Raw genomic sequence first — 248,576 nt, forward strand, 5'->3', positions numbered from 1 at the left:
AGGGTGTTGTTGATGAGCTCAGATATGCTGTCATTGTTTTAAACACTGTATTTTTATTTATTTTTTTGTCGTGAACTTTGACATACTCTGGTAATAGCTTGTGTTCCTGTAGCGTCTGAACAGTTGTTCATTCTGTGATGTAACTGGGAGGTTTTCCAGATGATCCAAGATTGTGTTAGTTTTACTACAAGCTACATAGGTTTGTGGCATTTTATCTGTCAACAACATTATGAATTCTTGGTAATTTGCATCTGGCAACAAGGGAAAACAGCTGCATCGGTGCCAAAAACCTGCAGAATCCTCCACAGGAAGAGAATGATGTCAAGATGCAGGAGTTTTTTGCAACATGAAATGATCGATAATGTCTGAAATGTGCAGTTCTGTTGATTTGAAAGATTTGGAGCAGATTCCCAAATCCTATCATCTTGACTTCTTCACATGCAACAAGCTTGGAACGTTCATGTCAAACTGTGCAGGATCACATTTAGGCAGCCGTGGTCTCCATATGTTGGTTATAGACTGTGATCCTTCCGTGCATATCCATAAAAGTGAGAACTTTGGGACTTTGAAATTTATTTTACCTCTGCATTAAGAAGAAAAGCGAGTGAAGACAAAACCTTGAAGAGAAATCTAGAGACCATTTTTAATTGCTTGCATACTTAAAAAAAAAAAAAAAATCCATAACAAATTAAATTTGCATTAAGAGCTCTGTGCCTTTCCCCTGCAACCAAGAGAAAACAAAGTAAAGGTATCTTTGGAATCTGTATCGAGGGCTAATGATAATACATATAATCTGCTTTATCTACGACATCAGAAGTCCTATAAATATTTTTTTCCATTTATATGCTGACGTAGCATTCAAGAGTGGAGCGTCTTAATACTTAAAAAAAAAACATAACAAAAATGAACAAAAAGTACCAAATTTCAGCAAGTCACATTTTTCAGTAAAGAAAACCTTATTCGTGCAACTACATTTAAACAAAGAAAAAGTACCACGTGTGTAACCTTCAGGATATTTTCATCTTGGGCGTGATTCTGTACAATTTTGCGCATTTTGCTTTTTAACTCCCACAGTAGTCAACACAAGTATACAAGGACACGAGCCGCACGTGTTGAGGCTTTTCTCTTTCAGCGTCATTTTTAAGCTCCGCCTGTGACGGCTGCGTCGCCTCAAATAGAGTCCGTCACGTGAGGCTACGAGCCCGCCGCTCCCCTGTCGGACTGCTCCGAGACTGTCGAGCAAAACATTAAAAAAAATGTCTCATGAAATGTTTCCAATTCCACACACCTCTGGTCATCTTTGGTATCGGGACGGTGGAATGCATAGTTACAGCGATAAGAGGGCGTTGGACAGATCCGGTGCTGCGCAGTGTGCGCCTCACGGCGGGGGGAGGAGTGAGGCGTCTTTAATGTCTGGGTTCTGCAGGCTTTGTGGTGAGAGCAGTCAGAGATGGAGAGAAAGAGCAAAAGGGAGGAAGGAAGAGTTTCTGCTTGCGTCTCACTTGCAAGAATGTCGCGTTTGTGGCAGGACGTCGCTTTTTTTGTGTGTGTGTGTTTTGGCAGGCTGTCTGTGACCAGCTGTCTCCTTTTCCTCTTTATTCCCTCGCGCGTCTCTCTCCAGCCCAGTTTCTTTGGATTCTGCTCGGCTACAGCCAGCGCAACTCAGAAGAAGCAACTCAGAAGCTGATTGGTTTGCCTGATGCGATCCATGTTGGCTAGTATTTTACAATAAGTTTCATCTTAAATATCCCAAAGGTGGGGGTGAAGCCCCACAGTCCGTCTCTCTGCTGCAGTCCCTCTGCTTGTCCAGTTGCTGTGAAGCAGGTCGGCCCTGTTTTATGAAGGAGATTTAGCCTTGAATCTTCCCAGCACCGTGGATCCATTACCATTTTCCTGCTTGGGGGAGGAGCACCCAGGGTTGGGGCCGCTGTAAGGAGACGAGCTGCTGCTGGCGGATGTGGGTCTGTGCGGCAGGGAGAGGGGCAAGGCTGTGTCGGACTGTGCGGTCAGAGGGTCTCGGTCCCGTTCTGGTGGCCGTAGTGGAGCAGCAGGCGGAAAGGGGAACGCCAACGGGAAGCCAGTCATGTAGAAGAGCCTGCCAACACGCCGCGCCACCTGAGGAGAGGAAATCACGTGATTGTTAGTGCCGCCAGCTGAGCGCCGCTTGACAAAACAGTGCTGTCCACCGAGTTTGAGAGAGAGCACAGAGGAGGGCATGCTACCTTACAGAAATAGTCTATGCTACGCTAGACGCTTGTCTCGTGTGTGAGCCTATGGCCAGAAACGCACATACACACAGGAGCCCACACACACGCATGCACACACAGGTCTGTGGTCAGTGTACCTGTGAGCGGATCTTGAGTGCAGGCCCCAGCTTTAGTCCCATGGTGTTGAGCAGGTGCTCCTCCGTAAGCAGAGGTAAAGTCTCCCCGTCGATGGCGTGCTCCCGGAACACCTGGCGGAGACACAGCCGCTTCAGCCACAGCCCCGGCATACGCACAAAAACACGCACACACATTCACACAACCTACAGAAGTGTTCCAAAATGACATACCAGTTTGGAGGGGATGAGGAAACCCGTTTATCATGGTTGTGACATGGGCACAAAAGTAAAAAAACATTAAGCAATTTGGAACAAATGGCCAAATCTTAAGTCCCGTCTTAACAAACTAATGGACGGGCTAGCTCGCAAAGCACAAGTACATTAGGAACGTGTACACTTTTGCTATTGAGACAGCATGAAATCTGAGCACTAAAGTAACATGAAGCCAATCAGATTGTCGTCAGTCATTCACTTTAAACAGTCGGGGCACTGGAACCTATGACCCTGTGGACTCAATTGAGAGGTTTCTGGTGAGGAAACAAATCTGCGCACAAGTGGACATTTATGGATGCAGCCACCAAGGCTCCCTGAGGTGAGCAGTAGAGCACCTCATTCCTGCAACTCCTGCATCTCCACCCACCCGATCTCCTCCATATCCTTGATGGTTTCCCTCACTACTCTCATTTTTGACTCAATTTTCAGAGTCTGCCTATACTGGACAGATTTACAACACAGAACCATAAAGTTTGTTTCTTTATGGGAGATATAAATGAATTCCAAGACATATTTGGTGAGAAAACTGGCTGTAAAACTAAAATGGTAAATGGACTGCATTTATATAGCACTTTTCCATCTGCATCAGACGCTCAAAGTGCTTTACAATTATGCCTCACATTCACCCCGATGTCAGGGTGCTGCCATACAAGGCGCTCACTACACACCGGGAGCAATAGAGGATTAAAGGCCTTGCCCAAGGGCCCTTAGTGATTTTCCAGTCATGCGGGGATTTGAACCCAGGATCTTCTGGTCTCAAGCCCAACACCTTAACCCCCAAAATAATAATAATAATAATTTAATCCTTATGTTAAGAATTATGTTCATTGTCTAATTACTAATAGTATTTCATTTCAACTCCACTGGTGTACAAAGGCAAAATCACAAAACTCTCACTGTCCAAATACTTATGGACCAAACTACAGTCCATGTTTTAAGTGAATACGATCCACGTCTTCTGACAAAGATTTTTTCATGTGGATCTTTGTTTCATGCTGTGTTTTCATGCTCTACGACGTGAATCATTGGACTGTGTCAATTCAGTGACGTAAATGAACTGATCCAGTAAGTCTTACTGAACGATGACTAGACTGAACCAAAAAGTACTGATGGTGATCCAAAGTACAGCTCAGGTTTTTTCTTTCTTTTTCCCCCCAAAGTTAGGAGCAGTAAATGAGCGGGCAGGTTGGAAAATACCAGGAGGCATAAACAAAAAGGTTGCCAATTAACAAATCTTACAGTAGTATATAGCCTGAGGAGGTAGAACTCCAAAATGACTTTCATCATCAAAACTGTTCATCAACAGAGGACATTTTTCATATCCGTCTGACAGGAGTGTGCGTTTATAACTGAACTTCACAAAATTAGTTTCTTCAAGAATTAAAGGAAAACGTAGAGATAAATGAAGATGCTTTTCTCGCTGCCTGCTTTTTTTTTTAACGTGGGGGAAAAGGATTTTATTCTAACTGTGACCACAAGGGGGCAGAATATCTGAAATCTTGTGTATGCGATATTTTAAGACTTAATGCATCAGACTCGGTTCACAAGGTCACCTCAGAAAGACTTTGGACAAATTCAATGTTCAGTGCATTTTGATTCTTATCGTGGCTACCAGGGGGCGATATCTGGACAAAGACTTGGATTTGGTGACAGCTGAACAAATGTAAGTTAAGTTGGGATTTGTCACGTTTTGGTGGTGTTTTGCACCCACCCCACATGACCTTTTACACCCTCACCAAACATGATCTTGATGAGTCAAAATGTTCATTCTTTTACGTATCAAATGATAAAACTGATGACGGTGCCTTTTCTTAAAAGCTGGATATCTCATTTGAAACTTCAGCCACATTCAACCCAAAACTATTCATCACGCACACGACTTCACGCCAACTCTTCACTCATCCACAAACACACTCACAAATCTTGACAGACAGATTGTGCTGTGCGGGTTTCGTGCTTCTGCCTAAAGCTAACGAGGCGGCTTTAAACTCAGGCCGTCGCGATGCTGCTGCTGCGCATGATTATTAATAATGATTATTGTGGGTATAGTTTGCGTTCAGCCTGCCCTGGCCTCTCTCTCCTCCCTCCTCCTCCACTCCTCACCTGTGTGTATTCAGCACATCCGGCCAGGCTGCTGATGAAGCCGCACACACCTCCACGCTCCACTTGCTGATATCCTCCACAGTGTTCGCTGTGGCTGACTCCTCCCCGTCCACAAAAGACCCCCCACAGATCCTGAAAGAGCAGCAGGTGGAAAGCGTCAAACACAGAACAACTACTTAAGATTTAAAATTCTGCTCCCGAGTGATTTGACAGGCAGATCCTGAAAGCCTCAAATCCAGTTTGGTATATGTATGTAGGAGTGCATTTTGAAGGTTTGCTGGATATCTGCTGGACAGGAAAGACAACACACGGGTCTACTCTGTTCAGTCATCGATGTTAATGTTTACAAAATGAGTCAGTCGGGAGACTTGACGTACGTCATCTGTAAGATCCTCACAGTGAATTCACAACATTCGTCATGGAAATGTTTTACCAGCAATAAAATGTAGTTTGCGATGTACCACAGAAATAAAGGTACTTTATAAGTGGGTGTGAAAAGCCGACCCCTCGTCCACGTTGTGACACCTGGGTAAAGGATCAGCAGGGGATTGTTTGGTGACGTGAATACAGTGGGTAAGTTGTGTGCCCACGACCAACCATGAGACGGTGAGTGGGGCTCTGGTGAAACAGGAAGTCCTCAATGGTGGATAGATGGAGGAGTGTGTAAGGCAGATGAGGCTGCAGCAGGTCCTCAAAACCCTGATCATCTAGAATTTCCCAGACATCGACCAGGATAAGGATCTGTCACAAACGTGTGTCTGTCGACGTGCAACAACATTCTCATGTTAACCAAGCCACACAGGGGCATCTCTAGGTCGTCTCTACATCAAGTTTGATCTAGAGACAGTCTTCCTTTTTACATCAATGGATAAATGTATTTCTTGTGCGTGTGTGGGTGGGTTGTGTGTGGTCTGGGGCTGTCAGTCCCACGTGGCTTGCTGCGGTTGGTGTGCTGAGGGTCAAACTGAGGTCAGAGGCAGGAGAGGTCTCCATGCACAGAGAGACAGACACTAATGTGTTTCACGGTGTCTGCCTCACCCTGTGTGGTGCGTGCGCAGGTGTGCATGTCTCACCCGTGTGAAAGTAGGGGTTTGTGTATGGGAAGCCAAAGGGCAGAGACTGTGCGTGCAGCGCAGGCAGAGGGGGCATGACCCAGGTGGCAGGTGGGTACTTGATGTCGCCTTTGCCAAGTGCAGGAGTCAAGAGGTGTCGACTGGGTGACTCTGCACCTGCCAAACTACAGGGGGCGCTCAGTCTGCCTGAGCCCTCTCCCATTTCCTTGGCGCTGTCACATGCTCCCTTGTTACAAGTGTCTTTATCCCCCTCCCGCTTCCTGGGTCTACTGGTGGATTTGGCAGCTGCTCCTTCCTGCTTCTCCTCACACATCTCCGTCTCAATGTCCGAGTCCTTCATCTCCTCATCCTGCGCCTCCTTGGCTCCACCGTCCTCCTGTGTGATCTCCAGTACTGAGCTGAGTCTGGGTGTCCCTTTGGGGAGCCTTCCTTGAATCGGTGTCTGGCCTGGCGGTGGCGCTGTGCGCCCGGGCGTCTTTGGATGTGGAAGATGTCCCTGCTTGTTGCTGCTGGTGATTGAGGGTTAGAAGGGGCGTGGCAGCCCCGTGGCGAAGCACCAGCATGGCGTTTGAGCGGCGCGCCAGTTCCTCGCGGAGCGGGTGGCCCTCTGGGATGTCGTTGGAGGCTTCGCAGCGCCGGATGGTCTGGGGGCAAACCTGGAGGTAGACCTCCCAGAGGCTCGGGGCCCAGCAGGCGCTGCTGCTGCTGCCGCTGGAGGTTCTCCAGCTCCTTTTGTCTCAGCAGCTCCGCCGACATCTCAAGTCTGATATAAAGACACAAACAAACCGCCCAGACATTAGAACAATAATGGTGTTAAACACTTCCCGCACTGAAATTTATGTTCCACTTAGAGTTTGTAACTAACATCACACCAGTTCACTGCATAAATGTCTGTTTCAGCACTTGTTAGACAACGGTTTTTACTCTCATGCTGCTTCATGTCTGCATCACTTCCGTGTAACACAAAGAAGAGAATTGTAGGTAATCACACAGTGCAGGGGCTTATTGGTATGCTGATGTGCATCGACGCCAGATTAACTAAACCTCATCTCTGCTACCTGATGGGCTTCAACCACAACCAAGTCTGTATTTTGGCGAGGCAGGTGTTGATTTGGTAAATTTTTTACTTTTTTCTTCTTCTGGGCTCCTACACTGTACTTTCTGGACCTGTATGGTTAGGGTTACGGGCAAACTGTAAGCGGCATCCCGATGAAGGTGGCACTGGCATGCGGCACTGCAGTAGTAAAAATCAGCAAGTTGCAGTCAGTCATAAACAACAAGTAACACTTTTTTTGTTGTTGCTGTGAAGAGTTGTGGCCATTTGTGGGGAAGAAAAAACATAATGTATCCACACTTCAACCCAGGAATCATTCTGTCCTTTCACAGCAAAATAAAATACAGAATGTGGAATTTACCCTCGAGTTCATATAGTTGGTCTCTTGGTTCAGATTGTATTCCCAGTTTGGACTGAGACACCTTTGATACCATGTTCCGTTTCATTGGTCCATACTAGAATTCAAAATGCACCCCTCCCCCTGAAGCAACTGAGGAGACGTCTGAAAGCTTCAGCATGTGTGTGACAATGAAGATGCTGTAAAATGAATTTCTTCCAGCTTCTCCCTTTTTGCTCAGGGTCCCCACATTGGGTCTGATAAGGACCCACATAATGATTTGGCAACACGTTTTATGGCAGATGCCCTTCTTGAAGCAACTCCGCATTACCTGGAGAACAGGTAGAGGTGGTCTTAAATGAAAGCACCTGCACTAACTATTTGATGCACGAGGTAATAATTTCAAATAACAAAAAACCCAAAGAAAACCGAGTGTAAAGGTTAAAAATATATATTTATTGGGGTCCCACCAGCTGTTAACATTAAGCGGTGGTGCAGATTTTTCTGCTCCAGCACAAACCCACCTGGCAAGATTCTGCTTCCTCAACATCTCTTGTTGCCGAGCAAAGATCTCCGCTTGAGCTGGCTGAAGGAAACCGTAACCTACGACAAAAAGGGCAAGGAAAAACAAAATTTAATGGCATTCAAGAAAACATTTTATGAATCTTGATAGAAAATGTAGACAAAAATGCACCCACCCCCCCCCGCCAAGAACATGTGAAGTGTTTGTGCTGTTTAAAGCATGCATGCTCCTGCCGTGCACAGTACTTAATGTTACTGATGACTCACCGGGAGTTTGGCAAAGTGCAGACGGCATGCCGAGGAAAGGAGGCCGCAGGTGAGGTCCTAAGGCGATGTGAGGGGCACTTGGGGGGGACAGTAAGGGTGGAGGGTGAGAAAGTTCCCTATGAACACACACACACAAAAAACAAACACAAATTCAGTCCAAACAACATAAGAAAGTAACAGAGGGGAAAAAACAGCTCAGGTGATAGAACCTTCAAAGTCTGTTATTAATGTCATTTGGGTTATGAAATGTCCAATTTCTTTGATTGAACTCCACCTGCAGTCGTTCCCATTGTTGTGAACACACAGAATGAGGGATTATCATTTATTACTACTGTCAGAGAGGCTGAGGTAAATGGGGCAAAACTCTAGATTTAATTGAAAATGTTCTTAAATTATATTAATTCAACTTAAGTTATAATAAAATGAAATATTCCCTCAGGTATAGATGTTAAAAGAACAGTGTTTGTTTTCTGTCAGGCTACGAGGTTGTACAAATGTTTTGATGTGCCATAAAAATAATGAAAAAACTGCCAATTTCCTAGGCGTTGACAAAGCCTAGGAATGCACCCTGTAAAATGCAGCGTGTTAATATTACAACTCGAAATTTAATTATATAATGACGATAAACTGATGAAAACTCAACTTTGATGTACCAGATCTAAAGGAGTAACAAGCTTGCTTTGCTTATGCAAGATACACTATACCTGTCTGCCACCTACTGGACACGTCTGGAATTGCTGCAAGGAGTAATCATCATCACATGCATGATGGAAATTAGGAGCAAGTGTGGTTGGTATTACGTTGGATCCAGTAGAAGCAATGTGTGTTAAAATATGTGGCTTCTTTTCGGTGAAACTGCATAATTTGAGGTTGTGTGCTGACTTGTCGATGAGGGGAAAACACATCGACTGTGAACTTGGCATCCTGCTGTCCAAATAATTTTGGGACGTTAAAAATCGGGTTGCTCTTCTTTTCACCCCATCATACTGTAATTAAGGTTGATAATCTCAGTGATGTTTCCGGTCACTGTGACACTGTACATGAGATTGAACAAATTATGCCGCTACTACCACCACCACCACCCCCACCCAAAAAAGGACCTTAAATTTATTTTAACAGTTTCTGTAAAACACAAAACAGCAAAAACGTTAGGCAACCGCCTAGGTTGTCTATGCCCAGCAATAATACTCCTGGCTAATCTGTAGGACGAGCTCGCTCATTTGTCTCTTTCTAATTTCAATGTTCAGCTGAAATAAATTAATTCAGAAGGTCTAAATATATACATGGACTTAAAGGGATTTCCTCGTGTGCTGATGTATGCTGCGGTGCCGCTGTGTGCAGCGTGTTTTGAGGTCGGTGGAGCTCCAGAGGCCCCTGTGTTGCCCCGGTGCCTCATCAGTCTTGTCACGCCGCAGCGAGCGCCGCTGGCCATTGCTGTACACTGGACTGCTGCCTTCCCTTCCTCTGCCACCACACACACGCACTACACATAATGAGGGCTGAATCCACAATGCCAGTGTGTCATGCTCCAACAGCTGGGGCGGCCTCCGCGTCTTGACCGGGGCCACGGGCTGAAGGACCTTCTAATTAACACTCATCCCCCCCAATTCAAAAAAAATAAAAAAAGCCCATCTCCCCGTCTCCCTTTCAACATGACATTGAGGCTTGTGAAAAGCTGGAGCGTCCTGCAACCTCTGTTTCTGAAAAGACCTCTCCATTATTGGCGCCGTCTTTTGTCCTCCTCAAAAAAAAGGGGGGGCAGCTCTCACCTTTCTCCCTCTTGCTGCTTCTTGTTCTCACCCAGCGTTTTTCTGTTCTTGCACTCGTCACACTACTTTTCTGTGACCTCTGAAAATCTGTCTGGATCTCTGTTTGCTCGCCTTTGCTTTTATATATATATATATATATACTCAACAAAAATATAAACGCAACACTTTTGGTTTTGCTCCCATTTTGTATGAGATGAACTCAAAGATCTAAAACTTTTTCCACATACACAATATCACCATTTCCCTCAAATATTGTTCACAAACCAGTCTAAATCTGTGATAGTGAGCACTTCTCCTTTGCTGAGATAATCCATCCCACCTCACAGGTGTGCCATATCAAGATGCTGATTAGACACCATGATTAGTGCACAGGTGTGCCTTAGACTGCCCACAATAAAAGGCCACTCTGAAAGGTGCAGTTTTGTTTTATTGGGGGGGGATACCAGTCAGTATCTGGTGTGACCACCATTTGCCTCATGCAGTGCAACACATCTCCTTCGCATCATCCGTGAAGAGAACACCTCTCCAATGTGCCAAACGCCAGCGAATGTGAGCATTTGCCCACTCAAGTCGGTTACGACGGCGAACTGGAGTCAGGTCGAGACCCCGATGAGGACGACAAGCATGCAGATGAGCTTCCCTGAGACGATTTCTGACAGTTTGTGCAGAAATTCTTTGGTTATGCAAACCGATTGTTCCAGCAGCTGTCCGAGTGGCTGGTCTCAGATGATCTTGGAGGTGGACATGCTGGATGTGGAGGTCCTGGGCTGGTGTGGTTACACGTGGTCTGCGGTTGTGAGGCTGGTTGGATGTACTGCCAAATTCTCTGAAACGCCTTTGGAGACGGCTTATGGTAGAGAAATGAACATTCAATACACGAGCAACAGCTCTGGTTGACATTCCTGCTGTCAGCATGCCAATTGCACGCTCCCTCAAATCTTGCGACATCTGTGGCATTGTGCTGTGTGATAAAACTGCACCTTTCAGAGTGGCCTTTATTGTGGGCAGTCTAAGGCACACCTGTGCACTAATCATGGTGTCTAATCAGCATCTTGATATGGCACACCTGTGAGGTGGGATGGATTATCTCAGCAAAGGAGAAGTGCTCACTATCACAGATTTAGGCTGGTTTGTGAACAATATTTGAGGGAAATGGTGATATTGTGTATGTGGAAAAAGTTTTAGATCTTTGAGTTCATCTCATACAAAATGGGAGCAAAACCAAAAGTGTTGCGTTTATATTTTTGTTGAGTGTATATATATATATATATATATATATATGTATGTATGTATGTGTGTGTGTGTGTGTGTGTGTGTGTGTGTGTGTGTGTGTGTGTGTGTGTGTGTGTGTGTGTGTGTGTGTGTGTGTGTGTGTGTGTGTGTGTGTGTGTGTGTGTGTGTAATAGCTCTGACACTCACTAATCCTCACCCTCCCTCCTTGCGTTGCTCATAGACACTCAGATTGCTGGACTTTGGGTGGAAACCTCCGTGCATTGCTAGGAGTTTTCATGTCTTGACATCTGTGACGTCTATCTCCTCCTGTGGCCAACTTATTATCCCAGCTGGGTATCTGATGACTAGTAGGGCAAATGTATTAATGGCTTGGATCTTCTTCCTACCACTGAGCTGGGTAGCATGAATACATCTCAAATTGTGCCCCTGCCCCGATCAATTGCTACAACAATACCTCAGAAAGCCAGTGATAAGGAACAGGAGGACGAGATATCATGGAAGACCAAGCCCCTCCATGGGATGTATTATCAACAGACAGAGGACGTGGCTGACATCAAGAAGTCCTCCAGTGGCTAAAAAAAGGCCGCCAGTTCTCCACAAGTTCTTTTATACTCACTCGACTGGTAAGCACTGAAAGCCGAGATAGACATGTCCCAACTTGTCCTCTAACACTCCGAAATTCTGATGGAAAAAAAGTCCTTTTCATTCCGCCTTTTCCAGACAATGAAAATCCGACAAGGGGGCGGGACCACTCCTTCCACAAGGCGTGCTCACAGGCGAATGACGTCACCGACAGGCGTGGAAAAACTCACGCATGCGCACGAGGGTTCAAGCATGTCTGACGTAAAAACATATGAATGAAATTCATATAGTTTTTGAAAAAAATAAAAAGGTACGATACTTTATGGACAGACCTCGTAAAGAAAAGACTGTCAGGTGTTCAAAAGAGATTCGGGTCCAGGTTTTACCACCAACTTCAGGTACAGCAAAGTACCACTCGCTACACGTCTTCCATCAAATATGTCAATGGAAAGGTGGAAAGCCTATATGCCACTAAATATGGGTGGGAGGGAAAGAATGGCAAGTTAATTCCAGTACGAACAGACCTGCCTCCAGCTCCTGACCACCGACTGGAAATTATTCACTGGAACTGTAAAACCGGATACAGTACTGTGGGGGGTTCTTTTATTAAATACGTACTAAAATAAATAATAAAAAAAACCTCCATAGACACTGATGTGATGCATCCTAAATTAAAATAGATTCAGGTTTCAAACAAATTAAGTGTTTTTGTTCTTGTTTCTGGCCACACCCCCTGTCCCTTTAGAGATCATGGTCTTGGGCGTCTCACAGAACCAGCAACACACCAAATAGTGACTTCTGTTGTGTCTACCGCAAAGTCAACTGGAAGCTGTTTGGGGGGGCGACATTTTTGTGCACGGGGAGAATATATACATGACTTGTGTGAGGTTTAACATAAAGTCAAAACTAAACCTCTTGCCATTTTTGTTCAATGTGACCCCTTTAATGCAACTGACTGGTGTCCCATCAACCCCTCAAGTGGGAGTCACAGACTCTCATCCGCTTTACACTATGGTATCTGGAGATAAAGCACTGGCATCAGTGGGCCTCAGAGTCTATTCTTCTTCAACCTCTTTAAGGCCTCATTTTTACTTTGTGCAGAGGCACAACTTAGTGTTGGGACCATTAGAGAGATTTTAGCTGAACACTTGGTGGCCGCTCCCTTTTTGCACAGTGGGTAATTTCTAAAACAACACAGATGGTTGTCAGTGTGAATGAACTTCCAAACTGTGAGGAAGCAACACGCTCAAATTTTGTTCTTAAAGTAATAATTTAAAGGTTGCAGAGAATCACAGAGTGCAGGATCACTACAAGTCACAGTGCAACTAAACCTTTAATGTGCAGCTAATTTTTGGGTACCACTTTTCTCTGTTTTTCGGTTTTGAAGTGAGTCAGGCATGACAACTCCCCGTGGATCTGCATATATCTGAGTTTGCATGAGGCCGGTGTTTTGGTGCAGTTTGGAAGAGGGGAAACAGTGGATTGTCTTCCATTGCTGGATAAGGTCCATTTCTAAGGGTACTCATAGATTTCAGGCACTTATGCTGGACATCGTCACTTTCACCATATTACAAAACCACCTTTGGTCCAGGATGGCAACCATCCAGGCAGACAAGAGGCCCATTTCCAAACACAACCATCTGTCTGCTACAGACAGGTGGAATGTGGACAACCCCTTGGTCTCTTCCAACTGCTGGGGTCTTCAACACTGAGGCACCTGCAATCCTACCCAGAGAAATGGCAAAAATATCGCAGCTGATCCTCTCACTATGCAAGTGATACTCCTCATCCGAGTCTCCGTAAGTAACCGCTCATTTGATGTAAACTCATTCCAGTGGTGTTCCAGTGAATTGCCCTTTTAGGGATCAATAAAGTTGTTTGAATCTTGATTCTCAAGGAAAGAGACCTAGTACCAAAGATATCCAATTGTTGCCTTTATATCGTTAGTGTCCAAGTCTCACAACAATAGACGAAGCACGATGACCCTAAAGACTTGGATCTTCAACGTCACCAAACAACTCAGTCCATTGACCTCATGACCCCGTACGTTCTCCCCAAGTGTCTTCTGAGCTCAGAGGCCAAGGACTCTGAGACATAATGTCACTGGCATGAAAAGCGAATGTCTCTATAACAACAGCAGGCAGCAGTTTGCCACAAAGACCAAGACGTGAAGAGTTCTCTTTGCAACCTGCTGCCTCACCAGGTGGTTTTACTAGTGAGCTCCTGCCCTCAACTTAAAGTCATGATCATCTGTAAAATCACCTGCTGAGGTGATCAGTAAATCAAATCAAATCAATTTTATTTATATAGCGCCAAATCACAACAAACAGTCGCCTCAAGGCGCTTCACATTGCAAGGCAAGGCCATACAATAATTACAGAAAAACCCCAACGGTCAAAACGACCTCCTGTGAGCAAGCACTTGGTGACAGTGGGAAGGAAAAACTCCCTTTTAACAGGAAGAAATCTCCAGCAGAACAGGGCTCAGGGAGGGACAGTCTTCTGCTGGGACTGGTTGGGGCTGAGGGAGAGAACCAGGAAAAAGATGCTGTGGAAGGGAGCAGAGATCAATCACTAATGATTAAATGCAGAGTGGTGCATACAGAGCAAAAAGAGAAAGAAACACTCAGTGCATCATGGGAACCCCCCAGCAGTCTAAGTCTATAGCAGCATAACTAAGGGATGGTTCAGGGTCACCTGATCCAGCCCTAAATATAAGCTTTAGCAAAAAGGAAAGTTTTAAGCCTAATCTTAAAAGTAGAGAGGGTGTCTGTCTCCCTGATCCGAATTGGGAGCTGGTTCCACAGGAGAGGAGCCTGAAAGCTGAAGGCTCTGCCTCCCATTCTACTCTTACAAACCCTAGGAACTACAAGTAAGCCTGCAGTCTGAGAGCGAAGTGCTCTATTGGGGTGATACGAGGGCTGTCAATAAAGTATAGGTCCTTTTTATTTTTTTCAAAAACTATATGGATTTCATTCATATGTTTTTGCATGAGTTTTTCCATGCCTGTCGGTGACGTCATTCGCCTGTGAGCACTCCTTGTGGGAGGAGTCGTCCAGCCCCTCGTCGGAATTCCTTTGTCTGAGAAGTTGCTGAGAGACTGGCTCTTTGTTTGATCAAAATTTTTTCTAAACCTGTGAGACACATCGAAGTGGACATGGTTCGAAAAATTAAGCTGGTTTTCGGTGAAAATTTTAACGGCTGATGAGAGATTTTGAGGTGATACTGTTGCTTTAAGGACTTCCCACGGAGCGAGACGTCGTGCAGCACTCCCAGGCGCCATCGTCAGCCTGTTTCAAGCTGAAAACCTCCACATTTCAGGCTCTATTGATCCAGGACGTCGTGAGAGAACAGAGAAGTTTCAGAAGAAGTCGGTTTCAGCATTTTATCCAGATATTCATTCCACTGTTAAAGGAGATTTTTTTAATGAAAGACGTGCGGACGGGTCCACACGTCGGGACGCAGCCGGCGCGGTGCGGCGGCACAGGAAAAACACCTCCGTGTTGATAACATTTGTAAAATCCAGGCGGCTTTTGATGGCTTTCAGTGGAGTGAGTATATGAGAAATTGTTTAACAGCTGGACATGTTCCAACTTGTCCTTAAGGCTTCCAACAGAGGTGTTTTTCCTGTGGCGGAGCGTCGCGGCGGCTGCGAGCCGACGCTGCAATCCACTTGTGTCTCACAGGTTTAAAAAAAATTTTGATCAATCAAAGCGCCAGTCTCTCAGCAACTTCTCAGACAAAGGAATTCCGACGAGGGGCTGGATGACACCTCCCACAAGGAGTGCTCACAGGCGAATGATGTCACCGACAGGCGTGGAAAAACTCACGCATGCGCACGAGGGTTCAAGCATGTCTGACGTAACAACATATGAATGAAATCCATATAGTTTTAAAAAAAAATAAAAAGGACCTATACTTTATTGACAGACCTCGTATGGTACTATGAGGTCCCTAAGATAAGATGGGAAATGATTATTCAAAACCTTATAAGTAAGAAGAAGAATTTTAAATTCTATTCTAGAATTAACAGGAAGCCAATGAAGAGAGGCCAATATGGGTGAGATATGCTCTCTCCTTCTAGTCCCTGTCAGTACTCTAGCTGCAGCATTTTGAATTAACTGAAGGCTTTTCAGGGAACTTTTAGGACAACCTGATAATAATGAATTACAATAGTCCAGCCTAGAGGAAATAAATGCATGAATTACTTTTTCAACATCACTCTGAGACAAGACCTTTCTAATTTTAGAGATATTGCGCAAATGCAAAAAAGCAGTCCTACATATTTGTTTAATATGCACATTGAATGACATATCCTGATCAAAAATGACTCCAAGATTTCTCACAGTATTACTAGAGGTCAGGGTAATGCTATCCAGAGTAAGGATCTGGTTAGACACCATGTTTCTAAGATTTGTGGGGCCAAGTACAATAACTTCAGTTTTATCTGAGTTTAAAAGCAGGAAATTAGAGGTCATCCATGTCTTTATGTCTGTAAGACAATCCTGCAGTTTAGCTAATTGGTGTGTGTCCTCTGGCTTCATGGATAGATAAAGCTGGGTATCATCTGCGTGACAATGAAAATTTAAGCAATGCCGTCTAATAATACTGCCTAAGGGAAACATGTATAAAGTGAATAAAATTGGTCCTAGCACAGAACCTTGTGGAACTCCATAATTAACCTTAGTCTGTGAAGAAGATTCCCCATTTACATGAACAAATTGTAATCTATTAGATAAATATGATTCAAACCACCGCAGCGCAGTGCCTTTAATACCTATGGCATGCTCTAATCTCTGTAATAAAATTTTATGGCCAACAGTATCAAAAGCAGCACTGAGGTCTAACAGAACAATCACAGAGATGAGTCCACTGTCTGAGGCCATAAGAAGATCATTTGTAACCTTCACTAATGCTGTTTCTGTACTATGATGAATTCTAAAACCTGACTGAAACTCTTCAAATAGACCATTCCTCTGCAGATAATCAGTTAGCTGTTTTACAATTACCCTTTCAAGAATTTTTGAGAGAAAAGGAAGGTTGGAGATTGGCCTATAATTAGCTAAGATAGCTGGGTCAAGTGATGGCTTTTTAAGTAATGGTTTAATTACTGCCACCTTAAAAGCCTGTGGTACATAGCCAACTAATAAAGATAGATTGATCATATTTAAGATCGAAGCATCAATTAATGGTAGGGCTTCCTTGAGCAGCCTGGTAGGAATGGGGTCTAATAGACATGTTGATGGTTTGGAGGAAGTAACTAATGAAAATAACTCAGACAGAACAATCGGAGAGAAAGAGTCTAACCAAATACCGGCATCACTGAAAGCAGCCAAAGATAACGATACGTCTTTGGGATGGTTATGAGTAATTTTTTCTGTAATAGTTAAAATTTTATTAGCAAAGAAAGTCATGAAGTCATTACTAGTTAAAGTTAAAGGAATACTCGGCTCAATAGAGCTCTGACTCTTTGTCAGCCTGGCTACAGTGCTGAAAAGAAACCTGGGGTTGTTCTTATTTTCTTCAATTAGTGATGAGTAGTAAGATGTCCTAGCTTTACGGAGGGCTTTTTTTATAGAGCAACAGACTCTTTTTCCAGGCTAAGTGAAGATCTTCTAAATTAGTGAGATGCCATTTCCTCTCCAACTTACGGGTTATCTGCTTTAAGCTGCGAGTCCGTGAGTTATACCACGGAGTCAGGCACTTCTGATTTAAGGCTCTCTTTTTCAGAGGAGCTACAGCATCCAAAGTTGTCTTCAATGAGGATGTAAAACTATTGACGAGATACTCTATCTCACTCACAGAGTTTAGGTAGCTATTCTGCACTGTGTTGGTATATGGCATTAGAGAACATAAAGAAGGAATCATATCCTTAAACCTAGTTACAGCGCTTTCTGAAAGACGTCTAGTGTAATGAAACTTATTCCTCACTGCTGGGTAGTCCATCAGAGTAAATGTAAATGTTATTAAGAAATGATCAGACAGAAGGGAGTTTTCAGGGAATACTGTTAAGTCTTCAATTTCCATACCATAAGTCAGAACAAGATCTAAGATATGATTAAAGTGGTGGGTGGACTCATTTACTTTTTGAGCAAAGCCAATAGAGTCTAATAATAGATTAAATGCAGTGTTGAGGCTGTCATTCTCAGCATCTGTGTGGATGTTAAAATCGCCCACTATAATTATCTTATCTGAGCTAAGCACTAAGTCAGACAAAAGGTCTGAAAATTCACAGAGAAACTCACAGTAACGACCAGGTGGACGATAGATAATAACAAATAAAACTGGTTTTTGGGACTTCCAATTTGGATGGACAAGACTAAGAGTCAAGCTTTCAAATGAATTAAAGCTCTGTCTGGGTTTTGGATTAATAAGCTGGAGTGGAAGATTGCTGCTAATCCTCCGCCTCGGCCCGTGCTACGAGCGTTCTGGCAGTTAGTGTGACTCGGGGGTGTTGACTCATTTAAACTAACATATTCATCCTGCTGTAACCAGGTTTCTGTAAGGTCTGAAACCTGGATCAGTAGACAGGAAATCCTGCACAGTCTTGGCCACCGTTGCTCTACAAGTTCAACACTTTCACCACATACAAATTACACTCCTGATATTCAAGATGTTGAATCTTGGATTTTAGTCTTGTTGCAGATTGATCGTCATAGTCAGATTTTGGCTGATCTTGTATACTGCAGCATCATCTTATCTGCAACTATTCGATATAACGTTGTGGTGATCTGAGTCCACCCAACTGTGAATGAGTACCAGCCGTGGCTTGGGAAGTCACCTGCAATGGACTGGTATCCATCCAGCCTGGGGACGGGCGGGGTGGTCTTAGACTCTCATCCTGTCAGTGCCTGTCTGGGACTTAATGGGTTGAATCAAGGTGAAGGTTCACATCATGGAGTGATGGGTGTCAAAGCGCTGGAATTAATTTTATGTAGGAATGAAAAATGACAACAGAAAAAAAAGGGAGACAGAGCTGTTGCTCAACGCTTTCAGCTGAAAAGGCGAAGTTATGTTTGTCCAACATAAAGAAGAACCTGAATTTTTGCATCTGAAGCTCCTGAAAGACGTCTGTCTGCTCTGAAACTTCTACCGCTGAAGTTCACTGCAGCGTTCAGTTTCTCTCCCACTCGTTTCCTTCACTATAATCATCTTCCCTTCATTCTCTGCTAATTTTTATTTATGTGCACATTTTCATGGTTACAGGAGGCAGTTCTGAAGATGCAGAAGAGGGAAAAGAAGCCGTCACAGGAGTGAGATGTCGACACTGTGACCATTTGAAAATGTCAAAGTGTGACGCCTCGAGCGCGGAGTGGATGACGATGATCTCTGCCTACTTGGTGTCTCAAACCAGTCATTTCCACCGCTCCTGTCTCTCCCACGCTCACTCCCTGTCTTTACCTCCGGTGCGTCTCGCGTCTCTTCCCTCCTGAGCCGACTGTTATCGCAGTCAGAGCTCAGCTACGTGTGACTGCTGCCACACAAAAGCTTACACGGGAAACAAGCTGAGGAAAACAACAAAATCAAAACCAACACTGGGAAGAGCGCAACCACAAATATTGTTTTGCAACAGTGTTCAAATTAGCCAGCGCCTGCATGTCTCCCACCTCACTGAATGGAGAAGAGCTGCAAGGAGGGAAGGCACACATAAAAGCGGGGGGGGGGGGTGAAAACCATTCATCGATCGCCTCCGCCGCTGAAATGTTAATGCTAATCGTATAACCGCTCTCTCCGGCGGTGCCTCGCACTCCAGTGGCAGCTCCAATTAATCTTGGGTGAGGGCTGCGGCGCGTGACCCTGGAGCCGCGAGCCGAGGCCTCGCTAGCCGCCGCTTATGTAATTACACCGCCCAGTGTGTAATCACCTGGCCTTATCCCTCGGGGCTAGCAATTAGCCTGCAACGCGCAGTTCCACTAGGCTACGCTAAGGCGCCCGCAAACTCCCATCCACTCCACCGCGGGTCCCGCATGCCAAACTCGCATCACCCCCCCGCCCGCTTATGATGTTCCCTCCCTTTCTTCCCTCTCTTTACGCCGCCTACCCTTGCTTAGTGTTAACCCACAGATGAATAACGGTCAATTAAAGCTGCATGACTGGGGCTGCCAGGCGTCTGCGCCACCATAATTAGGCCTAATCACGGGGAGTGAGTGAGAGAGAAACAGAGAGAGAGAGAGAGAGACAGCAAGATGAAGAGAAAGGGCATGTCTGACGCTCCACTCCCTCCTCGCTGTCTTTCTGTGTTTTATAGGAGGTAATTTTGAGGGAGGAGTGGCAGACGTTAGTCGTTTTGCTCTGGGCCTGTGTGGATGTCTGTCTGGATGTGTGGGTTTCTTTTTGCCCCATCTGTGCATTTTGTTGGCAAAAAAACAAACCTACCACACTATAAAAAGACAGAGAAACACACTCACCTGGGTGTTTTTTTTTTTGTTTGTTTGTTTTGTTTTGTTTTTTTGCATATTCGTAAATTCAAGGTGGGCTCCTGATCACGCCAAATGGGATCACTGGGTGCACGCTTTCGCCTGCTCTGCTCTTGGCGCGAGCAGAGAGGCCGGCGTCTCCCGGGGAATTCACCCGTGTGTGACGACCTGTCAGAGCGGCGACAGCGGCCCCGTCCCACAGCAGCGAGTGCAGTCTGTGTGCGCGTGCGCGCAGCTGTGCGTGCAGGGATGTGTGTGATTGTGCGAGTGTGACAGGGCCGCCCTTAATGACGGGAGCGTGGGGGGATTAGGAGCGCCGCGCGGCCGCCTTCGGCTCCTTCTCCGCAGGAACACATTTACACAGGAAGCTCATTAAAATGGATGAGGCTCCCTCCGCATGCTCTCTCTCCCGCCATCCTTTTCTCTCTCTCTCCCCCTCTGTCGTTTCCATCCCCTATCTCCCTCGCTCGATCTCCTCGCTCCCTATTTTGGTTCTACTCTCACTCACTCTGTCCTCTCGCCGTCCTCCCCTCATCTTCCCTCACCTCTCTCCCTCTCTTTCTGCTTTGTCTCTTCATCTCCATTTTTAAGCTCCTGTGTCGTCCACTTCTGGTCTCTCTCGCTCTCCCTTTTTCTCTATCCTTCCTTTATTTGCCTTGCAGATGTTTGGTGAGCTTAGTGCCATTTAAAGCCAGACAAATGGAGCGCCAGGCTCTAAGCACATCGAGCAGCCTTAATGATTTGTTTTTAACAATGGGCCCTAATGGGCCCCAGATAATCAATGATTAGGGGTCGATGGAAAGGTGAGTCAGGGAGAGAGAGAGCTGGAAAGGGATTCTGTCTCTGACTCACTTCTTCAGATATTATCTTCTTTTTTCTTGCTTCAACTCACCAATTATCTCCTTTAAAAAAAATTTGCACTTTGCACTTGCTCCACTCTCACGTGCCTTTAATTTTTCATTCTTTCCTGCTGCATGGAGGTTGTTTGTTTTTTTTTCAGGGATGGGGTGCCATTGCTTGTAAAGTGTGTGCACAGGAGTACACATTTGTGCACTTTCTCAAACATTGCTTTGTTTCTTTGGCGTTTAAAATAATGTATTGAGTGAAAGGGTTAAAGGTTACGAGCAGGACGCTGAGGGGATGGATGGCTGAGACCTGGTTAACCGTTTCGGCTCCAGTGTGGCTAATTACTCGGAGAACAAACGCGGCTCACTGAGTACATTCACGGTGCCCTGCTGGCCGCTCACACACACACACAGACACACAAATTAGCCGACATATTCACACAAACAAACCCAAATTCAGTCCACATAAATGAGCACGCATGCAGAACGGCAGCTTGAAAAATGGAACAAACAGCACCACCACCCCCGCTAAACACACATACACCCCCACAGCCTCCCTGAGCTCCACTGCACAGCGCCTGCCCGCTTCGCTTCCTGCTTATATCCTCCCCCCCACCCCACCCCCTCGGCCTCTCAAACACACCCCCCTGCTGCCGCACCGCCGGCCCATTATCGATCCCCCGCCTCTCCCCGCGCCACATAAATAATCGACAAGCAATTACCCACCCACTCCCGCTGCCCCCGGCTTTGTTTGGGAGGCACAAGGTCCAGCGCTGGGGGGGGGCGATGCAGGCGTGCGGCTCCACAGTGGCAGCCAGGAGGTTATTGGATTCTTCGTTTAGCCGTGCATGTGGAGACGCACATATAGTAGACGTAGTCACTCACAGAGGATGAAAACGGCAAACGTGAGATCAGAGCGGACTGACCGCGGCACTGAGAGACGCGGAGGACTGACAGCTGATTGGGTTCTGTACAAACACTGAACTAGTTTCATTATTTACGATTTACATGGTGTCCAAACATGAGGACATAGGATTCAATCTGCAGCTTTTTTTGTTCGTGCTTGGACAGTTTGCTTCAGCTGCGCCCCTGTAAGCCCAAAATCTACTCTATACATATCAGCAGATAAACACGTACACACAAAATAGTAACTGGGGCCTCGTATGAGCTCTGTAAGTGTGGACAGTGTGGGTCTTGGGTCCTATTAATGATGAATAATGCTGGTATCACAAGCAGGGCAGAGTTACAGCTTCAAACACACGCCGTAGCTCTGGATTGCCTTTGAGTGTGTTTCTACAGTTTCTTACCTGTCGGTGTAATGTGCGTCCCGGTGCTGCGGCAGACCCTGCTTGCGTCTCTGGCTGGATGAAGACGAACTGCCCGCTGAGGGCAGGTGAGCTTCTAAAGCCCCTGGATTCCTCACTGCTGCAGCTAACGCCTCCTGGCGAGCACGTAGGATGTCTAATAAAGGGTGACAGGATGGGAGGAAAAAAGGAAAAGCCAAGTGGGACAAATTTAGCATCTAGGTGTTGGTGTCTATACGTTGCACAAATATTTTAAATATTAAGAACAGAAATGCAGCTTTGTGTGGAGCATTTTAATGTCAGAGCACATATTCCTTGCAGTTTATCCCTGTGGATATTTTTAAATATTAACTCTACGGGCTACAATGGAAACTTCTGCACCACTGCAGGTTGCTTGTGCTGGAGGGAGGGGGAACTCGGGGCATCCCTTGGTGCTGCGGAAATCCTTCTGCAAAAAGCAGTCACTCGCTCTCTCCTGCACTCAGCCGAGATTTTTAAAATATTGTTAATTTGTGTTGCAGCACCCGATTTTATTTGATATGAACACATGAGCTGCTCTTGTACCTGACAATGTCTGGCACAGGTTTGTGGCATAAGGCTACCACTCGGTGAATCTCAGCCAGTTCCTCTCGTCTGGCCGCGTTAAGCACCAAGTTCTCCTGAACAGACACACCACTCGGTAAAAGTCAGGAAAAGTTGTTTTCTTCCAGAGATCACTGGACTTCCAGCCACCTCAGACCCACCCACACTGAAGGAAACTTGCCCTACACACATTCTCTACTCTTGATATCTCAGGGTCATTCTTTCTGTGCTTGGTGTGAAAACTGGACAGCGATTTGCTGTAGACAATCGCATGTTCCAAACCAGCACAAGTTGCACCAATCTTTGTACTGATCTATACCAAATGGCATGCAAACCTTTTCCCAAGGTGCTGCTTGGGAAAACTCGGCAACAAACTCAGGCTAGGTGTAAGAGCTGCTTTAGATTATCAATGTTGAATGTAAAGGAGCAAATATGTGACTGGCAAGTAAAACATCTGTATAAGATGATAATGCTTATTCATCCAGCATGCTACTTCTTTACTATTTTTACCGATGGTCCACTGTGTCCACAGTAAGAATCCACTATAGAAAGTCTCATTTTCCTGCTCTGGGCAAGAAATCTGCACCAGACCAAGTATGAATGTTTGCAAGGAGATCAACATGTGTGATATAATGTTGTTCATTAAACAAAAGGTTGGTGGATCAATCCCCAATGACTCTTGTGAGTCACAAAGTTCTTGAACCAGGAGCCGAATTCTAAATTGCTTTTGGTTCCCAACTAAAAATAAATAATTAGCTGAAATCTCAAAAATATACAAAGAGATGATCAAGAAAAAAATGGGTTGTGGTGTCACAACCTTTATACAGAAAAAACAAGCTGCTTCACACTTCACTAGATTATAGTTTATTTTGGGTGAGTGTTACAAGTTCTTGAGGGGTGAATCTTTAAAACTTTTAAAAGATCATCGTGTTGTGGTGGTAGATGTTAAGTAAATATCACATTTTTAAACTGGTGAGTTTCCACCATGTTCACGCTGAAGATGACCATCAGGCAATTTCTAGTACGTGTTCCAAATCTGTACGTACACCGACAAGTTTCCATGCAGCTGGTTCCACCGATCAAAGAGGTGGAACGATAAATGTAAAGTGTGTGTGTGTGTGTGTGGGGGGGGGGTCATAACAAATAGCTGATGTTTTTCCATCAGGAAGGAGGAAGCGACGTCACACATGCAGGTTCCAGAGAATTTTCGTGCCTTCCAACACCACAATCGTGCCTTCTCCCGCTATCGCGCTGCCCTCCACCTCCACCTTCTGCCCTCTGCACCTCACCTCATTCATTCCATCTCTCCTTCCCTCATCCCTTGCTCTCTCTTCCCTCCCAGCATCCCTCAGTGCTCTCTCAGCCTTATAGGAGAAGAGGCCTCATCATTATCAGCCAGGCCAGGCCACACCAGGAGACATGGCTTCTAATGAGAGAAAAATCCATCCTGCTGTCCCCCTCCCTCCCTCTGTCTCACTCTCTTTCCACTCTTCCCCACATCCCGCCACACCTCCTCCACAGCTCCCCCCTCTTTTTTAATTAGACAGATCCCTAGGGAGCGAGGGGCCATTTCCGCCGCCGGTACGGTGCGATGTGCATGCGTGTGCATGTGTGTGTGTGCGGGCACTGAGGCAGTTGAGCGGGCGCCTGGGTGGGGGGGGTGAAGCGACAGATATTAATGCAGCCCAGCTCCGGTGTATCGATCTGTTTGCTGCGCCAGGCCGCGGGGGACTCGACTGGCGGCAGACAGTGTCTGTGTGTGTATGTGATACAGAAAGACAGAGGTGTGGTGATGGTGTGTATTTGTGTGTGCAGAAGGAGGGAGGTAGTTGTGAGAGATCAGGGGGGCTGAGAAGGAGCTGGAGCCCCACAGCCTCCACGGGAGTGACGGAGTTGAAGCCCTGACCTCCACACAGCCTTTTGCCCCACGTGAACCCTATCTTACATTAGTTCACAACAGGAAATCATTTTAGATATTTCACTGCAGGACCTGGATCACTTTTTGAGTGCCTACATCAGCGTCACTATTTCAGGATATAGATCCCTTGCAGTCACGTGACCCGGACACGCCCCGTCGCCATATTGGTGGTCATGCACAATGACCCCAGGATTATTTACACAAGAAATCATGTACGTATTGCGAAGTGTGGGACGAGCTTAGAGACAAACTCATCGTGTCTGAACCTGATACAGCAAGTAAGTGAACATACCAGGCATCTTTCTGCCGCTGACTTACGGCGGTACAAGGAGAAAATTGTCATTTTGGGCGCTTGTGACTAGTACACAGCACCGGGTGTGTTGTTTTCTTTGCTGAACGCACCTGGCGTGCCACTGCTGGGCTCAAAGTTCAGCGACGTCATGGTGTACCTCGTGGAGAACCCTTCACTGTACACCTTAAAAACAATGACAGCCCACAAGAGTACGGACAGCTACAAGTTCTTCAGAGCCGGCTGAGTGAGAATGACACTAAGATCTGGAACCTTCACTCCAAGAAGCTCTATGTGACTTAATTAAGTTAACTGAGGATTGCAGACTTACATATTTATAATAGTATTTAGTGATGATGTCCATCAATAACTTGATTGAATTTTGTGTACACTGCTGTTGGATTGTGGAGCAAAACCCAGTTGAGTCTCAGTCTTTTTTTTCCCGTGGTTGCGTCGCGGCTTCCGTAATGAAATGAGTAACATTTTTGTGACGTGGTTTTTATTATTCTACTATTTCTAACCCTACCTTTAGTGATAATGTTTGTCACTAACTTTACTGGATTTTGTGTATGCTGCTGTGAGATTGTGGGGCAAAAGCCAGCGCTCTGTGTCCACTGGAATCCTGTAGAAGCTCACATTCTCCTTCTGTCCACGTCTGCTGTGACAGTGAACTGCACAATAAGTCATGGTGTAATAGCAGAAAAAAAGGTGCAAAAAACAGAGGAAAGATGAGTTTAGATGGCTTGTTCACACAGCCAAGTGCATTGTGACCGGCTAAACTTGACCTTGGCGTGGCACCGCCCTGGATGTGACGTGACGTCACATGCAAAGCCTCTATACAACCACTACTGAGCAGAACTTGTAACAATCACTGACTGCTCAGGTGTTTTCCATTTGCAACAGGACACAAAATACCAACAGGTTTCCAGACTTTATCTGCACGAGTTGGACTAATTTGGGAATTCGGGAGGTAGGCGGCAGGTGGTTGGGAAATCATGCACTGTATTAAGTTGCCTCTGTGTGAGCAGGTCAACTCATGCTCTGGTCCGTACATCGCTGCAACCACCTCACTACAGGCCGCCCTTTGTCCTGGTACCATGACAGCAGACAACTGGTCCATCCCCACCTCTCAAAATTGGCCACCTGTCTGTCACAGTCAAGTGACACATGGGTGTACCTGTGGTCTTTTGTGATTACTGGTGTCCTCAACACTAAGTCACCTACAAGTTGGATAATGCCCAGAGAAACACGCTTCCGTGGCCAACATGTCATATTTGATGTTCCCTCACAATATTAAAGGTTCACCTCATCTGAGTCTCCCTTTGAGTCATCGTTCATTTGACAAAGTCATTTCAGCAGTACCCAAGGAGCCTCCAAAGACACAGTCATCATCTTAGGTCACTGGTTGGCATCCAAGTCTTACAATCATACCGTAAGAACAGAAGCACAAGGGATCCAAAAGACCTGGACCTTCATTCTCTTACAAAGGTATCAGCATCACCAAACACCTGTGTCCACTGAACTCATGACTACATAAGCTCTTCCCAAAAGTCTGTCCATCTGAAAAGTAGAGGACCAAGAGACATGAATGTCAGCGACCAGATAAGTGAACCTGTCTTGACGTTTGACACCTTCAGTACACACAGATGCACCTTCGATAGCCAATTCCACAAAGTTACTGAAAGGCAATATCATAGTCTTGATTCAGGACAATCGCTAACCCAGGCACTCCAGACACAGCTTTTCAAAAGGCACAGTAAGGGCAGTCAGGCAAAGATCACATCATCATCCACAAAGTCAAGCTGACCGACAAAAGTAACCAAGACACTGGACTTCATAACCCTACCAAACACCCAGTCCACACAACAGAATATTGGCCAGAAAAAATCCCTGATAAATGCCTTGCACTTGCTTCCCTGCTTGTTTTGCCACCTTTGTGAGCTTGCTAATATTTGTTGGATCACAGCTGACAACAGTTCAGCCAAAGAACCCTGGCACTGGAGATATTTAACATCCTGGCAGGAAAATCAGTCTTGTTTTGAATCCTCGATTCAGAAACTTACAAATGATATGTTGGAGTTGCAGGACCACACATACACTCCAACAGCAAATTAAGTGTCCTAATTGAAGACACACAAAGACAGATATCTCCCTTTGCACTGGCTATTTTGGGAGGTCCTAGTTTTCCACTTGGCACCTTTCCACTCATCCCCCTTTTGTGCCATCCCATTTTTCTCCCCACCATCATTCCTGGAGCCGGGCCTAAATCCCCTCTCTTAAGCTGGGGTTTTCCTCAGTGTGAGAATGCAGAGGAGCGCGGCGCTGATACGGCTTGGCCAGCCTCGTGATGGATTTGGCGGACTGGCAGGTACACAAAAGCCGACATCCATCCGCTAAAGCGCATCATACACCAGAAAATGAAGTATGTTTTCAGAAAAGCAAATTCACTATCAGAGGCTTAGCCAGTACTGAATGTGTGGCAACTCTGTCGGGTTATAAGTTTTCCGAAAAAAAGAAAAACTGTGTACAGTTTAACCAACCACATGCAAGAGTTTTCCTGCTCTGTGCGGTTTGCAAGCATGTTAAATGTTGTGTATCGTCTCATGCTTCAGATCAGACTAAACTGCAGGAGACAAAACAGAAGAACGCTCCTTCCATCCCGCCCCTCCCTGCAACTTTCATCTGGATGTCCACCCCCAGCTCGCTTTTTCTTTTCTCTCACTCGCGCTCCTTTCATCATATGAAAGAGGAAGGGAAACCTCTCCTGGCCATTTCTGCAACCTCCCCCCAATTTCAACCCCCTTAACTCAACCCTTCTTCTGCCCATCAGGTCCAGAGAGAGCCCCTCAAACAACACCTTGCACCTATACCTTCACACGCGTATGTGCAAGCGCGCGCACACATGCACACGGAGTTGCTCCTCGCCCCCCGCCTTTCTCCACGTACACACTTTCATTTTCTGTGCCCTACACTTCAAACACATGAAAGGACGCTCTGCGGGGACGAAGACTAAAGGGAAAGTTGGAGGTGGGGTAAGGAAGGGGGGAGGGGGGGAGAGGATGGGTATAAAAGCAGCACTTGAGAGGGAGACGAAGGAAAGATGGTGGAAGAGGGGGCAGGGTCACAAGGGGGCTCGTCTCAGACCCGGTCAATGTCAAGAGGCTCTCACTGAAACGAGCTCGAGAGACAAAACTTCTCCCTGGGGTTGGACAACGTCTAAGTGTTGGCGTCCTCATTAAACCCAGCTTGTTATTCTCAGAAAGAGAACGGGAAGTTTTGCAGTTAAATTTGTAAACATTCAGTAAATAGATGGAGGATGTTGCCAGGTGTGAAAGGAAAAAGAAGCAGCACGAAACACTGAGCTGCCAAAGAGGTTTGGCAGAGACGGTGACGCCCGTGGCTCATTATCTGCTTAGACACATTCAGACGTGAACACAAAAGTTGCTGCAAGGAGACGCTACAGTGGGGTTGTGTTTCAAATGATACTTGTATAGTAAGTACGTGAACATCATTAATAAACCATAAATGTTTTTTCTTGTTTGCCTACTCTGGAGAAAGTTATTTATTCTTCCCTCTAACTCATTTCCTTTGACCGTTTTGCTCCTCGGGTTTCTCGCTTTCATTTCTTTTTGCAGATTGAAAGTTTTTGCACGTGTTCTGCATAAGGTATCGCGCAGAAACTATCAGACAATTTAGAATGAGGAAGTGAAGAAAGGCAGCGGAATGTCTATGTTGCGCCAAAGTGTCTGCCTCATACCAGCGAGGCTTCTGGGAAGGGAAGCCAGCGATCAGACTGCCCCCCGGCCATAAAACCCCCACAATGCACTGCATCTTGCTTCTGACTCCTCTAAGACACGGGGAAAGCAATTAAAGCATTTATAGGCTTCGCCCCCTGGATTTGCAACCAGCCATTAAAAATCATTACTAATCAAATAAAAATAAAAGTAGCTCAAACTACAATTCGGCCAGGGCATCGAATGGATTTGTGCGATTCAGAAGCAGCTCATAAAGACTGGTGGCACTAAACCTTACATTCTTTTTAAATGTTAAAAAAGGTTATGTACTGAATATAAAGGCAGATTATAAAACGCAAAAGACATCTTTATCCATTTTTTTTTCATGTCAAACTACAATTCTCTCAAGCAAAATCCAGGATACTTTGTGTGTGTAGAATTTGAGAAAAAGTGGGACACACTGGAGGGCGTTGGAAGATTTAGAGGGATGGCAGGCAGCCAATGAGAAGTCCCGGATCAAATGTGGCATTGATGCATGTGAAGGATAGTGGGTGTTGTTAACAACACACAACGATGGTGGTCAGAAATCACCCTGAGTGACGCTTTGACACTGAGTGGGCAAGCGCCACAAATAGAAATATCAACCGTCTCCACCCTCGGGGTTTTACCGTGGCAGCTGTGTGGAACATCTTAACATGGTACCAGAACACAGCGCTGCACGCCAGGGTTACAAAGTGGCACTGCAACTCACTGACTCCTTGACAGCTGATGGAAGAATGGAAGAGGTGCTTTTTAATATATATATATATATATATATATCAACAGAAACTGGTGAAGTGCTTCCAAAGGAAACCATTTTTGTTTGAAATAATTCTCAAGATGCTTCAAAACTTTTAAAAAAGAGAACATCATCTGTAGATTTTTCCAGAGCAGGAAAAACTGATCTGAATTTAAAACTCTAGCATGCACTGGAACAGAAAAAACTCAAACTTTATGGCAGGGAGGAGGATGATGTCACAAGTGGACTGACCATGGCCGGGCAGACCCATGCTGCTCGCCAGCTGGTAGAGGCGTTGCTGCTGCTCCTCGTAGGAGCCTTGCTCGCTGAGCGCTGACATCATGCGTCTGTAGTGTTCCTCGGGGCTCATGTGGCCGTAGCTGCCGCCCGCCTCCACCGCCGGGCTCTGGGAGTTCTCTGAGGAGAGGAGGGAGACGCCGTCAGATCCCAAACATCAGGAGACAATTACCAACTTCCACCTGCAGGTCACCCGTTCACCAAATTAATGTCAATCACCAAACAGCCATCCAACATATGCTCAAACAGCTGGCTTGTGAACAAAACGAATCCACGTGCAAATGTCATCACATCAGTCGTGATTATGACACGTTCTCTTTATCCACATGCTCACTTTTAATTTACAATGACGGTTTCAAACTGTTTGTGGTTTCCACTTGCAGCCAAAACTCAGTTATTGAAAATTACAACTTTAATACCCAAAAGTGAACATTTTTGGAACACGCCTCCTATGTCATGGGAAAAGTGTAAAATGTTGGCGGTTTGAAAGCGTCAACGGTTTCAGTCTAGTTAAGCACATATCACCTCTTCACATCAAAGTGACAAAAGCTTAATGTTCAAAGGTCTGGAAACAGAATAAAGATGAACAAATGATCAGCAAATACACAAAACATCACATACTGAACTTTATTTTAATGTATTTGTTGATTCTTTCCTCAATAAACATACAGATGTCACCAAACTGTTTGATTTGATGATGTTTGTCCAAACTGATGTTGGATAAGTTCAACTGTTAACGCTATACAACAAGGGTACATTAATTAATGATGTAATAAACATTAACAGTGAATTAAGGCTTGTGTTTAGTAATCATTTATGAACAGTGTTCATGTTAACTAAGGTACTAAATCATACAATATTTACAAATTTGCAAAGATACTTCCTGCCATTACTTAATTATTACAGTTAATTCTTAATTCACTGTTACAAAATTATTTTTACTGCATTAACCATCATAAACACATTGATAAATGATTGCTAAACAATTAGTTAATTTTAATTAAGTGGTAGTTAATGCTTAATACTGCATTAACTATCATAAACACATTGATAAATGACTGCTAAACAATGAGTTAATTTTAATTAAGTGGTAATTAATGCTTAATACTGCATTAACTAATTAATAATTAATGTACGTTTACTGTCAAGTGTCACTGTTCCTGAATCTGTTATAATTTTTCACCCTAAATGTTGCATTAAGTGTTGATACGTAACACCACAATTACATCTGAGCAAAAGGAAGAGAGTTGATTTATTATTAATAATCCACATTAAAATGGGAGTCGTCTGTATTTATGAAGTTTTATAATCACCATTTCTCAACAATACAAGATTGTATGGATACAGTTAGAAAGTTTAGCTTCTCCGGAACAAAATGAGATACTTTACAACATCACAGTCATGAATAAAATACAACAAAAGTGCACGTTTGTTTCTAGGTTAAACCAGACCATTTCTTGTCAATGTCCAGGATCACAAATTTTAAAGTCTACTATAATTTGACAGGAGTGAAGTTGAAAATATGATTAATGTGTCAGTGACTTTTGTTTACCCACAGCAACAGGTGTGTGTTAAAAGAGCATAAAAAAAACCCAGCTGTTATGTGCTGGATGTTTCTATGAAGAACAGAAAAGCAGATGAGACTGTTTCATATTTATGAATGAATGAATGAATATTCTTTATTTCAAGCACATAAAAATAGAAAAAAAATATTATTTTATATGAGAAAATTTAACAAAAGACATAAAAATAATAGCAAAGTTAACAATTTAAATATTACAAATTACATGTTATAAAAGGAGCATCTTCATTTATTTGTTCCAACCCTTTTCTCATCTATTCCTCATAATTCTTATAATACAGTTCAATACCCAACCAATATAAATCCTGACATCCCGGCATACAACTCATACAATAACACTATAAACATAGTATATCTCACTTCCTGTACATTTACACAAAACAAGTGCCTCCAAAAAAGTACGTAGTTGACAAGTTTTTTGAGCTTGTTGTGAATCATGATGACTTCACTGAATCTGATAGTGATGATTCTGAAGAGGCTTTTCCCCAAGTAAACTAAGTAAAAGTTTGTTTCGGTGGATTTTACCATTTGTTTACCACAAAAATGTAACCATTACACTAGCGAACAGTCACACATGTGGTCATGTGTTACTGTCTTCAGTCTGGTGCGTGTGTGTGAACAACATAATCGGATTCAGACTAAAATTGGTTGAAATACTGAGGGTCAGGCAAAGACATAGTGATCTGAGTCAGAAAGCTAACTGACTGAATATTCCAAATAATTGTTTAAAGATTCGCAACCTGTGGTTAGTGGTCAGCTTCTTCTACTGGTCATATGACTGTTGCCCTTGAGTGACCTTGAAAGGTCAAACATAAGGTTATGATTTAAACGGTTTGGAGACAAAAATATGGAAGGTAAGCCCAGAAAATTAATGATAATGAGTAGACATACGATAATGACTAGATATGGCAACACTGAATTTAGTTGAATTTTGCAACAACAAAAATTACACCCAATACATGTACAAACATGCAGAATTTTACAGTTAGCCACATTAATGATAAGAGCTTTGCCATTATTATTTATTATTTTTATTATTATTATTATTATTTATTATTATATTTTATCTATATTATTATTTATTATATGTATTATTATATTTTATTATTTATTATTATTTATTCTCTGATTATTTGGCTAATAAATAGAGAAATAACAAAAAAATTATCAGCACAGCAGTGTGCAGCAACACTGATATATGGTGAGACTTTGGCTGTTTTAACTCTACAAAGCAAAGTTTAAAGCTATGATGTGGGCGAGCAGCACCAAGGTGCCGTGGTCACAGAACTGATGATGATGCGGTGAATGATATCCATCTATCTGTCACTCCCCACACTCAGTCTCTCTGTGACCTCCCTCCTCCCCTCCTCTGTCAATAGTAACCTGATCTAAGGTTAAGGTGGCGGGAGATACGGTGGTTAGGGAGTTCGAGGAGAGGGAAAGAAGATGAGGAGCGAGAAGCAGAGGAAAGCAGAGGTTATTTTTACCTCTCTCCTTATTGAAACCTGAGCCTGGCCCCGGGCAGGCGAGCAAGAGTGGCACTGAGGAGCGGAGGTGGGGAGGAGGCGGACGTGGTGGTGGTGGAGGGGAGGAAACAAGCACGCAACCGTCTCCGTCTCCACGGGCGAGCTTCAGCTAATCCACCCAGGGTCCTTAAATGTGTGTGTGTTTGGGAGTGTGTTCCTGTCGACAGTTTTCTTCCTCTCTAAACACAGCAGGGGGTGCCGACTTTGCAGCAAAAAGAAAAACAGACATCATTTACGCAGCAGCATTCAGTATCTCTGGTATGATCCATCCTCTATCCACCCCCCCTCTCCATCTACTGCGCCGCTGCACCTTAAGTGATGAAGTCCGTCGCCACACTTTTATGGAGAGAAGACATGAATAGATAATGTGCACGTACAGGTGCAGAGTCAGGATTTAGGCGTGAACAGACATCAAGGTTAAGGTGGTGGATCGGCAAAGTTTTTGAAGTTGGACGCACAAACTACCTTCTTCATTGGTCGTCCTTATGCAAATACATACAAGAGAAGGGGGAGGAGGGGTAACAGGAAGACAGAGGATGGGAAGGAGAGGAACAGTAGTAGCCAGTAAACCAGTAGTGATCAGTATGTCTGGTATTTATATTTGTTTATTTATAGTTATATTTGCAATTTTTTTTAACTTTCACTTTTGATACTCTGTGTGCTTCTTACCCTGTATGCTGCTATACTCTGTGTGCTTCTTACCCTGTATGCTGCTATACAATGCTGCAGGAACTGCAATTTCCCTGAGGGAGTCTCCCCAAGGGATTAATAAAGTTCTGTCTAATTAATGTAATCTAAGACTTGTATAGGAGCTGTTAGCATCTAAAGGTAACACTGACAGGGCACAGAGATTTGCACACGTGCGCACATAGACATGTACACGCACAGGTTCATCTTTTAGATGCTCAGCTGAGACAATAATGATCAGGAAGATGAGTTTCTCTGCACACACAGAGAACAGGCTTCAGGAAGGGCTGCTGGAGATCAGAGATCATCCAGAGGGCAAAGGTCAGCACTCAGCTCATACACAGCTCATTCTGGGCACACTGAGAACCATCCATTTTCACCAACAAAAAGCACTTTCCTCGCAATGAAGCCCGTTTGTATCAATGTTTCTTTGCAGCCAGTGTAGTTTGGCTCACACATGCACCTGGACCACAAGTGCATGAGCATTCATACATCTCCAGAGATAAAGCAGCCTGCTGTATAATGGATCAGTCAGGAAGTGTTCCTCAGGAGCCCAGAGGGACCGGCGGGGTGGTCGTGGCAGCTCCACGACCCACTTCTACGTCACGAGAGGGAGATATGAATAATCCAGGACAGCAACTGGATTACATCACTGTGCAGGTGAACCGTGGCGCCGAGGCGCACCTCAGCAAAGAACCAGGGATTTTACTCTGTTCTCACATCATACATAAACCAAAAGGACAGAAAGACAAAGTGTGCATGTTCAGAATCAACTGATGATCTTATTACCTCTGTCAAAGAGGTTATGTTTTCATTGCCAATTATTCATCTGTTTGTCAGTTTGTCAGCACAGTATTTCAAATGGACAGTAATCAATGGAATTTGGTAGTGAGTATCATTTTCTGTCAAGAAAGAGTTGATTCAATGTTGAATCTGATGTGAATTTGCAATCATTTCAGAGATTATTATAGAGATCAAAAGAATAAATCCAAAAAAGAAAGATAAAAGAAACATATCTGGTGATGTTAGAAGGCAAAAAATCTTAAGGGAATCAAAGGAGCGCACTCTCACAATGAAAAAGAAAGTGATATAAGGAACATCTCTGATGATGTCACAATAGGGAAAGATTGTTAGAGAAGAGATTAAAAACTCTTCTCTAACTCTCGCAATGAAAAATAAAGTGATAAAAAGTTCTTAAAGATCAAATGATTCACTATCTCAATGAAAAATAGAGATAAAAGGAACATATTTGATGATGTCATAAGGCAAATTTGTTAGTGAATTGAAGTCCCTCGGCTGCTCCCTTGTTTTCACTGGAGTGGGGTTTGAACCAGGAAACTGCCACACTGAAAACAAGTGCACTAACCGCTTGTCCATCACCACTGCCAAAAAGAGCCAACAAATGAAGGCTGCTATTATAGAGCAGCCTTTCTCAAAGACCAGTCCCTAGCGGTCTGTGAGTATACTGGTAAAATATCACATTCATTCATTTTCTATACCCACTTACTCCAATCAAGGGTCACGACGTGGGGAGCTGGATTCTATCCCAGCAGTCATAGTGCGTGAGGCAGTGTACACCCTGGACAGGACGCCAGTCTGTCGCAGGGCCACATAGACAAACAAATGCATTCACACCCACACGCACAGCTACAGACAATTTAAAGTTTCCAGCTCACCTAATCTGCATGTCTGTGGATGTGAGAGGAAGCCAGAGTACCTGGACAGAACCCACGCAAACACAGAGAGAACATGCAAATTCCACACAGAAAGGCCATAAGTGGGAAGCAATCCGAAGACCTTCTAACCACTAAGCCACCGTGCTGCCTGGCTAAAATATCACATTTTATGATAATCACGGTTAAAGAAATATTTTTTTGAGCCTACTGGTCAGGACCAGTAGCACCAATTTTATTAGTGGTCCTCCTGGTCCAAGTTAGTGGCCCCAGGTATTTGGAAGCTCAGAGCCTCTGACGGCGAGCCTCAGCGTAATATTCAATCAATACTGTATTTGTAAATCTATAGCATGATAGAAGGTTTTCAATTTGTGCTGAATGTATGTAAACTAATAAACATTTGCTTACATGATCCTCTGCTTTCATGTGAATGTACTGTGCACCTTATACTTAATATCTGTTTCTTCTCAGACTAGTATGATCAAAATTTTATTTTTTAGGAAAATCATGTTAAAATTTCACATCACATTCAGATTTTGTAGCAAAATATAACAGTTGATCCAAGTTAACTTTATATGTGTGCCATATATGGGCATGCAGTGTTGCTATGGTAACTCCTGCTGACCCTATCTGGACCTGCTCTGCTACTCTTTCTGTGCACTGCTCCTGTTAAAGATGTTCTATTTAAGGTAAAAGTAGCATGTGAACACCGCATATTTTAACACGATTCTCTTTTGACTGAGCGTCATTCATGAAGTCAGTGGTGTGACAGAGTGGCACAGCATGAATCATTGTAATCTGTGAACATCGGCTCAGTTATTTAAGTCGCAAAATTGAAAAAAAGCTTTGGTCTTGTTGACCACTTTTAATCACTAGACCAGCAAGATTTTTAACTAGACATCGGTCTAGCAGGAAAAAATATCAACTCGACATAGGTCAAAAGTTACTGGTCCTTGTCCTCGGACCAGTGGATTTCTCTACCCCTGTTAATATAATATTCTAACGTTAAAGTGTTTCTGAAACTGTTTTAAAATTACTCCAAAGTCTAACAGATAGTAATATACTGTTGAAGTAGTTGTCAGACCTATTGTTTTTGGATATGTGGGGTGTTAGGTGGTCAGCATGATTTTTTTTTATATAAGATGGGTGACTGAGAAGTTCCGAGCCTGACCCAGAATAAGTAGGGCATGGTTTTCCATCTTTTGCATTCTGAGAAATGTGGGTTTCTCAGAATGCAAAAGATGGAGAACCACGCCCTACTTTTTCTGGGTCAGGCTCAAAATGTCTCAATCTGTCACCCACAGCCTCTGTGGGCAGGTCACACAACAAGCAAGAATCTAAACATGGGTGTAGTGGTGCTGATATGCAGGTATACAGGGTATATTCAGATTAGAAAAAGTGGATTTAAGGTACAACGTAAAGTAAGTCTTTATAGGCCCTGAGGCCTGAGAATTTAAGGTACGCCCAAATAAAAATAGTCTTATGTATACAGCATGTGACATTTATTCCATGAATTAACCCTTTAAGGCCTTACTTCCACCAAAGCAAAAAGCACACCCTTGAAATAGCGCCAAGCCTGTGCAAAAGCTCCACCATAAGGTGACGTTCAGGGAAGAGAACACTCATCACTTCAGCACAAGAAATAACTTATCAACAACAACTTAATAGATGAATGCACTGAGTGAGTGAATGTATTATTAACAGTTACAGACAATAAACAATAAATTAGGGGTTTTAGGAAAAACACAAATGGTTCATTTGTCCAACAATCAGACATTGAGAGAAACAGGAGAATTTAAAAACAAAAAAGTGAAATTTGGTCAGCTGTAAATAAGAGAATATTACTTTTCAAACATTTTGGCTGCAGTTAATGTGTGAAAAAACTTTGCTTATGGCCCTGTCACACCTTGATTTAGCCAGCGTATGACGACGCAATAAAAACACGCAGAATACACTGGCGCACGTCTAATACGTTTTGTGTATACGTCATAATACAGTGAGGTTTCATGCATGCACAATATTTTCGACGCATTCCACCCTATGGCTCATACGCCGCGCATACGTGGGTCATAGGTTATATGTAAGTTATGCGATTGCTGACACTCATTACTTGCAAGTTACTCATAAGTCGAAATATGTCGAGATAATGTCCAGCTTACCCAAAACTTATTTCTAACCCATCAGTAACTTGCATTGAATCTATGTGAAACTTATATTGAACTTATCTCCAACGCATATTGACATTTGTAGACATATCTGATGTGTTGCGGATGACCACAGAACGTATTGAACGTGACAGCTGTGGTATAATGGCGTATTGGCTCCTGCCTGAAAACCACAACAGGAACAAAAACGGATGTGAACAGTTTAGCATCAGGCCTAAACAGTGAGACCAGTGTGTTGTTCTTTTTGGCAAGCTAACCCTTTAATGACTTCCTGATTGCATGAGGCATTTTGGGAGAGAGAGAGTGAGAGAGAAAGAGAGAGAGAGTGAGAGAGAAAGAGACAGAGAGAGAGAGAGAGAGAGAGAGAGAGAGAGAGAGAGAGAGAGAGAGAGAGAGAGGAGAGAGAGAGAGAGAGAGATGTTGGCCTGAGGGCATGAAAGTGTATCTTCAGGTAAAAATATGTGTATGAACTTACAGTATTCCCATCATTACCCCAAAACACACTGACCACCTCCTGGCAGTTGAATGAATCCCAGCCCACTCTTCCTGTCTCCAACCTCCATCCTCACTATTTCACTTCCACGTTTGTCCTTTTTTCCACAATTTTCCTCCCCAAAATGTGAAGCTTCTGCAGCATCTGAGCACATCTCTGATGTCACAGCGTGCACACTGTGCAGACTTACCTTTGGGGGATACGCTGCGTGACTTCTTGCTCTCAGAGGGACACTCGCTGCTGCTGTTGGAGGAGAGACTTCTCCTCTTGCCTAGAAGGTCATCTGTCAGAGCAAAAGAGAGAAAGGGAGAGCAAGCGATTAAAAAGACAGATTTGACAAAGCTTCCGAGCGCCGTGTTGCTGTGCGTCTACATGCATTCATGGAGGCTGCTGTGGAAATGCAGAGTTAAAGGAGGAAAAAAAAGTGATGGGTGGAGGGAGAGGAGCGAGCCACGGGCTTCTGGAGATGTGCCTGTTCTGTCAGATGAGAGGAGGCCTGCGCCGGCGTGGATGACAGATCTGCCTGGCTGATTCACGTTTGGCTATTTGAGGGAAGGAGGAACGCTGCGTCTCTCTCTTTCCAGCAGTCTGTCCTCAAGTGTTATCACTGATCTTCCCCACTCGTCTTTCTTCTCCTTTTCCAGATGTTGGCCTGCACACGCGCTCATCCTGCATTACATCTACAACGTGTCTTCATTTTTAGGTTTTAAGGCTCCTCAAACTTCTGATGTATGTTAGTCTCATTTCTCCATCTGTTTCTCTCTCTCTCTCTCTCTCTCTCTCCTCTCATTAACACTCCCCCTGCCTCCCTCTTCTTCCCCAAAACACCCGCTCCCCTGCCATTAAAAGAGGAGCATCCCGTGTACAATTACAGCACCCCAACTGCTGCTGCTGCTTCCTCCTCCTCCACCTCCTCCTCTCCACCCCTCTCATCGCCTCCTCCACAAACCCACCTCAAATCAATACAGGTCTAATCAGAGAGGGAGGAGATGCAGAAGCACCTCGTACGCAGTGTCGGCGGGGAGGAAGAAGCCGTTTGTCATTTTTCTATCTTTGGGGGGTGTTTTTTTTTTCTCTTCCTTTCTCTATTTCCATCTTGTGCACCTTTCCCGTTTTCCCACAACCCAGACAGGGGAGATGCCGTGGCAACTGCCTCCCTTCTTTCTTTCTGTTCTCACCTCATCGTGTATTTTTAGGGATCGGGGAGCAATTTTTGCCTCCCTCAAGGAAAACAGGTCCTCTCTGTGCCTGTCTCGCTTTTTCAACAAAGCCATTTTTCATCATTTGCACAGCATGTGTAAACACCACGTAGAAATAACACACACAGGAAGGGGGAGAAAAAAAGCAAGTAATTTCATAGGAAAAACCAGGCCGACTATATCGGCTGATTCCCGTCAATGTCCACTCCTGATATTGCTGTTTCCTGACGGGTGAACAGTCACCAATAGTCTGGAGAAGCCAGAGCCGTGTCTAACCTTTAACCTTTAACGTATCACCCAAAGCTGTGTCGCCGGTTCTCTGTAACAAGACGCAGACGGGGAGCGATGAGACTCAGAGGAGTCTATTAGGGCCTCTGAAGAAGAAAGGTGCTGATGAGAGGGCGAGCAAACGAGTAAGAAGGGGAGGTGGTGAGGTGCAGGGGGGTTCACTAATGATCCCGTGTTTGATGTTGCCTTTCAGGTCCTGAGGAGATCCACTCCCTGTACCAGCCCAAAGAGACAGCGGGGAGGTGGGTGAGGACGGCTAATGGACACACAGAATGTCTTTCACCATTTCTGCTTTTCTGCAGTTTCCTTTATGATGCCTCATTCAGGTTTCCCCTTCTCATTTCCAAATCGTTCAGTCCATTTGCGTAAAAAGGCTCCATCTATCCCATTATATAGAATAATAAAGAGAGGGTGAGGATGAAGAAGTCCCATTAGTTAACCCTCCCAACACACACACACGCAGGCGTGCACTTGAGTTGTCTCTTGAGCCAAATTCACTCAAGACACTGTGTCTCCTGAGTGATGGCCTGAGGGCCAGAGATTTGGGGGGACGGACCACTTTTAAAGCCAATTAAATGGTACATCTCAGGAGCACCGGCGCACTCTTTTAATGCAGACCCCTTAGCGTCTATGCTAACGCTTTTTATTCCTGCTAACAGCACTCACAGTGGAGTTTGCACTTCCCAGCTTTTCCACATCACCTGCTTTTTAATATTTCTCAGAAAATTGTAAGTGCGCTTAAACAGTTGGGAGTTTTATTTGGCTTTGAAGCTACAATTCCAGCCGCCTAAATAAATCAATGCAAATGTCAAAGTTGACAAATGCGTTGGCCTAAAAGATCACCTTCTACCCTCTGCTCTCAGCTCCTCCTGCTTATCTGCCATTTCTCCTACTGAGCGAGGAAGAAGGGATGGGAAAAGGATACAGAAAGAGGGAAGAGCAGGACTTAAACCACTTCTCTTTCATGTGACACTGCCAGGACGAAGCGTCAGCCAGAGGAACATTCCTCTTTCTTTGATTTCCTCTCCTCCCTTAAACTTTAGTCCTCCTTCTCTTCTCTCCATCCCATGGAGCATGGTGACAGCTCAGACAGCCAGACTCCTTAATTCCAATCTTACTCCGTTAATCTGTCATCTTTATCAGGCCGGAGAGGGGGGCCGTGCGTGGAAAGGGAGGGAGTGACAGGCGGGGACTTGAGGTGGGCCGCCAGCCGCAGCACCCCGATCAATCTCCACATTATAGCTGACAGAATGGTGCTAATAACTTATTGATCCCCCCTCCGTGCGCCGGGGCCTCCGCCGGCCCTGAAAGCTCTGCCATTGATTGGCTTACAGGCCGATGCAGCCGGACGAGGGCGGGGAAGACGGGAGGGTGGGCGGAAGGGATTGGGCATGGGGGGGGGACACTGCTGCTAATGTGCAAACATGCATACAAAAAGTAGCGCAACCCTGTGACCTGCCGCTCCAACTGTCCCATGTGATACAGGACGAGTGGAGTGAACAGATGGAAAGAAAATGGCAGAAAATTAAGAGAAAAACCTGGAGGACAAGTCTACTGAAGCGTTCGCAACTGTCTAAAACGTCCACTCACTACACACTGGGAGCAATAGGGGATTAAAGGCCTTGCCCAAGGGCCCTGAGTGATTTTCCAGTCAGGTTGGGACTTGAACCCATGATCTTCTAGACTCAAGCCCAACACCTTAACCACTAGACCATCACCTCCCCTTTCTGTATAAAAAATACAGAAACTGTGCTGCTGCCAATGTTTTTTTAATTCAACAAGAAAATAAGTTGCCTCTTTAACTTAATTCACGGTATTTCTCGAACATTTTAAAATAACTCATTTTAAACCCGATCTCAGACAATTTCCTGATGGCATCATGACAAGTGATTTTATCTATGAATTTGTGATGGGATCACAAAATTATTTCAAGATGGCATCACAAAATTTTGGGTGGGGTGGGGGGATGGTTTTCCTATCTGCAGTTCATACAGGTAGGAAAAAAGTATGGTTGTCAAATTCACATTTCCAGCCAGTCAAAAATCTAGTATAATCTAGTATCTAGTATTAATACCTCTTCATAAACAACAACCACAAGAAGCCTTTTTTCTACAGAGGCAAAATTATATGTGTGATATAAGAAATAAGTCCTGTGCAGGCTTTGAGGCCTGTTGGCACCCGTACTTATCCCCAGATCCTGTAGTGGGATGTAAATGAGAGTCTGAGGCGGGTCCACACTTACAGCTGGGTGGACAGAGACCATGCAGACAAAGTGTCTTGTCCACTGACACAGCCAGGTAGTGTGACTGGGAATGAAACCCATCTCTGCATATTGGTAGCCCCACTCCTGCTGAGCTACCTGCCCCACAATATGTGTGATGTCTTTAAGATTAGCACTGTTAGCACTGTTGCCTCACAGCAAGAAGGTCATGAGATCCCACTTAGTCCTTTCTGTGTGGAGTTTGCATGTTGTCCCCACATCAGTGTGGATTTCCTCCAGGCACTTTGGTTTTGTGTGTGTGTGTGTGTGTGCACACGCTGGGATGCAGCGTCACACACAAGCACACATCTCAAACTAGGCCTTTAAAACCACATACAGGAAAGTGTGCACACACACACACACACACACACACACACACACACACACACACACACACACACACACACACACACACACACACACACTGTAACTGCCTCTGGGAGTCTGAGTGCAGGGAGCAGAAAAGCAGAGAGAGAGAGGCGGCCCAAAAACACCTTATCTGCCTGTTTGAGTCTCCGGTCTGACCGCAGAGCCACGGTTTACAGTCTCCACAGGCAGCCAGACTCTCAGCATCGGCGCCCCTGCCCCCCCCCCCATTCCCCCCTCCCTCCTTCCACCGCTCACAGAGCCTCCGTTTAGCCAGAAGCTGGCGAGCGAGAGAGCGAAAGAGCAAGGGAGGAGCCAGCCCTCCTGTCTGTCCCTCAGATTTAATTAACGGCCCACTCCGGCGCAGAGACGACCCAGCAGGCCTGCTTCTTTCTCGTCCTGACCCACACTGAGCCGACCGCCGCCATAGCCGCCGCCTGCCCTCCCCTCACCCCACCGCCACACTCATTCATCTCTGTTTCCTCCATTTCCAAATGTTTCTTCCATCACTATCGCTTCAGTCTACGCACTGTGTACGTTTTCGTCTTTCGCCCCCCTCTCCCCTCTGCCTCCACAGTTCTTTGGTAGAAGTTGAACCCTCAGTCAAACAGGAGAGCTGACAGACAGCTGAGAGTGAAGACGGTCACGGACAGTGAGTGACGCCAAATAATCCACTGCTCTCAAACCTCATACACTTTACACCCACCTATGTATTTGGATGCAAATTTAAACCCTTTGCGTGGGACAGCAGGAGTATCACGCTGTGTTTTCTTTCTGCCATTTCACTGGAAGACTGAATTAAAGCCAGTGGCTGATTGGATTGGACTTTTATACAGACACAGAGCGAGTTGGATGTCTGTTAAATCTTCCTACAATGCTCAAACGAACATATTGTAGAACCGTGCCCCCCCCCCGTATAGGCCAACCACCTACCAAACACGTAACCCCTTCCCCCTTCCCTTTGTGTTTTCCACCTTTAAGATGACTCCTCAAGTTCTGAGTTCTTCTCTAATTTTAGCATCCGATTAGGCCGGAATTTTGGTAAAAATCCATCCCAAACAGGTTTAAAGACACCAGTTGGGCTGATTATGGAGCAGGCAAACACCCGTCACCTTCCATCTGCCCTGCGTGATACTACAGGCACCGTATGGTCAATTAATCTGGCAGACAGAGGCGACGCATCCACAGAGAGGGTACGGAGGTGCTGGGTCTGGGCTGATTAGGCCACATGTTGTGCACCTAATGGGATAAAACGGGGGCAGAATTGTACCCCAGTGCAGCAAAGGTATCATCTGACAAAAAGACATCAAAGTTTAATTTGGCATAAAAAAAAATGTAAGAATTCAGGTGGCTCATCATTAAATATTGTTTTTCCTGATGCATACATCAGCAGAGATATTAGAACCAATGACCTGTTCTTGCACAAAGCCATGACAATAATTATTCCGTGGACTAAAATGACCCAGGAGATGAAAGACATGTGAAGACTATATGTTCTTAATACTAACAGAAATAAAATCCAAAATAGAATTTAGAACATTTACAATAAAAGTCAGACACTGGTTTTAAAAATGTGATCATGAATTCAAGCCCTTTTGGACAGGTCACTCTCAAATACATTCATCTGTAAAGTCTTTTGTATTTTACTCTTAAGAGTGGTCTGTTTTGTTTTATATGAACTGCTTTTGTGTTTAAAAGCCCGACTTGGGACAAAAATAACGCAATGCTAAAATACCCACGGCTGTATGAGCATTGTCTTCTTTATAATTTGCAGGTGTTTAATTGGTATCCCAGTACAAAGTATATATATAAATAATTATAAATTTATTGTTATTTACATAAATTATTACGATCCTATTGTCTTACATACAATTTGTACATAAAGCCCATCTCTATCTCTATCAATCAATCATAAATGATATTTACGTTTATGAGCTTTGACAAGAGTGGAAGCTAGCTTTGAGTTAGCGGACGTTATCATACATGCTAATGTCCTTAAAATGACTTGTAAATCACTTGAGGTGTTATCAGGTTACAAAAACAGCGTTCTCAGTTTTAGAAGTGTTTATTTCTCGCTAGCTTTTACATAATATATGACAAAGAGGTTATATTTACACATAAATAAAATGGAGTTTTGCAGCTAGCTACCAGCCTGTGACATCACCACACTGACGTCCACTAAATGTCTTTTAAATCACTTCAGAGGTGTTATTAGGTTCCAAAAACAGAGTTTTCAGTTTTACAAGTGTTTATTTCTCACTAGCTTTTGTAGAATATATGAGAAACATGTTATATAAACACATAAATGAAGCATTTTTAGACAGACCTACCACTGACATCATGTTGCCCCTCTACTCTGATTGGCTGTCACCTCCACCACTCAAAACAAAAAACAGAACAGATTGAAACAGACTGTGACTTTTTAACCTCTTAAAATACCTCTTAAAATAGGTCAAGGTTGACCATCTTTGAATTTGTCCAAGGTTTGTGTCCCAAGAATGTTTCCTGTGAATTTGAAGACTTCGGTAGCTGGCAGCATGGTGGATTAGTGGTTAGCGTTGTTGCATCACCGCAACAAGGTCATGAGATTGATTCCCACCTGTGGCCTTTCTGTGTGGTGTTTGCATGTTCTCCCTGTCTTTGCGTGGGTTTTCTCAGGGTGCTCCGGTTTCTTCCAACATTTAAAGCCATGCAGGTTAGGTGAATTAGAAACTTCATAATTTCCCAGGTCTCCCTTGCAAAAGAGATCTCAATCTCAATGGGACTAACCTGGTTAAATTGTATACTCATATGAATCACATACGTATCTGCTTAAAGCTGGGAATGTTCTCTATCAGGCAGGTTCATTACTTTTCCATGGAGTCACCCTCCCTTTCCACACACTTGTGCCAATGTTGGACAGGTTTTTGCATCCAGTTGGTGAAGAAATCGAGTGTTGTCTCTTGGTACCAGCAACACATAGCTGCTTGCACCTCTGTATCATTAGTGTAAATGTGTCCCTTCAAGCCTTTCAGTTTGGGAAAAAGGAACTAGTCATGGTACAAGATCAGGACTGTGCAGCGGATGCGGTAAGATCTTGTAATATTTGAACCGCTGCAATGCATCCCTAGTTTGCTTATTCAAGTGGACGAGCAATCATGCTGAAGAACTGCATCTTTTCAAGGATGAAAACGCTTCAAGCATGTGTGCAGCTTGTGCAAATTGTCCACATACTGGTTGGAGTTGACAGTATTGCTGGGTTCTAAAAAATTTCTGAGGACTCGGCCATCGCACCTGCACTTGATGCCTGTTGTTTCAAATGTACGTTGCCATTTTTTAACCATCTACTGCAGGGGTGGGCAATCATGTGCCACAAACGGCTGAGACACTGCAGGTTTTCATTGCTACCAATCACCTCAGCAAGTGATTTCATTAATGATCAGGTGTTTATGTTCAGCAGAGAAGTTCATCAGCACCCCACCTGCTGAGGTGATTGGTTGCAAGGAAAACCTGCAGTGTCTCGGCCCTCGTTGCCCATCCCAATCTACTGTGTGCAGGTACATGGTGACCCCCCCCCCCCCCCCAAAAAAAAACAGGACCCATAAAAATTGTAATAAATTGTAATAAATCCTACAAACTTCAATCTGTGTACAATCATTCCCCAAAGTGTCAGTTACCTTGGTCGCATTGCATAAAAGTCATGTTCTTTCCAAATTAAGATCCAGTCAGTATGATTTGTTGGCGAAATAGGCCTCCAGGCAAAATCGAATAGAATAGAGCCTTTATTGTCATTGCACATATATACATACAACGAAACTTGTCCTCTGCATTTAACCATCCTAATTACAGTTAGACACAATCTAACCACCAGGAGCAGTGGGCAGCCACAGTCCAGCACCCGGGGACCAACTCCAGATGTAGACGCTGGTCAGGGGGCATGCATGTTTTTGATTGTTTTTGTTTATGATTGTAGGAGGAAACCCACGCAGACACGGGGAGAACATACAAACTCCACACAGAAAGGCCGGGAATCGATCTGTGCTGTGAGGCACCAGTGCTAACCACTAAGCCACCATCTTTTCCTTGGTTGACCAAGACATGTTGGGGAAGACAACTGGAACAACAGCCAACAAATCATACCATTTGGAGCTTAACTTGGAAAGAACATGACTATTTTGACCAAGATAACTGAAACTTTGGGGAATGATCATACATAGACTGAAGTTTAAATCCAGCAAACTTCAAGAAATTTGGTGGTCTTTTGTAGGATTTACTACGATTTTTATGGGTTCTGGGGGGGGTTTTTGGGGGGCGGGTGGGTGGGTGAATGAATAATACGATAATGTGAAAAAAATTGTTTTATTGCTTCTGTATTGTAGAATATTTACGTTTCATAGTATATTGTTATAATGTATAGACCACAAACAAACCCTGAATATTGATATATAGATTGTTGGTACACAACATCCTCATACCTGCTACTTCATACGATTCTATTCTGTCTATTCTATTCTGTCTGGAAGCTGTGCATAAAACTTACTTACACACACACACCGTAGGGCCTCTATACTCACATGAAACAGGATTAATGGCAAACAAAGCGATTTATTCAGAGGTAATTTAAAACAGGCGGTTTAGGAAAAATCCTAGAGTGCGGCATAGAAGAACATTAAGTAATCAAGTTGAAAGCGACCTTCAGGAATGTGTAATGAGCTTATGCTGAATTACCCAAATCACACAAATTAGAGTAAATTAAATAGAATACATATGGATGCTAGAAGAGATGTAAGGAGGTGAGAATGTACACAAAGAGAGAAGGAAGTGGGGAACAAAATGGATCCACAGTGGGGGTCCTACCTGTGTGTCCAGTACTCGTGCTGTGGTCAGACGCTGACTGGCCTTCGGGCATACCGTGCTGTCTGGTGTGGTGCAAGTTGGAGATGATTGTTGAGAGGTCACTGTCCCGGCTGGAAGAGAGAAGCGAGGGCACGCTGTGACAAACTATATTCCCACACAGCACAAAACAAACACAAACAGCGACTCACCAAAGAAATCCTCCATCCAGAGTCTACTGCATGTTCCTGCACACACACACACACACACACACACACACACACACACACACACACACACACACACACACACACACACACACACACACACACACACACACACACACACACACACACACACACACACACACACACATTCTGCAGCTACATGTCTGTCCTGTCAGCTGGTTGTGCACTCTGGGTTGCTTAATGCACTCTGACAGACTACCGCATCCAGCACTTCTGGGTCTCATCCCTACTCATCGTCCACACTAAGATGTCTTAACGAACATATTCACAACCCATAAGTGGTTTATCAGCTTAAAACCTGATTATGGTTCTTTTTCAAACACCAGCTGCCAACTGAATTGTTGGAGAAATCTGGCAGTGAAACAAAGTCTACATTTTCCATGACAAAGCTTTAAAGATCAAGTCAATGTTAATATAATTAATTTGTAGTAAATGATGGACTAGGGAAGACCCAGAACACGCTGGAGGGACTACATCTCTTGGCTGGCTTGGGAACGCCCTGGGGTTCCCCCAGAGGAGCTGGGGGAGGTGTGTGTGGATCAGGAGGTCTGGGCGACTTTGCCTGAGCTGCTGCCCCCGCGACCCGACTCCGGATAAAGTGGAAGAAAATGGATGGATGGATGGATGGATGGATGATGGACTAAAAATAAAAAGTAGTACTGTGTGTAGCATCTTATACCTCGCTCCCTTAGGGAAGTTGTTTTTGAGGGTTTTGTGTGTAGCATATGTGTTGGAGATGATTATTTATATGTTGTTTTTTTGGGGGGGCAAAAGGATGGTTGAGCAAAATATAAAGTTGTTCCATTGATGGTCTTTTTTTTCCCTCATTCTTCTTTATTAAACAAGTATCATCAATCCACCAACTCCATACTTACAGCTATCTAGTCATTGCAGAGTAGGGAGCCCATCATGATAAGAATTTGGACCAACATTATGTAGACCTGGGTTCAATTCCCAGTCATGCTAACTATCTGACCCACCCACACAGCTTGTCTGGTTAACTAACCTGTGATGGACTGGCATCCCACACAGGTGTAGTTGTAGACTCTCACCCACTTCGCACTACAGAACAAATGCCAATGGGCCTTTGGGCCTATACAGGACTCTGAACATGCTTGTTCCTCTCTTATATCAGAAGTTAAGTGAGGTTAGGTCTGCTTAATATTTGGTTTGGAGCAATTGTGTTCGGTTTGTTTATGTAGAATCTTCTTTAAAAATGTGGACACTACACTATTTTGCACGTTAAATGTTTTCACATATTCTACACACTGAGACAGCCGCAGCAACCAAACTAAAGATCTGTTAGCGAGCTCACAAAACAATTCTCCCGCTCAACCTCTGTATTGAAGAGCACAACTGATGTTTTTATATGTATAACTGACACGTAATATGTATTTTAAAAATTCCTATTATCTCCCCCTTGCAGATGTCGGAACAAAATAGTTTTGCTTCATGCACATCCTCAGATGGTGCGAATTTTCAGTGAAATCCATGAACCAGTTTAGGAGTGGCACTAAAAAGAATCAGGAACAGATAAACAGATGGACAATGTCAAGATGGACAGGGTGATTACTACACACCCCCTGGACTTTTGTTTGGTGAGGTAAGTTAAATGTACTACATCTAGACAGTACATTTAACTTACCTCAAAACAAAAAAAAGAAGAAAGGTGAAATAATATAACACTAATGCTGTTTTTCAGAAGATAAAAAGTTGTCCATATGAATCAGCAGGCTGAGAAATCAATCACTTTATAAAGTCAAAAAACATTTCCTGAATAATAAAATTATTTTACCCATTTTGAAAATTTTATTTTCCTGAACATGATGCAGACTGCTGTGACCACAATGCCTCCTCTTAAAGGGACAAACCACAAACATGGAGCAGAGCTATGGCGACCCTGAACATACAGAGGGAGCCGAAAGACGAACAACAACAGTCTTTGCTGTAACGGCGGATGTAACAGTGACAAACAGCATCAAGTCCATTATATCATTAAATTAAAAACACAGCAGTTCAAGAAGCAAGAAGAGCATTCAGGTTTTTCTTAGCCAGCAGCTGTACGTCTGGAAGATCCCCACTTCTGAAACATGTTAGCCATAATCAGACTGTTTTTAAAGATCTGAGACAGGAAAAAACTACGGCTGAATAAGAATCAGGTATTAAACATAATCAAAATTAAATCCTGCAGAAAGAGATCAGCTTGTACTTTTACCCTTCTATTTTTTGACATTTTATGTTTGCATTTTGCAACTAAATATATAGAAAATAGAATATACTAAAAAAAAAAAACATGTTGATGCATGTTTGATGCCTGAAGGAGGAATAAATGACAACTAACGAGTTGCCCGTGGGGATCCACGGACTCTAGATTGGGTATTGGGGATAGCAGCTAAAATAGGTAGCTGACATTTTTCAAGTGTGGTAATAAATTAAGCAATGAGTTGGAACGGCGTGTGAGTCCAGAATGTTTTTAGAACCTTAGACCTCAATAATTTTTAGAAGAGGAATTCAACTTTCATTTCCTGTTAATTATGGAATTTTTAATGTTAATTTATTGTCTTAATGTTTTTATAAATTAAGTTGTTGTTATATACACACTATGATTATTATTATTATTGTTATTATTATTATTTTATTACTAGTTCTAATTGGCATTTAATTTTTAAATGTACCACAATGGAAATACGTGTTTTCACTTTCTTGTGTCATCCATGTATTTTAATGTATTTACAATTCTATGCGTTCTCAGGGTGCAGGACTAATTTGTGTTTCTAGGGTGAATAAAAAGTCTGCGAGTCACAGAGCTTTCTCTTATTGTGCCCCTGTTCTGTGGAATGATCTCCCTGCATCAATAAAACAGTCAGATTCTGTGGAGACTTTCAAGTACAGACTTAAGACGCACTTATTTTCCCTTTCGTATGGCTAGCATACTGGCATAGTATGTTACTACACTTTTCACTCTTTTAATTAATTTTATTAGTAAACAGAGCGTGCCACCATCACCCCTTTGAGTCTGGTCTGCTTGAGGTTTCTTCCTTAGAGGGAGCTTTTCCTTACCATTAATGCTCTGGGGGTTAGTAAGGTTAGACCATACTTGTGTAAAGCACATTGAGGCAACCTTGCTGTGATTTGGTGCTATATAAATGAAAATAAATTGAAAATTATATGCACTTACACTGAACTTACTAAATAAAATCACACACTCACGCTTTTAATTTAAAGATTAAAAGATACTGCCCTCTGCTGGAAAGGCGTGTGAGTCCAAAATGTAATTAGCAATGTTAGCTAATATTCATAGCTATAAACTATTAGTCCTATCAGTGGTCAGTTTTGGCCACGTTCATCCTTGACCCAAAATACATAAGCATACCAAATGGCAAGTGTCAGCTGTACTCTCTCTGTCCCTGATCCAAGTTGCACGCACACAGGCACACACGCACGCACAGCTGTTTGAATTTACCACATGCAGGTGCTTCTTATTTTAGATAAACAGGTGGAGCGCAAACATAGTACACATTCCACTCATGGTGTCAGCAACATAAGACTAAACTCACTCATAGTAATGGCAACATAACTAAAGTAACTAAACCAATTGAACTACAAAATCACAATAAACCAATAACACTAACAACACTGTTAAACTAACATGAACCACAATAACATTTAAAACCCCAAAAACCCAAACTCCCATGGTGTACTGCAGCACAACATCCACTGTTTATTTGTTAGCTAAAAATTTCTTCAAAAATATTATGCCTATCAACGTTCTGTTTTTACAGTGTTCATCCTTCACCCAAAACATATAAGCATACCAAATGGCAAACGTCAGCTCTCCCCGGTTTTTGTGTGATCAAAGCCATACACACGCATACACACGGACACATGCACGCACGTGTGCACGGACATAGAGGCTACTTAGCTATTATAATATATATATGTATTTTTGTTTGTTGTGAGCTGCACACACACATTGTCATTTTTAATACTTATGGCCCCAATTACACCAATTTCTTGAGTTTTACAAAAAAGCAATTTGATTTTCGAGCAAAACTGCAAAGTCACATTTTACAAATAATCAACAGAGCAACATCTTTCTTGAACCGGACATAAGAAAAAAAGGACTGACCTGACTCCTCACTTGATTTTAACACTCTAAAGGAAAGATCAACCTGGGTAGTATTCTTCAAATTGAGTTTGATAGCCCAAAATGAAACAGCTACAATGTGAGTGTACGACATTATGGCAAACAATCAAATCAAACTGGGAACCAGTATAACAAATTAACAATTAGCTGTGGGTACTGGTTCAGTCATGTTGAGAGATTCATATTTTGGGATGCAAAGTTAAAACCAATCAAATTTATCTGCAGACACTGAAGCAGGCCTGACAAAAGAAACTAAAAAAAAGATGACGCATTAATGCTGTACCACCTCTCGTTTTTAAAGATTTAAGTCCTAAAAAGAAATTTCTTTGGCACCACTATAAGTTCATTCCTTTATTTATTGTAAATAAGGAACTCTGGATACACGGTTGAGCGATTTAAATAAGGGATTGATTTTTATAAATTAAGTTGTTGTTATATACACACTATGATTATTATTATTATTGTTATTATTATTATTTTATTACTAGTTCTAATTGGCATTTAATTTTTAAATGTACCACAATGGAAATACGTGTTTTCACTTTCTTGTGTCATCCATGTATTTTAATGTATTTACAATTCTATGCGTTCTCAGGGTGCAGGACTACTTTGTGTTTCTAGGGTGAATAAAAGTCTGCGAGTCACAGAGCTTTCTCTTATTGTGCCCCTGTTCTGTGGAATGATCTCCCTGCATCAATAAAACAGTCAGATTCTGTGGAGACTTTCAAGTACAGACTTAAGACGCACTTATTTTCCCTTTCGTATGGCTAGCATACTGGCATAGTATGTTACTACACTTTTCACTCTTTTAATTAATTTTATTAGTAAACAGAGCGTGCCGCCATCACCCCTTTGAGTCTGGTCTGCTTGAGGTTTCTTCCTTAGAGGGAGCTTTTCCTTACCATTAATGCTCTGGGGGTTAGTAAGGTTAGACCATACTTGTGTAAAGCACATTGAGGCAACCTTGCTGTGATTTGGTGCTATATAAATGAAAATAAATTGAAAATTATATGCACTTACACTGAACTTACTAAATAAAATCACACACTCACGCTTTTAATTTAAAGATTAAAAGATACTGCCCTCTGCTGGAAAGGCGTGTGAGTCCAAAATGTAATTAGCAATGTTAGCTAATATTCATAGCTATAAACTATTAGTCCTATCAGTGGTCAGTTTTGGCCACGTTCATCCTTGACCCAAAATACATAAGCATACCAAATGGCAAGTGTCAGCTGTACTCTCTCTGTCCCTGATCCAAGTTGCACGCACACAGGCACACACGCACGCACAGCTGTTTGAATTTACCACATGCAGGTGCTTCTTATTTTAGATAAACAGGTGGAGCGCAAACATAGTACACATTCCACTCATGGTGTCAGCAACATAAGACTAAACTCACTCATAGTAATGGCAACATAACTAAAGTAACTAAACCAATTGAACTACAAAATCACAATAAACCAATAACACTAACAACACTGTTAAACTAACATGAACCACAATAACATTTAAAACCCCAAAAACCCAAACTCCCATGGTGTACTGCAGCACAACATCCACTGTTTATTTGTTAGCTAAAAATTTCTTCAAAAATATTATGCCTATCAACTTTCTGTTTTTACAGTGTTCATCCTTCACCCAAAACATATAAGCATACCAAATGGCAAACGTCAGCTCTCCCCGGTTTTTGTGTGATCAAAGCCATACACATGCATACACACGGACACATGCACGCACGTGTGCACGGACATAGAGGCTACTTAGCTATTATAATATATATATGTATTTTTGTTTGTTGTGAGCTGCACACACACATTGTCATTTTTAATACTTATGGCCCCAATTACACCAATTTCTTGAGTTTTACAAAAAAGCAATTTGATTTTCGAGCAAAACTGCAAAGTCACATTTTACAAATAATCAACAGAGCAACATCTTTCTTGAACCGGACATAAGAAAAAAAGGACTGACCTGACTCCTCACTTGATTTTAACACTCTAAAGGAAAGATCAACCTGGGTAGTATTCTTCAAATTGAGTTTGATAGCCCAAAATGAAACAGCTACAATGTGAGTGTACGACATTATGGCAAACAATCAAATCAAACTGGGAACCAGTATAACAAATTAACAATTAGCTGTGGGTACTGGTTCAGTCATGTTGAGAGATTCATATTTTGGGATGCAAAGTTAAAACCAATCAAATTTATCTGCAGACACTGAAGCAGGCCTGACAAAAGAAACTAAAAAAAAGATGACGCATTAATGCTGTACCACCTCTCGTTTTTAAAGATTTAAGTCCTAAAAAGAAATTTCTTTGGCACCACTATAAGTTCATTCCTTTATTTATTGTAAATAAGGAACTCTGGATACACGGTTGAGCGATTTAAATAAGGGATTGATGAAATGTGATATAAAGTTGAAATATGATGAAAATTTGCACTTTTTGAAAAAAATTCAAAATTTCTTCCCCTAAAGAGAAGAAATTCCAGTAATGCCATGACCTACATTTGGTAGCAATGTCATAGATTACATAGGAGCTTCCCCTGACCTGTGCAAGGGATGCTGGGTAGCACACAGCAACAGCTAATCGGAGTATGGAAAGGCAGTGTGACATGCTCACTCTCATATAGTTTGCAAAAGTTAGCGACAAATTAAACACTTCTAAATCTAAACATAATGCAATGCTAAAATACCCTCGGCCGTATGAGTCTTCTGTTCCTTATAATTTGCAGTTGTTTAATTAATTAGATCCTGTTGTCTTACATACAATTTGTACATATTCAACGAAGCCCCTCTATTAATCAATCAATTAAAAACGATATTTACATTGTAACAGCGTCTGCAGGAGGCCTTGCGTGTGTGTGTACCTGAGCTTTTGACAAAAGCAGAAGTTATGCAAATCAATGAATATTTGTAGATCACCCTCTATGCATTTGGTGGTATCAATGAGACAAATTTAACTCCATAGGAAGTTAGCTTTGAGTTAGCGGAGGTTAGCATGCACACTAACGCCGCAAAATGTGTTATCAGGTTACAAAAAGAGTGTTTTCAGTTTTAGAAGTGTTTATTTCTCACTATATTTTACATAATATATGACCAAGAGGATGTATTTACACACAAACAAAACAGAGTTTTGCAACTAGCTACCAGCCTGTGATGTCACCATGCTAACGTCCGCGAAATACGTTCAAAGGTGTTAGGTTCCAAAAATGGTGTTTTCGGTTTTAGAAGTGTTTATTTCTAGCTAGCTTTTACATAACATATGAGAGACATGCATATAAACACAAAGCAAAGCGATTTTGAAGAGACCAACCACTGACATCATGGGGCAGCTCTACTCTGATTGGCTGTCATCCCCGCCACTCAAAAACAAAGCAGAACAGATTCACAGATGCAGATGAACAGCTAACTGATCATCTGCAGAGGAATGGTCTATTTGAAGAGTTTCAGTCAGGTTTTAGAATTCATCATAGTACAGAAACAGCATTAGTGAAGGTTACAAATGATCTTCTTATGGCTTCGGACAGTGGACTCATCTCTGTGCTTGTTCTGTTGGACCTCAGTGCTGCTTTTGATACTGTTGACCATAAAATTTTATTACAGAGATTAGAGCATGTCATAGGTTGCCAGCTCCCAATTCAGATCAGGGAGACAGACACCCTCTCTACTTTTAAGATTAGGCTTAAAACTTTCCTTTTTGCTAAAGCTTATAGTTAGGGCTGGATCAGGTGACCCTGAACCATCCCTTAGTTATGCTGCTATAGACGTAGACTGCTGGGGGGTTCCCATGATGCACTGTTTCTTTCTCTTTTTGCTCTGTATGCACCACTCTGCATTTAATCATTAGTGATCGATCTCTGCTCCCCTCCACAGCATGTCTTTTTCCTGGTTCTCTCCCTCAGCCCCAACCAGTCCCAGCAGAAGACTGCCCCTCCCTGAGCCTGGTTCTGCTGGAGGTTTCTTCCTGTTAAAAGGGAGTTTTTCCTTCCCACTGTAGCCAAGTGCTTGCTCACAGGGGGTCGTTTTGACCGTTGGGGTTTTACATAATTATTGTATGGCCTTGCCTTACAATATAAAGCGCCTTGGGGCAACTGTTTGTTGTGATTTGGCGCTATATAAAAAAAAATTGATTGATTGATTGATTGATAGGTATTAAAGGCACTGCGCTGCGGTGGTTTGAATCATATTTGTCTAATAGATTACAGTTTGTTCATGTAAATGGGGAATCTTCTTCACAGACTAAAGTTAATTATGGAGTTCCACAAGGTTCTGTGCTAGGACCAATTTTATTCACTTTATACATGCTTCCCTTAGGCAGCATTATTAGACGGTATTGCTTAAGTTTTCATTGTTACGCAGATGATACCCAGCTTTATCTATCCATGAAGCCAGAGGACACACACCAATTAGCTAAACTGCAGGATTGTCTTACAGACATAAAGACATGGATGACCTCTAATTTCCTGCTTTTAAACTCAGATAAAACTGAAGTTATTGTACTTGGCCCCACAAATCTTAGAAACATGGTGTCTAACCAGATCCTTACTCTGGATGGCATTACCCTGACCTCTAGTAATACTGTGAGAAATCTTGGAGTCATTTTTGATCAGGATATGTCATTCAAGGCGCATATTAAACAAATATGTAGGACTGCCTTTTTGCATTTACGCAATATCTCTAAAATCAGAAAGGTCTTGTCTCAGAGTGATGCTGAAAAACTAATTCATGCATTTATTTCCTCTAGGCTGGACTATTGTAATTCATTATTATCAGGTTGTCCTAAAAGTTCCCTAAAAAGCCTTCAGTTAATTCAAAATGCTGCAGCTAGAGTACTGACGGGGACTAGCAGGAGAGAGCATATCTCACCCGTGTTGGCCTCTCTTCATTGGCTTCCTGTTAATTCTAGAATAGAATTTAAAATTCTTCTTCTTACTTATAAAGTTTTGAATAATCAGGTCCCATCTTATCTTAGGGACCTCGCAGTACCATATTACCCCATTAGAGCACTTCGCTCTCAGACTGCAGGCTTACTCGTAGTTCCTAGGGTTTGCAAGAGTAGAATGGGAGGCAAAGCCTTCAGCTTTCAGGCTCCTCTCCTGTGGAACCAGCTCCCAATTCAGATCAGGGAGACAGATACCCTCTCTACTTTTAAGATTAGGCTTAAAACTTTCCTTTTCGCTAAGGCTTATAGTTAGGGCTGGATCAGGTGACCCTGGACCATCCCTTGGTTATGCTGCTTTAGACGTAGACTGTGGGGGGGTTCCCATGATGCACTGTTTCTTTCTCTTTTTGCTTTGTATGCATCACTCTGCATTTAATCATTAGTGATCGATCTCTGCCCCCCTCCACAGCATGTCTTTTTCCTGGTTCTCTCCCTCAGCCCCAACCAGTCTCAGCAGAAGACTGCCCCTCCCTGAGCCTGGTTCTGCTGGAGGTTTCTTCCTGTTAAAGGGGAGTTTTTCCTTCCCACTGTAGCCAAGTGCTTGCTCACAGGGGGTCGTTTTGACCGTTGGGGTTTTTCATAATTATTGTATGGCCTTGCCTTACAATATAGAGCGCCTTGGGGCAACTGTCTGTTGTGATCTGGCGCTATATAAAAAAAAAGTTGATTGATTGATTGATTCAAACAGAATGTGACTTTTTAACCTCTTAAAATATGTCAAATTTAGCCATCTTTGAACTTGTCCAAGGTCTGTGTCCCAAGAATGTTCCCTGTGAATTTGAAGACTGTGGCAGTAATAGAACTGGCCTTATGCTGAGCACAGACAGTCAGACGGACGGACAGACGGACAGACAGACAGACACCAGGTCTTCGCAAAACCTGATGGCCATATGTTGGCCTCGGGTAAAAACACTGGATTTGAAACCAGATAATACCTCTGAAGTGATTTATAAGACATCTTACGGACGTTAGCGTGCACGCCCCATAAAAGTACATCAAGTGCATCAGGTCAAAGGTCATCTCAAAACCTCATGCATACACACGTTTCATCATGTAGAAGGCATTAAATGGATTTGCTATGGAATTCCTCCCGGGTAAATATGTCCTTTTCATTAAAATGAGATGTCATTTTGCAACATGTTACAAAAATAAATCAATTGAAATCAATCAATCAAATCAATTTTATGAAATGTGAAAGGCTGTACAGCCTATTTTACGTTAAGACTTTATAAAATATATGTCAGAAACAGGAGCATGACCATGAGCTTCTTAATCATAATAGATCCTTGAATAAGAGCAATTTTAAAAGTACTGGTTGACTTTTTTATTTTAAAACGTGTCATCTGTCTCTGTCCTGTCCTTCAGTATCCAAAGAGCAGCAGGAAGAAGGGTGCAGGCAGCCTGCCCTTCCAAGTGCTCCACCAGCCACCTTACCAACCCTCACCACACCAACGGACCCATACAACTGTGTCATGGTGGTATTTCATTTGTAATCTGATTACCATGCTGATCGCATTAAATGCTATAATGATGGGAAATAGGCGCTTAGAGTTTTTTTTTTTTTAACAGGCATGAGGGTAGAACCACTGTAATGGCAAACAGCTTGTGTGGTAAAAAAAAAAAAGCCATAATTTGGGTAAGGTTTTGGTTGAAGGCTGTTTACTTTGCAGCATACGGTCTAAAAGTCATTTATATGCTACAGGAGCAGTGCTGCATTTCCCCAAAAAACAGGAGGACTAACAGCATCCCATCCCGCTACTCCGAACATACACCTAAACACAAGCATTTAGCTTTTGTGACTATAAGATATGAACACGTTTAAACATCAGCGGTAAGCTTACCTGGAAACATTACTGAGAGCGTAACATCTATGAAGGGGGTCTGCTACGACACGGCATGAAGGGTTTATGGGACAGAAGCGGTGAACAGCTCTTAGTTGCCACCGCTATGACGAGGCCACACTGTTTGCGGCTGCTGGATTTGGGTTTTTACAGTCCCATGATTACAGGCTCCGGCTGTAATGTCAGGCTGTCAGTCGCCAAGCTGTTTTCCACACGCTAACAGAGAAGATGAAGGGGGTGCGCAGGGAGACCTGCCGGCTTCACCAGTCACCTTTCAGTCACAGACGACCAATGACTCAGAAAACCATCTCAGACAAAACAGTCACCAACGGTTGCTAAGCAAGGAGACGCTTGATTGGACTGTGCCTGCAAACTTTTTAGAATAATGACAGGTCTCTTCATAGAATGCCATTTGCCAAAATTAGTAGCTATCTACATCTCAAAGCCAAATGGTTTCCTTCAAAAAGAAAACAAGAAGGAGAAGATTTTTTTTTTAATTGTGTTCAGTCATGTAATAACGTATCCTTGTCACATAACACACAGACACACACACACATGGCTGAGAAAAACTGCAGCCAAGTCCATCTATCAGCTGTCTTACAGCTCCAACCTCCGCCTATCATTCAAAGCGATCATGATAAGGCCATCCTGAACTTGGCACAGAGGTTATGGGGTTATTATCCCATGGCAAAGTGGCCGCTCTAAGCCATGGATGGCAAGGACATTGTTAGCAGGATAATTAGCGCACTTTTCCTGAGCCGCTCCGCCTCAGCTTGGCTAATGAGGGTCCAGACTTGTCCCCGCCCACCTCTGCCCTCCCTCAACCCCCCTGCTCCTCCTGCTCAGCCTCTCTCTCTGGGAGGAGGCAAGGTCACACTAAAGCCACGGCAGAGGGAGGAGGAGTGGAGTTCGTATTTAAAACCCACTCACCTGAGTCAGCGCTCCCAAAGGAGCTCCTAAGGCTGGGGGATGGAAATGGCGGTGTGGGGTGTGGGGGGTTCAGAGAAGATGGAAAGGGGGTTATAATGTGGCTGTTGGTCATGATCGCTAAGAAGGTCATGAGCTGCTTTCTTATCACCGAGGTGCACGCCGGAGACAATCAGCTCATCCTCAGATCATCCCGAAACTGGTCAATACCCCTTTTGCCCGTTCATCCCCCGCCACAGGACAGACGCCGTGACCCAGATACCAGGATAATAAATGTGTTGATACTCAAAGTCTATTATGGATGCTATGGTCAAACAACATTACTAAGATGATATCGCAAAGTCAGAACGAGTAATTAAATTCCCACGGTTGCCTCTATTTGATCATCTGTTTACTTTGTGTCTTTGAGCTGGGGGGGGGGGGGGGGGGGGGGGGCAGATTTAACTCTGCCAAGGAGGTCATGTTTTCATCTTAATCTGTTTAATAAGTTATGAGATGACTCAAAAACATGTGTCACTAGTCATTTTGTGTTTCATCATCAAGTCATCAAGTGTTTTTAACAAAATGACCCCAAACCAAAACTGTTAAAAGAGACTAAACTGGACTAAAAGAGATCATCTGGAATCCATTCGACAAAAGGGACGGATGAGGAAATTTTTACATTTTCTACATAAATACGCCCCTTGATTCATCCCCCGAACCCCCCCCCCCCCCCCCCCCAAAATGCATTAAAACGTGTCTTTTTAAAAAACCCCATCTGTCTTACTGCACCATATAAATACCACTTCCGACCACACAACAGCATTATGTGCGGTGAAAGACAGTGTTGACAGAGGCATCAGTTTGGACATTTTCGGCAGAGACGAAATTTGAAATACCCATGAGCATGTAGAGCAGGTAGCTTAATGAGGTAGGAGTTGGGCTCTCTGGGCTTGATTCCCAGTCACACCACCTGTCTGTGTCACTGGACAAGTCACTTTATCCTCATTGTTCCAGTCCACCCGCCTGTCTGCCTACAAAGGCCTGGCATCCCATCCAAGCACTTTTCCACTGCATGGAACCTACTTGACCTGACTCTAATGGCTTTTTTTTGGTCTTCTATTTGCCAAACCTGGTACCTGGTCCTGTTTTTGGTATTACTGCCATTCCTCTGCATCCAGTTCCAAGAAAGCCAAAGTGATACCAAATTAAAGTCATCAGGAGATGACATATCACCCGGTCCCCACAAATCAATAATACAAAGTGTCGGGGGGATCACTCAAGTACACCCTTATGAAATTGGTCAACCGGTTTTTGAGCTATCATGCTAACAAGAGTGGCAATGACAACATCTTGAATATCTCATTGTAACCTTGAAACTGACCCCAAGGTCACTGTAATAGGCTGGTGTCGGAGGATCACCCAGGTACACCCTTATGCTAAATATGAATGAAATTGGTTAACCGGTTCCTGAGATATCCCGATAACAAGCGAAAACAGACGATGGACAGACGGATGGACATACTGATCGCTAGAAAATGGTGATGCAAAAAGACAGATTTACTGATTGGTCAAAGAGAACTGTCACAAAGACTGTCATCCCTCTGTTAAACAAAACAAAAAAGTTGTCCTGATAACATCTTTCCGGCTGCCCATAGATTTCGAAGATGACTGAGTTGCAAAGCTGATGTTTATATGTTTATGTTATAAATTGCATGTTCTCATGTGTGCGGTCAGTCCTGCGTGGGAGCAGTGCACACGGTCGCATATGGAACATAGTCGTGCACACTGGATGAGTGTGGGCAGGTTGTGCTGATGCTCAAGAGCTCATTGGTAGTCCTGGAGGTGCTTTTTCTCTACTGCATGTGTGGATTTAGATACCACACCATGCCAGATTCTTCTGTTCTGTGCTTGGTCTTCCAGCATGCCTGGATCAACTTCAGCTATTCTCATATGTGTTGTGTGTTGGGGGGTGTGGCTGGACATGTTGGTGTTGTTTTCTTTTCTTTGCTCTCCAAGTGGTGTGCAAACTGGGTTTTTTCTGTGAATGAAGGTGCTGGCGGAAGAGTCCTTCACCCTCATTAGAACTAGTGGCTGCACCTGCGGAGGATGTTCACGTGCAGGCCTAACGGCTTGCAGCACCTGTGGATAATGCTCACGTGCAAACTTAAAGACTTTCAGCTGAAGCAGATAATGAGATGGCATTCTGCATTTAAGCCATGAGTGATTCGAGCAGAATGGCCGGGAACTCGACCTTGTGATGTTCGTTTGTGAGACGCTGAGGACCGCGCCAGGGTTTGACACATTGTGCCTGTGAAGGAGGACGGGTGAGGGACACATGCTGTCAGCACGCATCAGAGGTGATGATTGTCTGAATAAGTGTTAACAGTAATTTGGTATTTTGTTACGCAGTATATTCGAACATTGATGAGAATTGTGCAGTTTGTTCCTCACTGTCGTGGCGTATGGATTGATGATCCTCCACTTGAGGTGAGAAGCTGCTCATTTATATACAGTTTAAATTCAGACCTGAATGTGTTGCTAATAGTGTGTGCCTTTGAAGGATATGTATTGTAGCTCTGTTGATATACCTCACCTTTTCCGTCCTTCACAGAGTCAGTTTGTCGTATCCACCTGGGGGGTGTTCGGCGGGGAATCTGAGTCCAGAAGCGCCAGGCTTCGATCCATTTAGGCGCTGGAGAGCGCGCCATCCTTCACCTCGCCAGACAATTAAATATTTATGTTGTACACAAATTATTGCACAGGAGGGAAATAAATTGGTTTTGTTTTTGGAACCGCTTTCTGGTTATTTAGCGCTGGGTTCAGTCAGATGCTGGTCCGCTCTTCAATCCGCGTCGGCACATAACAATATGCCTCTGGAGGGCATTTTTTGAAGCAATGTTTTTGGCCACCTTTCTTTCTTATGTAGGAAACACTGTCTGTACTGTACTAAAACACAAAAACTAAACTATTAAGTCATTAGTGTGTGTTGCATTCTTCTGCTTTTTTGTGTTTGTTGCACAGCAACAGAAATAAAGTCAAATCAATTTGATCTGGTACCATCAAGTGAAAAAACTCAAACAGATTTTCAACCGCTTCATGCTACAGTATCCGAGGATAAGCGCAGGTATCATTGGGTCTTAAGACCTGTATCGTTGTTACAGCTCATGAGCATCAATTTAAGTGCACGTCTGTATACACCAACAGACTGCACGGAATTCAAAATGCTTACGTGGCACACACAAAACAGGGTTGGTCATCTGCCAACCTTAAAGAACCTCTACACTCTGGTTCAGGATGAGGTACTGTCGCAATCAAGCTCAAAAGGGTTTTCACATCCAATTTAATCTTGAAATGATAAAAGCTGAAAAGATCACATGGAAATTCTACAAAAACAAAAGCATTACAATATAGCCAAGTCCTCTGGTGACATTTTCAATAATTTCTTCCTATTTCAGCTGTTCCCATTAAGGGGCGCCACAGCAGATCAGTCGTTTCCATCTCACCCTGTCCTCTGTATCTTCCTCTGTCTCACCAACCACCTGCATGTCCTCTCTCAGCACATCCATAAACCTCCTCTTTGGCCTCCCTCTTCTCCTCCTGCCTGGTGGCTCCATCCTCAGCATCCTTCTCCCTATATACCCTGAGTCCCTCCTCTGCACATGTCCAAACCACCTCAATCTCACCTCTGACTTTGTGTTCAAACTGTCCTACCTGATTTGTCCCTCTGATATGGTCATTCCTAATCCTGTCCATCCTTGTCACTCCCAAAGAGAATCACAACATCTTCAGCTCTGCCTCCTGTCTTTTGGTTTGTGCCACAGTATCTAAGCCGTACAACATAGCTGGTCTCACTAGTGTCTTGTTGACTTTCCCCTTCACTCTTGCTGATATTCTTTGGCCACAAGTCACTCCTGCCACCTTACTCCACCCACTCCACCCTGCCTGCACGCTCCTTCACCTCTCTACCACACTCTACAGTACTTTGGACAGTTGACCCCAAGTATTTAAACTCATCTACTTTCACCATCTTTACTCCTTGTAACCGCAGTATTCCAATGGGCTCCCTCCCATTCACACACATGTACTCAGTCTTGTTCCTACTGACTTTCATTCCCCTTCTCTCCAGAGCATAGCTCTACATTTCCAGGCTAGACTCAACCAGCTCTCTGCTCTGACTACAGATCACAATGTCATCTGTAAACATCATAGCCCATGGAGACTCCTTGATCTTGTCCCTCAATTTGTCCCTCACCATTGCGAACAAGAAAGGACTCAGAGCTGATCCTTGGTGCAATCCCACCTCCACCTTGAATGAATCTGTCATTCCTACTGCGCATCTCACCGCTGTCACACTGTCCTTGTACATGTCCTGCATTACTCTCACATACTTCTCTGCCACACCAGACTTCCTCATACAATACCACAACTCTTCTCTTGGCTCCCTGTCACAAGCTTTCTCTAAATCCACAAACACACAATATAACTCCCTTTGGCCTTCTCTATACTTCTCCATCAGTACTCTCGGAGCAAACACTGCATTGTAGTGGTCTTTCTCATCATGAAACATATTGCTGCTCACAAATCTTCATTTGTTTTTTAAAGCCTAGCTTCTACTACTCTTTACCATAACTTCATGCTGTGGCTGATCAACTTTATGCCTCTGTAGTTACTGCAGCTCTGCACATCACCCTTGTTCTTAAAAATAGAAAACAGCACACTTTGTCTACACTCTTCAGGCATCCTCTCTCTTTCCAAGATTGTATTAAACAGTCTGGTTACAAACTGCACTGCCATCTATCCTAAACAATTCCATGTCTCCACTGGAATGTCATCTGGACCAACTGCCTTTCCACTCATTATTCCTCTTCATAGTTGCCCTCACTTCATCCTTGCTAATCTCTTGCACTTCCTGATTTACTCTCTCCATATCATCCTTCCTTTTCTCTCTCTCACTTTCTTCATTCATCAGCTCCTCAAAATATTCACTCCACCTTCTCAACACACTCTCATCACTTACCAGCACTTAACCATCTCTATCTTTTATAACCTAACCTGCTGCACATCCTTCCCAGCTCTGTCCTGTTGTCCACCCAATTGGTACAAGTCCTTTTCTCCTGCCTTACTGTTCAACGTCTTGTACAGCTCCCCATATGCCTTTTCCTTAGCTTTGCCACTTCTCTTTCTGCCTTACATTGCATCTCCTTGTACTGTGTACTTTCATCATGTCTCCGACTATCCCATTTCTTTTTCACAAATTTCTTTCTCCTTATACTTTCTTGAACATCTTCGTTCCATCACCAAGTCTCCTTGTTTTCCTTCCATTATCCAGATGTCACACCCAGTACCTTCCTAGCTGTATCCTTCACTACATATGCAGTATTCCAGTTGTCAAAAATTGCTTCCCCCTGCCTGTCCCACCTGCTCACTGAATTTCACACAACAGTCTTCCTCCTTCAAGTTTCACCATCTGATCCATTGTTGAGCTCTGACTCTCTGACTCTTCCTCTTCTTCTTTGCCCAGCAGTAGCCCAATATCTGTTGGCACCCTGCTGGGTAACAGCATCAGTGGTGGTCGTCATTAACCCAGGCCTCGACCGATCTGGTATGGGAATAGGATTTGTACTCTGCATCTTTATTTTAGCTTGTTTGATGCCGGATGTCCTTCCTGATGCAACCCTACTCATTTATCTGGGTTTGGGACCAGCACTCAGAATATACTGGCTGCACACCCCATATGGCAGAGATTACCTTTTCAATGATTTATACTTTTAAAACTGGTGTCTACAATGCTTTTATTTTTTATATTTATCTTAAAAACAACTAAAGTGCAACTGATTACATTTTTTTTTTCCATTAAGAAAACCATGTATTATCTGTATTACATGTCGTTTTTGCTGCTATGCTGGTCACGGTAAGCGATTGCAGTATAAATGGCCAGTGGTGTGGAGCTGCGGCTTTGGCACGTGGCACATAGGTGGCAGTGCTGGAGGTCGCAGTGTGAGCTGGCGGAGGCTGGCAGATCAGCCACCCTGACGCCATGTCTCACACCAATGCTAGGAAAGTGCTGACAGACAAACGGCAGGGATGAGACTGCGACGGTATGGAGGAGGAGAAGCAGAGAAAAGAAGAGAAAGAGCGAGACCACATCACACGGTGTGTAACATCTGGTGCTTGCAGGTTTTCTGCATATCCTCCTCGACTCTCAACACAACAGGCCGCACACACACAGCCCACTCCAATCTGCACAGGTGGCCAACAGCAACAAATACAGCTAGGCAATATGCAATATTCAACAACCACAGCAACGAAATCGGGCAATGATGCTGTGAAGAAGACAAAATGAGCAATATCATATTTACATACAAGCTCTGCATGGAAAAAGGAAAATGCAAGTCCCCGTATTTACAAAATACTGCACTGTAAAGGTTTAAAGGAGATGTATAGATCCAATCTGTACACATTCTCTTGAATTTTCTTTCCCGATTTCTAATGATAAGAGAAACCATTGTCTTGCTGCTCACAGCTGGATGGAAAGGCTGCCCACAACTGGGAAGACAACAAGCAGAGGGAGTAATAAATAAATACAGAAATAGATACATAAATAAGTAAGAGTAGCCTAAGTTCACTTCTCCTTGTTGTACCTCCACTGTACAAACTGACATGAAGTCGATAAGACAGACAAGTGAGAAGCCAGAAAAGAAAAGCACAAAGGAAACAGAACACTGCAGACACCAAGTCTGCCATTTTGCATTTAGCTTCTGCTGCACTGAAGCACAAAGGCGCTACTAATGTCCGTTACATTCAAGTGTGCACAAAAGTTTGTGGAAATGGTTTTCAAAGTTCTACATTTAGGTCCATATATATTTGGACATAACTTTTAAATTTTTCCCATCTTGATGCATTCTTTCCATTTGTCTTTCAGAACATTTAAGTAGAATTAAGTTCTATACCCACCCTGAGGTCCCTGGATTCTAAAGCGTGAATTCTACAATTCCCCCTACACCAGTATGATGTAGGTTACGTCTTCAGCTAAGGCTGGCTCCCATTTACAGCTGGGTGGACCAGGACAAACGTGCTAGTGCCGCACCATGGAAACATCTAACGCCCTGAATGCCAAACACACCCAGGCAGATAACCGGCCCAACTCCACCACTTGAAAGCAACTGTCTATAATCCTCTGCACAGCCACACCCAAGTCCATACCTGATACAGCTCATGTCTGTTGGCAACTGGAACCTCCTTTCCCTGAGCAAAGACAACAATTTATATTTCATTCCAATATGTACACATATTGGTCATCCAACTCCTGTCTCAGTGAGAGCATGGATGCATTTTCTACCACTCTTTAGTGATACATAATTGGAATTTTACCGTCACAGTATACATTTCCCATCACAATTTTTTTTTCTTCTAAACCCGCTTATTCCAGTTAAGGGTAACAGAGGGTTGGATCCTATCCTAGCAGCCATCGGGTGAGAGGCGGGGTAAACCCTGGACAGGCCACCAGTCTACTGCAGCGTCAATAGACACAGACAGACAAACACATTCGCACTCTCACTCGCACCTACAGCCAATTTTCAGAAACATCAATACACCTAACCTGCATGGTTTTGGAAGTAGGAGGAAGGCAGAGCACCCAAAGGGAACCCACGGAAACACAGGGAGGACACGCAAACTCTACACACACAGTGCATCCAGAAAATGTTCACAGCGCTTCACTTTTTTCACATTTTGTTATGTGTAGCCATAACCCAAAATGGAGTAAATTTCCCTAAAAATTCCACATATAATATCCCATAATAACACCATGAAAAAAGTTTTGGTTTTTTTTGAAAATTAAAAATAAAAAATTAAGAAATCACATGTGCAAAAGTATTCACACCCTTTGCTCAAAACTTTGTTGATGCACCTTTGGCAGCAATTACAGCCTCAAGTCAAATATGATGCCACAAGCTTGGTGCAGCTATCTTTGGGCAGTTTGGTCCATTCCTCTTTGTAGCACCTCTCAAGCTGCATCAGGTTGGATGGGGAGCGTGGGTGCACAGCCATTTCAGATCTCTCCAGAGATGTTCAATCAGATTCAGGTCTGGGCTCTGGCTGGGCCACTCAAGGACATTCACAGAGTTGTCCTGAAGCCACTCTTTCAATATCTTTACTGTGTGCTTAGGGTCATTGTCCTGCTGAAAGATGAACCGTCACCCCAGTCTGAGGTCAAGAGCACTCTGGAGCAGGTTTTCATCCAGGATGTCTCTGTACATTTCTGCATTCATCTTTCCCTCAATCCTTACTAGTCTCCCAGTTCCTGCCACTGAAAATATCCCCACAGCATGATGCTGCCACCACCATGCTTCAATGGTGCCTGGTTTCCTCCAAACATGACGCCTGGCATTCACGCCAAAGAGTTCAATCTTTGTATCATCAAACCAGAGAATTTTGTTTCTCCTGGTCTGAGAGTCCTTCAGGTGCCTTTTGGCAAACTCCAGGTGGGCTGCCATGTGCCTTTTACTAAGGAGTTGCTTCCGTCTGGCTACTCTACCATACAGGCCTGATTGGTGGTTTGCTGCAGAGATGGTTGTCCTTCTGGAAGGTTCTCCTCTCTCCACAGAGGAATGCTGGAGCTCTGACAGAGTGACCATTGGGTTCTTGGTCACCTCCCTAACTAAGGTCCTTCTCCCCCGATCACTCAGTTTAGACGGGCAGCCAGCTCTAGCAAGAGGATCTGAAGTTCTTCCATTTATAGATGATTGAGGCCATTGTGCTCATTTGGGACCTTCAAAGCAGCAGAAATGTACCCTTTCTGTACCCTTCCCCAGAATTGTGCCTTGAAACAATCCTGCCTCTGAGGTCTGCAGACAATTCCTTTGACTTCATGTTTGGTTTGTGCTCTGACATACACTGTCAACCGTGGGACCTTATATCCACACAGGTGTGTGTCTTTCCAAATCATGAAAATTCAGTAAGGTATATCTTATATATTATATTCCAATTCTAAGGTGGTACTATGCCAGTATACAAAGGTATATCTAAATATCTAAAAAGGAAGAGTAAAATAGGAGAGTAGAAAAGAGTAGAGTAGAGCCACTTAGGTGCCTGGTCTTGAGAACCAGGGATGGTAGGTTAAAAAGCTTTTTTATCCCATGGGAACTCTCCCTACCCACCCAAGCAGCTCAAGAAAAAGGTATATGTACAATATAATAAATAATAAGACATAAGACATCACAGGAGAAGATTGTAGTATAGGTAATTAGTATGTAGACTAGTAGTAAAATCAAATATAGTTAGTAGGCTAAGCTGTAGAAGCAGAAGCTGTGAGTGTACTGGTATCTATCTAAAGTAACTCTGTTAGCATACTATAGGAAAATAAAAAGTATAATCATTATGCTATCAAATGGAAACATAAGAACGTAGGTACTATATGTTGATGTCTTAAGAGGAACACATAAACTGATGAATCACTAAAAATCTCCACCATGTAAAATAAAATTGTAAATGGCGAAAATAAGCTTGTTATAGTAGAGCTAAATTAGCCATGAATAAGCCAACCATACCCAGCAAGCTAACATGATAAACAAAAACGGTATTTAGTGTATAAAGTATAATAGCGTAGTTAAACCTATAGTAACGGTATTAACAAGTACATATAAAATAAATGTGGGCAAAAGTATGAATTAATGTGGGTTATCAAACACAAAGGAACCAACTATATACCAACGTTGCTAAGGCCGGCAAGATAAGCTAACGTTAGCTGTTAGGTATAACTAATTGTACCCCTCCTCCAATATGTACTTAAATATAATAATATTAAAAAGGGGGGAACAAATCATGTCCAATCAACTGAATTTATCCCAGGTGGACTCCAATTAAGCTGTAGAAACATCTCAAGGATGATCAGTGGAAACAGGATCCACCTGAGCTCAATTTTGAGCTTCATGGCAAAGGCTGTGAATACTTAGGTACATGTGATGTCTTAGTTTATATATATATATATATATATATATATATATATATATATATATATATATATATATATATATATATATATATATATATATATAGGAAAGCAAAAATGTAAAAAAAAAAAAACTTTTTTCACATTGTCATTATGGGGTATTTTGTGTAGAAATCTGAGGGGAAAAAAAATCAATTTCATTCATTTTGGAATAAAGCTGTAACATAACAAAATGTGGAAAAACTGAAGCGCTGTGAATACTTTATGGATGTACTGTACTTATATTTGCCCTGCTAATAGTCGCAGGGAACATTATTAAATTTTTTAAAAATTAATCAATCAAAATTAAATGAATGTTTCTACAGTCTGAGGCCTACCTCTAAATTCTAAGTTTTACAGAAACCCGTTTTTGTTTTGTGTCTTCTTTTTGTTTTTGTTTGTTTGTTGTTAATGTCCTGCTGACAAATACAAAAAATGAGGTTGAAACAATTTTTTTCTCCTTGGCAGAAGTAAAACTAATAAACATGAGCTTGTAATGCAGATGGTCAATTTTAATTTTAGGGTAATTACATACAAATCTAATGACCAATCTATGAATGAGAGCAGTTTGCATTTGATCTGCTATAAAAGGTTAAGAACTAAATGGAGTTCAGTTCAAATCAATCAAACAATAACAAATCTAAAGAGTACAGCATATTATGATTAATCTGTCTGGAACAGGCTGTCCTCAAAAACTATGACTGCAGAGACTGTGCAAAGAATATTTCCTTGTTACTTCATCAGCTAGAGCTGCTTAGAAATGAAACAAAAAAGAATGGCAATGTTAAGAAGAAAAAAATTAAAATTAAGTTGTACTCCACCATGTGCTTACAGATTACATCTCTGATTCAGTACATTTCTATATGTAAAAGGTCTGTCTCTTTTACTGACAACCACACCTGCTTCTAATCCATCATTGCAGCAGGTGGCAGATACGTGTATGAGACATTACATAAGCAATAACAAAGCTGCTTTTTGATTAACATGACCAGATTTTAAAGAGTTTGTCTTCATGTTACTCCCTTTTAACTCAGTGAGTTACAAGATGTAACGTTTATTGTTTTGGAGTTATTGTTTTAACAAAGGAAGGACTCATGTAACTATTCACTCACTGTATTTTACAGGGTAAAAGCCTGAGATAACTTTGTCCTTTCTGATTAGATTACCATAAATTTAATATCTGTAGGAGATTGCAGGATTTGCTGCTTTTCTCATTAACTTGCAGGTCAACATAAGGTAGTCTTTTTTTAATTTCTGTCTCTCTCAGAACACAGTTTCAGATGTACGAGCAGCGAGAGCTGTCTGTATCATCAGCTGATCGCACAACATGGACAGTAGTAAATATTGTGAAGAAACAATGAGTGTATTCGTTTAAGCCACACCCAGATCTAAAGCTAAAGCAGTGAATATACTCCTGCTAGCCAACACCCAATCAAACTTAATTTCTGTGCCTCTGTTACCATGCAAACCAGCATAAACAAGACCAACAATTCTCAAAGCTCCTCCAGCAGGCTATAAAACCTCCAAGCTCACTAATTAGTGCTTGAGGGGAAAACCATTTCCAGTAATTTCACGCTGGCCGTGACCCCTTACTGGCATAAGGCACATCGGGTCAATAAAGCCAAAGGACAGAATGTCAAACACAGCACTGCTGCAGCGTCAGTGCCTCTCTCTTCCTCTGTGGTTATTGTTCACACTGAGTATAGCGTCGCCATTAACAAATGAGCTGCTACAGTTAGAGCACAGTGGGAAGATCTTTTCTCATCACGGGAGGTGGAAAGTAACTGGAAATGAAAATACTGCGATAATAATCGGCAAAATCAGACCTCTTCTTCCATTGATAGAAATATCACGTGCATTCACTTGCAGTGTCACAACATACCCCGTTATTGGTATGATAATGCAAGAAATGTGTGTGAAAATTCCCTCATGCACAGCTACTTTAACTATTATGTGGCTGATTTTGAAAGAATTCAAAACAGTCCATAAATACTGGGACAACAACAACAACATTTTTGTTGATTTCCCTTCTCTTGTAATGTATAAGTGAAAGCAAATGAGAAAAATGCTTTATGGTGCAGACTGTCAGCTTTAATTTTGTGGCAATTACATTCAAATATGTTTAATAGTGCAGAAATTTCAGTGGTTCCCCTGCACAGTCACAATGAGGGAATAGCACCAGCAGCCACGTGTACAACTACAGTGTATCTGGAAAGTATTGACAGCGCTTCACTTTTTCCACATTTTATGTTATGTTACAGCCTTATTCCAAAATGGAGTATTCTTCTCAAAATTTCTACTCACAACACCCCATAATGACAACATGAAAAGAGCTTGGTGACTTCTTAATGCTTTTATTTTTAATGAATTTGCTCCTCAAAAACTTTTCACATTGTCATTATGGGGTGTTCTGTGTAAGATTTTGAGGAAGAAAATGAACTTCCTCCATTTTGGAACAAGACTGTAACATAACAAAATATGGAAAAAGTGAAGGGCTGTGAATACTTTCTGGATGCACCGTATGCTGTCCTAAGGATGATCTGTAACCCTTATGTTGCCTTTCTTCCACTATTTAACCTACATGAAATATAAATGCATGCATTTTTCTTTTATAGAAAAATCAGTTGCATATGTAAATGACCAAGTAACAAATAGCCTTTGAGAAATCCCTTCTTGAATGTTAATATTGAGTAAAGTGGCTGTGTTTTTCTGACAGTTTAGTCTGAAAGGCCAACATCAGCGGGTGTAACTTATAAATCTAGAGTGGTTGCTGGGTAATTACCTAGACTCTCAGTCAGCACTTTTCAGTCACAGCCTTGTTTTCTACAGTCACTGAAACAAACACTCAGGTAAGCTTTGTTTTACCCCTGAGTAAGACAGTAAAATTCAAAGTTACCAACATCAAATATTTAGTTCCCGAGATGAATTCCATGAATCATGTTAATGAAACAAAGTGTGATACCCTCGAACAACCCACAGTGGCAACCTCCAACGAAACACCAAGGTAAAAGCCAAATGAGACTGTTTCCAATTAGTCTCTTCTGAGGTCCCTCCAGGGGGTTCAAAAGGAAGAAGAAGAAGATGACGAAAAAAAAGAAGTTCCCTATAGGTGGTGCATGAGATCCATTTGGGGGGGACCTTTCTTCCTGCCCTACTCCCTTCCTGCTCAATATCATTGTTATGGCTCAATAGTGGATGGTAGTTCTATTTTCCATGAATACAACACAGACAATCTCAAAAAGTACTTTTGATACTGCATCTACATATTGGTGGAAGGTGGCAGATGGCAAACCAGATGTTCCATTGTTTTAAATGACGGGTCGGGCCACTGAGGTCTGGGAACATGCATTGATGCCATGTATCACCTCATCCACCACACCACAGAATTGCTCCAAGCCATGGACAGCAACCACCCAGGCAGATAACTGGTCCACCTCCACTTCCCCAAAGTGGATGCCATCTATTTCCTGCAGCCAGGTGAAATGTGAATGTGCCCTTGGCCTTTCCCAGATAATGGGGAAATTAACAGCTGAGTGGGATCATGCTCAGAGAAATATGCAACATGTATGAAAATTAACATTAATCTGGTTAAACGAAGGTAGATGGGCTCATAATGAGTTTGAGAACATACTGACAGAAGGTAAGCTATAAGAAGACAGCAGCTGGCACTTGTAAAATTTTCCATTCACAGCGTCAAAGAAAGCAAATGGTAAAGACAAAGTGGCAGGAATGTTTTTTCTTTTTATGTAATGCAAAGAGGTAAAATACCACCATAGGAAGGAAAAAGGAGAGAAAATTAAAAACAACCTCCTACTGATAATACCGCCTCATGATCGCTCTCGCCATTGGGCATAATAATGTTACGATGTAAAATAATCTATAAATAATTCACACATCCTGCAACTGAGTGGGTGTGACGGGTCCGTCTGCCAGCCCTGATGACGTGTGGATGAGACAGCACAGATACACTCACACATATATACACAGACCCTGTATTTTTCACATCCATTGCCCAAATCCAATTTGTTACGACCCTTCTACGACTCACTTACAAAGCTGCGGTCAATGTAAATCACATTTCCGTGATTGGACATCCCATTATCCCGTTCGTCCAGACCCACATTGGGGATAAAGCAGAGCTGAGACGGATGCTCAGGACAGACCGGAGCTGCGGCTCCAGCGAGTCCGTCGCCTTTCAAAGGGTAAAAAGCCTGACATAGTATTAGTCATAAGTGTTCTTTAAATTCATTATCATCTTAACACGCCAGTGGCACAAGTGTCAGGGGGAGGGGAAGCCCCTCTTAAACAAGGTTAGTGGATCCATTTAAAGCTTCACAGTTGCTGCGCTGTCCACTGTGTCACACGCAAGTCTCAAGACACGAAAAACATCCCCTCCTGTAATGAGGCTGCACAAGCTGCTTATAATGCAGCTCGGGACTTTCTGAGGTTAATCAATGAACAGCCTCTGCATTTATTTGTCCATAGCCTGTCTGATTTCAAATGCACAACAATTTGTGGACAATATGTATTTAACGCATTGAAACGTCTTCATTTGATTCACCATAATAAGGTCACCCACTGTAACATATAAGCATATAAATAGAGTTTACACTTTACACTACATCTGGAGTGTAAAGAGCTCCGAAATACTATATACTCTTGTGGATTATTTAATTTTTCACATTTAACCCAGATGATAAATAACAAAAAACTAAGAAATCACATGTACATAAGTATTCACAGCCTTTGCCATGAAGCTCAAAATTGAGCTCAGGTGCATCCTGTTTCCACCTGATCACCCTTGAGATGTTTAATTGGAGTCCACCTGAGGTAAATTCAGTGCACAAACCAAGCATGAAATCAAAGGAATTGTTTCTAGACCCCCAAGACAGGATTGTCTCAAGGCACAAATCTGGGGAAGGGTACAGAACATTTCTGCTGCTTTGAAGGTTCCCAATGAGCACAGTGGCCTCCATCATCCATAAATGGAAGACGTACGGATCCACCAGGACTCTTCCTAGAGCTGGCCGCCCATCTAAACTGAATGATCGGGGGCAAAGGGCCATGGTCAGGGAGGTGATCAAGACCCTGATGGTCAGCCTGTCAGAGCTCCATCATTCCTCTGTGGAGAGAGGAGAACCTTCCAGAAGGACACCATCTCTGCAGTTAAAGCACCAATCAGGCCTGTATGGTAGAGTGACCAGACAGAAGCCACTCCTTAGTAAAAGGCCATGGCAGCCCACCTGGAGTTTGCCAAATGGCACCTGGAGGACTCTCAGACCATGAGAAACAAAATTGTCTGGTCTGATGAGACAAAGAGCAAACTCTTTTGGAGGAAACACCGCTCATCACACTCACCATTACCATCCCTACTGTGAAGCATGGTGGTGGCAGCATGATGCTGCGGGGATGTTTTTAAGCAACAGGAACTGGGAGACTAGTCAGGATTGAGGGAAAGATGAATGCAGAAATGTACAAAGACATCCTGGATGAAAACCTGCTCCGAGCGCTCTTGACCTCAGTTCATCTTTCGCAGGACAATGACCCTAAACACACAGACGAGATATCAAAGGAGTGGCTCAGGACAGCTCTGTGAATGTCTCTGACGTTGTCTATAGGGTGCCTTGGCAGCAGTCTGCTCATTGTAGTCCGGATCCCATCAGAGCTCAGAAGCTACACAGTGCAGGACCTGGTTAGTACTTGGATGGGGACCTCTTCGGAACACCAGCGGCTGGTGTGTTTCTCCAGGTAAAACAGGAAGCATGTGGCATAAACATCTGCCAAAATACCAAGTGGATGTGGCTGTATCCACTGTGGGTACCCTGTGCAAGAGAAAAAAAAAAGAAAAACAACAAACGGAAGCAGGCGAAAGGACAACAAGTCGAATTTTGACAGAAAAAAAAAACACAATTATTCCATTTGGAATAAGGCTGTAACATAAATTATGGAAAAAAGTGAAGCACTGTGAATACTTTCAGGATGCACTGTATATTCTGGCTCTGTCACAGAATCACAGCTGATGGCTTGTCCACAGGAGTCTTCTGGTGCAACAACGGTCAAACTTTACACCATTTGACTGTGGTCATACAACAACTTTCCTGGCAGTGCTGAAACTCTGTGGCTGAAACATAGGGTTTGTTCAGGCTACCAGTGCAAATTCAGATTCTTTGCATAACTGTTTCAAATCTGATCTTACTGACTTTTCACACACACACACACACACACACACACACCTTTATATATATCTATATATATATGTAAAAAAATATATATATATATATTTTTTTTTCTTTTTTTAATTAGAGTGATCCTCGAAAGCATGCCAAAAATAAAAATGTCACTTTCTTAAGGTGCTTCCTGACACAAGTGTTCATCTGATGAGAAAATGTTTTGTGCAAAATTTATTTCAAGACAACTCTAACCACTGCTGCATGTGGGGTGGAAATTGTAATGGTTGAGCATATTGACACAAACCAGCAACCGTAATGCATCTGTTCACAAATGAAATATAATTTGAATATATAGGTCTATTAGAAAAGTATCCGACCTTATTATTTTTTTCAAAAACCATATGGATTTGAATCACGTATGATTACATCAGATATGCTTGAACCCTCGTGGGCATGCGAGAGTTTTTTCATGCTTGTCGGTTACGTCATTCGCCTGTGGGCAGTCTTTGAGTGAGGAGTGGCCCACCCTCTCGTCGATTTTTTCATTGTTTAGGAATGGCTCAGAGACTGCTGCTTTGTTTGATCAAAATTTTTCAAAACTGTAAGGCACAACTGAGTGGACACCATTCGATAAATTCAGCTGGTTTTCGGTAAAAATTTTAACGGTTGATGAGAGATTTGTGTAAGTGTCGCTTTAAGGATGGCCCACGGCACCTGACGGCGATCTGCGCTCTGAGGCGGCGGCGGCGTCTCGCTGTTTCAAGCTGAAAACCTCCACATTTCAGGCTCTGTTCACCCAGGTCATCATCAGAGAACAGAGAAGTTTCAGAAGAGGTCGGCATGAGGAGTTTATGCAGACATTCCACTGTTAAAGGAGATTTTGTAATGAAAGAACGTGCGGGCAGAGTCGCATGTCGGGCCGGACCCGACCGCGGGGGGTCGCGACAGGAAAAACACCTCCATTGGAAACCTTAATGGACAAGTTGGAACATGCCCAGCTGTTAAACAATTTCTCAGATACTCACTTGTTGAAAGCCATCAAAAGCTGCCTGAATTTACAAATGGTTTTCAACATGGAGGTGTTTTTCCTGTCGCGGCGCAGACGGATTTGCGTCGTCGTCACGGAACCGACTCCGTGAATTTGCCCGCACATTCTTTCATTACAAAATCTCCTTTAACAGTGGAATGTCTGCATAAACTCCTCATGCCGACTTTTTCTGAAACTTCTCTGTTCTCTGACGACGACCTTGGTGAACAGAGCCTTAAATTAGGATGTTTTCAGCTCGAAACAGCCAGACGGACGCCACCTCCCGACCGCTGCGCCGATCCGCTTTGTGACTGTCCTTAAAGCGAAAGCAACTCCACAATCTCTCATCAGCCGTTAAACTTTTCACCGAGAACCAGCTGAATTTCTCGAATAGTGTCCACTCGGATATCCCTCACAGGTCCTGAAAAATTTTGATAAAGCAACGCGCGCCGTCTCCAGCAGCGTCTCAGACAAAGGATTTCAGCCGAGAAAAAGTTATATTGGATCAGTTCCCACTGACCAATAGCGTTAGAGCTTACTGCCAACAGCTAGCCCATCAGACCACAGCATCGAAGGTCAGGAACAAGCTGACAGATGCTGGTTGAAAAAATGGCAACAAACATGCACCACAGCAGAAAATTGTCTGCCAGCGAGGTTTGCTGAGTTCACAGAGGAGGAACTGGTGGAAATACTGAACTCCAACGATGCCAAAAACACTAAGAAGGTAGACAAGCACGCAACTGACGTTTTAGAAGCATTCATTGCATCAGAATCAATCATATGCTGTTCACAACAAAATCAATTGATCTAATTTACTTGACTCTGTTGTTTGCTTAATTTGGGAGGGGGTTGGAGAACATAACAATTGATGGATGGTAAGGAGTCCAACATAGAGAAATATTGGATGAAGAAAAGTTATATTGGACGAGGCATAGCCGAGACCAATATAACTTTTCTTTTACCATCCATTATTTGTATAATTATATATATATGCACACACACACAGAAAAGCCTTGGATAAACATTGTCTGGAAAAAGAGATTCTACTTGGTTGCCCACAAATTGCAAAAAATACATATGATAAAAATATATTTTGATTTGAAGTCATTGGTGCAGACTGCGTCCCCTGAAATGTGGTGGTGCTGTCACTTTAATAAATCTGGTGACGTCAGGCCTTGTGAAACTGCGGGAGCATATTTAACGCAGAGATTTGGGTTGGACCCAGGAACTGGCTGAGGCGGAAGACGAAAAGTGTTGTCACGCACTTTGTAGAGCAGAACAGCATAAATGGCCATTCCATTTATGATGCATGTGATTGGTTCACTAAGTTGTGCCCATTTTGCACCTTTCACATTGTTTAGAGGGGAGATGTTCTGAGCTGGTGTGCGTACCTTGACAGACATGCATGCAGGCTGCAAACTGGGGTTAAACAGTGAGTGAACTTAATGTTTCTTTCAGTCTGTTGGAGCTGTTGAGAATGTTACTGCAGGTGGATTGACATATTTTCAATGCAACAACTCGGTGGCCTAATGTGATGTTCATGATAAAACAAATCCAAGGTTTGGTTGCGATGTCTTATCTGTGTCCAGCAGAGGACCACTACTGTTGTCTACTCCTGGTGTTGTGTTTTTAATCTGTTTTTGTATGTGTGTACGTGTTTTACCTAAAAATATTAACTGACATGTTTAATACACAAATTCTAACTTTTTAAGGAAATTAGACCTGGTTAATTTAGCTACTATAAGAACAAGGTGTTGTAATTAATGCCACTTTTTTAATGAATGCCATTGGGAGGTGTGAAGCCCCACAAAAAAGTAAATGTTTTGTTGTGTTAGGTTTTTCATAGATATTATAAATTGTTCAGCATGAGGTGTGTTGTTGTGTGACAACCAAGAATCTAACCAAGAAAAAAAAAAAAGAAAAAAAAAAAAGAAAAAAAAATGCATGCATGCACACACGCACACAAAGAAGCCCAAAGTGAATGTGCAGAATGCAGTGTAGAATAAAATTCTCCATCAGTTTTGACAACATATTACACGCTGCAGGGTGTAAATACACAAACACATGCTCAACATGAAGTACAGTGTGTTTCAGGTGTGAATCTGATTCAGATTCTGGTTCTGGTTCAGACCAAAATGCAATCTGAATCACATTTCAGGCCACCAATGAATGAGGCTTGAAATGGATTTGGAAAAAACATATTTCATGCAACTTTTGACCAGTTGCACAACTTGAATATGGACATGAACTGGATTTTCACTGCCAGTCTGAACAAAGACATAGTGTTCCTTCCTGCCTACGCCGGACTTTGGCCAAAAAAAAAAAAAAAAAAGAAACCAGGACCAACAGGGCAGATAAAAAGCACTGCACATCAGTCATGAGTGTCACAACTTTCAGACTCACTGGATAAAACAGCAGCTGATAAACATCGACAACAGCAGCAGAGCTGTTCGGTAATAGATGTGCAGCTGAGCAGCCACTGACTGATTTATTGCAAGATGGAAAAAGCTTTGTTTCACAAACAAATCACTGACAACCATTTTAAGATGTATACATACTTGTAGTATTTAATCTACCACTTTATTTCAGTTTTGATGCAACCAAAATTCTCCAAGTGCTAAAATCTCCTGAAACAAAATGCTAAAATCTTTTAATCTTTTCATTTTTTGACAACAGCCATTTGGACATCTGCACAGATACACTTCTCTTGACTGGACTGAACTCATCCACGTCATCTTTGAGAGACAGACGTAAGATGCATGGCTGTCGGGCTTCCTCCTTAATTTTCATGCTTTAAATCAACAATTTTGTGTTACTATCCTGATAATATGCAATACCCAACAGAGATATGAATGACACAATTTGTTTTTTGTTCCCATGTTTCATGTACTGAAGTAAAAATATGTGGCTGGCATGTCATATTAAGATGCTGATTGAACAGCATGATGATTGTTGCACATTATTTTATTGATCACAGTCAAAGCCCACTCTAAAATGTGCAGTTTTATGACACAACAAAACACCACAGATGTTACAGGTTTTGAGAGATTGTGCAATTGGAACGTTGACCCCGCCAGAGTTGCTGCCTGTCAACTGAATGTTCATTCACTACCACAAGCCGTCTCCAATAATATTTCCAACTGCAAAATACGTTTAACCACGTCAACCCAGAACTGCCACATCCAGACTTTTTTAAAGTTCAATTGCATATTTTAGAGTGACTTTTTATTGTGAACGCTTTATCTGTGTAAAGGCAAAGTGCTGACTAACAGGGTTTTAAGAATTTTTTCAACAAAATTTAAGAGAAATAAACGTTTTTGTTCACACAAGAAGTCTGATATACAGTAGTGTTCAGAATAATAGTAGTGCTATGTGACTAAAAAGATTAATCCAGGTTTTGAGTATATTTCTTATTGTTACATGGGAAACAAGGTACCAGTAGATTCAGTAGATTCTCACAAATCCAACAAGACCAAGCATTCATGATATGCACACTCTTAAGGCCATGAAATTGGGCTATTAGTAAAAAAAAAGTAGAAAAGGGGGTGTTCACAATAATAGTAGCATCTGCTGTTGACGCTACAAACTCAAAGCTATTATGTTCAAACTGCTTTTTAGCAATCCTGTGAATCACTAAACTAGTATTTAGTTGTATAACCACAGTTTTTCATGATTTCTTCACATCTGCGAGGCATTAATTGTTGGTTTGGAACCAAGATTTTGCTGGTTTACTAGTGCGCTTGGGGTCATGTCTTGTTGAAACACCCATTTCAAGGGCATGTCCTCTTCAGCATAAGGCAACATGACCTCTTCAAGTATTTTGACATATCCAAACTGATCCATGATACCTGGTATGCGATATATAGGCCCAACATCAGGAGGAGGAGGAGAAACATGCCCATATCATGATGCTTGCACCACCATGCTTCACTGTCTTCACTGTGAACTGTGGCTTGAATTCAGAGTTTGGGGGTCGTCTCACAAACTGTCTGCAGCCCTTGGACCCAAAAAGAACAATTTTACTCTCATCAGTCCACAAAATATTCCTCCATTTCTCTTTAGGCCAGTTGATGTGTTCTTTGGCAAACTGTAACCTCTTCTGCACGTCTTTTATTTAACAGAGGGACTTTGTGGGGGATTCTTGCAAATAAATTAGCTTCACACAGGCGTCTTCTAACTGTCACAGCACTTACAGGTAACTGCAGACTGTCTTTGATCATCCTGGAGCTGATCAATGGGTGAGCCTTTGCCATTCTGGTTATTCTTCTATCCATTTTGATGGTTGTTTTCCGTTTTCTTCCACGCATCTGTTTTTTTGTCCATTTTAAAGCATTGGAGATCATTGTAGATGAACAGCCTATAATTTTTTGCACCTGCGTATAAGTTTTCCCCTCTCCAATCAACTTTTTAATCAAACTACACTGTTCTTCTGAACAATGTCTTGAACGTCCCATTTCCTCAGGCTTTCAAAGAGAAAAACATGTTCAACAGGTGCTGGCTTCATCCTTAAACAGGGGACACCTGATTCACACCTGTTTGTTCCACAAAATTGACGAACTCACTGACTGAATGCCACACTGCTATTATTGTGAACACCCCCTTTTCTATTTTTTTACTAATAGCCCAATTTCATAGCCTTAAGAGTGTGCATATCATGAATGCTTGGTCTTGTTGGATTTGTGAGAATCTACTGAATCTACTGGTACCTTGTTTCCCATGTAACAATAAGAAATATACTCAAAACCTGGATTAATCTTTTTTCAGAATACAAATAAGAATGAATATGTCACTTATGGTTAATAGACTACAGATTAATCTTTTTAGTCACATAGCGCTACTATTATTCTGAACACTACTGTATTTTACTTCAACTGATGAAAAATAGGGATGAAAACAAAGATGTCGCTTTTATGTTTTGTTGCGTATATGTTTTAGCAATGTGTCAAATCACACACTTCTTCCACTATGTTAGTCTCTTTGTTGTGAGCCTATGAAGTCTCTAAAATCAGCAATTCCAGCTTTCAGCCTCATTATGAACTTTCTGCTTCTTTATTCTCTTCAGTTTGTGGTTCGAAAAGATAATAATGTCCTGTACACTCCTCATGGTGCCCACTTACCAACTCCTTGTTGGCTCATGATGGTTTGATGGCATTTGGGATAGTAAGCAGCAGTGTGAGGACAGTTTGACCTGACGCTGTCCTTTCAACATCACGGCCGCTGCACTGTGACGGCTGATTAGCAATTTGAGTGACTGCACTCACATTGCCTTCTTCTTCAGCTTTGCTGAGAGCTTTTCACTTTTTTAAAACCTCAGCTCAGATTAAATGCGGTACCCTTCTTTGCCCAGGTAAAGAGTGGGTTTCTCCATTTTGCACAAGCCTGCGGGTAGGATTTGTTTGTAAGACATCAATAAACAGCTAATGACTAGTTTATGACCTAAAGTGATCAAAAATACTCACCCTTAGCAAGAACCAAGTGTCTGTCCAATCTGCTGTCACAGATGAGGTTTTTTTTTTTTTGTCTCTATTGTGATTAGATTTTGAGTATGAAATCAGCAAAAATAAACTTCTACCCCGTTGCATGAAAAGGCACAGCACTTCTGAAAAAGTCTCTGCTGCTAGCCAAGAAAAGTCACACCCCTTTGTCATATTATATCTTTCTCATATTGTCTTTTTAATAAAAATTTTAAGTTTATATGCTGTATATTGTTTGTTTTTTCCAGTGGTATCAAAAATTGTATAGTGTAATGATATTTTTCCAGGGGTTGTATCAAAGATAGAAATTCCATTATCATATCAGCACTAGGTTTCTGACTTTCAAGTAATTTATGATCTGTTCTCTCGCCTCAGTGAGAACTGTGACTTTTTAGTTGTTGGCTGTTCCTATGATAATGCCTCTACTTCTGACAAAGTGCTCCATTAGAGCCTATGGAAACTTGTGTCATGCACATAATTCTATAACAAATTAAGACCAGCAGGTCCTGATACTGAGCATAATATCCACAGAGGAATACTAATGAATAGTAATAAATTATTAACACACACAATATGAATGCTACATGGGCATCTTTACCAGGATTTGCTCTATATTGTGGTGGTTTCTCTTCCAGGACAGGCCTAACCATTTCACCAGGTTTACTAATCCCTCTAACAGCCCAACAGAAAACAGGTAAGAGGAAACAATAATCCCTCCTTGGCAGAGTAAATCTACTAAATGATCAAATCATGTTAAGCCTATAAAAGGAACATACAGAGTAACAATGGCATTGGCCTCAGCCTCACCTTTTTCTCATGATACTGTAATGCAGCTCGTCCTCCTGCTTGATGTGGGCATGGTCCCCACTGGCACGCTCACTGCCTTCACTGTCGTCACTGCTGAAGATGGAGGCCAGCTCCTTCTTGGGCACCCGGTTGGGGGTACAGGGATGGTCCGCTTCTCAGCCAAGCGCCCGCGGTTCTGCACATGGCCACAAAGCAAAAGGAGATGCTTCAGAAACACAACACAAATATGGAAAATAAGCTGGTCATATTGATGGAAAATAAAGAGGTATACATTTTATGGCCTAGTTCAAAATATGAAGGCAAAGTGTGACATAACCATCAAAATTTAAAAGTGGTCTTTTTTGTGAAATGTTATCATTTTAGGTATGGTTATATATCAGATTTTCAATATTTCTATTGGTCTCGGTTCAGTCATTGCTAGAAATTATCAGTGCATATATACTATAATGTGCTAGAGCGTAACGCTTGCAACAACAGTTGGAGGTATCTTCTTTAGTCTGCAGAAGCCTGAAACAAGAAATTCTGTCCATTAGTTCCTTGTATTATTGAACAAGTAATATAATTATTCTATTGAAGCAGAGTAGGAGATATAGCTAAGGTTTTGACACAAATAAATCAAGGACTTATTATCAGCGTTACACTTACAACAGTTTTACCTTGCTTTAGAAACATGATGTTTTTCTAGGAAATGACATTTCTACCTTTACAAAAATGTATTACTGTGTGTTAGTATGAAGCACAAACAAACAAACTGACAAACTAAAAGGTTATTTCTTTAACAACTTTAAATGATAATGCTAAATATCAATGTCACACAAAACTGATGAAAAAAGTGCTATTTGGGGGGTAAATTTCATGCATATCTCTGGAACCGTGCAGAATTTCTCCATGAAATTTTCAGTACCTGTCAAAGAGACTATAAGCAACTCACAGATAAAGCTGGATGGTGCTAAATAAAATAATGGCTTGTTCATGATAAATGCAATGCATATCAGCAGTAATGCTTCGTTATTTTTGAACTAGGCCTTATGATACCTGCATAGGAATGCATTATAAAAATTTTACAAGATACTAGAGTTTTTAAAACATCTAAACAGCTCATTTTGCACCAACAGAACCAAAAAAAAAAAAACAATGATGTTGTAGTGGCCACCAGACCGATGCTTTGAAAACAAAGTCTTGTTACAGGTCCTTTTAACTTGAAGACGTACAAGACAATAAACTGTATTGATTTTGAGTTACTGTGTCAACAGTCTGGAGGGGATGACTCATTCATTCATTTATCACTCACTGCATTTTAGAGGGTGCACGCTTAAGCGTTTACAAAGCAGAGGAGTTAAGAACTACTTTCCAAAGTAGTACCAGGCTGCCATGAGTTTCCTGGCTCAAGTAATTCAAGTAATACTGTACAGAACTTGGTTATCACAGCTGTTTAATTGTACATTAAATTACTGTAGTGTGGTTTAATTTATTAATTTCCTGCACTGATTTCACTGTAATAATTCAAGCACCTACAACACGGTTTTTATTTCCAGTGTTCCATCATACTGTTGGGAAACGACATTGTGTGCCATGAAGAGCCAATAGTGTGCAGGTTTTTCTTACAAACATTCACCTAAGCTGATGATTTCACAAACTTGTGCCCCTCAGTGCAGGGTGATGCTCATCATGATATTACCTAATGTGAATGTTTGAGAAGAAAACCTGGATCCTGATGACCGTCCCTGTCATAAAATGCTTGTACGTTCCCCTGCTCTCCGAGCTACCCTTCTGGATTGATTTTTTTTGTGTTTTTGTTTTAGGTGTGGACAGTTTGCACCTGGTTGCAGACGTCTGTCTGTGTCTGGAGAAACTTGGTAAATACAAGTTGCATCCAGTGGTTCCTGCACCATCAGAGGGGAAAATAGTCTTGTGTAGGAAAATCAGGAACTGGCAGAAAAAAAAAATCACAAAAGCTCTCGACATTCCTAGTTCCTGCATTGTGAAAGTTCCTACAATAAGCTAAGGTGTTTTACAAACTCTTAGTAAAAGCTGCTTCTACAGCAAGCAAAGAAATGTTGATGCAGCCATCACGTAGGAACTATCCTGCACCTGGAATAATCCTAGTGGAACAAAAGCGTGCTGTGGGCCACCACGGGATTTGGCACATTTTACACCGTGCTCTTCCTGATGCAACTCCAGTTCTAAATGAAGAAACCTGCTCGCAGCTCCCGGTTTCCCTAACTGTCTCCGAGCCGTGTCTCCGAGCCAAGTACTCACCGGGACCTACTCTGCATCACTTCTGAGATGTGATGGGAACAGATGTGCTCAGAGCTGCAGCAAATTTTAACAATAATGAAAGAATGTCTTTAGCATCACACGACAGTAAATTCAGAAGTTACGCTGAGCAGAGTTTGGAATTCAAAAGCCACAAAAACAAAAGGTAAATTTGGAAAAATAAAGTTTCGTTTTTGTTTATGCCAAAGACCAGAAGATGGTTAGAAAGTCAGGGGTAAAGAGGAAGAAATGTGTCCTTAGGGGGTAAGTGTTGTGTGTTGGGGGTGTGGCTGGACATTTTGGTGTTCTTTTCTTTTCTTTGCTCTCCAGGTGGTATGAAACTGATTTGTCTGTGGAGAAGGTGCTGGCTGAAGAGTCCTTCACCCTCATCAACATCATGTGCAGCACCTGTGGATGGTGCTCACATGCAACCTTAAAGACTTTCAGCTGAAGCAGATAATTAGATGGCGTTCTGCATTTAAGCCATGTGTGATTCAAGCAGAATTGCCGGGAACTCGACCCTGTGATGTTCGTTTGTGAGACGCTGAGGACCGCGCCTGGGTTTGACACATCGTGCCTGTGAAGCAGGAGGGGTGAGGGACACATGCTGTCAGCACACATCAGAGGTGATTAATTGTTTGACTACTTGTTGATAGTAACTTGGTATTTTGTTACGCAGTAGATTTGAATTGTGATGAGAATTGTGCAGCTCGCTTCTCACTGCTGTGGCGTGCGGACAAGTGATCCTCCACCTGTTGTGAGAAGCTGCTCATTTGCATAAAGCTTAAAATACAGACCTGAATGTGTTGCTGATGGTGTGTGTCTTTTGAAGGATATTGGTTGTAACTGCTGACTTACCTCACCTCTTCTATCCTTCGTAGAGAGTCGGTTTGTCGTGTCCACCTGGGGGGTGTTTGGCGGTAACAGTGAGTCCAGAAGCGCCGGGCCTCGATCCTTTTGGGCGCTGGAGAGCGTGCCAGCCTTCACTCCACCAGAATGACGCTGTTTTAGTTTCTACACTTTATTATGCACCAGAGGGTGAACAAATAAATTGTTTTTGTTATTGGAACCACTTTCTGGTTATTTTAGCGCTGGGTTCCGTCAGACGCAGGTCCGCTCCTCAACCCGCGTCGACACATAACAGTAGTTCCCGGCCATTCCATAATGGACCCAGCGGCAGAGGCGGTTCCTTTCGCCAAAAAAGTTCAAGAACACTTGGAGAAAATATGGGAGCAATTACAGCTTCTCGCAAACCAAATTAAACAAACAGACTCCCGTGTTACGGAGCTTGCAGCGCAAGCCGTTCCGCTTCCTGCTGCTCCAGCGCGGCACCATCGATACCGGTCCAGATAACTCCCGTCACCCAGAGATTTGGCGTCCAAACCGATTATTTGTCATCCGGAGCCTTATGCGGGAGACGTCAAAGCCTGTGCTTCGTTTTTGATGCAATGTTCTCTAGTTTTTGCTCAGCGACCGGCTTCCTTCTCTTCTGATGGGAGCCGTGTTTCATATGTGACAAATTTGCTCCGAGGTGACGCCTTAGCTTGAGTCATAGCGTTGTGGAGTAACAACTCGCCGTTGTTAGGATCCTTTAAGGATTTCTCCCGGGAGTTCCGACTCGTTTTTGACCATCCAGTGAAAACGAATACCACTGCCCAACGGTTGCTGAATCTCAGGCAGGGGAGGCGGAGTGCGGCGGAGTATTCCGTAGACTTCCGGATTTTTTCTGCTCAGTCAGGTTGGAATGCCGCAGCTTTACGAGGAGTGTTTGTAGATGGGTTAAATGAGTCATTAAAAGACGAGCTGGCAGTCCGTGACGAGCCAAACGATTTAGATGAGCTAATCGTTGGTGATTCATCTAGATGATCGGATGAAGGAGCGTGGACGCGAGAGAGGGCGGCCATCAGAGCAGGTTTTTTCGTCTCGGGGCTTTCCCCGACACAGATCTGGGCCACCTCTTCTTCGCCCACTGAGGCTCCTCCGACGGGACCTCTGGCTCCTCTTGCTGACGAGCCCATGCAGCTCGGACGAGCAGAGACCACTGTATTGCCCCGAGATATAAGCGTCAAGAAAAATAATGGTGACGTATCTCCAGGTGTTCTGGGACAGGACAGCTAATGATCATCTGCAGAGGAATGGTCTATTTGAAGAGTTTCAGTCAGGTTTTAGAATTCATCATAGTACAGAAACAGCATTAGTGAAGGTTACAAATGATCTTCTTATGGCTTCGGACAGTGGACTCATCTCTGTGCTTGTTCTGTTGGACCTCAGTGCTGCTTTGATACTGTTGACCATAAAATTTTATTACAGAGATTAGAGCATGTCATAGGTTGCCAGCTCCCAATTCAGATCAGGGAGACAGACACCCTCTCTACTTTTAAGATTAGGCTTAAAACTTTCCTTTTTGCTAAAGCTTATAGTTAGGGCTGGATCAGGTGACCCTGAACCATCCCTTAGTTATGCTGCTATAGACGTAGACTGCTGGGGGGTTCCCATGATGCACTGTTTCTTTCTCTTTTGCTCTGTATGCACCACTCTGCATTTAATCATTAGTGATCGATCTGCTCCCCTCCACAGCATGTCTTTTTCCTGGTTCTCTCCCTCAGCCCCAACCAGTCCCAGCAGAAGACTGCCCCTCCCTGAGCCTGGTTCTGCTGGAGGTTTCTTCCTGTTAAAAGGGAGTTTTTCCTTCCCACTGTAGCCAAGTGCTTGCTCACAGGGGGTCGTTTTGACCGTTGGGGTTTTACATAATTATTGTATGGCCTTGCCTTACATATAAAGCGCCTTGGGGCAACTGTTTGTTGTGATTTGGCGCTATATAAAAAAAATTGATTGATTGATTGATTGATAGGTATTAAAGGCACTGCGCTGCGGTGGTTTGAATCATATTTGTCTAATAGATTACAGTTTGTTCATGTAAATGGGGAATCTTCTTCACAGACTAAAGTTAATTATGGAGTTCCACAAGGTTCTGTGCTAGGACCAATTTTATTCACTTTATACATGCTTCCCTTAGGCAGCATTATTAGACGGTATTGCTTAAGTTTCATTGTTACGCAGATGATACCCAGCTTTATCTATCCATGAAGCCAGAGGACACACACCAATTAGCTAAACTGCAGGATTGTCTTACAGACATAAAGACATGGATGACCTCTAATTTCCTGCTTTTAAACTCAGATAAAACTGAAGTTATTGTACTTGGCCCCACAAATCTTAGAAACATGGTGTCTAACCAGATCCTTACTCTGGATGGCATTACCCTGACCCTCTAGTAATAGTGAGAAATCTTGGAGTCATTTTTGATCAGGATATGTCATTCAAGGCGCATATTAAACAAATATGTAGGACTGCCTTTTTGCATTTACGCAATATCTCTAAAATCAGAAAGGTCTTGTCTCAGAGTGATGCTGAAAAACTAATTCATGCATTTATTTCCTCTAGGCTGGACTATTGTAATTCATTATTATCAGGTTGTCCTAAAAGTTCCCTAAAAAGCCTTCAGTTAATTCAAAATGCTGCAGCTAGAGTACTGACGGGGACTAGCAGGAGAGAGCATATCTCACCCGTGTTGGCCTCTCTTCATTGGCTTCCTGTTAATTCTAGAATAGAATTTAAAATTCTTCTTCTTACTTATAAAGTTTTGAATAATCAGGTCCCATCTTATCTTAGGGACCTCGCAGTACCATATTACCCCATTAGAGCACTTCGCTCTCAGACTGCAGGCTTACTCGTAGTTCCTAGGGTTTGCAAGAGTAGAATGGGAGGCAAAGCCTTCAGCTTTCAGGCTCCTCTCCTGTGGAACCAGCTCCCAATTCAGATCAGGGAGACAGATACCCTCTCTACTTTTAAGATTAGGCTTAAAACTTTCCTTTTCGCTAAGGCTTATAGTTAGGGCTGGATCAGGTGACCCTGGACCATCCCTTGGTTATGCTGCTTTAGACGTAGACTGTGGGGGGGTTCCCATGATGCACTGTTTCTTTCTCTTTTGCTTTGTATGCATCACTCTGCATTTAATCATTAGTGATCGATCTCTGCCCCCCTCCACAGCATGTCTTTTTCCTGGTTCTCTCCCTCAGCCCCAACCAGTCTCAGCAGAAGAGCCCCTCCCTGAGCCTGGTTCTGCTGGAGGTTTCTTCCTGTTAAAGGGGAGTTTTTCCTTCCCACTGTAGCCAAGTGCTTGCTCACAGGGGGTCGTTTTGACCGTTGGGGTTTTTCATAATTATTGTATGGCCTTGCCTTACAATATAGAGCGCCTTGGGGCAACTGTCTGTTGTGATCTGGCGCTATATAAAAAAAAAAGTTGATTGATTGATTGATTCAAACAGAATGTGACTTTTTAACCTCTTAAAATATGTCAAATTTAGCCATCTTTGAACTTGTCCAAGGTCTGTGTCCCAAGAATGTTCCCTGTGAATTTGAAGACTGTGGCAGTAATAGAACTGGCCTTATGCTGAGCACAGACAGTCAGACGGACGGACAGACGGACAGACAGACAGACACCAGGTCTTCGCAAAACCTGATGGCCATATGTTGGCCTCGGGTAAAAACACTGGATTTGAAACCAGATAATACCTCTGAAGTGATTTATAAGACATCTTACGGACGTTAGCGTGCACCCCATAAAAGTACATCAAGTGCATCAGGTCAAAGGTCATCTCAAAACCTCATGCATACACACGTTTCATCATGTAGAAGGCATTAAATGGATTTGCTATGGAATTCCTCCCGGGTAAATATGTCCTTTTCATTAAAATGAGATGTCATTTTGCAACATGTTACAAAAATAAATCAATTGAAATCAATCAATCAAATCAATTTTATGAAATGTGAAAGGCTGTACAGCCTATTTTACGTTAAGACTTTATAAAATATATGTCAGAAACAGGAGCATGACCATGAGCTTCTTAATCATAATAGATCCTTGAATAAGAGCAATTTTAAAAGTACTGGTTGACTTTTTTATTTTAAAATGTCATCTGTCTCTGTCCTGTCCTTCAGTATCCAAAGAGCAGCAGGAAGAAGGGTGCAGGCAGCCTGCCCTTCCAAGTGCTCCACCAGCCACCTTACCAACCCTCACCACACCAACGGACCCATACAACTGTGTCATGGTGGTATTTCATTTGTAATCTGATTACCATGCTGATCGCATTAAATGCTATAATGATGGGAAATAGGCGCTTAGAGTTTTTTTTTTTTTAACAGGCATGAGGGTAGAACCACTGTAATGGCAAACAGCTTGTGTGGTAAAAAAAAAAAGCCATAATTTGGGTAAGGTTTTGGTTGAAGGCTGTTTACTTTGCAGCATACGGTCTAAAAGTCATTTATATGCTACAGGAGCAGTGCTGCATTTCCCCAAAAAACAGGAGGACTAACAGCATCCCATCCCGCTACTCCGAACATACACCTAAACACAAGCATTTAGCTTTTGTGACTATAAGATATGAACACGTTTAAACATCAGCGGTAAGCTTACCTGGAAACATTACTGAGAGCGTAACATCTATGAAGGGGTCTGCTACGACACGGCATGAAGGGTTTATGGGACAGAAGCGGTGAACAGCTCTTAGTTGCCACCGCTATGACGAGGCCACACTGTTTGCGGCTGCTGGATTTGGGTTTTTACAGTCCCATGATTACAGGCTCCGGCTGTAATGTCAGGCTGTCAGTCGCCAAGCTGTTTTCCACACGCTAACAGAGAAGATGAAGGGGGTGCGCAGGGAGACCTGCCGGCTTCACCAGTCACCTTTCAGTCACAGACGACCAATGACTCAGAAAACCATCTCAGACAAAACAGTCACCAACGGTTGCTAAGCAAGGAGACGCTTGATTGGACTGTGCCTGCAAACTTTTTAGAATAATGACAGGTCTCTTCATAGAATGCCATTTGCCAAAATTAGTAGCTATCTACATCTCAAAGCCAAATGGTTTCCTTCAAAAAGAAAACAAGAAGGAGAAGATTTTTTTTTAATTGTGTTCAGTCATGTAATAACGTATCCTTGTCACATAACACACAGACACCACACACATGGCTGAGAAAAACTGCAGCCAAGTCCATCTATCAGCTGTCTTACAGCTCCAACCTCCGCCTATCATTCAAAGCGATCATGATAAGGCCATCCTGAACTTGGCACAGAGGTTATGGGGTTATTATCCCATGGCAAAGTGGCCGCTCTAAGCCATGGATGGCAAGGACATTGTTAGCAGGATAATTAGCGCACTTTTCCTGAGCCGCTCCGCCTCAGCTTGGCTAATGAGGGTCCAGACTTGTCCCCGCCCACCTCTGCCCTCCCTCAACCCCCCTGCTCCTCCTGCTCAGCCTCTCTCTCTGGGAGGAGGCAAGGTCACATAAAGCCACGGCAGAGGGAGGAGGAGGAGTGGAGTTCGTATTTAAACCCACTCACCTGAGTCAGCGCTCCCAAAGGAGCTCCTAAGGCTGGGGGATGGAAATGGCGGGTGGGGGTGTGGGGGGTTCAGAGAAGATGGAAAAGGGGTTATAATTGGTGGCTGTTGGTCATGATCGCTAAGAAGGTCATGAGCTCTTTCTTATCACCGAGGTGCACGCCGGAGACAATCAGCTCATCCTCAGATCATCCCGAAACTGGTCAATACCCCTTTTTGCCCGTTCATCCCCCGCCACAGGACAGAACGCGTGACCCAGATACCAGGATAATAAATGTGTTGATACTTCAAAGTCTATTATGGGATGCTATGGTCAAACAACATTACTAAGATGATTATCGCAAAGTCAGAACGAGTAATAAATTCCCACGTTGCCTCTATTTGATCATCTGTTTACTTTGTGTCTTGAGCTGGGGGGGGGGGGGGGGGGGGGGGCAGATTTAACTCTGCCAAGGAGGTCATGTTTCATCTTAATCTGTTTAATAAGTTATGAGATGACTCAAAACCATGTGTCATAGTCATTTGTGTTTCATCATCAAGTCATTCAAGTGTTTTTAACAAAATGACCCCAAACCAAAACTGTTAAAAGAGACTAAACTGGACTAAAAGAGATCATCTGGAATCCATTTCGACAAAAGGACGGATGATGGAAATTTTTACATTTTCTACATAAATTACGCCCCTTGATTCATCCCCCGAACACCCCCCCCCCCCCCCCCCCAAAATGCATAAAACGTGTCTTTTTAAAAAACCCATTCTGTCTTACTGCACCATATAAATACCCACTTCCGACCACACAACAGCATTATGTGCGGTGAAAGACAGTGTTGACAGAGGCATCAGTTTGGACATTTTCGGCAGAGACGAAATTTGAAATACCCATGAGCATGTAGAGCAGGTAGCTAATGAGGTAGGAGTTGGGCTCTCTGGCTTGATTCCCAGTCACACCACCTGTCTGTGTCACTGGACAAGTCACTTTATCCTCATTGTTCCAGTCCACCCGCCTGTCTGCCTACAAAGGCCTGGCATCCCATCCAAGCACTTTTCCACTGCATGGAACCTACTTGACCTGACTCTAATGGCTTTTTTTTTGGTCTTCTATTGCCAAACCTGGTACCTGGTCCTGTTTTTGGTATTACTTGCCATTCCTCTGCATCCAGTTCCAAGAAAGCCAAAGTGATACCAAATTAAAGTCATCAGGAGATGACATATCACCCGGTCCCACACAAATCAATAATACAAAGTGTCGGGGGGATCACTCAAGTACACCCTTATGAAATTGGTCAACCGGTTTTTGAGCTATCATGCTAACAAGAGTGGCAATGACAACATCTTGAATATCTCATTGTAACCTTGAAACTGACCCCAAGGTCACTGTAATAGGCTGGTGTCGGAGGATCACCCAGGTACACCCTTATGCTAAATATGAATGAAATTGGTTAACCGGTTTCCTGAGATATCCCGATAACAAGCGAAAACAGACGATGGACAGACGGATGGACATACTGATCGCTAGAAAATGGTGATGCAAAAGACAGATTTACTGATTGGTCAAAGAGAACTGTCACAAAGACTGTCATCCCTCTGTTAAACAAAACAAAAAAGTGTCCTGATAACATCTTTCCGGCTGCCCATAGATTTCGAAGATGACTGAGTTGCAAAGCTGATGTTTATATGTTTATGTTATAAATTGCATGTTCTCATGTGTGCGGTCAGTGCCTGCGTGGGAGCAGTGCACACGGTCGCATATGGAAACATAGTCGTGCACACTGGATGAGTGTGGGCAGGTTGTGCTGATTGCTCAAGAGCTCATTGGTAGTCCTGGAGGTGCTTTTTCTCTACTGCATGTGTGGATTTAGATACCACACCATGCAGATTCTTCTGTTCTGTGCTTGGTCTTCCAGCATGCCTGGATCAACTTCAGCTATTCTCATATGTGTTGTGTGTTGGGGGGTGTGGCTGGACATGTTGGTGTTGTTTTCTTTTCTTGCTCTCCAAGTGGTGTGCAAACTGGGTTTTTTCTGGAATGAAGGTGCTGGCGGAAGAGTCCTTCACCCTCATTAGAACTAGTGGCTGCACCTGCGGAGGATGTTCACGTGCAGGCTAACGGCTTGCAGCACCTGTGGATAATGCTCACGTGCAAACTTAAAGACTTTCAGCTGAAGCAGATATGAGATGGCATTCTGCATTTAAGCCATGAGTGATTCGAGCAGAATGGCGGGAACTCGACCTTGTGATGTTCGTTTTGTGAGACGCTGAGGACCGCGCCAGGGTTTGACACATTGTGCCTGTGAAGGAGGACGGGTGAGGGAACATGCTGTCAGCACGCATCAGAGGTGATGATTGTCTGAATAAGTGTTAACAGTAATTTGGTATTTGTTACGCAGTATATTCGAACATTGATGAGAATTGTGCAGTTTGTTCCTCACTGTCGTGGCGTATGGATTGATGATCCTCCACTTGAGGGTGAGAAGCTGCCTCATTTATATACCAGTTTAAATTCAGACCTGAATGTGTTGCTAATAGTGTGTGCCTTTGAAGGATATGTATTGTAGCTCTGTTGATATACCTCACCTTTTCCGTCCCTTCACAGAGTCAGTTGTCGTATCCACCTGGGGGGTGTTCGGCGGGGAATCTGAGTCCAGAAGCGCCAGGCTTCGATCCATTTAGGCGCTGGAGAGCGCGCCATCCTTCACCTCGCCAGACAATTAAATATTTATGTTGTACACAAATTATTGCACAGGAGGAAATAAATTGGTTTTGTTTTTGGAAACCGCTTTCTGGTTATTTAGCGCTGGTTCAGTCAGATGCTGGTCCGCTCTTCAATCCGCGTCGGCACATAACAATATGCCTCTGGAGGGCATTTTTTGAAGCAATGTTTTGGCCACCTTTCTTTCTTATGTAGGAAACACTGTCTGTACTGTACTAAAACACAAAAACTAAACTATTAAGTCATTAGTGTGTGTTGCATTCTTCTGCTTTTTTGTGTTTGTTGCACAGCAACAGAAATAAAGTCAAATCAATTTGATCTGGTACCATCAAGTGAAAAAACTCAAACAGATTTTCAACCGCTTCATGCTACAGTATCCGAGGATAAGCGCAGGTATCATTGGGTCTTAAGACCTGTATCGTTGTTACAGCTCATGAGCATCAATTTAAGTGCACGTCTGTATACACCAACAGACTGCACGGAATTCAAAATGCTTACGTGGCACACCAAAACAGGGTTGGTCATCTGCCAACCTTAAGAACCTCTACACTCTGGTTCAGGATGAGGGTACTGTCGCAATCAAGCTCAAAAGGGTTTTCACATCCAATTTAATCTTGAAATGATAAAAGCTGAAAAGATCACATGGAAATTCTACAAAAACAAAGCATTACAATATAGCCAAGTCCTCTGGTGACATTTTCAATAATTTCTTCCTATTTCAGCTGTTCCCATTAAGGGGCGCCACAGCAGATCAGTCGTTTCCATCTCACCCTGTCCTCTGTATCTTCCTCTGTCTCACCAACCACCTGCATGTCCTCTCTCAGCACATCCATAAACCTCCTCTTTGGCCTCCCTCTTCTCCTCCCTGCCTGGTGGCTCCATCCTCAGCATCCTTCTCCCTATATACCCTGAGTCCCTCCTCTGCACATGTCCAAACCACCTCAATCTCACCTCTGACTTTGTGTTTCAAAACTGTCCTACCTGATTTGTCCCTCTGATATGGTCATTCCTAATCCTGTCCATCCTTGTCACTCCAAAGAGAATCACAACATCTTCAGCTCTGCCTCCTGTCTTTTGGTTTGTGCCACAGTATCTAAGCCGTACAACATAGCTGGTCTCACTAGTGTCTTGGTTGACTTTCCCCTTCACTCTTGCTGATATTCTTTGGCCACAAGTCACTCCTGCCACCTTACTCCACCCACTCCACCCTGCCTGCACGCCTCCTTCACCTCTCTACCACACTCTACAGTACTTTGGACAGTTGACCCAAGTATTTAAACTCATCTACTTTCAACCATCTTTACTCCTTGTAACCGCAGTTATTCCAATGGGCTCCTCCCATTCACACACATGTACTCAGTCTTGTTCCTACTGACTTTCATCCCCTTCTCTCCAGAGCATAGCTCTACATTTCCAGGCTAGACCTCAACCAGCTCTCTGCTCTGACTACAGATCACAATGTCATCGTAAAACATCATAGCCCATGGAGACTCTTGATCTGTCCCTCAATTTGTCCCTCACCATTGCGAACAAGAAAGAATCAGAGCTGATCCTTGGTGCATCCCACCTCCACCTTGAATGAATCTGTCATTCTACTGCGCATCTCACCGCTGTCACACTGTCCTTGTACATGTCCTGCATTACTCTCACATACTTCTCTGGCCACACCAGACTTCCTCATACAAACCACAACTCTTCTCTTGGCTCCCTGTCACAAGCTTTCTCTAAATCCACAAACACACAATATAACTCCCTTTGGCCTTCTCTATACTTCTCCATCAGTACTCTCGGAGCAAACACTGCATTGTAGTGGGTCTTTCTCATCATGAAACATATTGCTGCTCACAAATCTCATTTGTTTTTTAAAGCCTAGCTTCTACTACTCTTACCATAACTTCATGCTGTGGCTGATCAACTTTATGCCTCTGTAGTTACTGCAGCTCTGCACATCACCCTTGTTCTTAAAAATAGAAAACAGCACACTTTGTCTACACTCTTCAGGCATCCTCTCTCTTCCAAGATTGTATTAAACAGTCTGGTTACAAACTGCACTGCCATCTATCCTAAACAATTCCATGTCTCCACTGGAATGTCATCTGGACCAACTGCCTTTCCACTCATTATTCCTCTTCATAGTTGCCCTCACTTCATCCTTGCTAATCTCTTGCACTTCCTGATTTACTCTCTCCATATCATCCTTCCTTTTCTCTCTCTCACTTTCTTCATTCATCAGCTCCTCAAAATATTCACTCCACCTTCTCAAACACACTCTCATCACTTACCAGCACTTAACCATCTCTATCTTTTATAACCTAACCTGCTGCACATCCTTCCCAGCTCTGTCCTGTTGTCCACCCAATTGGTACAAGTCCTTTTCTCCTGCCTTACTGTTCAACGTCTTGTACAGCTCCCCATATGCCTTTTCCTTAGCTTTGCCACTTCTCTTCTGCCTTACATTGCATCTCCTTGTACTGTGTACTTTCATCATGTCTCCGACTATCCCATTTCTTTTCACAAATTTCTTTCTCCTTATACTTTCTTGAACATCTTCGTTCCATCACCAAGTCTCCTTGTTTTCCTTCCATATCCAGATGTCACACCCAGTACCTTCCTAGCTGTATCCTTCACTACATATGCAGTATTCCAGTTGTCAAAATTGCTTCCCCTGCCTGTCCCACCTGCTCACTGAATTCACACAACAGTCTTCCTCCTTCAAGTTTCACCATCTGATCCATTGTTGAGCTCTGACTCTCTGACTCTTCCTCTTCTTCTTTGCCCAGCAGTAGCCCAATATCTGTTTGGCACCCTGCTGGGTAACAGCATCAGTGGTGGTCGTCATTAACCCAGGCCTCGACGATCTGGTATGGGAATAGATTTGTACTCTGCATCTTTATTTAGCTGTTTGATTGCCGGATGTCCTTCCTGATGCAACCCTACTCATTTATCTGGGTTTGGGACCAGCACTCAGAATATACTGGCTGCCCACCCCATATGGCAGAGATTACCTTTCAATGATTTATACTTTTAAAACTGGTGTCTACAATGCTTTTATTTTTTATATTTATCTAAAAACAACTAAAGTGCAACTGATTACATTTTTTTTTTTCCATTAAGAAAACCATGTATTATCTGTATTACATGTCGTTTTTGCTGCTATGCTGGTCACGGTAAGCGATTGCAGTATAAATGGCCAGTGGTGTGGAGCTGCGGCTTTGGCACGTGGCACATAGGTGGCAGTGCTGGAGGTCGCAGTGTGAGCTGGCGGAGGCTGGCAGATCAGCCACCCTGACGCCATGTCCTCACACTAATGCTAGGAAAGTGCTGACAGACAAACGGCAGGGATGAGACTGCGACGGTATGGAGGAGGAGAAGCAGAGAAAAGAAGAGAAAGAGCGAGACCACATCACACGGTGTGTAACATCTGGTGCTTGCAGGTTTTCTGCATATCCTCCTCGACTCTCAACACAACAGGCCGCACACACACAGCCCACTCCAATCTGCACAGGTGGCCAACAGCAACAAATACAGCTAGGCAATATGCAATATTCAACAACCCACAGCAACGAAATCGGGCAATGATGCTGTGAAGAAGACAAATGAGCAATATCATATTTACATACAAGCTCTGCATGGAAAAAGGAAAATGCAAGTCCCGTATTTACAAAATACTGCACTGTAAAGGTTTAAAGGAGATGTATAGATCCAATCTGTACACATTCTCTTGAATTTTCTTTCCCGATTTCTAATGATAAGAGAAACCATTGTCTTGCTGCTCACAGCTGGATGGAAAGGCTGCCCACAACTGGGAAGACAACAAGCAGAGGGAGTAATAAATAAATACAGAAATAGATACATAAATAAGTAAGAGTAGCCTAAGTTCACTTCTCCTTGTTGTACCTCCACTGTACAAACTGACATGAAGTCGATAAGACAGACAAGTGAGAAGCCAGAAAAAGAAAAGCACAAAGGAAACAGAACACTGCAGACACCAAGTCTGCCATTTTGCATTTAGCTTCTGCTGCACTGAAGCACAAAGGCGCTACTAATGTCCGTTACATTCAAGTGTGCACAAAAGTTTGTGGAAATGGTTTTCAAAGTTCTACATTTAGGTCCATATATATTTGGACATAACTTTTAAATTTTTCCCATCTTGATGCATTCTTTCCATTTGTCTTTCAGAACATTTTAAGTAGAATTAAGTTCTATACCCACCCTGAGGTCCCTGGATTCTAAAGCGTGAATTCTACAATTCCCCCTACACCAGTATGATGTAGGTTACGTCTTCAGCTAAGGCTGGCTCCCATTTACAGCTGGGTGGACCAGGACAAACGTGCTAGTGCCGCACCATGGAAACATCTAACGCCCTGAATGCCAAACACACCCAGGCAGATAACCGGCCCAACTCCACCACTTGAAAGCAACTGTCTATAATCCTCTGCACAGCCACACCCAAGTCCATACCTGATACAGCTCATGTCTGTTGGCAACTGGAACCTCCTTTCCCTGAGCAAAGGACAACAATTTATATTTCATTCCAATATGTACACATATTGGTCATCCAACTCCTGTCTCAGTGAGAGCATGGATGCATTTTCTACCACTCTTTAGTGATACATAATTGGAATTTTACCGTCACAGTATACATTTCCCATCACAATTTTTTTTTTCTTCTAAACCCGCTTATTCCAGTTAAGGGTAACAGAGGGTTGGATCCTATCCTAGCAGCCATCGGGTGAGAGGCGGTGTAAACCCTGGACAGGCCACCAGTCTACTGCAGCGTCATAGACACAGACAGACAAACACATTCGCACTCTCACTCGCACCTACAGCCAATTTTCAGAAACATCAATACACCTAACCTGCATGGTTTTGGAAGTAGGAGGAAGGCAGAGCACCAAAGGGAACCCACGGAAACACAGGGAGGACACGCAAACTCTACACACACAGTGCATCCAGAAAATGTTCACAGCGCTTCACTTTTTTCACATTTTGTTATGTGTAGCCATAACCCAAATGGAGTAAATTTCCCTAAAAATTCCACATATAATATCCCATAATAACACCATGAAAAAAGTTTTGGTTTTTTTGAAAATTAAAAATAAAAAATTAAGAAATCACATGTGCAAAAGTATTCACACCCTTTGCTCAAAACTTTGTTGATGCACCTTTGGCAGCAATTACAGCCTCAAGTCAAATATGATGCCACAAGCTTGGTGCAGCTATCTTTGGGCAGTTTGGTCCATTCCTCTTTGTAGCACCTCTCAAGCTGCATCAGGTTGGATGGGGAGCGTGGGTGCACAGCCATTTCAGATCTCTCCAGAGATGTTCAATCAGATTCAGGTCTGGGCTCTGGCTGGGCACTCAAGGACATTCACAGAGTTGTCCTGAAGCCACTCTTTCAATATCTTTACTGTGTGCTTAGGGTCATTGTCCTGCTGAAAGATGAACCGTCACCCCAGTCTGAGGTCAAGAGCACTCTGGAGCAGGTTTTCATCCGGATGTCTCTGTACATTTCTGCATTCATCTTTCCCTCAATCCTTACTAGTCTCCCAGTTCCTGCCACTGAAATATCCCCACAGCATGATGCTGCCACCACCATGCTTCAATGGTGCCTGGTTCCTCCAAACATGACGCCTGGCATTCACGCCAAAGAGTTCAATCTTTGTATCATCAAACCAGAGAATTTTGTTTCTCCTGGTCTGAGAGTCCTTCAGGTGCCTTTTGGCAAACTCCAGGTGGGCTGCCATGTGCCTTTTACTAAGGAGTTGCTTCCGTCTGGCTACTCTACCATACAGGCCTGATTGGTGGTTTGCTGCAGAGATGGTTGTCCTTCTGGAAGGTTCTCCTCTCTCCACAGAGGAATGCTGGAGCTCTGACAGAGTGACCATTGGGTTCTTGGTCACCTCCCTAACTAAGGTCCTTCTCCCCCGATCACTCAGTTTAGACGGGCAGCCAGCTCTAGCAAGAGGATCTGAAGTTCTTCCATTTATAGATGATTGAGGCCATTGTGCTCATTTGGGACCTTCAAAGCAGCAGAAATGTACCCTTTCTGTACCCTTCCCCAGAATTGTGCCTTGAAACAATCCTGCCTCTGAGGTCTGCAGACAATTCCTTTGACTTCATGTTTGGTTTGTGCTCTGACATACACTGTCAACCGTGGGACCTTATATCCACACAGGTGTGTGTCTTTCCAAATCATGAAAATTCAGTAAGGTATATCTTATATATTATATTCCAATTCTAAGGTGGTACTATGCCAGTATACAAAGGTATATCTAATATCTAAAAAGGAAGAGTAAAATAGGAGAGTAGAAAAGAGTAGAGTAGAGCCACTTAGGTGCCTGGTCTTGAGAACCAGGGATGGTAGGTTAAAAAGCTTTTTTATCCCATGGGAACTCTCCCTACCCACCCAAGCAGCTCAAGAAAAAGGTATATGTACAATATAATAATAATAAGACATAAGACATCACAGGAGAAGATTGTAGTATAGGTAATTAGTATGTAGACTAGTAGTAAAATCAAATATAGTTAGTAGGCTAAGCTGTAGAAGCAGAAGCTGTGAGTGTACTGGTATCTATCTAAAGTAACTCTGTTAGCATACTATAGGAAAATAAAAAGTATAATCATTATGCTATCAAATGGAAACATAAGAACGTAGGTACTATATGTTGATGTCTTAAGAGGAACACATAAACTGATGAATCACTAAAAATCTCCACCATGTAAAATAAATTGTAAATGGCGAAAATAAGCTTGTTATAGTAGAGCTAAATTAGCCATGAATAAGCCAACCATACCCAGCAAGCTAACATGATAAACAAAAACGGTATTTAGTGTATAAAGTATAATAGCGTAGTTAAACCTATAGTAACGGTATTAACAAGTACATATAAAATAAATGTGGGCAAAAGTATGAATTAATGTGGGTTATCAAACACAAAGGAACCAACTATATACCAACGTTGCTAAGGCCGGCAAGATAAGCTAACGTTAGCTGTTAGGTATAACTAATTGTACCCCTCCTCCAATATGTACTTAAATATAATAATATTAAAAAGGGGGGAACAAATCATGTCCAATCAACTGAATTTATCCCAGGTGGACTCCAATTAAGCTGTAGAAACATCTCAAGGATGATCAGTGGAAACAGGATCCACCTGAGCTCAATTTTGAGCTTCATGGCAAAGGCTGTGAATACTTAGGTACATGTGATGTCTTAGTTTATATATATATATATATATATATATATATATATATATATATATATATATATATATATATATATATATATATATATATATATATATATAGGAAAGCAAAAATGTAAAAAAAAAAAACTTTTTTCACATTGTCATTATGGGGTATTTTGTGTAGAAATCTGAGGGGAAAAAAAATCAATTTCATTCATTTTGGAATAAAGCTGTAACATAACAAAATGTGGAAAAACTGAAGCGCTGTGAATACTTTATGGATGTACTGTACTTATATTTGCCCTGCTAATAGTCGCAGGGAACATTATTAAATTTTTTTAAAAATTAATCAATCAAAATTAAATGAATGTTTCTACAGTCTGAGGCCTACCTCTAAATTCTAAGTTTTACAGAAACCCGTTTTTGTTTTGTGTCTTCTTTTTGTTTTTGTTTGTTTGTTGTTAATGTCCTGCTGACAAATACAAAAAATGAGGTTGAAACAATTTTTTTCTCCTTGGCAGAAGTAAAACTAATAAACATGAGCTTGTAATGCAGATGGTCAATTTTAATTTTAGGGTAATTACATACAAATCTAATGACCAATCTATGAATGAGAGCAGTTTGCATTTGATCTGCTATAAAAGGTTAAGAACTAAATGGAGTTCAGTTCAAATCAATCAAACAATAACAAATCTAAAGAGTACAGCATATTATGATTAATCTGTCTGGAACAGGCTGTCCTCAAAAACTATGACTGCAGAGACTGTGCAAAGAATATTTCCTTGTTACTTCATCAGCTAGAGCTGCTTAGAAATGAAACAAAAAAGAATGGCAATGTTAGAAGAAAAAAATTAAAATTAAGTTGTACTCCACCATGTGCTTACAGATTACATCTCTGATTCAGTACATTTCTATATGTAAAAGGTCTGTCTCTTTTACTGACAACCACACCTGCTTCTAATCCATCATTGCAGCAGGTGGCAGATACGTGTATGAGACATTACATAAGCAATAACAAAGCTGCTTTTTGATTAACATGACCAGATTTTAAAGAGTTTGTCTTCATGTTACTCCCTTTTAACTCAGTGAGTTACAAGATGTAACGTTTATTGTTTGGAGTTATTGTTTTAACAAAGGAAGGACTCATGTAACTATTCACTCACTGTATTTTACAGGGTAAAAGCCTGAGATAACTTTGTCCTTTCTGATTAGATTACCATAAATTTAATATCTGTAGGAGATTGCAGGATTTGCTGCTTTTCTCATTAACTTGCAGGTCAACATAAGGTAGTCTTTTTTTAATTTCTGTCTCTCTCAGAACACAGTTTCAGATGTACGAGCAGCGAGAGCTGTCTGTATCATCAGCTGATCGCACAACATGGACAGTAGTAAATATTGTGAAGAAACAATGAGTGTATTCGTTTAAGCCACACCCAGATCTAAAGCTAAAGCAGTGAATATACTCCTGCTAGCCAACACCCAATCAAACTTAATTTCTGTGCCTCTGTTACCATGCAAACCAGCATAAACAAGACCAACAATTCTCAAAGCTCCTCCAGCAGGCTATAAAACCTCCAAGCTCACTAATTAGTGCTTGAGGGGAAAACCATTTCCAGTAATTTCACGCTGGCCGTGACCCCTTACTGGCATAAGGCACATCGGGTCAATAAAGCCAAAGGACAGAATGTCAAACACAGCACTGCTGCAGCGTCAGTGCCTCTCTCTTCCTCTGTGGTTATTGTTCACACTGAGTATAGCGTCGCCATTAACAAAATGAGCTGCTACAGTTAGAGCACAGTGGGAAGATCTTTTCTCATCACGGGAGGTGGAAAGTAACTGGAAATGAAAATACTGCGATAATAATCGGCAAAATCAGACCTCTTCTTCCATTGATAGAAATATCACGTGCATTCACTTGCAGTGTCACAACATACCCCGTTATTGGTATGATAATGCAAGAAATGTGTGTGAAAATTCCCTCATGCACAGCTACTTTAACTATTATGTGGCTGATTTTGAAAGAATTCAAAACAGTCCATAAATACTGGGACAACAACAACAACATTTTTGTTGATTTCCCTTCTCTTGTAATGTATAAGTGAAAGCAAATGAGAAAAATGCTTTATGGTGCAGACTGTCAGCTTTAATTTTGTGGCAATTACATTCAAATATGTTTAATAGTGCAGAAATTTCAGTGGTTTCCCCTGCACAGTCACAATGAGGGAATAGCACCAGCAGCCACGTGTACAACTACAGTGTATCTGGAAAGTATTGACAGCGCTTCACTTTTTCCACATTTTATGTTATGTTACAGCCTTATTCCAAAATGGAGTATTCTTCTCAAAATTTCTACTCACAACACCCCATAATGACAACATGAAAAGAGCTTGGTGACTTCTTAATGCTTTTATTTTTAATGAATTTGCTCCTCAAAAACTTTTCACATTGTCATTATGGGGTGTTCTGTGTAAGATTTTGAGGAAGAAAATGAACTTCCTCCATTTTGGAACAAGACTGTAACATAACAAAATATGGAAAAAGTGAAGGGCTGTGAATACTTTCTGGATGCACCGTATGCTGTCCTAAGGATGATCTGTAACCCTTATGTTGCCTTTCTTCCACTATTTAACCTACATGAAATATAAATGCATGCATTTTCTTTTATAGAAAAATCAGTTGCATATGTAAATGACCAAGTAACAAATAGCCTTTGAGAAAATCCCTTCTTGAATGTTAATATTGAGTAAAGTGGCTGTGTTTTTCTGACAGTTTAGTCTGAAAGGCCAACATCAGCGGGTGTAACTTATAAAATCTAGAGTGGTTGCTGGGTAATTACCTAGACTCTCAGTCAGCACTTTTCAGTCACAGCCTTGTTTTCTACAGTCACTGAAACAAACACTCAGGTAAGCTTTGTTTTACCCCTGAGTAAGACAGTAAAATTCAAAGTTACCAACATCAAATATTTAGTTCCCGAGATGAATTCCATGAATCATTGTTAATGAAACAAAGTGTGATACCCTCGAACAACCCACAGTGGCAACCTCCAACGAAACACCAAGGTAAAAGCCAAATGAGACTGTTTCCAATTAGTCTCTTCTGAGGTCCCTCCAGGGGGTTCAAAAGGAAGAAGAAGAAGATGACGAAAAAAAAGAAGTTCCCTATAGGTGGTGCATGAGATCCATTTGGGGGGACCTTTCTTCCTGCCCTACTCCCTTCCTGCTCAATATCATTGTTATGGCTCAATAGTGGATGGTAGTTCTATTTTCCATGAATACAACACAGACAATCTCAAAAAGTACTTTTGATACTGCATCTACATATTGGTGGAAGGTGGCAGATGGCAAACCAGATGTTCCATTGTTTTAAATGACGGGTCGGGCCACTGAGGTCTGGGAACATGCATTGATGCCATGTATCACCTCATCCACCACACCACAGAATTGCTCCAAGCCATGGACAGCAACCACCCAGGCAGATAACTGGTCCACCTCCACTTCCCAAAAGTGGATGCCATCTATTTCCTGCAGCCAGGTGAAATGTGAATGTGCCCTTGGCCTTTCCCAGATAATGGGGAAATTAACAGCTGAGTGGGATCATGCTCAGAGAAATATGCAACATGTATGAAAATTAACATTAATCTGGTTAAACGAAGGTAGATGGGCTCATAATGAGTTTGAGAACATACTGACAGAAGGTAAGCTATAAGAAGACAGCAGCTGGCACTTGTAAAATTTTCCATTCACAGCGTCAAAGAAAGCAAAATGGTAAAGACAAAGTGGCAGGAATGTTTTTTCTTTTTATGTAATGCAAAGAGGTAAAATACCACCATAGGAAGGAAAAAAGGAGAGAAAATTAAAAAACACCTCCTACTGATAATACCGCCTCATGATCGCTCTCGCCATTGGGCATAATAATGTTACGATGTAAAATAATCTATAAATAATTCACACATCCTGCAACTGAGTGGGTGTGACGGGTCCGTCTGCCAGCCCTGATGACGTGTGGATGAGACAGCACAGATACACTCACACATATATACACAGACCCTGTATTTTTCACATCCATTGCCCAAATCCAATTTGTTACGACCCTTCTACGACTCACTTACAAAGCTGCGGTCAATGTAAATCACATTTCCGTGATTGGACATCCCATTATCCCGTTCGTCCAGACCCACATTGGGGGATAAAGCAGAGCTGAGACGGATGCTCAGGACAGACCGGAGCTGCGGCTCCAGCGAGTCCGTCGCCTTTCAAAGGGTAAAAGCCTGACATAGTATTAGTCATAAGTGTTCTTTAAATTCATTATCATCTTAACACGCCAGTGGCACAAGTGTCAGGGGGAGGGGAAGCCCTCTTAAACAAGGTTAGTGGATCCATTTAAAGCTTCACAGTTGCTGCGCTGTCCACTGTGTCACACGCAAGTCTCAAGACACGAAAAACATCCCCTCCTGTAATGAGGCTGCACAAGCTGCTTATAATGCAGCTCGGGACTTTCTGAGGTTAATCAATGAACAGCCTCTGCATTTTATTTGTCCATAGCCTGTCTGATTTCAAATGCACAACAAATTTGTGGACAATATGTATTTAACGCATTGAAACGTCTTCATTTGATTCACCATAATAAGGTCACCCACTGTAACATATAAGCATATAAATAGAGTTTTACACTTTACACTACATCTGGAGTGTAAAGAGCTCCGAAATACTATATACTCTTGTGGATTATTTAATTTTTCACATTTAACCCAGATGATAAATAACAAAAAACTAAGAAATCACATGTACATAAGTATTCACAGCCTTTGCCATGAAGCTCAAAATTGAGCTCAGGTGCATCCTGTTTCCACTGATCACCCTTGAGATGTTTAATTGGAGTCCACCTGAGGTAAATTCAGTGCACAAACCAAGCATGAAATCAAAGGAATTGTTTCTAGACCCCCAAGACAGGATTGTCTCAAGGCACAAATCTGGGGAAGGGTACAGAAACATTTCTGCTGCTTTGAAGGTCCCAATGAGCACAGTGGCCTCCATCATCCATAAATGGAAGACGTACGGATCCACCAGGACTCTTCCTAGAGCTGGCCGCCCATCTAAACTGAATGATCGGGGGCAAAGGGCCATGGTCAGGGAGGTGATCAAGACCCTGATGGTCAGCCTGTCAGAGCTCCATCATTCCTCTGTGGAGAGAGGAGAACCTTCCAGAAGGACAACCATCTCTGCAGTAAAGCACCAATCAGGCCTGTATGGTAGAGTGACCAGACAGAAGCCACTCCTTAGTAAAAGGCACATGGCAGCCCACCTGGAGTTTGCCAAATGGCACCTGGAGGACTCTCAGACCATGAGAAACAAAATTGTCTGGTCTGATGAGACAAAGAGCAAACTCTTTTGGAGGAAACACCGCTCATCACCTCACCAATTACCATCCCTACTGTGAAGCATGGTGGTGGCAGCATCATGCTGTGGGGATGTTTTAAGCAACAGGAACTGGGAGACTAGTCAGGATTGAGGGAAAGATGAATGCAGAAATGTACAAAGACATCCTGGATGAAAACCTGCTCCAGAGCGCTCTTGACCTCAGTTCATCTTTCAGCAGGACAATGACCCTAAACACACAGACGAGATATCAAAGGAGTGGCTTCAGGACAGCTCTGTGAATGTCTCTGACGTTGTCATTATAGGGTGCCTTGGCAGCCAGTCTGCTCATTGTAAGTCCGATCCCATCAGAGCTCAGAAGCTACACAGTGCAGGACCTGGTTAGTACTTGGATGGGAGACCTCTTCGGAACACCAGCGGCTGTGTGTGTTTCTCCAGGTAAAACAGGAAGAGCATGTGGCATAAAACATCTGCCAAAATACCAATGTGGATGTGGCTGTATCCACTGTGGGTACCCTGTGCAAGAGAAAAAAAAAAGAAAAACAACAAACGGAAGCAGGCGAAAGGACAACAAGTCGAATTTTGACAGAAAAAAAAAACCAAATTTATTCCATTTTGGAATAAGGCTGTAACATAAATTATGGAAAAAGTGAAGCACTGTGAATACTTTCAGGATGCACTGTATATTCTGGCTCTGTCACAGAATCACAGCTGATGGCTTGTCCACAGGAGTCTTCTGGTGCAACAACGGTCAAACTTTACACCATTTGACTGTGTCATACAACAACTTTCCTGGCAGTGCTGAAACTCTGTGGCTGAAACATAGGGTTTGTTCAGGCTACCAGTGCAAATCAGATTCTTTGCATAACTGTTTCAAATCTGATCTTACTGACTTTTCACACACACACACACACACACACACACACACTTTATATATATATATATATATATGTAAAAAAATATATATATATATTTTTTTTTTCTTTTTTTAATTAGAGTGATCCTCGAAAGCATGCCAAAAATAAAAATGTCACTTTCTTAAGGTGCTTCCTGACACAATTGTTCATCTTGATGAGAAAATGTTTTGTGCAAAATTTTATTTCAAGACAACTACTCTAACCACTGCTGCATGTGGGGTGGAAATTGTAATGGTTGAGCATATTGACACAAACCAGCAACCGTAATGCATCTGTTCACAAATGAAATATAATTTGAATATATATGAGGTCTATTAGAAAAGTATCCGACCTTATTATTTTTTTCAAAAACCATATGGATTTGAATCACGTATGATTACATCAGATATGCTTGAACCCTCGTGGGCATGCGAGAGTTTTTTCATGCTTGTCGGTTACGTCATTCGCCTGTGGGCAGTCTTTGAGTGAGGAGTGGCCCACCCTCTCGTCGATTTTTTCATTGTTTAGGAATGGCTCAGAGACTGCTGCTTTGTTTGATCAAAATTTTTTCAAAACTGTAAGGCACAACTGAGTGGACACCATTCGATAAATTCAGCTGGTTTTCGGTAAAAATTTTAACGGTTGATGAGAGATTTTGGTGTGTAAGTGTCGCTTTAAGGATGGCCCACGGCACCTGACGGCGATCTGCGCTCTGAGGCGGCGGCGGCGTCTCGCTGTTTCAAGCTGAAAACCTCCACATTTCAGGCTCTGTTCACCCAGGTCATCATCAGAGAACAGAGAAGTTTCAGAAGAGGTCGGCATGAGGAGTTTATGCAGACATTCCACTGTTAAAGGAGATTTTGTAATGAAAGAACGTGCGGGCAGAGTCGCATGTCGGGCCGGACCCGACCGCGGGGGGTCGCGACAGGAAAAACACCTCCATTGGAAACCTTAATGGACAAGTTGGAACATGCCCAGCTGTTAAACAATTTCTCAGATACTCACTTGTTGAAAGCCATCAAAAGCTGCCTGAATTTTACAAATGGTTTTCAACATGGAGGTGTTTTTCCTGTCGCGGCGCAGACGGATTTGCGTCGTCGTCACGGAACCGACTCCGTGAATTTGCCCGCACATTCTTTCATTACAAAATCTCCTTTAACAGTGGAATGTCTGCATAAACTCCTCATGCCGACTTTTTCTGAAACTTCTCTGTTCTCTGACGACGACCTTGGTGAACAGAGCCTTAAATTAGGATGTTTTCAGCTCGAAACAGCCAGACGGACGCCACCTCCGACCGCGCTGCGCCGATCCGCTTTGTGAGCTGTCCTTAAAGCGAAAGCAACTCCACAATCTCTCATCAGCCGTTAAACTTTTCACCGAGAACCAGCTGAATTTCTCGAATAGTGTCCACTCGGATATCCCTCACAGGTCCTGAAAAAATTTTGATAAAGCAACGCGCGCCGTCTCCAGCAGCGTCTCAGACAAAGGATTTCAGCCGAGAAAAAGTTATATTGGATCAGTTCCCACTGACCAATAGCGTTAGAGCTTACTGCCAACAGCTAGCCCATCAGACCACAGCATACGAAGGTCAGGAACAAGCTGACAGATGCTGGTTGAAAAAATGGCAACAAACATGTCAACAACAGCAGAAAATTGTCTGCCAGCGAGGTTTGCTGAGTTCACAGAGGAGGAACTGGTGGAAATACTGAACTCCAACGATGCCAAAAACACTAAGAAGGTAGACAAGCACGCAACTGACGTTTTAGAAGCATTCATTGCATCAGAATCAATCATATGCTGTTCACAACAAAATCAATTGATCTAATTTACTTGACTCTGTTGTTTGCTTAATTTGGGAGGGGGTTGGAGAACATAACAATTGATGGATGGTAAGGAGTCCAACATAGAGAAATATTGGATGAAGAAAAGTTATATTGGACGAGGCATAGCCGAGACCAATATAACTTTTCTTTTACCATCCATTATTTGTATAATATATATATATATATGCACACACACACAGAAAAGCCTTGGATAAACATTGTCTGGAAAAAGAGATTCTACTTGGTTGCCCACAAATTGCAAAAAATAAATACATTAATGATAAAAATATATTTTGATTTGAAGTCATTGGTGCAGACTGCGTCCCCTGAAATGTGGTGGTGCTGTCACTTTAATAAATCTGGTGACGTCAGGCCTTGTGAAACTGCGGGAGCATATTTAACGCAGAGATTTGGGTTGGACCCAGGAACTGGCTGAGGCGGAAGACGAAAAGTGTTGTCACGCACTTTGTAGAGCAGAACAGCATAAATGGCCATTCCATTTATGATGCATGTTGATTGGTTCACTAAGTTGTGCCCATTTTGCACCTTTCACATTGTTTAGAGGGGAGATGTTCTGAGCTGGTGTGCGTACCTTGACAGACATGCATGCAGGCTGCAAACTGGGGTTAAACAGTGAGTGAACTTAATGTTTCTTTCAGTCTGTTGGAGCTGTTGAGAATGTTACTGCAGGTGGATTGACATATTTTCAATGCAACAACTCGGTGGCCTAATGTGATGTTCATGATAAAACAAATCCAAGGTTTGGTTGCGATGTCTTATCTGTGTCCAGCAGAGGACCACTACTGTTGTCTACTCCTGGTTGTTGTGTTTTTAATCTGTTTTTGTATGTGTGTACGTGTTTTTACCTAAAAATATTAACTGACATGTTTAATACACAAATTCTAACTTTTTAAGGAAATTAGACCTGGTTAATTTAGCTACTATAAGAACAAGGTGTTGTAATTAATGCCACTTTTTTAATGAATGCCATTGGGAGGTGTGAAGCCCCACAAAGAAAGTAAATGTTTTTGTTGTGTTAGGTTTTTCATAGATATATATAAATTGTTCAGCATGAGGTGTGTTGTTGTGTGACAACCAAGAATCTAACCAAGAAAAAAAAAAAAAAAAAAAAAAAAAAAGAAAAAAAAATGCATGCATGCACACACGCACACAAAGAAGCCCAAAGTGAATGTGCAGAATGCAGTGTAGAATAAAATTCTCCATCAGTTTTGACAACATATTACACGCTGCAGGGTGTAAATACACAAACACATGCTCAACATGAAGTACAGTGTGTTTCAGGTGTGAATCTGATTCAGATTCTGGTTCTGGTTCAGACCAAAATGCAATCTGAATCACATTTCAGGCCACCAATGAATGAGGCTTGAAATGGATTTGGAAAAAACATATTTCATGCAACTTTTGACCAGTTGCACAACTTGAATATGGACATGAACTGGATTTTCACTGCCAGTCTGAACAAAGACATAGTGTTCCTTCCTGCCTACGCCGGACTTTGGCCAAAAAAAAAAAAAAAAAAGAAACCAGGACCAACAGGGCAGATAAAAAGCACTGCACATCAGTCATGAGTGTCACAACTTTCAGACTCACTGGATAAAACAGCAGCTGATAAACATCGACAACAGCAGCAGAGCTGTTCGGTAATAGATGTGCAGCTGAGCAGCCACTGACTGATTTATTGCAAGATGGAAAAAGCTTTGTTTCACAAACAAATCACTGACAACCATTTTAAGATGTATACATACTTGTAGTATTTAATCTACCACTTTATTTCAGTTTTGATGCAACCAAAATTCTCCAAGTGCTAAAATCTCCTGAAACAAAATGCTAAAAATCTTTTAATCTTTTCATTTTTTGACAACAGCCATTTGGACATCTGCACAGATACACTTCTCTTGACTGGACTGAACTCATCCACGTCATCTTTGAGAGACAGACGTAAGATGCATGGCTGTCGGGCTTCCTCCTTAATTTTCATGCTTTAAATCAACAATTTTGTGTTACTATCCTGATAATATGCAATACCCAACAGAGATATGAATGACACAATTTGTTTTTTGTTCCCATGTTTCATGTACTGAAGTAAAAATATGTGGCTGGCATGTCATATTAAGATGCTGATTGAACAGCATGATGATTGTTGCACATTATTTTATTGATCACAGTCAAAGCCCACTCTAAAATGTGCAGTTTTATGACACAACAAAACACCACAGATGTTACAGGTTTTGCGAGATTGTGCAATTGGAACGTTGACCCCGCCAGAGTTGCTGCCTGTCAACTGAATGTTCATTTCACTACCACAAGCCGTCTCCAATAATATTTCCAACTGCAAAATACGTTTAACCACGTCAACCCAGAACTGCCACATCCAGACTTTTTTTAAAGTTCAATTGCATATTTTAGAGTGACTTTTTATTGTGAACGCTTTATCTGTGTAAAGGCAAAGTGCTGACTAACAGGGATTTTAAGAATTTTTTCAACAAAATTTAAGAGAAATAAACGTTTTTGTTCACACAAGAAGTCTGATATACAGTAGTGTTCAGAATAATAGTAGTGCTATGTGACTAAAAAGATTAATCCAGGTTTTGAGTATATTTCTTATTGTTACATGGGAAACAAGGTACCAGTAGATTCAGTAGATTCTCACAAATCCAACAAGACCAAGCATTCATGATATGCACACTCTTAAGGCCATGAAATTGGGCTATTAGTAAAAAAAAAAGTAGAAAAGGGGGTGTTCACAATAATAGTAGCATCTGCTGTTGACGCTACAAACTCAAAGCTATTATGTTCAAACTGCTTTTTTAGCAATCCTGTGAATCACTAAACTAGTATTTAGTTGTATAACCACAGTTTTTCATGATTTCTTCACATCTGCGAGGCATTAATTGTTGGTTTGGAACCAAGATTTTGCTGGTTTACTAGTGCGCTTGGGGTCATTGTCTTGTTGAAACACCCATTTCAAGGGCATGTCCTCTTCAGCATAAGGCAACATGACCTCTTCAAGTATTTTGACATATCCAAACTGATCCATGATACCTGGTATGCGATATATAGGCCCAACATCAGGAGGAGGAGGAGAAACATGCCCATATCATGATGCTTGCACCACCATGCTTCACTGTCTTCACTGTGAACTGTGGCTTGAATTCAGAGTTTGGGGGTCGTCTCACAAACTGTCTGCAGCCCTTGGACCCAAAAAGAACAATTTTACTCTCATCAGTCCACAAAATATTCCTCCATTTCTCTTTAGGCCAGTTGATGTGTTCTTTGGCAAACTGTAACCTCTTCTGCACGTCTTTTATTTAACAGAGGGACTTTGTGGGGGATTCTTGCAAATAAATTAGCTTCACACAGGCGTCTTCTAACTGTCACAGCACTTACAGGTAACTGCAGACTGTCTTTGATCATCCTGGAGCTGATCAATGGGTGAGCCTTTGCCATTCTGGTTATTCTTCTATCCATTTTGATGGTTGTTTTCCGTTTTCTTCCACGCATCTGTTTTTTTTGTCCATTTTAAAGCATTGGAGATCATTGTAGATGAACAGCCTATAATTTTTTGCACCTGCGTATAAGTTTTCCCCTCTCCAATCAACTTTTTAATCAAACTACACTGTTCTTCTGAACAATGTCTTGAACGTCCCATTTTCCTCAGGCTTTCAAAGAGAAAAACATGTTCAACAGGTGCTGGCTTCATCCTTAAACAGGGGACACCTGATTCACACCTGTTTGTTCCACAAAATTGACGAACTCACTGACTGAATGCCACACTGCTATTATTGTGAACACCCCCTTTTCTACTTTTTTTTACTAATAGCCCAATTTCATAGCCTTAAGAGTGTGCATATCATGAATGCTTGGTCTTGTTGGATTTGTGAGAATCTACTGAATCTACTGGTACCTTGTTTCCCATGTAACAATAAGAAATATACTCAAAACCTGGATTAATCTTTTTTCAGAATACAAATAAGAATGAATATGTCACTTATGGTTAATAGACTACAGATTAATCTTTTTAGTCACATAGCGCTACTATTATTCTGAACACTACTGTATTTTACTTCAACTGATGAAAAATAGGGATGAAAACAAAGATGTCGCTTTTATGTTTTTGTTGCGTATATGTTTTAGCAATGTGTCAAATCACACACTTCTTCCACTATGTTAGTCTCTTTTGTTGTGAGCCTATGAAGTCTCTAAAATCAGCAATTCCAGCTTTCAGCCTCATTATGAACTTTCTGCTTCTTTATTCTCTTCAGTTTGTGGTTCGAAAAGATAATAATGTCCTGTACACTCCTCATGGTGCCCACTTACCAACTCCTTGTTGGCTCATGAGTTGATGGTTTGATGGCATTTGGGATAGTAAGCAGCAGTGTGAGGACAGTTTGACCTGACGCTGTCCTTTCAACATCACGGCCGCTGCACTGTGACGGCTGATTAGCAATTTGAGTGACTGCACTCACATTGCCTTCTTCTTCAGCTTTGCTGAGAGCTTTTCACTTTTTTAAAACCTCAGCTCAGATTAAATGCGGTACCCTTCTTTGCCCAGGTAAAGAGTGGGTTTCTCCATTTTTGCACAAGCCTGCGGGTAGGATTTGTTTGTAAGACATCAATAAACAGCTAATGACTAGTTTATGACCTAAAGTGATCAAAAATACTCACCCTTAGCAAGAACCAAGTGTCTGTCCAATCTGCTGTCACAGATGAGGTTTTTTTTTTTTTTGTCTCTATTGTGATTAGATTTTGAGTATGAAATCAGCAAAAATAAACTTCTACCCCGTTGCATGAAAAGGCACAGCACTTCTGAAAAAGTCTCTGCTGCTAGCCAAGAAAAGTCACACCCCTTTGTCATATTATATCTTTCTCATATTTGTCTTTTTAATAAAAATTTTAAGTTATATATGCTGTATATTGTTTGTTTTTTCCAGTGGTATCAAAAATTGTATAGTGTAATGATATTTTTCCAGGGGTTGTATCAAAGATAGAAATTCCATTATCATATCAGCACTAGGTTTCTGACTTTCAAGTAATTTATGATCTGTTCTCTCGCCTCAGTGAGAACTGTGACTTTTGTAGTTGTTGGCTGTTCCTATGATAATGCCTCTACTTCTGACAAAGTGCTCCATTAGAGCCTATGGAAACTTGTGTCATGCACATAATTCTATAACAAATTAAGACCAGCAGGTCCTGATACTGAGCATAATATCCACAGAGGAATACTAATGAATAGTAATAAATTATTAACACACACAATATGAATGCTACATGGGCATCTTTACCAGGATTTGCTCTATATTGTGGTGGTTTCTCTTCCAGGACAGGCCTAACCATTTCACCAGGTTTACTAATCCCTCTAACAGCCCAACAGAAAACAGGTAAGAGGAAAACAATAATCCCTCCTTGGCAGAGTAAATCTACTAAATGATCAAATCATGTTAAGCCTATAAAAGGAACATACAGAGTAACAATGGCATTGGCCTCAGCCTCACCTTTTTCTCATGATACTGTAATGCAGCTCGTCCTCCTGCTTGATGTGGGCATGGTCCCCACTGGCACGCTCACTGCCTTCACTGTCGTCACTGCTGAAGATGGAGGCCAGCTCCTTCTTGGGCACCCGGTTGGGGGGTACAGGGATGGTCCGCTTCTCAGCCAAGCGCCCGCGGTTCTGCACATGGCCACAAAGCAAAAGGAGATGCTTCAGAAACACAACACAAATATGGAAAATAAGCTGGTCATATTGATGGAAAATAAAGAGGTATACATTTTATGGCCTAGTTCAAAAATATGAAGGCAAAGTGTGACATAACCATCAAAATTTAAAAGTGGTCTTTTTTGTGAAATGTTATCATTTTAGGTATGGTTATATATCAGATTTTCAATATTTCTATTGGTCTCGGTTCAGTCATTGCTAGAAATTATCAGTGCATATATACTATAATGTGCTAGAGCGTAACGCTTGCAACAACAGTTGGAGGTATCTTCTTTAGTCTGCAGAAGCCTGAAACAAAGAAATTCTGTCCATTAGTTCCTTGTATTATTGAACAAGTAATATAATTATTCTATTGAAGCAGAGTAGGAGATATAGCTAAGGTTTTGACACAAATAAATCAAGGACTTATTATCAGCGTTACACTTACAACAGTTTTACCTTGCTTTAGAAACATGATGTTTTTCTAGGAAATGACATTTCTACCTTTACAAAAATGTATTACTGTGTGTTAGTATGAAGCACAAACAAACAAACTGACAAACTAAAAGGTTATTTCTTTAACAACTTTAAATGATAATGCTAAATATCAATGTCACACAAAACTGATGAAAAAAGTGCTATTTGGGGGGTAAATTTCATGCATATCTCTGGAACCGTGCAGAATTTCTCCATGAAATTTTCAGTACCTGTCAAAGAGACTATAAGCAACTCACAGATAAAGCTGGATGGTGCTAAATAAAATAATGGCTTGTTCATGATAAATGCAATGCATATCAGCAGTAATGCTTCGTTATTTTTGAACTAGGCCTTATGATACCTGCATAGGAATGCATTATAAAAATTTTACAAGATACTAGAGTTTTTAAAACATCTAAACAGCTCATTTTGCACCAACAGAACCAAAAAAAAAAAAACAATGATGTTGTAGTGGCCACCAGACCGATGCTTTGAAAACAAAGTCTTGTTACAGGTCCTTTTAACTTGAAGACGTACAAGACAATAAACTGTATTGATTTTGAGTTACTGTGTCAACAGTCTGGAGGGGATGACTCATTCATTCATTTATTCACTCACTGCATTTTAGAGGGTGCACGCTTAAGCGTTTACAAAGCAGAGGAGTTAAGAACTACTTTCCAAAGTAGTACCAGGCTGCCATGAGTTTCCTGGCTCAAGTAATTCAAGTAATACTGTACAGAACTTGGTTATCACAGCTGTTTAATTGTACATTAAATTACTGTAGTGTGGTTTAATTTATTAATTTCCTGCACTGATTTCACTGTAATAATTCAAGCACCTACAACACGGTTTTTATTTCCAGTGTTCCATCATACTGTTGGGAAACGACATTGTGTGCCATGAAGAGCCAATAGTGTGCAGGTTTTTCTTACAAACATTCACCTAAGCTGATGATTTCACAAACTTGTGCCCCTCAGTGCAGGGTGATGCTCATCATGATATTACCTAATGTGAATGTTTGAGAAGAAAACCTGGATCCTGATGACCGTCCCTGTCATAAAATGCTTGTACGTTCCCCTGCTCTCCGAGCTACCCTTCTGGATTGATTTTTTTGTGTTTTTGTTTTAGGTGTGGACAGTTTGCACCTGGTTGCAGACGTCTGTCTGTGTCTGGAGAAACTTGGTAAATACAAGTTGCATCCAGTGGTTCCTGCACCATCAGAGGGGAAAATAGTCTTGTGTAGGAAATATCAGGAACTGGCAGAAAAAAAAAATCACAAAAGCTCTCGACATTCCTAGTTCCTGCATTGTGAAAGTTCCTACAATAAGCTAAGGTGTTTTACAAACTCTTAGTAAAAGCTGCTTCTACAGCAAGCAAAGAAATGTTGATGCAGCCATCACGTAGGAACTATCCTGCACCTGGAATAATCCTAGTGGAACAAAAGCGTGCTGTGGGCCACCACGGGATTTGGCACATTTTACACCGTGCTCTTCCTGATGCAACTCCAGTTCTAAATGAAGAAACCTGCTCGCAGCTCCCGGTGTTCCCTAACTGTCTCCGAGCCGTGTCTCCGAGCCAAGTACTCACCGGGACCTACTCTGCATCACTTCTGAGATGTGATGGGAACAGATGTGCTCAGAGCTGCAGCAAATTTTAACAATAATGAAAGAATGTCTTTAGCATCAACACGACAGTAAATTCAGAAGTTACGCTGAGCAGAGTTTGGAATTCAAAAGCCACAAAAACAAAAAGGTAAATTTGGAAAAATAAAGTTTCGTTTTTGTTTATGCCAAAGACCAGAAGATGGTTAGAAAGTCAGGGGTAAAGAGGAAGAAATGTGTCCTTAGGGGGTAAGTGTTGTGTGTTGGGGGGTGTGGCTGGACATTTTGGTGTTCTTTTCTTTTCTTTGCTCTCCAGGTGGTATGAAAACTGATTTGTCTGTGGAGAAGGTGCTGGCTGAAGAGTCCTTCACCCTCATCAACATCATGTGCAGCACCTGTGGATGGTGCTCACATGCAACCTTAAAGACTTTCAGCTGAAGCAGATAATTAGATGGCGTTCTGCATTTAAGCCATGTGTGATTCAAGCAGAATTGCCGGGAACTCGACCCTGTGATGTTCGTTTGTGAGACGCTGAGGACCGCGCCTGGGTTTGACACATCGTGCCTGTGAAGCAGGAGGGGTGAGGGACACATGCTGTCAGCACACATCAGAGGTGATTAATTGTTTGACTACTTGTTGATAGTAACTTGGTATTTTGTTACGCAGTAGATTTGAATTGTGATGAGAATTGTGCAGCTCGCTTCTCACTGCTGTGGCGTGCGGACAAGTGATCCTCCACCTGTTGTGAGAAGCTGCTCATTTGCATAAAGCTTAAAATACAGACCTGAATGTGTTGCTGATGGTGTGTGTCTTTTGAAGGATATTGGTTGTAACTGCTGACTTACCTCACCTCTTCTATCCTTCGTAGAGAGTCGGTTTGTCGTGTCCACCTGGGGGGTGTTTGGCGGTAACAGTGAGTCCAGAAGCGCCGGGCCTCGATCCTTTTGGGCGCTGGAGAGCGTGCCAGCCTTCACTCCACCAGAATGACGCTGTTTTAGTTTCTACACTTTATTATGCACCAGAGGGTGAACAAATAAATTGTTTTTGTTATTGGAACCACTTTCTGGTTATTTTAGCGCTGGGTTCCGTCAGACGCAGGTCCGCTCCTCAACCCGCGTCGACACATAACAGTAGTTCCCGGCCATTCCATAATGGACCCAGCGGCAGAGGCGGTTCCTTTCGCCAAAAAAGTTCAAGAACACTTGGAGAAAATATGGGAGCAATTACAGCTTCTCGCAAACCAAATTAAACAAACAGACTCCCGTGTTACGGAGCTTGCAGCGCAAGCCGTTCCGCTTCCTGCTGCTCCAGCTGCGGCACCATCGATACCGGTCCAGATAACTCCGTCACCCAGAGATTTGGCGTCCAAACCGATTATTTGTCATCCGGAGCCTTATGCGGGAGACGTCAAAGCCTGTGCTTCGTTTTTGATGCAATGTTCTCTAGTTTTTGCTCAGCGACCGGCTTCCTTCTCTTCTGATGGGAGCCGTGTTTCATATGTGACAAATTTGCTCCGAGGTGACGCCTTAGCTTGAGTCATAGCGTTGTGGAGTAACAACTCGCCGTTGTTAGGATCCTTTAAGGATTTCTCCCGGGAGTTCCGACTCGTTTTTGACCATCCAGTGAAAACGAATACCACTGCCCAACGGTTGCTGAATCTCAGGCAGGGGAGGCGGAGTGCGGCGGAGTATTCCGTAGACTTCCGGATTTTTTCTGCTCAGTCAGGTTGGAATGCCGCAGCTTTACGAGGAGTGTTTGTAGATGGGTTAAATGAGTCATTAAAAGACGAGCTGGCAGTCCGTGACGAGCCAAACGATTTAGATGAGCTAATATCGTTGGTGATTCATCTAGATGATCGGATGAAGGAGCGTGGACGCGAGAGAGGGCGGCCATCAGAGCAGGTTTTTTCGTCTCGGGGCTTTCCCCGACACAGATCTGGGCCACCTCTTCTTCGCCCCACTGAGGCTCCTCCGACGGGACCTCTGGCTCCTCTTGCTGACGAGCCCATGCAGCTCGGACGAGCAGAGACCACTGTATTGCCCCGAGATATAAGCGTCAAGAAAAATAATGGTGACGTATCTCCAGGTGTTCTGGGACAGGCAAAATAACACACACACACACAAAAAAAAAAAAAAACTTGTATGGGTTAATGTTTTGTTTTCTTTGAATAGGGGTTATAATTTGTTTGGGGAGTCAGAGGCGTGTCTGGTGGAGTGAACGTTAGGCGGTTAGAAGCCCGTCTGGGCTCACTTGATCGTTATTTTTTATGTGTAGTTAGGTATTTTCTGTTTGGGGTTTGGGGTCGTTTTGTTTTGTTGTTTTTTATTTCCCTACATCCCTAACCCCAACCTCACTTGCCCCAAGACCGTTCGTCTTGTGGGTTGTGGGGTGGTGCAGGTTTGTCACGCTGAGCGTTCTCAGAAGACCTCTGCACCTAGGGGGGGGTTGTTAGGGGTGTTTTTCTTGGTTTGGTTAGGGCCCGGTTCCACTCCAGCCTCGGTGAGCCTTTGTACCGTTCATCATCGGTGTTGCCGGGGTGTGGTGCAGCGGGAACATACCTCAGTCGGAGGGGTGGGCCGATCTGTTGTCGTTCGCCATTTCGGTAGTTCCACCCCTCCCGAGAGGCTGGGGTATGGTCGAGTTGGGGCACCGGACGTATTTCCGGTTTTCCGCTGCGCCTTGGGGTTGGGGCTGGGTTAGTTTTTCCTGTTTCCTTCCCCGGCTTAATGTTTTGAGCCGTTCGCCAAAATTGAGCTGCCGAGGGGCTCTGGGAGGGACCTGGGGTCTTTCGGGGTGCCGGGGAAGGTAACAGGGTTTACGGTTGTTTGATTTGCCCCCGGGGTTGTTTCAGGTAGTCCTCTGGGGGTCGCATTTGATTTTGTTTTGTTTCCTTCCGGGTTCCACCTCCAGGGTTGATGGGATGGTCCTCTGGGGGGGAATTGGCTTGTGGGGCTGACTAGCCAGGTGAGGCCGGGTCTGGGGTTCCGGGGTTGTGGGGAGGGTGCCTCCTGGGGTTTGATGGTACGGTCCTCTGGGGGGCGCCGTTGCTCCATGTATACCTGGGGACCTTTGTGGGATTCCGGTTCTGGCTATTCCTCCTGGAACCGGCGGTAAAGGCCTTCTGGGGGGGGGTTGGGCTCTGCAGGTCGTTCTGGGGGGGTTGTTTGTTATTTTCCTTTTATGCATTTATGTTTGTATTGTGTTTGTGGGGCTGTGTTGGGTTTTTGCGTTTGGGAGTTTTTGTTTTCTTCCCGGGGTTGGATGGGACGGTCCCCTGGGGAGGTTTTGGGTGGGTTTTATGTTTTTTCTTGTATGTTGGATTGTCTTAGGGACTGTTTTGGGGTTTTTGTTGATGCCAGCCGGCCTTCCAGCTGCGGTGCCCTGTCCTGCTGTCTGTGGTGGACCTTGGGAGCGTTGTGCTGTCTGCTTCCTGACGAGGACCCCGGAGGAAGGTGCTGTTCTCGGGCCTGGTCTGTTCGGTCGCCGGGAGGCTTCCCGTTAAAGGGGGGGTACTGTTGTGTGTTGGGGGGGTGTGGCTGGACATTTTGGTGTTCTTTTCTTTTCTTTGCTCTCCAGGTGGTATGAAAACTGATTTGTCTGTGGAGAAGGTGCTGGCTGAAGAGTCCTTCACCCTCATCAACATCATGTGCAGCACCTGTGGATGGTGCTCACATGCAACCTTAAAGACTTTCAGCTGAAGCAGATAATTAGATGGCATTCTGCATTTAAGCCATGTGTGATTCAAGCAGAATTGCCGGGAACTCGACCCTGTGATGTTCGTTTGTGAGACGCTGAGGACCGCGCCTGGGTTTGACACATCGTGCCTGTGAAGCAGGAGGGGTGAGGGACACATGCTGTCAGCACACATCAGAGGTGATTAATTGTTTGACTACTTGTTGATAGTAACTTGGTATTTTGTTACGCAGTAGATTTGAATTGTGATGAGAATTGTGCAGCTCGCTTCTCACTGCTGTGGCGTGCGGACAAGTGATCCTCCACCTGTTGTGAGAAGCTGCTCATTTGCATAAAGCTTAAAATACAGACCTGAATGTCTTGCTGATAGTGTGTGTCTTTTGAAGGATATTGGTTGTAACTGCTGACTTACCTCACCTCTTCTATCCTTCGCAGAGAGTCGGTTTGTCGTGTCCACCTGGGGGGTGTTTGGCGGTAACAGTGAGTCCAGAAGCGCCGGGCCTCGATCCTTTTGGGCGCTGGAGAGCGTGCCAGCCTTCACTCCACCAGAATGACGCTGTTTTAGTTTCTACACTTTATTATGCACCAGAGGGTGAACAAATAAATTGTTTTTGTTATTGGAACCGTTTTCTGGTTATTTTAGCGCTGGGTTCCGTCAGACGCAGGTCCACTCCTCAACCCGCGTCGACACATAACAGTAAGTGAGGTAAGTGAAGCTGGGTGACCTTTAACGTGACCTGAAGAGGTCACTGCAGATCAACACATCCAATCACAGAAAGACAGTAGAGAGGAAGAAAGAGGAGAGACAGAAAGATCAGAGTGGAGAAGTGATGTTAAGGGCAGTAAAGGAATGAAGAGCTGAACAGAAAAGTTAATAGGTGAGTGAGGGATGCAGAAGAACGGGAATGTGTACAGGGAGGGTTGTGGAAAAAGTGAGGGAGAAAAAAATGACAGAAATGAAAGAGAATGTGGTGAATGAAGACATGAGAGGGAAGGCTTCAAAGAAGGAAGGTCTGTCTGGGGTTGGAGAGTGGACTCGGATTTGAAGCTATTCTCTCCTCTGTGTGTGCGCCTCCATCCCTGCTCTTACTCCCGGACGCCTTCGAGCCCTCCAGCTATCCCTCCACCACACGCAACCTCGCTCTACACCGCGCCCGCCTTGCTTCCTCCCTTCACACTCGTTCCATCCGAAGAGGCGCCGCGGCATGAGTGGCAGGCGGGGGCAGGAGGAGGGTTTTGGGGGGGGGGGGGGGGTTCCTAGCCAAGAGGCAAACAGGTGCAGCCCCTCGGGAGCCTCTCAAATGGCAGACATTAAAAAAAAGAGAGTTCGAGAGAAGAAGATGAAAACATCCCCCAGGATGAGCAGGACACTGAGTTCTGCTCATCCCCCAAACACACACACACACACACACACACACACACACACACACACACACCTCGAGTTGCCAGAAAGATTTTATTATTATTATTCCACTCAATTCTTCTTTCTACAGGAAGATGTGTCAGAGCTTTGTGAAAGTTGTGCTCCAGCGTTTGTGGACATTCCTATCGTACTTTCACTCATGATTTCTGAGTTACTGTTGTAGCAGCGACGGAAGCATTGCGACTGAACAACAGGACAATATGCACATATGCAACCATCTGTCAGACTCACACATCTGTTAAATGCAACTCTCTCTCTCTCTCTCTCACACACACACACACACACACACACACACACACACACACACACACACACACACACACACGTGTCCCTGTTCCTTCGGTCTCCCCTGTGAAGCCGGAGGTTTTACGTGCAGAATGCCAGCAATGTCGCATAAAGAGTTCGTGTGATTACGGCTGTATCTGTGAGACTGTAGACCACCACCAACATGGCCTTGACATACCAGGGCTGACAGCCCTCCTCTGCCACCTCCCCTTCCTCCCTGGTTTCTCCTCCCGGAAAGCCCCAATCCTTTCTTTAGTGGCACTGACGCAGAACTGGGGGTGAGCTCCCACTGCTTCCGGCAACACTTCCGCAGAACGGGGGAGGGCTCTCCGAAACAAAACATGAAGAAAACACACCCTTGGCGGCCCACGTAGGAGCGCTTAAAGGAAGGAAGTGAAAACACTCTGGTTCGTATGTGCACGCCGCGCGTGCGTGCAGAGCCGAGGCAGTCTTACTTGTGTGTGGTCAGCCTCCTTTCAGCCATGGAAAAAAGTCTCTCATAAAAGTCCCAGTAAAAGCACCTCTATGAATATCACCTCCCACACTTTCTGTCTGACAGTCAGGCAGCCAAGTAATGTATCTGCGCCTCACATTTACACACAGAAAAAGACATATATCTATGTATGCCATACATATAGTTAAGCAAAAGCATGTATGTGCAGAAGTGTAGTGGCCAAAACATTTTTTTTCAAACAGGTACAGTGGGGCAAAAAAGTATTTAGTCAGCCCCTGATTGTGCAAGTTCTTAGAAAGATGAGAGAGGTCTGTAATTTTCATCATAGGTACACTTCAACTATGAGAGAGAAAGAAATCCAGGAAATCACATTGTAGGATTTTTAAAGCATTTATTTGTAAGTTATGGTGGAAAATAAGTATTTGGTCAATAACAAAAGTTCAACTCAATACTTTGTAACATAATCTTTGTTGCAATGACAGAGGTCAAATGTTTCCTGTAAGTCTTCACCAGGTTTGCACACACTGTCACTGGTATTTTGGTCCATTCCTCCATGCAGATCTCCTCTAGAGCAGTGATGTTTTGGGGCTGTCGCTGGGCAACATGGACTTTCAACTCCCTCCACAATTTTTCTATGGGGTTGAGGTCTGGAGACTGGCTAGGCCACTCCAGGACCTTGAAATGCTTTTTACGGAGCCACTCCGTTGCCCGAGTGGTGTGTTTTGGATCAATGTCATGCTGGAAGACCCAGTCACGTTGCATCTTCAATACTCTCAATGATGGAAGGAGGTTTAGGCTTAAAATCTCATGATACATGGCCACGTTCATTCCTCCCTTAACACGGATCAGTTGTCAGCCCCAAAGCATAATGTTTCCACCCCCATGCTTCACAGTAGATATGGTGTTCTTGGAATGCAACTCAGCATTCTTCTTCCTCCAAACATGACAAGTTGAGTTTTTACTAAAAAGTTCTATTCTGGTTTCATCTGACCACATGATATTCTCCCAATCCTCTTCTGGATCATCCATATGCTCTCTGGCAAACTTCAGACGGGCCTGGACATTTACTGGCTTAAGCAGGGGGACACGCCTGGCACTGCAGGATTTGAGTCCCTCTCTGCGTAGTGTGTAGCCTTTGTAACTTTGGTTCCAGCTCTCTGCAGGTCATTCATCAGGTCCCTCCGTGTAGTTCTGGGATTTTTGCTCACCGTTCTCAAGATCATTTTCACCCAATGGAATGAGATTTTGCATGGAGCCCCAGATCGAGGGAGATTATCAATGGTCTTGTAAGTATTCCATTTTCTTACAATTGCTCCCACAGTTGATTTATTCACACCAGCCTGCTTGACTATTGTAGATTCACTCTTCCCAGCCTGATGCACATCTACAATTTTCTTCCTGGTGTCCTCTGACAACTCTTTGGTCTTGGCCACGGTTGAGTTTGGAGTCTGACTGTTTGAGGCTGTGGACAGGTGTCTTTTATACAGATAACGAGTTCAAACAGGTGCCATTAATACAGGTATACCAGGTAATACAGGTGGAGGACAGAAGAGCTTCTTAAGAAGACGTTACAGGTCTGTGAGAGCCAGAAATCTTGCTTGTTTGTGGGTGACCAAATATTTATTTTCCACCGTAATTTACAAATAAATTCTTTAAAAATCCTACAATTTGATTTCCTGTTTTTTTTTTCTCATTTTGTCTCTCATAGTTGAAGTGTACCTATGTTGAAAATTACAGACCTCTCTCATCTTCCTAAGTCGGAGAACTTGCACAATCAGGGACGACTAAATACTTTTTTGCCCCACTGTATATAGATGAAAACTCAATATGAGAGGCGTGCGCTGAGAATAACAGCCATACAATTTCTATTTGAATAATTCATGCACATTATGACAAAACTGACACTGTAAAGTACAAACATTTGACTGGTACTATACGAGGTGCATTCAAAAAAAGAATCCAACCTTATTTTATCTAACAGAGACAAATGAAGCTTGGGAGTGGTCATTTGATGGGGAGGTGTAGGGAACCTTCTTGCACATGCGTAAATTTTGGTCACGCATTCAGCCTCAGAGTGAACACGTGTACTGAGTACCCATCTGATTCTCATTTGCTATAACACAATGGAGTGACTTGAGTATTGTATTTGAGTATTGTAATTGTGCCAAAAGCTTGGTGATACCCAAGTGGAAACAATTCGCAAGATTCAACAGGGTGTTGGCGATGATGCCATGAGCATAACACAAATAAAACAGGGATATAACCGCTTAAAAATGGGCACACATCAATGGAGAGTGAAGCATGTTCCAGTAACTTTTCAACTTAACTTATTTTCATTTATATAGCGCCAAATCACAACAGAGTTGCCTCAAAGCGCTTCACACAGGTAAGGTCTAACCTTACCAACCCCCAGAGCAACAGTGGTAAGGAAAAACTCCCTCTGAGGAAGAAACCTCAAGCAGACCAGACTCAAAGGGGTGACCCTCTGCTTGGGCCATGCTACAAAACATAAATTACAGAACAATTCACAGAACAATTCACAGACGAATATACAAGAAATGCAATTGCCGCACAGGACAGGAGGATCGCCAACACGAACACAACTCCCATCTCTGGATGGAGCTCCACCATAAACATAAAAAACAGAATCAGGCATCAGAAAGACAAGAATACTGTATAATTTGTCAGCATTAAACAATAAGAAAAACAGAGAAATACTAAGGTGATCGCTGGCCACTAGCCCTAAACTTCCATCCAGTAGGCCATCCACAAGAAATCCACAAAAATTACCAAATGATAGACAGAATATGGACATTGGTCATGGATGACCATCATATCACCATCCAAGAACTTGTAGAAAAGTTGAGGATAAACACAGATTTGGTACATTCCATTTTGATGGGAAGATCTGGGCATGCGGAGAGCATCAGCTGTGTCTAAGCTGCTAACAGTGGAGCAGAAGCAACTGTGTCTGGAAGTCTAGCAGGACATGCTGGAATGCGTTTCCTGGCCAAACATGACACGCCTGTGACTCGTGAGGCTCCCTACTCTCCTGACATGGCTCCCTCTTATTTTTGGCTGTTCCCCAACATCAAAACGACATGAAAAGGGACTTGATTTGAGTCACGAGAAGACATCATGTGGAACATGATGGCTAATTGGACATCATTCCAAAAGAGTCTTTTCATAAATGCTTCCAACAATGGCAGAAACACTGGGAAAAGTGTGTGCAATCTCAAGGAGACTACTTTGAAAAGATTAGGATTTCAGACTCCCACGTGAGGTGTACGTACATTGTTGGTGATGTTGGTCTATATATATTGTTTTGACCGAGGAGACTGCAACAGTGCATGCACTACAGAACTTACTCTGCATTAGCTTCAAGTAATCCTTCTTTGTTACTGGGTTTTTCCATAAAAAATATAATTACTATTTCAGAATGGTGACTGCAAAGGAGAAAAGGTTTATCATTATTGATATACTGGTAGACAAGAACTGCATCCTTTCCCAAAAAATAAAGTTCCCACCTGCCGCCGGTTCCATGCTGTGGTACGTTTTGTTTTTCCTTTTAGGTTTTCTAAGTGGTGCAGACATTTTTTGACAAATGTTCAAATGCAAGTATGGAGTTACAAACTGGCCATGAAGACTCTGCAGTGACTGCATGAAAAGTCATCTTTTTGTTGTGAGGGCTTCCTGACAGAGGGGGACAGATAAACAAAAGTGACAAGTGACAAGTACAGGAGTTTCTTCTTCAAACATTTCTGTCAGAGCAGTTTAGCACAACAGTGCCACCAACAGTCTTGGCACTGAAGGGCAGGTTTTGAGCGCAGTTGCCATGAAAATAGATTCACAGAATGCAGATGTTCCATCTGAAAGCCAGACAGATCTGCATCCGCGTTAAGCAAAAAAAAAAAAAAAAAAGAAAAAGAAAAAAGTGAGTGTGCACATATACACAAAGACATAAACAGGGGCACGTGCACACACGGCGGTTCTGCGCATGACATTCCTGCAGCTGTGGCGCTCTCTTGCTCGCACGTGCCCCCCACCCAGCCAGCTCCCTGGGGGACGAATGCCTAATGAGTCATGCCCCTGTCTGCCGTTACCTCGCAGCATGCGTGTCTTTGAGTGCGTGCGTAGAGGTGGGATGGCGGGCCGACTTGGCGCGAGCACAAGGGGAAAGAAAGAGGGGGAATAAGGAGATGACAGGGAAAGAGAGAGGGGAAGAGGGTGGGCGGGTGAAGCGGTCATTATCCAGCACTCGCGTAAGAGCTCTGAAACCAGGCCAAAATAAACGGCTGTGTTTGTGCAAGGCCGAGATCCAGTTCGTCACCAATTATAAATGACAAATTCTGACTTTGTTTAGTCTCACCTCCTTATCTGTGACTCACCCACATGGAAACTCATCTTAACATTTTCACAGGTGCACTTCTGAAGTGTGACTGGCGCCAAATTGATAGCATCCAGTATGAAAAACAAGAACAGAATAACCTGATTACTGTGAGCAATCAGATTAGTTACTAGTTTGATTAAAGTCTTTACATGTTTGCAGTAACCAGGTTTCCTCAGTAATGCAATAATAAAGTTGGTATGATTCGTTTGATAGTGAAATTGGCACTTGTGAACATTTTTTGTCGTCATCTATTAAAAGAAATGAAAAACAAAAGACTTCTCACAGTGTAATCCACCAAAACACACAAAAAAAATTTTGTGGCGCTACAGCAAATTTATAATAACAATAAACTTCCAATCTAACCCAGGAAGAATCTAGTTTGACCATTTTAAATATGAGCAACAAATAAAGTCTGGAAACATGTGTTGCACTTTGCCACATCCACAACACCAGAGAACCACCTTGGGTCCTGGATGGCAACCATCCAGGCAGACAACTGGTCCATAAACATCAAACCTGGATATCTACAAGATTTTGGAGAATAGAGTGCTACAAAAATATGCGATTCACCAAGGAGACCTCACAGAAGAGAACAGATGGCACAGAAGGTACATTCATTTTTTTTAAATTTATTGCTCAGTTTGTAGCAACATCTACCGGGTTAGCCAATATTGGCGGCACCAGTTGATAACACATTACACAGTACTTCACATGTGAAAATACTGTTGCAACATGTTCACAGACAGAAGTAGGACAGTGCTGACTGCTGAGTGCACAAGTTATTAAATTAGACACAAACAAGACAGAAGGCCTCAAAAAACACTAAAAACTACAATTTTCAGTTCTGTCAATGCTGGAGCCGCTACCTTGGATTGTGAGCAAGCGGCATGTGGTGTTCGAACGAGTTGAGTTGTAAGTCTGACTTCAGAAGGCATTCAGGGGTGGGTTTTCTGACCTCCTAGTACAAACTGAATGTAGCGAATCCAATCAGCCTCAGTGTCAACAGGCGCATCCCAGTAAAACTGATTACAATATCTTAGAGGGTCAAATCTTGGTGGACCACATACACATCATCAAACACCTAAATGGAATACAGATTTAGGTTTTTCCCCACAATGCTGTTCCACACAAATATATATACTGTTTGTCAGTTCTGGGAGGATGTACTTATGTTGGCTCATCCACCACACTACGGAACCATCTTGGGTCCCAGTTGGTGGGACAATCCCAATCTCTCAAATGTAACCAACCGTTCCTGCTGCACCCATATGAAACACAGGGCATCAGCTTGGTCTTCTCCAGTCACTGTCGCACTAAACAGAGTCACCTGTGTGCTAGATCATAGCTGGAGAAACACGCTACATGGCTGATGTTCCCTCACAATGCAACTCATGCACTCATCTTATCCTACCCACACAAATAACAATACTGATAGAATATTACTTAAACCTCAGGGATCCACAGACTCACCGGTGAGTCCACATCAATGGTTTAAAATGTTTCTGAACCCCTAAGGGTCAAAGTTAAAACTGTAAAACATTGGTCGGTTTTTAGTTTCTGCTTGGTCAATGACTTTGGTTTGACCCGCCTATTCTGGCCAGAGGAGTTGCCATGTCATTATGCTCATTATGGATCCAATTTTATATTTAGCTGAATGTAAAAATACTGTCTGGATGGTTCCACATGGTGAACATACATTTAAAAAAATAAATAAATTTCATTACTTTTGATAATGTAAAAAAAAGAATCTGTCATGACTCAAAGCTTGACTGTTGGGATAAGTGCCAACACCCTCCCCAAACACACACACCACCCGTGACCCTTAACTGGAGTAAGCAGGTATAGAAAATGAAAGAATGAATGTGCACTTGGTTAGCATTGTAGCCTTATAACAAGAAGATACCCATCCTGGGGCTTCACCATGTGGAACTGGAGTGTTCTTCCCATGTCTGGGTTACTGCTTTCTGGGTGTTCCAGCCTTCAAGACCTGAACATTATGATAATATGTGAGCTGTAGGTGTAAATTTTGGAATGAACGTTGCCTGTCTGTTTGCACTGTGACAGACTGACAAGCTGTCTGGACTCTGCGCCAATGTTCACTTGGATAGGCTGAGCTACCAACGACCCTCTACCAGTCTGATGGACAATAGATAGGAAACAGAGGTGAATTTATCCAATTATGTACACAGATAGCATATATGGGGGGGTGTCAAAAATACAGATTTCAAGCAACTCTTGTTTTTCAGACTATGTGATAGAAGAAAAAAACAAGCAAAAGAACACTGTGGGGCAGACAGACATGCGACCACGTCCCCACATCCCCCAGCAACAGATACACACACACTCACGCTCCCCTGCACACTCGGCCCCCACGTGCTGAGCCGAGCAGGCAGTTGCAGCCCATTGGAGCGGCACAGGGCAAAAGGGGAGGTGGGAGACAGAGCGGGAGGGAGAGAGGTGCACACAGGGCAATAGACGCCGAGGTGGAGGGGATGTGTGTGGGGAGGTTGGGGCGGGGGGGGGGGGGGGGGGTGCTAGGAGGTCAGCGGTGGTGCAGTCAAGCGTGCCGGCGTGCCTCTCATGCGCCCTTTTCCTTCTCGTTTCTCTCTGTGTGTTTGGATAGGCCCACCGAGGCAGCTGCAGGAGAGCTTTACAAACAGGTAAGAACGAGGCCTTCCTATAACCCTGACGAACCCAGGAGACCTGCAACCGACTACAAAGCTGTGATTAGAACATTCAAAATTAGATTTAAAATCCCACCTGCAACTGTCCAATTGAAATCCTACTTAACGTGGAGATTTATCCATTTTTTATATATATATTTTTAATGATCCAGACAGACAAGAGAAGTGTTTGATCAAACCCAAAACATTCGTGAGATCAATTAGATTTGCACCTAAGCTCCCACATGTACCTGAAAATGCAATTAACCTGAACAAACCCAGAGACGGAGAGCATGGCAGTGTGATGTGCTAAAACACTTGTAGCAGGGTAACGTGAACAAATGTTTTGAAAGTAGCTTCCCTGCGCTTTGTAATTCACACTCCTCATTTAATCCAAGATCTTAAGAAATACCCTTTGATGGTTCTGACAGGCCAGATGATCACAGCTGATAGCACGTTCGCTCATATACTGTATATGTTTGAGATAACACAAAGACCCGACATTCATGATAACAAAACCAGCTAAATAACAATTTAAGCCAACCTGATTTGGGTCCAAAGCAGCAGGATGTATGTTTATTCCCCCCCCCCCCCCCCCCCCAAAAAAAGCCCACTTCCTTTCTGTGAAGTTTGCATGTTCTCTGTGTGGGTTTCCACTGGACAGCCTGGTTTCCTCCCACCGTTAAGAATATGCACATTAGGTTCATGCTCCTTCCTTAGCTATAGAGGAAGGCAGCATATCTAGACATGGAGTTCGTCCCAGGATGCCAATCCATGGCTGCCAATGCCTACCACTCGTTGGACTACGTCCAGTTGTTCTTTGCATGGGTTAAATGCAGAGAACAAAATCTTATTGTATGTAATACACAACGATAAACAATTTTTCTTGTGCCTCGGTAGAAAGTCAATGAAACTCATGCTATTATTTGACAACACAATGACACATTTATTGGCATTTTATTCTACTGAATGGACTTTATGGTGAAATACATGAAAAGACTGAGTAACTTTTCTGTAAAAGTCTTATTACTTTTCCTCAGTAAGATCAAGTAATATCTGCATCAAAATTCAGTAATGATTACATTGCGTGTCATGAAATATGCAAAATTATAACAAATCTGTGTTGCATAATTTTGTGTGTGAAACAGAACCTGATTACAGGAGATGACGCCTTCTTCATAATCATTAATTTGGTGCAGCATTCCACAGTATCAGTGCACAAAGTGTAAATGCTCCCTTACATTCTGATTTTTTTCTTGACCCTTAGGACGCACAACAGGCCTGGCCGTGTGATGGCAGAGCAGGAGCAGGCACATATGGCCTCGCCAACTCACCCATATAAGATGGCGCACAACCATTCAATATCTTACAGGTCGTTAGCAGCACTTTAAAAATCAACTTTCAGGTGAACAGGCAGCTAATAATGAGAAGCCAGCGCTGGGTAATGTGAACAATTTACGAATTCCAGCGAAAATTTGAGTAGCCACTGGGTGAGAGGCAGGGTACACCCTGGACTGGTCACCAGTCCATTACAAAACCACATCAAATTTAACAAAGCAAATTAATTATGCATCAGAAAGCAGTAAAAACTATTTTATAGCTGTTGACTGAAACACTGGTTTTGAATTACAATCAGATAATACTGCAAGAAGCATGACGATCCTGGGTTCAGGTTTTGTTGTGACACAAGAAGATCTTAGATTCAAATCTTGCTGTTTTGCAAGAAGATCCAGGGTTCAAATTTTGCTGTGTGACACAAAGATTTGGGGTTCAAATCATCCAAGAAGATCCTGGGTTCCATCTTTCTGGAGTTTGTACGTTCTGTGTGTTTCGTGATGGCTGGTTTCCTCCCAACCATCACTGCATGCATATTATGTTCCTGTTCCTCTCAGTGTCCTTGGCCATGCAGTGTCTGTAGACCTGGAGCTTTTCTTCAGGTGCAGGACTGTTGCTGCCCGAATTGTTTAGCCTGGGTTAAATACAGATGACCATTCTGGTTGTGTGAATGCACAATGACTAATGACGGCTCTTCTCACTTCTCCCAACTTGTGTGAAAACCTGCTGGTGTGCATGCATGTGTATGTGCTTCAGTTCTTGCTGTGTCCTGCTTCCTATGAGCCTACAACTGTAAGATTCATTTTTTTTTTTGTTTTCTTTTTAACAAATACCTCCTTACGCTTTGTTGTAATAAATACTTTTATGTGATAGATAGCCCAACTTATGTTCACTGCCTTTTAATAGGGTTGATGCCCAAACACACAAACACAGACTCACGCAGTGAGCAAAGAAATACCACACGGAGAGAAACCCGCACACAAACATTTAGATACATTTCTGTCTCCCTTATGTTGCAGAAAGTGGAGACCAGCACACGCTAACTGCTAATTTGCTAAATTAAACTGTTTATTTTCACTGAATTATTCACAGAGACAGTGACATCACATGACAAATAAAGGTGTTTGTCACATGCGTGTCTTTGGGAGTGTTTGTTACTGTATTTATCAGCCAACAAATTCTAATTCATATTGATCCTTAACGGCAAGATGTAGATATGTGGCAACTAAACAGCTCATTTGCCTCATTTAACTCTAATTTGTCCAATACACAGCGAGACGCACAAAAAACGCACACGACAGGCCCCATTCTGTACAGTTTAGGTCCAATGATCAATTTGGGCGTTACTATAGCAACACAACCTCAGTCGCATGCACGTACATGCACAAACAACACATGCAACAGCAGCAGTGTAGCATAGGATACTGATCTATGAAGACAACTATCACATAACAGCTTAACTTCTATTATTTCCCCACAATATGCTGCACTTTAATTTTCATTATCTTTTGCCCATTAACCCCATTGGAAATGACATTATGAAAATGTAATGAGATCGACCATAACTTATTGCAAATGTGTGCATGTGTGAACTTGCATAGATGTGCGAGAGAGTAGGTGTGTGTTTAATTTCACTTTGCAAGAGGGGCCCATGATTGGTGGAGGTCTTTATGAGAAAGGGAGGGGAGTGTAATTTCCTCCCAGCCTCTGCCAGTTCCGCTGAAATAACAGAGCAGAGGAAGCCTAGCTCTCCCAAGAGAAGACACACACACACACACACACATATGCACGCGAGCACACGCATGCACACTCAGCAAGCAAGCCAGCAAGGCTGTCCGGGCGTCTGAGAGGCATACAAATAATCACAGACATGCATGCATAAAGACACAGACGCCAGCTGACACATATGCAAAGTCAAAAATGCACAGAGTCGTGAAAGCACATTATTCTCCGAGGGTCATGTGTGTTTTTAAAATACGGTGGCATAAATAATCATAAGTGACATCTTCAAAGGAGAAACTGACAGCAGTTAAAGTGCTCAATATCTGCAAAGACAGAACTCATTTCTACATTTGATTAATACACAATTATAATTAATTTCATTTCAGCAGGGTATATAAACTGCAGCAGCACTCCTTAGGCCTGAAACACACTGCCAGCTTTATGTTTGTGTCACAGCTAAGTTGTATGTTGATTTTCATTTAGGTGGCCGTGTTAAACAGATTGAACCGAGCACGCCACCAGCATGAACAAAAAGACAGAAACGTCCCAGATGCGTGTGTTGTGTCACATGTACCACGGCCCACTACAGAATAGACCCAGAGCCTATTTTTTCACACATACCACGAGTACCATGCAGCTAAAATAGTCCAAAAAATGATTTGAAGTCATTTTGACATCATACTGGCAACACATCATTTTATATTAGCATGAACAAAAATAAATAAATAAATATTAAGGCCACAGGTATAGCTTTTTAACCATTTTGTTTAAAAAATATGAAAATTTAGACAATGTAACTATGTCCCCATTTTTTTTCTTAAATGTTATTTTCTTGAGTGTTAATGTGTCTTATTTTAGATCAAATCCAGCAATTACTGCCTGAGCTTTAAAAGAGTCATCATGTGCATATTCTTGTTTTTTTCTTCAACCATTTACAGCTAGGTATTGGTGGGATTTCATGAGTTCTACCTTTAAAAATCACACATTTCTATGACTGTGCATACTTAAATCCACCCAGCATCAGAAATGTACTTTTTCATACGTCCATAACATATGTTGCAGAAGTCCATATCTGCACTTCAGGTTGCTCTGCAACACACCCACTGAGCCAGTCGGCTCTCTGTGACACACGCACGCACGCACACACACACACACAATCTGTCAGATATACAGAGAGAAGGCGTGGCAAACGACAGCTTCTTCATGCTTCTCATAAACCTGAAAATGTGTTTTCATCTGCAAAATATCACGTTAAAGTTCTGGGGTATTTCTGGCTACAATTTCTGGCTATAATCCATGTTTAAGATCTCTTCTGACACCTGTATCAGCTGGCTGAAAAAGTGTATAATATGATCCCTTTTAGCAGTGTTCTCAAATATCCATAGACACTTAAAAATCAGCAATTTGAGAAAGTTATCTTGACAGCTTGAGATGTTTAAACATGAACCAATCGAAAGCACTTTGATTTTAATCAAAGAAGTTGCTGTAACCTCTGACCTAAACAAATGGTCCAAAAAAAATAATTCAACAGTATGATCTGAAAGTTAAATGGCACCATGTTTAACTGAAGCTTAAACATGAGTGATGTGAGAAGCACATTCTCTTCTACAGTAGTCCAGTGACACTAAACGTGACGGTTATTTTGTGTTCTTTTATTTCCTTTGTATGTTATATTTTGGAAGTTTGTCATTGAACCAACAATCTAACTGCTGAAATGTTTTCCACGTTATAATGAAAATGTCATTCTCTTTCACCCAGCAAAAAACAAGTTCAAAAGCAGCAGTGTAACCCTGAGCTTCAAAAGCATAGTAATTTATCAAAAGAAAATTAATCATGATCAGCTGAATAAACATTTTTATTTTTGACCACAAAGAGCATTAACACAGCTCACCGTGACTTTTGACAGCATAGACAGTAGGCTTTAAGAAAGGAGACCAACCTTGAACATCAATAGCGTCCTAATTTATTCAGAGAATTATGAATAGCATTTCTTGATTTTAAAGAGACTGGTATAAGTCAGTCCATGTGACCATTGACCAAGCAGAATTCAAGTCAAAATAGCATTATGATCTTTAACTTCAGTAGTGTGAATTTATTCAGATGCATTTGAATAGTGTAGATTGATTTTTAAGGGACTGGTATATGTCACTGTGTGACCAATGACCTAGCATAACACAGGTGAAAACTGCAGTATGACCTTGAGCTAGAGTGTTCCAACACACACACACACACACACACACACACACACACACACACACACACACACACACACACACACACACACACACACACACACAAGGTTTTTCAGAAAGACATTTTGTAATCTAATAACTTGACCAAATTTCATTCTCTCTCTCACACACACACACTCATCTTCAACCTCTTAGTTCAGTCAAGGGTCACGGGGGGCTGGAACCATAGAGCGTGGGGCATGGTACACCCTGGACAGGATGCCAGTCTGTCGCAGGACCACATATAGACAAACACATTCACACCCGCACACATACCTACGGGCAATTTTAAAGTTTCCAATCCACCTAACCTGCATGTCTTTGGATGTGGGAGGAAGCCGGACCACCCGGAGGGAACCCACGCAAACTCCACACAGAAAGGCCACAGGTGGGAATCAAACCCATGTCCTTCTCGCTGAGGCAACAGTGCTAACAACTAAGGCGTTCAAATGATCTTAAATTTTAACAGCATGTGTAGAACCTCAAAATTCTATGTTTAATGTTTTATGCTTTTTTCCCCTTTTCAGTTATAAATATAATAGTAAGTCCCTTCGGCTTCTCCCTTGTTTGCACTCGGGGTCGCCACAGCAAATCCAAGGTGGATCTGCATGTTGAATTGGCACAAGTTTTACGCCGGATGCCCTTCCTGACGCAACTCCACATTACATGGAGAAATGTGGCAGGGGTGGGATTTGAACCCGGAACCTTCTGAACTGAAACCAAGCGCATTAACCACTTGGCCACCACCCCTGCCAGTTATAAATATAATGCAATGCTAAAATACCCTCGGCCATATGAGCATTGTGTTCTTTATAAATTTGCAGTTGTTTAGTTAATAATTAACTAAACAACTGTTTATTGTCTTGCATACAATTTGTACATGTTAAAATCAAACATAATTTGTTCATGTTGCTTAAGTCAAGGAATAATGGTAGATTACCCTCTGTGCATTTGCAGGTATTAATGAGACAAATGTAACTCCACAGGAAGTTAGCTTTGAGTACGCTCGAACACAAGACTGTGCAATGTGCATTTGCGAGAGAATTCTCACAAATACATGTGTGTGTTATACATCATACGGATAAAGTGAGGAATCGGGGTAATTTTTGATCCTATGTTGTCTTTTGACCTCCATATTAGAAATATTACGAGGACTGCTTTCTTCCATTTGTGAAATATAGCGAAGATTCGTCCCATCCTGTCTATGGCTGATGCTGAGACTTTGATTCATGCATTTGTCTCTTCTAGATTAGATTACTGTAATGCTCTATTCTCTGGTTTACCGCAGTCCAGGATTAGGGGTCTTCAACTGGTTCAAAATGCTGCTGCCAGACTTTTGACACAAAGCAGAAAATTCGACCACATTATGCCCGTTTTGGCGTCCCTACACTGGCTTCCAGTCGCTGCAAGACTGGATTTTAAGGTACTGTTATTAGTTTATAAGATTGTTCATGGACTTGCACCTCCCTATCTGGTTGACCTGGTAAGGCCCTATGTACCAGCTCGGGCCCTGCGTTCTCAGGGTGCAGGACTTCTATGTGTTCCCAGGGTGACTAAAAAGTCTGCCGGTCACAGAGCTTTCTCCTACCTTGCCCCAGCTCTGTGGAACGATCTCCTGGCACACATACGGCAGTTGGATACTGTGGAGACTTTTAAATCATGTCTAAAGACTTATTTGTGTTCCTTGTTTTATCATTAGTGTTATGATGTGTTTTTATTCTTGTATTCTTTTATGATGGTCTTTTTATTGTGTTTTTAAATTTTTAATTCAGTTTTTTCTGTTTTTATTATGTTGTGTGAAGCGCCTTGAAACGATTTCATTATGAATTGGCGCTATATAAATTAATAAATTTAATTTTGATTTGATTTGATTTAAATTCGCTGAAAATGCACCAACTGCAATGCAGATTTGGACACGGCACAAAACACTTAAAGAGGAAGGTTGTCTGTGCAGGGCAAAAGGATCTGGATGACCACCTGTATCAAAAGGGATGGCTGAGTGGGTTCGGGAATCATATTTGCGAAGCCCTGGTAACTCCATAAGAAGAGCAAGTCTGGAAACTCAGATTCCCCAACAACAGTTTAGGGTGTCGACCGACTTGACGTGTGACGTGTCTCAGGCAGAGCGTATATTGAATACTTGTGAAATGATTCATGAAATCCACATAGCTTTGAATTTCTCATTCAGATTTTGAGCAATAAATCTGATTTTGCTCAACATTAAGCCTGTTTAGTTTCATTTTCCTAGACTATGTAGTTACTCAGATATTTACATCTCAATTGATAAAGTTTTTCAAACACCCTGCATATATAAACATGTACATGTGAACCAAAACAATTAAGTGCACTTTTACACTATTGTGCTGTTTGATCCATACATTCTTATTGACTCTATATGTGGCTATACAACAAACAGTGCTTAGAAAACATCATTTATGTTGAGACATATGCATTACATTTTACTCACAAAGTTTAAAAAGTGATGAGTCAGTCTTTCATGGAAAAAAAATGTTCTTCTTGCAAGAATCGACATCAGTGACAATGCTGTTAACATGTTAAGTTATTCTGCTAACATACAAAGACATGAGACAAACAATATGAAGCAAAACCCTAACACCTTTGACAGAGGTCACAACGCCACCAAAGCATTTAAATTCAAAAGTGCTGAGTGGAACAACGGTTCGCTTCATCTTGTGTCATCACTAACGACTTGTGCCCGGGCCGACACAGCAAATTAACTTCCACGAGGTCTGAGCAGGCAGGTGAAACGTCTTCCCACCAGCTGCTGCACTTTTTATGATCACTTGCCTCATGCCTATAGCGAAACAAGATCACTCAAAGTTCAGCTGTCAAACTTTCAAAATAAATGTCCGCATGAGGTAATTTGTGTCAGTAGGCAGTCATATAGTGTGTGTGTGAGAGAGAGAGAGAGAGAGAGAGAGAGAGAGAGAGAGAGAGAGAGAGAGAGAGAGAGCTCATCAGTGAGAGAGTGCGAGCTGCAAATGCCCCGAGGGAAGGTAGTGGGGAGGGAGAGAGAGAGAGAGAGAGAGAGAGAGAGAGAGAGGCCAGTACAGGCCCTACAAGTCCCACTGCCTAAGCTAATCCTTCTAACCCTCACACCCTCGTTGAACTGCCAACCTCCTGAATGTGCGTGTTTGTGCACAAAAGCATCATGGCGGTATTCGCTCAGTGGCTTCACCGCCAGGCCACGGGCGAGAGACAGCAAGCAAGGGAGAGGAAGGATAAAACAACAACCTTAAGGCTCTCATATCCTCGCTGACGTCAATAAAGTTAGACTCCGTCACAGCTGTAATTGAAATGGAACCGCACAAGCCTTAACAGGCTACAAACCAATCACTAAAGCGCCTGAACGCAAGCAAACGCTCAAATTTCCAAATCCTATTGTAAGAAGTATAAGACCCGAGAGTCTTCACTATCTGTTTTTCCTGCCTTCCTCTGGTAATTCGCAGTGGCTGAACCCCGCGTGTCAGGCCACAGGTCTTCATTCCGGGCTGTGAAAAACGTCACCAGTTTACCTGTATCACTCAAACACCTCGGGCTTATCTAAACCGCCTTTGCCTTGCGTGCCTCGCACACAATAATCAGCAGTAGCCACGCTCAGTAGCTCGCTAAGCCTCTTACACCCTTCCCTCAAGATTAGTGCTTGGGAGCGACGACAGATGCGCTCCGTGGTGATAAAAACGCACACACGCGCATTAACACACACATTCATATGCCGTGGCACCTGTGTGAACAGATTTGGCGGCGGCGAGCCGGCGGTGTGCTTGCTCAAAGCTGACAAACACAGACACAGAGAGGTGAAGCCGTAATGTGACACACCTGCGAGGCCTGAAGGTTTGGCGCCGTGCCCCCACGCCGAGCCCCGAGGGAAGCACAAGGCAAACAAAAGTTCAACAGCCAGGTGAGGATTCTGAATCAATACCCGGCCAACGACAGCCAACGACAAACAATCACAATGGACAGCTCAATGCCTCTGAATAAAAGGCTGAAACTGGATTTGATATGCACGCTCATGACAATTAGCATCACCGCCGCCATATGCCTGTAGGAGCTTCAGCATCAGTATTAAAGAGAAAAGTTGGTCTTAGCTTCACACTTATTAGCACTATTGATTCATCTTATTATGCTGATTAAAGCGTCAGTCAGTAAAATTTCTGATAACAGGTATAAAACAAATCTCCCACCAAAGCACAAAGTAAAGCTTTCAAATGTCAAACAACAACAAAAAATATATATAATCACTTTATAATGTATAAATCAGAGGGAAACAGCCACTACACTATGGGAGCTAAAAGTAGCAACTATTTGTTTGGTATTTTTGCTTGGAAATTACAAAGTTGAACATTTTTACTAATGAAATTGTATGTTTATATTCTGTTCATATACCAATCATTTGTGCTTGTTTCAGCTCTAAGGCCCAATATACACTCACTGGCCACTTTATTAGGTACACCTTTCTAGTACCGGGTTGGACCCCCCTTTTTTTGCTTTCAGAACTGCCTTAATTCTTCATGGCATAAATTCAACAAGGTATTGGAAACATTCCTCAGAGATGTTGGTCCATGTTTACATGATGGCATCACACAGTCGCCCATTCTCCTCTGACCTCTGTCATCAACAAGGCATTTTCATCCACACAACTGCCACTCACCGGATATCCTCTCCTTTCCTGACCATTCTCTGTAAACCCTAGAGATGATTGTGCATGAAAATCCCAGTAGATCAGGAGTTTGTGAAATAGTCAGACCAGGCCGTCTGGCACCAACAAACATGCCACGTTCAAAGTCACTTAAACCCCCTTTTCTTCCCAATTCTGATGCTCGGTTTGAACTTCAGCAAGTCATTTTCACCACGTCTAGATGACTAAATGTATTGAGTTGCTGCGATGTGGCTGGCCAATTGGCTATTTGTGTTAACAAGCAATTGAACAGGTGTACCTAATAAAGTGGTCAGTGAGTATATGTATCACACTGTGTGCGCGATCATCCAACCACCATCTTCCTCATCTATCGTTAAAATGTAAATTAAGGGGGTTAAAAAAAAATACCATTACAAGTTTCAAAACATCCAAGTGGCATTTTAAATGGTCTTGCTTTGCCCAACAAACAATCCATACACCAAACACATTCAACATACACAGACATATAACAGAGAAAAGAAGCAGATTAGCCCATTTAGAAAACTGGAGCCAGAAAATATTTGCTTACTAAAATATTTAAATGATTAAATAATCATGAGACTTGATGGTCATTAATTTTCCTGATGATCAACATTTAGTGGTTGATGCAGACAATATTGACACAAATGTTGCAAATACAAAACAGATACTAATCCAACATTAATATTTGGCTCTAAGATACTGTCATACAAGTTATCTTAAACCTCGTGTAAAACTTGGTCAAAGTTCCTTTGAGCAACAATGAATACCACTTATGCATTTGGAACATTTTTGGCTTCAAACAGTAACCTTCACAGGAATTAATAACACTGAAAACATCTTGTCTTCCTGTAATATTTTTGTTTTATCGCACAACCTCATGTGCATTGTGTTCTTCACCAAACAACGACTCAACAGTTTTCACTGACAAACATCATATAACCCTACTGACATATAAAAATGCAAGTGAATTCTAAAAGAAATACTTGAAAATGCAAATTAACAGCTACAAAAATGCTCCAAATGTTTTCATATTACAGCAAGAGCAAAAAGTCACTCATTTATATCATTTCTCAATCTGTCTTGAACATGTCATCACTTTATCTCAAGTTCAAGTTCTCCTCATCCTTGAGTCAAATCTGTATGTTCTGTGTAGCTTCTGGCAGTGAGCTCACTGACACCACAGGAACAGAAAGTGCAGCTGCACATCAGGAACACACAAGCACAGCAGCAGATAAAATATTCTTACCACCGGAGATGAAATTCGGCAGCCAGGACAATCGCAGATTGGTGGATGCACCTGTAAGATTCCTTTTGACATGAGAGTCTTGAGACTTTTCCCTGCAAAGAAACGCAAAGGTGTATAACTTCTCCAGTAAACACTCTTCTCCTCCATCATACAGCATCACTTATTGTGAAGACCATCACCTGATGTTTCAGACTGTTCAGACCCCCCCCCCCCCACCACCACCACAAAAAAGGTCAACATGACGAAAATAATGTGCTCTCTGCTCACCTGTAGACCATCAGGAGTCTAGACTGACATCTGGGTAGCTGCGCTGTGAAAATTAACTCCAGTGATGAGACAGAGAGACTGCAGCCTCCTGTCATCTGTCTGGAGACATCTAATAAACTATTTGGCCATCATTTTTTGACCTGGGGTGACACCCTCCCCCATATATCTAACGCCTGTCAGTTCTGCCTGGATGACCTTGCCTGTGTGCGGTGGGGGGCACCACGCGTTATTATTGTGTAAAAATATTACTGTATGCATAAACATTCCAGAACTATATCAATCCACTCAGCAGGCATAAATGTAACATTTGGGCCGACTGCTTCGGTTGGAAAAATAAAGAAATAACGTGATCGTGCTGTGAACCGTTTTAGGACAACAGTCATCCTCGGAAACATTTCACAACCCAACGCATCCGACGCGTAAAAGTAGAGTTTAGCCGCACTAAAACGGAGCGATTTCACTCACAGAGGAAATTTTTTTTAAATCAGCATTTTATCTCTCACACGTTCTATTACTCAACTATAAATGCTTTTCACCTCGGTTCCGGTGCAGCCTTTAATTCCACTGTGTGTCAAACCGTCTGGATGGAATGATATGCGCCTTTTCTCGTCTCCTTATTACGCACCGGCTGCTGTAACCCTTTCACGACAAAACTCGACACCGAACAGCCAGAACCAAGTTTGTAGCAAAGACTAAAAAGAAAACAGAAAAGTGTCCCAGTAGACGGAAGATGTCCTTACCTTTGTGTCTAATGCTCCGTTTCCAATCTTTGGCAGTCTCTCGTCCACTGACAAACTGGAACTCGTTGGGGGTGAGCCACTCACCCCGGTATTTTATCGAGGGGCCCTTACTGCCTTGGCACAGCTTATTGATATAAAGCAAAGCCTTGTTTTCGCCGCACTCCACCTCGATGCACGGCTCCCCGTTGTCGAAAAAGGGCTGAAAGTCCGGGATGGAGGAGAACCTCTCCAGCATCAAGTCGTCCGTGTGATGGTGGAGGTGCTGGTGATGCAGCGTCGAGTCGTGGAGCCCCAAGTACGCGCGGTGATGGGCGAAAATGTGATCGTAGGGCGGCGGGTGCGGGGTCACCACGGGGATAGCGGTGGCATTTAAAGGGGCCAGGTATTCGGACTGGTTGAAGGCGGTCAGTGCCATGTCGTCGCCGTCCAGCCTCTCCTTTTTGATAGCAGGCATGTTCGCGGGAGCCGAGCGCCGGGAACAAGTGAAAAGCTGCTCGTCCGATCCAACTTGAGCGTCCTCTCCGTCTGTGCGCTGGACACACTTGGAGACGCGCCGCTTGGTTTTACGCAGAGCCCTCGCGTCGACGTGAGACAGCAGTGTGTTGAAGTTGCCGGATAGATTCCCATTCAGTAGTTTCCAGCTCGCAGCGGCGGCAGCGCTCTCCGCCAGCCTCACAGCTCCTACCTCCCCACATTTAATCACACTCGATCTGTTAATACCTGACATGCTGGGCAGCCCTCAGCCATTACGGCTCCTACAGGAATCATTAGCGGCGCAACGTGTTTCCTACCGAGAAATTACAATCAACAGACTTTTTAATAATAGGCTCGAATCCTTTCTCAAAAAACAAAACAAAACAAAACAAAAACACAGCGCCCAGTCTGCTATGGGGTTAGACAGAAGCCGATATCAGGATATTTTTTGTTCTTATTTGAGCCTAAACAACACATGGCGTTAATCACATCAGGAAGGCATGCTGGATATTCCAGAACAGCATTTATGCACTTTAGGACAGTTGAAAGTTTGCAAAGAGTCGTTTTTTAACCCCTGTCTCTGTCGCTGAAGTCACGCTGAAGTTCAGAGACCCAGACCAAACAAGATTTGCACTCTCCGCCGCTTCTCAACTTGGCCCATTTAAACGCCACAGACGGAAGGGGGGACCGCGAGGGACGGCGCGTCAGTGCGCAACGAGCAGGAACCGCCGAGCCCACAGCAACACACGACAGGAACCACTCACAGGAACTTCTCTGGCACCTTGCAACAAACAACCAGGCGACATTTTAGCTCAACAACTGTTGATCCTGAACTGGTCCCACGTTAAGCTGTCTCTCTGAGAACAGTACATGGACATTTAGAGACTGAACAGATTGTGACCTGCAAAGTAAAATAATTTTTTTGGGAAAAAAAAACTTTCCTGCCTTTGGAAATCTGGTGAGACAGGATGCCTCAACATTTTAATTTATTTATAAAGACAACAAATCTATCCATTGATTAATAATTTAATTTTAAACTACTCTTACTGGCCACTTTATTAGGCACGCCTGGCTAGTACCGGTGTTGCTGACCGAATGGTCCCCCCAAAAAATCGGTCCGCCCTGCCTTCACTGCGCATGTGTCATTAGCGCGGTTCACAGATTATCACATCATTTTTGCTTAAAACTGCACTCTACTCATCATCTATCTCAGCAACAGCTTTTGTACAACAATTATTTCCACAAATATTCAGCATTATTTCATCATAAAAGACAGAGGAAGCAATCAGAGCGCCACAGCTGCTAGCTGATGCGTTCACAGGCGCGTCGGTCATTTCTAAGCATCAGTGAGTATCGCCTCATTTCTGCTAAAACAGCCTTGTTTCTGCTTAAAACTTACTTTAGAATGTTTTAAGAGGTTTTACCTTGTCATCTGATGGTTAATAATCCCATTAATCCATTTGATCACTTTGGGTGAGGAGACTCTCTCAGACAAGCTGCTGAGCTCCAAAATGATGCATGCGCAGGGGAAGCAGGGTGGACCAATTTTTAGGGGGAGACCGTTCGGTCTGTGACAACGGGTTGGACCCCCTTTTGCCTTCAGAACTGTCTTAATTCTTTGAGGCATAGATTCAACAATGTGTTGGAAACATTCCTCAGAGATGTTGGTCCATATTGACACGATGGCATCACACAATCACCCATTCAACCAGTCTGCCCATTCTCCTCTGACCTCAATAAAGCATTTTTTCCACACAATTGCCACTCACTGGATAGCTTCTCTTTTTGAACAATTCTCTGTAAACCCTAGAGATGGGTTGTGAGTGAAAGTCCCAGTAGATCAGCAGTTTCTGAAATACTCAGACCAGCCTGTCGGGCACCAACAACCACACCATTTTCAAAATCACTTAAATTCCTTTTCTTCCCCATTCTGATGCTCGGGCTGAACATTACTAAGTCGTCTTCACTATGTCTAGATGTCTAAATGCATTGAGTTACAATGCATGAGACTGACTGATTGACTGATTAGCTACAGTATTTGTGTTAACAAGCAATTGAACAGGTGTACCTAATAAAGTGGCCGGTGAGTTTAAGAATCTAATCACAGCGCTTACCCTCAATGTTGATCTTGGCCTCTCCAACCTTGACTTATGACCTTCATCTGCAAACCTGTTGGTATTATGCTGCGTTTAAAACCTTCAAAAGTTCAGAGATTCTGACCTCTGAGTTGGGGGGAAAATGCCTTGAAAGCTCTGTTGGGCTAGAATTTTTGCTCGGAAACTCGTAAGGAAATTGTGCAACCTGAGGTATCTGAGTTGACATCACAGCCATGGTAGCTGCGTTTATAACTAGTGAGATAACAATGTTACTAATCTTGAAAATGTAATATTAATTTTTTAACACAGATAATTACTATATGTAATATATTCACATTCTGTGTACAATTAGTTAAGTTAGCAGCATCACACATCAGCAAAAATGTCTTTGATGATTTCATTTAGCCCAAAACATAACGTTAGCCTAGCTCTACTGTGATAGGCTAAGTAGCTGATCAGTATTTGTCTTGAACACATTTTTTTCCAAGCTTCCAAAGGTTATGAATGCAGCATTATGCCATGAACATTTGGAGCTCAAATGTTCGATGGTTCTCAAGTTATCATATGAACACACACACACACACACACACACTACACACAAATACACCCAGCAATAGGTCTGAAAATGTTACCGCGACTGTCTTGCAGCTAGTAAAACTAACATAATCAAAAGGTTTAGAATACAGAGCATGTTTATTGCATTTGAAGACTGTTGTATCTTGTAATAAAAGAGGTGAAAGTTCTCTACCAGATTTCTGTATGCGGAGGGATGCTGGTATTTATACATTTGTCGAAATGGCGCATTTGATGAATAACTGGTTGTATTAAAGAAACTACAGTTAGTATTAGCATATGTAGCCATGGGGTTGTCATTACCATAGACCATCACACTAGCCACAGTTACCGCAATGCACATGTGGTCTTGCTAACCTTTAGGGGCACAGTTTACAGACCACACACCTAACAATTAGCTGATGTTGTTAGATTCAGCCACTAACAAATAATATGTGAACTGAAAATAGCTGCTAAGGCTAAATGCTACAAGTTGAAACCACGTGCTGTGCTAAATACTAATGTGTGATCACATATGCTAACACTAACTGCGTTTTTACATTTTCTTCAATACTGTCCACCAACAGTCAAATACCGTTATTATGTCAACAACAGCTGAAAAAAGTTACTAACAAAAAATTAAATCAGGTCATTCTCCCCAAAAAAGCTTTCATCTCTTTTTTTTTTTTTTTTTTTTTTTGGACATTTTTGGGGTCATATTTCACCCAGAACACAAATGAATTCAACTGGTGCACAACTTGAAATAATTCAGTGGACAGCAACTAAGACGATGAGGTAAGCAGCTAACTAAAATTAGCCATCATCCATCCATCCATCCATCCATCCATTTTCTTCCGCTTTATCCGGAGTCGGGTCGCGGGGGCAGCAGCTCAAGCAAAGCCGCCCAGACCTCCCGATCTACACACACCTCCTCCAGCTCCTCCGGGGGAACCCCAAGGCGTTCCCAAGCCATCCGAGAGATGTAGTCCCTCCAGCGTGTCCTGGGTCTTCCCCGGGGCCTCCTCCCAGTGGGACGTGCCCGGAACACCTCTCCAGCGAGGCGTCCAGGGGGCATCCGGAAAAGATGCCCGAGCCACCTCAACTGACTCCTTTCGACGTGGAGGAGCAGCGGCTCAACTCCGAGCTCCTCCCGAGTGACTGAGCTCCTCACCCTATCTCTAAGGGAGCACCCAGCCACCCTGCGGAGGAAACTCATCTCGGCCGCTTGTACTCACGATCTCGTTCTTTCGGTCATGAGCCAAATCTCATGACCATAGGTGAGGATCGGAACGTAGATCGATCGGCAAATCGAGAGCTCCACCCCCCCACTCAGCTCTCTCCTCACCACGACGGTCCGATACAGCGACCACATCACTGCAGATGCTGCACCGATCCATCCATCGATCTCACGCTCCATCCGTCCCTCACTTAAGGTACTCAGGACGGATTTCATCCACCCCAGGAGCCTACTTTCTGACCACCTCGGTGACTTCGGCCTGGGTAATGGATGAGTGAAATTAGCCATCATTAAAAAAAAAAAGTATTTATATTAATATGGTAAACACACACATATCCGTGCTACTGGACATTTCTAATGACATTTTCACCTGTTCAGTGTATAAAAAGCGGTTTGCTCCAATGTCCCTCTTATTGTCCCATTAATTAGCCAGTTAGCCTGCGGCCATCTTTGTGCTCTAAATCAATAATGCACTGAAACAGACCTCCCCCCACCCACCCTGTTAGCACGCACACGCTCACACACACACACACACACACACACACACTAAAACTAGGGCCTAGGTTGAAAAATGACAACATTCTCCTTTAACTGGTGTCAGCCCGTTTCAATTTCAAGTCAAACGTTTCACAAAAATCCTCCTGCTCAGAGATTTTATTTGCGATAGAAACACAGCAGCTGAAGTTGCTCTAAATTTAACTTGTCTTCAGACAGAGTACTTTTGGTAGAATTAAATTGGTTTCCACCACTTTTCCATCTGAATAGAAGCTCAAAGCACTTTACAATGATGCCTCACATTATTCATCCTGATGTCAGGGTGCTGCCATGGAAGGCGCTCACTACACACCAGGAGCAACTCAGGGATTAAAGACCTTGCTTAAGGTTCCTTAGTGATTTTGTAGCCTGACGGTGGGTTGAACTAAGGATCCTCTGGCCTCAAGCTCACCAATTAACCACTAGACCATCACCTCCCCAGTAACAGTAAAAAAAATTTTTGGTGAATTTAACATAACCCAAACCAGTGCTCAGTTTACTCTTGTTTAGAATTATTATTACTCAATGCCAAAATATGGCCATCAGGTATTGCAAAGGCCTTGCGACCGTCTGTCTGTCTGTGCTCAACACAAGTCCACTCCCAATACTGCCAGACTCTTCAAATTCACAGGGAACATTCTTGGGACACAGACTGCAGACAAGTTCCAAGATGGCTAACCTTAACGTATTTTAAGAGGTCAAAAGGTCACATTCTGTTTCCTATTTTTATGCTATGAATCATACTGCCGAGGGTATTTTAGCATTGCGCTACATATATATATATATATATATATATATATATATATATATATATATATATATATATATATGTTTTAAGTGGCTCTCCTGTATGTACCAGAAATTCGAAAGAACAGATACAGTATGTGCAAAAGTCACAGCAATCATGCTGCTTATTTAACTGCTGTAAAACCTCCTCAGCCTGAAACCACATGTTCTGGTCCCACAAAGCCGCTCTCCCTCCACGCCGTCTGTAGGGTAGGGTTCCCCTGAGCTTCTGGCGCTCATGAGCAGGTCCACATCTGACCCCCATCAGTAGAGAACCACCCAGGTGGATGTACCGCCAACACATGGAATAGCCATTCCAGAAGCAGAGGTGGGGTCCAAAAGCGCTGTGTGTCCAGGAGCCTATAAATCAGGCCAAACTGCCTCTAACGCACACAGGAAGGAGGCACGCCACACCGCAGGCGGAAGCGGCGCACAGAAGGCCAGAGACCGCAGCCTGGCCAGAACCTGGTTCAAGCTGCGTGTCGGGACAGAGCACACACAGCAGACATTTACAAAAACTCATAACAGCTGCTTCTTCAGAGACGGTGACGGAACGCAGATTGATAATTGTTCCTTTTGGAACTGAGGTTCAGAAGCTGTAATGTCTACGTGGAATATAGCGGAATTATTGGGTTTTGTGGATCACAAAGAGACCAAAACACATTTTAAACAAACATAAAAAGAGAAAACGGTTTTCAGACATCACCAAAAGCCAACCATTGACCTTAGGTGTTTAAAAAAAAACAAAACATTTTTTTAAACTAAATAATAGTGCATCTGCCCACAGTGTTTGTAACGGCACTGAACAACCGTACTGACATAAATCGCGAGCTGCTGACATTTACAGCTTATGTTTGCAAAGCTTTTTCTAAGAAATGGAGCACAAGCTTGCAGAAGAGAAGTTGTTTGATTTTCTCTTGATCAAACTAACCTCTTCACCACACGGAAATGTCTTGATGGAAACCTCGTTTACGGTGTGCGTTGGCGGCGCAGGCGGCACCTTTAGGAGAGCCCTGGTGAAAGCAGTCATAAAGGGGACACCCGTGCCCACTCCTGCACCCACACCTATTCTCTGATTGTGAGTCACGCACAGTGGCTCATCGTGGAGGGGTTCCCCAAACGTGCACAGTGATGACGTATCACCACATATCATCATGATGTCAACTCTGAGTAGATTTTTCCACCACTGTGGTTTGGTCAAAAAAATGTTTGATGTGATCGGGAAACCTCGATTAACCTTTCTCACTTCTTCCTTCTTTTACTGTAGCTGAATTAAAAAAAACAAAAAACTTCCCAATGAAAAGCCCACGTGTCCTCGCACACCACTGAATTCGTAAATCTCAGTAATTACAGTAAACCGCCACCTTGTCTAACCTTGTCTAGCTAAAATGCTCATTCTAACTAAAAACAACTCTTGACAGTACAGAAAACAAGGCTTGTGATGACATTAATGACAAGTGTCTATTAGCTTCTGATTGATGTTACATTTTACTGTACATTTGTCAAACAAAAGCTCAGAATTATTGACTATTGGTGTAGTTCATCTCAGCTGTCAATAGGATTGAGCCATTAATCAAATTTTAAACTCAATACGACTTTGGCTTGCAAAGATTATGAAGATAAAGTTGTTGTACCATGGTGAGGACAGGAAGAGAAATGGTGTTGGGGTCATTTTTAAAAGGAAGAGTATGTTAAAAGTGTGTTGGAGGTTAAGCGAGTGTCCTGACAGGGTGATGAGTGTGAAGTTGGAAAATTGAAGGGGTGATGATGAATATCATCAGGGCTATGCCCCACAGTAGGGTTGTGAGATGAAGGAGAAAGAAGATTTCTGGAGTGTGTTAGATGAGGTGGTGGAGAGTGTGCCCAAGCATGACAGAGTGGTGATAGGAGTGGACTTCAATGGGCATGTTGGTGAAGGGAACAGAGGTGATGAGGACGTAATGGGTAGATATGGTATCAAGGATAGGAATGGGGAAGGACAGATGGTAGTTGATTTTACAAAAAGGATGGAAATGGCTGTGGTGAATACCTACTTTAAGAAAAGGGAGGAGCACAGGGTAACATATAAGAGTGGAGGAAGGTGCACACAGGTGGACTACATTCTTTATAGGAGATGCAAGCTAAAAGAAATCACAGACTGTAAGGTGGTAGCAGGAGAGAGTGTCACTAGACAGCATAGGATGGTTGTTTGTAGGATGACTTTAGAGGTAAAGAAGAAGAAGAGAGTGAGAGCTCAACAAAGGATCAGATGGTGGAAGCTGAAGGAGGAAGACTGTTGTGTGAAATTTAGCGAGCAGGTGAGAGAAGCACTAGTTGGAGGGGAAGCAATTTTGGACAACTGGAAAAGTACTGCAGATGTGGTGAGGGAGACAGCTAGGGCAGTACTGGGTATGACATCTGGACAGTGGAAGGAAGACAAGGAGACTTGGTGGTGGAATGAAGAGGTCCAGGAAAGCATAAGGAGAAAGAGGTTGACGAAAAGGTTTTGGGATAGTCGGAGAGATGAAGAAAGTAGACAGGAGTACAAGGAGATGCGGCGTAAGGCGAGAAGAGAAGTGGCAAAAGCAAAGGAAAAGACATATTGCGAGCTGTACAAGAAGTTGAATAGTAAGGATGGAGAAAAGGACTTGTACCAATTGGCCAGACAAAGGGACAGAGCTGGAAAGGATGTGCAGCAGGTTAGGGTGGTAAATGATGCACATGGTAATGTGCTGACAAGTGAGGAGTGTGTGCTGAGAAGGTGGAGGGAATATTTTGAAGAGTTGATGAATAAAGAAAATGAGCGAGAGAAAAGGCTGGATGATGTAGTGAGAGTAAAACAGGAAGTAAAAGAGATTAGCAAGGAAGAAGTGAGGGTTGCTATGAAGAGGATGAAGAGTGGAAAGGCAGTTGGTCCAGATGACATTCCAATGGAGGCATGGAAATGTCTAGGAGAGATGGCAGTAGAGTTTCTAACTAGATTGTTTAATAAAATCTTGGAAAGTGAGAGGCTGCCTGAGGAGTGGAGACCAAGTGTGCTAGTTCCTATTTTCAAGAACAAGGGTGATGTGCAGAGCTGCAGTAACTACAGAGGCATAAAGCTGATCAGCCACAGCATGAAGTTATGGGAAAGAGTAGTAGAAGCTAGGCTTAGAAAACAGGTGAAGATCTGTGAGCAGCAATATGGTTTCATGCCGAGAAAGAGCACTACAGATGCAATGTTTGCTCTGAGAATACTGTTGGAAAAGTACAGAGAAGGACAGAAAGAGTTACATTGTGTGTTTGTGGACTTTGAAAAAGCTTATGATAGGGTGCCAAGAGAAGAGTTGTGGCATTGTATGAGGAAGTCTGGAGTGGCAGAGAAGTATGTTAGGGTAGTGCAGGACATGTACAAGAATAGTGTGACAGCGGTGAGATGCGCAGTCAGAATGACAGACTCATTCAAGGTGGAGGTGGGATTACACCAAGGATCAGCTCTGAGTCATTTCTTGTTTGCAGTGGTGATGGACAGGTTGACAGATGAGATCAGACAGGAGTCCCCATGGACTATGATGTTTGCAGATGACATTGTGATCTGTAGTGAGAGTAGAGAGCAAGTTGAGTCTAGTCTGGAGAAGTGGAGATATGCTTTGGAGAGAAGGGGAATGAAAGTCAGTAGAAGCAAGACTGAGTACATGTGTGTGAATGGGAGGGAGCCCAGTGGAATAGTGCAGTTACAAGGAGTAGAAGTGGTGAAAGTAGATGAGTTTAAATATTTGGGGTCAACTGTTCAAAGTAATGGAGAGTGTGGTAGAGAGGTGAAGAAGAGAGTGCAGGCAGGGTGGAGTGGGTGGAGAAAGGTGGCAGGAGTGATTTGTGACCGAAGAATATCAGCAAGAGTGAAGGGGAAAGTTTACAAAACAGTAGTGAGACCAGCTATGTTGTATGGTTTAGAGACAGTGGCACTAACAAAAAGACAGAAGGCAGAGCTGGAGGTGGCAGAGCTGAAGATGTTGAGATTCTCTTTGGGAGTGACAAGAATGGACAAGATTAGGAATGAACATATCAGAGGTACAGCTCAGGTGGGACGGTTTGGAGACAAAGTCAGAGAGGCGAGATTGAGATTGTTTGGACATGTGCAGAGGAGGGACCCAGGGTATATAGGGAGAAGGATGCTGAGGATGGAGCCACCAGGCAGGAGGAGAAGAGGGAGACCAAAGAGGAGGTTCATGGATGTGCTGAGAGAGGACATGCAGGTGGTTGGTGTGACAGAGGAAGATACAGAGGACAGGGTGAGATGGAAACGATTGATCTGCTGTGGCGACCCCTAACGGGAACAGCCGAAAGACAAAGAAGAAGATATACTTGGATGGGAGACCTCTTTGGAACACCAGCGGCTGTGTGTGTTTCTCCAGGTAACACAGGAGTTGCGTCAGGAAGGGCATCCGGCGTAAAACTTGTGCCAAATATCAATGCAGATCTGGGTGTATCCACTGTGGCAACCCCAAACACAAAATGGGAGCAGCTGAATGGACAACAACATATATATATATATATATATATATATATATATATATATATATATATATATATATATATATATATATATATATATATATATATATATATAAAAGTTTTAGTATTTAGTTTGTATGTTAGCACCATCAGCACTAATTACCAGGTATTAATAGCTTGGTGACGGTCAGCTTGGCTTCCACCAAGCTTTTGCATTGCCATCAGCCTCATCATCAGCATTTCATTTTGCGCTGGAAGATTAAGCTTTCGCGTTTTTGAGCCAGAAATTTCACATCAACTCTTGGGCACAGCTTTGCTGACAAATGGAAAATCATTACAATGATGCTGCTTAATGAAATAGATGAGGAAGAGATGGAAGATGAGCCAAACAACATGGTCACTGTGGTCCCATTCGGTTTTATTGTACGGCACTGGTTGTTTCTGTACAGCTTGAAGTAACTTTCCTGTGTCTACTGTACTGCTCATTTTCTGCAGGATAAACAAACCTTCTGTGACATGCTAAGCATACAAATAATTTTCAACTACTATACTACTGATAAACAGGCAGGTGGACCTTCAGCTTCTACGTGATGTGGATGGTGAGGAAATAAGCCAGTCAGAGATTTTTATACCTGCACCTAAGACACTGATTATGAAAACCACCACCAAGGCCACAAAAATATGTGTTAGATCAAAAACCCCAACTAGAGTTAGCGTTAGTTAGCTTGCTTGGTAACTATGAGACGGCACGCTATATATTTTTTTAAATCTGTTTTTCAGTTCAGTAATATTTAAAATTGAAGCTATACTTAAAGAAAAGCCATGGTTAAAACACAAGTTAAAACACAGTTAAAGGTAGGATGTTTCACAGGTCAATTATCAATTCTTGCCAAAATAATCATGATTATGATTTTTACAATAACTGAAGAGCCAAGTCAAGACCAGAATGAAATGATCTGCAAAGACCCTACTCCAACTTTCAGTTTAACTCATAAAGCAGCAGTACACAATTCTACCAGTAGGGTGTGCACCAACTTCAGAGTATTTCTGAACATTAAAAAAATAAATAAAAGGTTTTAAAACAGATTCAAAGTTTCAAAACCACCATCTCTGTGGTGAGCAACATTACTGAGCGCATACGTCCTCGAATAAAAAAACATTTACTGTGAAGCACTTTCAGGAAGCAGTGACTTAGCATGAAAGTATGACAAATCCCGAATGTTGACCTTTAAAAAAAACAACAAAAAAACTGCATTATATCTTTAGTTGGAACTGTTTCCAAATTTGATAGTTTCTACCACAGGCAAGGCCAGATGTTTTTCACCAAGTATAATGATAACTGGCTTGTTAGTTTTGAGTAATTTTGCAAATAACAGACATTATTTGGCGCCAGTAGTTAGAAGGGAACGCGTTAAGGCTCGTCGATACACAGGGACAACTGCAGTCAGGACCCATGGACACGACAGTCACATTAATTTGGAGACACAGCAGGTAATATTTAAAACAAAGCTGCCAAAGCAGCTCCGATATATCCATATAGGTCACCGATTAGTCAAATGAAGACGAGGACGTGGAAAAGCAAGCAAAAACTATACAGTGAGTGCACAAAAATGTCTCCTGTTTAGGTTTTCATGTATGAAGGTTTTGAGGTGAATTTGAGACCGACAAAAAACTAAAGGGAAAAGTACAGGACCTCTTGTTATTCTATTTTTCTAGTTATAGAATGCTTCTGCACAACAACACCCTCAAATGTTTGACTGTGGAAGATCAGGCTTTGTGTGCAGTTATGAAGAATGTGTAAACTCTGGATTTCTAGACAAATGACCACTCTGTCACAGAGATAAATACGAGTCCACAGGAAACTAAAATGAGTCCTTAGAGTACATTAAGAATGATAGTGCTGGTGGAAATATGTACAATCCCAATTCCAATGAAGTTGGGACGTTGTGTAAAATGTAAATAAAAACAGAATACAATGATTTGCAAATCCTCTTCAACCTATATTCAATTGAATACACCACAAAGACGAGATATTTAATGTTCAAACTGGTAAACTTTATAGTTTTTGTGCAAATATTTGCACATTTTGAAATGGATGCCTGCAACACGTTTCAAAAAAGCTGGGACAGTGGTATGTTTACCACTGTGTTACATCACCTTTCCTTCTAACAACACTCAATAAGCGTTTGGGAACTGAGGACACTAATTGTTGAAGCTTTGTAAGTGGAATTCTTTCCCATTCTTGACTGATGCACAACTTCAGTTGTTCAACATTCCGAGGTCTCCGTTGTTGTATTTTGCACTTCATAATGCGCCACACATTTTCAGTGGGCAACAGGTCTGGACTGCAGGCAGGCCAGTCTAGTACCTGCACTCTTTTACTACGAAGCCACGCTGTTGTAACACGTGCAGAATGTGGCTTGGCATTGTCTTGCTGAAATAAGCAGAGACGTCCCTGAAAAAGACGTTGTTTGGATGGCAGCATGTGTTGCTCCAAAACCTGGATGTACCTTTCAGCATTGATGGCGCCATCACAGATGTGTAAGTTGTCCATGCCATGGGCACTAACACACTCCCATACCATCACAGATGCTGGCTTTTGAACTTTGCACTGGTAACAATCTGGATGGTCTTTTTCCTCTTTTGTCCAGAGGACACGACGTCCATGATTTCCAAAAACAATTTGAAATGTGGACTCATCAGATCACAGCACACTTTTCCACTTTGCGTCTGTCCATTTCAAAAGAGCTCGGGCCCAGAGAAGGCAGCGGCGTTTCTGGATGTTGTTGATGTATGGCTTTCACTTTGCATGGTAGCGTTTTAACTTGCACTTGTAGATGTAGCGATGAACTGTGTTAACTGACAATAGTTTTCTGAAGTGTTCCTGAGCCCACGTGGTAAGATCCTTTAAACAATGATGTCGGTTTTTAATGCAGTGTCGCCTGAGTGATCGAAGGTCACGGGCATTCAATGTTGGTTTTCAGCCTTGCCACTTACGTGTAGAAAGTTCTCCAGATTCTCTGAATCTTCCGATTATATTATGGACTGTAGATGATGGAATTCCTAAATTCCTTGCAATTGAACATTGAGAAACATTGTTCTTAAACTGTTGGACTATTTTTTCACGCAGTTGTTCACAAAGTGGTGATCCTCACCCCATCTTTGCTTGTGAATGGCTGAGACTTTTGGGGATGCTCCTTTTATAGCAAATCATGACACTCACCTGTTTCCAATTAGGTGTTTGAATGCTCTTTGAGCATTCATCAGCTTTCCCAGTCATTTGTTGCCACTGTCCCAGCTTTTTTTTTAAATGTGTTGCAGGCATCCATTTCAAAATGAGCAAATATTTGCACAAAAACAAAAAAGTCTATCAGTTTGAACATTAAATATCTTGTCTTTGTGGTGTATTCAATTGAATATAGGTTGAAGAGGATTTGCAAATCATTGTATTGTTTTTTTTTTTTGTTTGGTTTTTTTTTACATTTCACACAACGTCCCAGCTTCATTGGAATTGGGGTTGTATATAGTTCCATTATTTTGGTGGAACTCCTGAGAAGAAATGTGCAATTACTTTAAAACTGATGTACTACATTCAAGTAAACTGATAAAACAGTTCATCCATTAGTATTGCAACTGGATGAAGTCAAGGACCACAAGTGCTGTAATCTAAAGGTGCTAGCCTACTAGCTGCTGGCTAAGTACAATCCCTACTAGCTCATATGAGCAATTTTATTTATCTTATTGACAAGCAGAAACGTTTAAGAGTTATTTTTATTGATTCATAATTAGCTGGTCAAATCATAATTCAAATACGTGCTTTTTTCTAATTACAACCATATTTTCAAAACAATTTGCAGTTTCAATTCCAAGTTTGGAGACACACTACCTCTTGTGGGCTGGAGATACAAGTTACAGTTTCAGAAAAAAAATATTATAATAACATCTTCAAATGATGGAGCCGTATAACAACAAAAAAAGAAAAAATAATAGAGTGGAGAAAGACACACAAGAAAGGTTGCCCAGGCCGGTGTCACAGACCGAACGGTCCCTCCCTGCCTCCAGTGTCTTCATCAAAAGCATGCAAATGGCTTAATGGGATTATTAACCATCTGATAAGTTATAACCGCTTAAATCATTCTAAAGTCAGTTTTAAGCAGAAAGGAGGCTGTTTTAAGCAGAAATGAGGCAATTCTTGGTGACGCTTTGAAATGACCGATGCGGAGTGAACGCATCAGCTAGCAGTTCGTGTAGCTGTGGCACTCTGATCGCTTCCTCTGTTTTTTTTTATGAAATAATGCTGAATTTACGTGTAAATGATTGTTGTACAAAAGCTTCAGATATCTGCCGCTGAGATAGATGATGACTGGAGCGCAGTTTGAAGCAGAAAGAAGGCGATAATCCATGAACCGCGGCTAATGATGCATGCGCAGTGAAAACAGGACGGACCGATTTTTAGGGGGACCGTTCGGTCTGTGACACCGGGACTCAAAGTTGGACTCTGCAAACCGTGGTAGGTTCCCAAATCCCCTCAACCACCAGTGCTCCTAGTATGGAAATAATTAATATTTATAAGTTAGTATCTAACTACTGCAGTGACACTAATTCACTATGTGACAGAAATTTGAACTTTTAAAGTATGTCCTTGTTTCCATTTAAGAGGAAAAAAATACTCTATTAGATTTAGGTCTACCTCTGGTTTGCAGCAGATGGTAGCGTAGCTCCAACTGTTCCCTGCGTAGGGAATGAGGAAATCTTAGGATAATCCCTAATGACGGGGGAACAAAATCAAAAGTGGCGGCTCTTAGCCATATTTGATGCATAAATGCTCAGAAAAACACAATCACGGGGTCCTGTTTTGCCTGGCTATAATTTTTTTAAATTAAATTCAATCATGCATAATTTAGTAATGATCATTGTCTTGTGTCATCCATTTAACTTGCACTTTTTGACCATTTCCCCAGTTTCGTTCATGTTTTAAGTGAAATCTAAAACTGCCCTTCTTCCACTAATTCATAATGAATGTATTAGTGTGAGAAAAAGTGTACAACAGTACACAAAAAGGATATGTCATGCATAAATAGATGTATAAGCATTGTCCCAATTAATTTTAAATGAAATATTTGATGTGAGAAATCACATTCCATACATGACCTGTTTGAAAAACTATACTTCCTGATAAAAACTGTAGAATAGTACAAAAAAGCACACATAATGCATAAATATAAATATTAAAATGTCCAGAAATCTAAAAATTGCCAAGAAATATAAAAAAATTTGAAAGCTGAGATCTTGGTGTAAAAGCTGCAGAGGCAGTTGGATTTGACATTTGAGTCATGCTGAACTTTTGATGGCTCTCCTCGCGTCAATTCCGCGCGCTCTCCGTCTCCCGAAGCCCCCCTTAAAGCGGGCCCCCGCCCTCTGCGTCGCTGCTGGCAGCGGCTCCGGAGCCGCGGCGCTGCCCGGCGGGGGAGAGAGGTAATAAATAACCCGGGGAGAGGATAGCGGAGACCGCCGGGCGGTGCACAGTTCTGACCTGACAAATACTCACTGGAAAACCATCAGAGAGCAGAGCCCACCCCGGCGCTCGGAGCCAGTCCTTTCAGACACACAGGCCTGCCCCTGCTGGAAAAAAAAGACATCCACACCCAGCCCAGACAGACACCGCCGGAGACACAGCGAGAGCAATTAACTGTTTAAAGCGCACAACGCCAGCTCAGCGTGACGTGTGCAATTTACCCCCAGAAATATAATCTAGAGCCAGAAAGGAACCGCATGTTGCGCGGAAATAACCGCACCCAAGACTTACATCAAAGAAAACCCCATTCTAATTGACTTTGTCAGCTGCTTCTATTGGTCAGATTGAAAGAGGGTGGGACAGAGTGAGCAGGTAACTGTTAAAGTTGCGCAGCCTTTGGGTTTTGGAAGCTTTTAAGTCATAAAAATAATTTTCTTTGGCACCACTAAAATTTTATTCCTTATAATTTAAATAAGGGATTCGTAAGATGATATTGCCCATATAATAATAATACAAAAAAATCTGTGATGTCTTGAAGCAATTTAGAATTTTGGCCCCTGATGGGTAGAAATTCAAGCTATCAGACACCCTGACTTACATTTGGTAGCCATGTCAGATGGGGGCTTCCCTGCAGTCTGTGGGAGGGATTGCTGGGAAGGACACAGCGACTGCTAATCAGAGTGAAGAAAGCCAGCGTGATGTCAGCTCGCTGCTCGTTCAAACAAAGTAAACCAAGATGGCGGGAAATGCACCGAAACAATTTATTTCTGTATAAATGTAGCATTTCTCATATTTTGTAAAAGTTAGTGAGAAATAATCACTTCTACATCTAAAAACACTGTTTTGTAACCAGATAACCCCTCTGAAGTGATTTACAAGACATCTTGTGGATGTCAGCGTGCACACCCAGGGAACGCACATAAAGCAAGTGGATCAGGTCACAGGTCATCTCAAAACCTCACGCATGCCCTATGGAATCCTCCCCAGTTAAATATGTTCTCTTCATTAAAATGAGCTGTAATTTTGCAACATGTCAGAGTAAGTGTTTGAGAGCTCTGCTCACCTGTGACAATTGTGTCATGTGTGAGAAATCGCATAAAAAATACATATTTTTTTTTAGATGTTTGTGTGAGCAAACAGCCTCCATCGAGTTACAGATTGCACGAAACACAACGTCTGAAGAAATCTAGCTAGCTGGGTGTTTTTCCCCTGGAATACAAAGTTTTATATCAACTCCACCACGGAGGTAGAAGTTAACGTTTACCACAGATTTTTAATTTATGGATCAAATGGCAACCACCGATGCTGAAAAATGAAGCCAACGCACAAATGAAAAAACATGCAATTCCTTGAGCGGCCACTTGAGACTGGCTCCAAAAGTGAGCCAATTCCTACAGAAGCCCATGTTAAAATGTCTAACTTTACAGCAGAAATAAATATATTTACAGCTACCGCTATTTTACCCGTTTGCGACAACTGTATTGGGAGTGAATTTTTTTTTCCCATAATCCATCCAGCAGGTGGCACACAACTGGAGGTAAAAACAGCACAATACTGGCCCTGAAGCCCACTGGTGCCACTGCTTATTCCAGGTACTGTAGCATAGTGTGACTGACCCTGGTACCCAACCTGAAGTCTGAGCTCCCCTTGGATTTTTTTTTTTTTTTTGGGGGGGGGGGGGGGGGTGCTAAAGATCACAAAGGAAGTCTTAAGCTTTTGTCTGCACTGAGGTTGTCAAAATTAGAAGTACAAATGTTACATAAAGTCCTAATAACTTACGAGGTCTGTTAGAAAAGTATCCAACCTTTTTATTTTTTTTCAAAAACCTGATGGATTTGAATCACGTGTGCTTGCATGAGCCAACCTTGAATCTTCGTGGCATGCGTGAATTTTTTCATGCCTGTTGATTGCATCATTTGCTTTTAAGCAGCCTTTGTGTGAGGATGGGTGTAGTCTCTTCGTTTTTTCTTTGCAAGGAAAATGGCAGAACGACTGCAGCAGCGCGACTGCATCAAATTTTGCCAGAAACTGGGCGACAGCCAGGTGGAAACCATTCGGATTATTCAGACGGCTTTCGGTGACGATGCTATGGGCATCACACAGATTAAGGAGCGGTACAACTGGTTTAAAGACGGCCGCACAATGGTGGAGAGCGCGCCGCGTCCGGGCGGCCATCAACATGCAGAAATGACCAGATCATTCCAATGTGAACACTGTGTTGATGCAGGACCGTCGTGTGACTATCCGAGAAATTGCGGAAGAGGTGGACATCCGCACTTTTTCGGCACATTCCACTGTGACAGAAGATTTTGCCATGAAAAAAGTTGCAGCGAAATTCATGCCGATTTTTTTATATATATATTTTAATGATCCAGACAGACAAGAGACGGTTTTTGATCAAACCCAAAACATTCGTGAGATCATTAGATTTGCACCAAGCTCCCAACATGTACCTGAAAAGCAATTAACCTGAACAAACCCAGAGACGGAAGCATGGCAGTGTGATGTGCTAAAACACTTGTAGCAGGGTAACGTGAACAATGTTTTTGAAAGTAGCTTCCCTGCGCTTTGTAATTCACACTCCTCATTTAATCCAAGATCTTAAGAAATACCCTTTGATGGTTCTGACAGGCCAGATGATCACAGCTGATAGCACGTTCGCTCATATACTGTATATGTTTGTTGAGATAACACAAAGACCCGACATTCATGATAACAAACCACTAAATAACAATTTAAGCCAACCTGATTTGGGTCCAAAGCAGCAGGATGTATGTTTATTCCCCCCCCCCCCCCCCCCCAAAAAAAGCCCACTTCCTTTCTGTGAAGTTTGCATGTTCTCTGTGTGGGTTTCCACTGGACAGCCTGGTTTCCTCCCACCGTTAAGAATATGCACATTAGGTTCATGCTCCTTCCTTAGCTATAGAGGAAGGCAGCATATCTAGACATGGAGTTCGTCCCAGGATGCCAATCCATGGCTGCCAATGCCTACCACTCGTTGGACTACGTCCAGTTGTTCTTTGCATGGGTTAAATGCAGAGAACAAAATCTTATTGTATGTAATACACAACGATAAACAATTTTTCTTGTGCCTCGGTAGAAAGTCAATGAAACTCATGCTATTATTGACAACACAATGACACATTTATTGGCATTTTATTCTACTGAATGGACTTTATGGTGAAATACATGAAAAGACTGAGTAACTTTTCTGTAAAAGTCTTATTACTTTTCCTCAGTAAGATCAAGTAATATCTGCATCAAAATTCAGTAATGATTACATTGCGTGTCATGAAATATGCAAAATTATAACAAATCTGTGTTGCATAATTTTGTGTGTGAAACAGAACCTGATTACAGGAGATGACGCCTTCTTCATAATCATTAATTTGGTGCAGCATTCCACAGTATCAGTGCACAAAGTGTAAATGCTCCCTTACATTCTGATTTTTTTCTTGACCCTTAGGACGCACAACAGGCCTGGCCGTGTGATGGCAGAGCAGGAGCAGGCACATATGGCCTCGCCAACTCACCCATATAAGATGGCGCACAACCATTCAATATCTTACAGGTCGTTAGCAGCACTTTAAAAATCAACTTTCAGGTGAACAGGCAGCTAATAATGAGAAGCCAGCGCTGGGTAATGTGAACAAATTTACGAATTCCAGCGAAAATTTGAGTAGCCACTGGGTGAGAGGCAGGGTACACCCTGGACTGGTCACCAGTCCATTACAAAACCACATCAAATTTAACAAAGCAAATTAATTATGCATCAGAAAGCAGTAAAAACTATTTTATAGCTGTTGACTGAAACACTGGTTTTGAATTACAATCAGATAATACTGCAAGAAGCATGACGATCCTGGGTTCAGGTTTTGTTGTGACACAAGAAGATCTTAGATTCAAATCTTGCTGTTTTGCAAGAAGATCCAGGGTTCAAATTTTGCTGTGTGACACAAAGATTTGGGGTTCAAATCATCCAAGAAGATCCTGGGTTCCATCTTTCTGGAGTTTGTACGTTCTGTGTGTTTCGTGATGGCTGGTTTCCTCCCAACCATCACTGCATGCATATTATGTTCCTGTTCCTCTCAGTGTCCTTGGCCATGCAGTGTCTGTAGACCTGGAGCTTTTCTTCAGGTGCAGGACTGTTGCTGCCCGAATTGTTTAGCCTGGGTTAAATACAGATGACCATTCTGGTTGTGAATGCACAATGACTAATGACGGCTCTTCTCACTTCTCCCAACTTGTGTGAAAACCTGCTGGTGTGCATGCATGTGTATGTTTCTCAGTTCTTGCTGTGTCCTGCTTCCTATGAGCCTACAACTGTAAGATTCATTTTTTTTTTTGTTTTCTTTTTAACAAATACCTCCTTACGCTTTGTTGTAATAAATACTTTTATGTGATAGATAGCCCAACTTATGTTCACTGCCTTTTAATAGGGTTGATGCCCAAACACACAAACACAGACTCACGCAGTGAGCAAAGAAATACCACACGGAGAGAAACCCGCACACAAACATTTAGATACATTTCTGTCTCCCTTATGTTGCAGAAAGTGGAGACCAGCACACGCTAACTGCTAATTTGCTAAATTAAACTGTTTATTTTCACTGAATTATTCACAGAGACAGTGACATCACATGACAAATAAAGGTGTTTGTCACATGCGTGTCTTTGGGAGTGTTTGTTACTGTATTTATCAGCCAACAAATTCTAATTCATATTGATCCTTAACGGCAAGATGTAGATATGTGGCAACTAAACAGCTCATTTGCCTCATTTAACTCTAATTTGTCCAATACACAGCGAGACGCACAAAAAACGCACACGACAGGCCCCATTCTGTACAGTTTAGGTCCAATGATCAATTTGGGCGTTACTATAGCAACACAACCTCAGTCGCATGCACGTACATGCACAAACAACACATGCAACAGCAGCAGTGTAGCATAGGATACTGATCTATGAAGACAACTATCACATAACAGCTTAACTTCTATTATTTCCCCACAATATGCTGCACTTTAATTTTCATTATCTTTTGCCCATTAACCCCATTGGAAATGACATTATGAAAATGTAATGAGATCGACCATAACTTATTGCAAATGTGTGCATGTGTGAACTTGCATAGATGTGCGAGAGAGTAGTGTGTGTTTAATTTCACTTTGCAAGAGGGGCCCATGATTGGTGGAGGTCTTTATGAGAAAGGGAGGGGAGTGTAATTTCCTCCCAGCCTCTGCCAGTTCCGCTGAAATAACAGAGCAGAGGAAGCCTAGCTCTCCCAAGAGAAGACACACACACACACACACACACATATGCACGCGAGCACACGCATGCACACTCAGCAAGCAAGCCAGCAAGGCTGTCCGGGCGTCTGAGAGGCATACAAATAATCACAGACATGCATGCATAAAGACACAGACGCCAGCTGACACATATGCAAAGTCAAAAATGCACAGAGTCGTGAAAGCACATTATTCTCCGAGGGTCATGTGTGTTTTTAAAATACGGTGGCATAAATCATAAGTGACATCTTCAAAGGAAAACTGACAGCAGTTAAAGTGCTCAATATCTGCAAAGACAGAACTCATTTCTACATTTGATTAATACACAATTATAATTAATTTCATTTCAGCAGGGTATATAAACTGCAGCAGCACTCCTTAGGCCTGAAACACACTGCCAGCTTTATGTTTGTGTCACAGCTAAGTTGTTTTGATTTTCATTTAGGTGGCCGTGTTAAACAGATTGAACCGAGCACGCCACCAGCATGAACAAAAGACAGAAACGTCCCAGATGCGTGTGTTGTGTCACATGTACCACGGCCCACTACAGAATAGACCCAGAGCCTATTTTTTCACACATACCACGAGTACCATGCAGCTAAAATAGTCCAAAAATGATTTGAAGTCATTTTGACATCATACTGGCAACACATCATTTTATTTAGCATGAACAAAAATAAATAATAAATATTAAGGCCACAGGTATAGCTTTTTAACCATTTTGTTTAAAAAATATAAATTTAGACAATGTAACTATGTCCCCATTTTTTTTCTTAAATGTTATTTTCTTGAGTGTTAATGTGTCTTATTTTAGATCAAATCCAGCAATTACTGCCTGAGCTTTAAAAGAGTCATCATGTGCATATTCTTGTTTTTTTCTTCAACCATTTACAGCTAGGTATTGGTGGGATTTCATGAGTTCTACCTTTAAAAATCACACATTTCTATGACTGTGCATACTTAAATCCACCCAGCATCAGAAATGTACTTTTTCATACGTCCATAACATATGTTGCAGAAGTCCATATCTGCACTTCAGGTTGCTCTGCAACACACCCACTGAGCCAGTCGGCTCTCTGTGCACAACGCACGCACGCACACAACACACACAATCTGTCAGATATACAGAGAGAAGGCGTGGCAAACGACAGCTTCTTCATGCTTCTCATAAACCTGAAAATGTGTTTTCATCTGCAAAATATCACGTTAAAGTTCTGGGGTATTTCTGGCTACAATTTCTGGCTATAATCCATGTTTAAGATCTCTTCTGACACCTGTATCAGCTGGCTGAAAAAGTGTATAATATGATCCCTTTTAGCAGTGTTCTCAAATATCCATAGACACTTAAAAATCAGCAATTTGAGAAAGTTATCTTGACAGCTTGAGATGTTTAAACATGAACCAATCGAAAGCACTTTGATTTTAATCAAAGAAGTTGCTGTAACCTCTGACCTAAACAAATGGTCCAAAAAATAATTCAACAGTATGATCTGAAAGTTAAATGGCACCATGTTTAACTGAAGCTTAAACATGAGTGATGTGAGAAGCACATTCTCTTCTACAGTAGTCCAGTGACACTAAACGTGACGGTTATTTTGTGTTCTTTTATTTCCTTTTGTATGTTATATTTTGGAAGTTTGTCATTGAACCAACAATCTAACTGCTGAAATGTTTTCCACGTTATAATGAAAATGTCATTCTCTTTCACCCAGCAAAAAACAAGTTCAAAAGCAGCAGTGTAACCCTGAGCTTCAAAAGCATAGTAATTTATCAAAAGAAAATTAATCATGATCAGCTGAATAAACATTTTTATTTTTGACCACAAAGAGCATTAACACAGCTCACCGTGACTTTTGACAGCATAGACAGTAGGCTTTAAGAAAGGAGACCAACCTTGAACATCAATAGCGTCCTAATTTATTCAGAGAATTATGAATAGCATTTCTTGATTTTAAAGAGACTGGTATAAGTCAGTCCATGTGACCATTGACCAAGCAGAATTCAAGTCAAAATAGCATTATGATCTTTAACTTCAGTAGTGTGAATTTATTCAGATGCATTTGAATAGTGTAGATTGATTTTTAAGGGACTGGTATATGTCACTGTGTGACCAATGACCTAGCATAACACAGGTGAAAACTGCAGTATGACCTTGAGCTAGAGTGTTCCAACACACACACACACACCACACACACACACACACACACACACACACACACACACCACACACACACACACACACACACACAAGGTTTTTCAGAAAGACATTTTGTAATCTAATAACTTGACCAAATTTCATTCTCTCTCTCACACACACACTCATCTTCAACCTCTTAGTTCAGTCAAGGGTCACGGGGGGCTGGAACCATAGAGCGTGGGGCATGGTACACCCTGGACAGGATGCCAGTCTGTCGCAGGACCACATATAGACAAACACATTCACACCCGCACACATACCTACGGGCAATTTTAAAGTTTCCAATCCACCTAACCTGCATGTCTTTGGATGTGGGAGGAAGCCGGACCACCCGGAGGGAACCCACGCAAACTCCACACAGAAAGGCCACAGGTGGGAATCAAACCCATGTCCTTCTCGCTGAGGCACAGTGCTAACAACTAAGGCGTTCAAATGATCTTAAATTTTAACAGCATGTGTAGAACCTCAAAATTCTATGTTTAATGTTTTATGCTTTTTTCCCCTTTTCAGTTATAAATATAATAGTAAGTCCCTTCGGCTTCTCCCTTGTTTGCACTCGGGGTCGCCACAGCAAATCCAAGGTGGATCTGCATGTTGAATTGGCACAAGTTTTACGCCGGATGCCCTTCCTGACGCAACTCCACATTACATGGAGAAATGTGGCAGGGGTGGGATTTGAACCCGGAACCTTCTGAACTGAAACCAAGCGCATTAACCACTTGGCCACCACCCCTGCCAGTTATAAATATAATGCAATGCTAAAATACCCTCGGCCATATGAGCATTGTGTTCTTTATAAATTTGCAGTTGTTTAGTTAATAATTAACTAAACAACTGTTTATTGTCTTGCATACAATTTGTACATGTTAAAATCAAACATATTTGTTCATGTTGCTTAAGTCAAGGAATAATGGTAGATTACCCTCTGTGCATTTGCAGGTATTAATGAGACAAATGTAACTCCACAGGAAGTTAGCTTTGAGTACGCTCGAACACAAGACTGTGCAATGTGCATTTGCGAGAGAATTCTCACAAATACATGTGTGTTATACATCATACGGATAAAGTGAGGAATCGGGGTAATTTTTGATCCTATGTTGTCTTTTGACCTCCATATTAGAAATATTACGAGGACTGCTTTCTTCCATTTGTGAAATATAGCGAAGATTCGTCCCATCCTGTCTATGGCTGATGCTGAGACTTTGATTCATGCATTTGTCTCTTCTAGATTAGATTACTGTAATGCTCTATTCTCTGGTTTACCGCAGTCCAGGATTAGGGGTCTTCAACTGGTTCAAAATGCTGCTGCCAGACTTTTGACACAAAGCAGAAAATTCGACCACATTATGCCCGTTTTGGCGTCCCTACACTGGCTTCCAGTCGCTGCAAGACTGGATTTTAAGGTACTGTTATTAGTTTATAAGATTGTTCATGGACTTGCACCTCCCTATCTGGTTGACCTGGTAAGGCCCTATGTACCAGCTCGGGCCCTGCGTTCTCAGGGTGCAGGACTTCTATGTGTTCCCAGGGTGACTAAAAGTCTGCCGGTCACAGAGCTTTCTCCTACCTTGCCCCAGCTCTGTGGAACGATCTCCTGGCACACATACGGCAGTTGGATACTGTGGAGACTTTTAAATCATGTCTAAAGACTTATTTGTGTTCCTTGTTTTATCATTAGTTATGATGTGTTTTTATTCTTGTATTCTTTTATGATGGTCTTTTTATTGTGTTTTTAAATTTTTAATTCAGTTTTTTCTGTTTTTATTATGTTGTGTGAAGCGCCTTGAAACGATTTCATTATGAATTGGCGCTATATAAATTAATAAATTTAATTTTGATTTGATTTGATTTAAATTCGCTGAAAATGCACCAACTGCAATGCAGATTTGGACACGGCACAAAACACTTAAAGAGGAAGGTTGTCTGTGCAGGGCAAAAGGATCTGGATGACCACCTGTATCAAAAGGGATGGCTGAGTGGGTTCGGGAATCATATTTGCGAAGCCCTGGTAACTCCATAAGAAGAGCAAGTCTGGAAACTCAGATTCCCCAACAACAGTTTAGGGTGTCGACCGACTTGACGTGTGACGTGTCTCAGGCAGAGCGTATATTGAATACTTGTGAAATGATTCATGAAATCCACATAGCTTTGAATTCAGATTTTGAGCAATAAATCTGATTTTGCTCAACATTAAGCCTGTTTAGTTTCATTTTCCTAGACTATGTAGTTACTCAGATATTTACATCTCAATTGATAAAGTTTTTCAAACACCCTGCATATATAAACATGTACATGTGAACCAAAACAATTAAGTGCACTTTTACACTATTGTGCTGTTTGATCCATACATTCTTATTGACTCTATATGTGGCTATACAACAAACTGTGCTTAGAAAACATCATTTATGTTGAGACATATGCATTACATTTTACTCACAAAGTTTAAAAAGTGATGAGTCAGTCTTTCATGGAAAAAAATGTTCTTCTTGCAAGAATCGACATCAGTGACAATGCTGTTAACATGTTAAGTTATTCTGCTAACATACAAAGACATGAGACAAACAATATGAAGCAAAACCCTAACACCTTTGACAGAGGTCACAACGCCACCAAAGCATTTAAATTCAAAAGTGCTGAGTGGAACAACGGTTCGCTTCATCTTGTGTCATCACTAACGACTTGTGCCCGGGCCGACACAGCAAATTAACTTCCACGAGGTCTGAGCAGGCAGGTGAAACGTCTTCCCACCAGCTGCTGCACTTTTTATGATCACTTGCCTCATGCCTATAGCGAAACAAGATCACTCAAAGTTCAGCTGTCAAACTTTCAAAATAAATGTCCGCATGAGGTAATTTGTGTCAGTAGGCAGTCATATAGTGTGTGTGTGAGAGAGAGAGAGAGAGAGAGAGAGAGAGAGAGAGAGAGAGAGAGAGAGAGAGAGAGAGCTCATCAGTGAGAGAGTGCGAGCTGCAAATGCCCCGAGGGAAGGTAGTGGGGAGGGAGAGAGAGAGAGAGAGAGAGAGAGAGAGAGGCCAGTACAGGCCCTACAAGTCCCACTGCCTAAGCTAATCCTTCTAACCCTCACACCCTCGTTGAACTGCCAACCTCCTGAATGTGCGTGTTTGTGCACAAAAGCATCATGGCGGTATTCGCTCAGTGGCTTCACCGCCAGGCCACGGGCGAGAGACAGCAAGCAAGGGAGAGGAAGGATAAACAACAACCTTAAGGCTCTCATATCCTCGCTGACGTCAATAAAGTTAGACTCCGTCACAGCTGTAATTGAAATGGAACCGCACAAGCCTTAACAGGCTACAAACCAATCACTAAAGCGCCTGAACGCAAGCAAACGCTCAAATTTCCAAATCCTATTGTAAGAGTATAAGACCCGAGAGTCTTCACTATCTGTTTTTCCGGCCTTCCTCTGGTAATTCGCAGGTGGGCTGAAACCCTGCGGTCAGGCCACAGGTCTTCATTCCGGGCTGTGAAAAACGCACCAGTTTACCTGTATCACTCAAAACACCTCGGGCTTATCTAAACCGCCTTTGCCTTGCTGCCTCGCACACAATAATCAGCAGTAGCCACGCTCAGTAGCTCGCTAAGCCTCTTACACCCTTCCCTCAAGATTAGTGCTTGGGAGCGACGACAGATGCGCTCCGTGGTGAAAAACGCACACACGCGCATTAACACACACATTCATATGCCGTGGCACCTGTGTGAACAGATTTGGCGGCGGCGAGCCGGCGGTGTGCTTGCTCAAAGCTGACAAACACAGACACAGATAGGTGAAAGCCGTAATGTGACACAACCTGCGAGGCCTGAAGGTTTGGCGCCGTGCCCCCACGCCGAGCCCCGAGGGAAGCACAAGGCAAACAAAAGTTCAACAGCCAGGTGAGGATTCTGAATCAATACCCGGCCAACGACAGCCAACGACAACAATCACAATGGACAGCTCAATGCCTCTGAATAAAAGGCTTGAAACTGGATTTGATATGCAACGCTCATGACAATTAGCATCACCGCCGCCATATGCCTGTAGGAGCTTCAGCATCAGTATTAAAGAGAAAAGTTGGTCTTAGCTTCACACTTATAGCACTATGATCATCTTATTATGCTGATTAAAGCGGTCAGTCAGTAAAATTTCTGATAACAGGTATAAAACAAATCTCCCCCAAAGCACAAAGTAAAGCTTTCAAATGTCAAACAACAACAAAAATATATATAATCACTTATAATGTATAATCAGAGGGAAACAGCCACTACACTATGGGAGCTAAAAGTAGCAACTATTGTTGGTATTTTTGCTTGGAAATTACAAAGTTGAACATTTTTACTAATGAAATTGTATGTTTATATTATGTTCATATACCAATCATTTGTGCTTGTTTCAGCTCTAAGGCCCAATATACACTCACTGGCCACTTTATTAGGTACACCTTTCTAGTACCGGGTTGGACCCCCTTTTTTTTGCTTTCAGAACTGCCTTAATTCTTCATGGCATAAATTCAACAGGTATTGGAACATTCCTCAGAGGATGTTGGTCCATGTTTACATGATGGCATCACACAGTCGCCCATTCTCCTCTGACCTCTGTCATCAACAAGGCATTTTCATCCACACAACTGCCACTCACCGGATATCCTCTCCTTTCCTGACCATTCTCTGTAAACCCTAGAGATGATTGTGCATGAAAATCCCAGTAGATCAGGAGTTTGTGAAATAGTCAGACCAGGCCGTCTGGCACCAACAAACATGCCAGTTCAAAGGTCACTTAAACCCCCTTTTCTTCCCATTCTGATGCTCGGTTTGAACTTCAGCAAGTCATTTTCACCACGTCCTAGATGACTAAATGTATTGAGTTGCTGCGAATGTGGCTGGCCAATTGGCTATTTTGTGTTAACAAGCAATTGAACAGGTGTACCTAATAAAGTGGTCAGTGAGTATATGTATCACACTGTGTGGCGCGATCATCCAACCACCATCTTCCTCATCTATCGTTAAAATGTAAATTAAGGGGGTTAAAAAAAATACCATTACAAGTTTCAAAACATCCAAGTGGCATTTTAAATGTCTTGCTTTGCCCAACAAACAATCCATACACCAAACACATTCAACATACACAGACATATAACAGAGAAAAGAAGCAGATTAGCCCATTTAGAAAACTGGAGCCAGAAAATATTTGCTTACTAAAATATTTAAATGATTAAATAATCATGAGACTTGATGGTCATTAATTTTCCTGATGATCAACATTTAGTGGTTGATGCAGACAATATTGACACAAATGTTGCAAATACAAAACAGATACTAATCCAACATTAATATTTGGCTCTAAGATACTGTCATACAAGTTATCTTAAACCTCGTGTAAAACTTGGTCAAAGTTCCTTTGAGCAACAATGAATACCACTTATGCATTTGGAACATTTTTGGCTTCAAACAGTAACCTTCACAGGAATTAATAACACTGAAAACATCTTGTCTTCCTGTAATATTTTTGTTTTATCGCACAACCTCATGTGCATTGTGTTCTTCACCAAACAACGACTCAACAGTTTTCACTGACAAACATCATATAACCCTACTGACATATAAAAATGCAAGTGAATTCTAAAAGAAATACTTGAAAATGCAAATTAACAGCTACAAAAATGCTCCAAATGTTTTCATATTACAGCAAGAGCAAAAAGTCACTCATTTATATCATTTCTCAATCTGTCTTGAACATGTCATCACTTTATCTCAAGTTCAAGTTCTCCTCATCCTTGAGTCAAATCTGTATGTTCTGTGTAGCTTCTGGCAGTGAGCTCACTGACACCACAGGAACAGAAAGTGCAGCTGCACATCAGGAACACACAAGCACAGCAGCAGATAAAATATTCTTACCACCGGAGATGAAATTCGGCAGCCAGGACAATCGCAGATTGGTGGATGCACCTGTAAGATTCCTTTTGACATGAGAGTCTTGAGACTTTTCCCTGCAAAGAAACGCAAGGTGTATAACTTCTCCAGTAAACACTCTTCTCCTCCATCATACAGCATCACTTATTGTGAAGACCATCACCTGATGTTCAGACTGTTCAGACCCCCCCCCCCCCACCACCACCACAAAAAAGGTCAACATGACGAAATAATGTGCTCTCTGCTCACCTGTAGACCATCAGGAGTCTAGACTGACATCTGGGTAGCTGCGCTGTGAAAATTAACTCCAGTGATGAGACAGAGAGACTGCAGCCTCCTGTCATCTGTCTGGAGACATCTAATAAACTATTTGGCCATCATTTTTTGACCTGGGGTGACACCCTCCCCCATATATCTAACGCCTGTCAGTTCTGCCTGGATGACCTTGCCTGTGTGCGGTGGGGGGCACCACGCGTTATTATTGTGTAAAAATATACTGTATGCATAAACATTCCAGAAACTATATCAATCCACTCAGCAGGCATAAATGTAACATTTGGGCCGACTGCTTCGGTTGGAAAAATAAAGAAATAACGTGATCGTGCTGTGAACCGTTTTAGGACAACAGTCATCCTCGGAAACATTTCACAACCCAACGCATCCGACGCGTAAAAGTAGAGTTTAGCCGCACTAAAACGGAGCGATTTCACTCACAGAGGAAATTTTTTTTAAATCAGCATTTTATCTCTCACACGTTCTATTACTCAACTATAAATGCTTTTCACCTCGGTTCCGGTGCAGCCTTTAATTCCACTGTGTGTCAAACCGTCTGGATGGAATGATATGCGCCTTTTCTCGTCTCCTTATTACGCACCGGCTGCTGTAACCCTTTCACGACAAAACTCGACACCGAACAGCCAGAACCAAGTTTGTAGCAAAGACTAAAAAGAAAACAGAAAAGTGTCCCAGTAGACGGAAGATGTCCTTACCTTTGTGTCTAATGCTCCGTTTCCAATCTTTGGCAGTCTCTCGTCCACTGACAAACTGGAACTCGTTGGGGGTGAGCCACTCACCCCGGTATTTTATCGAGGGGCCCTTACTGCCTTGGCACAGCTTATTGATATAAAGCAAAGCCTTGTTTTCGCCGCACTCCACCTCGATGCACGGCTCCCCGTTGTCGAAAAAGGGCTGAAAGTCCGGGATGGAGGAGAACCTCTCCAGCATCAAGTCGTCCGTGTGATGGTGGAGGTGCTGGTGATGCAGCGTCGAGTCGTGGAGCCCCAAGTACGCGCGGTGATGGGCGAAAATGTGATCGTAGGGCGGCGGGTGCGGGGTCACCACGGGGATAGCGGTGGCATTTAAAGGGGCCAGGTATTCGGACTGGTTGAAGGCGGTCAGTGCCATGTCGTCGCCGTCCAGCCTCTCCTTTTTGATAGCAGGCATGTTCGCGGGAGCCGAGCGCCGGGAACAAGTGAAAAGCTGCTCGTCCGATCCAACTTGAGCGTCCTCTCCGTCTGTGCGCTGGACACACTTGGAGACGCGCCGCTTGGTTTTACGCAGAGCCCTCGCGTCGACGTGAGACAGCAGTGTGTTGAAGTTGCCGGATAGATTCCCATTCAGTAGTTTCCAGCTCGCAGCGGCGGCAGCGCTCTCCGCCAGCCTCACAGCTCCTACCTCCCACATTTAATCACACTCGATCTGTTAATACCTGACATGCTGGGCAGCCCTCAGCCATTACGGCTCCTACAGGAATCATTAGCGGCGCAACGTGTTTCCTACCGAGAAATTACAATCAACAGACTTTTTAATAATAGGCTCGAATCCTTTCTCAAAAAACAAAACAAAACAAAACAAAAACACAGCGCCCAGTCTGCTATGGGGTTAGACAGAAGCCGATATCAGGATATTTTTTGTTCTTATTTGAGCCTAAACAACACATGGCGTTAATCACATCAGGAAGGCATGCTGGATATTCCAGACAGCATTATGCACTTTAGGACAGTTGAAAGTTTGCAAAGAGTCGTTTTTTAACCCCTGTCTCTGTCGCTGAAGTCACGCTGAAGTTCAGAGACCCAGACCAAACAAGATTTGCACTCTCCGCGCTTCTCAACTTGGCCCATTTAAACGCCACAGACGGAAGGGGGGACCGCGAGGGACGGCGCGTCAGTGCGCAACGAGCAGGAACCGCCGAGCCCACAGCAACACACGACAGGAACCACTCACAGGAACTTCTCTGGCACCTTGCAAACAAACAACCAGGCGACATTTTAGCTCAACAACTGTTGATCCTGAACTGGTCCCACGTTAAGCTGTCTCTCTGAGAACAGTACATGGACATTTAGAGACTGAACAGATTGTGACCTGCAAGTAAAATAATTTTTTTGGGAAAAAAAACTTTCCTGCCTTTGGAAATCTGGTGAGACAGGATGCCTCAACATTTAATTATTTATAAAGACAACAAATCTATCCATTGATTAATAATTTAATTTTAAACTACTCTTACTGGCCACTTTATTAGGCACGCCTGGCTAGTACCGGTGTTGCTGACCGAATGGTCCCCCCAAAAAATCGGTCCGCCCTGCCTTCACTGCGCATGTGTCATTAGCGCGGTTCACAGATTATCACATCATTTTTGCTTAAAACTGCACTCTACTCATCATCTATCTCAGCAACAGCTTTTGTACAACAATTATTTCCACAAATATTCAGCATTATTTCATCATAAAAGACAGAGGAAGCAATCAGAGCGCCACAGCTGCTAGCTGATGCGTTCACAGGCGCGTCGGTCATTTCTAAGCATCAGTGAGTATCGCCTCATTTCTGCTAAAACAGCCTTGTTTCTGCTTAAAACTTACTTTAGAATGTTTTAAGAGGTTTTACCTTGTCATCTGATGGTTAATAATCCCATTAATCCATTTGATCACTTTGGGTGAGGAGACTCTCTCAGACAAGCTGCTGAGCTCCAAAATGATGCATGCGCAGGGGAAGCAGGGTGGACCAATTTTTAGGGGGAGACCGTTCGGTCTGTGACAACGGGTTGGACCCCCTTTTGCCTTCAGAACTGTCTTAATTCTTTGAGGCATAGATTCAACAATGTGTTGGAAACATTCCTCAGAGATGTTGGTCCATATTGACACGATGGCATCACACAATCACCCATTCAACCAGTCTGCCCATTCTCCTCTGACCTCAATAAAGCATTTTTTCCACACAATTGCCACTCACTGGATAGCTTCTCTTTTTTGAACAATTCTCTGTAAACCCTAGAGATGGTTGTGAGTGAAAGTCCCAGTAGATCAGCAGTTTCTGAAATACTCAGACCAGCCTGTCGGGCACCAACAACCACACCATTTTCAAAATCACTTAAATTCCTTTTCTTCCCCATTCTGATGCTCGGGCTGAACATTACTAAGTCGTCTTCACTATGTCTAGATGTCTAAATGCATTGAGTTACAATGCATGAGACTGACTGATTGACTGATTAGCTACAGTATTTGTGTTAACAAGCAATTGAACAGGTGTACCTAATAAAGTGGCCGGTGAGTTTAAGAATCTAATCACAGCGCTACCCTCAATGTTGATCTTGGCCTCTCCAACCTTGACTTATGACCTTCATCTGCAAACCTGTTGGTATTATGCTGCGTTTAAAACCTTCAAAAGTTCAGAGATTCTGACCTCTGAGTTGGGGGGAAAATGCCTTGAAAGCTCTGTTGGGCTAGAATTTTTGCTCGGAAACTCGTAAGGAAATTGTGCAACCTGAGGTATCTGAGTTGACATCACAGCCATGGTAGCTGCGTTTATAACTAGTGAGATAACAATGTTACTAATCTTGAAAATGTAATATTAATTTTTTTAACACAGATAATTACTATATGTAATATATTCACATTCTGTGTACAATTAGTTAAGTTAGCAGCATCACACATCAGCAAAAATGTCTTTGATGATTTCATTTAGCCCAAAACATAACGTTAGCCTAGCTCTACTGTGATAGGCTAAGTAGCTGATCAGTATTTGTCTTGAACACATTTTTTTCCAAGCTTCCAAAGGTTATGAATGCAGCATTATGCCATGAACATTTGGAGCTCAAATGTTCGATGGTTCTCAAGTTATCATATGAACACACACACACACACACACACACACACACACAAATACACCCAGCAATAGGTCTGAAAATGTTACCGCGACTGTCTTGCAGCTAGTAAAACTAACATAATCAAAGGTTTAGAATACAGAGCATGTTTATTGCATTTGAAGACTGTTGTATCTTGGAATAAAAGAGGTGAAAGTTCTCTACCAGATTTCTGTATGCGGAGGATGCTGGTATTTATACATTTGTCGAAATGGCGCATTTGATGAATAACTGGTTGTATTAAAGAAACTACAGTTAGTATTAGCATATGTAGCCAGGGGTTGTCATTACCATAGACCATCACACTAGCCACAGTTACCGCAATGCACATGTGGTCTTGCTAACCTTTAGGGGCACAGTTTACAGACCACACACCTAACAATTAGCTGATGTTGTTAGATTCAGCCACTAACAAATAATATGTGAACTGAAATAGCTGCTAAGGCTAAATGCTACAAGTTGAAACCACGTGCTGTGCTAACTACTAATGTGTGATCACATATGCTAACACTAACTGCGTTTTTACATTTTCTTCAATACTGTCCACCAACAGTCAAATACCGTTATTATGTCAACAACAGCTGAAAAAAGTTACTAACAAAAAAATTAAATCAGGTCATTCTCCCCAAAAAAGCTTTCATCTCTTTTTTTTTTTTTTTTTTTTTTTGACATTTTTGGGGTCATATTTCACCCAGAACACAAATGAATTCAACTGGTGCACAACTTGAAATAATTCAGTGGACAGCAACTAAGACGATGAGGTAAGCAGCTAACTAAAATTAGCCATCATCCATCCATCCATCCATCCATCCATTTTCTTCCGCTTTATCCGGAGTCGGGTCGCGGGGGCAGCAGCTCAAGCAAAGCCGCCCAGACCTCCCGATCTACACACACCTCCTCCAGCTCCTCCGGGGGAACCCCAAGGCGTTCCCAAGCCATCCGAGAGATGTAGTCCCTCCAGCGTGTCCTGGGTCTTCCCCGGGGCCTCCTCCCAGTGGGACGTGCCCGGAACACCTCTCCAGCGAGGCGTCCAGGGGGCATCCGGAAAAGATGCCCGAGCCACCTCAACTGACTCCTTTCGACGTGGAGGAGCAGCGGCTCAACTCCGAGCTCCTCCCGAGTGACTGAGCTCCTCACCCTATCTCTAAGGGAGCACCCAGCCACCCTGCGGAGGAAACTCATCTCGGCCGCTTGTACTCACGATCTCGTTCTTTCGGTCATGAGCCAAATCTCATGACCATAGGTGAGGATCGGAACGTAGATCGATCGGCAAATCGAGAGCTCCACCCCCCCACTCAGCTCTCTCCTCACCACGACGGTCCGATACAGCGACCACATCACTGCAGATGCTGCACCGATCCATCCATCGATCTCACGCTCCATCCGTCCCTCACTTAAGGTACTCAGGACGGATTTCATCCACCCCAGGAGCCTACTTTCTGACCACCTCGGTGACTTCGGCCTGGGTAATGGATGAGTGAAATTAGCCATCATTAAAAAAAAAAGTATTTATATTAATATGGTAAACACACACATATCCGTGCTACTGGACATTTCTAATGACATTTTCACCTGTTCAGTGTATAAAAAGCGGTTTGCTCCAATGTCCCTCTTATTGTCCCATTAATTAGCCAGTTAGCCTGCGGCCATCTTTGTGCTCTAAATCAATAATGCACTGAAACAGACCTCCCCCCACCCACCCTGTTAGCACGCACACGCTCACACACACACACACACACACACACACTAAAACTAGGGCCTAGGTTGAAAAATGACAACATTCTCCTTTAACTGGTGTCAGCCCGTTTCAATTTCAAGTCAAACGTTTCACAAAAATCCTCCTGCTCAGAGATTTTATTTGCGATAGAAACACAGCAGCTGAAGTTGCTCTAAATTTAACTTTGTCTTCAGACAGAGTACTTTTGGTAGAATTAAATTGGTTTCCACCACTTTTCCATCTGAATTAGAAGCTCAAAGCACTTTACAATGATGCCTCACATTATTCATCCTGATGTCAGGGTGCTGCCATGGAAGGCGCTCACTACACACCAGGAGCAACTCAGGGATTAAAGACCTTGCTTAAGGTTCCTTAGTGATTTTGTAGCCTGACGGGTGGGTTTGAACTAAGGATCCTCTGGCCTCAAGCTCACCAATTAACCACTAGACCATCACCTCCCCAGTAACAGTAAAAAAAATTTTTGGTGAATTTAACATAACCCAAACCAGTGCTCAGTTTACTCTTGTTTAGAATTATTATTACTCAATGCCAAAATATGGCCATCAGGTATTGCAAAGGCCTTGCGACCGTCTGTCTGTCTGTGCTCAACACAAGTCCACTCCCAATACTGCCAGACTCTTCAAATTCACAGGGAACATTCTTGGGACACAGACTGCAGACAAGTTCCAAGATGGCTAACCTTAACGTATTTTAAGAGGTCAAAAGGTCACATTCTGTTTCCTATTTTTATGCTATGAATCATACTGCCGAGGGTATTTTAGCATTGCGCTACATATATATATATATATATATATATATATATATATATATATATATATATATATATATGTTTTAAGTGGCTCTCCTGTATGTACCAGAAATTCGAAAGAACAGATACAGTATGTGCAAAAGTCACAGCAATCATGCTGCTTATTTAACTGCTGTAAAACCTCCTCAGCCTGAAACCACATGTTCTGGTCCACAAAGCCGCTCTCCCTCCACGCCGTCTGTAGGGTAGGTTCCCCTGAGCTTCTGGCGCTCATGAGCAGGTCCACATCTGACCCCCATCAGTAGAGAACCACCCAGGTGGATGTACCGCCAACACATGGAATAGCCATTCCAGAAGCAGAGGTGGGGTCCAAAAGCGCTGTGTGTCAGGAGCCTATAAATCAGGCCAAACTGCCTCTAACGCACACAGGAAGGAGGCACGCCACACCGCAGGCGGAAGCGGCGCACAAGAAGGCCAGAGACCGCAGCCTGGCCAGAACTGGTTCAAGCTGCGTGTCGGGACAGAGCACACACAGCAGACATTTACAAAAACTCATAACAGCTGCTTCTTCAGAGACGGTGACGGAACGCAGATTGATATTTTTCCTTTTGGAACTGAGGTTCAGAAGCTGTAATGTCTACGGGAATATAGCGGAATTATTGGGTTTGTGGATCACAAAGAGACCAAAACACATTTAAACAAACATAAAAAGAGAAAACGGTTTTCAGACATCACCAAAAGCCAACCATTGACCTTAGGTGTTTAAAAAAAACAAAAATTTTTTTAAACTAAATAATAGTGCATCTGCCCACGTGTTTGTAACGGCACTGAACAACCGTACTGACATAAATCGCGAGCTGCTGACATTTACAGCTTATGTTTGCAAAGCTTTTTCTAAGAAATGGAGCACAAGCTTGCAGAAGAGAAGTTGTTTGATTTTCTCTTGATCAAACTAACCTCTTCACCACACGGAAATGTCTTGATGGAAACCTCGTTTACGTGTGCGTTGGCGGCGCAGGCGGCACCTTTAGGAGAGCCCTGGTGAAAGCAGTCATAAAGGGGACACCCGTGCCCACTCCTGCACCCACACCTATTCTCTGATTGTGAGTCACGCACAGTGGCTCATCGTGGAGGGGTTCCCCAAACGTGCACAGTGATGACGTATCACCACATATCATCATGATGTCAACTCTGAGTAGATTTTTCCACCACTGTGGTTTGGTCAAAAAAATGTTTGATGTGATCGGGAAACCTCGATTAACCTTTTCTCACTTCTTCCTTCTTTTACTGTAGCTGAATTAAAAAAACAAAAAACTTCCCAATGAAAAGCCCACGTGTCCTCGCACACCACTGAATTCGTAAATCTCAGTAATTACAGTAAACCGCCACCTTGTCTAACCTTGTCTAGCTAAAATGCTCATTCTAAACTAAAAACAACTCTGACAGTACAGAAAACAAGGCTTGTGATGACATTAATGACAAGTGTCTATAGCTTCTGATTGATGTTACATTTTACTGTACATTTGTCAAACAAAAGCTCAGAATTATTGACTATTGGTGTAGTTCATCTCAGCTGTCAATAGGATTGAGCCATTAATCAAATTTTAAACTCAATTACGACTTTGGCTTGCAAAGATTATGAAGATAAAGTTGTTGTACCATGGTGAGGACAGGAAGAGAAATGGTGTTGGGGTCATTTTAAAGGAAGAGTATGTTAAAAGTGTGTTGGAGGTTAAGCGAGTGTCTGACAGGGTGATGAGTGTGAAGTTGGAAATTGAAGGGGTGATGATGAATATCATCAGTGCATATGCCCCACAGGTAGGTTGTGAGATGAAGGAGAAAGAAGATTTCTGGAGTGTGTTAGATGAGGTGGTGGAGAGTGTGCCCAAGCATGACAGAGTGGTGATAGGAGTGGACTTCAATGGGCATGTTGGTGAAGGGAACAGAGGTGATGAGGACGTAATGGGTAGATATGGTATCAAGGATAGGAATGGGGAAGGACAGATGGTAGTTGATTTTACAAAAGGATGGAAATGGCTGTGGTGAATACCTACTTTAAGAAAAGGGAGGAGCACAGGGTAACATATAAGAGTGGAGGAAGGTGCACACAGGTGGACTACATTCTTTATAGGAGATGCAAGCTAAAAGAAATCACAGACTGTAAGGTGGTAGCAGGAGAGAGTGTCACTAGACAGCATAGGATGGTTGTTTGTAGGATGACTTTAGAGGTAAAGAAGAAGAAGAGAGTGAGAGCTCAACAAAGGATCAGATGGTGGAAGCTGAAGGAGGAAGACTGTTGTGTGAAATTTAGCGAGCAGGTGAGAGAAGCACTAGTTGGAGGGGAAGCAATTTTGGACAACTGGAAAAGTACTGCAGATGTGGTGAGGGAGACAGCTAGGGCAGTACTGGGTATGACATCTGGACAGTGGAAGGAAGACAAGGAGACTTGGTGGTGGAATGAAGAGGTCCAGGAAAGCATAAGGAGAAAGAGGTTGACGAAAAGGTTTTGGGATAGTCGGAGAGATGAAGAAAGTAGACAGGAGTACAAGGAGATGCGGCGTAAGGCGAGAAGAGAAGTGGCAAAAGCAAAGGAAAAGACATATTGCGAGCTGTACAAGAAGTTGAATAGTAAGGATGGAGAAAAGGACTTGTACCAATTGGCCAGACAAAGGGACAGAGCTGGAAAGGATGTGCAGCAGGTTAGGGTGGTAAATGATGCACATGGTAATGTGCTGACAAGTGAGGAGTGTGTGCTGAGAAGGTGGAGGGAATATTTTGAAGAGTTGATGAATAAAGAAAATGAGCGAGAGAAAAGGCTGGATGATGTAGTGAGAGTAAAACAGGAAGTAAAAGAGATTAGCAAGGAAGAAGTGAGGGTTGCTATGAAGAGGATGAAGAGTGGAAAGGCAGTTGGTCCAGATGACATTCCAATGGAGGCATGGAAATGTCTAGGAGAGATGGCAGTAGAGTTTCTAACTAGATTGTTTAATAAAATCTTGGAAAGTGAGAGGCTGCCTGAGGAGTGGAGACCAAGTGTGCTAGTTCCTATTTTCAAGAACAAGGGTGATGTGCAGAGCTGCAGTAACTACAGAGGCATAAAGCTGATCAGCCACAGCATGAAGTTATGGGAAAGAGTAGTAGAAGCTAGGCTTAGAAAACAGGTGAAGATCTGTGAGCAGCAATATGGTTTCATGCCGAGAAAGAGCACTACAGATGCAATGTTTGCTCTGAGAATACTGTAGGAAAAGTACAGAGAAGGACAGAAAGAGTTACATTGTGTGTTTGTGGACTTTGAAAAAGCTTATGATAGGGTGCCAAGAGAAGAGTTGTGGCATTGTATGAGGAAGTCTGGAGTGGCAGAGAAGTATGTTAGGGTAGTGCAGGACATGTACAAGAATAGTGTGACAGCGGTGAGATGCGCAGTCAGAATGACAGACTCATTCAAGGTGGAGGTGGGATTACACCAAGGATCAGCTCTGAGTCATTTCTTGTTTGCAGTGGTGATGGACAGGTTGACAGATGAGATCAGACAGGAGTCCCCATGGACTATGATGTTTGCAGATGACATTGTGATCTGTAGTGAGAGTAGAGAGCAAGTTGAGTCTAGTCTGGAGAAGTGGAGATATGCTTTGGAGAGAAGGGGAATGAAAGTCAGTAGAAGCAAGACTGAGTACATGTGTGTGAATGGGAGGGAGCCCAGTGGAATAGTGCAGTTACAAGGAGTAGAAGTGGTGAAAGTAGATGAGTTTAAATATTTGGGGTCAACTGTTCAAAGTAATGGAGAGTGTGGTAGAGAGGTGAAGAAGAGAGTGCAGGCAGGGTGGAGTGGGTGGAGAAAGGTGGCAGGAGTGATTTGTGACCGAAGAATATCAGCAAGAGTGAAGGGGAAAGTTTACAAAACAGTAGTGAGACCAGCTATGTTGTATGGTTTAGAGACAGTGGCACTAACAAAAAGACAGAAGGCAGAGCTGGAGGTGGCAGAGCTGAAGATGTTGAGATTCTCTTTGGGAGTGACAAGAATGGACAAGATTAGGAATGAACATATCAGAGGTACAGCTCAGGTGGGACGGTTTGGAGACAAAGTCAGAGAGGCGAGATTGAGATTGTTTGGACATGTGCAGAGGAGGGACCCAGGGTATATAGGGAGAAGGATGCTGAGGATGGAGCCACCAGGCAGGAGGAGAAGAGGGAGACCAAAGAGGAGGTTCATGGATGTGCTGAGAGAGGACATGCAGGTGGTTGGTGTGACAGAGGAAGATACAGAGGACAGGGTGAGATGGAAACGATTGATCTGCTGTGGCGACCCCTAACGGGAACAGCCGAAAGACAAAGAAGAAGATATACTTGGATGGGAGACCTCTTTGGAACACCAGCGGCTGTGTGTGTTTCTCCAGGTAACACAGGAGTTGCGTCAGGAAGGGCATCCGGCGTAAAACTTGTGCCAAATATCAATGCAGATCTGGGTGTATCCACTGTGGCAACCCCAAACACAAATGGGAGCAGCTGAATGGACAACAACATATATATATATATATATATATATATATATATATATATATATATATATATATATATATATATATATATATATATATATATATAAAAGTTTTAGTATTTAGTTTGTATGTTAGCACCATCAGCACTAATTACCAGGTATTAATAGCTTGGTGACGGTCAGCTTGGCTTCCACCAAGCTTTTGCATTGCCATCAGCCTCATCATCAGCATTTCATTTTGCGCTGGAAGATTAAGCTTTCGCGTTTTTGAGCCAGAAATTTCACATCAACTCTTGGGCACAGCTTTGCTGACAAATGGAAAATCATTACAATGATGCTGCTTAATGAAATAGATGAGGAAGAGATGGAAGATGAGCCAAACAACATGGTCACTGTGGTCCCATTCGGTTTTATTGTACGGCACTGGTTGTTTCTGTACAGCTTGAAGTAACTTTCCTGTGTCTACTGTACTGCTCATTTTCTGCAGGATAAACAAACCTTCTGTGACATGCTAAGCATACAAATAATTTTCAACTACTATACTACTGATAAACAGGCAGGTGGACCTTCAGCTTCTACGTGATGTGGATGGTGAGGAAATAAGCCAGTCAGAGATTTTTATACCTGCACCTAAGACACTGATTATGAAAACCACCACCAAGGCCACAAAAATATGTGTTAGATCAAAAACCCCAACTAGAGTTAGCGTTAGTTAGCTTGCTTGGTAACTATGAGACGGCACGCTATATATTTTTTTAAATCTGTTTTTCAGTTCAGTAATATTTAAAATTGAAGCTATACTTAAAGAAAAGCCATGGTTAAAACACAAGTTAAAACACAGTTAAAGGTAGGATGTTTCACAGGTCAATTATCAATTCTTGCCAAAATAATCATGATTATGATTTTTACAATAACTGAAGAGCCAAGTCAAGACCAGAATGAAATGATCTGCAAAGACCCTACTCCAACTTTCAGTTTAACTCATAAAAGCAGCAGTACACAATTCTACCAGTAGGGTGTGCACCAACTTCAGAGTATTTCTGAACATTAAAAAAATAAATAAAAGGTTTTAAAACAGATTCAAAGTTTCAAAACCACCATCTCTGTGGTGAGCAACATTACTGAGCGCATACGTCCTCGAATAAAAAAACATTTACTGTGAAGCACTTTCAGGAAGCAGTGACTTAGCATGAAAGTATGACAAATCCCGAATGTTGACCTTTAAAAAAAACAACAAAAAAACTGCATTATATCTTTAGTTGGAACTGTTTCCAAATTTGATAGTTTCTACCACAGGCAAGGCCAGATGTTTTTCACCAAGTATAATGATAACTGGCTTGTTAGTTTTGAGTAATTTTGCAAATAACAGACATTATTTGGCGCCAGTAGTTAGAAGGGAACGCGTTAAGGCTCGTCGATACACAGGGACAACTGCAGTCAGGACCCATGGACACGACAGTCACATTAATTTGGAGACACAGCAGGTAATATTTAAAACAAAGCTGCCAAAGCAGCTCCGATATATCCATATAGGTCACCGATTAGTCAAATGAAGACGAGGACGTGGAAAAGCAAGCAAAAACTATACAGTGAGTGCACAAAAATGTCTCCTGTTTAGGTTTTCATGTATGAAGGTTTTGAGGTGAATTTGAGACCGACAAAAAACTAAAGGGAAAAGTACAGGACCTCTTGTTATTCTATTTTTCTAGTTATAGAATGCTTCTGCACAACAACACCCTCAAATGTTTGACTGTGGAAGATCAGGCTTTGTGTGCAGTTATGAAGAATGTGTAAACTCTGGATTTCTAGACAAATGACCACTCTGTCACAGAGATAAATACGAGTCCACAGGAACTAAAATGAGTCCTTAGAGTACATTAAGAATGATAGTGCTGGTGGAAATATGTACAATCCCAATTCCAATGAAGTTGGGACGTTGTGTAAAATGTAAATAAAAACAGAATACAATGATTTGCAAATCCTCTTCAACCTATATTCAATTGAATACACCACAAAGACGAGATATTTAATGTTCAAACTGGTAAACTTTATAGTTTTTGTGCAAATATTTGCACATTTTGAAATGGATGCCTGCAACACGTTTCAAAAAAGCTGGGACAGTGGTATGTTTACCACTGTGTTACATCACCTTTCCTTCTAACAACACTCAATAAGCGTTTGGGAACTGAGGACACTAATTGTTGAAGCTTTGTAAGTGGAATTCTTTCCCATTCTTGACTGATGCACAACTTCAGTTGTTCAACATTCCGAGGTCTCCGTTGTTGTATTTTGCACTTCATAATGCGCCACACATTTTCAGTGGGCAACAGGTCTGGACTGCAGGCAGGCCAGTCTAGTACCTGCACTCTTTTACTACGAAGCCACGCTGTTGTAACACGTGCAGAATGTGGCTTGGCATTGTCTTGCTGAAATAAGCAGAGACGTCCCTGAAAAAGACGTTGTTTGGATGGCAGCATGTGTTGCTCCAAAACCTGGATGTACCTTTCAGCATTGATGGCGCCATCACAGATGTGTAAGTTGTCCATGCCATGGGCACTAACACACTCCCATACCATCACAGATGCTGGCTTTTGAACTTTGCACTGGTAACAATCTGGATGGTCTTTTTCCTCTTTTGTCCAGAGGACACGACGTCCATGATTTCCAAAAACAATTTGAAATGTGGACTCATCAGATCACAGCACACTTTTCCACTTTGCGTCTGTCCATTTCAAAAGAGCTCGGGCCCAGAGAAGGCAGCGGCGTTTCTGGATGTTGTTGATGTATGGCTTTCACTTTGCATGGTAGCGTTTTAACTTGCACTTGTAGATGTAGCGATGAACTGTGTTAACTGACAATAGTTTTCTGAAGTGTTCCTGAGCCCACGTGGTAAGATCCTTTAAACAATGATGTCGGTTTTTAATGCAGTGTCGCCTGAGTGATCGAAGGTCACGGGCATTCAATGTTGGTTTTCAGCCTTGCCACTTACGTGTAGAAAGTTCTCCAGATTCTCTGAATCTTCCGATTATATTATGGACTGTAGATGATGGAATTCCTAAATTCCTTGCAATTGAACATTGAGAAACATTGTTCTTAAACTGTTGGACTATTTTTTCACGCAGTTGTTCACAAAGTGGTGATCCTCACCCCATCTTTGCTTGTGAATGGCTGAGACTTTTGGGGATGCTCCTTTTATAGCAAATCATGACACTCACCTGTTTCCAATTAGGTGTTTGAATGCTCTTTGAGCATTCATCAGCTTTCCCAGTCATTTGTTGCCACTGTCCCAGCTTTTTTTTTAAATGTGTTGCAGGCATCCATTTCAAAATGAGCAAATATTTGCACAAAAACAAAAAAGTCTATCAGTTTGAACATTAAATATCTTGTCTTTGTGGTGTATTCAATTGAATATAGGTTGAAGAGGATTTGCAAATCATTGTATTGTTTTTTTTTTTTGTTTGGTTTTTTTTTACATTTCACACAACGTCCCAGCTTCATTGGAATTGGGGTTGTATATAGTTCCATTATTTTGGTGGAACTCCTGAGAAGAAATGTGCAATTACTTTAAAACTGATGTACTACATTCAAGTAAACTGATAAAACAGTTCATCCATTAGTATTGCAACTGGATGAAGTCAAGGACCACAAGTGCTGTAATCTACAGGTGCTAGCCTACTAGCTGCTGGCTAAGTACAATCCCTACTAGCTCATATGAGCAATTTTATTTATCTTATTGACAAGCAGAAACGTTTAAGAGTTATTTTTATTGATTCATAATTAGCTGGTCAAATCATAATTCAAATACGTGCTTTTTTTCTAATTACAACCATATTTTCAAAACAATTTGCAGTTTCAATTCCAAGTTTGGAGACACACTACCTCTTGTGGGCTGGAGATACAAGTTACAGTTTCAGAAAAAAAATATTATAATAACATCTTCAAATGATGGAGCCGTATAACAACAAAAAAAGAAAAAATAATAGAGTGGAGAAAGACACACAAGAAAGGTTGCCCAGGCCGGTGTCACAGACCGAACGGTCCTCCCTGCCTCCAGTGTCTTCATCAAAAGCATGCAAATGGCTTAATGGGATTATTAACCATCTGATAAGTTATAACCGCTTAAATCATTCTAAAGTCAGTTTTAAGCAGAAAGGAGGCTGTTTTAAGCAGAAATGAGGCAATTCTTGGTGACGCTTTGAAATGACCGATGCGGAGTGAACGCATCAGCTAGCAGTTCGTGTAGCTGTGGCACTCTGATCGCTTCCTCTGTTTTTTTTTTATGAAATAATGCTGAATTTACGTGTAAATGATTGTTGTACAAAAGCTTCAGATATCTGCCGCTGAGATAGATGATGACTGGAGCGCAGTTTGAAGCAGAAAGAAGGCGATAATCCATGAACCGCGGCTAATGATGCATGCGCAGTGAAAACAGGACGGACCGATTTTTAGGGGGACCGTTCGGTCTGTGACACCGGGACTCAAAGTTGGACTCTGCAAACCGTGGTAGGTTCCCAAATCCCCTCAACCACCAGTGCTCCTAGTATGGAAATAAATTAATATTTATAAGTTAGTATCTAACTACTGCAGTGACACTAATTCACTATGTGACAGAAATTTGAACTTTTAAAGTATGTCTTGTTTCCATTTAAGAGGAAAAAATACTCTATTAGATTTAGGTCTACCTCTGGTTTGCAGCAGATGGTAGCGTAGCTCCAACTGTTCCCTGCGTAGGGAATGAGGAAATCTTAGGATAATCCCTAATGACGGGGGAACAAAATCAAAAGTGGCGGCTCTTAGCCATATTTGATGCATAAATGCTCAGAAAAACACAATCACGGGGTCCTGTTTTGCCTGGCTATAATTTTTTTAAATTAAATTCAATCATGCATAATTTAGTAATGATCATTTGTCTTGTGTCATCCATTTAACTTGCACTTTTTGACCATTTCCCCAGTTTTCGTTCATGTTTTTAAGTGAAATCTAAAACTGCCCTTCTTCCACTAAATTCATAATTAATGTATTAGTGTGAGAAAAAGTGTACAACAGTACACAAAAAGGATATGTCATGCATAAATAGATGTATAAGCATTGTCCCAATTAATTTTAAATGAAATATTTGATGTGAGAAATCACATTCCATACATGACCTGTTTGAAAAACTATACTTCCTGATAAAAACTGTAGAATAGTACAAAAAAGCACACATAATGCATAAATATAAATATTAAAATGTCCAGAAATCTAAAAATTGCCAAGAAATATAAAAAAATTTGAAAGCTGAGATCTTGGTGTAAAAGCTGCAGAGGCAGTTGGATTTGACATTTGAGTCATGCTGAACTTTTGATGGCTCTCCTCGCGTCAATTCCGCGCGCTCTCCGTCTCCCGGAAGCCCCCCTTAAAGCGGCCCCCGCCTCTGCGTCGCTGCTGGCAGCGGCTCCGGAGCCGCGGCGCTGCCGGCGGGGGAGAGAGGTAATAAATAACCCGGGGAGAGGAGCGGAGACCGCCGGGCGGTGCACAGTCTGACCTGACAAATACTCACTGGAAAACCATCAGAGAGCCAGAGCCCACCCCCGGCGCTCGGAGCCAGTCTTTCAGACACACAGGCCTGCCCCTGCTGGAAAAAAAAGACATCCACACCCAGCCCAGACAGACACCGCCGGAGACACAGCGAGAGCAATTAACTGTTTAAAGCGCACAACGCCAGCTCAGCGTGACGTGTGCAATTTACCCCCAGAAATATAATCTAGAGCCAGAAAGGAACCGCATGTTGCGCGGAAATAACCGCACCCAAGACTTACATCAAAGAAAACCCCATTCTAATTGACTTTGTCAGCTGCTTCTATTGGTCAGATTGAAAGAGGGTGGGACAGAGTGAGCAGGTAACTGTTAAAGTTGCGCAGCCTTTGGGTTTTGGAAGCTTTTAAGTCATAAAAATAATTTTCTTTGGCACCACTAAAATTTTATTCCTTATAATTTAAATAAGGGATTCGTAAGATGATATTGCCCATATAATAATAATACAAAAAAATCTGTGATGTCTTGAAGCAATTTAGAATTTTGGCCCCTGATGGGTAGAAATTCAAGCTATCAGACACCCTGACTTACATTTGGTAGCCATGTCAGATGGGGGCTTCCCTGCAGTCTGTGGGAGGGATTGCTGGGAAGGACACAGCGACTGCTAATCAGAGTGAAGAAAGCCAGCGTGATGTCAGCTCGCTGCTCGTTCAAACAAAGTAAACCAAGATGGCGGGAAATGCACCGAAACAATTTATTTCTGTATAAATGTAGCATTTCTCATATTTTGTAAAAGTTAGTGAGAAATAATCACTTCTACATCTAAAAACACTGTTTTTGTAACCAGATAACCCCTCTGAAGTGATTTACAAGACATCTTGTGGATGTCAGCGTGCACACCCAGGGAACGCACATAAAGCAAGTGGATCAGGTCACAGGTCATCTCAAAACCTCACGCATGCCCTATGGAATCCTCCCCAGTTAAATATGTTCTCTTCATTAAAATGAGCTGTAATTTTGCAACATGTCAGAGTAAGTGTTTGAGAGCTCTGCTCACCTGTGACAATTGTGTCATGTGTGAGAAATCGCATAAAAAATACATATTTTTTTTTTAGATGTTTGTGTGAGCAAACAGCCTCCATCGAGTTACAGATTGCACGAAACACAACGTCTGAAGAAATCTAGCTAGCTGGGTGTATTTTCCCCTGGAATACAAAGTTTTATATCAACTCCACCACGGAGGTAGAAGTTAACGTTTACCACAGATTTTTAATTTATGGATCAAATGGCAACCACCGATGCTGAAAAATGAAGCCAACGCACAAATGAAAAAACATGCAATTCCTTGAGCGGCCACTTGAGACTGGCTCCAAAAGTGAGCCAATTCCTACAGAAGCCCATGTTAAAATGTCTAACTTTACAGCAGAAATAAATATATTTACAGCTACCGCTATTTTACCCGTTTGCGACAACTGTATTGGGAGTGAATTTTTTTTTTCCCATAATCCATCCAGCAGGTGGCACACAACTGGAGGTAAAAACAGCACAATACTGGCCCTGAAGCCCACTGGTGCCACTGCTTATTCCAGGTACTGTAGCATAGTGTGACTGACCCTGGTACCCAACCTGAAGTCTGAGCTCCCCTTGGATTTTTTTTTTTTTTTTTGGGGGGGGGGGGGGGGGTGCTAAAGATCACAAAGGAAGTCTTAAGCTTTTGTCTGCACTGAGGTTGTCAAAATTAGAAGTACAAATGTTACATAAAGTCCTAATAACTTACGAGGTCTGTTAGAAAAGTATCCAACCTTTTTATTTTTTTTCAAAAACCTGATGGATTTGAATCACGTGTGCTTGCATGAGCCAACCTTGAATCTTCGTGGCATGCGTGAATTTTTTCATGCCTGTTGATTGCATCATTTGCTTTTAAGCAGCCTTTGTGTGAGGATGGGTGTAGTCTCTCTTCGTTTTTTCTTTGCAAGGAAAATGGCAGAACGACTGCAGCAGCGCGACTGCATCAAATTTTGCCAGAAACTGGGCGACAGCCAGGTGGAAACCATTCGGATTATTCAGACGGCTTTCGGTGACGATGCTATGGGCATCACACAGATTAAGGAGCGGTACAACTGGTTTAAAGACGGCCGCACAATGGTGGAGAGCGCGCCGCGCTCCGGGCGGCCATCAACATGCAGAAATGACCAGATCATTCCAATGTGAACACTGTGTTGATGCAGGACCGTCGTGTGACTATCCGAGAAATTGCGGAAGAGGTGGACATCCGCACTTTTTCGGCACATTCCACTGTGACAGAAGATTTTGCCATGAAAAAAGTTGCAGCGAAATTCATGCCGATGGCTTTGGCACGAAGCTGATGGCGCAGCAAAAGCGCCACCATGTTGAAGCCTCACAGGACATGTTGTGACATGCTCACCTCGTCCACAATTTCTCGGCTAGTCACACGATTGAAAAGCCACCGAAAGCCGTCTGAATCTTCCGAATGGTGGAAGAGCTGGGCATGTCACAACATGTCCTGTGAGACTTCATCACGGAGGTGCTTTTGCTGCGCCATCAGCTTCGTGACGATGAATTTTGCTGCAACTCTTTTCATGGCAAAATCTTCTGTCACAGTGGAATGTGCCAAAAAAGTGCTGATGTCCACCTCTTCCACAATTTCTCGGATAGTCACACGACTGAAAAGCCACCGAAAGCCGTCTGAATCTTCCGAATGGTGGAAGAGCTGGGGATGTCACAACATGTCCTGTGAGGCTTCATCATGGAGGCGTTTTTGTTCCGCCATCAGCTTCATGCCGATGAATTTCGCTGCAACTCCTCATGGCAAAATCTTCTGTCACAGTGGAATGTGCCGAAAAAGTGCTTATGTCCACCTCTTCCACAATTTCTCGGATAGTCACACGACGGTCCCACATCACCACAGCGTTCACTTTGGAATGATCTGGTCATTTCTGCATGTTGATGCCGACCGGAGCGCAGCGCGCTCTCCACCGCTGTGCGGCTGTCTTTAAACCGGTTGTACCGCTCCTTAATCTGTGTGATGCCCAGAGGATCGTCACCGAAAGCCGTCTGAATAATCCAAATGGTTTCCACCTGGCTGTGGCCCAGTTTCTGGCAAAATCTGATGCAGTCGCGCTGCTCCAGTCGTTCCGCCATTTCCTTGCAAAGAAAAAACGATGAGAGACTCCACCCATCCTCACACAAAGGCTGCTTACAAGCAAATGACGCAACCGACAGGCGTGAAAAAAATCACGCATGTGCACGAAGGTTCAAGGTTGGCTCATGCAAGCACACGTGATTCAAATCCATCAGGTTTTTGAAAAAAATAAAAAGGTCGGATACTTTTCTAACAGACCTCGTACATACAGGACAAGAAAAAGACTAATTAAAAAAATCATTATATTTCACTGTATGAAACAAAGAGAAAAGGGAGGAAAATTCCTATAATGAGTTCCCCTTTTAAAAAAGTAATTATCATTTTTATTTTATTTATTTATTTTTTGTGGTGTGTATGTGTGTGTGTGCACATGTAACCGTTCACATGGGCTGGAAGGGGGGGTTTAGCCTTTGGCTATAAGGAAAAAAGGTTGGGAACCTCTGCTCTATGACTTCCCCTAGATGGGAAAAAACTGAATAATGAATGAATAAAATTAAAGCGAATGTCGCTGCTGTTAATGCAAACTAAAAGTTCCTTCTTTCTGTGTTCATACCTGGGCTCATTGTATCAACACACTAAACTGTTACATGACCCTGCAAAGAGTTTAACTCAGCTGATATGAGATTGTTGGAATTTAATATGAAAAAAATGCTTCAAGGGGTTTCATCTCTGATCTGTGGTCAGGCTAAGTTTTGGAGATATGGAGAAACATGACACACTCAAATGCAAAAATGCGGATGAGTGAGTCTCTGGGACGTACTAAACTAGGGGTTGCACAGTAGTACTATACACTAAGGGTCGACCGATTACCTGCCTGATAATTGGTCACGCTAATTGTGGTCAACCCCTAATATACAGTGCCATCCAAAATTATTGGGCCACTTGATATTTCGCACATTTTAATTTGTTTATGCTATTTCACATACAAAATGTAAATGAGGCTTCTCAATATAAACATTTCTAAAATTATCTTCCTTAAAATTAAAGTCAAAGCAAATCTCTAGGAAATTAATTAAAAATATAAAAGCCAAAATGATGGGTTGCATAAGTAATGGAACACTTTGGTGTAATACCTGTAAATAATCAGTTTACCTAGACAACCCAGAAGAAGTTACAGGCTTCTCTGGCTGTGATTGGAGAAATTGTATTTTGTATCCCCAATTATACAGCTTCATGATGAATTTGTATAAAGGAGGATTTTCTTTCACCAAAACATCAAATCTCAGCTTGCATCTCAGATGTACCTTCTGGCAAATTGTAGCTGAACTTTCAGCTCTTCTTTTTAAGGAAATCCTCCTCTATAACACTTCATCATGAAGCTGTATAAATTCCCTTATTGGTCAACCTCTACTAAATACTGCATCACATTTCCAAAGAGGTATTACACCTCAGCATGTGTCTAATTGTTCTGTTTGAAATGTTTTTGGCCACTGTGTCCATCTACGATCACCAGGAATGACACCTGTCTTGGTTTCCACGAGGTGTGGGCTAAACGTCCCCTTTGCGTTGGGTTTCACAACATGTGGAATAGCGTATGGGCCTTACTTATAAGGTTTTGAATAATCAGGTCCCTTCTTATCTTAGGGACCTCATAGTACCATATCACCCCAATAGAGCGCTTCGCTCTCAGACTGCAGGCTTACTTGTAGTTCCTAGGGTTTGTAAGAGTAGAATGGGAGGCAGAGCCTTCAGCTTTTAGGCTCCTCTCCTGTGGAACCAGCTCCCAATTTGGATGAGGGAGACAGACACCCTCTCTACTTTTAAGATTAGGCTTAAAACTTTCCTTTTTGCTAAAGCTTATAGTTAGGGCTGGATCAGGTGACCCTGAACCATCCCTTAGTTATGCTGCTATAGACTTAGACTGCTGGGGGGTTCCCATGATGCACTGAGTGTTTCTTTCTCTTTTTGCTCTGTATGCACCACTCTGCATTTAATCATTAGTGATTGATCTCTGCTCCCCTCCACAGTATGTCTTTTTCCTGGTTCTCTCCCTCAGCCCCAACCAGTCCCAGCAGAAGACTGCCCCTCCCTGAGCCTAGTTCTGCTGGAGGTTTCATCCTGTTAAAAGGGGGTTTTTCCTTCCCACTGTCGCCAAGTGCTTGCTCACAGGGGGTCGTTTTGACCGTTGGGGTTTTTACGTAATTATTGTATGGCCTTGCCTTACAATATAAAGCGCCTTGGGGCAACTGTTTGTTGTGATTTGGCGCTATATAAATAAAATTGAATTTAATTGAATTAAGTGCAGATCTGCCATATTAGAGCTGTAACTTAGACCTTAAGCTAAATCTCCAACCACACACTCATTCAAAAATCCCCCCATTGAAGGGAAAAAAAAAAAAAAAAACTCCCCACATTTAAGCAGAGCTCGTGCGGGGCTGACACAGGCCTCTCACTCCAGAATTTCAGAACTGGCAAGCAGGCAGAGTAACATTACACCCCGGGGGATGAGGGGAGTTTTATGCTGTCGTGCCGGCGCCCTTGGCCTCTCTCAGCGGATCTGGGGGGTCAGGCGGCTGTCTGTGATCCCACACAGCGGCTCTTCCACATGGGATTTATTTTCTTGCTGGATGGGCAGGCAGGCGGCCCAAGAGGATTCTCATTTTAGACCAGCGTCTGTAGCTGTCAACGCCAGCCGACAGAGGCAAGCGGACACCCGACCCTAACTATCCTACCTCAACACTCCCCTGTGGACTCCCTCCCTTCCCCGCCCCACACCCTCTTCACACCGAAACACTCTGCACATGACCCGTGCAAACCCCCCAACACACAAAAATCATAATTTTACAGCATCTCATATTGTGAAAACAGAATGTTATTATATCATAATGAGGGGTGGTGAAGTGTGAATGCTGTGCAACAGTTTTTTCAGTTTTTATACCTACACACATTTAGGGCCTGAAAACCTTTTGTCTTTGATTATAAAACTCTGGTGACGTCTGAACAAGCAATGAGCTGGATGAGAAAAAAAGAAAGCGTAGCATCTCCCCTTCCTTCCCTTGCACCGTTAATTTGTGCAGTAAAAGATAGCGTGCCTCTCCAGGTTTGTGGGAGTTATTGGCACAGTATTCCCCACCATATTTGTGCGAGGCAGTGATAGCAACATAAATTATTTCTTATCTCTTCCGCAATCCATTTTTCAAAGGGCTCACTCTGTGTTTGAAGGGTAGCAGCGCCAACAGCCAAAGCCAGATAGTAGCCTACATTAGCCTTCAAGAGATACGACTTTGCGGTCTCAAACAATGCAATAAGGACAGAACTCATTCATATGGGCAAGAACGCACATGACCACAATTTCATAATAATTTTGGATTCGGGAATCCAACAAAATATATGTTGCAAATCACAATGACATCAATGCTGGAGCCACAATGAATGACGTTGAGGTAATAAAAATAAACATAAAAATGTAAAAAAAAAAAAAAAAGATTGCTAACAGTCATGTTAGCGGTACATCTTTTAAAATATGTCATGTGTTTGATACAATTATCATACATTTAGTGTAAAATTATCATTCAAAAAGTAGCAAGTAAAAAAAACATACAAATAAGCATCAAATATAATTACTCAAAGTATGTAACTGTTTTTTTTTTGGTTTTTTTTGTTTTTTGTTGTTGTTTGTTTGTTTTTGTTCTTTTTTAAAAAGGTTCCAAACAACCACTGAAGCACAAAACAGACTTTTGGAACTTCTGACATTTATTGAAGCAATGTGGGAAAAAAATAACTCACAGAAGATTATTATTAAAACTAAGTGGTTAATATATTTTTAAACTTTCAATTTTTTTCTTAAATAATCTCTGTAAGAGACATATGCATCCAGTTAATGACCATTTATATTAAAATGTTTATACAATTAGATATGGCCTGAAGGACTCCGCCCTTTCGGGGGGTCAATATTCTTTTCAGTCTTTCAGGAAACTGAGCAGCAGTGAGAATTCCACTTGGAGTACTAATCCCCAGTATTTAACTAAAAACTTGAACAGCTAATCCTGAAATCTATGAGGTGCTTGAGAGAGGTAGAGAATAAAATTTCATAGACGCCCCTGGAATACTTAAAACCAGTAATGGTTGTAAACACATATATATATATATATATATATATATATATATATATATATATATATATATATACATATATATATATATATACATACAAATAAATAAATAAATAATAGGACACTTTTAATTTGTGGATGAATATTACTGAATGGTGTGAATCAGCCCACAAATATGCGTAAACTTGAAGTTTTTGTAACATGGCTGATCAGATTAATGGATTGGTTATTGGATCTTATATGTAAAACACATGCAGTGATGCAGATTCACAAATCTGATTTACAAATATATATTTTTATCAGGAGATTAGTGTAGATCAGATAGCTGATAGTATTTGATTTGATCATTTATTTTTTATATTGTATTATCAGTAAATCTAATGCAAAATTGAAATTCTTGTACAGACAGGCCAAAGAATTTGACATTAAAACAAAGCGGCTACTGGACTCAACACTTATACAGTGTTATATGGACTATGGTTCATCTTGGTACTCTGACCTGACCATGAAATATCAGGGGAAGCTGCAGGTAGTGCAGAACAAAATAATACGCTTCCTCCTAGATGTTCACCCCAGGACCCATGTCGAGCTTCTTGAATTTCGACGGGTCGATATGCTTCCGATGGAGTACAGGGTTCAACAACTCAAATTAAATCACGTTTTTAAAATTGTAAACAACTTGGCTCGCATCTATCTTTCCTATTAAATTCACAGTGGCACTTCACAGCAGAAATACCAGATATAGCACCTCGTCCTCGGTCAACCCCTCAATCAAATCCTTTGGTATACATTCCTGTGTACAGGTGTTAAGTTATGGAACAGTCTACCTAGTCAAATACAACTGTCAAATACTTTATCAGGTTTTAAAAGAAGTGTAAAACAGCAAACAATAGAAAACTAAGAGAATGACCCATTTTTGTGCCATTTGTTTTTTTTTTTTTGTAATATACAACTTAACATTTATGTAAAATATGTAAATATCTCATTTAAAATGTGTGAATATATTGTGCAAATAATCATATTTTTATATTAGTCTTCTTGAATGTATTATATACATTCATAATCCATCTCTCTTGCTGTTTGAGTCTGTGATATCTCTGGGCCACAGTGGAAACAAGTGAATTTTTCTTTATTGTGGATTATCCTGTATTTACATGTATTGTATATGTTTATAAGAAAAAATTCAATCAATCAATCAAAAACGAAAATGCTGTGACTTCAGCACTCTGCTTGAGCTGTTGTAAAGTCTGATGAATGCTTTAGTACCACTTTGAGGTAATCTATTGTTTGGCGATGTCTAAATACATTTGAATTGAGTTTTCATCCTGCACTTATTTTGATATTCACAATTCAGACAAATGCAGGTAGTAAGGTGGCACAAGCGATTTGTGCTCTAACCTCCCATATTCGAGACCCCATTCTCCTTGAGCATCAGGAAGGGCATCCGGTGTAAAATTTATGACAAGCTAACATGCGTATACATAGTAGAGAAGCTTGAATCTTCGACTGGACTGGGTTGCTTGACGTGAGGACGTTTCGCTTCAAATCACAGAAGCTTCCTCAGCTAAAATTCTTGCTCTGGTAGTCTGACCTCTGTCTTGACTCTTGTAGAGAAGAATAAACCAGAAGCCAACAAAAGCTGGAGTTTTTTAACCTAACCAGACCCCACCTACCGAGAGACTGACTGCTATAGGCTAGTGACTAAACAATAGCTCTAATTAGCACCTATTGTGCGCTAGTTAGCACTCTCCTAACGACAGGACGGACAGGACTGATGGCTCCCTTGATGACTCTCTCCTGATGACGTGAATGACTCATTACCATGAACAAAAGACTGAAACTGCTTTGACCTGAGTACCACATTGTAAACAGGGGACAAAGCGTGTCTGAGACCCACTCCGCGGTTAAGGCTGGGTTTCAACTGTTTTACAAAGAATGCTTCCTTGACACCTCTCTCAAACCATTTCTTCTCTCTGGCTAAGATTTTAACTTCCTTGTCCTCAAATGTGTGGTTAGTGTCTTTCAGGTGGAGATGAACTGCAGACTGAGGTCCACTGGCAACCTCTCTGCGGTGCTGGTATAGCCTCTTGTGTAAAAGTTGCTTCGACTCACCTATGTAGTGTTCATTACAGTTTTCCTGACATCTGATATGATACACTACATTGCTCTGTTTGTAACTAGGGATCCTGTCCTTAGGGTGAACTAATTTCTGTCTCAAGGTGTTGACTGGTTTAAAGTAAACTGGGATTTTGTGCTGTCTGAAGATCCTCTGTAGTTTTTCCCCTACTCCTGCTAAATAAGGGAGAGACACGCCTCTTCTTCTTGTCTCCGTCTCCTGTCTATCTGGTCTCTTTGTTTTCTGGGACTGCTGCACTTTGTCCAGGGACCAACGTGGGTACCCACATACTGTGAGGGCTTTCCGTACAAGTTGTTGCTCACAACTGCAGAGGGAAGGTCTAAAGAGCAACAACTTGTACGGAAAGCCCTCACAGTATGTGGGTACGTGATTTGAAGCGAAACGTCCTCACACCAAGCAACCCAGTCCAGTCGAAGATTCAAGCTTCTCTACTATGGAAACCACCTGGACAACTGAGAGCCTACACAGAAACATGCGTATACATAGTGGATCTGCTGTGGTGACCCCAAGCAAAAATGGGACAAGCCAAAAGAAATTACAGAATTTTCTGGACTATAGATTGCACAGGAGTACAAGTCACCTTTATTTTTGAAACACATGTTTCCCAACTATTCACTTGGCTACTGTTTAACAAACTCAGTCTATAGTCAAAGGGATGTCTTCAGAAAATGGAGAAATTCCATCCACTGAATTGTGTGGTGCTGAACGAACAAGGAAAAAGCTGCTGTAAATCACACAAGCCACTTTTCTGTAATAAGGCCTCTTCTGTGAGTTCCAGGGGTCAGAGTTTTTCCTCTGGTAAAGTCAGAGAAAAAGAAACACAAGAAAAGTTCAGGGAGTGTACAGAGGTGAACAATAACCGAGACCGGCCAGTCCCGGAAAATCTTGATATACGGCGCAAGACATCACTCTCACAAATTTAGATATTCTGCAGTTGAGGCTGATCTGCAGAGACAACATGACAAATGATAAATATCAAACCCTCCTCTGCAAAGCATTAATGTCTGCTTGCAAAGAATAAACTCCAGCTCTCCCAGCTACTATTGATTTTTTTTTCTTTCCCTGTGTGATGTGAAACCAGCAATCAGCACTGTGGTTTGAAATAGCTCTGAAACTGGAGCCGAGACGTCGATGAGTCGCCAACACATTTCAATTAGCGAGCCGTCCTGGCCGATCTCTCCCTCGAGGCGCAGAGCAAAGAGGGTCAGGCACACCCAGGCCAAGTCCACATATGGTTCCACGCCGGCTCAATGAACCCAATAAGTCACCGAAGGAGAATTAATACAATCTGGAGCCACCTTTGTAGATGATATCAATGAAGCAAAATGTGCAAAAATGCATATTAATTGTTGATAACTTAAAACTACATCTTCAGAAAGCTTCCTAAGTGTGGTTTGTTTGACATGTTTTGTATTTGGGGAAGGCTGATTATGTGCATCTCACAGAGTATTTTTAGATTTAAAGTTCTATCGCTTTTTTCCTCCCTCTTTCTTTTTTATAACCCACCCAGAGCTTTGATTTATAGCTTGCAGATGCCAAGTATTATGTCACACCTGGAGGTAGATAGTGACTATTCACAATAACAACCCAGTGGCCTGTAAGTTTGTTTAAATGTAATCTAAAGACCAACACGAGGCGACACCTGCCGACAACATCTTGAATTTTATTCACCTCACGCCTGACGATGAAATACATCTAACTCACAGATTTTACAATCCAGATTGCACTTCATGAACTAAGAAACCTTTCAGCGGTTTTCAATTAAGCAGTAATGATTTTAATTTGACAACTACAGTTTCTAAAATATGGTTTAGCCCCTATTAAGGTATAGGTACTTTTCAGCGTTAAATTACTGGGTGGTGTTTGCAAGATAAGATGGTGAAATGGTTGAATGATCAGATACGGTGTGTGTGCATGTGTGTGTACACACACACACATACACACACACACACATATATATATATATATATACACACACATGCATACACACTCATCGGCCAGTTTATTAGGTACACCTGTTCACTTGCTTATAAACACAAATAGCTAATCAGCCAATCACAGTGCAGCAACTCAATGCATTTAGTCATCTAGATGTGGTGAAGATGACTTGCTGAAGTTCAAACTGAGAATCAGAATGGGAGGAAAGGGGATTTAAGTCACTTTGAACGCGGGATGGTTGTTGGTACCAGACAGGCTGGCCTGAGTATTTCAGAAACTGCTGATCGACTGGGATTTTCACACACAACCAAATCTAGGGTTTACAGAGAACAGTCCGAAAAAGAGACAATATCCAGTGAGTGGCAGTTGTGTGGACAAAAATGCCTTATTGATGTCAGAGGTCAGAGAAGAATGGACAACTGTATGATGCTGTCATGTCAATATGGAGAAACATCTCTGAGGAATGTTACCAACTCCTTGTTGAATCTATGCCACAATGAATTAAGGCAGTTCTTAAGGCAAAAGGGACTCTAACCCGGTACTAGCAATGTGTACCTAATAAAGTGGACGGTGTGTGTGCGTGTGTGTGTGTGTGAGATATCAAATCAGATTAGGCTGAGGAGTGTGTGCACTTCCAGTTGTGTGCAGCCGTATTCACATGGGGATTATACTTTAGCACCACACTAGTTTCCACCATGATGTGGTTTTGCGCTGAGTGAATGTTTTTACAGTGGTTGGATTTCATAATCCTGCATCCTGCCACTAACCCCTGTTGGGAGAATTAGAGATCAGTCTGTCTAAACTTATTTAAACTTCATATCACTTGAAGAACAATGTGAACGCAACCAGGAAACCCGCTGCAAGAACTATACAGTTCCTGTTCAGTATCGATCCACAGAAAACAAGGAGCAGCTAATAATGTCAACACTGCATATAAGCAGTCCATTGAGTTTTTAACTAGCAAAAAGTTCAAATGAATTTTGTAAATAATTACAGGGCTCCCACATTAGAGTGTGTGACCACACTGTGTTAAATTAACACCACACACAACTATTTTCAGTGCATGTATTCATAGTTTCCATTCTAACTTGTGGGCTGACAGCACGTGTGCGCGTGTGTGCACATGATGCACATCCTCCACACAGGGGCCAGGGCGGTTATGGTTGAGCCACGGGGCCACTGCGACAGCTCGCCGCCCCCCGCCCCTCAGCCCCCCATACCCCTCTGGCCTTTTGCTCCTCGGCTGGCTGGCAGCCCTGCATCAAGCAGACACACCACAGTCTCTGCCCCCCACCACCCCACCAACCAACACACACACACAAAAACTCTCGCTCCATCTCCCCTACACCCCCCCACCACCACCACCAACGCCGGGCCGATCAATACAGCTCTTCGCCTTTCATCTGACCAAAGCTTTGGAGGAGCCGTACTTCCTGAAGAAAACCCAATACAGCACTGCCTCTCAGGGCAGCTTATTCTGTGTGTGCGTGCATGTGTGTGAAGCATGTCTGCATGTTTACATGAGAATGAGAATGTGGAGGTGTGACAGGCAGAGAAGGAAAGACATCATATCATCCATTAGCTACTGCTGGGGTTCTCAATAGACAGACAGAGCCATTGTTTCAATAGATGCAGATAAAATGCCAAGACCAGTTAAAATGTTTGCAGAATAATGCTGAAATGACTATTAGACAATTCCCAGATTACCGAGGCGGTCCAACGATACTTTATTTATGGCAAGAAAAGTATTTCAAACATAGCAGATGTAGCGGCTTGTACTCCTCTGTTCAGTGTTGTATGGTTGACTCCTCCCACTCGCTCCCCTCAGGAGGGACGGGAGGCAGACACTCTATCCGGAGGGCCAAAACCTGGGCTCTGGTCCTGTGGCCAGAGAGTCTTATTGGCTATTGCGGATTGAGGTTTATGGAGTATATGTGCACAGTGACTCCCGCTAGCCTCCGTCACACAGACATGGAGACAGAAAAAAGACAAGTGAAAAGCTGCAAAGTGCAACAAAATAAAATAAAAGGACAAGACTTATTTCATGTCCTTCAACTGCTACTGTTTTGACAGTCATGCTACTTAAAGCCCCTTTACACGGGATGGTCTGCTGAGCGTCTCTTGTGTGTCCCAAAAATGGCCAGGATGCACAAGGGATGCAGAAGCAGTAAAACACACATTCCTGTGTAAATGCTCCAGCGTCCTTTGGGGATTGTTTTTGAGTTCTAAAATTAAATTTTGGGTCAGTTTATTGGCGTTATGTGAGTGACCTATTGCGTCCACTGAGCTTCTGTTGTGCTATCATCGGCAACTTTCAGCTATCTTGTTGATCTTTCTGCTTCTACTGCAGTGGTGGGCACAGTTCCACTAATCTCTAACCACTAATTATCAAAGCTAATGTTTTCATTAGGGGATTAGCTTTCCAGATAATTTTGAAAACCATCAGCGGACCAATTAGCTTCCGATAAATTTAGTTCCGATAACTTTTAGGCCACTAACATATTTTTGCAGGCATAGCGAATAAAGCTTAACAGTTAAAAACATTTGTAAAGTCTGAAATCAAAGATTTTATTGCCTGTCTGTCACAAGTTTTGTAGCAGGCAGACAGCCATGAATGGTAGAGCTCAATCCTGTACAGGCAGAGGAGCTCTGACTACAGGAAAGAAAAGGAAGAGGGAGGGAAGGAAAAAAAAAGACAATTTCTCGTCACACCATACAGACCTGCCCGTCATTTCACTGGAGTCTTGCACAGGCAGACAATTTTGATTTATGGTTATAACTTTAAACAAACTAATTCTGGACAAGTTAGTGAAATTAACATCACGTCTGTCATTTTACGAAGTGAAAATATCAGCTATATGTTTTTTTTTTAAAGTAATGCACTAATTTTGAAGGTTTTAGCCCAGTTACTGAAACATGTAGTGGGTTTTAAAAATAAATCTGTATTTGTAAATATGTCTTTTTTTCATTTGTAAAAAAAGGCAAGTGTGCCACACATGCGCTAAAAGTGATGAAGGACTTAACAGAATTTTCAGTTTTCAAAATGCCATTGCCACTCTACCGTGACTGACTGTCAACCCCTCCGCCCGTATTTTAACCTGTTAAAATACCTCTTAAAATAGGTCAAGGTTAGCCATCTTTGACAGTGCCTGGGGACAGTGCCTCTGGATTGGCAGACCGGGTGGTGGTCCCTCTGTTTAAGAAGGGGGACCGGAGGGTGTGTTCCAACTACAGGGGGATCACACTCGTCAGACTCCCCGGTAAGGTCTATTCCAGAGTACTGGAGAGGAGAATTCGACCGACAGTCGAACCTCGGATTCAGGAAGAGCAGTGTGGTTTTCATCCTGGTCGCGGCACACTGGACCAGCTCTACACGCTCCATCGAGTGCTCGAGGGTTCATGGGAGTTCGCCCAACCAGTCCACATGTGCTTTGTGGATCTGGAGAAGGCGTTCGACCGTGTTCCTCGGGGCACCCTGTGGTGGGTGCTCTGGGAGTACGGGGTCTGGAGTCCTTTGCTAAGGGCTATCTGGTCCCTGTACGACCGCAGCAGGAGCTTGGTTCACATTGCCGGTAGTAAGTCAAACCTGTTTCCAGTGCACATTGGCCTCCGCCAGGGCTGCCCTTTGTCACCGGTTCTGTTCATTATCTTTACGGACAGAATTTCTAGGTGCAGCAAGGGTGTAGACGGGGTCTGGTTTGGAAACCACAGAATCTCGTCTCTGCTGTTTGCGGACGATGTGGTTCTGTTGGCTTCGTCAAATCAGGACCTTCAGCGTGCACTGGGGCGGTCTGCAGCCGAGTGTGAAGCGTCCAGGATGAAAATCAGCACCTCCAAATCCAAGGCCATGGTTCTCGACCGGAAAAAGATGCCTTGCCCTGGGTCTGGGTGGCTTCGCTTGAGCTGCTGCCCCTGTGACCCGACTCCGGGTAAAGTGGAAGAAAATGGATGGATGGATGGATGGATAGCCATCTTTGAAGTTGTCCAAGGTCTGTGTCCCAAGAATGTTTCCTGTGAATTTGAATAACCGGGGAGTAATGGGGCAGAGTAGTCTTGTTTAAACCCCTGCGTGATATTTTGGAATTTGACCACTTCCAGAGACAGCCTTCCATTGCGCAACACAAACACAGCATTACTTCACACGGAAAAATGGTGTACTGTTTTTTCGGTTCCCAGCGGAGAAGGGAAGACGAGGCAAATGGAAGAGGTCATGTCGGTAAGTTTAGCCTACACACATTGACAGAGTAGCTGTGGTCTCTCACGTGCACAACTGCCTCGACAAGTTTGAGCTCCGGGTCATGAACAACTCGCAACACATGTCCACTTTCCCACCATATCGTCACTTTTTCTCTGCATTTTCACTTTGTTTGCCATGTAATTTGCCCAAAAACTCAGAGAAAGTGCTATGTTTCTGATGGGGACAAAAGAGGGTTGTCCCCGGATGTAGGATTAACGCGTCATGTTTTAACCCTTTAGTGCCCACCCTCAAACGAGACTGCGCTGCCCAATAGGACTGGACTTATGCTGAGCACAGACAGATGGATGGAAGGATGGACAGACAGACGGACGGACGGAAATCCTTCACGATACTCGATGGCCATATTTTGATGGCCTCGGGTAAAAATCCATATGTAAATCATACCGGAGACACACTTAATTATGACACACCTTTTTTTCAATTATCGGCTCTTTAATTTGGAATTTTTGTGCATCGTTTTTGTACTTTTTATTATTGCTATTTATTCTTTTATTATTTGAGTTTATTCAGTTTAGTGCTTTGATTCCTGTGAAAGTTTTACATAAGTAGTCATTCTAATTAATAGTAATTGTAATTATCATTATATATAACAAATGTGTGCTTTCTTTTGGTATCCAAGTCACACTGGCGCATAAGTCGCAGCGCCTTTCAACTAATGAAATTAATGTCACTTATACTCCAGAAAATACAGTACTTCGGTAGCCAAGGCTGGTACCCATCTGCAGCTGGTTGGACTGGGAAAATACAGATAAAGTGTCTTGTTCAAGGACAAAGACAGGTAAGAATTGAACCCAGGCCTACATATTGGTAGCCCAACTCCTTATCCCTGAACCAGCCACTGTGTAGGCACCACTCACCTAAAAAAAAAAAAAAAAAACAGTAGCTGCAGTGGGTGAGAATGTGATGTGGACAGTCTCTACTTATGTGCTACATGTGTGAAACACACTCGACGACACACCCGCCGAGGATCAAACTCTGGTTATTGGCGACTCTGTTTTGAGAAATGTGAAGTTAGCGACACCAGCAACCATTGTCAATTGTCTTCCGGGGGCCAGAGCAGGCGACACTGAAGGAAATTTGAAACTGCTGGCTAAGGCTAAGCGTAAATTTGGTAAGATTGTAATTCACGTCGGCAGTAATGACACCCGGTTACGCCAATCGGAGGTCACTAAAATTAACATTAAATCGGTGTGTAACTTTGCAAAAACAATGTCGGACTCTGTAGTTTTCTCTGGGCCCCTCCCCAATCGGACCGGGAGTGACATGTTTAGCCGCATGTTCTCCTTGAATTGCTGGCTGTCTGAGTGGTGTCCAAAAAATGAGGTGGGCTTCATTGATAATTGGCAAAGCTTCTGGGGAAAACCTGGTCTTGTTAGGAGAGACGGCATCCATCCCACTTTGGATGGAGCAGCTCTCATTTCTAGAAATCTGGCCAATTTTCTTAAATCCTCCAAACCGTGACTATCCAGGGTTGGGACCAGGAAGCAGAGTTGTAGTCTTACACACCTCTCTGCAGCTTCTCTCCCCCTGCCATCCCCTCGTTGCCCCATCCCCGTAGAGACGGTGCCTGCTCCAAGACCACCAATAACCAGCAAAAATCTATTTAAGCATAAAAATTCAAAAAGAAAAAATAATATAGCACCTTCAACTGCACCACAGACTAAAACAGTTAAATGTGGTCTATTAAACATTAGGTCTCTCTCTTCTAAGTCCCTGTTGGTAAATTATATAATAATTGATCAACATATTGATTTATTCTGCCTTACAGAAACCTGGTTACAGCAGGATGAATATGTTAGTTTAAATGAGTCAACACCCCCGAGTCACACTAACTGCCAGAATGCTCGTAGCACGGGCCGAGGCGGAGGATTAGCAGCAATCTTCCATTCCAGCTTATTAATTAATCAAAAACCCAGACAGAGCTTTAATTCATTTGAAAGCTTGACTCTTAGTCTTGTCCATCCAAATTGGAAGTCCCAAAAACCAGTTTTATTTGTTATTATCTATCGTCCACCTGGTCGTTACTGTGAGTTTCTCTGTGAATTTTCAGACCTTTTGTCTGACTTAGTGCTTAGCTCAGATAAGATAATTATAGTGGGCGATTTTAACATCCACACAGATGCTGAGAATGACAGCCTCAACACTGCATTTAATCTATTATTAGACTCTATTGGCTTTGCTCAAAAAGTAAATGAGTCCACCCACCACTTTAATCATATCTTAGATCTTATTCTGACTTATGGTATGTAAATAGAAGACTTAACAGTATTCCCTGAAAACTCCCTTCTGTCTGATCATTTCTTAATAACATTTACATTTACTCTGATGGACTACCCAGCAGTGGGGAATAAGTTTCATTACACTAGAAGTCTTTCAGAAAGCGCTGTAACTAGGTTTAAGGATATGATTCCTTCTTTATGTTCTCTAATGCCATATACCAACACAGTGCAGAGTAGCTACCTAAACTCTGTAAGTGAGATAGAGTATCTCGTCAATAGTTTTACATCCTCATTGAAGACAACTTTGGATGCTGTAGCTCCTCTGAAAAAGAGAGCTTTAAATCAGAAGTGCCTGACTCCGTGGTATAACTCACAAACTCGTAGCTTAAAGCAGATAACCCGTAAGTTGGAGAGGAAATGGCGTCTCACTAATTTAGAAGATCTTCACTTAGCCTGGAAAAAGAGTCTGTTGCTCTATAAAAAAAAGCCCTCCGTAAAGCTAGGACATCTTTCTACTCATCACTAATTGAAGAAAATAAGAACAACCCCAGGTTTCTTTTCAGCACTGTAGCCAGGCTGACAAAGAGTCAGAGCTCTATTGAGCTGAGTATTCCATTAACTTTAACTAGTAATGACTTAATGACTTTCTTTGCTAACAAAATTTTAACTATTAGAGAAAAAATTACTCATAACCATCCCAAAGACGTATCGTTATCTTTGGCTGCTTTCAGTGATGCCGGTATTTGGTTAGACTCTTTCTCTCCGATTGTTCTGTCTGACTTATTTTCATTAGTTACTTCATCCAAACCATCAACATGTTTATTAGACCCCATTCCTACCAGGCTGCTCAAGGAAGCCCTACCATTATTTAATGCTTCGATCTTAAATATGATCAATCTATCTTTGTTAGTTGGCTATGTACCACAGGCTTTTAAGGTGGCAGTAATTAAACCATTACTTAAAAAGCCATCACTTGACCCAGCTATCTTAGCTAATTATAGGCCAATCTCCAACCTTCCTTTTTTCTCAAAAATTCTTGAAAGGGTAGTTGTAAAACAGCTAACTGATCATCTGCAGAGGAATGGTCTATTTGAAGAGTTTCAGTCAGGTTTTAGAATTCATCATAGTACAGAAACAGCATTAGTGAAGGTTACAAATGATCTTCTTATGGCCTCGGACAGTGGACTCATCTCTGTGCTTGTTCTGTTAGACCTCAGTGCTGCTTTTGATACTGTTGACCATAAACATTTATTACAGAGATTAGAGCATGCCATAGGTATTAAAGGCACTGCGCTGCGGTGGTTTGAATCATATTTGTCTAATAGATTACAATTTGTTCACGTAAATGGGGAATCTTCTTCACAGACTAAAGTTAATTATGGAGTTCCACAAGGTTCTGTGCTAGGACCAATTTTATTCACTTTATACATGTTTCCCTTAGGTAGTATTATTAGACGGTATTGCTTAAATTTTCATTGTTACGCAGATGATACCCAGCTTTATCTATCCATGAAGCCAGAGGACACACACCAATTAGCTAAACTGCAGGATTGTCTTACAGACATAAAGACATGGATGACCTCTAATTTCCTGCTTTTAAACTCAGATAAAACTGAAGTTATTGTACTTGGCCCCACAAATCTTACAAACATGGTGTCTAACCAGATCCTTACTCTGGATGGCATTACCCTGACCTCTAGTAATACTGTGAGAAATCTTGGAGTCATTTTTGATCAGGATATGTCATTCAAAGCGCATATTAAACAAATATGTAGGACTGCTTTTTTGCATTTACGCAATATCTCTAAAATCAGAAAGGTCTTGTCTCAGAGTGATGCTGAAAAACTAATTCATGCATTTATTTCCTCTAGGCTGGACTATTGTAATTCATTATTATCAGGTTGTCCTAAAAGTTCCCTAAAAAGCCTTCAGTTAATTCAAAATGCTGCAGCTAGAGTACTGACGGGGACTAGAAGGAGAGAGCATATCTCACCCATATTGGCCTCTCTTCATTGGCTTCCTGTTAATTCTAGAATAGAATTTAAAATTCTTCTTCTTACTTATAAGGTTTTGAATAATCAGGTCCCATCTTATCTTAGGGACCTCATAGTACCATATCACCCAATAGAGCGCTTCGCTCTCAGACTGCAGGCTTACTTGTAGTTCCTAGGGTTTGTAAGAGTAGAATGGGAGGCAGAGCCTTCAGCTTTCAGGCTCCTCTCCTGTGGAACCAGCTCCCAATTCAGATCAGGGAGACAGACACCCTCTCTACTTTTAAGATTAGGCTTAAAACTTTCCTTTTTGCTAAAGCTTATAGTTAGGGCTGGATCAGGTGACCCTGAACCATCCCTTAGTTATGCTGCTATAGACGTAGACTGCTGGGGGGTTCCCATGATGCACTGTTTCTTTCTCTTTTTGCTCTGTATGCACCACTCTGCATTTAATCATTAGTGATCGATCTCTGCTCCCCTCCACAGCATGTCTTTTTCCTGGTTCTCTCCCTCAGCCCCAACCAGTCCCAGCAGAAGACTGCCCCTCCCTGAGCCTGGTTCTGCTGGAGGTTTCTTCCTGTTAAAAGGGAGTTTTTCCTTCCCACTGTAGCCAAGTGCTTGCTCACAGGGGGTCGTTTTGACCGTTGGGGTTTTACATAATTATTGTATGGCCTTGCCTTACAATATAAAGTGCCTTGGGGCAACTGTTTGTTGTGATTTGGCGCTATATAAAAAAATTGATTGATTGATTGATTGAAACCCTGGACAATATCCAGAGAAAACCACTCAAGACACAACATCGAGTCACATCAATTTGTTAGTCAGGGATGCCCTGCAGCGACTACTTGCGGCTAAAATAAACAAATGTCAAAGTCAAACTGAACAGCCAGGTGCTGTTACATCTGAAGTCAGAATGGACCTTGAAGAAAGTCTTTGGGTCCCAAATAGTCCATTTTATACATCACATTTCTTGCAATATCATGTTGCTGCGCTTTCAAATTTGCAGTAAACAATAACATATTATTTTTACAGGTTGTAAACTTACTTTTACTTGAAGCGTTCATATTATACGGACTGTTTTATCTCAGTCTTAATTCTATCCATGTTTGCTGAAATATTGAGATGTTTTGAATAAAAGTGTCTGCCAACAACATAAATGCAAATACCAATACTGTGCATCTGGAAAGTATTCACAGTGCTTCAATTTTTTCACATTTTATGTTACAGCCTTACCAAATACCTACCAAAATGGATGAAATTCATTTTTTTCCTCAAAGTTCTACACACAATACCCCATAATGACAATGGGACTTATTTATTTATTTGCATTTTGCAAATTTATGAAAAAAACAAAAAAAACAACTAAGAAATCACATGTCTATAAGTCAATCAATCAATTTTTTTATATAGCGCCAAATCACAACAAACAGTTGCCCCAAGGCGCTTTATATTGTAAGGCAAGGCCATACAATAATTATGTAAAACCCCAACGGTCAAAACAACCCCCTGTGAGCAAGCACTTGGCTACAGTGGGAAGGAAAAACTCCCTTTTAACAGGAAGAAACCTCCAGCAGAACCAGGCTCAGGGAGGGGCAGTCTTCTGCTGGGACTGGTTGGGGCTGAGGGAGAGAACCAGGAAAAAGACATGCTGTGGAGGGGAGCAGAGATCGATCACTAATGATTAAATGCAGAGTGGTGCATACAGAGCAAAAAGAGAAAGAAACAGAGCATCATGGGAACCCCCCAGCAGTCTACGTCTATAGCAGCATAACTAAGGGATGGTTCAGGGTCACCTAGGAACTACAAGTAAGCCTGCAGTCTGAGAGCGAAGCGCTCTATTGGGGTGATATGGTACTACGAGGTCCCTAAGATAAGATGGGACCTGATTATTCAAAACCTTATAAGTAAGAAGAAGAATTTTAAATTCTATTCTAGAATTAACAGGAAGCCAATGAAGAGAGGCCAATATGGGTGAGATATGCTCTCTCCTTCTAGTCCCCGTCAGTACTCTAGCTGCAGCATTTTGAATTAACTGAAGGCTTTTTAGGGAACTTTTAGGACAACCTGATAATAATGAAATACAATAGTCCAGCCTAGAGGAAATAAATGCATGAATTAGTTTTTCAGCATCACTCTGTGACAAGACCCCTCTGATCCCAGAGATATTGCGTAAATGCAAAAAAGCAGTCCTACATATTTGTTTAATATGCGCTTTGAATGACATATCCTGATCAAAAATGACTCCAAGATTTCTCACAGTATTACTAGAGGTCAGGTTAATGCCATCCACAGTAAGGATCTGGTTAGACACCATGTTTCTAAGATTTGTGGGGCCAAGTACAATAACTTCAGTTTTATCTGAGTTTAAAAGCAGGAAATTAGAGGTCATCCATGTCTTTATGTCTGTAAGACAATCCTGCAGTTTAGCTAATTGGTGTGTGTCCTCTGGCTTCATGGATAGATAAAGCTGGGTATCATCTGCGTAACAATGAAAATTTAAGCAATACCGTCTAATAATACTGCCTAAGGGAAGCATGTATAAAGTGAATAAAATTGGTCCTAGCACAGAACCTTGTGGAACTCCATAATTAACTTTAGTCTGTGAAGAAGATTCCCCATTTACATGAACAAATTGTAATCTATTAGACAAATATGATTCAAACCACCGCAGCGCAGTGCCTTTAATACCTATGGCATGCTCTAATATCTGTAATAAAATTTTATGGTCAACAGTATCAAAAGCAGCACTGAGGTCTAACAGAACAAGCACAGAGATGAGTCCACTGTCCGAGGCCATAAGATCATTTGTAACCTTCACTAATGCTGTTTCTGTACTATGATGAATTCTAAAACCTGACTGAAACTCTTCAAATAGACCATTCCTCTGCAGATGATCAGTTAGCTGTTTTACAACTACCCTTTCAAGAATTTTTGAGAAAAAAGGAAGGTTGGAGATTGGCCTATAATTAGCTAAGATAGCTGGGTCAAGTGATGGCTTTTTAAGTAATGGTTTAATTACTGCCACCTTAAAAGCCTGTGGTACATAGCCAACTAACAAAGATAGATTGATCATATTTAAGATCGAAGCATTAAATAATGGTAGGACTTCCTTGAGCAGCCTGGTAGGAATGGGGTCTAATAAACATGTTGATGGTTTGGATGAAGTAACTAATGAAAATAACTCAGACAGAACAATGGGAGAGAAAGAGTCTAACCAAATACAGGCATCACTGAAAGCAGCCAAAGATAACGATACGTCTTTGGGATGGTTATGAGTAATTTTTTCTCTAATAGTTAAAATTTTGTTAGCAAAGAAAGTCATGAAGTCATTACTAGTTAAAGTTAATGGAATACTCAGCTCAATAGAGCTCTGACTCTTTGTCAGCCTGGCTACAGTGCTGAAAAGAAACCTGGGGTTGTTATTTTCTTCAATTAGTGATGAGTAGAAAGATGTCCTAGCTTTACGGAGGGCTTTTTTATAGAGCAACAGACTCTTTTTCCAGGCTAAGTGAAGATCTTCTAAATTAGTGAGACACCATTTCCTCTCCAACTTACGGGTTATCTGCTTTAAGCTACGAGTTTGTGAGTTATACCACGGAGTCAGGCACTTCTGATTTAAAGCTCTCTTTTTTAGAGGAGCTACAGCATCCAAAGTTGTCTTCAATGAGGATGTAAAACTATTGACGAGATACTCTATCTCACTTACAGAGTTTAGGTAGCTACTCTGCACTGTGTTGGTATATGGCATTAGAGAACATAAAGAAGGAATCATATCCTTAAACCTAGTTACAGCGCTTTCTGAAAGACTTCTAGTGTAATGAAACTTATTCCCCACTGCTGGGTAGTCCATCAGAGTAAATGTAAATGTTATTAAGAAATGATCAGACAGAAGGGAGTTTTCAGGGAATACTGTTAAGTCTTCTATTTCCATACCATAAGTCAGAACAAGATCTAAGATATGATTAAAGTGGTGGGTGGACTCATTTACTTTTTGAGCAAAGCCAATAGAGTCTAATAATAGATTAAATGCAGTGTTGAGGCTGTCATTCTCAGCATCTGTGTGGATGTTAAAATCGCCCACTATAATTATCTTATCTGAGCTAAGTACTAAGTCAGACAAAAGGTCTGAAAATTCAGAGAAACTCACAGTAACGACCCGGTGGACGATAGATAATAACAAATAAAACTGGTTTTTGGGACTTCCAATTTGGATGGACAAGACTAAGAGTCAAGCTTTCAAATGAATTAAAGCTCTGTCTGGGTTTTTGATTAATTAATAAGCTGGAATGGAAGATTGCTGCTAATCCTCCGCCCCGGCCCGTGCTACGAGCATTCTGACAGTTAGTGTGACTCGGGGGTGTTGACTCATTTAAACTAACATATTCATCCTGCTGTAACCAGGTTTCTGTAAGGCAGAATAAATCAATATGTTGATCAATTATTATATCATTTACCAACAGGGACTTAGAAGAGAGAGACCTAATGTTTAATAGACCACATTTATGTTGTGAAAGTGTAGGAACACGGACCCACAACAGGGGGCGCAAATGAACGGACAATGGAGTAAGTCAAATAACAAAGCTTTACTGTTGTGAAACTCGCACAACAAACACAACAGATAACAATTTCGTGAATAAGCCGAATTCCAATGGTGTCGTGTGGGCAGGCTCGAAGGTAGGAGACGTCTGTCCAAGTCGAACCGGAACCACTCGATTTCCACCGCCACCGAACCCCGGGAATACTGGAGCCGCCAAGTCCCGAACTCCCAGGTGACCACTGCCTCCGCTTGTCGGATCTGGTACTGCTGGCGAGGAACAAAAACAGTCAGAGGTGGGTGCGCTGCACCCAGCAACACGGACGGTGGTAACACCACCTCCCCCTCTCGTCAAGTAAACACTGAAGTGCAGGAGTGTGAGTACTTATCCAATAGTGTCTCCTGCTGCTCTTCTCTCTCTCTGTATAAAGGCAAAAAGTATTCAAAGGTGATATAGTCGGCTGGATACGTTACCTCCTCGGTAGAAACGATATCTCGGCAATGAGGTGGAGATGCCGTCCTGCTGATATACCCCTCTGATGATTGCTGTCAGCTGTCTCAGGTGATGGGTGACAGCTGTCACCCTGGCTGCTCCTGTGAGGCGGCAGCGCCCTCTGGTGCCTGGAGCCCGCACTCCAGGCAGGGCGCCCTCTGGTGGTGGTGGGCCAGCAGTACCTCCTCTTCAGCGGCCCACACAACAATTTAACTGTTTTAGTCTGTGGTGCAGTTGAAGGTGCTATATTATTTTTTCTTTTTGAATTTTTATGCTTAAATAGATTTTTGCTGGTTATTGGTGGTCTGGGAGCAGGCACCGTCTCTACGGGGATGGGGTAATGAGGGGATGGCAGGGGGAGAGAAGCTGCAGAGAGGTGTGTAAGACTACAACTCTGCTTCCTGGTCCCAACCCTGGATAGTCACGGTTTGGAGGATTTAAGAAAATTGGCCAGATTTCTAGAAATGAGAGCTGCTCCATCCAAAGTGGGATGGATGCCGTCTCTCCTAACAAGACCAGGTTTTCCCCAGAAGCTTTGCCAATTATCTATGAAGCCCACCTCATTTTTTGGACACCACTCAGACAGCCAGCAATTCAAGGAGAACATGCGGCTAAACATGTCACTCCCGGTCTGATTGGGGAGGGGCCCAGAGAAAACTACAGAGTCCGACATTGTTTTTGCAAAGTTACACACCGATTTAATGTTAATTTTAGTGACCTCCGATTGGCGTAACCGGGTGTCATTACTGCCGACGTGAATTACAATCTTACCAAATTTACGCTTAGCCTTAGCCAGCAGTTTCAAATTTCCTTCAATGTCGCCTGCTCTGGCCCCCGGAAGACAATTGACTATGGTTGCTGGTGTCGCTAACTTCACATTTCGCAAAACAGAGTCGCCAATAACCAGAGTTTGATCCTCGGCGGGTGTGTCGTCGAGTGGGGAAAAACGGTTAGAGATGTGAACGGGTTGGCGGTGTACACGGGGCTTCTGTTTAGGGCTACGCTTCCTCCTCACAGTCACCCAGTCAGCCTGCTTTCCCGGCTGCTCGGGATCTGCCAGGGGTTAACTAACGGCGGCTAAGCTACCTTGGTCCGCACCGACTACAGGGGCCTGGCTAGCTGTAGAATTTTCCACGGTGCGGAGCCGAGTCTCCAATTCGCCCAGCCTGGCCTCCAAAGCTACGAATAAGCTACACTTATTACAAGTACCGTTACTGCTAAAGGAGGCCGAGGAATAACTAAACATTTCACACCCAGAGCAGAAAAGTGCGGGAGAGACAGGAGAAGCCGCCATGCTAAATCGGCTAAGAGCTAGTAGCTACGCTAAGCTAGCGGATTCCTAAAAACACGCAAAGTGAATAATGTGTAAATAATGTAGAGGTGATTCAGCACAAGGAGTGCTTTAGTTAAGGCACGTAAAGATTACACTGGGAAACAAATCATAATCTAGATAACTAGATCAATCTAACTGCGCAGATTAAACAGCTAACAGATACAGAAAAACACCGCTGTGCTCCGGAACAGGAAGTGATACAATACCGCAGTGAGAGCCAACCACCAGTAGAGGGTTGTAGTATTCATAGCCTTTAATATGAAGCACAAAATTGAGCTCAGGTGCATCCTGTTTCCACTGTTCATCCTTGAGATGTTTCTACAGCTTAACTGGAGTCCACCTGGGGTAAATTCAGTTGACTGGATATGATTTGGAAAGACACACACCTGTCTACATATAAGGTCCCACAGTTGACAGAGTATGTCAGAGGACAAACCAAGCATGATGTCAAAGGAGCAAGACAGGACTGTCCCAAGGCACAAATCTGGGGAAGGGTACAGAAACATTTCTGCTGGTTTGAAGGTGCTTCATCATCCATTAATGGAAGAAGTTCGGCTCCACCAGGACTCTTCCTAGAGCTGGCCGCCCGTCTAAACTGAGGGATTGGGAGAGAAAGGCCTTAGTCAGGGAGGTGACCAAGAACCCGACAGTCACTCTCTCAGAGCTCCAGCATTCCTCTGTGGAGAGAGAAGAACCTTACAAAAGGACAACCATCTCTGCAGCAATCCACCAATCAGGCCTGTGTGGTAGAGTGGACAGATGGAAGCCACTCCTTAATAAAAAGGCACATGGCAGCCCTCCTGGAATTTGCCAAAAGGCACCCGAAGGACTCTCAGACTATGAGAAACAACATTCTCTGGTCTGATGAGACAAAGATTGAACTCTTTGGCGTAAATGCCAGGCGTCATGTTTGGAGGAAACCATGCACCATCCCTACAGTGAAGCAAGGTGGTATTAGCATCATGCAGTGGGGATGTTTTTCAGCAGCAGGAATTGGGAGACTAGTCAGGATTGAGGGAAAGATGAATACAGCAATGTGCAGAGACATCCTGGATGAAAACCTGCTCCAGAGCACTCTTGACCTCAGACTGGGGCGACAGTTCATCTTTCAGCAGGACAATGACCCTAAGCACACAGCCAAGATATCAAAGGAGTGGCTTCAGGACAACTCTGTGAATGTCCTTGAGTGGCCCAGCCAGAGTCCAGACCTGAATCTGATTGAACATCTCTGCAGAGATCTGACAATGGCTGTGCACCGACGCTCCCCATCCAACCTGATGGAGCTTGAGAGGTGCTGCAAAGAGGAATGGACCAAATTGCCCAACGATAGGTGCACCAAGCTTGTGGCATCATGTTCAAGAAGACTTGAAGCTGTAATTGCTGCCAAAGGTGCATCAACAAAGTACTGAACAAAGGATGTGAATACTTACGTACATGTTATTTCTTAGGTTTTTGTTTTTAATAAATCTGCAAAATTTTAAAACACTTTTTCCATGTTGTTATTATGGGGTGTTGTGAGTAGAATTTTGAGGAAAAAAATGAATTTACTCCATTTTGGCGTAAGGCTGTAATATAACAAAATGTGGAAAAGTGAAGCGCTGTGAATACATTATGGATGCACTGTATGTTGTGGAAAAAAGCTAGCCCAAACTAGATCCACGCATACACAATCATACCAAATTTTTCTGTTATAACTGGTTTCGAAAAAGATCGGTAAGCACGTCAGTGAACACAGCAATCACCACAATAACAGAGCTCTTTTTAACTTTCTGTCCATGTTGCTGGAGGTTCAGAGTTGACTTGTGTCAGAGACACAATGTGTCAGAGACATAACACCGCAACACAAAACCATCACGGCTGTGGAGAGGAAAGCGTACATTTGGTGGTGATGATTTGGCAGTCATTACATTTAGCAAAGTAAAAGCCAAAGGAAAAAAAGAGGAAATAGCACCTTAGTTACACTGACAAATGTTATAAATCTGCGGACATCTGCAGGCAGGTTTGGCAACTTTGCCTGTGAATGTGTTTGTGTAGCATGCTAGCAGCATCAGAATCAGCCCGAAGGAAAACTGAACCTTCAACGGTGAAAAATTGCAGTTTCAAGTGGTCAAAACAAAAGACAGAATTCTGTTGCACAGGCAGCACAAAGACCACAAAAGAACTTTAATGTCCATGACCTGAACCCCAAAAGACCTTTATGTTTTGAAAGTTGAGCTACTTTTTAAATATATTGGCAGTTTTATTAACCTATAAATGATCAAGTAACAACTAGTTAAGTTCTGGGTGACTCCTTTTAAAATCACCACATTTCACAGATACAAACACACACAAACCTTCACTACAGCCAATGATATCGTTTTTACTCGTTTGAGTCTCCAAGTAGAATCACACCAACGCCCAGAAAGTTTTAATGTGCCCTCACCTGGAGGAGGTCAAACTTTAGTTTCACACAGATGTGTATGTGTACATGCTTGCTCTTGCTAACCTGCACATACAAATACACACAAACACACACACACACACACTTTGGCCCCAACAGCAAAGCTCCGTACAGGATGTTATCCAACCAGATGTTTAGTCTGCCCAGAGCGGCATGCCATACTGCGCTTTTATTGGCCTTCTGAATCCAGTGGCTTTCCAGGAGGCAACATCACTTTGGTCGTTACTCCCCGCCCCCTTTACAACCCACAAAAAACACACACAGCGGTGAAACGTCAAAGGAAGAAACAGCAGAGAAGTGGACGCAAGTTGGAGGCATGCGAGATGCTGCCAGACCCACGGGGCCGAGGACGTTGCCATATAAACAAGACTGAGCGTGGCCACCAGGGATTGTAGGCTGTCCCAGTGGAAACGTCTGGCCCAGGATGACTCAGCCTCCAACAAAGAGCAGGAGGAAGACAAGTGGAGAGAGACAGTTCTGTCTTAAAGAGTTTCCAGACTATCCAAAATAGTCTTGTTAATCTTTGCCTGATGGTAACCAAATGTGAAGGGTGGGAGTGTTTGTCAGTGGTGACGTCATTCCCCAGTTGATAAAAAACTTCCAACGCTGCTCTTTGCATGGAGGCAGAAGACTAAAAATATGTACATGTGTCTCCTGTTACTCACCCCAACTATACAGCCAAGCCCATAAATAGGTGAACAGTGAAATCATTTACATAAATTTGTCTTTATACCACAATGGAAATGTACATAATCAATGTGTACTTGCAGTGTAGACTGTTGACTTCCATTCAAGGGATTTCACAAAAACATTGCATTAATCATGAAGGAATTACAGCCAATTTTATACACAGTCCATACATTTTGAAAGGCAAAAAGTAATTGGACAAGCCAAATATGACTATCAATACAAATCATCGTTTTTACAACACTTTTTGTTAAGAGAAGTTATGAACATTTTCAAAATCAATCAATGTGTTTTGGACATCAATTGTGTATTAATAAATACAAACAGTATGATACTGGATGGTAAAGGAGAACAGTGAAGGAAGCCACCAAGACACCCATGATAAGTCCAAAGGAATCATAGGCTTTTTGTCTGTTGCATCATCAATTATACACCTTCATGGAGGCAGAGCAGAGAAGGATTTTAATACAAGAGCTAATATTTCACATCTTCTTAAAGGAATCTGTCTGTTTGCCCAAGTATTTATGTTTTCTAAAAATGGAGGGACTAGATCCATATCGGATCGGCTGCGGGGGGTCCCAAGTGAAAAAGGAAGAAGCCAAAAGAACTTTTTGTCATGCTTGTGCATTTGAATTCTGCATTTCTCTTCATAAAAACTGAAGGAAAAAAATTATTCAAATTTAAAAAGTTTGGTGAAATCAATCAAGAACTTTTCTTGCCTTTATTTATTTATTTATTTATTTTTACACATGATAATGAGTGCCAATCTAACACTTTACTACTTGAGGCACCTCTGCTCCTTTGTGTCAGGAGTGTGAGTTAAGGAGTCCTAATGATCTCTGCGGCCAGAAAGGAGTCAGGGAGAGGCGGAAGAGAAGGATTCAGGAATGCACAGCAGGGTGGCTGCTCTGGCAGGTAGATGAAGTGAGGATCACAAGGGCCGGTGTGGAGGTGATTAATGCATGTAGGAAAGAAGGGAGAGAAAAACAAGGCCATAAATCAGCCACTGGCTTCCCATGCTAATTGTAATTGAATGTATATAACTGATAGTAATGGGCATTGCAATTTCTTTTGCCCATCAGAACCCTGGTTGTTCCAGTGAAATCTACCAAGAAGCCAAGTTTGTCTGTACCCACTTTGGAGTGTTAATCAGTGATGATATCAACACCCACTCACGTAAGGTTGTTCAGAAAAATATGCACCACTAAAATTACATGGTGATTGAACCACTGCTCAGTGTATAAGGTTCTCTGAGTTTTTCCTACAATTTGAATCTGGGCAGGAATTGTTGGAATGCCCAGACGGTTGGACTACAGTCCTCAGACTGATTTAGCCCCTCCTATTTTTTCCAGACTGCATCAAAACAAAGTGTGCAGCTTTGCCCTTTGAGTTATAGACAAGTTACATTTCATGTGCCAGATATTAAATAGTCATAGAGCTGCTGAAACTCGTGCATCAGACGCTGACGAGTCTGCCCTCCAGCCTGCTTTTGTAAATACACACATCACCTCCAATCCACCTCCCTCAGCCGAGCACATCACTCCCTGCTCATTAACCCAACCACTCACGAGCTAATTGGAACACGCTCAGACTTGTCTGTGTGGATTTGAGATGACTATGAAGACAGAGTACGATCAGCCTCAAGAAATGACAACAACAAGTGAACTTCGTAATGCAGCACCATCTGTGCTGCTCATAACATGTTTAACATTACCTTAAATGTGTTGATGAAAATTTCCTTCAGTCAAATCAGTCAAAGTGTTTTTGAGGGGAACTGACACTCCTGTTTTGACACCAGGTGTAACACAGGGCTGGGCAATATAGCAAGAAATATAATATATAATAATCAATGTGGATATTTGTCATGATATATACTTTAATAATGCTGCCACTGACTTTAAAGAGTATCTTGATTACGAAACCTGAAGAAACGAGAATTCATTCATTAAACTAGAGAAAATAGTTTATCAACAAAAACAGAAAAACACTGCAATCCGTAAAAACATGGCTTATCTGTCAAGTTGGGTTGCCTTGAAATGTACTGAAACAAAATAAATAAAAACGATCAGATACCTTTTCCGGGGATGGAAAAGATTTGTCGTGTTTCCCATCCTGGTTGGCACTGGCCAATAACATATTTGGCAGACCGTCTTAATCGTTGTTTTGTCACCTCTTGTACATCAAACTATGCTTTCGATGGAAAACGACATACACTTTGGCAGTTCCTCCTTGGAACTCCCAACTGCATCTCAACATCATTGGTAGATCATCCATCCATTGCTCTTCATACAGAGGGACACAGAGATTTGTATCATGCCCCAATGATGACATAGATGTTAAGCAAACTACTCATTCAAATTTCAGCGATGTACTGACAGTACTGTCTACTGAAGTGAGCGCTCCATTACGAGGTAGCTTATCCACCTTGACACTTTGAACAAGATTTTAATATGACAAACTAAACAACAAGCATTCAATTCTGAAATTTACAGCTCTTTGAACCCTGAGAGTTCAACAAACAATAGGAACAAAGCATTGTTTTTCAATTGTCAGTGACAGCGTGGGCTGCTCAGCACTCAGGCCTTCACCCCAACTACTGGTGCTGCGCTTGCTAAATGAGCCAGAGCAACACCGCAGAGCCCACAAGACTCCACGCTCTGATACGACCAGGGGCTTTTCTCAGCCTGCACACTCCCGCCGCTTACCTCCTTCCCCCATCCTTCCCCTCCGTCAGGAATCTATATTCATAAGCGAGCTGTGGAGCTCCAGTGCCCAATTATCAGCAGATAAGGCGCAGGAAGCCCTGGAGCGCCGGCACGGCTATTTAGACGGGGAGGGGGGAAGGAGCTGGAGAACGAAAGGCGGGCAGGCAGGGACCCAAACCCCCCAGGGGCACTTCGCCCTCACCACACTATTTTTTCTTCCTTCTCTGTTTTTTTTCCCCCTTCTCTCTCCCTTGCTGACAGCTCCTCCTCCCCCTTTACCTTAGCGACAGGGTTCAATTAGCGCCGGCGGCGGCGAGCACCCGCAGCCCTGCTCAGCCCAGGAGCAGGAGCCTCTGCATTAGCACACACCAATACCACGCCAAGGCTGAATCCAACTACCAAGATAGCGTCAAGGCACGTTCCATGTTAGCCACAAATGCATGTACCTACATGCATACACACCACCTGAGAGAGGCAAGGAAATTAAAAATTGATGACTCAAGTTCTTATCTTGCATCCACGCTCATCTTGCACTGTCCATCAGTACAGCTTAAATATATGCAGATTTTTTTTTTTCTACGTCATACTTCCAAGAACTCTTCGATCTCTGGATGTGCAGAGCTCGTCAAAATCAATAGATCACTTAGCTCAGCTGTGACACAAATCTAATGAGAGGTCATCCTATGAGGTTGAGAGACGTCTTGAATGAGCCGATGGCATCATTAAGTCATTGGACAGATGAGTATGGAACTGCAAATACTTTGATAAATAATTAATTAATTAATTAATACTAATAAAATTAATAATTAATTAATTACTTAATAATTAACTTTAATAAATCTTGGAAAGTGAGAGGATGCCTGAGGAGTGGAGACGAAGTGTGCTGGGTTCCTGTTTGAAGAACAAGGGTGATTGTGCAGAGCTGCAGTAAATACAGAGGCATAAAGCTGATCAGCCACAGCATGAAGTTATGGGAAAGAGTAGTAGAAGCTAGGCTTAGAAACAGGTGAAGATCTGTGAGCAGCAATATGGTTTCATGCCGAGAAAGAGCACTACAGATGCAATGTTTGCTCTGAGAATACTGTTGGAAAAGTACAGAGAAGGACAGAAAGAGTTACATTGTGTGTTTGTGGACTTTGAAAAAGCTTATGATAGGGTGCCAAGAGAAGAGTTGTGGCATTGTATGAGGAAGTCTGGAGTGGCAGAGAAGTATGTTAGGTAGTGCAGGACATGTACAAGAATAGTGTGACAGCGGTGAGATGCGCAGTCGGAATGACAGACTCATTCAAGGTGGAGGTGGGATTACACCAAGGATCAGCTCTGAGTCCTTTCTTGTTTGCAGTGGTGATGGACAGGTTGACAGATGAGATCAGACAGGAGTCCCCATGGACTATGATGTTTGCAGATGACATTGTGATCTGTAGTGAGAGTAGAGAGCAAGTTGAGTCTAGTCTGGAGAAGTGGAGATATGCTTTGGAGAGAAGGGGAATGAAAGTCAGTAGAAGCAAGACTGAGTACATGTGTGTGAACGAGGGAGCCCAGTGGAATAGTGCAGTTACAAGGAGTAGAAGTGGTGAAAGTAGATGAGTTTGAATTTTGGGGTCAACTGTTCAAAGTAATGGAGAGTGTGGTAAAGAGGTGAAGAAGAGAGTGCAGGCAGGGTGGAGTGGGTGGAGAAAGGTGGCAGGAGTGATTTGTGACCGAAGAATATCAGCAAGAGTGAAGGGGAAAGTTTACAAGACAGTAGTGAGACCAGCTATGTTGTATGGTTTAGAGACAGTGGCACTAACAAAAAGACAGGAGGCAGAGCTGGAGGTGGCAGAGCTGAAGATGTTGAGATTCTCTTGGGAGTGACAAGAATGGACAAGATTAGGAATGAACATATCAGAGGGAAAGCTCAGGTGGGACGATTTGGAGACAAAGTCAGAGAGGCGAGATTGAGATGGTTTGGACATGTGCAGAGGAGGGACCCAGGGTATATAGGGAGAAGGATGCTGAGGATGGAGCCACCAGGCAGGAGGAGAAGAGGGAGACCAAAGAGGAGGTTCATGGATGTGCTGAGAGAGACGACATGCAGGTGGTTGGTGTGACAGAGGAAGATACAGAGGACAGGGTGAGATGGAAACGATTGATCTGCTGTGGCGACCCCTAACGGGAACAGCCGAAAGACAAAGAAGAAATAAAGAAGAAATACCTCTGATGGAGCATAAAAGTCTAAATGTGCAAAAACAGCTGCGAGACCTGGACACTAACCATTGAGGTAAGATGAGGCCTGTATGTTTTGAGTCTCTTGGGTACGACTGAAATCACTGTGTATCTCATGTGGTGGATCTTCCACAGACAACCCTAGAATCCGTGGGTAATTTGCATCACTTTATCAAAACTGGCTCAAGTCTAATTTTTGACCCCTATACAAGCTGAAATTGACATTTGGTACCATTTTACTGTTTTGATCCCATAACGCCACCAAATTCAGTCACAGATAATCCAAACTATACTTTTTGGAGTGTTCATGATGAGATTATGTGATATACTTTTCAATATGACTGGGGGATTTTTATATGTTGACCCCTGTACAATCCTTCATATTACAAAAAAAGGAGCTGAATCTGAACAACACGGAGGCTATGTAATAAGGGTCTATCCACTGGGGTGATACTTTAAACTTTACTTCAACCAACTGTAATATCACCACCAAATAGGCCTAGCTGCCATTTCACCTTGTCTGAGTAACACTGTTGCTGCCGTCTCAAAAAACAACATTTAAGTCAAGACTTTTTTCCACATCCTCTCACAGCTCCAGACCTCTATTAGCGAGGGGCTAAAACTGCATGCGCCGCTCATGTTTTCAGACCCCAAGGAAAAGCAAACTGCAGCCGCCAATGCCCAGCAAGGTCAGCCAGGGGTCAGGCACAGCTCACGGATACGAGACGGATATCGATTGGTTGGGACAGGCCGCGAGCACACACTTTCTTTCACTACAGTCACAGGGCTATAGATCAGCCAGGGGCAGGAAACGGCCTGGGTCAGAGGGGACAGTGTGTCTGAGGATAAGACTAACAGCCTGCTGAAAGCTGCTCACACACAGCTACCCAGCACCTTCAGGCTGTGCCGATCTCACCTCGGAGCAGCAAATGAAGGGAAAAAAAAAAACGGCTCCAACCAAACACTGACAGAGTATTTATCTTACTGTCACTGATAGATGTCCGCAGTCCGCACTGCTCTGTAATCGTAAACTTGTTTCACTCGGAGCACCTCACAAGTCACCGTCTGTCAATCCGTCCATCAGTTGTGACTTGATATTTAAGAACACTTGTCACCGCAGGATTTTGTGGTTTTGTGTTCTTATCTGGTGGTCTAATTGACGACAAAGACACCGAGGCCAGGCTTCATCGGCCGACGACCAAAAGGCTCAGCTGGAATCATACAGCCTCAGTGATGTGTGGGATTGTCCTGTGTGTGCGCCGCTTTCAAATTTGCAGTAAACAATAACATATATTTTTACAGGTTGTAAACTTACTTTTACTTGAAGCGTTCATATTATACGGACTGTTTTATCTCAGTCTTAATTCTATCCAGTTTGCTAATATTGAGATGTTTTGAATAAAAGTGTTGCCAACAACATAAATGCAAATACCCAATACTGTGCATCTGGAAAGTATTCACAGTGCTTCAATTTTTCACATTTATGTTACAGCCTTACCAAATACCTACCAAAATGGGATGAAATTCATTTTTCCTCAAAGTTCACACCACAATACCCCATAATGACAATGGGACTTATTTATTTATTTGCATTTTGCAAATTTATGAAAAAAAAAAAAAAAACAACTAAGAAATCACATGTCTATAAGTCAATCAATCAATTTTTTTATATAGCGCCAAATCACAACAAACAGTTGCCCCAAGGCGCTTTATATTGTAAGGCAAGGCCATACAATAATTATGTAAAACCCCAACGGTCAAAACAACCCCCTGTGAGCAAGCACTTGGCTACAGTGGGAAGGAAAAACTCCCTTTTAACAGGAAGAAACCTCCTGCAGAACCAGGCTCAGGGAGGGGCAGTCTTCTGCTGGGACTGGTTGGGGCTGAGGGAGAGAACCAGGAAAAAGACATGCTGTGGAGGGGAGCAGAGATCGATCACTAATGATTAAATGCAGAGTGGTGCATACAGAGCAAAAGAGAAAGAAACAGTGCATCATGGGAACCCCCAGCAGTCTACGTCTATAGCAGCATAACTAAGGGATGGTTCAGGGTCACCTAGGAACTACAAGTAAGCCTGCAGTCTGAGAGCGAAGCGCTCTATTGGGGTGATATGGTACTACGAGGTCCCTAAGATAAGATGGGACCTGATTATTCAAAACCTTATAAGTAAGAAGAATTTTAAATTCTATTCTAGAATTAACAGGAAGCCAATGAAGAGAGGCCAATATGGGTGAGATATCTCACCTTCTAGTCCCGTCAGTACTCTAGCTGCAGCATTTTGAATTAACTGAAGGCTTTTTAGGGAACTTTTAGGACAACCTGATAATAATGAATTACAATAGTCCAGCCTAGAGGAAATAAATGCATGAATTAGTTTTTCAGCATCACTTGAGACAAGACCCTGATAGAGATATTGCGTAAATGCAAAAAAGCAGTCCTACATATTTGTTTAATATGCGCTTTGAATGACATATCCTGATCAAAAATGACTCCAAGATTTCTCACAGTATTACTAGAGGTCAGGGTAATGCCATCCAGAGTAAGGATCTGGTTAGACACCATGTTTCTAAGATTTGTGGGGCCAAGTACAATAACTTCAGTTTTATCTGAGTTTAAAAGCAGGAAATTAGAGGTCATCCATGTCTTTATGTCTGTAAGACAATCCTGCAGTTTAGCTAATTGGTGTGTGTCCTCTGGCTTCATGGATAGATAAAGCTGGGTATCATCTGCGTAACAATGAAAATTTAAGCAATACCGTCTAATAATACTGCCTAAGGGAAGCATGTATAAAGTGAATAAAATTGGTCCTAGCACAGAACCTTGTGGAACTCCATAATTAACTTTAGTCTGTGAAGAAGATTCCCCATTTACATGAACAATTGTAATCTATTAGACAAATATGATTCAAACCACCGCAGCGCAGTGCCTTTAATACCTATGGCATGCTCTAATCTCTGTAATAAAATTTTATGGTCAACAGTATCAAAAGCAGCACTGAGGTCTAACAGAACAAGCACAGAGATGAGTCCACTGTCCGAGGCCATAAGAAGATCATTTGTAACCTTCACTAATGCTGTTTCTGTACTATGATGAATTCTAAAACCTGACTGAAACTCTTCAAATAGACCATTCCTCTGCAGATGATCAGTTAGCTGTTTTACAACTACCCTTTCAAGAATTTTTGAGAAAAAGGAAGGTTGGAGATTGGCCTATAATTAGCTAAGATAGCTGGGTCAAGTGATGGCTTTTTAAGTAATGGTTTAATTACTGCCACCTTAAAAGCCTGTGGTACATAGCCAACTAACAAAGATAGATTGATCATATTTAAGATCGAAGCATTAAATAATGGTAGGCTTCCTGAGCAGCCTGGTAGGAATGGGGTCTAATAAACATGTTGATGGTTTGGATGAAGAACTAATGAAAATAACTCAGAACAATCGGGAGAGAAAGAGTCTAACCAAATACAGGCATCACTGAAAGCAGCCAAAGATAACGATACGTCTTTGGGATGGTTATGAGTAATTTTTTCTCTAATAGTTAAAATTTTGTTAGCAAAGAAAGTCATGAAGTCATTACTAGTTAAAGTTAATGGAATACTCAGCTCAATAGAGCTCTGACTCTTTGTCAGCCTGGCTACAGTGCTGAAAAGAAACCTGGGTTGTTCTTATTTTCTTCAATTAGTGATGAGTAGAAAGATGTCCTAGCTTTACGGAGGGCTTTTTTATAGAGCAACAGACTCTTTTTCCAGGCTAAGTGAAGATCTTCTAAATTGTGAGACGCCATTCCTCTCCAACTTACGGGTTATCTGCTTTAAGCTACGAGTTTGTGAGTTATACCACGGAGTCAGGCACTTCTGATTTAAAGCTCTCTTTTTTAGAGGAGCTACAGCATCCAAAGTTGTCTTCAATGAGGATGTAAAACTATTGACGAGATACTCTATCTCACTTACAGAGTTTAGGTAGCTACTCTGCACTGTGTTGGTATATGGCATTAGAGAACATAAAGAAGGAATCATATCCTTAAACCTAGTTACAGCGCTTTCTGAAAGACTTCTAGTGTAATGAAACTTATTCCCCACTGCTGGGTAGTCCATCAGAGTAAATGTAAATGTTATTAAGAAATGATCAGACAGAAGGGAGTTTCAGGGAATACTGTTAAGTCTTCTATTTCCATACCATAAGTCAGAAAAGATCTAAGATATGATTAAAGTGGTGGGTGGACTCATTTACTTTTTGAGCAAAGCCAATAGAGTCTAATAATAGATTAAATGCAGTGTTGAGGCTGTCATTCTCAGCATCTGTGTGGATGTTAAAATCGCCCACTATAATTATCTTATCTGAGCTAAGTACTAAGTCAGACAAAAGGTCTGAAAATTCAGAGAAACTCACAGTAACGACCCGGTGGACGATAGATAATAACAAATAAAACTGGTTTTTGGGACTTCCAATTTGGATGGACAAGACTAAGAGTCAAGCTTTCAAATGAATTAAAGCTCTGTCTGGGTTTTTGATTAATTAATAAGCTGGAATGGAAGATTGCTGCTAATCCTCCGCCCCGGCCCGTGCTACGAGCATTCTGACAGTTAGTGTGACTCGGGGGTGTTGACTCATTTAAACTAAATATTCATCCTGCTGTAACCAGGTTTCTGTAAGGCAGAATAAATCAATATGTTGATCAATTATTATATCATTTACCAACAGGGACTTAGAAGAGAGAGACCTAATGTTTAATAGACCACATTTATGTTGTGAAAGTGTAGGAACACGGACCCACAACAGGGGGCGCAAATGAACGGACAATGGAGTAAGTCAAATAACAAAGCTTTACTGTTGTGAAACTCGCACAACAAACACAACAGATAACAATTTCGTGAATAAGCCGAATTCCAATGGTGTCGTGGGCAGGCTCGAAGGTAGGAGACGTCTGTCCAAGTCGAACCGGAACCACTCGATTTCCACCGCCACCGAACCCCGGGAATACTGGAGCCGCCAAGTCCCGAACTCCCAGGTGACCACTGCCTCCGCTTGTCGGATCTGGTACTGCTGGCGAGGAACAAAAACAGTCAGAGGTGGGTGCGCTGCACCCAGCAACACGGACGGTGGTAACACACTCCCCCTCTCGTCAAGTAAACACTGAAGTGCAGGAGTGTGAGTACTTATCCAATAGTGTCTCCTGCTGCTCTTCTCTCTCTCTGTATAAAGGCAAAAAGTATTCAAAGGTGATATAGTCGGCTGGATACGTTACCTCCTCGGTAGAAACGATATCTCGGCAATGAGGTGGAGATGCCGTCCTGCTGATATACCCCTCTGATGATTGCTGTCAGCTGTCTCAGGTGATGGGTGACAGCTGTCACCCTGGGCTCCTGTGAGGCGGCAGCGCCCTCTGGTGCCTGAGCCCGCACTCCAGGCAGGGCGCCCTGGTGGTGGTGGGCCAGCAGTACCTCCTCTTCAGCGGCCCACACAACAATTTAACTGTTTTAGTCTGTGGTGCAGTTGAAGGTGCTATATTATTTTTTCTTTTTGAATTTTTATGCTTAAATAGATTTTTGCTGGTTATTGGTGGTCTGGGAGCAGGCCGTCTTACGGGGATGGGGTAATGAGGGGATGGCAGGGGGAGAGAAGCTGCAGAGAGGTGTGTAAGACTACAACTCTGCTTCCTGGTCCCAACCCTGGATAGTCACGGTTTGGAGGATTTAAGAAAATTGGCCAGATTTCTAGAAATGAGAGCTGCTCCATCCAAAGTGGGATGGATGCCGTCTCTCCTAACAAGACCAGGTTTCCCCAGAAGCTTTGCCAATTATCTATGAAGCCCACCTCATTTTTGGATACCACTCAGACAGCCAGCAATTCAAGGAGAACATGCGGCTAAACATGTCACTCCGGTCTGATTGGGGAGGGGCCCAGAGAAAACTACAGAGTCCGACATTGTTTTTGCAAAGTTACACACCGATTTAATGTTAATTTTAGTGACCTCCGATTGGCGTAACCGGGTGTCATTACTGCCGACGTGAATTACAATCTTACCAAATTTACGCTTAGCCTTAGCCAGCAGTTTCAAATTTCCTTCAATGTCGCCTGCTCTGGCCCCCGGAAGACAATTGACTATGGTTGCTGGTGTCGCTAACTTCACATTTCGCAAAACAGAGTCGCCAATAACCAGAGTTTGATCCTCGGCGGGTGTGTCGTCGAGTGGGGAAAAACGGTTAGAGATGTGAACGGGTTGGCGGTGTACATGGGGCTTCTGTTTAGGGCTACACTTCCTCCTCACAGTCACCCAGTCAGCCTGCTTTCCGGCTGCTCGGGATCTGCCAGGGGGTAACTAACGGCGGCTAAGCTTACCTTGGTCCGCACCGACTACAGGGGCCTGGCTAGCTGTAGAATTTTCCACGGTGCGGAGCCGAGTCTCCAATTCGCCCAGCCTGGCCTCCAAAGCTACGAATAAGCTACACTTATTACAAGTACCGTTACTGCTAAAGGAGGCCGAGGAATAACTAAACATTTCACACCCAGAGCAGAAAAGTGCGGGAGAGACAGGAGAAGCCGCCATGCTAAATCGGCTAAGAGCTAGTAGCTACGCTAAGCTAGCGGATTCCTAAAAACACGCAAAGTGAATAATGTGTAAATAATTTAGAGGTGATTCAGCAGAAGGAGTGCTTTAGTTAAGGCACGTAAAGATTACACTGGGAAACAAATCATAATCTAGATAACTAGATCAATCTAACTGCGCAGATTAAACAGCTAACAGATACAGAAAACACGCTGTGCTCCGGAACAGGAAGTGATACAATACCGCAGTGAGAGCCAACCACCAGTAGAGGTTGTAGTATTCATAGCCTTTAATATGAAGCACAAAATTGAGCTCAGGTGCATCCTGTTTCCACTGTTCATCCTTGAGATGTTTCTACAGCTTAACTGGAGTCCACCTGGGTAAATTCAGTTGACTGGATATGATGTGGAAAGACACACACCTGTCTACATATAAGGTCCCACAGTTGACAGAGTATGTCAGAGGACAACCAAGCATGATGTCAAAGGAGCAAGACAGGACTGTCCCAAGGCACAAATCTGGGGAAGGGTACAGAAACATTTCTGCTGGTTTGAAGGTGCTTCATCATCCATTAATGGAAGAAGTTCGGCTCCACCAGGACTCTTCCTAGAGCTGGCCGCCCCGTCTAAACTGAGGGATTGGGAGAGAAGAAAGGCCTTAGTCAGGGAGGTGACCAAGAACCCGACAGTCACTCTCTCAGAGCTCCAGCATTCCTCTGTGGAGAGAGAAGAACCTTACAAAAGGACAACCATCTCTGCAGCAATCCACCAATCAGGCCTGTGTGGTAGAGTGGACAGATGGAAGCCACTCCTTAATAAAAAGGCACATGGCAGCCCTCCTGGAATTTGCCAAAAGGCACCCGAAGGACTCTCAGACTATGAGAAACAACATTCTCTGGTCTGATGAGACAAAGATTGAACTCTTTGGTGTAAATGCCAGGCGTCATGTTTGGAGGAAACCATGCACCATCCCTACAGTGAAGCAAGGTGGTATTAGCATCATGCAGTGGGGATGTTTTTCAGCAGCAGGAATTGGGAGACTAGTCAGGATTGAGGGAAAGATGAATACAGCAATGTGCAGAGACATCCTGGATGAAAACCTGCTCCAGAGCACTCTTGACCTCAGACTGGGGCGACAGTTCATCTTTCAGCAGGACAATGACCCTAAGCACACAGCCAAGATATCAAAGGAGTGGCTTCAGGACAACTCTGTGAATGTCCTTGAGTGGCCCAGCCAGAGTCCAGACCTGAATCTGATTGAACATCTCTGCAGAGATCTGACAATGGCTGTGCACCGACGCTCCCCATCCAACCTGATGGAGCTTGAGAGGTGCTGCAAAGAGGAATGGACCAAATTGCCCAACGATAGGTGCACCAAGCTTGTGGCATCATATTCAAGAAGACTTGAAGCTGTAATTGCTGCCAAAGGTGCATCAACAAAGTACTGAACAAAGGATGTGAATACTTACGTACATGTTATTTCTTAGGTTTTTGTTTTTAATAAATCTGCAAAATTTTAAAACACTTTTTCCATGTTGTTATTATGGGGTGTTGTGAGTAGAATTTTGAGGAAAAAAATGAAATTTACTCCATTTTGGGTAAGGCTGTAATATAACAAATGTGGAAAAGTGAAGCGCTGTGAATACATATGGATGCACTGTATGTTGTGGAAAAAAGCTAGCCCAAACTAGATCCACGCATACACAATCATACAAAATTTTTCTGTTATAACTGGTTTTCGAAAAAGATCGGTAAGCACGTCAGTGAACACAGCAATCACCACAATAACAGAGCTCTTTTTAACTTTCTGTCCATGTTGCTGGAGGTTCAGAGTTGACTTGTGTCAGAGACACAATGTGTCAGAGACATAACACCGCAACACAAAACCATCACGGCTGTGGAGAGGAAAGCGTACATTTGGTGGTGATGATTTGGCAGTCATTACATTTAGCAAAGTAAAAGCCAAAGAAAAAAAAGAGGAAATAGCACCTTAGTTACACTGACAAATGTTATAAATCTGCGGACATCTGCAGGCAGGTTTGGCAACTTTGCCTGTGAATGTGTTTGTGTAGCATGCTAGCAGCATCAGAATCAGCCCGAAGGAAAACTGAACCTTCAACGGTGAAAAATTGCAGTTTCAAGTGGTCAAAACAAAAGACAGAATTCTGTTGCACAGGCAGCACAAAGACCACAAAAAGAACTTTAATGTCCATGACCTGAACCCCAAAAGACCTTTATGTTTTGAAAGTTGAGCTACTTTTTAAATATATTGGCAGTTTTATTAACCTATAAATGATCAAGTAACAACTAGTTAAGTTCTGGGTGACTCCTTTTAAATCACCACATTTCACAGATACAAACACACACAAACCTTCACTACAGCCAATGATATCGTTTTTACTCGTTTGAGTCTCCAAGTAGAATCACACCAACGCCCAGAAAGTTTTAATGTGCCCTCACCTGGAGGAGGTCAAACTTTAGTTTCACACAGATGTGTATGTGTACATGCTTGCTCTTGCTAACCTGCACATACAAATACACACAAACACACACACACACACTTTGGCCCCAACAGCAAAGCTCCGTACAGGATGTTATCCAACCAGATGTTTAGTCTGCCCAGAGCGGCATGCCATACTGCGCTTTTATTGGCCTTCTGAATCCAGTGGCTTTCCAGGAGGCAACATCACTTTGGTCGTTACTCCCCGCCCCCTTTACAACCCACAAAAAACACACACAGCGGTGAAACGTCAAAGGAAGAAAACAGCAGAGAAGTGGACGCAAGTTGGAGGCATGCGAGATGCTGCCAGACCCACGGGGCCGAGGACGTTGCCATATAAACAAGACTGAGCGTGGCCACCAGGGATTGTAGGCTGTCCCAGTGGAAACGTCTGGCCCAGGATGACTCAGCCTCCAACAAAGAGCAGGAGGAAGACAAGTGGAGAGAGACAGTTCTGTCTTAAAGAGTTTCCAGACTATCCAAAATAGTCTTGTTAATCTTTGCCTGATGGTAACCAAATGTGAAGGGTGGGAGTGTTTGTCAGTGGTGACGTCATTCCCCAGTTGATAAAAAACTTCCAACGCTGCTCTTTGCATGGAGGCACAAGACTAAAAATATGTACATGTGTCTCCTGTTACTCACCCCAACTATACAGCCAAGCCCATAAATAGGTGAACAGTGAAATCATTTACATAAATTTGTCTTTATACACAATGGAAATGTACATAATCAATGTGTACTTGCAGTGTAGACTGTTGACTTCCATTCAAGGGATTTCACAAAAACATTGCATTAATCATGAAGGAATTACAGCCAATTTTATACACAGTCCATACATTTTGAAAGGCAAAAAGTAATTGGACAAGCCAAATATGACTATCAATACAAATCATCGTTTTTACAACACTTTTTGTTAAGAGAAGTTATGAACATTTTCAAAATCAATCAATGTGTTTTGGACATCAATTGTGTATTAATAAATACAAACAGTATGATACTGGATGGTAAAGGAGAACAGTGAAGGAAGCCACCAAGACACCCATGATAAGTCCAAAGGAATCATAGGCTTTTTGTCTGTTGCATCATCAATTATACACCTTCATGGAGGCAGAGCAGAGAAGGATTTTAATACAAGAGCTAATATTTCACATCTTCTTAAAGGAATCTGTCTGTTTGCCCAAGTATTTATGTTTTCTAAAAATGGAGGGACTAGATCCATATCGGATCGGCTGCGGGGGGTCCCAAGTGAAAAAGGAAGAAGCCAAAAGAACTTTTTGTCATGCTTGTGCATTTGAATTCTGCATTTCTCTTCATAAAAACTGAAGGAAAAAAATTATTCAAATTTAAAAAGTTTGGTGAAATCAATCAAGAACTTTTCTTGCCTTTATTTATTTATTTATTTATTTTTACACATGATTAATGAGTGCCAATCTAACACTTTACTACTTGAGGCACCTCTGCTCCTTTGTGTCAGGAGTGTGAGTTAAGGAGTCCTAATGATCTCTGCGGCCAGAAAGGAGTCAGGGAGAGGCGGAAGAGAAGGATTCAGGAATGCACAGCAGGGTGGCTGCTCTGGCAGGTAGATGAAGTGAGGATCACAAGGGCCGGTGTGGAGGTGATTAATGCATGTAGGAAAGAAGGGAGAGAAAAACAAGGCCATAAATCAGCCACTGGCTTCCCATGCTAATTGTAATTGAATGTATATAACTGATAGTAATGGGCATTGCAATTTCTTTTGCCCATCAGAACCCTGGTTGTTCCAGTGAAATCTACCAAGAAGCCAAGTTTGTCTGTACCCACTTTGGAGTGTTAATCAGTGATGATATCAACACCCACTCACGTAAGGTTGTTCAGAAAAAATATGCACCACTAAAATTACATGGTGATTGAACCACTGCTCAGTGTATAAGGTTCTCTGAGTTTTTCCTACAATTTGAATCTGGGCAGGAATTGTTGGAATGCCCAGACGGTTGGACTACAGTCCTCAGACTGATTTAGCCCCTCCTATTTTTTCCAGACTGCATCAAAACAAAGTGTGCAGCTTTGCCCTTTGAGTTATAGACAAGTTACATTTCATGTGCCAGATATTAAATAGTCATAGAGCTGCTGAAACTCGTGCATCAGACGCTGACGAGTCTGCCCTCCAGCCTGCTTTTGTAAATACACACATCACCTCCAATCCACCTCCCTCAGCCGAGCACATCACTCCCTGCTCATTAACCCAACCACTCACGAGCTAATTGGAACACGCTCAGACTTGTCTGTGTGGATTTGAGATGACTATGAAGACAGAGTACGATCAGCCTCAAGAAATGACAACAACAAGTGAACTTCGTAATGCAGCACCATCTGTGCTGCTCATAACATGTTTAACATTACCTTAAATGTGTTGATGAAAATTTCCTTCAGTCAAATCAGTCAAAGTGTTTTTGAGGGGAACTGACACTCCTGTTTTGACACCAGGTGTAACACAGGGCTGGGCAATATAGCAAGAAATATAATATATAATAATCAATGTGGATATTTGTCATGATATATACTTTAATAATGCTGCCACTGACTTTAAAGAGTATCTTGATTACGAAACCTGAAGAAACGAGAATTCATGCATTAAACTAGAGAAAATAGTTTATCAACAAAAACAGAAAAACACTGCAATCCGTAAAACATGGCTTATCTGTCAAGTTGGGTTGCCTTGAAATGTACTGAAACAAAATAAATAAAAACGATCAGATACCTTTTCCGGGGATGGAAAAGATTTGTCGTGTTTCCCATCCTGGTTGGCACTGGCCAATAACATATTTGGCAGACCGTCTTAATCGTTGTTTTGTCACCTCTTGTACATCAAACTATGCTTTCGATGGAAAACGACATACACTTTGGCAGTTCCTCCTTGGAACTCCCAACTGCATCTCAACATCATTGGTAGATCATCCATCCATTGCTCTTCATACAGAGGGACACAGAGATTTGTATCATGCCCCAATGATGACATAGATGTTAAGCAAACTACTCATTCAAATTTCAGCGATGTACTGACAGTACTGTCTACTGAAGTGAGCGCTCCATTACGAGGTAGCTTATCACCTTGACACTTTGAACAAGATTTTAATATGACAAACTAAACAACAAGCATTCAATTCTGAAATTTACAGCTCTTTGAACCCTGAGAGTTCAACAAACAATAGGAACAAAGCATTGTTTTTCAATTGTCAGTGACAGCGTGGGCTGCTCAGCACTCAGGCCTTCACCCCAACTACTGGTGCTGCGCTTGCTAAATGAGCCAGAGCAACACCGCAGAGCCCACAAGACTCCACGCTCTGATACGACCAGGGGCTTTTCTCAGCCTGCACACTCCCGCCGCCTTACCTCCTTCCCCCATCCTTCCCCTCCGTCAGGAATCTATATTTCATAAGCGAGCTGTGGAGCTCCAGTGCCCAATTATCAGCAGATAAGGCGCAGGAAGCCCTGGAGCGCCGGCACGGCTATTTAGACGGGGAGGGGGGAAGGAGCTGGAGAACGAAAGGCGGGCAGGCAGGGACCCAACCCCCCAGGGGCACTTCGCCCTCACCACACTATTTTTTCTTCCTTCTCTGTTTTTTTCCCCCTTCTCTCTCCCTTGCTGACAGCATCCTCCTCCCCCTTTACCTTAGCGACAGGGTTCAATTAGCGCCGGCGGCGGCGAGCACCCGCAGCCCTGCTCAGCCCAGGAGCAGGAGCCTCTGCATTAGCACACACCAATACCACGCAAGGCTGAATCCAACTACCAAGATAGCGTCAAGGCACGTTCCATGTTAGCCACAAATGCATGTACATACATGCATACACACCACCTGAGAGAGGCAAGGAAATTAAAAATTGATGACTCAAGTTCTTATCTTGCATCCACGCTCATCTTGCACTGTCCATCAGTACAGCTTAAATATATGCAGATTTTTTTTTTCTACGTCATACTTCCAAGAACTCTTCGATCTCTGGATGTGCAGCTCGTCAAAATCAATAGATTCACTTAGCTCAGCTGTGACACAAATCTAATGAGAGGTCATCCTATGAGGTTGAGAGACGTCTTGAATGAGCCGATGGCGTCATTAAGTCATTGGACAGATGAGTATGGAACTGCAAATATCTTTGATAAAATAATTAATTAATTAATTAATAATTAATAATAATTAATAATTAATTAATTAATTAATAATTAACTTTAATAAAATCTTGGAAAGTGAGAGGATGCCTGAGGAGTGGAGACGAAGTGTGCTGGTTCCTGTTTTGAAGAACAAGGGTGATGTGCAGAGCTGCAGTAACTACAGAGGCATAAAGCTGATCAGCCACAGCATGAAGTTATGGGAAAGAGTAGTAGAAGCTAGGCTTAGAAAACAGGTGAAGATCTGTGAGCAGCAATATGGTTTCATGCCGAGAAAGAGCACTACAGATGCAATGTTTGCTCTGAGAATACTGTTGGAAAAGTACAGAGAAGGACAGAAAGAGTTACATTGTGTGTTTGTGGACTTTGAAAAAGCTTATGATAGGGTGCCAAGAGAAGAGTTGTGGCATTGTATGAGGAAGTCTGGAGTGGCAGAGAAGTATGTTAGGGTAGTGCAGGACATGTACAAGAATAGTGTGACAGCGGTGAGATGCGCAGTCGGAATGACAGACTCATTCAAGGTGGAGGTGGGATTACACCAAGGATCAGCTCTGAGTCCTTTCTTGTTTGCAGTGGTGATGGACAGGTTGACAGATGAGATCAGACAGGAGTCCCCATGGTCTATGATGTTTGCAGATGACATTGTGATCTGTAGTGAGAGTAGAGAGCAAGTTGAGTCTAGTCTGGAGAAGTGGAGATATGCTTTGGAGAGAAGGGGAATGAAAGTCAGTAGAAGCAAGACTGAGTACATGTGTGTGAACGAGAGGGAGCCCAGTGGAATAGTGCAGTTACAAGGAGTAGAAGTGGTGAAAGTAGATGAGTTTGAATATTTGGGGTCAACTGTTCAAAGTAATGGAGAGTGTGGTAAAGAGGTGAAGAAGAGAGTGCAGGCAGGGTGGAGTGGGTGGAGAAAGGTGGCAGGAGTGATTTGTGACCGAAGAATATCAGCAAGAGTGAAGGGGAAAGTTTACAAGACAGTAGTGAGACCAGCTATGTTGTATGGTTTAGAGACAGTGGCACTAACAAAAAGACAGGAGGCAGAGCTGGAGGTGGCAGAGCTGAAGATGTTGAGATTCTCTTTGGGAGTGACAAGAATGGACAAGATTAGGAATGAACATATCAGAGGGAAAGCTCAGGTGGGACGATTTGGAGACAAAGTCAGAGAGGCGAGATTGAGATGGTTTGGACATGTGCAGAGGAGGGACCCAGGGTATATAGGGAGAAGGATGCTGAGGATGGAGCCACCAGGCAGGAGGAGAAGAGGGAGACCAAAGAGGAGGTTCATGGATGTGCTGAGAGAGACGACATGCAGGTGGTTGGTGTGACAGAGGAAGATACAGAGGACAGGGTGAGATGGAAACGATTGATCTGCTGTGGCGACCCCTAACGGGAACAGCCGAAAGACAAAGAAGAAATAAAAGAAGAAATACCTCTGATGGAGCATAAAAGTCTAAATGTGCAAAAACAGCTGCGAGACCTGGACACTAACCATTGAGGTAAGATGAGGCCTGTATGTTTTGAGTCTCTTGGGTACGACTGAAATCACTGTGTGAATCTCATGTGGTGGATCTTCCACAGACAACCCTAGAATCCGTGGGTAATTTGCATCACTTTATCAAAACTGGCTCAAGTCTAATTTTTGACCCCTATACAAGCTGAAATTGACATTTGGTACCATTTTTACTGTTTTGATCCCATAACGCCACCAAATTCAGTCACAGATAATCCAAACTATACTTTTTGGAGTGTTCATGATGAGATTATGTGATATACTTTTCAATATGACTGGGGGATTTTTATATGTTGACCCCTGTACAATCCTTCATATTACAAAAAAAGGAGCTGAATCTGAAACAACACGGAGGCTATGTAAATAAGGGTCTATCCACTGGGGTGATACTTTAAACTTTACTTCAACCAACTGTAATATCACCACCAAATAGGCCTAGCTGCCATTTCACCTTGTCTGAGTAACACTGTTGCTGCCGTCTCAAAAAACAACATTTAAGTCAAGACTTTTTTCCACATCCTCTCACAGCTCCAGACCTCTATTAGCGAGGGGCTAAAACTGCATGCGCCGCTCATGTTTTCAGACCCCAAGGAAAAGCAAACTGCAGCCGCCAATGCCCAGCAAGGTCAGCCAGGGGTCAGGCACAGCTCACGGATACGAGACGGATATCGATTGGTTGGGACAGGCCGCGAGCACACACACTTTCTTTCACTACAGTCACAGGGCTATAGATCAGCCAGGGGCAGGAAACGGCCTGGGTCAGAGGGGACAGTGTGTCTGAGGATAAGACTAACAGCCTGCTGAAAGCTGCTCACACACACAGCTACCCAGCACCTTCAGGCTGTGCCGATCTCACCTCGGAGCAGCAAATGAAGGGAAAAAAAAAAACGGCTCCAACCAAACACTGACAGAGTATTTATCTTACTGTCACTGATAGATGTCCGCAGTCCGCACTGCTCTGTAATCGTAAACTTGTTTCACTCGGAGCACCTCACAAGTCACCGTCTGTCAATCCGTCCATCAGTTGTGACTTGATATTTAAGAACACTTGTCACCGCAGGATTTTGTGGTTTTGTGTTCTTATCTGGTGGTCTAATTGACGACAAAGACACCGAGGCCAGGCTTCATCGGCCGACGACCAAAAGGCTCAGCTGGAATCATACAGCCTCAGTGATGTGTGGGATTGTCCTGTGTGTGCGCTTGCTGTGCATGAGCAAACGTGTGCATGCATGCGTGTGTGTGTGTGTGTGTGTGTGCCTGTGTTGGATATGTAGGAGAAAGTTAGTGAAGCAGAGGAGGGCAGGCAACACTCCCAGGCATGAAAAGCAGGCCAATGAGAGATCGGGTGGTAAAACGTCCAAGGGTATAAAATACACCTAGTTATATCTGTAAAGTTTTGAGATTGAAATTCTTGTTGTAGTCAAACAAAACTAAAAACTGCAACAGACATACACACACACACACACACATACACACACACACACACACACACACACACACACTTGTACAGGGAACACAACTGTATATTTACATTTTCTGCAGAATGAACCCTAAAATGTAAAAATTCCAGTTTTATTATAAAGGAGTTATTTACTTTGTGACAGCCGAGGAGTTTAAACATACTCAGATTCAGCAGTGATGACAGAAAAACTTAAATATTGACAAGAATGTTATGTGTCGACGCGGGTTGAGGAGCGGACCTGCGTCTGACGGAACCCAGCGCTAAAATAACCAGAAAGCGGTTCCAATAACAAAACAATTTATTTTTTCCACCCCCTGGTGCATAACAAAGTGTATGAACAAAAGATGCGTCAGTCTGGTTTAGTGAAGGCTGGCACGCTCTCCAGCGCCTAAAAGGATCGAAGCCCGGCGCTTCTGGACTCACTTTACCGCCAAACACCCCCCAGGTGGACACGACAAACCGACTCTCTGCGAAGGATAGAAAAGGTGAGGTAAGTCAGCAGCTACAACCAATATCCTTCAAAAGGCACACACTATCAGCAACACATTCAGGTCTATATTTAAGCTTTATGTAAATGAGCAGCTTCTCACAACAGGTGGAGGATTACCACTCCGCACGCCACAGCAGTGAGAAGCGAGCTGCACAATTCTCATCACAATTCAAATCTACTGCGTAACAAAATACCAAGTTACTATCAACAATTAGTCAAACAATTAATCACCTCAGATGTGTGCTGACAGCATGTGTCCCTCACCCTTCTTCCTTCACAGGCACGATGTGTCAAACCCAGGCGCGGTCCTCAGCGTCTCACAAACGAACATCACAAGGTCGAGTTCCCGGCAATTCTGCTTGAATCACACATGGCTTAAATGCAGAACGCCATCTCATTATCTGCTTCAGCTGAAAGTCTTTAAGGTTGCACTTGAGCACCATCCACAGGTGCTGCACATAACGCTGATGAGGGTGAAGGACTCTTCAGCCAGCACCTTCTCCACAGACAAATCAGTTTTCATACCACCTGGAGAGCAAAGAAAAGAAAAGAACACCAAAATGTCCAGCCACACCCCCCCAACACACAACAAAGAAAACACAATTCTCCCCCGAACTTATACATTTTTCAAAATGGTTATTTCAGAAGCACAATAAGACAGCTCCATGCAGTAATTTTTGTGTTGTCGCTAAATGTGTAAATTCTTACTGCAAAAATATTTGTAATTATTAAACAAACTGAACAAACATGTATGCTGCATTACTGTCTCCATTGTGGCAAAATAATGGACATGGTGTTTGTTTTGTGCCAAAACTGTCAGAATCACAAAAACAACGATGATTTGTAATTATTGTATGCAGACAGGCAGATAGACAGTTTGGCCATATGACCCTGGCTAAACAATAACGGACAGGCCCACAAGCGCATCAATCCTATCTTTTGCTTATCTACTAATTTCAGAAAATGAGTTTAAAATTTAAAGCCCTTCTAGAAGTGATGTCATCAGGAAGCTACGCTTCAGCCTAGAGGTTCTTTAGGTTCATGACTGGATTTATTTCATTATAATGGCATCAAAACACCATGTTTTGACTTTTTTTTTTTGTTCTGTGGAAAGCAAGATATTTGTAGATGTCCATGTAAATGTTCTTTGTTTATAGCTGATTTTTACTGCTAAACAGGATTGGGGTTTCACGTTAAACATCCTCAATGTCCCACAATTCTGCATTTGTGTAAGTTGGAAATCTCTTGATACAGACAAATGTTTGGCAAGAAATGGATCTGTTTAGTCAGCAATACATTATGTGGTGTATCTGTGCAATGCATGTTTCACAGATGGAACACAAACGCAACAGGTGACCTATGGGGCTTATGTTGTGTTCTGCAGTGGGGGGGGGGTTTTTGGGGGGGGACTTACATGAACTTGTGATGCCATTAAGGAAATGCAGCACAAACACAACACATGTAGTTCAATATATGCACATGCATATAGATCTGTTGACAACACTGAATGTAATAACTGTCAATATACTGAAAGATAATTATTTGCATAAATCAAACTCAAATGTCTGCATTATTTACTATTTGCACTCTTGCACCTGTTTTAAAGCCAAAATAAATAAAGGTTTATCTCACCTGTGGCAGAAACCCTCAGGCTTATTGTGAGCCTGGCAGCAGGTTGAATTCTTCTGCAAAACACAGCAACCTGACAAATGTCACATGGAGCAGAAAAAACAAAAATAACACAGAACATCTTCATCCTGTAATTCCTGAACAGAGCTCTCAAAGGTGCCATAGCGTGGAAACTTTGAAGCACAGGTTCAGCTCCACCTTCTCCTTTCCCTTCTCTGTGCCACACACATCTCTTGAACTGAAGTGCATAAAAACAACAAACAGCACATGTGCGCATACAATACAGAGCAGTGGGCTGCAAAATGTATGGATGTTTGCAGGATCTGCACTTGTGTTGTACCTACTTAACTTGTAGTTGTGGTAATGCAAGGCAGACACTGGGTAGAGTGTATGGCTGACTTTGGACTTACATGACATATGTCACAAAAGTGTATAGCTGTACTCCTGTTTGTCTGCAAGACCACTGAGGTGGCCTTAGAGACTTGAAAATGCACAAGATGCTCTACCTAATTGTCTAAGACACCCACTTACTGACATTAACTTGCTAAAAAGCTGTAAAATATGACCCCTTTAAATGTTTTCCCATCACCAAAGTGGTTTTCTGGTTTCTTTATGGGATAATTCCAAAGTTAATACTCTATTCCAACTCAATGGCAACTCTGGAGTAGATCCAGATAACAACACAGGTACATGTAATTAAAAAAAAAAAGGAAGATGGACACATTCAACTCACCCTTTATGCAATGCACACAAAGTATGTGCAGTGTGGGCGTCACTTGCATGGCTTCCATTCTGTTGAAAGTTTAAAAGTTAAAGTGCAGATCAGACTAAAACCATTCATCACCATCCCACCTGCTCCTACGATGTGTATGTCTAGTCCTGCCTGCACCCGTGAAACTGAGAAATTATGCCTGCACAATAATAGAGATGCACTGATTTTGTGTCTTCTCACGTCTCGCAGAAGAAAACACACGATTTATGGTATTAATAAAGAGATTTGTGAGGTCATTTGTTTTGTTGCCCTGACCTGTGTATCTTTTGGCTCCTATTTCATTGTTTTTCATTTAGTTTAAAGACAGCTTCATATGTGTGCCATATATGGGGATGCAGTGTTGCAACGGAAACTCTCAATGCAGCTGTTGTTGTGAAAGTGTAGTGACACGGACCCACAACAGGGGGCGCAAATGAATGGTCAATAGATGAGCCAAAAGGTAACAATTTAATGTTGTGAAACGTGCACAACGAACATACAGACAATCTCAGAATATAATTACAGTCAAATTACAAAGGTGACGTGTGGGCAGGCTCGAGGATAGAAGACGTCTGTCCTGAGAAGAGCCGGAACCACACGATTTCCGCCCCCACAGAACCTGGTGAATACTGGAGCCGCCAAGTCCCAAATTCCCAGGTGATCACCGTCCCCGACTGTCGGATCTGGTACTGCTGGCGAAGAACAAAGACAGTCAAGTGTGGGTGTGTGTACACCCAGTAACAACAGCGGTGGGAATGCCACCTCCACCTCTCACTCAATATGTTGCAGAGTACCGCAGTGATTCCTCAGGGGAAAAGAGTGCCGTCCTGCACTCACTCAGCCTCCACAGAAAAAGGAACCGGTACTCCTGCAAACACTCACAATATACAGATATATTGCAAAAGACACAAACGGCTGAGGATATTACCTCCAATGAAGTATGATATCTCGGCGATGAGGTGGAGATGACGTCTGGTCTTTATGGAGTGCGATGATGAAGAATGTGTGACAGCTGTCAGGAATTAATGAGTGACAGCTGTCACTCCCGGCTGTGTCCGTGGCGGCAGCGCCCTCTCGTGCCTGAAGCCCGCACTTCAGGCAGGGCGCCCTTTGGTGGTGGGCCAGCAGTACATCCTCTTCTGGCGGCCCACACAACAGCTGTGTCTGTATCTGTCTCTGTATGTGTACCTGTTGGTGTCCACTCATAAGCACCAAACTAACATTCCTCACGATTTGGCACATGGTCAACTTGGAGACGTGGATGGCGTCACCGATAACCTGGTGAAAGGTCCCACAGGTGCCATTTTTGAGGTAAGACACTGACGTTTTGTCAGCTAAAATAAGGTCCCCGTCACAGATTGCACTGCGACCGCCATTCGATATTTAGCCTCCTCTGTAGCAGGCTAAAAACTTTTGCTGGGTAACGCAAAACTTTAGCCAACTAAGTGCTTTGTGCAACGACTAACGTCAAAAGACTAATAGACTAAGTGAGTTTAGTCAACTAAACAAGATTAGACTGCTTTATGAAACCAGGCCCAGTGTCAATTCCCGGTCACACTACACTGTGCATGTTCTTGGACAAGATACTACATCTGTATAGTGACTGTCCCCCATCTGTAAATGGGTGCCAGCTTTGGCTGTTAAAGTAACGTTACAATATCCGGGAATAAGCACAGGCACCAATGGAGCTCAGGGCTTATCCAGGTTATACCATACGCACGCGCACGTACGCACGCACACACACCCTATTCTTCATGCTAAGTGTTGTGTGTTGGGGGTTTGGCTGGACATTTGGGTGTTCTTTTCTTTTCTTTGCTCTCCAGGTGGTATGCAAACTGATTTATTGTCTGTGGAGAAGGTGCTGGCAGAAGAGTCCTTCACCCTCATCAACGTAATGTGCAGCACCTGTGGATGGTGCTCACGTGCAACCTTAAAGACTTTCAGCTGAAGCAGATAATGAGATGGCGTTCTGCATTTAAGTCATGTGTGATTCAAGCAGAATTGCCGGGAACTCGACCTTGTGATGTTCGTTTGTGAGACGCTGAGGACCGCGCCTGGGTTTGACACATCGTGCCTGTGAAGGAGGACGGGTGAGGGACACATGCTGTCAGCACACATCAGAGGTGATTTGATTGTCTGAATAATTGTTAACAGTAATTTGGTATTTTGTTACACAGTATATGTGAATATTGATGAGAGTTGTGCAGCTTGCTTCTCACTGCCGTGGCGTGCGGACAGATGATCCTCCACCTGTTGTGAGAAGCTGCTCATTTACATAAAGCTTAAATTCAGACCTGAATGTGTTGCTGATAGTGTGTGCCTTTGAAGGATATTAGTTGTAGCTGCCGACTTACCTCACCTTTTCTATCCTTCGCAGAGTCGGTTTGTCGTGTCCACCTGGGGGGTGTTTGGCGGTGAACATGGGTCCAGAAGCGCCGGGCTTCGATCCTTTTGGGTGCTGGAGAGCGCGCCGTCCTTCACTCCGCCAGACAGACGCATTTACGTTTGTACACTTTGTATTGCACAGAAGGGGGAAAATAAATTGTTTTGTTATTGGAACCGCTTTCTGGTTGTTTTGGCGCTGGGTTCCGTCAGACGCAGGTCCGCTCCTCAACTCGCGTCGACACATAACAGTAAGTGCAATAATTATTGAGATCTTGGCCAAAATCATTAAAAATATTTCATAAACCCCCATCATTAAAAAGTGTATGAAGTAGCTAAAGATCCACATCATCAACAATCAATCAATCAATCAATTTTTTTTTTATATAGCGCCAAATCACAACAAACAGTTGCCCCAAGGCGCTTTATATTGTAAGGCAAGGCCATACAATAATTATGTAAAACCCCAACGGTCAAAACGACCCCCTGTGAGCAAGCACTTGGCTACAGTGGGAAGGAAAAACTCCCTTTTAACAGGAAGAAACCTCCAGCAGAACCAGGCTCAGGGAGGGGCAGTCTTCTGCTGGGACTGGTTGGGGCTGAGGGAGAGAACCAGGAAAAAGACATGCTGTGGAGGGGAGCAGAGATCGATCACTAATGATTAAATGCAGAGTGGTGCATACAGAGCAAAAAGAAAAAGAAACAGTGCATCATGGGAACCCCCCAGCAGTCTACGTCTATAGCAGCATAACTAAGGGATGGTTCAGGGTCACCTGATCCAGCCCTAACTATAAGCTTTAGCAAAAAGGAAAGTTTTAAGCCTAATCTTAAAAGTAGAGAGGGTGTCTGTCTCCCTGATCTGAATTGGGAGCTGGTTCCACAGGAGAGGAGCCTGAAAGCTGAAGGCTCTGCCTCCCATTCTACTCTTACAAACCCTAGGAACTACAAGTAAGCCTGCAGTCTGAGAGCGAAGAGCTCTATTGGGGTAATATGGTACTACGAGGTCCCTAAGATAAGATGGGACCTGATTATTCAAAACCTTATAAGTAAGAAGAAGAATTTTAAATTCTATTCTAGAATTAACAGGAAGCCAATGAAGAGAGGCCAATATGGGTGAGATATGCTCTCTCCTTCTAGTCCCCGTCAGTACTCTAGCTGCAGCATTTTGAATTAACTGAAGGCTTTTTAGGGAACTTTTAGGACAACCTGATAATAATGAATTACAATAGTCCAGCCTAGAGGAAATAAATGCATGAATTAGTTTTTCAGCATCACTCTGAGACAAGACCTTTCTGATTTTAGAGATATTGCGTAAATGCAAAAAAGCAGTCCTACATATTTGTTTAATATGCACTTTGAATGACATATCCTGATCAAAAATGACTCCAAGATTTCTCACAGTATTACTAGAGGTCAGGGTAATGCCATCCAGAGTAAGGATCTGGTTAGACACCATGTTTCTAAGATTTGTGGGGCCAAGTACAATAACTTCAGTTTTATCTGAGTTTAAAAGCAGGAAATTAGAGGTCATCCATGTCTTTATGTCTGTAAGACAATCCTGCAGTTTAGCTAATTGGTGTGTGTCCTCTGGCTTCATGGATAGATAAAGCTGGGTATCATCTGCGTAACAATGAAAATTTAAGCAATACCGTCTAATAATACTGCCTAAGGGAAGCATGTATAAAGTGAATAAAATTGGTCCTAGCACAGAACCTTGTGGAACTCCATAATTAACTTTAGTCTGTGAAGAAGATTCCCCATTTACATGAACAAATTGTAATCTATTAGACAAATATGATTCAAACCACCGCAGCGCAGTGCCTTTAATACCTATGGCATGCTCTAATCTCTGTAATAAAATTTTATGGTCAACAGTATCAAAAGCAGCACTGAGATCTAACAGAACAAGCACAGAGATGAGTCCACTGTCCGAGGCCATAAGAAGATCATTTGTAACCTTCACTAATGCTGTTTCTGTACTATGATGAATTCTAAAACCTGACTGAAACTCTTCAAATAGACCATTCCTCTGCAGATGATCAGTTAGCTGTTTTACAACTACCCTTTCAAGAATTTTTGAGAGAAAAGGAAGGTTGGAGATTGGCCTATAATTAGCTAAGATAGCTGGGTCAAGTGATGGCTTTTTAAGTAATGGTTTAATTACTGCCACCTTAAAAGCCTGTGGTACATAGCCAACTAACAAAGATAGATTGATCATATTTAAGATCGAAGCATTAAATAATGGTAGGGCTTCCTTGAGCAGCCTGGTAGGAATGGGGTCTAATAAACATGTTGATGGTTTGGATGAAGTAACTAATGAGAATAACTCAGACAGAACAATCGGAGAGAAAGAGTCTAACCAAATACCGGCATCACTGAAAGCAGCCAAAGATAACGATACGTCTTTGGGATGGTTATGAGTAATTTTTTCTCTAATAGTTAAAATTTTGTTAGCAAAGAAAGTCATGAAGTCATTACTAGTTAAAGTTAATGGAATACTCAGCTCAATAGAGCTCTGACTCTTTGTCAGCCTGGCTACAGTGCTGAAAAGAAACCTGGGGTTGTTCTTATTTTCTTCAATTAGTGATGAGTAGAAAGATGTCCTAGCTTTACGAAGGGCTTTTTTATAGAGCAACAGACTCTTTTTCCAGGCTAAGTGAAGATCTTCTAAATTAGTGAGACGCCATTTCCTCTCCAACTTACGGGTTATCTGCTTTAAGCTACGAGTTTGTGAGTTATACCACGGAGTCAGACACTTCTGATTTAAAGCTCTCTTTTTCAGAGGAGCTACAGCATCCAAAGTTGTCTTCAATGAGGATGTAAAACTATTGACGAGATACTCTATCTCCCTTACAGAGTTTAGGTAGCTACTCTGCACTGTGTTGGTATATGGCATTAGAGAACATAAAGAAGGAATCATATCCTTAAACCTAGTTACAGCGCTTTCTGAAAGACTTCTAGTGTAATGAAACTTATTCCCCACTGCTGGGTAGTCCATCAGAGTAAATGTAAATGTTATTAAGAAATGATCAGACAGAAGGGAGTTATCAGGGAATACTGTTAAGTCTTCTATTTCCATACCATAAGTCAGAACAAGATCTAAGATATGATTAAAGTGGTGGGTGGACTCATTTACTTTTTGAGCAAAGCCAATAGAGTCTAATAATAGATTAAATGCAGTGTTGAGGCTGTCATTCTCAGCATCTGTGTGGATGTTAAAATCGCCCACTATAATTATCTTATCTGAGCTAAGCACTAAGTCAGACAAAAGGTCTGAAAATTCACAGAGAAACTCACAGTAACGACCAGGTGGACGATAGATAATAACAAATAAAACTGGTTTTTGGGACTTCCAATTTGGATGGACAAGACTAAGAGACAAGCTTTCAAATGAATTAAAGCTCTGTCTGGGTTTTGGATTAATTAATAAGCTGGAATGGAAGATTGCTGCTAATCCTCCACCCCGGCCCGTGCTACGAGCATTCTGACAGTTAGTGTGACTCGGGGGTGTTGACTCATTTAAACTAACATATTCATCCTGCTGTAACCAGGTTTCTGTTAGGCAGAATAAATCAATATGTTGATCAATTATTATATCATTTACCAACAGGGACTTAGAAGAGAGAGACCTAATGTTTAATAGACCACATTTAACTGTTTTAGTCTGTGGTGCAGTTGAAGGTGCTATATTATTTTTTCTTTTTGAATTTTTATGCTTAAATAGATTTTTGCTGGTTATTGGTAGTCTGGGAGCAGGCACCGTCTCTACGGGGATGGGGTAATGAGGGGATGGCAGGGGGAGAGAAGCTGCAGAGAGGTGTGTAAGACTACAACTCTGCTTCCTGGTCCCAACCCTGGATAGTCACGGTTTGGAGGATTTAAGAAAATTGGCCAGATTTCTAGAAATGAGAGCTGCTCCATCCAAAGTGGGATGGCTGCCGTCTCTCCTAACAAGACCAGGTTTTCCCCAGAAGCTTTGCCAATTATCTATGAAGCCCACCTCATTTTTTGGACACCACTCAGACAGCCAGCAATTCAAGGAGAACATGCGGCTAAACATGTCACTCCCGGTCTGATTGGGGAGGGGCCCAGAGAAAACTACAGAGTCCGACATTGTTTTTGCAAAGTTACACACCGATTCAATGTTAATTTTAGTGACCTCCGATTGGCGTAACCGGGTGTCATTACTGCCGACGTGAATTACAATCTTACCAAATTTACGCTTAGCCTTAGCCAGCAGTTTCAAATTTCCTTCAATGTCGCCTGCTCTGGCCCCCGGAAGACAATTGACTATGGTTGCTGGTGTCGCTAACTTCACATTTCTCAAAACAGAGTCGCCAATAACCAGAGTTTGATCCTCGGCGGGTGTATCGTCGAGTGGGGAAAAACGGTTAAAGATGTGAACGGGTTGGCGGTGTACACGGGGCTTCTGTTTAGGGCTACGCTTCCTCCTCACAGTCACCCAGTCGGCCTGCTTTCCCGGCTGCTCGGGATCTGCCAGGGGGGAACAACAGCAGGTGACAATTTTTTCCTCCAATAATAATCACCGTAAGTGGGTTTTTAACAGCAAGTGCTGCAAACAAAAAGTCAAGAATCTAACTACCCTGGTTTAAAGTTAAAATAATTTCCTCTTCCTCACTACCTGTGCTGACCTTCCAGGCGTGTTAAAGTTAAATTACTAATGCACAAGATATTTTTTTTAATTGACAGAAGAGTGAAACAGCCCAAAACCAAAAGAGAAGATTTAGAGATACAATCAGAACAAAGAGAGACAAAAGTTGGGGCTAAAAAAAAACAATCCACCAAGACAGTCAGGGGGAAGTGACCTTCCCCGCCGACACTGTTGTTCCACGGTGAGAATCCCCCAGCCGGCAGCCTCATACATCTGCTTCCAGTTAGAACTCAGTGCTTTGACGCGTTTCCTGTGCTGCTACACCACGAAGCCACGGCGCAGCCCTCCCAACGCCATGACAGCCAAACTGTCTGGAGATAGCGCACGCGTTCGTCCGGCCAGATGTTAGAATCTACTAAGAAAACAGGCTCGGCCCGTGCACTGATCATTAGTCACGTCACAAATAACATGTCACCAACATGCTTCTCGCAGGTTTCAGGCTTCATGTTGCAGAGCTAAAAGAACAACAACAAAACCAGGATGTAACTACACATCAGACTATTCTAATTAAAGGTATCTTTAGTATAACACCAGGTGATGTAACAGAATGGAGCAAAATAATAAAATCATAATTATAATAATAGCATGACACTGTTTATTTGACTCTATGAGCAGAAGAGCAACTGTTATGTATGAAACTATGTCAAAGAGGAAGTGACACGTTTTCCAATTTGAGTGTCTTTAGTTTCAAATTGCTGTGACAGACAGACAGACAGAAAAAAAGATTCTACAAATGAGAACGGCACTCAAAATATGTACATCTGCCAAGACCGAACAAA

The 248,576-nt window shown here is 42.6% G+C and overlaps 1 protein-coding gene across 1 annotated transcript; it reads right to left on the reverse strand.

Moving 5' to 3' along the window:
• Positions 1 to 618: 618 nt before the first annotated feature.
• samd11 (sterile alpha motif domain containing 11) lies at positions 619 to 172,692 on the reverse strand. Its single transcript, XM_034173284.1, is given in 17 exon segments — positions 619 to 2,115; positions 2,345 to 2,455; positions 4,700 to 4,749; positions 4,752 to 4,814; positions 4,817 to 4,831; positions 5,773 to 6,140; positions 6,142 to 6,392; positions 6,394 to 6,535; positions 7,688 to 7,766; positions 7,953 to 8,068; positions 22,105 to 22,258; positions 29,655 to 29,819; positions 38,016 to 38,108; positions 46,775 to 46,884; positions 114,470 to 114,645; positions 170,916 to 171,007; positions 171,920 to 172,692. Coding segments are annotated over 17 exon segments (2,958 nt in total). The 5' UTR covers positions 172,614 to 172,692; the 3' UTR covers positions 619 to 1,836.
• Between the last annotated feature and the right edge of the window lie 75,884 nt (positions 172,693 to 248,576).

This window comes from Thalassophryne amazonica, chromosome 6 (assembly GCF_902500255.1).
Source record: "Thalassophryne amazonica chromosome 6, fThaAma1.1, whole genome shotgun sequence".
Taxonomy (NCBI): Eukaryota; Metazoa; Chordata; class Actinopteri; order Batrachoidiformes; family Batrachoididae; genus Thalassophryne; species Thalassophryne amazonica.